This window comes from Microcaecilia unicolor, chromosome 11 (genome assembly GCF_901765095.1).
Source record: "Microcaecilia unicolor chromosome 11, aMicUni1.1, whole genome shotgun sequence".
Classification (NCBI taxonomy): Eukaryota; Metazoa; Chordata; class Amphibia; order Gymnophiona; family Siphonopidae; genus Microcaecilia; species Microcaecilia unicolor.
In genome coordinates, this window is record NC_044041.1 from 92,386,221 (window position 1) to 92,645,491 (window position 259,271).

Below are 259,271 nucleotides of genomic sequence, written 5' to 3' on the forward strand. Positions count from 1 at the left end.
TTATTTAGGTAGACCTGAGGAAAGCCACTACTTATTCGTGGGATTGGTGGCATGGAATCCAGCTACTTCTTGGGATTCTGCTGGGTACTTGTGACTTGGCTTAGTCATTATAGGAAGCAGGCTACTAGGTGAAATGGGCCTTTGGTCTGACTCAGTATGGTAATTCTTAAGTTTTTATGCACCATTCCACAGAGCTCTTAACATGGCACACTCAAGAGGTCTTTCCTTTGATACCAATTTGTTTCCAATTCTTAGGGTCATTACATAGCTCGCTGCATGTTAACGAGGACAGGTTGAACTGACTCTGATTTTTTTTCCAATCCTCTCCTGTGGCATGCAGGAAGGCATAGGCTCCAACTTTTCTTAAATTAGAACCTCAGCTGTCTACCTGAAATTGAAGTGGGGATGGGTATAATGGAATTGGGCTACGGTAGAACCCAGATTCTCTAGAAGCAGACAACGAACAGCACTGTCTGCTGAACTCAGGATAAATATATATGGAAGCCAAGTGGATGCAACAGTGCCACCTTGTGGCCATGAGTAAAATCAGCATGTATAATAGTAGCAGCCCTTTTAATTCTAATGTTTTGCATTTTAAATTAGTGTAACTTATTTGTACAGCATTAACCCGTGTGCACAGTGCTTTACAGACACACACAGTAGACAGTTTCTGCTGCATGCAGCTTACAAAAGAAGACATGTAAAACAGGTAGACCACATGGAAGGGTGGAGGCACTGTTAGCAATAATGAAATGAAAAAAATATTAAAAACCTGCCACATTGCCTTTTACTGTGTGTCTCAGCAGCTGATCCTGCTTAGAAATAGAAAAATTATTCCTCAAAGGAAAGACTTCAATAATCTTCATAGCTCTATTTATTTTAAAAGACCATTGGATATGAACCTTGAGGGCCATTTTTGATATGATGTCTAAATCTGACTTTGGACATTTTGCAAAAAAAAAATCCAAAAATCAAGTAGTGAACACGACCATTTTTCAAAACTACAAAACCAGTTTTTTTTTGTTTGTTTTTGCTTTTTTAAAATGGTAACTTCCCATTGTTGTGCTTAATATGTTTTTCATTTTGGACCATTTTCAAAAATAAAATTCCAAGTGAAAAACACATAAAATCAAACCATTCGGATGTAGGTTGAACCAGCATTTTTAGTAGACTTGCCGCACCGACATCCCTAGGGAACAGTGGGGTACTGCAGTGGACTGCACATAAAAGGTTCCAAGTACACATCTCACCCTTACCCCCTTATATTGTATGGTGAGCCCACCCAAAAACTACTGTACCCAACTATACACCACTACAATAGCCCTTATGGCTGTAGATGTAGTAGGTTTGGGAGAGGGGGCTGACACTTTCTACCACAAGTGTAACGGTTAGAATGGATTATTGGCCTGGGTCCCCTTCTCCACAGTGCACTGCACTGAGCACTAGGCTACTCCAGGAACCTGCTTGCTGCTCTGATAGGACTGGCCATAGCATCTGAAGCTGTCATAGAGGCTGGTATGTACTGTTTCATTCACATCTTTGTGGTGGGAGGGGGTCAGTGGCCACTGGGGGAGTAAGAGGAGTCATTCCTTTATTCCTCCAGTGGTCATCTGGTCATTTAGGGCACTTTTTTGTAGCTTAGTCATTATTAAAACAGGTCTAGACCAAAACATTCAACTTTGAGCCACGGACATGTTTGTTTTGTTCCATTATGGCTGTGAAATGCCCAAGTGTTAGAAATGCCCAAATCCCACCCCCTTGTGATCTGAACACACTTCTGATGGATTTTATAGAAAAACGTACAAAAATGTTTTGGAGAATACTGATTTGGACATTTTTGTGAGGAAAAACATCCAAATGCTTATTTATGCAACTTTTTGGACACTTTTCTCTTTCAAAAATGAGTCCCCTTGTGTCCACGCAGCTGTAGGTTAATTAGATCTTTCCTCATGCCTTGACTAATGAAATAGGTATAGTGGCATAAATACTGCCTAACACATCAAAGCAGTGCAGAAGAACCCCAAGAAGAGGTTTCACTTGCAGCTGCTTTCAAATCTTCTGAGGTGTATCTACTCCACCCTGGGGGCCTTAAATTGTTGCTTGGGCCAGGTGGAAAGTCATACATTGAAATTCTACCACTGAGTGGGTGATGTGCACATTGCCCTTTTATCATATAAGAAAATAACCATTAAGCAAAGATAGAGTCCAACTACTTTTAAACAATAAGATATTTAATGGAAGCACTTATTATGAGTGTTCTGCCCCCATACTCATGGGGGCAGGGTGCATTGTTATATTTTATGAGTATTACTTGTATTCAATTGCATTGTCTGTGTTTAGCTAGCACTGTGTATTAGGGTTTTTTCCCTATAGTTTGCAGTATCCTGGGACTCCTTGTGAGCTTTCCCTATTGGCTCTGTCTCACATCTGATCTAGGGCCAGCCCTCCCCCTCTGCCCCTGGGGGCTGTGTGAGACAGTTCCAGTCTTGCTAGCATACCTTTGATCAGCAGCTATTGTAGGGGCTGATCTCTCCTTAATCTACTGTGATTACATCAAAATTCTTCACTATTTATTCCCAAATTCCCCCAGTTTCCCTTTTGAGTATTACAGCTTTTCCTCTCAGCTGGGCTGAGGTTCCAGCTATCTCCTTGCCACTGAGGCAGCTGGACACAGATTCTGTTTTGCAGATGGCAACAATTCTTTTCAAGCAACTCAAATGTAAATTGACTTTATTTGGTATGATTGCTACATTAAAGAAGAATTGGATTAAGAATTGAGAGTCTACTGCTAAAGTTTTTGCTTGGGAATGGTTTAACTGGCTATTGAAGCTTTGTGACCTCACCTAACCTAGAACAGCACAATGAAGCAAATCAACAGAAGAGACTTACAAGATCACCTTATCTGTGTGTCCCCTAATAATGCTTGTATTTGGTGTCCTACATAGGCAGGGTTTTTCAGAGCATGTTGGTATATCAAAAAAGATCCTGCTTTTTTTTTTTGGGGGGGGGGAGGGGGGGAGACCTCAGGTATCTACATCTGTGCACATCTCAAAGTTATCTCCATTAGTTCAGCATGGAACAAAGTTGGACTTCAGGAACAAAAAGTTTCCCAGTTGCACACAAGGAATAATTACACTTGACTTTACCAACACAAATATTCACAAGCAGAGTATGAGGAAAGGATGACCAGGACATATGGTTCAGTAGGTCATCAAGCCATCTGATTGCTTTATCAAATGCCAGCAAACATGTAACCTGAGACTACATCATGCCCTAACACCATTTTCCAAAACTTTTGGGATGCCATTTTTTTCAAAATTAACACCTGCACTTTCATCAAAGCCCAGGAAATGTGGTTGAAAGTTCAATTGTTTTTGTTGATTTTATTTATGAGCATTCCCATCTTGGTTCACTCTGCCACTTAAGGGCTAAGATTATTTCAGCACATATCCTAGCTTTGGCTGTCCTCATTAGTCCACACAGACTATAAGCCAGGTCTTATACTTAAATGAAATGGAGGGTACAGGTCCAAAGAAGAGGGCTAGCAGCCCTATCCCACTAAAGACCATCTATGATACCCCCATCTCAGAATGATGGTGTGCAAAGGTGATTAAAGCTACCATTATTAAGTCACTCCCCAACTCAAAATAGAAATGTTTCCCACCCCTACCAGTCCTCTGTGCCCATAGAAAGATATAAACTGACCAGAGTTGGTATTTTGGGATAACAGGATGGATGTCCACAAGATCAGTGTCAGGAGTGCAAACAACCCAACTGGCTATGATCCCCATGCTACAGGGGCCCTCAAGACTACCTGAAGCTGAACACACAGTCTGCTGGAGAGGCAGAGTAACACAGCAAGACCCAAGTCACACTTCATTATCAATGAATGTGGTATAAAATACTTGATCCTGGTCTTTCTTTGCCATTTCTAGGACATAGCCTGTAGATGTCAGTCCGGTCCTGTCCTGTCCTTATGTTCCAACTCCTAGAATTGCTGTTGAAGCCCACTCCAGTCTATCTGAATCTGACACAGACCACAGAAGGCCGCCAGTCACTGGCCTCACATTTCAACTATTGGAGGCATGAAACATGTTTACATGATTAAAATACTGCATGCAAATATATTTCATGCACATGCATTGTGGATAGATACTCTGCAAATTAGTGTTCAGGGGGCTGCTCTCACATTGTGAAGCATATGTGGTTATCATCATTATACCTAGAACCTGTATTTTTGCACCCAAAACTTACACAACTGGCTTTTAAAGGAATAAAAACTGCATTAAACATGGGCTTGACTCTGCCAAGAATAAAACATTTCATACACAAAAACCTTTTATTTTATATCTGAGTGAAGTCATAGCAAGAAACTTTATTCAACACAGCACAGGAACAAAGAAGTCCCAATTAAGATTTTTAATTGCATTATTTAATAAAAATCTTTTTTTAAATAAAAAAAAATACACATATCAATCTCATCTTGGAACAATAGCTGGCAGAAGATCCTATTGGTGTTGACTTGCAAACAGACAGATGACATCATCGAGCAGAGTTTGCTGCAGCTGCTTAGCCTTTCAGGGTATTAAACAAATATGTGTGACAAATTTGCAAGCAGATAAACTCTTGACCCAGCTTGCACAAATTTTATGTCATCCAAATTCATCAAGGATAGCTTGAAACCCAATCAGCTGCAATTTTCACCAAGAAAGATTTGGGAATACCTAATCTCAAAGGAGACGGGAGGTAGCATTTCTGATTTTGGATGGCCCAGACCTCTCCAGGCTTGGCCTGTAGTGATCAGGGGGAGTGAAGGAGTAGTCTAAGTTCAAATTCCACTGCACCTGCTTGTGACCTTGGCCCAGTTATGTAATCCTTCATTGCTTCAGGTACTGGTTAAAATAATTTATTATTTCCTACAACTGATGTCAATGGCTCAGATGTAACCTTTCATTTCACATTTTATCCTTATATTTTATCCTTAATTAAGTTCTCATTATTTAAATTACAACAGGTCATCCTTTTTACTTAAAAGAACAATAAATTTAGGTTCAGAAAGCATTAATGTCAGTACTCGACGTAGGGATAGCCTACTGTCATAAGTATGAATACATAAATAACTGTTCAAGCAACTTGGCATTAATATTTTAAATGTTCTCTGCTATTTTGACACCTTTCCTTCCTTTTTCAGACCCCCAGGTCGTCTGGCACTTCGCTTTACAATGAAACTTAGAGGTGCAACTGCAAAGATAAAAAATTTACATCAGGTGTGGATGATGTTCAAAAATACCATCCTAGAAGCCCAGACCAAATATATTCCGTGTATTAAAAAAGGAGGAAGAAAGACCAAACGACAATCGGCATGGTTAAAAAGTAAGGTGAAGGAAGCTATTAGAGCTAAAAGAAAATCCTTCAGAAAATGGAAGGAAGATCCGACTGAAAATAATAAGAAACAGCATAAGGACTGGCAAGTCAAATGCAAAATGCTGATAAGGAAGGCAAAGAGGGACTTTGAAAAAAGATTGCATTGGAGGCAAAAACACATAGTAAACGTTTAAGTATATTAAAAACAATCAGTTGGAGCACTAGAGGACCGAGGCGTAAAAGGGGCACTAAGTGGAGAGATTAAATGAATTCTTGCTTTGGTCTTCACCAAGAAAGATTTGGGAGATACCGGTGCCAGAAATGGTATTCAAAGCTGAAGAGTCAGAGAAACGGAATGAAATCTCTATAAATCTGGAAGCTGTAATGGTGCAATTTGACAACTGAAGCATAACAAATCGCATGGACCGGATGGTATTCATCCCCGAGTACTGACAGAATTAAAAAATGAACTCGCAGAACTAGTTAGTAATACGTAATTTTATGCGGTCTTCTTAGCTGGCTAAGTGCCGACACCACACCCAGACCCCCCCCCCCCCCCCAAAAAAAATAGCATATTTCAGCAGCACTATTCAGTCAAGTGCCACTGAAAAGGTCCAGTTAGCCCTGGACAGGTAGTTTAAATGGCCAGGAGCCTCTCCTGGCTGATTAAATCATTTTGAAGATTAGGCCCATTATTTTCAAAAGCAGGGGGCTAGGGCTGTCTCCGAGAAAAGCTGGTAACTTTGACTGTTTAAGACTTAAATCCAGGCCACATTTAAAAACACAGAGCACGGAGGAGCGGAAATCCAAAGGTGCAAGAGTAAAGCAAATAGCTAAAAAGAAGCACAAGCCTTCAAAAATGGGTCATCTCAACTGCACTTTAGAAACACCTGCATCAGGGGTCTAATAGTATCTGAATCCAAAGTAATCAGTCTTCCAGTGAGGGTGCCAATAAACGTTTATTTCATAGCGTTTATCAGCCGTCACACGGTGATTTTTTCATTGCAAGAAGTCCTTTCAGGGTTGATTCTGTTCCCATGCTGTTTGTTTGGTGTCTTTTGTCTAAGTTTCCAGTAGATTTGTCTTTCAAGACAACGGTATTAACCCTCACTGGAAGACTGCTTGCTTTGGATTCAGATACTATTAGACCCCTGATGTGGGCGTTTCTATCCGAAACACAGACCATGTCGGATCTGATCAATACAGTTGAGATGCCCCCATGTTTGAAGGCTCCTTGTGCTTCTTTTTGGTTATTTGCTTTCAAACTTTAAAACACCACATGATTATGTGGTCAGCTCCATCACCAACTGAATTACGTGCTTTTGAATAAGTATACCAGAAACAGAGACCTGCCTCAAAAGTCAGAAAGAGGAAGGTTATTTAAAAGTGGAATTCATTTTCCTCATCACCTTTAAAAGATCAATTAGATTATAGCTGAAAGAGAGTCACCAAATATCTTTCCATGCGGGGCCACAACCCTGCTGACCAGTGTGTGTCAATCACACATATAACCACATCTGCAAATCCAAATTTCTAAATTATTTATTTAGTTATCGAAACGAACCATCAGAGGTGAACTTCTTTCAGATAAAAATCTCATACTTTTTGGAAGTAGGTGAAACACCTATATCGTCATCGGTCGGTGGATCTAATCTCTTACCATATAATTTTTTATGTATTTTGTTGTATTAATCTATTATACCATTTTAAAATTATCATTCATTTTTTTACTTCATTGTTACTCCATTGGACAAATGGAAGCATGATCATAATTCACCGCAGTACAAATTAAGGGGTGGCCTTGAAACAGCCTAGGTGAAACATTGGTCGGCACATATCCCCTTGGAAGAAGCTTTGAAGACAAGTACTTAAGACAGCTTAAGATAAGTACTTGAAGCTTTAAGAAAAAGAAAATAAATTGACAAAGTGAAAGATGAATGATAATTTAATAATGAAATGATAACCGAATAATACAACAAAAGACATTTAAAAAAATTGTATGATACAGATTAGATCCATGGACTGGTGACGATATAGGTGTTTTTCATTTACTTCCAAAAAGTATGAGATTTTTATCTTAAGGAAGTTCACCTCTGATGGTTCGCTACCATAACTAAATATATAATTTAGAAATTTGTATTTGCAGATGTGCTTATATATGTGATTAGATCGATAGGTTTGTATTTAGTAGATTGACAATATAATAGGCCTTTTTGATACTTATGGAAGAAATTATCAGTGTGTGTCAATGACATCCATCCCCAAGGTTGTGTGCATGTCTGAATGCTTTCTTTATTGTCTACTGAGAAATGTCTTGTCCTTCAAGCTTGTGGCTCTTCCCTCTATCCACTTTCTCCTTTTTGCCCTGAGCTTGGGTACAGAGGCAGAGAAGCAGAAAGAAAAACAGAAAGACAATGGGGGCCAACCCAGAGGTCTCGGGAGGGCACCACTGGCCCCCAGGCCTTGCATTAAAGAACACCTGATTACATGGATTTGATGTTCCGATTCAGTGAAGCCGAAATAAGGATCAACAAAGCAGCTGTAACTGAGACCTTTTCATTAGAGTAACTCAATACATTTGGACTAGCTTTTCAGAGCTCTGTCCATTCCTTCTGTTAGTAGGACAGAATCAGCTAGCCAGCAAGTCACAGGTTACAATTTCTGCTTAAGGAGATAGTGGGTGCTCTTTTGTAGGGAAATGAACGTATACAAAGGAGACATGATGTGTCCTTATATTATATGACTGACCTAGGTCTCCAACACATAAGTCCACAATCTAAGGCACAGATTAATGCTTGTGATTGAACAGGCTCTGTACTGGAAGAGGAGGAAGACAAGTTTCCGAGAGGACACCCATAGGCAGTCACGAAATCCACTACAGGACCGTGTACAAAAGACTCCAAACAGATTGAGATTGATGTTAGAACTTCAGTCTTCTGATGCTATTTTTTTTTCTATATCAATATTTGGATATTTTGCTTTAGGGCCATAAAGGTGGCTCTGTTTTGAGGGAGACCTAATATAAAGCCCCCCCCCCCTCCTTTGTTATGAAGGACCAGGCACAATTTGACTTTGCCTTCTAATCTCCCAAATGTGGAGGATCTTCAAAGCTGGTCCTTAAAAAGCTTATTTTTCTTTGACATGCACAAAAGAATTGTGATTCAAACTATTAAATTTTCTGTCCTGAAACCCAAGCTCTTGGTGAAAAATCCATCTCCTGCTGCACTGAATTTGAAATTTCTTTTGGTTTTATTATTCCAGTATTTTTTGCCCTTTGCCCAGTATTTCTGTCCTATCTTGGCGTAGAAGGATGATCCTCTGCCACAGCTATCACACAACTGAATTACTTAAAAGAAAAAAAACAAAAACAAAACATCCCAGCTGACATGTTAACATACAGCATAACAATGCAATGCAAAACCTGTACAGAAAGGTTATATAAATAGTAGTAAAAATATCAAAGTTTTAACATTGATAGCCTGACATTTCTCATGTTCATTTCTGCAAACACTGCAGTAACAGTAAAAACAAAGCCATGGTGAAAAAAAAGGATTATATACAAAGGGCCAAATTCTATAAATGGCGCCGAAAAACCACACGGTTAGCACAATTCTATGAACTACGCCTAAAGTTAGGCACAGTTTATAGAACATGCTCATGTGTCATTCTTGCAGCTTAAATTTAGGCCCAGCTATTTAGGCCACCTAAAGTTAGGCCTAATTACCAGCACCAAAGTTAGGCGCAGATCGGGTATATTCTATAATAGTTTTTTTTTAAATGCTCATGTGCCCATGGCCATGGTCCCTTTTCAACTGTGCGCATTAGAATTTATGTGCACCACATTGTAGAATGTGCCTAGAAAGTTGTACGAGTACATTCTAATTAAAGCTAATTTTAGTGCTACTAATTGGTTAAGTACCCATTATTGGTGCTGATTGGCTTGTTAATCAATTAAGTTACACACACAGGGGTCCTTTTACTAAGGTGCACTGAAAAATGGCTTGCAGTAGTGTAGGCAAGGGTTTTGGGCTCGCACTGATCCATTTTTCAGCTTGTCTGTAAAAAAAAAGGCCTTTTTAAAATTTTTGCCGACAATTGCCGCACATCCATTTTGGGTCAGTGACCTTACCGCCAGCCATTGACCTAGCAGTAAAGTCTCACGCAGTAACCGGGCAGTAATGACCTACGCACATCAAATGCCACTTGGCGCGCGTCCGATACATGTGTCCGAAAATAAAAATTATTTTTCAGATGCACACCAAAAATGAAATCACCACAAGAACCACGCGGTAGCCGGGCGGTAACTCTATTTTGGCGCGTGCTGGGCGCGCGTACATGCTTACGTGGCTTAGTAAAAGGGCCCCACACTTTGGCCATGCGGCCAAATTAGCATGCACAAGTTAAGGCACCATATATAGAATTTGGGGGAAAGAGTGCAAGAGCACACCTTATCAAATGTAAACAATTAGATCACATCAAAAGGCTGGAACAGGCAGCAGGCGTGTTGTGCAAGGGGTACATCTTACTTCAAACAAAATCCACCAGCACGAAACAGATGGAAGAAAGGGAATCTCTGCTACAGCTTAGATCAAGTATGGCACCTAATCTGGGCCAACCTGGTCTTGGTTTTGTTGCCATTGCGCAAGCAAGGAAGTAGACCAATGACTCCAGGAAGCTGTGACTACTATGGTAGTGCATGATGAACAAACTTTAATGTAGACTCAATACAGTACTGTGTTTCGGCCACAGGCCTGCCTCAGGAGTCTTTGATGGTCTTGATATGGATAAATAATCTCAATATAAGCTGGTCTTGAAAAAGATCTTTATGATCTAAGCATGGAGTGAAAAACAGGACGTATCTCCTTGTAGCTGCAAAAAGTATCAAGACCATCAAAGACTCCTGAGGCAGGCCTGTGGCCGAAACACAGTACTGTATTGAGTCTACATTAAAGTTTGTTCATCATACACTACCATAGTCACAGCTTCCTGGAGTCATTGGTCCACTTCCCACTTTCTTGCTTGCGTTTTGATCCCATGGGAATTTGTGTTCATCCACTTAGGTGGATTGCCTACCCTGTATTTTGTTGCCATTGCATACATGGAGAGGTAGTGCCTGCTTCCCTGGTCTTCATGCCCAGCCCTTGAGGGTTGCCAATGGTTCAGGTTTTCACAATATCCCTAATGATTATGCATTATCAACTATCACAACTATAAGATTCATTGTATTTCAATATAGTTATCACTTGTGAATAACATTATACAGAACTATGAAAAATAATTTCTATTCTTTTCATCTTTACAATACCAAAAATATTAATTGTATACAAAGCTCTCTCTCAATTAAGTATCGATAAAATGTTTTTCCACTTCTCACAACATAGGTCATCTATTCCTACTGACCCTATACTACAGTGTTATTTATGTAATCAAATTCATTCACAATTAGGATACATTTAAATTCAAATCTTGTTGTGGTTTAAGCATCAACAGATTGTTCTTCCTCCTAAAACTTCTCAGTCCTACATGCTTAAAAATGATTTTTGTGGGAAAATTCCCCTTCAACTTATCTGTGGATTTGTCCTTTAAACCACGATGTAGAAGAGTCCCTTTATAGGATGACTGTTCTCCAACTTTTACAATGGCCAAAACGTAGCCATCTAAATATTTACACTGTCAAATCCATATTCACAATCTTCCATTTCATCTTGATGCACAAATCACATTCTCACATCCCAACATGGTCCATGTTTTGCTACGGCGTCTTCAGGGTCAGGGGTTTAGACTACAACAATTTACAAATACCTACTAAATGTACTAGTTAGTGAGAATAATTCTAATTTTTTTAAAACGATTACACACTTTTACTTACCTACATATTGAAATTCACTACTTGCAGAGAACTGAACGTCTCAAAAGTAACGCTCCACATCTTATCACAGATAAGTTGAAGAATTTTTCCACAAAAATAATTTTTAAGCATGAAGGATTGAGAACTTTTAGGAGGAAGAACATAATCTGTTAAAAACCACAAGATTGGAATTTAAACGTATCTTAATTGTGAACGAATTTGATTTTATAAATAACACTGTAGTATAGGGTCTGTAGGAATAGATGACCTATGCTGTGATATGAGTACGTTGTGAGAAGTATTTTTGGTATAATAAAGATGGAAAGAATATAAATTATTTTTCATATTTATGTATAATGATTATGCATGAGAGAGATTCGCATACAATGGAGGTAGTAGGCATGCAAATCTCTCTCATGCATAATCATTAGGAATATCCTGAAAACCAGACGCACTGATGCAATGGTGCTCCTACCACCCTAACTCTATGCCAGCTCGGAGCTGATATTAGGGTTAAGGCTCCCTCCTCCCCTCCAGGCCAGATAGCCCGGGTTGTCACCTTCAGTCCTGAGAGTCCCCCACCGATGGGTAAGGACCCCCCCCCCCCCAAAAAAAAAAAAAATAACAAAAACACCCTGGTCTAGTGGGACCCTGGTCCTCTGGCACCTCACTCCCCCACCCTCCCTGGCCACCGAGGGGATCATTTTGAAGGCAGCGCCCCAGGAAGAGGGAGTGCTCACTCACTCTGAATACTGACCTCTTAGTATCTGCCTCAAGGGTCTCCTCTAGCAGGAAGGGGTGAGAGTTACTGATCACACCAACACAAACCTTACTGACACTCTTTGTAACCTTGAGCAGGTCACTATCTCATGTTAACTCTGAGTTATTCAGTGAACACACTACCATGCCCATGACATGCCACCCTGCAAAAAATATTTAAAAAAAGGAAAGGAAAACTAACAGGTAAAATACTGCAAAATGCTTTGTGTTTAGCAGTAAGGTAAAGGTAAAGGGTCATGGATTTGATATATCGCCTTTCTGTAGTAAAATCACACCGGTTGCCTTTTCTATCACGCTAGGGCTTAATGCCCTTTACTAAAAGGGTCCCTTACAGCATAAAATTATTGCACCAGTAGTTGAATAAAGAACCACCTTAAGCATCATTTAAATAGGTAATCTTAAATATATTCGGGGGGGGGGGGGGGGGGGATTCCAACCCCTTCTATAGGGGTGGGGAGTGTGACATTTTTAACCACCATTCCTCCCTCCAATTCCAGGATATGAGTTATCATGATCCAATCAGAGGCATAGCCAGACCTCGACCATAAAGGGGGGGGGGGGGGATGTCCAGAACCCAAAGTGAGGGGCACCTTTTGGCCCGCTTCCCTGCCACCCCCCCAACCCCCGCCAGCTGAAATGTTTAATGTTTGTCCCACGCTAGTGTAGCATTGTCCTGTTAATGAAACGGAGCATGCGCAAAGTGTCGTGCATGCTCAGTTTCACTAAAACAAGTGTGTACGGCATGACTGAGAGCAGGGTAGGCAATGCAACGAGACCAGCGTGGGACAAACGCGTCAGCTGGTGGGGGTTAGGGACCAGAGCCAATTGGGGGCGCCCCCGCCCCGCCCCCCCCCCCCCCCCCCCCCGTAGATACACTACTGATCCAATGAACACCTGTGAAAGAATACTAGGATTAAAGGTAGTGGGGGTAGGGAAAGGAGTATGGGAATTTTCATGAACTATAGGTGGCCGATTACCAGATCTGCAAATGAGTTAGTGTAAAGAATGGGGCTGCAAGGACTTAAGGTTTTGAATTCAGCTGTTAGTATACAGAATAGTTTAAGAAAAAAGATAAATAATGGATAGGTTAATATAATATTTCTTGATAAGACCTACAAAGAAAAATTCCCATGAAGCCAGGGTTTCAAAGCACTGCAGAGCTTTTACAACTGCAAGGCAATGCCTAGTGAGGGGTGGGCGGGACCAAAGCCAGCGGACCTTACAAATGTATATTTGTTTCTCCTTTTGCAATTACAGTGCGTTTTTTGCAGGAGTTATTAAAATTAGCACAATTAAAAAAACATGCACACACTCTCAAAACCTTCTCCCCCAAACACTCTTAAAAAATAAAACCTCACAGTTAATACTCCCTGAGCTGAGATGCCTTTGTGCATTCTTCACCTTTGCCTCTCAGCTGATACAAAGCAATAAATTAACACTGAATGGGACCCAATCTCCCCACCCACTTCTATTTACAAAGTTTTAAATTACTTCCAAGAACTTTGGTACCCAAAGACTGCCCAGTATATAATATTAAAAGAAAAAAAAATTCTTCCAATTTATCTTAGAAAAGATTTTTTAAAAAGTTGAATTACTTTTTTTTTCTTCTTGTAAGCAAAAGGTTTCTCTACTACCTCCCAATCCCAACCCTAGGGAAAAAAAAAAAAAAAAGATTTTCAGGTTTCTTTTAAGGACCTTTTCAAACAATCAAAATGTTTCAGGGAAAAATGTTAGACCATATATAAAAGCCTGGGGAATGTAACATCAGGGGTTTCAGGTCTGTAGAGGCATAATCATCCCTTTGTAGGAAGATAATCCCTTCTTTTGTGCATATTACAATATTTCAAAATACAGAAAAATACCCCCCCCCCCCCCCCCCCCCCCCCCCGTTAATCATCTGTAAACATGTCCTATTTTGTACTGGGTTCATTTGTTTCCCTATGGACAATTATTATGTCCTTGGTTACTCCAAGGGCTTGACTGGAAGCCTGCTGTCCATTTGATTCCCTCTTCTCTGGTCCTCAACCTCCAGTGTCTGCTTTGCGATAAGCTCTCTCTCGAGTCCTTCATTAACTACCGGCTCGCCGATCCCTGCAGTTTCTTCATGTCCTGGTGCAAGGCCCGTGGTCTGCCTATGGTAACTGCTTCCCAGAGCACAGTAGGGCCCCTCCACCCCACATTCCCATTCCACCAAATCTTTCTCCTGTTCATCATACTCAGAAGTCTGCACCTCTATCTGTGGCACTGGGGGACATCTCCACTCTAGTGAGCCTCCAGCCCTCGATTCTAGCCAAGCGGCTGAAGCAGGGCAGCGTTTCCATAGTGTAGACGTGCCATCCTCAGTTTCATCGTGGCTGGACACAGGTGTTGCTTCTGGCTCATCAAAACTCACTTCCTGGACGGCCTCCTGCTTCTTGAAAGAGTCCCGGCGCTCAGAGAGGTTCAGTCTCCTCATAACCACCACCTCCTGGTCTCCGGACCAGTCTACCCTGGCTCGGTGGCTTCCTGTGGTACTGCAGCGGTCCCCATGGTGCAAGTGAGACTCGGGGTCCTCCAGTGTTTCACCTGTTGCATCTCCTGCAGGTACCTCTAGGGCTAATTTGCGCCCACTCAAAGTTACTGCTTTCTTCTCTGCTAGGTATGAAGTCATCTTTTCGACAGACTGCACCCGTTGCAGCAAAGGGGAGCGTGGGGGCTCGGTGCTCCTGGGCCGGGACACCTGCCGGACAATGGCAGGTGGAGACAGTGTTTTTCCTTGCAAGGGAGGGCCACTCTTGGGATAGCCAGACAAAGGCGAGGGTGACCTCTGTGGGGATGAGGGCTGCACAGCTGGAGACGGAGTGCATGCCAGAGGAGACGGTGGGATGCTGCTGGTAGACTTCCTCCGGCCAACCTTGTAGCGCTGCCCGCTCAGCTTTGGGGCCAGCCCGTGCAGGGAGCTTGGCCGGATGTGGCCCGCTGGGGAGCTGGGAGTGCTGGAAGATGGGGAGGTGCTTTGTGGAGATACTGCATCTGCCAAACATACACACACAAACAAAATAAAATCCTCCATCAGCACCAGAAGATTCGTAACAAATCATACAAAAAAAAAAATCTAGTTCCACTTACTACAAAGGTCTTACCATAGGAACTCTGGGAAAAGCTGGATCTTTTGTAGTGTGATATCCAATATCCAGAGACACTGATATTTGATTACACAGCACTTTTTGTGGTTATCAGAATCTCTGGATAATTAATTCTTATACTGGCCCAATAAAAAAAAGTTTCACAGCTTGCAGAGTCCTGTTTGTTTTCAGCATACACAAATGTGTATTTATTTATTTATTTAATTCATTTATTTACTAGTCTTCCATCATAGCATTCTTGAACAGAAACCATGGACCATGAAAAGAGATATTTAGGGCTGCGTTTTGATTAAAATTTGTAATCATTCGATTAAAGGCAGGGCATAACCAGCAGTCCATGGGATGGGACACAGGGATGGACTTGGGGGGGGGGGGGGGCGCACATGTATTTCCTTTCCCTCCCCCACCCTACATTTGATATCATACCTTTGCAGGGGAAGCCAAAGCCCTGCCAGTTGAAGAATTCAACTGCCAAAGCGGCTCCATTCCTCCTTGTGCTGCCTGATAAGCGAGGAAGTCAGCAGGGTGCCTCCACTCCCCAAAACATGCTCAGTTCATGCACAAACTGAGCATGCTTGGGGAGTGCAAACACTGGTAGCTGGACACAGTCTGCTGACTTCCTCACTCCTGAGGCAGTACATGGAGGAAGGTGATGACTCGGGTAACGCATTTCTTCGGCTGGCAGGGCTTGAGCTACCCCACCACCCATTGAACACGTACTGCAGCTTTGGAGGGGGACTTGAGCCCAAACGATGGGGCCCAGGTCTCCAAGGCCCCTCCCCTCCCCTGTGGCTATGCCACTGATTAAAGGCCCATCTTCCTTTCTCACACCTACAGGTCCAACTCTCTCTCCCTTCCTCCCCTCTACCCACAGGTCCATTCTCTCTCTCTCTTCCCTCTCTCCCAATCCTCCCCTCCCTAGTCCAACATCTCTTTCTTCCTTCCCTCTACCCTCTCTCTGAATCCAACATCTTTCCCTCTCTCTTCTCCCTCCACTTCCTTCCCTCCATCCTTCTCTCCCTCAATTCGGCATCTCTCCCTATTTCTCCTTCCCCCCTGTGCACATTCCAGCATCTCTCCTTCCCCTTTTAGCCCTGCCCGCGGTTCTCTCTTCCTCCCCCTGGACACCTGTTTTCCCTAGCCACCCGAGGTCCTCTTTCAACCCCCCCCCCTGCAGTTCTCTTTCAACCCCTGCCCAACCCCAGGTCTCTTTTAGTTAGCTCCCTCCCTCCCCACGCGTGGTCCGGCATATTTCCCTCACCTCCCGGACACTCACAGCTCTTTCTTCACTCCCTTTCCCACCCAGTTTACCTTTTTCAATTTGAAGTAAGCCTTCAGTCCTGCAGCAGCCGAACTGAAGAGCTGCCTGTGGTCTGCACTGAGCGACCCGACCCAAACAGAAAGTTACATCAGCAGGGGGGGGTGACAGCTCAGGGGTAAGGCCTGGTGCAGGCAGTTCTTCAGTATGGCTGCTGCTGCTGCATGGCCAAAGACTTACTGCAAATTGAAAAAGGTATACTGAGTGAGAAGGGGACAGAAGAGAGAGCCGTAGGCAGTCTGGGAGGGAAAAGATGCTGGGACCACGCTCGGGCAGGGAGGGAGAGAGGTAAATTATTAATCGCAATTGAATTTTTAAAATCACACTTAATAATTAACACGTTAATAGCAGTGTTAACCACAATTAACGTGCAGCCCTAATACAAAGATGATCATACTGGTGCTTGGGATATTTTAGAATGGCTCCAGACCAGTTAGACTATGAGTGAATGATGGCTATCATTTAAAAAAAGAAAAAAAAATCCAACACATCCTGTGACAGAACAGTGTATTTTAAGCCTGTAAACTGCCTAAATTAATTCTGAAATGTATTTCTCTAGTTTGCCCAGCAGGTGGTGCATGTTTTATGTTAAAGCTGTTATAGAAAAGTGAATGCCCTCTCTTAGTTTCACTCAGAGAAGAAGTGAACCTACAGTACTGTGAGAAGTATACTTTTAAAACTTGTCAACTGGGCTCTGATTGACCTGGAGTTTGAAATTACCCAGCAGTTGCTGCCTGTTGCTTTAGTTTCAGCCCGGTAGAAGAGAGAAAGCAAGCTCTTTGCTGAAGCCCTGTAAAAAGCAGTTGTGTTTAATAACTGGCAAACAGCCATATGTTCTGATCTCCCCAGGCATTTTTTTTAGGAAGTAAACAAATGTTTAGTTAGTGTTATAATTGATCCATATTTCAGTTACCTGTTATTGTTTGCTGATTGCACTTTTTTTGGCTCATTGTTCGATTTTTTTTAAAGAGAACAAACATAATTGTTTGTTCGCTCTGCCTGCCTGGACTAATAAAAAATCCTGGTGGTTTGTGTGTTGGGTCTGTGAGTGCTTTCTGGGAACTGTGGGATCACTGGATGTGTGGCTCCAGTAACCTAGACATCACTAGAGATAATTTGAGAGTGGGAGATTCATCCAGAGGTGGTTGTGACCCAGTCAGTGGGAGGAGGGTGAGAGTGTAGAGCACCAGCGGAAGGTGCAAGCGGATCTGAGCTGTGCTGGGGATAGACCCTCTAAGTATCTACGAGGCACCCCAGGCGGGTGGCTAGGCATTTTGTGGCACATCCTCACAAAACCAAAATAAAAAACCCCACACAACAATTAACACGGTAACTGAGGAGCCCCACAGAATCACAATTGCAACCAACCCAAAAACCCTCAAGCTGAAAAATGGCCTACCAGATGGCAGATCTGGAGCAGGGCTCCGGCAAGGTGTAGAGGGTCCTGGAGACAGGCTGTGAGTGGGAGAGCCCGGCAAGCTTTCACTGGAGGACAGCGAATGGTGAAGGCCCGAGGAGAAACTTCGACTGGTGTGCAGCACACTCATCTGCTTGGGTGACTTCTTAAAGAGTGAACGCCTCCTTTAAAGAAAGGGGGGGGGGGGGAGCATAGGTAAAGCAGGGAGAAAACATCAATCACTGAATAAGAAAACTAACTTACTATAGTGGTAACAGCAGTGATGGGTTTGGTTGACACTGTCATGCAGAAGGTACCCTCGGTTTGATTCCCAGTTAGGGCTCAGGACTGGTTTTAGCATTAGGTGGGCATCAGTTTTTGAGAGGCAGCAAAGAACAGGAGCAGTGACAGCAAAATAAGTCCTGACAGCCACACAAACTCAAAGAGCCCTGGGTTTTTAATTACTTTGTCTTTGCATCTTTTGTGTATATGAATAAACAGCCACAAATACTCCTTTGCACCATGGTTTTGTGTCTACAACTGACAGGATCCGACTTTCAGCTATGTTTCTAGGAATTAACCCAGTCCTTGGGCCACACCCAGCTAGTTGGGTTTTCAGGATATCCACAATGAATATACATGAGATACATTTGCATACTAAGGAGGCAGTGCATTGAGTATCTCTCTCATGCATATTTAAGAGTGCCAAATGGCCAATATTTGGCTGGCCTGGCTGATTTTGTGTAGGGGAGACTGGTGGCTGGCAAAATTAAAAAAAAAACAAAAAAAAAACAGCCAATGTAAATGACAATTTTCTGCCATCCGCAAGAGTGGCTCTGTCAACTGTTTTCCTTCCAAACACTGGGGCTAAGCTATCCACCCGCCAGGCCTGTTGCAGTGGCAATGGTAAACAAATAGAAAACAGTTACAGGGCCACTGCCCTGTGCGCAACACTGCACTGCTGGTCCTGCCCCTTGAAAACAAGAAGTTACATTGGAGGGGATGGGTCCGACAGACAGGGACAGACTGACAGTGTTCTAGGCCCTCGGGCAATAAGGGCCAATAGGCCCACAACACTGGGCAAAGGTACAGCATATGGTTTCTATTTGTTGTTGACGCTCTGCCACTGACCCAGGAAGGTAGCAGGCCTGGCAGAGTTGCTGGTTATGTGGATGCAGAAGGATAGAGAGATTGAGAAGGGATACTGGACATATGGGGAATAGGGAGATGCCAAATTGGGAGGGGGGGAGAGAGGTTAGAGTTAGTGAAAGACTAGGGAATAAGACTGTGGAAGTAGAGTGTCATAGTCAATGAGAGAGATGGGGGAGGGAAAGAGAAAGCTGTAGGTAGGTGCTGTTAAAAAAAAAAAAAGTTATTAAGAAGTGAAATCTGGATAGCGAAACAGAAAAAAATAAATGGATGAACGCTGGAAGAAGATATCAGTGTCAGAGATGGATACATGGGAGAAAGGGAAGATGGGTAGAAAGTACAGGACAGGAGACCCTGAAAACAAAGTTAAGGAAAGATGGACTGAGGAAAGGCAAAACCACAACCTGGGACTAACAATTAGAAAAATAAAATAATATTGGAATATCAGGTTTTGCAATGTATATCTGCTGTTTTTATATTTTGTGCAATACAGAGGGATATATTTCTCTTTGCATGCAGGACTCTGACTTCTTGGGGTTTCAGTTTAATTTCTGTCTAAATATTCTATTTTCAGTTTATGGTCACTTTTGTTTTTATTTGGTGAGGGTCTGTTTGCGTTCTACTTGTGTGATAGAGGCTGGGTATTCTTTTAGCATGCAGTTTCTAGATCTGTATAATCTGGTTTATTCCGTTTTCCCATGTGTGTACTGACATTCTAGGGCCCACTGCATATTTACTGTGTTGACTTTTCCAATGACTTAAGCCAGGGGCATAGCCAGACTCAGCAGGAGGGGGGGGCACATTTTAGCCCGCCCCCCCCAGCCGCCGACCCTGACGTCCAGCACGTCCTGCACGTTCCTACGTGCAGGACGTCAGGACTCACAGCACAGATCAGCGAACGTGCCAGAGACCAGCGCTGAAGAAGACTAAGGCTGGCAGGGGTTGGGGACTCCCGCCAGAAAAAGGTACCTTGCGGCGGCGGGTCGAAAGTGGCAGGAGAGGGGTTGAAAGTAGAGGGGGCCAGGACTAAATCTGTGGGGGCCCATGCCCCCGTGGCCCCACATAGCTACGCCCCTGACTTAAGCATCGGAACGCACAATGGAGCGGTAAATTTGCTCTAGGACCTGAGAAGGGCTGCAAATCGATTAAAATGTTTAATCGCATAAAGCGCTCCCCTCACATTGCCTCCTGTACAATGCAATGTGTAGTAGCATATATAAATTCTCAAAACTTACATATTTCTGTTACTAATCTGCTTCCCTGTACTCCCAGCAGAGTTCTGTGCTCTGAACTGTTTTAAGGGCCTCCTTTATATTCACTATTTCTTTTTTTCTTTTCTTTCACTTCCTGCTCTATATCCATCTTTCACATTAAACTTTCTTCTATTTTTTCTTTCTACTTCTCAAATCTAGCTTGTTTCCATCTCCTCTCATCTCCCTTCCCCTCCTCTCTATGGGCACCATCTCCATCTCTCTTCTCTTCCCCTCAATGGGCACCATCTCACATATAAACCCCACTTGAGACAGGATACATGGGTCCTGGTCTGGGTCTCTTTCGCCCCCCCCCCCAACCAACATATATTTTTCTCTCTGCTGCCCCCCCCCCCCCCACGTGCTCTGGCAGCTTTTTCTCTCCTACTCCCTTCCTGCACGCCCCTGCATTCCCAGGTATCTCATTCCCCCTCTCTATCCCCCTGGCAACCCTTCAAAACTGCCTGCACAGAGGACAGCAATAAGCATGTGCTGCTGCTGCTTCTCTCTTGCTTCAGATCTCCCTCTCTCCCTCCCTCCCTAGCATCCTGCCTGCAGGAAACATGAAGTTTATTAGGGGGCTGCATGTTGATTAAAATTTGTAATCGCACAATTAAAGGTATTCATAGTAGGTGACGGCAGAAAAAGAGCTGTACGGTCCCATCCAGTCTGCCCAACAAGATAAACTCATATGTGTACCTGATCTTGATTTGTATCTACCATTTTCAGGGCACAGACCGTACAAGTCTGCCCAGCACTAGCCCCACCTCCTAACCACCAGTGCTGCCACCCAATCTACTAAGCTTCTGAGGATCCATTTCTTCTGAACAGGATTCCTTTATGTCTATCCCACGCATTTTTGCATTCCAATACCGTTTTCATCTCCACCACCTCCCTCGGGAGGGCATTCCAAGTACCCACCACTCTCTCAGTGAAAAAATACTTCCTGACATTTTTCTTGAGTCTGCCCCCCTTCAACTTCATTTCATGTCCTCTAGTTCTACCGCCTTCCCATCTCCAGAAAAGGTTCATTTGCGGATTAATACCTTTCAAATATTTGAACGTCTGTATCATGTCACCCCTGTTTCTCCTTTCCTCCAGGGTATACATGTTCAGGTCAGCAAGTCTCTCCTTATACATCTTGTAACGCAAATCTCATACCATTCTCGTAGCTTTTCTTTGCACCGCTTCAATTCTTTTTACATCCTTAGCAAGATACGGCCTCCAAAACTGAACACAATACTCCAGGTGGGGGCCTCACCAATGACTTGTACAGGGGCATCAACACCTCCTTTCTTCTGCTATTCAATTTATTTATTTCCCACCACTGTTCCTTGTGACTCTGGGCAAGTCACTTAACCCTTCATTGTCCCAGGCAGGGGTATAGCCAGACTTCGGCGGGAGGGGGGTCCAGATCCCGAGGTGAGGGGGCACATTTTAGCCCCCCCCCCCCGGCGCCGCCAACCACCTGCCATTGCTAACCCCCCCCCTGCCGCCGCATACCTTTGCTGGCGGGGAACCCCAATCCCCGCCAGCCGAGCCGAGGTCCTCTTCTTCCCAATCCCCCGCAAGGCTTTGTTCTAGTCTGACGTCCTGCACATTGTACGGTTTCGTTCTGTTTCTGTGAGTCTGATGGACGTCAGACTAGAACAAAGCCTTGCGCGGGATTGGAAAGAAAAGGACCTCGGCTCAGCTGGCGGGGGTTGGGGTCCCCCAGCAGTGGCGGGATGGGGGGGGGTCGTCGGCAGGGGGGTCCAGGGGCAAATCTACAGGGACCCAGGCCCCCATACTGGCTACGCCCCTGGTCCCAGGTACAAAACATATGTTAACCGCTTTGATTATAACCACTGAAAGGTGGTATTTCAAATCCCATCCCCCCTTCCCTAAAACACTGATACTTTGTCTTCTTCCCATCCCCAGATCCAACGTCTCTCCCTTTCTCAACCTTCATTCCCTCTCCTCTTCTTCCCGCTCAATTATCTCTTTCTTTCCTGGGGTCCATTCTCTCTCTCTCTCCTTCGTCCCTCCCAATGACCAGCACCTCCCCCTCCTTCTCCTCCATCCCCATAAGCAGCAACAAGAAATGGTGGCGAGCAGTCTCAGTCACACCTTCCATTGGTGACCCCTCCAGTTCTGCTTCTGGGTCTGCAGCTCACTCTTCTTTCCCCCACCCAGGTTTCAAAATTTGCCCCTCCCCCCCCCCCAATACCCCATCTGATCTAACTTAAAGGTGGTTTTGTGCTGGTCCTGGGAGTGGCAGCGATGCCCTCCTAAAACCGGGTTCAGTGAACAAATCATTACACTGTACCTCCTCTTAGACAGAGAAGGAGGGCCCAAGTTTTTCTGAAAAGTTCAAGCCATTAAAAACTCCTCAAAATGAGGCATTTTCTGGAACTGAAGTTCTGATGCTCCTGTTCTAGTAGAGCCCAGGTATGTGGGGAGAGGAAGCAATTTAGAGGCATGGCAACCACATGTTTCTTAAGGATCTGGAAGGGGAGCCTGCGACACCTCATGGTCACTCACCTGTCTTGTCCGTCCCGCCTTCTGTTCTTCTTGTTCCTCCGTGCCATCCTCCCCTTGGAACTGTTTTTCCTAGCAGGCCCAATCTTGATGGAGGTGTTTTCCAGTGGTGTGGTTCTCAGTGCCACCTTATTCCCACTCTGTGCCCCAAAGGATGGGGGTGAGGGATCAGAATTAAAAATAAATATGAGCGCTCTCTCTCTTTATATCTTATTATTTTCAAGAGATGGGCTGATGCACTTCTGTTTCCGTCCCACCATCCCACCTATATGGGCTTGTAACTCCTAAGCTCTTAATTAACAGAAAACTACCAGTCCTGTATCACTGTAGTTACAATGGAATCAAGTGCAGGAACAGGACCAATACCTTTCCACAGCTGCATATCCCGATTGTTAATGTTATTAATCCTTCAGCACTATCTCTATTTATGCCAGCATGGAAAAAATAGATTTAATATAAACTACTTCTCCTCCCACAGGCCCAGTGAGCACATTAAGCTTTTGTCAGTCTCCTGTGCAGTCAGGTTACCTTGAGTAGGAGTTCCACCACATCCATATGGACCAGGCCCAAAACAGACTCTCCATTTACATGTGTGATGAGGTCCCCAGCTCTCAGCCCAGCCTCATGGGCCGGGCTCCCCTCCTCCACGCTCTGAAAGAACAAAAGGATGCCATCAACCACTTTCCATTTCTTCCCTGCAGCAGCCTACATAAACTCAGGCTTATATACAATGGGCTCAGAGGTCCAAAAAATGGAAGGAAACAGATGGGGGTGGGATCAAGAGCTGCAGAAGACTGATTTTTGACTGCTGTGTTTATAAATTTTGTGCATTTCAGCCAGCAGATAGAAAAACTGTTAAGCTTTCTATTAGCTCAGTTAAATGCCCTGGTCTCTTACCCACATAGGTATCACTCCCTTAAAGAATTCTCACCAATTTTAAATAAAGCTAATCACATCATACACCAAACGAATGCAACGGCTGTAGTGACCATATTTTTGCCTTAATATAGGGTATGGGCAAAACCCTCAACTCCTCCCTCAGTTTTCTAGCATGAAAATAGCGGGTGCAGAAAGATAAACAAACTTGTCAATATGCGCCAAGCTCTAGATCCTGTGAAGAACATCTGATTAAAAAAAAATCCAAACAAACCACAGACCGGTTCAGTAGCTTAGTGGAAGTGCTGTGGAGAGGACGAGGTTCATTTCCAGTTCTGGCTTTGCTTTTTGGCCTGCACTCCTCTCCACTGTGCCCCCTCCCCCTCAAGGTGTGGAGAAAGAACCTCTATCATTACTCAGTGGTGACACTTAAGTGCCAGAACTAGGGTGTACACAAACCATGCCCAAGAGGTAGCTCCGATTGAGTACGATAAAAATGGAGCAAAATAAAAATTTCTTGTATGGGGACAGTGAAGTAAAAATCCAAATTTAAAAACAAAATAAGAAGGAAGCCCCAGACTAGAATTAGGTTTTGTTTCAGCGCAGATCTCCACCACCAATTTTTGACCTTTATTTTTGGGAGCATTTTTATTTAATCTCATATTTTCAAACATGCCAGCTTGCAGCATATGGATGTACTCAGAGGAAGTATAATGGAATAACTTTTCATAGGCAGAGTAGTAATTTGTTATAAATCTTAATCAGTGTGTCATTTGGAGGGGCTGGTTATAGGGGATACCCTAGCTTGTGTTATATCATGAAGAGACTTTTTTTTTTTCTCCTGGTAATGGGTCACGAAAACAGACATGTTATGAGAATCAGGTGCTCAACATTTAGAGTTTCTATCTATTTATTTACAACATTTATATCCCACATTAAACGTGATTTAGATTGAAACCTGGGAACATGTAAAATCTTGTTTTTCCTGTGCCTAGATCAAGAGAGATACGGTTTGTGGTGAAAACTTGCTCCTTTTGTTTTGTGGGTGGGTGGATGGGTGGATTATGAATTTGTACTAATTATGAATATGATGCTGCTGATGATTATATTAATTATGCTGCTGCTGATTCTGATTACGATTACCTTATTAATATTCATATTAATATTGGGCCATTTTTCAGCTACTTTTGAACTGGAAAAATTTTTGCCATCTGGCAACACTGCTGCTAGTGGCAGGAGTGGCATCAGAAGGTGCTGAGCGTTATGACATGATAAATCAGAGAAAAAATGTTTTTAAAAAAATGAATAAAATATCTCCTGGAGTTATTTTCTCTACTTGAAGGTGTATCACTATGTTGCAGTGCACTTTTCAGAAACATTTCAGTCTTCCAGACTGAGGGAAGAGGGGGTGCACAGCCTTGTGATCAACTGAAAGCATTGAGAGCCATGAGAATCAAATTCAGGCCTTGCTTCTGAAACTTGCCGTTTCCCTATCCCAAATTATTTTATCCCATTGACTCTCAGGTACCACTTGAAGAATAAGCTCTTTGGGAAAGGAGAAACCCTTGTATAGATAAGGCCCCAGATCCAGGTATGCTCCTGAGGGGTTGTTACACAGGGAATCATAGTACCTGTACATGTCTGCTCTAGTTTGCTATGCCACATGGGTGCTAAGTAACACTTCAAATTAATCAGTACAAAACCTCCAAGTCCCTCTTTTATAAAGTTCAAAGCAGACAGGCTGACACACTCACCCAGACCATGTGATGCACAGTGTACACATCACTGTCCCCCATGTACACGCGGATGGCGCGTAGGGTAAAGCCATATTTCTTCCCAGAGCTGTGGATGATGATTGGGGGTCGTAAGCTGGTGATGCTCAAGGGAGAATCTCGACTAGGAGAGGAGTCTCGAGATGAAGGATTTGAGGAAAGGGAGCGTGGGGAGATGGGGCTCATCAGGGACCCGTTTCCATAATCATCTGTAAAACAAGGAGGCGAGGAGAACAAAATTATCCCACTGACCTCTGTCCTCAGCAGCAGGGCTTCCCAAATATGTCCTATTAATCTCCACACCCAGTTGGGTTTTCAAAGATCTCCACATGTCAGAAATTTACATACAAAACTGGACTGGCAGCAGGGGCTAACCACCTTGAGCATCACACCTCTGAGTGGTATGCTGTGGCAGCTACAATCCATTCCGTTATGAAGAAAGGCTGAAGCAAGACTTGGTTTTACCATACTGTGTCTATGGATGCAGATCTATTTCATTTACAAAACCAATATCCAAACTAACTATCTATACACACACATACACAAACAGCATAATTACTATCAAAATATAAATAATTAAATAAATGATAACTCATGAACATTGGAAGTCACAAACCAAAATTCAGAGCAACAACCTGGTGAAAAACCAAAAGTGAAATTTGGTTTTACTTGTTAATTTATTTTCCTTGTGTCCTACCAGGCCACTACAGAACTAATGGGTTATGTCTATGAACAAGCAGATGGAAGACAGAGCCAATCAAAAGTGAGCTCTGCCCTAGAAAGGGCACCGTGAAGGAATAGATCCTCAGTATTACTGTATCAAAAGCAAAGTTCCAAAAAAAAAAAATCACAAATCTCCAAATACATAAATAAAAACACCATTCAAGACTAGAAAATAAAAAAAACAATTATAATATGCAGAAACTTGAGAACAATACCCAAAGTCAACTGCACTATAGATCAGGAAAGGACCCTAAAATGGTCTGGTAAAACTCAAGGAAAGGAAATTAACTGGTAAGACCAAATGTCATCTTCCTTACTCCTTATTGTCTCTGCCAGGTCAGTCCAGAAATAATGGGATGCATCAAAGCTCCTGTTACTTAGAGCAGGATTCTTCAACCTCTGCCTCAAGCACTACTACCCCAAATGTGACTTATTTTTGCACATAAATCCAACCTGTAGAGTTTAGCAAAAGTATGGAAAGTTGACCAAGCTGCAGTTGTACAGATGAGATCAGACAAAACTGCACGAGACTCAGCCCAAAAGGATGCTATACCTCTAGTTGAATGTGGCCTAAGTCCTTAGAGAGTAAACGACTTTGCAGCAAGTAAATTGACAAAATATCCTCTTCAATCTATCATGCAACAGTGGCTTTAGAAGCCACCAAACCCTAACACCTGCAAATAATATAAAAAGATGACCCAATCTTCTTAATTCATTAGTAACCTCCAAGTACCTCAAAACAACCCTACAAACATCTAGAAGTCTCAGGACTCCGAACTCATCTTCACAGTTCTCTTTTAAATGAGGGGTGATGTAAAACCTGATAAGAACATAAGAGTAGCCATACTGGGTCAGACCAATGGTCCACCTAGCCCAGTATTCTGTTTTCCATCAGTGGTCAAGCCAGGTCACAAGTATCTGGCAGAAACCCAAATCGTGGCAACACTCCATACTACAAATCCTAGGACAAGCAGTTGCTTCCCATGTATGTCACAATAGCAGACTATGGACTTTTCCCTCCAGGAATTTGCCCAACTTTTTATAAACCCAGATATGCTAACCGCTGTCACCACATCCTCCGGCAAAGAGTTCCAGAGCTTAACTATTCATTGAGTGAAAAAATATTTCTTCCTATTTGTTTTAAAAGTATTTCAATGTAACTTCAACTGTCCCTAGTCTTCTACTTGTTCTACACCACTCAGAATTTTGTCGACCTCAATCATATCTCCCCTCATCCATCTCTTTTCCAAGCTGAAGAGCCCTAACCTCTTTAGCCTTTCCTCATACGAGAAGAGTTCCACCCCGTTTATTATTTTGGTCGTTCTTCTTTGAACCTTTTATAATTCCACTGAGATACAGTGACCAGAACTGAATACAATACTCAAGGTGCAGTGGCACCATGGAGTGATACAAAGGCATTATAGTATTTTTGGTCTTATTCACCATCCCTTTCCTAGCATCCTGTTTGCTTTTTTGGCCACCGCTGCCACACACACTGAGAAGAAGATTTCAATGTATTATCTACTAGATTTTCTTCTTGAGTGCTGCACCTCAAGGTGAACCCTAGCATCAGGTAACTATATCAGATTATTCTTTCCAATGTGCATCACCTTGCATTTGTTCACACTAAATTTCATCTGCCATTTGGATGCCCAGTCTTCCAATTTCCTAAGGTCTTCCTGCAATATTTCACAGTTTGCACGTGTTTTAACAACCTTGAATAGTTTTGTATCATCTGCAAATTTAATCAACTCACTCTTCATTCCGATTTCCATATCATTTATAAGTATATTAAATAGCACCGGTCCCAATACAGATCCCTGCGGCACTCCACTGTTCACCCTCCTCCTAAGAGAAATGACCATTAACCCTACCCTCTGTTTTCTGTCCAATAACCAATTTCTAATCCACACCAGAACCTTGCGCCTCCTATCCCATGACTAATTTTCTCATGAGGAACTTTATCAAAAACCTTCTGAAAATCTAGATATACTGCATCAACCAGCTCACCTTTATCCACGTTTATTCATGCCTTCAAAGATATAAAATTCAAATATTCCATTCACTACATCACAAATTAACAACTACAAATAAAACAATTAGCACAGCTACCACACTAGTTTATCTTAAAATAAAATCTTTTTTCTAACTTTTATGTCTGGCCACGTACTTCTTTTCATTTGAGTTGGTCCCAGTCTCCGGTTTCTAATTTCCTCGTCTTCTCTTAACTCTATTGCCAGGATTTCCTGTTTGTCATTTTTCTCTCTTCCTTCAGCTTTCTTTGATTTTATTTTCTGCCTCTGTCCACATTCAGTTCTTTCTTACTATCCAACCTTCAATTTCCCTCTTTTGACTGTCTTACCTACAGCTTGCCCCTCTCTCTCCTCCCCACTTCCATCCAGCATCTCTCCCCTTGCCCCTTCTCTCCATCCAGCATCTCTCCCCTTTCAGTATTTCTCCCCTTTCTCCCCATCCAATACTTATCTCCTTCCTCCTTGGAGGAGTAGCCTAGTGGTTAGTGCAGTGGACTTTGATCCTGGGGAACTGAGTTCGATTCCCACTGCAGCTCCTTGTGACTCTGGGCAAGTCACTTAACCCTCCATTACCACTGGTACAAAATAAGTACCTGAATATATGTAAACCACTTTGAATGTAGTTGCAAAAACCTCAGAAAGGCGGTATATCAAGTCCCATTTCCCTTTCCCTATCCAGTATTTCTCCCCTCCTCCTCTCTTCCCATCCAACAGTTCTCCTAGGGCCGCCGCTGCTTCTCCCAATGAGCAGCAGTGGCAGGCAAATCAAGGAGTAAAAAGCATAAGGCCACAGTACTCAGACGCACGCCGTTGGCTCTGCCTTCCCCCCTGCTCTTCTGATGTCAATTTCCTGTTCCGGGGCAGGGGATCAGCAGCGCCAACAGTGAGTGCAGCCCCGCACCTGGTACTCCTTGCTGTGCCCGTGGCACTACTGCTGCTGCTCAATGGAAAATGCAGCAGTGACCGCGGGAGAGGCGGGAGATGAGCGGGGAAGGGAAAAAAAGGTTCCGGTACACTGTACCGGCACAAAAATAGCCCTGATAATTCCTAACCTCCTCTTCCGCTTATGCAGAGGGCCCACATCTGTTCTTCCCCAGTCCTCCAGGACCACTCCAGACTCTAAGAAAGCATTGAAGAGGCCAGACACCGGTGCCGCAAGCTAGCTCCTCACTAACACAGTCTTCTGAGAATTGGTCCAGGTCTACCACACATTCATCCCCATTAGCATTTGTTTTCTGCGGTCCTACCCCTGGCCTTTCATCCGTGAACACAGAACAGAAAATTGTTAAGCAGTTCAGCTTTATCCTTATCAGCTTCTACATATTCCTTCCTCCTCAGCTTGGTGCCTCACAATGCTATTATGGCACTTTCTCTTGTCACTTACATATCTGAAGAATGTCTTGGACCCAATTTTACTGTATCGGCTATCTTTTCTTCCATTTGCCTCTTCGCTTTCCTAGCTTAAATCTGGAATAAACATAAACAAAACCTTGTCTCTAAATGATCAATCAGCCAGGACGCTTCTCCTTCAGCGCACTTTTTCTGAGCACAATGGTCCTGGTAATGAGCTCCCCAACCATTCAAGCTGGTGTCCATCATCAGAATTACCCATGTGGGTGAATTCAGATCCATTCCCTTCAACAGATTTCTGACAAGAGCCACCAATACAGACAGACCTTTGCTTCCAGAATCCAATGAAGGTGAATTTAACTCTATCATTGAGCTGAGCACTGAAGTGGACACATATGGGCCCACGCCCACGCAACCAGCTCTACTGCCGCTACCGTGGAACCTAGGACCTGTACACAATCTTATAGTCAAGGGGCCTTCTGAGACAGCAAGGCTCTGATCTGATTCTGAAGTTTTTCAACTCTTTGTAAGGGCAGGAAAACCTTTCAGCCAAGTATACTGAATCTGGCATCCACATATTTGAGACTCTGGGAGAGACTACAAGAGACTAACAAACACTTGCGTTGTCTGGATGTTTCAATTTCCAACTTGGCTCCAATAAGCCGCTTGTCGAGGTAAGGGTGAACAAAAATTCCTTCCTATCATTACCACGATCATGGAAAAGATCCTTGGAACCACAACCAATTCAAAAGACAGAGTTTGAAACCAATAGTGACGGCCCAGAATTGCAAATCTGAGAAATCTTTAACACAGCTGCCAGATTGGGTGAGAGAAACTCTCTCTTGATGTAGCATCACTATAACTGAGTTTAAAAGTTTCCATGCAAACATGTGGAACTCTGAGAAATCGACTGATTTTAAACTGAGAATGGGGTGAAAAGTTCCCTCCTTCCTGGGGACAAGGAAATAAATTGAATACTGGACCAGGCTCCACTGGTCACTGCAGCCCTAGCTCTGTGTAGTATAGGTGCTTTGAACTGCTACCACCTTTGTGGGAGCCTAAGAGATGGGGAGGGAGGGAGAACGAGGAAAAAAAGAAACAGTCTGAAACGTGATTCTTAGCACAAGGGAAGAATACCCCAACTCTTCTGGGTATCCCTCTGCTTTGGCTCTTCTCATGTCCCTCTCTTTGCCAAATGGTCTACACAGAGGAAGGTCCAGAAGAACTACACAGAATGTCCATCAACCATCTGCTTGAAACACAATAATACTGAGGAGTTCTGTTTGCACAGTGCCCTTTCTAGGGAAGAACTTGTTTCTGATTGGCTTTGCCTCCTATCTGCTGGTTGGCAGACACAACACACTGGTTCTGGACTGGTCTGGTAGAGATAAGGAAGCTTGCTTAAAAAGAGCACCTCACTCCAGACCCACCTCTCCACCCTGCTATCCAAGTTCTGAATCAATTCACAGCATCATCAACATACTTCATTATTCATGCAGCTCCATCTATTCCTCCTCCAGTTCCACTCGTAAATACTCCTCCAAATCTCAAGAAGTCCCAGCCACACTAAGATTTGTGCACCACTTAGCCATAAAGAATTGGAACTAAGTAAGTGCCCCCTTCCCACCATGCAGCATATTAAGGTAATTCACAATTTTTATTACTTTTACTTTGTTTAATAGTTTAAAAAGCTGAAAAGCTGCACAAAGCCCTTCCCCATTACCTGAGGTAACGATAAGAGATAAAGCTGACACAGAGGCAGATTTGGGGACACGGCTACCGAGAGACGTCTTATGCTTCTCTGGAACCTCTCGTGGATACCCAAGCCTGCGGCCCGCAGCTGGATCCAGTGCCCGGGGGGTGGAGTTTTTTGCACCAGTGCTATTGCTGCGTAGACGGATCCGGTTCAGATTGTCCAGCTCAGCTGAACAAAAAAAAAAAAAAAGATGATGAAAAAAAACACAACAACATTAGTCAAGGGGTAGTGTGGGGAAGGAAAGCAACACCGGAACCACTGAAATCATCCACAGAGTAGGATCATGTAGTTGGCCCATTCTACTCATTAATGGGGTAATCTCATAGCAGGGCACCCAGGTAAAATGTCCAAATAAGATGCCTGTTTTATAAAGGCTTCTAAACACAACTTCACAATAATACTACCATAAATGCAGTACAAAAATTATAAAAAACTGTAGCAGAGTAGTGCAAGGAGAAATTGTTTTACCTGATAAATTTTCTTTCCTTTAGTCCTACCAGACCAGTCAAGAACCTGTGGGTTATGTTTGTTGACCAGCAGATGGTGAGAGAAAAAGTGGCTGTGTGCAATTCGCTCCTTAAGGGCAGATGGCAGTTTTAGATTGCTCAATATTTTGAATGACCAAGCACTTCAGATCAAATGTCCCATTCAACTCTCACCCCCACCAACAGTATTGTACTCTACTGACACCAAGACCTCCAACTAAGTCAGAAGCTATCTGAAAAACTGAAGTGATAAAAGGTAGAGGAATTAGAAGTACTTTGAACTGAAAAATACGTTAAACCTCCAAGGAGATGCCTATCATACAGAGTAGGGGGTGGGGGTGGGACAATCTTCTATGGGTCACTATGGTGATGGGAGCTAGCAGAACTGCCCAGATGGGTGGATATGGAGGAAGCCCAGCCCGAGGGGGCAGGGTGAGAGAATAAAATCACTGAGCATTGTTAGAGTGGGGTCTTTGGTTGCCCGGCTCCCACCAAAACCCTGAGGGGGGGTCCTAGACTGGGGAAGGTGGAACTGGATCTCAAGTACAACCTTTAGGAGATTTGGATCCATATCCCCAAGTGGGAGTGGTGACAGACGAAAGGAATGTCTGGAGAGAAAAGACACCCTGGGCACCTGGGCAGGAGAGAAGTGGGCGCAAAGGAGCCTCACTCCCAGTGGGACTTTGCCCAGCAGTATGCGAGACCACTGGTATGGTATGGGATGGACTTGTGATAGAGACTAACCGGATGTGACTCCCCCCCCCCCCCCCCCCCCCCCCCATGCTCATGAACTGTAAATACTAGTTCCATTTCATAAACTGTTTTCCTTTTTTTGAGTTGAACCAGTAAAAATTTTGAAGTTCAAACTTGCTGTAACTGTTGTTTTGATTGTGGATTTCTAAGAAACCAGGGTGGGATGCCCTCTGGTCCTGGCCTACACCAAGCTCATCAGATTTAAGATTTTTTTGTAGATCCTAGTCGGGGTGCCTAACCAGAAGAACTCAGCCAGCATCCTGGACTGATTTAAGTGGGACCAGGGTAACATAAGTAAACAGGAGAACAATTTAGAATGGAAGCATGTCCACCAATAATCAACTAGGATGGGTTTCTGGACTGGTCTGGTAGGACTAAATAAAAGAAAATTAATAAAATAATTAATTTTGCTAGCTTTGTGGCATTCTTTGCCACTGGATCTTTGAAAACAGAATTCATTGAAGAATTTAAAACAATGCTCAAGACTCGTATTTTAGTCAGACCTATCCAAGTTAAAGTAATAATTATATATAAGGTTTACATCTGTTGTCATCCCAATAGGACTTCATCGCTGATGTCTTTGAGATCTTTTAACCCTTTGATTAGTAGTGTCATTATATATATTAATCAAGCATTGTATTTTATACGGGGATCTTCAGATTTCAAGATCGTTTCCACCATACGGGGAATTTTCCCCAATTCTAATGGTGTTCCTTATATCTTCATGGATCAACCCGATTTTATAATTTTACTATTTTTGTTCATTTAATCTATATCTTGTTTAACTCTCATTAAATTCCAAATATTCTTTAACATTTAGCTTCAATTAGTTAGCAGTTGAGCAGCAATTTTTCTTTCAAATCAAACCTCCGCCGACTTGGCCAGGTTTCGTATATACTTCGTCAGGGAAGAGGTTTGCATTTGTGTTCACTTCCATGTCCCCAAAAAAATGGCTGCCCGTATAAAGATCCCCGTATAAAATACAATGCTTGATTAATATATATAATGACACTACTAATCAAAATGTTATAATACTGGACTTAAGATATATGTGTTTGGGACTGGATGAGTACTAGTTGACAAGATTCCCCACACTTTCAATTAGGTCTGCTTAATAAGATTGTTTGAGATCTTTTATACATCCTACCCTCTTTCTATATCTTAGTTTTTATTTATTCCATTATTTAGCACATCCTCCTGACAGCACCCAGAATGCGTTACAGAATTACATTCATAATAATAAAACAGTACAACATATAACAAAAATTAAAATAAACAATAGTCTAGGCTGACAATTTCTATTGAATTAGTTCAATTAGTTTATTCCATATTATCCCCTTTATAGGACTAGATTCTATATATCAAGCTTAAAAAAACAATTAAAAAAATATTTTGGCGACAAAATGAAGTTTGAATAAGCCTAAATTTCAGTGCGGTTTATAGAATACACAGAGTGTTGGTCTGCGCGACCAAAATTTAGTTGCAAGAAGTTACGCCCTTGGTGTAAATCCTGACACCTAAATTATGCACAGACCAGGTGTATTCTATAACAACGAGCATAGATTGTAGAAACGCCCACTACTTGCCCATGGCCGTGCCCACTTTTCAACAACGCGACTTCAAATTTACACTTAGACAGTTCTGCATATAAATTCTAATTAATGCCAAATAGTGCTAATTAGTTAACATCCAATTATTAGCGTTGATTGGGTTGTTAACCAATTTGCTCATGCACATTGTTATGGAAAATGCCTTGATTTCCATGTAGAAATCTCAGCTCGATATACAGAATCCCGGGTATAATGTGCAATTTGTACCATAGGTTTCCTTATGTTTCTATTCCTACTTTCTTTTCCTCCATCAACTATTACAATTATAAACTGCTTAGATGTTGGTCATAAATAATTTTTAAGCTATTACTCTTCTGAATTTCGAATGAAAGTATTTTGAGGTGCTATAGCTTTGATGCAATTATGTACACACTAGGGTAAAAGGCCCGTTTCTGAAAGCAATGAAACGGGCGCTAGCAAGGTATTGCCTTTGTGCAATTAATGTTTTGAAAAGGATTGTAATTCTAAATGTGTTCTCACCCTCCCTCCCTCCCTCCCTCGGAGTTGCAGGGACGTTCCCTCCCTCCGTCCGAGTTCGAGGGTCGTCCCCTCCCTCCCAGTTCCAGGGTCCCCCCTTCACTCCAAGTTCCAGGGTCCCCCCTCCCAGTTCGAGGGTCCCCCCTCCCTCCGAGTTCCAGGGTCCTCCCCGCCTCCGAGTTCCAGCAGCTGCTGATACTCCTTACTTTTTTCATGGCCGTCGTTCTCATGGGTCCGTGATGCGTCTGATGTAACGTTTCGTGGCGTAGCAACAGGTGAGCGATGCGATTCGGTGAGTGTCATTGCTCCGCTCTCGACGTCATCACGTTGTGACGCGAGGGCGGGGCAGACCCTCATGGAGAAACAGCGATCTACACAACTACAGCTTCCGGCTTCGCTTCAGGCTTCATTAGAATGTTGGAGGTGCGTTTTATATAGAGAGATAATCACATATGTGACACGGCTTGATATCTATGATCATATCACAGGAAAGATATTGAGGAATAAATGCTTGGACTCCTATACCTATTAAGATGGTCCCATCATATACTTTTTTGTATTGATGTGAACTATTATTAACACTACTCTGCTGCAGTTTTTATATAATTTTTTGTACTACATTCATGGTACTCTTGTTGTGAAGTTGTGTTGGAAGCTTTCGTGATTATATTTACACCTCTATTTGCATCTTTATTTTATCTTGTTTTATATAAAAGGAGCACAGATGCCAATGGGTCCCCTTTTACCAAGCTGTGGCAAAAGGGGGCCTGCGCTGGCGTCGGCGCGTGTTTTCCACGTGCGCTAAAGCCCCCTTTTACAGCAGTGGGTAAAAGGGAAGTCTCTCTTTTCTGCAGGAAATGGACGTGCGGCAAGTGGCAGTAAGGGCTCCCATGCTAACCAGGCAGTGTGTGGCACTGCCCGATTACCACTGGGATATGATGGTGTGCTAGGGGTGGGAAGTACTGCTAGGCTGCTGTGGTAGCCCGGTGGTACTTCCTGTTTAGCGAGCAGTAAGCCCACGTTGGGTTTACCGCCACTTAGTAAAAAGGGCCCACTGTGCTTTTATACAATAGGTTCCCACAATTAGGCTCTACGACAAATGTGTAACTACTGTGAAGGTATAATTATGAGCACGCACTCCATGCATGTTTTATAAAATATTAATTAATTGCAGCTCCAGCCAAACTATGCCCCCAGAAACCCTTATGAACAGATCACATAGAAGATGCAGTCTTGTGGTATGCCTACTTTTTATGCATGTGTACCCTCACGCAATTTTATACAAGGCATTTTTATGAATGAAAAGGGAAAATTCGGTCTTACCTGCTAATTTTTCTGAGTCCAACCAGACCAATCCAGAATGTATGGCTGACGGGCATAACCCATGCTTTCTGGATTGGTCCGGTTATGACAAAAAGGAATGAAAAATTTGGTCTTGCCTGCTAATTTTCTTTCCTCGAGTCCAACCAGACCATTTCACAGTTATGGATTATGCCTATCAGGCATACATTTTGGACTGGTCTGGTTAGGGTGAAAAGAAAACAGGCTTTAGAGCCAAAGATGCTTTATAAAAATTTGACACCAAAATGGAGAGTCAGTGGCTTACAGGATGCCCGAGTGCAGAGCAGCTTATATTACTCACTAACTCAGGTACAGGATAAGTTTACATCAGTGCAGACAAAGCAGCTACGTGATTTAGAAGTGAAATACTTTTATAGTACAGTGATACTTCCAAACTGTTCTAAGTGTTGCTGTAAATGAAGGGATTCGGCTCACACCTTTATCAGCAGTAGCTCAGTTACATTCAGATTCATTAGGTATATCCCTATACCCACAGCAATGGAGTGAGTTGGCTCAAGATCACAAGTAGCAGCAGCAAGATTTGAACCAGGATTCCCTGTTTGACAACTTGGTGCTCTAACCACTAGGCTACTCCAGATGTGGTGAGCATTTCTCAGTCACAGGGCTTTCTTTGTAGACAAAAAGTTAAGAGGAATTGTGGAGCTGTGGGAGGCACAGGGGCAGTAGCAACGGGAGAAGGGGGGTTAGGTTAGGAAGCAGAATGATTTCACTGCTCAGTTCCTAATTCACCTCCTCCTCTCTTCTTTCCTGTAAGCTGTCTGAAAGGTAGGTGGGTGGAGCAGAAACCCTGCTACTTTGAAGTCTGAAACCTCACTGAATTGTGATCCAAGCCATTCCCCCAGCCCCAGAAATTAAACCCTGCCCACTCTACCCAGGCCAATCACAATACCCTGATGTAGTCCTGGTTTTGCTTAATGGAATCTGTAGACTTACAGATTCAGTTTTTTTTTAATGTCTGCATTCTGCTTCTCTTATACTCTCATGTTTAAAAAAATAAACAAACAAAAAAAACCACCCCAAAACACGCTATGTGACTTTCTCTCTGACAAAAATCGAGTGAGAGGGGGCAGCCATAGAGCCAGTAGAAGGTCAAAATGTGAGCAACTATCAGACTGAGAGCAGGAGTTGCCCTTGGGGGAACGTAAAGGGATGTGTGGCCATTTGTAGAAACTCACTGAAAGGTCTTTGTTTGCGTAAGTCAACAGGAGCAGAAATGCACAGCCAGAAAACACTTGCTTAATGGTAGGGCCAATCTTGGCTGAGAAGATTGATTGTCTGTTGCTGTAGCTGTTATTTACAACTGGATAAACATCTAGCTATGCTGTTGTGGGAGTGACGTGGTAGGAAGGGTCAATGCCCCAGCTGTGGTAGCTTGCCTACCTGACAAGGAGAAGGCCTTGGCTCCTCCAGAAGCTGTTCTGGGCTCTCCCACAATGAACATGGGTTTTTCAGGCTTTGAAACACTGTGGTCTGAGTTCTCATCTTCAGAGGAGAAAGCAAACTTTGGCATGGTCTCCAGGCTGTAGGCGCTGCTCAGCATGCAGGGGCTCCTGCTCCTTTCATGCTGTGACGAGTAGTGGGAACAGCCATGATGAGGTCCACGACCTCAATCTGTTTAAAACAGAAAGCAAAGAAATCATATTATTTACTATCATTTAATTTGTCAAATTTCTACGTTTTTACCTTTGTTCTGATCATGTATTATGCTTTGAACTTTCTATAATTGTCATTCACTATTGTTTCATATTGCCTATGGCCAGTTACTCCTGGTGTATACTGGCTTGGATGAGTTTCTTCAAAAACAGTGGTAAATAATCCTAATTCCCTGCTGAGCCTCTCACTCACCTGCTCCCTAGCCCCATCTGTTGGCTTTTCTCTCCCTCTCCCGACATAGACACAGACCTCTCCCACTTTTCTGTCCTATCCACCTTCTCCTCACTGCGACTTCGCTCAGCGGCAGAGAAGCTGAGGCTTAAATGGTTGGCGAGATGCTCAGAGCTGCCATAAACCTATTTGAGAAAGAATATATGGAGTGACCCCTGGGGCTGCTAACTCCAGCCAGTTAACAGATTACACATCTTTATCTTGTTATATCTTGAGACAGAGAGTGAATAGCATCTCCTCAGTGAAGGATCAGTAAGAACAGGAACTGAAACAAAAGTAACAAAGGAGAGGCCAGAACAAAACATATCACCCTCTTGAGGGGTCCTTTTACAGAGTAGCAGGGGAAAAAGAAAACCTCCGGAAATGCTTGCAAGGTGGTAACAGCAGTAAAAGGGCATCGCTGCGCACTGCCTGGTTACCGCAGGAGCCCTCATCGCCATCTCAATGGGTGGCAGTAAGGGCTCCCTGACGCATGGCCAAGTGTGTCTGGGGGCTTTTTATCCACTGCAGTAAAAAGGGCCCTGTCGTGCAGGAAAATGGCCCCCACTGTAAGCACAGGGCCCTTTTTCCCGCAGCTTGGTAAAAGGACCCCAAAATTCCTTAAGCAGAACAGTGTCATCCAGTGGCCTTACAATAGATTGTAAGCTTTCATTTATGACTGTTTATCATCTTGGCTGTGTTAAGATATACATCTGCTCTCGATTTACATTTGACTATTTTTCATTCTTCTGGAAGTCTTTGTTTTGCTGTAAGAAATTAATTGTAACAAAATGAAAAACCAATATCCACAAATTTCTCTCTCATATTTATTGTGAATACCCTGAAACCCAGGTCAGTCAGTCCAGGTTTGGGAACTTGTGAGTAGGAAGAAACTCAGCAATACCTTACTAAACCGATGTGAGCAGGATGAGAACTGTCGAATCTCCACTGAAGACTCTTCATCATTAGTTTCTTCATCCTCCTCAGAACCCAGGTGGTGGTACCGCTCTGAGCGGGCTGCAAGCAAGGAGAGGTTTTCACTAAACACTCACTGTTGTGGTGACCAGCACACCTGTCATAAGAGCAAGAGAAAAGGTGCCGGCAACCTTACCTGCAGAGTGAATTGCAGCTAGGATTTGGTCTAGGGGCTCATGTTAAAGATTAAATTCATTGAAGAATGCAAGGGTCAGTATAAGAGGGGGGAGATCCCAACCTTTTATTTCCAGCCATGTCTTTCTTTTACCGCGGGTGGGGGTGTTTGTTTTTAATAAAACCAATTATTCCATAACAAAAATTTAAAATATAACAATCAGTCTGATCCAATATGGCTAAGTTCTACCAAGCCCAGTATCTTGTTTCCAAAGTGGCCAATCCAGGTCACAAGTACCTGAAGGATCCCAAAAACTAGACAGGTTCCATGCTGCTTACTACAAAGGACAAGCAGTGGCTTCACAAGCCTACCTTAATGATGATTTATGGATTCCAAGTTACAAAACATCTTTCACAGGTCATACTGAATACATGGGAACATTTAAGAAACTATGTATAATTCTTTACCCTTCCACATACATAGGCCAGTTGCTTCCACCTGTAGTTTCGCCATCCAATATAATTAAAAGTTGGATAATTTCCACTTCACAAACCCTGACTGTGTTTCTCCCCCCCCCCCCCCCCCACACACACACACATACACACTTTCAGCCTTAATACTTCTAAACTTAAAATCTTCCAAAGTAACAAGGAAAAATATTGTTGCTGCTTTGGAAGGTTTCTCATTTTTTTTCTGAGGTTAGGGCGATGAAGGATTCCAAATACACCTTTGTGGCATCGGATTTCTGCCATACACCATTCCCGGCTTACTTAGCTAGGGCAAACTTATCCATTGGGCACAATAGGCATTAGTGCCTAGGTCCCACAAAATGGTTTTATTTTTCCTTTAATCAGAAAGAATAAATGATGTAGAAGTTATTGTCATGCCTTTCCTTTTGACTTGAAAATATATACAATAAATAGAATACAAATAAAATATACATACGATTCAAAGTAAAAGCTCAGTCATTAATGCACTAAGGGAGGGACCTATGAAGGCAAAGTGTCTAGAGCCCACAAAGGTCATACTGTGGCCCTTCACTCAGCTTGGTGGTTATACTTATGCCTACTTTGTATTGCTTTTTGAATATTTTTACTGCTGTAATGCCTACTGCTATGTTTGACCTATTCTTACTGTATATCGCCTTCAGTGAATTCCTTCAAAAAGGTGGTAAATAAATCCTAAAAAATAAATAAATATTTCTCTTCACTATGCTGGGACACCGTTTTGAGATGTGAAGAATTTTGAGCCTCTTGATGCCTGTGTACTGCATATTAAAGGAGTATTTTAAGGAAAAGATTTTGTTAATGGAAACCCTGGCACGGGATTTGCTTTTGAAAAAGCTGATTCAAGAAGGGGGCACTTTTCTCTGTATGTCTATCTTCACTAAATGGTCTCCCAACCATTGCGGTTAAAAGTACTTATTTTTCTCCCTATGTGGGTAACCTTTTACCTGCAGCAAAAATGGTGCGTTGAAGTGAGAACACAGCTTAGCTAGCAGGACAAAACTGTCTTGCACAGAACCAGTAAAGGCAGTAACCATTTTTTTTACAAGGTGACAGTCGTTATTTGATCCATTACTTCACACCAACTAAACATCTCAGAAACCTAGGTCGGGTCTCTGGAAAAGTTGGAAGGATCAATGGAAAGAAAATTATCAGGTAAGACCTAATTTCTCCTTCCATTATGTAGCTTCCCACTATTCTAGAACCTGTGGGAAGTTCAAAAGCAACCCCTAGAGTGGTTGGGATCGTGGTGCATGAAAACACATCATATAAACTGAAAACCTAGAGTATAAATTGACCTAGCCTGCAAATAGGTGGGAAAATGTGGGATACAAATGCAATAAATAAATATAGCATAGGTTTTTACATTTTTTCCCCCCGGTATATACCTGGGATGTTTTCACATTCTTTGGAGGTACATGGTAAAATTATGTATCATACCTGATAATTTTCTTTCCCTTAATCACAGCCGATCAATCCGTAAACTGGTGGGGTTGTGTCCATCTACCAGCAGGTAGAGATAGAGAGCAATCTTTGCCTCCCTATATGTGGTCATCTGCTGCCGGAAATTCCCCAGTATGTCGATATCAAAGCTCCATCCGCAGGACTCAGCACTTAGAGAATTACACCCACAAAGGGACACTCTGCCCAGCTCACCACCGCCAAAGCGGGGGAGGGGAAATATTCCAGCGCACCACCGCCGGGGCGCTGGGTGGGAAACCACCCCGCCGATGCGGGGGGAACTGGCTTACCCTAACACCGCCGGGAGGGATACAAAGCTACCCTACAGCCGCACGAAGCGGGAGGGAGCGCCGGCATAATTTAGTTATCAATCCAGCCACCGCCTAAACGGGGGGAGAGGAAGCAGCAGCTCACTGTAACACAAAATCGTCTCAACTCGAAGAGACTTCAATTGGAAGAACTTGAACACGAAGTCCCCATGAACAGGAAATGAAGACTGAACTTGAACCTGAAATATAACCAGAACACAAACAATACAGATATCTGGGAGGGGCTATGGATTGATCGGCTATGATTAAGGGAAAGAAAATTAAAAGGTATGATACATAATTTTACCTTCCCTATCATCAAGCCGATCAAGCCATAGACTGGTGGGATGTACCGAAGTAGTACTCACCCAGGGCGGGACATGGAAATCCCTGAACGCAACACTGAAGCCCCAAACTGGGCCTCAGCCCAAACAGCCACATCCAAGCGGTACTGTTGTGAGAAGGTATGAGCCGACGACCAAGTAGCCGCTCTGCAAATCTCTTCCAAGGAGACAGATCTGGACTCTGCCATCGAGGCTGCTTGTGCTCTAGTAGAGTGTACCTTCAGCTGAATAGGCGGAATCTTTCCTGCCGCCACATAAGCTGATGCAATCGTCTCCTTGACCCAACGTGCCAACATAGGCTTAGATGCCTGCAGACCCTTACGAGGGCCTGCGAACAGCACGAACAGATGATCCGACTTCCGGAAATCATTGGTCACGTCCAAGTATCTGATGATGACCCGTCTAACATCCAGGTATTTGAGCACAGGGTACTCCTCTGGGTAATCCTCCCTACGAAAGGAGGGTAGGTAAAGCTGCTGATTCACATGGAATCGAGAAACAATCTTCGGCAGGAAGGAAGGCACTGGGCGAATCGATACTCTTGCCTCAGTGAATCGCAGGAATGGTTCTCTACACGAGAGCGCCTGGAGCTCGGAAACTCTTCTGGCTGATGTGATAGCCACCAGGAAGACTGCTTTCAACGTCAGGTCCTTCAGTGATACCCTTGGCAAGGGCTCGAAGGGCGGCTTCTGCAAGGTCCGTAGCACGAGATTGAGATTCCACGTAGGCACTATCGAGTGCAGAGGGGGGCGCAGGTGATTAACTCCTTTGAGAAAGCGTACCACATCCGGCTGTGAAGCCAGGGAAGCCCCCTTCCAACGACCCCTGAAGCAAGCTACCGCCACCTGGACTTTCAGCGAACTGAGCGACAGGCCTTTCTCCAGCCCCTCTTGCAGGAACACCAACACTGAAGATACTGGAGCAGTGAAGGGCGATACAGAGCCTGCCTCGCACCATGATGCAAAGGTACGCCAAACCCTGGCGTAAGTGGTGGAAGTAGAGCTCTTCCTCGCTCTCAGCATAGTGCGCTGACCTTGTCTGAGAAGCCCTTCTTCCTCAGCCGCTCCGCTCAAGAGCCAGGCCGTAAGACCAAAGGGGGAGGGATCCTCCATCACCACGGGACCCTGAAGTAATATGCCCCCCGCTCCGCTGGCAGCCGCAGAGGGGCCGTCCACCGAGAGTCTGACTAAGTCGCATACCAGGGACGTCTGGGCCAATCCGGACTCACCAGGATCACACCGGCCCGGATGCTTTGCCACCCGGCCTAGCACCCTGCCCATCATGGGCCAGGGCGGGAACACATAGAGAACCTCCTGTGCCGGCCACTGTTGGAGAAGAGCATCGACTCCCAGAAATCGAGGGTCCCGTCCTCTGCTGAAAAAACGTGGCACTTGGCCGAGGATACCATCAGATCCAAGGCTCGGCGGCCCCAGGGTTTCGTGATGTCCAAGAACGCCCGAGCAGGCAGTTGCCACTCTCCGGGATCCAAGGTATGGCGACTGAGAAAGTCCGCCTTGACATTCATGACTCCTGCAATATGGGCCGCCGACAGCTGATCCAGATTCGCTTCCGCCCACAGGCATAGCTTCATGGCCTCCTTGGCTAGAGGGGCGCTCCTGGTACCTCCCTGGCGATTGACATAGGCCACAGCCGTGGCATTGTCCGACAGGACCCGTACAGGCCTCAGCACCAGTACCGGGAGAAACTCTAGAAGCGCCAACCGAATGGCTCGGAGTTCCAGGAGGTTGATGGACCATTTTGTCTCTGCGGGAGACCAGAGCCCCTGCGCTGTCCGTCCCAGGCAGTGGGCTCCCCAGCCCGTCAAGCAGGCATCCGTCGTGACGACCACCCACTCCGGGGTCGTAAGAGGCATCCCTGCAGACAGCTTGCCTGGCCTCAGCCACCAGCTCAGCGCCTTTGGCACCGCTGGATCCAAAGGAAGGCGTACGGCGTAATCCTCCGAGACTGGAGTCCACCGTCGCAGAAGAGAGTGCTGTAGTGGTCTCATATGAGCCCTGGCCCAGGGCACCCATCGTGGCCGTCATGGAGCCCAACAGCTGCACGTAGTCCCAAGCCCGAAGAGTAGAGGAGGCCCACCTGGGTCTGAAGCTCCGGTTGTCCGGCAGGAACACTCTGCCCACTTGGGTGTCGAATCGAACTCCCAGATACTCCAGGGACTGAGTCGGGCGCAGCTGGCTTTTCTCCCAGTTGATGATCCATCCCAAGGAGCTCAGAAGAGCAATGACCCTGTCTGTAGCTCTCCCGCACTCCGCATAGGAAGGGGCTCGGATCAGCCAGTCGTCCAGATAGGGATGGACTTGCACTCCCTCCTTGCGGAGGAAGGCCGCGATGACCACCATTACTTTGGAGAAGGTCCGCGGAGCCGTAGCCAACTCGCTCTGAACTGGAAGTGTCGGCCCAGCACTGCAAAGCGCAGAAAGCGCTGATGAGGCGGCCAGATGGGAATATGTAGGTAAGCTTCCTTGATGTCCAGGGAGGCCAGGAATTCTCCCTTTTTCACCGCAGCTATTACGAAGCGGAGGGTCTCCATCCGGAAGTGCCGAACTTTCAAGGCCTGATTGACTCCCTTGAGGTCGAGAATAGGCTGAGCAGATCCTTCTTTCTTTGGCACCACAAAGTAAACGGAGTAGCGCCCTTTGCCAAGCTGATCTTCTGGCACCGGGACCACCGCGCCCAGGTGGATCAGGTTGCTCAAAGTCTGCTGCACGGCAGCTGCTTTGACCTGAGACTTGCAAGGAGAGTTTACAAACCCGTCTCTTAGGGGTCGGCAGAACTCTAGCTTGTAGCCGTCTCTGATGACTTCCAGAACCCAAGCGTCTGAAGTTACCCTGGTTCACTCGCTCAGAAACGAGGACAACCTTCCTCCTATCTGCATTGGGCCATGGACCAGGTCCCCTTCATTGGGTACGCGACCCTGGGGGCGGGCCGGAGGACGAACCTCCGGGATGGCGGTCCCTACGAAAGGAATGCTGCTTGGGGGAGAAGTTCCGTTTGAAGGAAGCGGAGGCAGAGGAGGCCGACTTGCCCGGGTGATACCGACGGCCTTCCTGGAATCGGCCCTTAGAGGGACCAGGACGGGCACTGCCGGCCCGAGCCCTGACCTCCGGCAACCTCTTGCCCTTGGACGTGCCGAGCTCCATCACGATCTTGTCCAGCTCGTCCCCAAAGAGCAGCTTGCCTTTAAAAGGCAACTTGGCTAGGCGAGATTTAGAGGCATGGTCAGCAGACCAGTGCTTAAGCCAGAGCCACCGCCGCGCAGAGACTGTCTGAGCCATGCCCTTGGTCGAGGCTCTCAAAACATCATACAGCAAGTCTGCCAAGTAGGCCAAACCAGACTCCAGGGTCGGCCATTCTGCCCTCCAGGAAGGGTCCGAGGGGGAAGCCCGCTGCAAAACAGTCAGGCATGCCCTAGCCACGTAGGAGCCGCAAACCGAGGCTTGCAAACTCAGAGCGGCCGCCTCAAAAGACGACTTTAAGGCCGCCTCCATTCTCCTGTCTTGGGTGTCCTTCAGGGCAGTGCCACCTTCCACCGGCAGCGCCGTTTTCTTAGTCACGGCAGTGATTAAGGAATCTACCGTGGGCCAGACAAAGGCTTCCCGTTCCCCCTCAGGAAAGGGGTACAGACAGGACATAGCCCTGGCTACTTTCAGGCTCGCCTCAGGGGCATCCCATTGCGCTGAAATTAAGGTCTGCATGGCTTCATGCACGTGGAAGGTTCCAGGCGGGCGCTTCGTTCCCAGCATAATGGCGGAGCCAGTAGAGGCTGAGAGAGAGCCTTCCTCCGGAGAGGCAATCTTCAAAATGCTCATGGCCTGCACAAGCAGGTTGGGCAAATCCTCTGAGCGAAAAAGCCGCGCTGCAGAGGGGTCGTCTGGTCCATCCGAGAGAGGATCAGTCTCTTCCATCGATTCTGCTAAGGATCTCTGGGAGACACGCTGCCGTCAACCACATCAGAGGAGACCGAGTCCCCTGAGGGTGGAAGATCCACCCGAGGGCGCTTAAGCATAGGAGGCCTCATCACCCCGATCAGAGGGGTGGGCAGGGGCAGTGTTCTGCATAAAAAAGGCTTGATGCAGCAGCAAAATGAACTCAGGGGAGAAACCCCCCAGTCTGTGCATTTCTGCAGCCTGTGCCGCGGCCCTAGAGGCGCCCTCCATCTGCGCTCCCAGTAGTGGGGGAGAGGCGTGTTGCGCGTCCAAAATGGCGTCCGGTGCGAAACTCCGAGAAGGAGCCGCACGGGAAGAAGGGTGTTTTAATTTCGCCGACTTCTTACTGTCGCCCGATTCAAGGGCGACCAAGCTGTTAACGTCTCCCATCTCGAGGGCGGCCGAAAAAGAAGCCGACCGAGCCGCGTGGCCGGTCACGACCGGGAGGGCGGCCAGCGGGGGATGGGCGCCTAAGGCGGGAAAGGCCGCCGCGCCAGAGGAAAAACCAGTGAACTCTCCCGGTTCCGAAAGGTCGCCCAAAAAGGGCGACTCTACCTTCGATCCCCCTGCTAGGCGCGCGAACGCGTTCCGGGGAGCGTCTTTTCGCTCCCTTGCCATCCGCGGCCATAGCCACGTGGAGACCGTTCGGGGAACCCTCTGCCCGCTAGTAAAAGGTAAAAATTACCTGCTTCTTGCTCCGAGCAGCGACGACTTGTTCCAGTGAGCAGCTGCAAATGGACGTCCTTTTTGAACTTAAAAAAAAATATATTTTTTTGTTTAACGGAGCCAGCAGGAGGGGGGAGAAAAGGAGGGACCTGGCACCACCAGGTTTGCACTTGCTCACGAAGAGCCCTCAACCCCAGGTACTCAACAAAACCTAAACAATTAGGCTTGGAGACCTAGCCAGAGCTGCTGCTGTGTGACCACACACCTGCTGAAATAGAGAACATACTGGGGAATTTCCGGCAGCACATGACCACATATAGGGAGACAAAAGATTGCTCTCTATCTCCACCTGCTGGTAGATGGACACAACCCACCAGTCTATGGATTGATCGGCTTGATGATAGGGAAATATTTTTAAACACGCTTGATAGTTTTCCACGCCCCTTATCAATATTGTACTGTATTTTATTAATTCAACTTTCATTTCATTATGCCATGGCGGCGGATTCACTGTTTCAAGACAAAAGCTTATTTTTTTGTATCCATGTAAATGCTACTTAGGTAGTCTCACTTCTGTCTTATAACCATCTCTCTTTGCAGAGTTTTAATTCAATGTTTTAGTCCTGTTTTAGATGACGGATAACACATATTTTTTACTACTTTGTGACTTTTCAGTCACACATCAACATTTGCATATTTTATTTGATCATTAAATTCATCCTAATGATATATCTGTTTCTATTTTCTACTTATATTATATATTTAATTTTCTTAGTGTATATTGTGTGCTTTTATACATATGTTTCTGTATTTATATATCTTTTTACAGACCATTGTTTTACCCATTGTATCTACTAGCAAACACCTATTTGTGTTTTACAGATATTATATGAAGGTCAGTTTTTTCATTTTTGATTGTTGATTTCTATATTTTATTTTATTTTTGTTACATTTGTACCCCGCGCTTTCCCACTCATGGCAGGCTCAATGCGGCTTACATGGGGCAATGAATGGAGGGTTAAGTGACTTGCCCAGAGTCACAAGGAGCTGCCTGTGCCTGAAGTGGGAATCGAACTCAGTTCCTCAGGACCAAAGTCCACCACCCTAACCACTAGGCCACTTATGTAATTGATGTGATGATATTCTCTGTCTCTTTATGCTTTACTTTGTATTTTTTTTGTATATTTAATTTGATTATGTAAATTTTATGATTATTTTATTGTTTTTAATATAGACTCCTGAAGCAGGATCACTGACGAAACACAGGTCTCTGTGTCGAGTCTCTGAAATAAATGTTTTATCAGCATTAGAAATCTCCGCGTTGTTCCTGGGCAGCCTGGTCTACTTCCCACTATCCTTGTTTGTCCTCCTCTACTTCGGCAGACTCTCACTGTGTATTGTGACAAGTCAGTAGTCACAGCTTGCAACATCCCAGAAGGCATTGGGGTCACCAGCTCAGAGTAGGAGGTTGAGGATAACTGCCAGCACCTAAGCAGTGGGGGCCCTCTGCTAAACAAAGACTGTCCACATTATGAACCTGAGCTGTATATTCTTGAAGGGGGGGGGGGGAAGATGAAAATATCCTCGTTATAGACTTTTATTTATTGGAATTAGGGTTACCATATTTTGTCCCCCAAAAAGGAGGACATGCACCGCCCTGTCACATTTTCCCCTCCCCCCCGTCACACACTCTGTCACTCCCACTCCCCTTACCTTACTACTGCCCTGGTGGTCTAGTGACCTCTTCGGGGCAGGAAAGAGCCCCCTCTTTCCTGCCCGGAGCGTTGCCCTGCATGCATCCTTTCTGTTCATGATCTCGGCGCCGATTCAAAATGGCCACCAAGAGTTGAAGTCTCACAAGGTCACTTCAACTCTTGGTGGCCATTTTGAATCGGCACCAAGATCACGAACAGGAAGGATGCATGCAGGGCAGCGCTCCGGGCAGGAAAGAGGGGGTCTTTCCTGCCCCGAAGGCAGAAGAAGTCACTAGACCACCAGGGCAGTAGTAAGTAAGGGGAGGGGAGGCTAGCAATCTGCCCGTTTGTCCGGATTTCCGGACCGTCCTATAGGACAGCCCACCCACCAGCCTGCCCATTTGTCCAGAAATCCGGACAAACGGGCAGATTGGCAAAATCCGCCTGGTTGCCCGGACATGTCCTCAAAAAGAGGACATGTCCGGGTAAATCCGGACATATGGTAACCCTAATTGGAACCATTGTATTAGCCTTTTGCTTGCTGAAACTGGTGATATGCTTATGGGCATGAAAAAAATGGAAGAAAACACAGACTGTATTGGGTGGTTTGTGGCCTTGACTTGAACTTAAGGGCACTGCTAAGCTGGGAGTATTTGAACAGCCCAGAGTGACTGAGGAGTGCGGAGCTCTGGGTTTTGTCACAGTGTATTTCACTTGTTGTCCACTTTGGATAAGGGCGGATTATACATAATACATCTAAATCTCTGTCCCCCATTAGTCTAGTAGAGAGCATATCATTGGTAGCGCCATACTTAAACAGGGCAGCATGTGTACAGGAGAAAAGCAGTTCTTACTATCAAAGTAGCTGGTGTCATCCTCTGCTTCTAGCTGTGGGACAAATTCTGCCTTCTGCCGCAGTAGCCCATTCCAATCCAGGCTGCAGAAAAATACATGCTGCTTCACGTCCTGGGCTCCTCCTAGAGTGGGCAAGAAAAGGTACATTGTGTGTCAATGACTAACAGGAGTGCCAGGAACTTTACTTTCAATGGGGTGCAGTCGCAATATCTTCTCTTTTCCTACCAATTTTCTCTTCTCGATTACCTATAGTTTTGGCAATAGGGATGCCTACTCCTTTTGCTGCTGCTGCTCATAACCTTGTTTCCCCCCTATAATCCCCTCCTTGTGACCTCCATTCCTGGGTAAGCTGCTCTCTTCTGTGCCCCTCCACAATTGCAGTTTCTGTCATCATGCTGCCCTAAACAGCTGGAACAACATCCCTGTGTTGGTGTGTCATTCCCCCTCTTATTCATTCAAGTCTCACCTAAAATCTCACTCTTTGGAGGTTACTTTGACATCTTAAACTCAGACTCTCCTGGGATCATAGCCTTAGGATTTAAAAGTAGGTTTACCACAATAAATGTGTTTTCTGCAGTTTGCCTTGCCTGTGTGTTTCACTTAATCAAGCCTCAAAAGAAATGGGATTGCCTCTTGCTTGTATACAGAGCTGAGTACACGCAATAGAAGTAAAGCACTCTGTAAATTAATAGGAAAATAAGACCAAAGGTGAAATTTTCTAAGCAAAAAAAACAAAACAAAACCCTACACTGATAGATTTGCCCACTGGGTGCATCTGTCACCAAAGGTTTTTAAAGCAGCTTAGTCTGTGGGTGGCACCTCCAGTACGATCCTCAGACCTATTTCTGATACAAACAGAGGTTTGGCCAAACTTCTGGAGTTTGCAGCTGCATTTACTAACTGGTATAGTCTTACTAGGTCTGGTCATATCTAACCTTGGGGCTTGTGACTGCAACAAAAAGTGTGATCAAACTACAAATCTATGGACCATAACAGATTAAAAAAAAAAATAAATCAAAGCGTAATTCAATTGGATAAATGATCATGCCCTAGGGAAACACAGAACACCCTATGACTGCAATAGGTGAAGCATAAAACTAGGACCAGATGGGCAGGGGGCGAGCTCAGACATTGCAGTGTTAGTCCACTTTAATGGTAATAAATTAAACAAAATACTTTGACAGTATTTGCCGTTTTCAAGTCCAAACTTAAAGCCCACCTCTTTACCACTGCTTTTGACTCCTAACCACTACTCACTTGCCCTGTCCTTTTTCCTCACTTATTTATCCCCTTACCCTTAATTGTTTTGTCTGTTTAACTGTCTTCTAGATTGTAAGCTCTTTGAGCAGGAATTTTCTTTTTTTTTTGTGTATGGTGTACAGCGCTGCGTATGCCTTGTAGCGCTATAGAAATGATAAATAGTAGTAGTAGTAGATAGTGTCATCTTTTGCTCATAACCAATCTGAAGGCGGTTCTACATCAAAAGCTTGTCAAAAAATGTATTAAATTTAGTCCAATAAAAGCAGTATGACCTTATTTTCCTTTCTTGTTTTATTTCTATTTAAAAATAAGGAGTGGCAGGAGTAAAAACAAACAAACAAAAAAAAACATTACCAGATGACCACAAAATCATCCTCTTAGCGCCCCCCCCCCCCCCCCCCCCCCCCCCCCCAGGGACCAACTGAGTTTCCAATGCACTTCTGAGTTTCTGTACTATATCAAACTCTGCTTCTTTCATTTTGGCCAGCTCTGCATTATTTTCCTCTCTTCAGCTGCTGAACTGTTCTAATACACCAAGACACCCCTGAATGCTCATCTGTTTAATTCAGTAAAAGGCTATCAGGTTAAACAGCAGAAATCATCCCACACTAGAAAAAGAAGCACTGCGAGAAATATATACCATGGCATGCGGAAGTCCCAGAAATAAAGGAGAAAACACTGATGGGAGAAGCAGGCAGGGTGGGTGAGGGGAGGGGGGCATATATGCAAAAGCTGACTGTACAAAAAAAAAAGCCTTTTAAGCATCAGGATAACATAAAAATGATAAAATTAAACTATACATGAAATGAAATATTTGCTAAGGCATCCACACATACTTCTACTGCAACCTATAGAAAAACATTTGCACAGGAAAGAGTAGAAGTGCCATACCAGTGCCCAGCCGTTCCAGCGGGTTCTGCCTCAGCAGTCTCATGATCACATCCTGGGCATCCACTGGGAGAGCTTCATCCCCTCCTGGCCAAATTATTTCATCTGAAATGCAAAAAAACAAGAAAAAAAAACCCCATAAACACACTCAGCAGACTCCTGATAGCCTTTAGGTCCTGGTGGAGCAGGATGACAAATGATTAAAAGATTCTCTCAAAGGATTATCTAGGCCTTGGGGGGGGGGGGGGGGTTCTCAAATTCTGTCCTCTGGATTTGAGGCCAGGTCTGGTTTTCAAGTCTATCCACAATGAATATTAATGAGCTGTAGTGCATATAGTGGGTCCAATCACCAGATTAATTTGCAGATGTGCACGACCTTGAAAGAAAAAAAAAAATCAACCTACAAATTTGGGAAGCCCCTGCAGGTCACTCTTCCCAAATATGTATTGTCCCCTCTCTCCCCAACTCCCAAAAATACCCTACAAAGACAATGGGTTATGAGATGCCCCTGGAGGGTGTAAGACTCTGAGTAAACATGAATAAAGGCTGCTTTATGGAGAGGGAAAAAGATTTTAGAATAACTTGCCTGCAGGGGAGATGAAAACCAGTACTTGATTCAAGCACGCTTGAGCTAGATATAAGGGGCAGTGGGCAGAAAGGGTTGAAGGCTAGATAAAGGACCTGGGTGACACGGGAAGACCATTATGTCCAGGCTGCCTCCAAAACCTTGAACATAACAAGAACCATTATTGTCAGCTAAAAGCAAGTGTGTCCTATGTACAATATTTGCATAAAGAGAGATCATCTTGAATGGTACTTTACAGCATTACATAATATATTACTGTTACTGCATTACATAATTTATTACTGTACTATACTATATTATGGAGAGATTAGGTCTTACCTGCTAATTTTCTTTCCTTTAATCTAAGCAGACCAGTCCAGAATCTGTGGGTTGTTCTATATCCATCTACTGGTCAACACACATAAGAGCTTTGCGCATTGAGCTCTTCCCTAAAAGGGTGCTGTGAGCACTCCTACTCAAAACAATTTTAACAAATAGTAATAATCCAAATACTCAAACCATAAAAGTACACAGATCATAATGATAGCAGATTCACAGAAGAGAGGGCTTCTGAACTGGCCTGGTTGGATTAAAGGAAAGACAATTAACAGGTAAGATCTAATTTCTTCTCTCATCATCCATATCAGATTAGTCCAGAACCTGTGGGATCTAAACAAAGCAATCCTCCAATTGGGTAGAATCTTGAAATCCCTGCCCAGACAATGGCTTCAAAAGGTATAAAAGGATGACCACATAGCCATTTTACATATGACTAACAGAGACACTGTTCTATGCTGTCCACAAGGTGGCTATACCCCTAAGTAGAATGAACTCTCAGAGACTGGGGAGGCTGTTTTCTCACTAAGTAGAGAGAGGAAATTGCTTCCTCTAACCAGCGTACTTTAGAAGCTTTAAAACAAGCTTCTCCCTTCTTTATGTCCACCTCTAAGTATCTTAGGAGAGTTCTCCAAACATCCAGCAAATGTACTGATTAAAATTCTTCACCAGAAGAGCTAGATATTGGTAGAGATCACTTTTGGCAGAAAAGAAGGGACTCCCACTTCTGAAAATTGGAGAAAGGGATCTCTGCTAGATAATGCAAGTTCAGAAATCCTGTGAGCTAAGGTAATAGCCAAAAGAAACACTGTCTTCAGTATAAGCTCTTTTTATTTCAATGTGCGTTTTATTCGAAAAAGACCAAATCAGCAATCAGCTGGGAATAGCAGCATCAAGAAATAATAAGCAGGAAATAGGCTCATATACCCACAATGCCCAGCCCTCCATAATAACCCAGCAGAATCAAATTCAATACCCTTCTCTCCTAAATTCCTCTGCAAACAACTGCCTGACTCAAATGAGCACAACCACACCTCCACGCATCTCAAACCCATCAGTCATGAACACTGAAGTCCACTCGACAATCTCAACACCATCCTTTCTTAATCTCCTTGCTCATAGTTTCTTTCTGAATGTGCCTTGGGGGAAGGGGCAAGGGCAACATGCTCAACACTACCCCTAAATGTCTATCATGAGCCCTCCTTTCATTGCCAAAAGTGAGAGGCACAAAGATTTCAAAACTATATTGAGATTCTATTCTGAGATGAAAGGATGAAATGAAGAATGAATGTGAGAAAAACATCACTGAGAAATTGAACTACATCCAAGTGATCAGCAACAGAAGACTTTTGCAGCTAACCTCAAAAATAAGATAAAGCTGCCAACTGAACTTTTAAGAAGTTTAGTGCCAATCCTTTGTTGAAACCCTCCTAGAAAAAGGACAACATGTGAAATGTTGAAGCTGAAAAGGGAGAATAAGATCTTTGAGCATAACAAAATACAAAAATTTTCCAAGCATAAATTGCAGAAGTGGAATACTTCTGTGCCTGAAGCAAAGTAGCAAGGACATCTTCCGAATAACCTCGTTGTCTTAATGGAGGATCCAGCACCATTCTCTTACAGCCTGATTCTTGAGCAGTTTTATTTATCACCGGGCTCCGACAAAAAAGGCCCCTCTGCTGTGGAACTGTGAATTGTTCCATCTGGAGTCTGCAAAATCCATGAACCAGGGACATCTGGGCCAATCCGGAGAAATTAGGATCACTCTGCCTGGTGAGCCATTATTTTCTGAACTATGCGTATGATCATAAGCAGAGTAGGGAACACATACAACAGCTTTTGTTGAAGCTATAGCTGTAACAGCGTATCAAGATCTTCAGAATCACACTTCCTTCTTTGACTGAAAAAAAACAAGGTATTTTGGAATTGAGTCTGGTTGTCACGAGATCTAGCTATGGTTATCCCCACTTTACTACAGTCTCATTGAAGACTGCAGCAGGAGACAGCTTCCCTCTTCCCCTGATCCAAGAGATGCCTGCTCAAATCATCAGCCTGAACCATTGTTGATTCCTGCTATGTGTGCTGCTGAACAATTGAGAGGCCACCTTGGCTACTTCCACACTCTTGGTTCCTTTCGGCTTGTTGATGTATCTACTGATGTAGCATTCTCTGAAAACACTCTTAACAGAGATCCTTGCACCTTGAAGGGCCAGACAAACTGCCCTGAGCTCCAGACAATTTATGGACTAAGGAGATTCTGACCAGGATCACTTCCGGTGGTGCCATGCAGGAAGATGGCAGCCGTGGAGTGAGCTCCGCCCGACCCCGATCGAGGCCCCCGGATCCGCGGGCACCGGAGCCCCCCCCCCTGAAGATTGGCAGATGGAGGGAGGCTGGTAAAAGTGAGGGGTACCGGGCAATCTCAACGGCGGCGGCCCAGCGGTAGAAGTACAGCAGGAGGACCCGCAAACGTGCAGCCCGAAATTCAAGATGGCGGCGGCGGGAGTCCGGGAGCGCGGAGACTAGTGCAGCGAGCAGCATATCGGGGCCAGAGCACGATCCAGTGGAAACAGATTGGGGAACGCCCAGAAGCCAAACTGAATAGCAAAAACAAATCGGAGGGTGGAAGACTCTGGTTGAAGGTGAGAGAGACGGGCCGGTCCTCTTCCTCCCTTTCCCTTCCCTCAACCCACGTGGAGTAGATCAGTGGTAGGCAGCCAGAGAGCTGCAGGAACCAGAGGCAGAGAATGCGGAGAATAACAGAGCCCAGGACTGAAAAAGAGTGAAGAGAGAGCCGTGTGGAAGTTGGCTTAACCATCCCCCCTCTAAAGAGAGCAAACTTACAGAAGAACAAGAGGAGCTGAAGTCAGGACAGGAGGCTGTATCAGGTCCAGAGGGCTTGTTGAGAACAAAGCATACAAAGAACAGAACGCTAGAAGGAATTGAGAATTGGAGACCTAGAATTACAGCTCGAGGAGAGAAGGACAAAGGCAATTGCCTAACTACTCAACAAGTTACAGAATAATTATAGTGGAGGAGGAGGGTTAAACAAAATGCCGCCAAAAAAGAGCTTGGACAAATACCGGTTTGCGGTGGACCAAGGGGGGAGGACGAAGCACGACTCGGCAGAAAATCATCACAGAGTGGAGAAGATGGCTGTGATCCCCTCGGACTCGGAAGATGAACCCCAAAGAGAGATCAGTGAAAATACTGAGGAAATCACCAAAGCAGAAGTAGTGGGTTGGTTCAAAGAGCTGAAATCAGAACTGGAAGGGGTCCGAAGGAATATCCAAACCTCGCTTCGACAGATACGCACGGAGGTAAAGGAACTGGGCACACGAGTAGAGGATGCAGAAGAGAAAATAGAAAGAATTCAGGCAGCTGACCAAAAAAGAAAGGTGGAGGTCTATGGGGTCACTACAGAAATCCAGATGTTAAGAGACCAGGTGGAAGACCTGGAGAACAGATCCCGCCGCAACAATTTGAGGTTCAAAGGAATTCCAGAACTGGACATTTTTACCAACTGTGATGTGGTAATTAAAGAACTGTGTCAACATATCTTGGACCCGGAGGGGGAGGGGGAGCAAAGAGAAATCTGCTTGCAACGAGTACATCGCAGTGCGGGCCCCCCAAGAGACTCAACTCCGAGAGACATTATTGCTTGTTTTTTGGATTTCCCAACTAAGGAATTGATATTGGCAAAAGCGAGACAGAAGAAGGTGATAAACTGGAAAAACTGCAAGATTGGAGTATATCAAGATTTGGCAGGAGCCACATTGCAGAAGAGAAGAGCAATGGGTGAAGTGACGACCTTCATGAGAGCAAAAGGAATCCGATATCAGTGGCTTTTCCCCTTCGCCATTTGGTTAACAGTAGCGGGAAAGTCAAGGAAAGTGAAGACACCTGCGGAGGCGTGGGAGGCGTTGAAACAGTTAGGATGTGAAGGCCTCCCAGTCCAGGAACAACAGGGATTGGAGATGTCGGAACCTAGAACAGACTCAGCGTGGCAGATGGTGGCTTACCGAGGAAAGAAGAATGATAGAGGAGTATTCTGAGGACACGTGTAGTGGAATAGTGAGCAGCCTAATGAACAATATGCATAAGATATGTGTGGGAGTGTGGGGGGGGGGGGGGGTTGGAGGGAGGGGGGGGGGCTAGAGGGCTAGGTAGGGGAGTGGGATTTTGAATGAAAATGTACAATTGAGGGGAGGGAGAGGGGGATATGGAGGGGCCCGGAAGCTCGGGGCTGTATGGGGGTCTCGGGGGAACGGCGGAGCCTCTTCTCTGACCGACTGTAGCAGAAATGTTGGGTAAGGGAAGGGAGAGGGGAGGGGTGGAAGGGAAGGGGAAGGCCTAAAAGTGGGATCCTGGAATGTAAATGGTCTCAATAACCCTAAGAAGAGAGCGAGGGTCATGAAAGAGATAAATAGAACGGGGTGTGAAGTACTATTTCTGCAAGAGACTCATTTGAAACCCAGACATGGATATCTGCTCCGCACACGGGCATATACTGAAGTGGTGACACATCAAGAGGCAGGAGGGAAGAAAAAAGGGGGAGTAGCTATACTGATTAGGTAGACCTGTGGACTGACTATCACAAAAGAATTCAAGGACACAACAGGGAGATGCGTGGCTATAAGGGGAATGATACAGGGAAAGGAGGTAACACTGGTTAATATTTATGCCCCAAATATGGGACAGAGGGAGTTTTTCCACACATTGGGGGAGGAACTCCAAGGGTTTGTAGGAGGGCAGGCAATTGTGGGAGGTGACTTCAACATAGCACCAGATGCGCGATTAGACCATTCGGGAGGAGGAGGGTATCAATCAGGGCCGGGGAGGAAGGCATTGCATAAATTTTTGAGTCACATGGAGCTTGTGGATAGCTGGAGATTGCTACGGGGCACACAAAGGGGATATACATTCTACTCCCATGCGGCAAACTCATATACCAGAATAGAGGGATTGTGGGTACATAGGAACTGGGCCCCCACGATAGTGGAGATGGAAATTGAACCGATTTCCATCTCAGACCATGCGATGGTGTGGATCAGATTGCAGGGATGGGGATATAGAAAGAACACTAGGTGGAAACTTAATGAATCCCTCCTGGGAGAGGAACAAGTGAGGGAAGAGGTGCAGGCCAATATACAGGAGTATTGGAGGGTTAATGATACAGGGGCAGTGGGGGATGGGGTCTTGTAGGATGCTATGAAGGCTGTGGTAAGGGGAATACTAATCAAATGGGGAGCTAGGAAAAAAAGAGAGAGGGGTCAGAAGATGATGGCTTTGCGGGAACGATTAGGTAAATTGGAAAGAACCCACCAGAGAAACCCATCACCAAGAGTATGGGAGGAGCTTAAGAAAATAAGGGGCGAATTGGTCCAGGGTCAGATGGAAGAGGTAGAATATATGAGAACGCGTATCAAACAGCAGTTCTTCGAATTTGCAAATAAGTCTAGTGCTATGTTAGCGAGAAGCTTGAGAAACAAAAGGGTAAAGTCGAAGATACAAAAAATTAAGGATGGGAAAGGGGGATGGGCCCACACAGACGAGGGCATAGAAGAGGGATTTCTTCGATATTATAAGGAATTATATAGAGCTCCTGAGGCGGTGCAACATGAAAGCCTAGTTAGGTATTTAGACCAGATCCCATTGCAGAGATTGAGTGAAGAGGAGCGTCAAAGGATGGAGGAACCAATAGGATAGGGGAAGTAAAAGGGGTTATTCTAAAACTCCCCAATGGTAAGGCCCCAGGGCTGAATGGGTTCACAGCACGGTTCTACAAAAGGTTTGAGAGTTTGATCAGCCCGCTGCTGACAAGCGTGGGTAATGGGGTCTTGGAGGGAGGGGACCTCCCGAGCTCTATGATGGAAGCGGGGGTGACCATTCTGCCCAAACCTGGGAAAGACCCGACGGTCTGTGGTTCATATAGACCCATTTCACTATTGAACGTGGACGCGAAGATTATAGCAAAAGTATTAGCCAACAGATTGGGCAGAGTGTTACCTAAATTAATACACCCGGACCAAGCTGGTTTTGTACCAGGGAGGCAAGTGGGAGATAACATCAGAAGAACACTGCTCCTGCTGTGGGAGGCCCAAAAAACGGATTCGCGGTTGGCCATACTATCGATGGATGCTGAAAAGGCATTTGATAGGGTGAATTGGGAATTCCTGCGGGAGGTGTTGGATAGAGTGGGACTGGGAGGCCATTTCAGTTTATGGGCTGAAGCGTTGTATAGGGACCCTAGAGCGTGTTTGAGTATAAACGGGAGTTATTCTCCCTTCTTCCCGATAGGTAGAGGCACCAGGCAGGGCTGTCCGCTATCCCCACTCCTGTTTGCCCTATATATAGAACCGCTGGCAGTAATGATCCGAGAGCATCCGGGGGTGAGGGGACTGCGGGTAGGAGATCAGGAACACCGCATAGCACTATTTGCGGATGACATATTGCTTTATGTGAAGGACCCGGAAGTAACATTGCCAGTAATATTGGGGATATTTGAGGAATACGAGACATACGCCGGACTCTGGATAAACAGAGATAAAAGTGAAATAATGGGAATTTCATTAAGAGAGGAGGAGGAGGAGGAGGCAGAGGTGAGAGAAAGGTATGAGTTTAAGTGGAAGAGTCAGAAAATTCGGTATTTGGGGATCCAGTTGTCGGGGGATCTGGAGAGGATCTTCCCTTTAAATTATGGACGCCTACAAGACCAAATAAAAAATGATATGCTGAGATGGAAAAACAAATGGTTCTCTTGGTGCGGTAGAATGGCTGTTGTTAAAATGAATGTGATGCCGCGTATTCTATTTCTTTTTCAGACTCTGCCGGTGGCGGTGCCGAAGCCATTCCTTAAGAGATTACAGGCTTCTATAATGAACTTCATATAGGGGAATAGGAGACCGTAACTAGCACAGCGGGTGTTGTGGGGGGGGGAAAGGAGAGGGGGGGGGGAAGAGCGGTACCTAACCTAGAGTGGTACTATTGGGGTGCTCAAATGAAAATGCTCTTAGATTGGGAGAGGGGAGTGGAGAAACCAGCGGTCCAAGTGGAGGAAGCATATTGGCCACAAAGAACCTTGAGGTCATGGTTGTGGACTTCGGAGAGTATAGGGAAGGGGCAAAGAGAGGGGATTAGCCCCTTTCTGAGAGTTGATGGATGTATGGGGTGGGCTGCGGAGAAGATGGGGGCAATTGACGGGAGTGTCCTCTGTGGCTCACATTAGATGGGAACCGAAATTTAGAGCAGGAAGGGAAAACGCTACATTTATGAGATGGGAACAGAGGGGAGTGGTAAGGTTTAGAGATGTGCTGCATGGGAGTGGAATGTGTACTTTTGAGGAGGTGCGCGAGAGGTATGGGATCCCAGAGGGAGACAGATTTACATATATACAACTAACCCATTTCATGGGAAAACAGGGATGGAAGGGAGGGACACCCAGGGAGAGAGAAAGCTGGGAAAATTTGTGGACAATGTTGGGGAAGGTCCCAAAAACAATTTCGGTGGTATACAGATTTATTCAAGGGGATGAAGATCGGATATACCCATTTCAAGAAGCATGGGAAAGGGATTTGCAATATAAATTTACAGAGCAGGAATGGGAAAACATATGTGGGGAAGTACAGAAAGCGTCTGTCTATTAATACAAGAAAATGCCTACAAAGTCCTCACGCGGTGGTACTACACACCGGAGAGGTTGAAAAAAATGTACCCGGGGACATCGGAGGGGTGTTGGAGATGCAAAGGACAGACGGGCACACTTCTTCATGTGTGGTGGACATGCCCGGGAGTAGTAACATTTTGGCAAGCAGTGATGAAAGTGTTGGTCCGCGTAATGGGGGTATCCCTGGTGTGCAGTCCACGGGCATGCTTATTGGGAATGTACAATGAGCGAGAGGTGTGGGAGGAGAGTAAAATGTTGCGCTGGGGACTGGCAGCGGCTAAGTGCCTTATCGCGCGCTGCTGGAAATCAGTGCCCCCCCCCCCCCCCCCCCCAGATATAGGGGATTGGAAGATTAAAGTAAGGCAACTGTGGTATATGGAGCGGCTAACAGTATATAGAAGAGAGGGAGAACTTAAACGCAAGAAGGGATGGACAAAGATACAGGACATGATAGAGCATCTCTAAAGGGGTCAGACATACATTCCGGGGGGGGGGGGGGGGGGGGGGGGGGGTGAGATTTGACTATTCAAAAGCAAAAGATAAATAGAGTAAGTAACAAGGGGGGAACTTAGGGGGCTCCAAGGGTGGAGGGAATTGGACAAGGGAAACAGGGGGGGGTGAGAGGGAAGAAAATGTGGTTTGAATTTAAAAATATGTGGACAGTAGGTCTGTTGCGATAATGTTCAGAGATAGATATAAGAAGTGTTGACCATGTTATGGATTGTTGGATAAAAATGTAAGTAATCACAAAGAAGTAATTAGAAGAAGTAGTTGATTAGTCTGAATGTAAAGATAAAGTTCAGAGACAGGCACAAGAACTGATGTTTAATTGATGTTTATTTACGGATGGAAGGTTACATATGTAAACATATGATAAAACACAATAAAACATTTAAAGTAAAAAAAAAAAAAAGAAGATTCTGACCAAGTCCATGTCCTCTGTGCCACTAGATTACGACAGTAAGCTCCCCAACCTACTAGGCTGCATCCATTATCAGAACTATCCTGGCTTGGGGAGGCCAGAGCTACTCCTGCAACAGGTTGGTAAGAAGAAGCCACCATTTCAGACTGTGCTTCACCTGCAGAGAGATCAAGGCAATCTGAGAGAGAAGAGAGTGCTGTAGGAGTCTCATGTGGGATCTCACTCAGGGGACTAAGTCTGTCGCAGCTGCCATCAAACCAGAAACATGCATATAGTCCCAAAACCCAAGGAGCACTGTGTTACAGACCATCTGGATCTGGGCTTGAAGTCTGCACATCCTCTGTTTGGGTAAAACCATGTACCTGACTTGGTGTCAAACCTTACTCTCAAGTATTCCATGTTCTGAGAGGGAAAAAAGCAAGCTCTTTTTGAGTCACTACCCAACCTAGGGATTGCAGAAGATCAGTTACCTGAGCCATTGTCTCCTTGCTCATATGAGACCACTTTGTTAACGTGATTTTACCATGTAACAATGCTTTGCTTCACTATGCAATTAATGCCCCTATGTACTGCCACTGGCCTCTTCGTACTGAAATCCACTTCGAACCTTTCAAAGTGTGAGCAGAATATAAGTCCCTGGTAAAGGAAGGTTAAGGAATTGGCTCAAATTAGCCAATCATCCAGGTATGAATACACTCTGATCCCTTGCTAGCGTAAGAAAGCTGCTGCTCCCACCATTACCTCAGAAAAGGTTTTAGGAGCTGTGGTCAAACCAAAGGGCATTGCCTGAAATTGAAAATGTTGATCCAGAATCACAATCTCAAGAAATTTTGATGCGGTGACCAAATTGGAACATACAAATAAACTCTCTGTGTTCAGTTTTGCAGGTTGCATCCTGCTAAGGATGTAAAAAGACTTGGAAGTGGTTCAGAGAAAAGTGACGAAAATAGAACGGCGTTTGCACCACAAGATGTATGAGGATGACCTGAAGATGTACACCCTGGAGGAAAGGAGAGACAGGGGTGATATGATACAGACATTCAAATATTTGAAAGGTATTAATATACAAACAAACCTTTTCCAAAGGAGGGAAGGTGGCAGAACTAAAGGACATGAATTTAGATTGCAGGGGGGGGGGCCGACTCAGGGATATTGTCAGGAAGCACTTTTTTACGGACAGGGTGGTAGTTGCCTGTAATGCCCTCCTGTGGAGGTGGAGGAGATGAAAACAGTAACAGAATTCAAAAATGTGCGTGATAAACACAAAGGGATACTATATGGAAGGCATGGAACCAAACAAGCTTAGCAGTGATTAGATGGCAATACCAGCAATTGAGAAGCAAAGCCAATGCTGGACAGACTTCTACAGTCTGTGCCCTGATCATGGCTGGATAGATTCAACTTTAGTAGCTGGAGAATAAGACTGGTGCCAGGCAGACTTCTATGGTCTGTGCCCTGAAAATGGCAAAGACAAATCAAGATCAAGCATGCATATGTAGTATCACATCATAAACTTATGCTATGAGTTTATCTTGTTGGGCAGACAGGATGGATCGTAGAGGTCTTTATCTGTCACTAGTAAAAAAAAAAGGCCCGTTTCTGACACAAATGAAACGGGCGCTAGCAAGGTTTTCCTCGGAGTGTGTATGTTTGAGAGAGAGTGTGTGAGAGTGACTGTGTGAGAGAGAGAGTAAATGTGCGAGTGTGTGTGTGTGACAGAGAGAGAGAGTTAGACTGGGTGCGAGTGTGTCTGTGAGAGAGAGAGTGTGTGTGCCAGGGCCCCCCTCCCTCCAAGTTCCAGGGTCCCCCTCCCTCCCTCCGAGTTCCAGGGTCATCCCCCCCTCCGAGATCCAGGGTTGTTGTCCCCCTCCCTCCCTCCGAGTTCCAGGGTCGTCCCCTCCCTCCCTCCCTGCCTCCGAGTTCCAGGGTCATCCCCTCCCTGCCTCTGAGTTCCAGGGTCGTCCCCTCCCTGCCTTCCTCCGAGTTTCAGGGTCTCCTCCCTCCCCTGCATTCATTCATATGCAGGCAACGTCCTCTGTGCCCTGCCCCCTCCATCCATCCATGTGCAGCATCTCTCCCCTGCCCCCTCCACCTCCCTCCGAGTTCCAGGCCCCCCTCCCTTCCCCCTCCGAGTTCCAGTGTCCCCCTCCCTCCCAGTTTCAGGGTCCCATGGAACTGGGAGGGAGGGGGGACGGAGAACGCTGGAGGAGTGATGTCAGCAGGTGGTTACAATCCCAGTGACACACATTGGAACGCTGGAGGAGAACGTTGGAGGAGTGATGTCAGCAGGTGGTTACGATCCCAGTGAGACACATTGGAATGTTGGAGGAGCAAATTATTATATTAGATCATCCTATATAATAATTCTCACCTCCAACGTTCTATGCTTGGGACCGTGGCTCCCTGGCTGCAAGTGTCTGCGAGGCAGACACGCACGGACGTCACTGACCTCAACACAGCTGATTCCAAGGCAAGGGGAGGAGTAGGGACCTCCTACTGCCTCGGAATCAGCTGTCACCCCCCCCCCCCCGCGCTATGGCCCCCTCAAAACCCACCCCCTCCCGCGAACCTGTCGATCCCCCCCCCTCCCCGGAACGCCGAAAACCGCACCCCCCCTCCCGCCGCTGTTGTGCACTACCTTCGGGTGGGTTCCTCAATCATCTTCTTAGAAAGTTTAACTCCGTGCGTCTGACGTCAGACGCACGGAGTTAAACTTTCTAGAAGATGATTGAGGAACCTACGGAAGGGAAGGTAGCACAACAACGGCGGCGGCGGTAGTTTTCGCTGGCACGGGGGGGGGGGGGGGGGAACGACAGGTTCGCGGAAGGGGGGGGGTTCGAGGGGGCCGTAGCACGAGGGGGGGGGGGAATTGCCTGCCTAAGGCCCGTTTCCTTGCCTACAGAAACGAGCCTTTTTTACTAGTCTACTATATTACCATGGTAGTGTGGCCAGGAGGGTACAGGATGAGACTGAAGTAGGATTGTCAGTGTGGCATCCTGAGGACGCCAAGATTTTTGGTACTTTTAGCCATGAAAGGAGGGCTCATGATAGACATGTAGGGGTAGTGTTGAGCATGCTGCCCTCCCCCAAGGCTGAGAGGTATCGGGAGACATGCACATTCAGAAAGAAACCCTATGAGGAAGGAGATTAGGAAAGGATGATATTGAGATTGTGGAGTGGACTTCAGTGTGCATGACTGACAGGTTTGAGATGCATAGAGGTACGGTTGTGCTCAGCTGAGTCAGGCAGTTGTTTGCAGAGGAATTTAGGAGGAAGGGTATTGAATTTGACTATGCTGAGGGCTGAGCATTGTGGGTATATGAGACTATTTCCTGTTTATTATTTCTTGATGCTGCTATTCCCACTTATTGTGTAGTTTTTGGTCTTTTTAGAATAAAACGCAAATTGAAATAAAAATACCTCGAATGGAAATTGAAGCCTGGGTGTCAGTTTAATTATGGAGAATATTTACACTCATCTATCCAGCAACCAAGCTGTGGCTGGTGTCAGTGCATGTTTTTGATGCGTGCCAAGGCCCCTTTTACCGCAGTGGGTAAAAGGTAGGTCTTTCTTCTTTTTAGCCATGCGGCAAGTGTAGCACTTGCCGAGTGGCCATTTCGGGCCAGAGCCCTTAAGGGCTCCAGTGCTAATCCGGCAGCGTGTGGCACTGTCCAATTACCACCAGGTGCACACCGGCGCTGGATATAACGGCGCACTGGGGATGGGAAATACCGCCGGTCTGCTATGGTAGCCCGGCGGTACTTCCTTTTAGCTTTCTAAAAGGGACCCTAAGTGAAGGAGGGCTAGATAAGCAGGCAATTAAGCTTTGCTGGGAAATACCCTTAGTTACAAGAGCAATATGTGGAACAATGGGTGGCACTGGGTGAGCCAAAATACTCCTTATCTCCCAGCATGCATTGTGTGTGTACGTTAAATGCAGCTCAAACTCTACTGAGAATCAGTGGAAATAACCAGATCAGGAAAAAAGCAGGAAACATTTATTTTGCTGTCTTTAAAGAGGAAAAAGTGTAATGAAAACTGAAAAGGAGCTGATCACATAAAAGGTTAGTCTGTGCAGCAGAATGGAATATCTTATGATTCATTCTGATATTTTTGGTGATTTATTCCGCCCTCTTGTTTTTATGTTCAGTGACCTTGTTGAGAGCGCCACTGCTTTCAAACGAATGGGAATGCAGAAGTGGGGATTTACAGACAGAAAAAACTCCATTTGCACCAGGTATGAGTGAGTTTTACCGCAAGAGGCCCCATCAAAGCCTTTTGGTCTGCATGTCCACATCTATGTAGCCTTCCTGAAGGAATAATTCCTGCCCACCACAGTGCAAATGCTGAACTGCTCCCATGACGCTTTAAAAACAGCAGTTGTATTGAAGTGATGACTGATAGCCTCTTCTCAGTTGACAGACATGACAGAGAGGACTGAAACAGGGAACTTGGTGGGTAAAAGCATATAATCCACTCACCTCAATTAAGAACAAAAAGTACAAGAGAAGTAAAATCATGAACCTTAGAATGGAAATCTTAATACTGAAATAAGTGTCTGTAAAGATTTTTGACAGCTCCTGTTACATCACCCTCCCACAATCACAAATCTATATAAAACTGGAGGAAGGGTGCAGCTGTGCTGAACGTCAACAGGTCTCACTAACACATGAAAAAGGTACACACATGATGCAAACTGAGGAACAGACAGAGAATATATTTTTTTTATTTATTATTTTTTAATTGAGGTGATGGGGCTCCTGCTCTTTTGGTATAATGGTGGGGTGGGGGAAGGAGGAGGGCGCAGGGAATAGAGAAAGTTGCAAACCTTACCACTGATAACCTGTCCAAAGAGCTCTTCTGGGGTATCTCCAAAGAAAGGAACACAGCCGACCAGGAATTCATAAAGGATTATGCCCTGGCCCACCAATCCACAGGCTTCCCATATCCCTGCCTCAAGATTACTTCAGGGGCTATGTATTCTGGAGTCCCACAGACCTAGAGAGACCACACAATCATTAGCAAAAAAGAGAACATTATCCTGGATGTTTATCTATTTAAATCAGCCATACATTTCCAGGGAGCCACAAAGAAGCTCCTTCTTTTTATTTTTAGGGCTGCAGGCATGCTTTACTCTTAAGTGCTGGAAGGTTTCATGTGCCAGACAATGTCTGCCTGCTTTTCTTTTTTCCACCTGTGTGCATGGAAAATATGGCAGGAAATGGGAAGGCTGCACATGAGTCACCCTGCAGGTCCAGATGAACCACCAGAATATAAAAACAAGCAGGAGCTGCCAGTGGACCAATCAGCAGGATTCCTGAGGCTCCCTCCCTTCCTCATCCCCCAAGCTGAAGAAATACAGCAGCAGCAGTCCAAGAAACCACTGCCTGGATTGCCACACCTCCTGATACAGCTGCATGGGCTAATAGGCAGAACAGCTGGGTATCAAATTCAACCAATGATCCTTGTGACTTTGGGGCAAGTCACTATACTCCAATGCCTCAGGTACAACTTATATTGTAGTCCCCCAAGGACTGGGAAATACCTATACTTGAATGTAACTCTCCTGGAGATCAGAAAAGGAAATATTACATCTATAATCTAATTCCATACATCTGGGCTTGGAATACAAACTGCATCAGGAACAGAGGTGAACACTTGGCGTGGAGGGGAGAGTGAGAGAGAATGAGATAAATTGAGAGGGGAGAAAGGAAAAAGCAATGCATAGGAATGGGTGGGTGGCCTGCAATTGACAAGGGGGAGAAATGCACTCACCATACATATTATTGGGGGAGGCAAAACCCTATGGACTGTGCATTTCATAACCTGGTGAGGAACATCTTTGGAATGTTTCTGCATGCCTTGAAATAGACCTTTCCAATCATGTTATTTTTATTTATTTTATGTCACAGCCAGTTTTATAATACATCAATATTTCTACAGTGTGACACACAGAAAGAGACAGGCAGATGTGAAAACCACTTTTTACAGGCTTGGAAGCTGACAAAGTTGTGTCCTAAAAGTCTTATCCCATCAGGATAGATATGGCCTTCCCTCTTTCACAGATTTGATTCTTTTAACCTAATCTAGGGATTACTCTTGTGACTGTCATTATTTTAAGACTACCATGATTCACAGAGGAAGATTGGGTGGGATACCAGTGCCAAAAATGGTATTTTGAAGCTGATGAGTCGGAGAAACTTAATGAAACTCTCTCTCTCTCTGTAAACCTGGAGGATGTAATGGGCAGTTCTACAACTGAAGAGTAGCAAATCTCCTGAACCAGATGGCATTCATCCCAGAGTACTGACAGAACTGAAAAATGAAACTTGCGGAGCTATTGTTGTAATATGTAATTTATCCTTAAAATCGAGCGTGGTACTAGAAGATTGGAGGGTGGCCAATGTAATGCCAATTTTTTAAAAAGGTTCCAGAGGAGATCCGGGAAATTATAGACCGGTGAGTCTGACGTTGGTGCCAGGCAAAATGGTAGAGACTATTATAAAGAACAAAATTACAGAGCATATTCAAAAGCATGGATTAATTAGACAAAATCAACATGAATTTAGTGAAGGGAAATCTTGCCTCACCAATCTACTACATTTCTTTGAAGGGGTGAACAAACAGGTGGATAAAGGCGAGCCGGTTTGATATTGTGTATCTGGATTTTCAGAAGGCGTTTGATAAAGTACCTCATGAAAAACTCCAGAGGAAATGGGAGAATCATGGGATAGGAGGTAGTGTTCTATTGTAGATTAAAAGCTGGTTAAAAGATAGAAAACAGAGTAGGGTTAAATGGTCAGTATTCTCAATGGAGAAGGGTAGTTAGTTGGGGTTCCCCAGGGGTCTGTGCTGGGACTGCTGCTTTTTCACATATTATAAATGACTTAGAGATGGGAGTAACTAATGAGGTAATTGAATTTGCTGATGACACAAAGTTATTCAAAGTCGTTAAATCGCGGGAGGATTGTGAAAAATTACAAGAGGACCTTACGAGACTGGGCGTCCTAAATGGCAGATGACATTTAATGTGAGAAGTGCAAAGTGATGCATGTGGGAAAGAGGGAACCCGAATTCTAGCTATGTCATGCAAGGTTCCACGTTAGGAGTCACAGACCAAGAAAGGGATCCAGGTGTCGTTGATGATACGTTGAAACCTTCTGCTCAGTGTGCTGCTGCGGCTAAGAAAGCAAATAGAATGTTAGGTATTATTAGGAAAGGAATGGAAAACAAAAATAAGGATGTTATAATGCCTTTGTATCGCTCCATGGTGCGACCACATCTCTAATATTATGTTCAATTCTGGTCGCCACATCACAAAAAAAGATATAGTGGAATTAGAAAAGGTACAGAGAAGGGTGACGAAAATGATAAAGGGGATGGGACGACTTTCCTATGAGGAAAGGCTAAAAGCAGCTAGGGCTCTTCAGCTTGGAGAAAAGGCGACTGAGAGAAGATATGATAGAGGTCTATAAAATAATGAGTAGAGTTGAATGAGTAGATGTGAAGTGTCTGTTTACGCTTTCCAAAAATACTAGGACTAGGGGGCATGCGATGAAGCTACAATGTAGTAAATTTAAAACGAATCGGAGAAAATGTTTCTTCACTCAACGTGTAATTAAACTCTGGAATTCGTTGCCAGAGAATGTGGTAAAGGCGATTAGCTTAGTGGAGTTTAAAAAAGGTTTGGACAGCTTCCTAAAGGAAAAGTCCATAGACCATTATTAAATGGACTTGGGGAAAATCCACTATTTCTAGGATAAGAAGTATAGAATGTTTTGTACTTTTTGGGGATCTTGCTAGGTATTTGTGATCTGGATTGGCCACTGTTGGAAACCGGATGCTGGGCTTGATGGACCTTTGGTCTTTCCCAGTATGGCAATACTTATGTACTTATGTATAGGTGGTCAGTGACTCAGCTGTTTCGGGAAGCTAAAATGGACAGGGCCAGGGTGAGGTGTCTGAAAACATAAAGAAAGGCCAGCAAAATAGTTGCAGATAACACTTTTTATTAAATGTAGATATTAATTTGCTGTATTCGTAATGTTACCATGAGTTTGTCATCAATAAAAATATTTCAACATTAAAAAAAAAATGTAGATATTAAGAAACATTAAATGCCGAGAGAATAAGTGGCAAAGAAAATTAAACAGTGTAAGCTTCAGTAGATATATGTAGGTCTGTTAGGCAAATTAACTGAAGTGGATTAAAAAAAAAAGTGTAAGTAGATGATGCCTACACCTCTATAGAGGCCTGCAGTCCATCTGCCTCCCTCTTTCTGTCTCACATCTCACTTCTCCACAGCTAGTCTCTGCCTCTCTCTCACGCACATATCTTCCCAGTCCCCTCACCTTCAGAGAGCTTGTTGATTTTGCTGTCATGAGACTGGAAGCTGCAAGGTCAACAGGTTCGTCATGAACCTGAAGTTGTTCAAAACGTAAGAGCTCCATGGCTTTACAGTGTAGTTGGAAGGCAAGGTGGGGGGGACTGCTGGACATGGAGGTAGTGAAGGGAAGGAATATACTGGACCAGTGTGCAGAGATGCCAACACTCTCTGATGTTATACAAACTAAAATTAAAGTTTTGATGTCACCTCAGTAATTCTTCCACTGCAAAACACTAAGGTTCCAAGTGTGTTTTTGCACAACATCAGGACTCAAAAAAGCAACAACGTTATGCATGAAAAGGTTAATATTACATCATGCGCTAAAACACCAAACATTACCTAGTGAAAAAACAAACAAAACAGGACCGCAACATGATATCTACAAAGACCTCTACATGCTAACAGAATACCACACCTTGGTCTCATACACAAAACCTCAGCAAATGTGAAACAAGGGACCACACATCAGTAACAGAATATGAATCGTGAAGGCAAAAATCTGAACTGGAAACCTCTGGAAGTCGGACTCTGCACAAAGCACTATAGACAAATAGAAACTCAAATGTAAAATACCAGAAATATGTATTTCCAAAAGCTGACATATCCAATTAATAAATTCAGAATAAATACTTTTTTTCTAACCTTTGTCATCTTATTTTATTTATTTAACACATTTATATCCCACATTTTCCCACTTAGTTGCAGGCTAAATGTGGCTTATACAATACCGTAGAGGTAGGCTCCGGTTCAATAATACAAATACATAGTACAGTAGTAAGCATGTAAGAAACAGAAGTATAAAACAACAAAGAAATAAAGAGGGGGTGGTGATAGAAGTCTAGTACCATATTTTGCTATGTTGCAGGAAGTAGGAAGTTAATTGGGGTAGGCATTTGCTTTGGTCCGCAGTCTTTCTGCTTTTTCTCCTGTCTGCAGAGTCTCCTGTCCATTTGATGTTTCTTCTGTCTCTATGTCCCTGTCCCTCCCTCAATGTTCAGCATCTGCCCTCTCAGTGTCCCTATCCTCCATCTATATTCATCATTTCTCCTCTGTGTCCCTAAGTTGACCCATCCTGCATTTCTACGTGTCCATATCCCTTACCCTGTGATCATATTACCCCTATCCGCCCCGTGTCTAACATTGCTCCTGTGTCCCTCTATTCCCTCTTTGTCCAGCATTGCCCTGTGTCCCTGTTCTTATGCTCCCTCCATGCCCAGAATCTTTTCTCTGTTTCCCTTGTCCCCTTCCTCCCACCCATGGGCTAGTATCTCTCCTCCTCTCTTTCTTCCTGCTCCCCCTGGTCTAGAGTCTTTTCCTCCTCTCTTCCTCTCCTCCAGTCCCAGTCACTCTGGTCTCTCTCTTCCTCTCCACCGTCCAGTATCTTTCCCCCTCTCTTACTTTCCCTACAGTCCTAGTCAGTTTCAGTCTCTCTCTCTCCATTCCGCAGATCCAGTGTCTTTCCCCTTCCTTGCTCTCCCAGTGTCTCCCCCTCCTGGGTCTAGCATCTTCTTTCTTCCACCTAGTATCTTCTCCTTTCTCTGCCTCTGAGCCCAGTCCTCATCTTGCCTCTTTCTGGCCAAGTTCTATCCATATCCCTCTCCCTTTCTGTCCTGGGTCCATGACCATTTTCTGTCTGCCTCCACCCCCCCCCCCCAAGGTCCAGGTATCTACTGAATCTCACCGCCCTGGTCCAGCGTCTCTCTCATCCCCCTGCCCCCCCCCTTATTGCAGTGTCTGTCCCTCTCCTTCCCTCCCCGTGGTCGCTATAACTTGATTAGATTGCCACCAGTAGCGTAGCGGCACTGTACCAACTAAAACAGCTCACTTTCAGGGCTTCAACCTTCCTTGGGATGTATCCCATCCAAGGCAGTGAACATGTCCCAAGGAAGGTCGAAGTCCCAAAGTGAGCTGTCTTAATTGGTACAGTGCCGCTACCAGTGGCAATCTAATCAAGTTACAGGGACTGTGGGGAGGGAAGCAGAGGGATAGATGCTGCAACAGGGGGGGGGGGGGAGGAAGCAAGCCTCTGGACCAGAGGTAATGGTGAGGTGCTGGACCCATGGAGTGAGAGATGCCATACAGAGCCTGGTATTTGGTGTGAGTCAGGGGCTTGTGGCTGGGGAGGCTTAGGCTCCCCAAGCTCTTACACCGGACGTCTATGAGCCTGAGATGGGTCCAACCCAGCACTCATCAGCAGTGAGAAGAACATACAATCAGTAGGATCCCCCCAGGCCCCCCCCCCCCCCAAAAAAAAATAAAACCCACACAAAACACAAAATCCCCTTCCACTGCACCTGTTTGTCCACAAACTCCCTTGTGTCCTTCTCAATATGGCCTTCATAGAGGTTGGTAGTCATACTCATCAGGCCAATCTTGGACAACCCAAAGTCCGTCAGTTTAATGTGTCCCATTGAGGTAATTAATAAACTGCAGACAGCAATACAGACCAGTTAGTGAAGGTTAAAAAAAAACCCTAAACAAAAATGTAGCATTTCATTTGACACTTCACCCCCTCCTTTCTGTGTAGCTCTGATGACAAGGACATCAGAAGGTGCCATGTTGAGATAAAACAAAGGTTAATTAAGCCCAGCATCTTGTTTCTGACAGTGGCCATCTGATCACTTAGAAGAATCTGGAAGATCCTCATATGAAAGTTCATCCCCTAGAGCTCATTCTCCTCATTCTGTAAGTATGAGGCATCCAAGTATACCCAGTTTAATTGTTTGTACTTATCTTACAGAAATTTGCCCTAAGCAACCCCATTTTCTGGTAAATTTCATAGCTTAATTATGCATTGCGTGAAAAAAAAAATCTCTTTCCAATTTGCTTTAAGTCTGCCATCTATTAGTATCAGACAACACTCCTTAAACTACTGGGAAGGGTAAAACAACCATTCCCTAATGGACTTGTTCCACATCACTCATGATTTTATAAATGTCTTAGATTCCCATCAGCCATTTCTTCTCCAGCTGACCAGCTCTGTTTAGCCTTTCTTCACAGGGCAGCCATTCCACTGCCATCTGTCATCTTTGCCACCTTACTCTGTATGTTTTACTAAGTCCTTTATGAGATGACATAACCAGAACTACGTGTAATACTCAAGATGTGGACTCGCATTGCATACACAGAGATGTATTACAATGTTCCGTTTAGTTTTCTATTCTTTTCCAAATATTCTTAACCTTCTACTTGATTTTAGAGCTATTCCAATGCGTTTTCCAAAAGGACTCAATAATTCTTTGTATGAGTGATAACTCCTATATGATGGCTGTGTTTCTGCAACTGCAACCAGATCTTTGCCACTGCAGGCCTCAACCATTCGTATGAAGGTAGAGGTATTGTATCTCCTTATAGATCTCCGTTAGAAGCTCCCAGTACCTGCTAGAAAAACCCTGCAAAGCTGCCTGAGGAGGTGCAACCTATTCTCTGATAAGTAGATGGAGATGGTCTTACTTGTCTGGTTTGAGATCCCTGTGGACGATTCCATAGTTGTGAAGATATTCTAGAGCCAGAACAGTTTTCAGCAAAGTACATCTTGGCCATATCAACCGGCAGTGGACCCATATTCTTTAAGAGCGTAGCACAATCACCCCCTAAGAAAACAGATTTACCACTTGATGCACAAAAGTCATGCATGATCCCTACAGTGTTTGAAATATTTTGTTTAAACAATGAACCATGCCCATCCTAACATCACTATAAACGTAGCCCAGGGCAACAATCACAAATTTTTCTGAGCCAAAAGATCAGAACAGGCTCAGGATAGTAACAGGGGCTCCCTGTGGAACAGGAGAAATTCATCCTGCTTATCTGTGGATATCTACAATCAGCTGACCAAAGGTTAAATTAGCATGCTAGCATCTGTTTATTGATTTGATAACAGAAACAGTCAGAGTCATACTTTCACAGGACATAATTAAGCAAACCACTTCCAGAACTATGCTTGAACCCTAAATCAAGTCCCTCTCATCTGCCTGCACTATTCTCAAATAAGAAATGGATGGGGTAAAAAAATCTATTAACCTGTCATCTGTCACAGACAGAACAGTGAAACTTCCAAGTGCAATGACATTTCAACCTATTTAGGTGATCACCATGAGCTTAAATACACCTCCTGGCCAACTAAGGGCTACTAACTTGTACCTATATAAGCTGATAGCAGAAAGTGGAGAGAGTACACATTGCTGAAGGGGAGGACAGAGTCATGCACTAATTATCAACAACATCAACAAAAACACACATCACATCCAGCTGCATGGCCTACCTTCCACATACTCCATCACCATGCAGAGGTGCCGCCGGGTCTCAAAGGAGCAGAACATGCTCACAACGAAGGGGTTCTCGGCAAATGTCAGGATGTCTCTCTCCACAAACACTTGCTGATCTGGTTCCGAAGGATCAGGTTCTGTTTGTTTATCTTCTTCATGGCAAACCGCTGCGAGTCTCCTTGTGACGGACCAGATAGACAGCCCTATGAAAGAAATAACAATGGTGTATGAGATTCTGTGTCCCAGGGGTGGGGGCACTGCACACTGCAGAAAATGAATATATTGGGGACGATCTGCATTTAAGGACCATCTCCAGGACGCAAGACTCACATTCACTACCAAGGACCTATAAGAAAAAATTATGTCTTATCTGCTAATTTTCTTTCCTTAGTCCTACCACACCAGTCCAGAATGAATGGGTGTTGTGGTCTACCAACCAGTGGGATGTAATAGAGAAACAAAATAGTTGCTGTGATGTGCCCCTTAAGGGCACAATGTAGGCAACAATACTCAGTATTTCAACTGATAAAACAGTGCAACACCCCTTTTTAGAGGAATTATTTCTGATAACGTAGTAAAAGTAGACAGTATAGCTAAATGTATGTAGAAGGTTAAACTGCTGGCTGAAAGCAAATAAATAAAAATGTAGCTCAATATAGTTAAACCATTGTAGCCAGCCCACTCAATGGAAAACTCTAAAAATAGATAACTGTAGAAAGACAAAAGGAGATAACCCTAAGGAAAAAAAAAAAAAAAGAGTGGCTGATTGACCAAATATGTGCTTCGGGACTGGTCTTGTAGGACGAAAAGAAAGAAAATTAGCAGGTAAGAAATAAATTTTCTTTCTTAGCATCCATACCAGACCAGTCCAAAATTAATGGGATGTAGCAAAGCACTATTGAATATGGAAGGGACTATCAAACTCTACTAGAAGAAATGGTTTTCTGGAGTGAAGGAGCAGAAGAACCAAAGACCAGAAGAAGAATGCCTGAGAAATAAGGAGTGAACTAGTATTAACCTTGTAAAAGAAAAAAAACAGAGAACTGTTAAATTCCTGTCTTATTAGAAGTACCAGCTATACAAGCATGGGAATAAGTGGGGTAGATTTTTGGTTTGTCTGGTAACAACTTTGAGGGGGACAAAAACAAAATATTAGCTCTGAAAGACCAGACAGGGAGGAGTGTAAATAAGGATGAGTGAATTTGTAGTATCTTTAAGGAATATTGCAAAAAAAAAAAAAAAAAAGAGAGACTATATGCTTCTCTAAGTGATGAGGGGTTGCAGTGAAGCATGCACTTATATGGGTTGGACCTCCCATATATAATTCCTGCAGACAAGACAGCTTTTGAATTCCTCTATAAAGCTGGAGAAAGTGGATTAGGCAATTAAACTAAGCCCTCTGTTGAGAGTACCAAGAATGGATGGTTTCGGGGCCGAGTTTTATAAACTTCTAGGTGAGGAGATATGTTTAAGAGGTATAACTATGGTTAATGTGATAGATACAGAATCTCTACCAGAATACCTTAAACAGCTCAAATTATCATATTACCGAAGCTAAGCAGAGACCATACCATATTGAAATCTTATCAACCATTTCACTGCTTAACTATGAAGTGAAACTACTAGTGACGGTCATGGCTAATGGGTGGGCAGGGGTGTTGCCTCGATTATACATCAGTTGTAGGTAGGTTTTGTTGGAGATCGGTCAATAACTAAGAATCTAAGAAAAATTCTATATGGAGCAAGTAGGTCACCCCTCATTGGTAATAAGTTTTGATGTAGAAAAAGCTTTTGACTCTGTCCATTGGGACTTCATATATGCAACTTTGGGTAAGTATGGGTTTATGGGACTTTTATCTCAATGATAAGGACTCTACTCCTCACCAAGAGACCCACTAATGGCAAATGAACTTGGACTATAGAGTTTTCTGATTTGTTGAGGAATGAGACAGGGGTATCCATTATCACCCCGATTTTTGTGCTGACTTTGGATCCCCTGATAAGGGAAATACAAGCAGGTCCCCAAGATTTTAAGTTAGAGGCCTTTACTGATGATATTTCAGTGTATCTAATGAGTCTCATAGGTCCTTGGAGGGGTGAGTGTTTCCAGGAATATGGCAATTACGCAGGTTTTAGACATTCTCACAAAATCGGAGGACCTTCCCTCAATAAGCTTGGTATGGCAACGGAAGAATGGGCCTTTCATTTTGCAATGGGCAAGGAGTGCTTTTAGATATCTAAGAATCCAGCTTTTGGCCTCTACTGGATCTTTGTATTCCGTTAATGTGACTAAGCTGTTAGATGCTACTAGACAGCAGTTAAAAAGTTGGAGAGAATTGTCACTAATGCTGCCAGGCAAAATAAGTTGTGTGGTGCTATTTCCTAGATGGCTTTACCTGCTACAAACACTGCCACTTAAGCGTATGGCAAAAAGATTTGAAATGACTGATCCAATTGTTCTTTAGATTTTGTTAGGTAAATAAAAAAACTAAATTGAGGTTTTAGTACTTAAAAGGGAATCGGAAGCTTGTGTGTGGGTGTGGGTGGGGGGGGGGGGGTCTAGGTTTGCTGAACATGAGATTATACAATTATACCTGTCTGTTCTGACACATTAGAGATTGAATGTTCACTCATTGCCAATTCACCCCAACTGAAATGGAAGCAGCTCATTATGCTTCGTATCATTTTAATTCTTTACTGCATGCTCTGAATAATTTTTTACCTTATAAATTAGGCAAGAGCATTATCTTGTGACTGCTGAAGTGTGGAAGATGCTCACCCAGAAGCTGGGAGGGGACCCTACTCTTACAGACCAGACAGTGGTGTGCTGGAGCAGGCTCTCACAGGCTCACAAGAGCCGGTTGTTAAGTTTTTAAGAATTTTGGGAGCCGGTTGTTAAAGTAAGGCCCTCCATGGCTACTTTAACAACTGGCTCCCACATTCTTGGGCCCCCTGCTGAATTCTCTTTTACTTTGCTGGTGGAGATGCTGAGTCCTGCCAGCCAAGTAAATAGACTGCTGCTGCTCCCCGCTCCTTGTTTCCAGCTCTGAGCAGCAGGCTGGGACTTCTTCAGCATGTGTGAGAAGTTTCAGCATGCTGCTCAGAGCAAGATGTTGGGAGTGGTGGCAGTCCATTTATTGGCTGCCAGCAAAGGTATGCCTAATGTGTCCGCACGAAGGGAGGGAGGAGAGGCAAGTGTTGCTCCCCCCCCCCCCCCCCTTCCAACTGCAGAGCTGGCTACCTCCGGAGAAAGAGCCTGTTGTTAAAAATTTACCAGCACGTCCCTGAGACCAGTTATCCCCGAGGGGAAATGTGGCTTCTAAGCCAAGACCAGATAACTCAGCATTCCTAGGGTGGGAAAATGTGAGACTAATGCTGCTGAAAAGATCATTGATGGAGAAAGTCACCTAATTCCATTTGAAAAGCTTCAACAGCTCATAGGGGATACATTTGCCTGTTGTAAAGCGAAACATTATGTGTATCTCCTGGACTGGGAACAACTTCAACTGTGAATGGGGGGGAGGGGGGGGGGGGGGGCAAAATAAGAACATTTTTGACAAAATCTCAGAACACATTTCCATATCAGGGTTATATAAGGCTTTGATTAAACGGTATGGAAGGGGTGAAAACTGCTGGGAACAAGATCTAGGACATATTCAAGGGACTGAAATATGTTGAATAATTTTAAGAGTATTCTGGAGTTAACAACTAGTGCAGACCTTAGAGAATGTTATTTTTGATTATTACACACAGCATATTTTACCCAAGCACAATTATATAAAATGGGAATAATTTCCTCCTCCCTATGTGTAAAACAAAACAAAACAAAAAACACTTCACTAGTATCATGTTTAGCTGCAATTGTTTAAAAGATTACATTCAATAAACTCAAGGCAGAGGAAAAAGCCTCAGAAAATGCAGGACATGTGTTACTTCATCGCTTTTGTCAAATGCTGCATCAATCATCTCCCAATCAAGAGTTAACATAATTTTTATTTGAATTTTATATCTACATTTTTTTTAAGAAAAGCAAATTCCACTTTATATTCAATTCAAAAATGTAACTACTTAGCATTAATGCAGCATACCAATCACCCCGACGCTGGCCACCATTTTGCGGGTCACTCCACTGCTTCAAGGGGAGACAGAAAATTCCATTCATCATGTTCACTATTTTACTGTCTGAGCACCTTAAAACAGTAAAACAATGAGCAGGATGAGCATGTTGGATTTTTCTATCTCCCCCTGAAGCAGTGGAATGGCCCGTGAAACAGTGGCAGCTGAAACAGTGAGCAGGATGAGCACATTGGATTTTCTGTCTCCCCCTGAAGATCCCAGCTATTGGCTGGTAGAACAGGATGTCTTCATCATCGGCAAAAAACCTCCCAGAAAAAACATGTGATTTTAATGGAATAGCAAATCATCAGCTTAAACTACTTAGCTGCATAGTCTCTTTCTTCCAGCAAAACCAGAAACCAGTCGATGGTGGCCAGCATTTCGTTATGCTGTGTCAGGGTCAGCTGGTCAAAATTTTGATTTAAACTCCATTCAACACCGATGAAACTAGAGAGACCTGGTTTCTGGTTTTACTGGGAGAAACAGACTATGCAGCTAAGTATTTTTAAGCTGATGTTTTGCTATTCCATTAAAATCACATGTTCTTTTCTGGGAGGTTTTTGCCGATGAAGTCCTGCTTACCAGCCAATAGTTTGGAGCTTCTTGAGGCTTTTTCCTCCCTTTTCATCATTTTAATTATTTTCATTGCTTATTTAGCTTTATATAAGGAATCTATTTGTTCATTTGTATTACTAGACATTGAAGGTTCTCTTTCCAAATATAGTTTCTATAGTTTGATAACAGATTTCATAGCCATATTTCCATGTACAAAAACACTTCTTATGTAAGCAGACATTGCTGAAAACAGTGCAGCAAATTAGAGATGGACAACCATTATCAGAATCATGTTCCGTGTATAAATCTCTTTCCATTCCGACAGACAATGCTGAAAGCAGTGGAGATCATCAGACATGGATAATGGTAATCATAACTGAGTTTCCCATGTGTAAAGCCCCTCCACTGAAGCAACAAGCACTGAAAATAGTGGCATGCACCAGATATGAACAACAGTTATCAGGACTGTCTCCATATAATCATTTTCCAGTGAGGTAGACAGTGCTGAAAGTAATGGTTATGAGAACTGTGTTTCCAAATATAAACCATGCTGTATGTAGGCAGACAGCACTGGAGTGCATCAGAGATGAAGAACAGAACTGTGTTTTTCATCAGTAAAAAAACATACGCATCAAAATAAGAGAAGCTGCGGGTGCCATAGCACCCACAAAATTTCCTGTCACTTCTTCCCTACCTCCCCGTGAGGGGTTTCCTTCCTTACCTCCCTCCCTCAGGGCAGTGAAACTATAATTGGCAGAACTGAGGCAGCATAGTAGCCGGCTAGTTTAAGTCTATGAGCATCTACACATGTCCTGCCAGCTTCCACCCCCTCCGAAACAAGTTTGGATGGGGTGGGAGCTGGCAGGTATTAAGCATGGGCAGATGCTCAAGGCCCTTTGCTGGCCAGCCCCAATGCCTGTTCTGCTGATTGTAGCACTGGAGAGGGAGCTAAGGAAATACACACGTCATAGGGAGGGTGATGTGGAAGGAAGAAGAGAGATGCTAGATACCACAGGGGGGGAGAGGCAGGGGAAAGAGCTAAATGCTGAATGTCATGGGGGGGGGGGGGGGGGGGGGGTAGGAGACTATGGGATGGTAGGTAAAGGAAGGGGGGGTGTTGGGGTTGGGTGGAGCTTGAGTCTCCAGAACAAAATACCTTTTACTTTAGGTAGGTATTGCTGAATGCAGTTGATAATAGTTGATACAGAGTACCATTGTGAGAACTGAACTTCCATATGTAACACGGTTAAAACTTAGCAATGACACCCTGAGTAAATATCATGTTTCTGAATGGCTTACCAATGTTTTTACTGCTGATTGCCTAATAACAAAGGAAAACTGCAATGGTGGAAAAATACAGAACTGTATTTCCTTATAAAAGTTGCTGATCAGGTAGGCATCCATAGAGGGAAACTAGAGACCCTCCCCCCTTTTTTTTCTTTTGCCAGTAGAAAGCCACCTGTTTAAGGGCCAGTCCCGCACAATACCAAAACAGTGCAGAACATGAAGGAAATTCAAGCCTGAAAAGAGGCTATAAACTTGTGTGAAAGATACACCAGAAAGGCAGAATCTAAGCAAGGATAGCAGTGACTAAGTAAGGAACAACATGGCTGCTGTTCATGTGCTCTTAAAAAAATGTGACTGAAGGTCTCAACTGAAAAACAAAACAAAACAGAGGAATAAACTATCCCAAGATAAACAGGGGTGTTACAAGAACCCAACTTTTAGCCCCTATGTCAGTAAACTCCACGTGCTGGTATCAGCTTAGAATAGCAATGAGAAACTGGTTACAGTTGTACAATCGACACCTTACTGTCTGCCTCTGCATGCCTCTGTTCACTGAAGGAAGGGCTGAATTGGCTTCTGATGCAGGCTCTTTGGTCAAATCCAGCATCTCAGCTGCAGCCTTTGAGCCTTGAAACAGCTAATTTCTGAGCAGGCAGCACTCTCTCCAATCTCTGTGAGCTTTTGCTGCTAAATAGAGTAATGCTGCAGGTCACCAACCACCACCATCATTGCTTAGAAGCACCTCAAACCCAAAAAAACCCTGCCAGGGAAATGGGGGAGAAGGAAGGGACCTGGCACCACTGGGTTTTCTTTAACAAGCTTTTCACTCCAACTTCTTTCAGTAATTTCAAATGGAAACCTAGTTCAACTTAACCAGAAGCACTGGTTCAGGAGCCTGCAAGACCTGCCAGCCCAAAACGTGCATGGTGAAGCATCACCACCTGCTGGAGACCGAAAAATACTGAGTATCTGTGCATACACAGTGCCCTTAAGAAGCGAACACAGGAACTATTTTATTTCTCTATATGGTCGGTGGATTCAACACCCATTCCATCTGGACTGGTCTGGTATGGATGCTGAGGATGGGGGACCTTTAGCAGACCTAATAAAATTTCCTTGTTACACCATCCATTAATTGCTGCCATTATGATTGATCTACTGGACTAACCTGACAAGTGAATGACTAGACCTTCGGGAGATAAACTCCCTTTGTCAGGTCTGTATGCAGATCTGAATGCAGAAGCTTTAAAAGGTTGGTAGCCAGGTGTTCAAGTTTCTTGAAGTGATAGCGTTTTACAGTTTTGCAGTAGGATAGTGATTCCAAACTGTACATCTTAATATGATATCTTTTACAAAATAAAATTCAGTTATTTTAAAAGACTAGAGCATAGTTGGTTACTGACTTTTACCAATGTCAAGAAAAATATGAAATATTTCTACAATTCTGCACTTTGTGGAAACACAGAAAATCAACCATAAAGACCATATGACCCATCCATACCACATACTAAGCTCTACAAATTCCTTCCTCTCATTCAAATTTCAATTAAAATTTTAAATTTCCTCAAGCAACAGCATCATCACATCAATAAGTGGGCACACAACTGTACATCATTGAATGAACCTCTGATCTCAAATAATGGCGCTCAACCCCATCATAAAAACAAACAAACAAAACTTACCCGTATGCCCCATTGCTGATCAGTTTCACAGTTTCAAAGTCACTTTCGCTAGGCTTCCGGCGGGATACTGCAGCTGAAACCCGGCCCTGACAGGAGAAAGTCAAGTTTCAGTTTCCTATGGGAGGCTTGAGGCTAGGTGGAGGTAGGACCATGGGTGCTTCACTAGCAAGATCACACCTTACTCTTTTCATATACAAAGCACAGTTTGAACATGCGTGTCTCATATATAGAAGGAATGACCTGAAAGAACAATGGACTGCAGACCAGGTTTCCCACCAATACTTCTTGTTATCTTGGGCAAGTCACTATCACCTGTTGCCTCAGGTATCCACATATAACTGTACGCTCTTTTGGGAAGGGATTTAATGACTTCTAATTCTAATAATCCTGTAAACTGCTTTCAACATCATTAAAAGTAGGCTGAAAAAATCTGGAAAAAAAAATTCAAGTACCTTATGCTCACTAATCTTACCATTTGATTAAAGCAGGGGTTCTCTACCCAGTCCTTGGACCACACCTAGCTAGTCAGGTTTTCAGGATACTTATGAATATTCATGAAATAAATTTGCATATACTACCTCCCCATTGTGTGCAAATCTATCATGTATATTCATTGTGGGTATCCAGAAAACCTGACTGGCTAGGTGTGTCCTGAGGACTGGAATCCCAGGATTAAAGCAAACTGCCACAGCACAGGACAGAATTGTACAAACAGCATCTAAAACTTGACAGGTTCAGGTTCCTTTTATTTGATATACTGCTAAGGAAAAATGTCAACATAGTGGTTTACAATAATAATAATCAATTACAGGACAGCCAAGGACAGAAAGGAACTACCTTATAACAACAGGTCAGGCAGTAAGGAATGGGGGAGGGGAGAAAATATAGAGACGGGACGAGAGGAGGACTAAATTAGAGAAAACAAAAAGCCAACAGACAAGGCACACTAAAATATGCCAGTCCAACAGAGAGCCGGGAAGGGGAGAGAAAGGGAAAAAAATTAAATCTGCCAGAAAAAATAAGTTTTAAGTGCCATGCCTAAACGTTATTTAATCTCTCTACCCAGTCTCTATACCTAGTTTAAGCATGCAGCAGACTCACTGTTACCTGATATGGCACTGTAAAATCTAGCCCAGGAGCACAGTTTAGATTTTGGTGGGGGGGGGGGGGGGGGGGGAGGGGGGGAGGATAGTTTCCTACAGGAATAAAAGTGTAGCCCAGCCCTTAATATATACAAAATTAAAACAAACATTTTCATATAGTGCATGAACAGTCATTTAAATGACCTGATAAGTGATTTTAGCTGTAAACTTTGCATTTGCCAGACAGCGTTAAGTGCAAAATAAAGTCAACTACAGTTTGCATGGCATTCATACAGATGAGAAACAGGAAATGGAAGTGAGTTCACAAAAGAAGAGGAAATCAAGCGTGTATATCCACAATCTTTAATGCGGAGAAGACTCGACACAGCCATGTTTTGGCAAATATTGCCTATCATCAGGAGTTGTGATCCCTTAACTAATGGTAATACTAGGATAAGCGTATAGCAAATTCAATGCAATGCGAACAGAAGGCTTCACAGGCAATGGTGTCTCGCATACAGCGTTTCTCATGCACATACAGATGAGGAATTAGAGCAGAGGAAAAACCATCTAGCAAAACTCTGACCATCAAATGCATGGTCCACACCACCCACTACACCTCCTGAACATCCTCATGCTCTGCGGGGACATTACCGCTGCTGTCTGTGGAATCCAGCTGAACTATGTCTTGTGAAGCATGGGGGTGGAGAGGGGGGGATGCAGAGGAGTGTAAGAGAAAGCAAAATAAGCAACTCGTGGAGCTTCAAAAAGTCACACTGGAATGTTTTTATATCTCAGCGTGAAAAAGAAGGGGGAACCACAATGCCAGCCTTACCGTATGGTGCTTTAGTAAACATTTTATCAGCAGAACCCATGTTGCGATACAAGATGATTTGTCAAAGGCCAGGAAGAAACAGGCTCAAGTTTTGAACCATCAGCATTATGGGGGCAATAACAGCGTTGAAAAGGAACATATGCTATAACTTTGTAAATTTTCCTGAAAAAACTTTTCATACAGGTGTAATTGTGTGGAGCTAGTTTTGGTGGGATAATTTTCAAACATTTTTTAAAATCCAAAAGTATGCATAAGTGCAAGCTCCTCCTCAAGCTCAGGCACAGAAGCCAACTGGGTGATCACTAAACACCAGGTTATACCTCCCCTGATGCAGTGAAGGTGTTTGCTCAGCACTGAGGATCTCCGATAGCAGAGATGGTAACCTAAGCCCCTGGGGGGCACCTCTGGTCGTAGCAAATAAAGTTGGTGTGAAACTGCATTATGTGCTCACTTTTACTCACATAGCCGGCAGGCAATCTGCAAAAAAACAAATCTGTGGAAATACCTTTCAAAATTATCCTATGTTTACAAAAGGATTCCCCTCACTCTGGCCTGACTGCATGCATCAGAAAGGCAATTCAGCATTACCAAGTATGCCAATCATTAGAAAAGAAAACAAAACAACAGCAAAAAAAAAAAAATCCTTCAATTCAACAAAGAAAAATCATTTCAGATGATACAGGTAAACAGTGGCTTATAGGCATAACCTGGCCACCTGAAAAATATGCCCTCCCTAAGTACAGCTCTATAGCATAGCTTCTAGCAGTATTTAGGAGAGTAGGACTGGAATACACACATAGATCAGATTTTCACTCTTTGTAGCATTACATTTTTCCTTGAAGAGAGCTATCCACATAAAAGTTGATGCAAATGTCACACCTGTGGCAAGCATCAGAGTGAAAACACACGGGTTTACTTTCTCTTTGCAAAAGTATCTGTGGACTTGTCCAACCATGACAGTTTGAAAATTACATTCCTTAATCTGTGTGCTCAGGAAAAGAAGAACTTGCCTTTACCAAAATAGTTGTCTTAAAAAGACAGGAAAAATAACCAGAACAAACATATTCTGTAACGAACTGCAACTAAATTTTAATGCGCACAGTTCAAAAGGGGGAATGGCTAGGGTGGGGGAAATGGGCATTTCGTGAGCATTCCAAAATTTACGAGCGCAGTTATAGAATATGGCCCAGTTAATGTAAATCTACACGCAGGGATTTAAGCCACATTTTGGTTGGCCTATATGGACACACATAGTTTTAGGTGCTAAGATTTCCACCTAAGTGTATTCTATAAGCCGTGCCTAATCTAGGCACAGCTTATAGAATACGCTTAGGCGGAATCTTTACCGTGTGGATTTTTTTTAGGCATCATATATAGAATCTGTCCCTAAGAGTGTAAAACCAAAGAAATGTTGACCTAGTTTCTCTGTTTTCCATTGCCACAGTGAATGTAGCCCTTTCTTGGGTTTTTTTGTTTCTAATCTTATACTTGCAATCAACCACAAACCTTAAGATAGGAGCATACAACTAGGCCCAAATAATTAAAAAAGTGGTTTGCTCAGAAGAGTAGGTATCACAATCTGGGCATGTGCTAACTGCACTCAGTTTGCTTCACCCTTCCAGCAAGGGCATGGCTATTTCACAGGAAATGTGTCAAATGATCCTACTTTTTATTTGTTTTATTTATTTTCATCCCTTCAACAAAGAACAATATCAAAATTATCTTTCCTGCTTCTCTGTGGATACTAGAAGTTCATGCCCATTAGCAACAAAATAAGGGAACCTCTGAGCTCTTCTAGTTTTAAGATGGATGTTGGACAATAAATATTCACCAAGCTAAACTGACCTGTCTGAAAAGTTTAAATTAGGTCTAAACTGCTAATTTTCTTTCCTTGAGTTCCTTCAGACTAGTCCAGACACTTGGGTATATGCTGGGGAAAGGAAGAAGTGATATGGATCGCCTTGAAAAGAAAGATGGAATCTCTATTCACATGGGTGTTGTCTACAGATCTCCGGGATCGCCTTGAAAAGAAAGATGGAATCTCTATTCACATGGGTGTTGTCTACAGATCTCCGAAACAATCATAGCAACTCGATAAAGATCTGGTTGTAGATATCCAAAAGGTGGGAAAGGGGAGATACTGTTGCTGGGAGATTTCAATCTGTTGGATGTGGATTGGAAAATCCTACCTGCGGAATTGGAACTAAGTATAGTAACTAAGTAAATGTGCTTAAGTAAAAGTTTTGTTACTTTTACTTGTAAAGAAGTACAGGAAAAATCTGTTACTTTTACCAAAATAATAAATTTTGCCAATTTTTACAACTTTTACCTAGTTATTTCTGATGCTTGCAGTTAAAAGTAAAAGTAGCAGAGATACCTAAATGATGATTCTTCATTAAACCAAATGAAACGACAAAACCTTGAACAGGATTTTGCTATTGCAAACCTCGTCACACAAACAGTGGATCATCTCATCTTAAATTTTGGTGTTCAGGGAATACAGCCTATGAGAACAGTAGAGTTGCCTGTGCTTGTTGAACTGATTACTAGTCTCCAGCCAAACAGAACAGTAATGAGTTCGGTCACTTTGAAGCAGAGATGAAGTTGAAGCTGGTTGCAATTCTTGGTGAACAGACATATGTCTACTTCAGACTGCTGGACATCTCATGAAACTTTTACACTGGCATGACTGTCCACTGGATTGATAGCCTGCCTTGTCTGGTCTTAAGAGTTTCATACTGTAACCCCTATGGGTAAATGTTAAAAGATTACCTGGCTCATTCTGGATATGGTGTGGAGACAGTGAGCAGTGCAGTGAAACTGAGTGGTCTGTGTGCATGCGCTGAGTGTTCCGCATTGCTGATGGAACTTTCAGGGAGTGACAAACAGCTCAGGCTGGCAGTGGGAAGGAGCTGTATGGTGAGAACCTGTTACTAGGAAAAGACTGGAAGAAAGTTGATGCTGGAGATCATGAAAGAAAAGGCGCCCACCGTTCAAGAGAGCCAGAGAGAGAAAACAAAGAGAGCAGCTAAGTGACTGAAACTATTTAAAAAGTGCACATAAGAGAAAATAGTAAAGGAAACCTGAACAATAAGTGAGAGATAACTAAAAAGAAGAAAAAAAAGTAGAGGAAACTTACATGTTGGGATCCTTGGGGGTCTCCAGGGGTCTGAGGGACAGGAGAGGGGAGACTTTGAAGAGTCTGGTGTTTTGTGGAATTGAATGTACTTAAATGATTTATGTAACTAATATTTATACTTATCTGAGGATGCTCACAATGTTTCTAGAGACTAAACTGATTTGTGTTGCTAACCTGTAATTGGAATACCATACGTTAAAATTTGCAAGTTGATAAAATTTCATTAGCATTTAATATAATTCACTAATAAACAAATATTTTCTTTTTATTGTTAAACTCCCTGGTTGGTATTGAGTCATTTCGGGGAAACACTGTGACATATTGGTACGATCATTTAATACCTTGCTCTGCCACCAGGGGGTTTACAATACACTTGACATTCTTGCAGTCAGTTCTTGAAGATATTCAAAACAGAGTTTGCCATCAGACGAAAAACTGTTAATGATTTCAACTTGTGTAAGCCTTCTTTGTAATTGGACAGCATGACAATAAACAAGAAGAAGTCGCAAATGAGAATTAGCACTATAATAATGCAGATAATGAAAACGATGATGATAAAGCATTCTTTGCTATAAGAAAATCAATTGCTGGGCAGACTTATACGGTCTGTGCCAGAGCGATGGTGGGGGGGCGGGACTGGTGGTTTGGAAGGCGGGGATAGTGCTGGGCCAGACTTATACGGTCGTGGCCGAAACCGTGGTGGAGGCGGGGCTGGTGGTTGGGAGGCAGGGATAGTGTGGGCAGACTATATGGTCTGTGCCCGGAAAAGGACAGGTACAAATCAAGGTAAGGTATACACAAAAAGTAAGCACATGTGAGTTTATCTTGTTGGCAGACTGGATGGACCGCGCAGGTCTTTTTCTGCTGTCATCTACTATGTTACTATGTAAGTGTTTTCAGACAGATTCCTTTGATCAATACCTGCAGGACCCCATTTAAAAGGCATCAGTAATACTGCAGCCTGGCCTGGTTTGAAGGAACTTTTATCAGACTGAACAATCCACTTCCTGATAGTGACGTTGAATACTTTTTTTTTTTTTTAGCAGTGGTGGATTAATGACTCACAAGCGTACTCACATGAGTGACAGTCCTCTTTCAAAATTTAGTTTTGCTAAAGTGAAGTAGATTGAATTGTAGAGCAATAAATTGTTGAGATAAAAATGTAATAGTTGCATTCACTGTAGTTACAGTACTTTTACTTTTTACTCAAAACGTATATATTAGGCGGTAATATTTTTATTTTCACAAGTACATTTTTAATGCGGTTCTTCATTGTACTTTTACTTATTAAAATACACATTTATTTTTACTTTTACATAAGTACTTTGATCTAGTACTTTGAACAACATTGTGTGGATATTTCTCAATGTGCTCTGCTCAGACAATGGTGACAGAACTCATGAGAAGAGCGACATTGGATCTGGTGCTCATAAATAAGGAAAGTGCATCTGAATGTCAGAGTGGGTGCCCACCTGTGCAGTAGTGATCATCAAACAGTTGGGTTGATATAACAGCTAAAGTGGAGGGCTAGCCACTAAAAACTCAAAGTCCCGCTTTCAACAAGCTGATTTTGGTAAAATGGGGGTGCACTGAAGAAAAGAAGCTGATGGGATGGGAGGACTATAAGATGTGGAAAGAGTGGTCAAGGCTGAAGGGAGCTACAGAAGTGGCTACTGACCTTATGTGAGGAGAGCAGAGAAAAAGGAAACCAATATGGTTCTCCAAATAAGTGTCAGAGAAATAAAGGCAAAAAAAAGAGATGGTGTTCATGAAATACAGAAAAACCTCAGAAGAGAAACACAGAAAATGATTCCGGATGAAATTGAAAGTAGCCAAGACAGAGACACGTCTGCGAAAGTCCAAGCGGAAGAACAATAGCAGAAATGTAAGGAGGGGAGACAAGAATTTTGCAGATATTCAGTGAAAGGAAGAAGGCTAAACAATGGAATTGTGAGACTGAAAGATGCTGTGGACCGCTATGTGGAGAATGACAAGGAAAGCAAATGTACTAAACAATATTTTGTGTTTACAGAAGAAAATCCTGGAGAAGGACCATGATCAGCTGGCAAAGGTACATTATGAGAATGGAGGTACATATAACACTTTCTTCCGTGAATGGTGTGCTATGAACTTGAAAACTGAAGGACAAAAAGCCATGGACAGATGGGATCCATCCAGGCATTGAGGGAGCTCAGAGAGGATCTGATGAGTCCTCTTTAAAGATTTGTTTAATAAATCCTTGGAGATGGGAGAGGGTCAGTGGGATTGGAAAGAGCGGATGTGGTCCTCTTCTTCACTAAAGTGGTGACGAGAAGAAGCGGGAAACTACAGGGCGGTAAGCTTCGCAGTAATGGAAGCATTGTAGAGGAAAGGATAGAAAATTTCCTAGAATCCAATGGGTTACAAGATCCAAGGCAACATGGTTTACCAAACGGTAAATTGTGCCAAACAAATTTGATTGAATTCTTCGGCTGGACGACCAGAGAATTGGATTGAGGACATGCACTAGATGTAATCTACTTGAATTTCGCAAAGCCTTTGACACGGTTCCACATAAGAGGATCTTGAATACACTTGACAGGTCGAAGTTAGGACCCAAAGTAGTGAACTGGATTAGAAACTGGTGACAGACTGACGCCAAAGGATGATGGTCAATGGAATTCCTCGGAGGAAAGGAAAGGTGAGTAGTGGAGTGCCTCAAGGATCGGTGCTGGGCTGATTCTGTTTAATATTTGTGAGTGATACTGCCAAGGTTTAGAAGGTAAGGTTTGCCTTTTTGCCGATGATACCAAGATTTGTAACAGAGTGGACATCTTGGAGGAGTGGAAAACATGAAAAAAGGATCTGCAAAAGTTAGAAGAATGGTCTAATGTTTAGTAATTAAAATTTAATGCAGAGGAGTGCAGACTGATGAATTTGGGGAGTATAAATCCAGGGGAGCTGTATGTCCTAGGAGGTGAGAGGCCAATATGAACAGAGAGAGAGAGGGGGGACCATGGGATGTCAGAGGATCTGAAGGTGAGAAAACAACGTAACAAGGTGGTGGTTGTAGCCAGAAGGATGCCAGACTGCATAGAAAGCATAACCAGCAGAACAAAGGAGGTGTTGATGCCCCTGTACAAGTTGTTGGTAAGAGCCCCCACCTGAAGTATTGTGTTGGAGGCTGTATCTTGCTAAGGATGTAAAACAGACTTGAAGCAGTCCAGAGGAAGGTGACAAAAATGGTATGCACCAAAAGACATATGAAAAGAGACTGGAAGACCTGAATATGTATACCCTAGAGGAAAGAAGGGGCAGGCAGGGGAAATATGTTAGTGACGTTTAAATACTTGAAAGGTATTAATATAGAAACAAATCTTTTGCAGAGAAGAGGAAGTAGTAAAATTAGAGGACATGAATTGAGATTTACCAGACTAGACTTCGGAGAAGGACCGAGGCACAATGACTGACTCCTATAGAAGGGACAGTTGTGGGGAGGGAACAGGGAAGTGACTGGGGCACCCCCAGATGTAACTCCCTATGGAGCAGATAAACCACTGAGAACCGCAAAGTAAGGTACCTTATTTATTTAAATTCTCTTCTTCACTAACAAAAAAGTGTCTACCTGATGGACCAGACTGCACAAAGTATCTCACCTTCCACCTGCTGGAGGCTGGGAACTTACTGGCTCTCGCTAGGTTGCACAGAATGCTATGTAGAGTGATGTCATACTTCAATGGCTCTCAGTCTCCATCTGCTGGCAGGACAGTATATACCCAAGCACTCGGACAGGTCTGCAGGATGGTAAGGAATTGCACTTGCGCAATTCAATATGGAGGTTAATTTCATAACATGCTGCTTAGGCTAGCAATACGTGTGAAGGATATCTATATAGTACCTAGATTGAAGTTGCTTGCCAACAGGCATAAAAACATTCATACATATCTTATAAAACGTGTGTATTACTCATAACTCTACCCAAAATCCACCCTGAACATTAGGGTCATGGAAAAGCTTGGGTCTTCTTATCACCATGCATACTTTTTACACATTATAAACACCCTTTTACATGAGAAAAATCCTTTATAATTACCCCCTTTAATACACAAGATTCTACAATGTATGCACTTTGAGCCAGAGGGAAGGCAATAGCATCTTTTTGGGCTGGTTCTGAAAATAATGTGCAGATTGTATTTTCAAATCTGCATGCATTATTTTCTATAACAGTTTCACCTGCACATGAAGCAGGTGCAAAAATGTCCACAGGTTCATTTTCAAAGGAAGCAGTACTTACACACTTTGTATCAAAAGGTGGTAGCTTAAAAACTATCCCACCCCTATTCCCTGCATAAGGAGGATTGTTTTCTTGTCTAGCAAATAGCTCCCATGGATGGATTTAACAAGCTCAACAGATGGAAAACAACCCCAAAAAACTCATCAAGCTCATTTTTGTGTTCTTTTAAAAGAAGGAGTTTCTCACCTTGTAAGGGGTCCTTGGTGAGGCCGAGCTGGCTGATGATATAACGGGGGATATCTGTCTTTATACCTTGGCCTGCCTTGGCATGACCTTCTGCAGCCTCCAAGAGATGGTAGAATTCCTCAGGGTCAAACTCCTGGAAACATAAAAATCATCAATCATGTTGAGTAAGTGTTAACACAATAGAATCGGAGTGCAATTCCATATGGCACTGTGTGAAATAACTCAGGCCCAACATACACAAGCTGACCATGGAAAACCTTCCAGATTCCAAGGGCCGGCTACCCACCATCAGGAGATGCTAAAATGCAGGAAAGGAGGTGCCGGGTAGTAGCATTTGAAAATCCTGAAACGGTCAACCACATCATCCCTATTTCTTATATGGCCACCTGGAACTTCTTTCTAGTTGGTTATATTTTAAATACTTGAGGATGACAGGAGCTGCCTTTTTCACATGGTGAATTACAAACATGCACACAGATTGCAAGGGAAATAGCTTACGTTGTACTTGAGGCTACGGGGGAGGGGGTGTTGGTGAAGCGATTTCTACAAGATCACAAGGAGAGTCAGTGGAGAAGTCAGATTTAACTCTGGCTCCCTCAGATCTCAGTCAGCAGTTTTTAAGCCACTTGTTTTTGTAGATCAGTGCACCTATCTGGAAGTTAATGGGCACAACTGATATTCAGACCAGTGCCCTGGTAGCTTCGATAAAGTTAGCGCAGTCTTTTTGCCTGTGTGCCCTTCAATGCCTTCCTGGAATACAGGCCGAGCACTACAGGTTTACAGCACCAGCACACAGGAAAGTATGTGCTGACAGGGAGAGAAAATATGAAAGGCTGGCCAGGCCACAAAAAAGGGCAGAATGCAGGGTTTCTTACTAGGCACTCCAGAAGACGAGCCGGCCGAGATATCACCATCAGCAGCTTCCGAACTAACTGTACAATAAATGCCACTTCTTCACTCTCCGAGCGCTCGTATGCCTAAAGTAAAAGAAAACCTATTTATTTACAGACATATATAAAATTTACACCTGCAGACACATGCTGTAGTCTGAAAGCTTCATTATAGGGAACAGTATCTGAAAAGAGGCAGACTGAAGTTTAACAATTGAAATATTTCCCCACAGAAGCATTTTTGAGTGCGTGTAAAACAGCAGTGCGCTCCCCCTGACCAAAGGAACAGTAACACTACAATAAGATACTTGCAGTATGTTGAAAAGGCACCACAAAAGTGCTAAAACATACTAACAAAAAAACAGTAACAACAACAAAACCAAACAAATGGGGCACTTTACCAGACTAGGCCTCAGTGTTGACAATGGGATATAGATCCAGGAAAAATGTAACAGATCAGTTCTAGAATCTGATAGGAAGTGGGAAGTAGCACAGCTTTATTTCACAGACTTGACACAGTACTGTGTTTCGGCCACAGGCCTGCCTCAGGAGTCTTGAATGATCCTTGAAGCTTGAAAGAATGAACGTAATATCAGATGGTCTTGATAAAGACCTTGACGATATGTTGTAGATACTATAACGTCTCCGTATAGTCAGATTGTTTCACTTGCCTCCTCACAGATCAGTTCTAACCTGGACTACACCTAAGTAAAGCCAGGTAGGTATGCATCTTAGCCTCTCTTTGGCTGCAATGGAAGCCGAGTACCATCCCTACTGGCTGACTCCTGCACAACAGATGGTTAATGATCTGGTTCTACCCTCGAACCCAGTGGGGACACAAGCAAAGTAATGACCACTGGCAAAAGAAGGGGAAATCAAACCTTCCACAATTAAATGTTACAATCTCACATTTCAGATGAAGTGGCTGGAGCTGCTCTGCTCGCAGTACTGTTTGCCAATCCACCCCTCCCCCCCCATCCCTCCTGGGCTGCCTCACAATTCTATTTCATATTGTTCTTGCCTAAGCAAGAAAACATGTCTAGTAACCTTGTAACGTGTAGCTGAAGTAAACAAATCACTTTGAGCTGGTGAAAAAGTCAAGGCTGCTTTGTCCTAGATGTCAACCTGTTTGTTACAGAGAGCTTCTCTGTGGTATCCTGACTGGAGACTGGACTTCCACAGGGCACATGACATTTAATGTGAACGAGTGGGAAAGAGGAACCCAAACTATAGCTGCATAATGCAAGGTTACACATTAGGAGTCACCAACCAGGAAAGGGATCATTGATACGTTGAAACCCTCTGCTCAGTGTGCAGTGGCGGCTAAAAGCAAACAGAATGTTAGGTATTATTAGGAAAGGAGTGGAAAAGAAAAATGAGGACGTTATAATGCCTTTGTATCGCTCCATGGTGCGACTACACCTCAAATACTGTGTGCAGTTCTGGTCGCCGCATCTCAAAAAAGATATGGTGAAATTAGAAAAGGTACAGAGAAGGGCGATGAAAATGATAAAGGAGATGGGATGACTTCCCTATGAGGAAAGGCTTAAGTGGCTAGGGCTCTTCAGTCTGGAGAAGAGATGGCTGAGGGGAGATATGATAAGAGGTCTATAAAATAATGAGTGGAATGGAATGGGTAGAAGTGAATTGATTGTTTACTCTTTCCAAAAATACTAGGAGGCACGTAATGAAGCTACAAAGTAGTCAATTTGAAAAGAATCGGAGAAAATATTTCTTCTCTCAATGTGTAATTCAATTCTGGAATTTGTTGTCAGAGAATGAAGTAAAAGCAGTTAGCTTAGTGGGGTTTTAAAAAAGGGTTTGGATAGCTTCCTAAAAGAAAAGTCCATAAGCCATTATTAAAATGGGGAAAATCCACTGCTTACTTCTAGGATAAGCAGCATAAAATGTAATGTACTATTGCGACCTGGATTGGCCACTCTTGAAAACAGGATGCTGGGCTTGATGGACCTTCGGACTGTCCTAGTATGGCAATACTTATGTACTTGTCCTACCAGAAACCTCAACTAAATCTACAATAAACCATCTCAGCTCTTTGACATCATCATTGCAGTAATCCAGTCCAGTGAAGACCTAGTCCGGTCTCTGCAGCTTGGCCCAGGAGTGGTGGTGACTGCTCAAAAACATTATTCAGTCTATCCCTCCACCCTTGGCTAGGGAACTCCAGCTATTTCCTGACAGCAACACCTAGTGGCCAAATACAGGACACACAGGTACAAGTTCTGGGGGAGCTGTGGTCTATGGCCATCAAGATTAGCACTACAACAACTGGGCTACACAGATTGGAAGCGACAACACAAAAGGCAGCTAATAAAGCTCAGGTAGATACAAATGAAGGCTCAGTTATGACCTAGCCCTCGTAGAGGTTAGTCATGATTGGGCCGGAATCAACTGAGCAAAACCGTGTAAAAAAAAATGCCCAGACCTTTAATGAACCAGAGATGTCACTTCCTAGTACACCAGTGCTCACCAATCTTTCTGCAGCTGCAACCCCAATTTGCATAAATCCCTGGTGGGCAATGGACAGTAATTTCCTATGTAGTGTCCACCCAAGTCAAAACCCACAGTTTGGGAATCTCTGTACTACAGACATCATAACCAGAAAGTGACTTAGAAGAACCATTATATATTTGATACATTTGCTCTAAGAACTCTACTATTTCTCTTTATTGATATTCTTCCTAGGTCTTCTTTCTTTGGCTTCCTATATCTTCTGCCACTCTTCTCTAGTTACAACTGCACTTTCTGGACCTGATGCGCACAGCTGTTGTCCTACAAGGCTACTTTCCTTAGAGGGAGGTTGAGGTCAAACCAGTCAACACAATATAATAGCCAAGAAAAAGCAACAGAGTAGGGGTGAGTTCAAGACAAGGCTTTGGTTCAAAGACTAGGAGAGGGAAAAAAAAAAAAAAAAAAAGAGCATCAACTCACATCCTGCAGCATCTTCTCCAGTTTTTCCTGCAGCTCCAGGAAGTAGCGTGAAGTGACCAGCGCTCCCCTTGACTTATCTAGGCAGTCACGTGCCAGCTCTACAACCTGGTGGTGGATGAAGCCAAGGACGCCATCCGCCAGGGGCAGCGTGCTGTGAGGGGAGAAGTTCAAGATGATTTCCTGTAGACGTTCTTCCATCTGGGCTGTGGCCTGTTGGACAAAGACATGCAAGACTCTGTTGAACAGACTGTGGTCCTTAAGGGTCTTTATAACCCAGAAGAAGAGGTATGCTGAACTTGGTCCATCAATAAAGAAAATCAAATGCTGTACCACACAAGAATTCTCTCTTTCCAGACCATGCATACCCCCTTCCTCAGATTTTCAAAGGAATGTGCCTGAAGAGGGCCCACAGTATCTCAAAAGCTTAGGTCCAGCCTTATCTTTGGATAATACTTATCTTGAAATAAAAGGTTATTATCATAGCCCTCAAAAAAACATCTTTCTCAAAGGATGAAACTGACAATTTGAACTTCGGTAGGTTCAATAACTTTATTAAGGGCTAAAAATTTTAAGTGGTGAGAATTTAGGACTTGAAAGGACCTCACCTCTCAGGCATGAATACAGTAGACCTGGCTAGAAGTTTGCAACTTTATACAGTATATTTGCCTAATAAAAAACAATCATATCCATCTGCCAGACTCTCCCAGATCATTATTCTGGAAATCAACCAATCGTAAGGATAGAACCCTTGAGGGGGGTGGGGGGGGGAGAGGAGGTTGTCTAATGCCCTGTCTCATGGTGCTTAGTCCTGGCAATCAACCGATCTTAAGGACAGAAACCTTGGGGGTTGGGGGAGAGAAGGGTGTCTAATGCCCTTTTCTCCTGGTGCTTAGGCCTCATCTCTTCAGCTTAAGGACACAGCCCTGAGGATTCCTTCCATCTTTGCACAATAACAAATTAAAAACATTTTACATTAAAAACATTTTACATCTCACATGCATGTTCCATTTCTTCCAGCTGCTCCCCCACGTTGTGTGTGCATGTGGCTCTCTACCAATACAATAGAACCCCATACAATATACTGAACAATATAAACCTGTCCAGGATGAGGTATACGTTATACAGTTTAAGAGTGATCAGGCAGGACACCAGAGAAGCAGTCCCAGCCAGAATCAGGCAATACTTTCACACAATAAGAGACCCCTCAGCCAAGGCATGATAACTTATTACGCACACCTGAATTTGCTTCTTTCAAATTATATAGCCTGCTTTACCACACTGGGTGATGAGTAAATAGATGTCAACAAAACCAAAATCATAAAATCAACTTCATTTCTAGACACAAACACAACCATTCAAGAACAGGCACCAAAGTTTTTACTACCTTAAGTGGAATCAATGTGCTCTCCTCCCGTTCCCCCTCCCCCTTAAACTGCCACAGAATCCTCTACCTCACCCTTTAAAGGCTTTCCTAATAAGAGCAGTGAGCCCACCCAGTTGAATTTCGCCTCTAGACTGGTAATGTAGTTTGCTCCTTATTAATGGTATGATTCTGAAGTATTATTATGATGAATTACATAATTATTAATTATAACGTAAACTACTTTGGGTTGAACTTTTAACAAGAGAAAGCCTATAAAGTACTACAGTTCATATCTTCTAGTGCTTTCATAAACGCTTATTCTTCCAAACTGATTGAGAAAAAAGTTTCCCCATTCACCCAGTGGAAGGGTCAGACCACAGATGCAATGTGCTGGAACCAAAGGATTGAAAGTGGGGAGGTGGTGTATCAGTGAACTGAGCAGTTGACATACCTAATGTCCCCCACAGGGCTCTACAAAGCACCTCTGAGAACTTAAGCCGTGTTCTGGTAACACAGTCTCCCTGATGTTAAGTAACTTCAGAGATTTTTGGGCTACTCCCCTCCTCTATCACATGCCTTACCTTGGGGAATCGCTCTTTGTAGATGTGATTCATCATGACGATTTCGTTATCGAAAGTTCCTGAGGTTCGTCCAGGACTGGGAAATGGGGCAAAATAAAAGAGAGAGAAAACATTAACTTTTCATTGTTCTCATGCCTGTGGTTTGGACATATTGTGCATCCATGGCCCTTCTATGCATTTAGTGGGGGAGGGAAGCTCTCACTGCCTCCTAATTTACCTCTTTGGCTCTAGAAAGATGCAGCAGTCAGCAGAACCTCAATGCTTGTGTGATGAATGCAAAACCAGAGCAGAAGCTACACTGGACAGGCGTTCACACTTTGTCAAGCTGCATAAACGGCAACTGCCTACAGACAAGCTAGATGTAAAATTTCCCTCATCTAGCTGGTGCGTAATTTCAGGAAAAATCTGTCCGTTTTCAATGTCTCCTTTTCTGGGGGGCACACCCTTAAAAAGCAACCCCCCCCCAACTTGCAGCTCCTGACCAATTTGTTGGATTTCAAGTAATAATGCTATTAGCTTCTGGCTGTTTGAAGATATTTATTTTCTCTCTTTTTTTTTTTTACCATAGAATAATTCACCTAAACTTAAAAATCACCTCCTCCTACAGCTTTTCCCATGACTTAGCTAGGTCAAATTGTAAAAATATGTGTAAATGTTGCAGACACAATCAGGGGGCTAAGCCTTGATAAACAGCTATTCCTTTATGCAACAATCACCTGTTACATCTTTACCCACCTGAGACTCCGAGACCGTGGGCGCAAGCAAGGAGAGTTTCGGCCCCCCTCCTCGTCCGTGATGTTCTCTGTGCCGCAGAAGTGTTCGGACAGGAAGTGAAGCTCGTCTGGTGTGGGCTGATAGGGCAGCTGGTGCAGCCGCTCCTGGGAGGATGAGGAGGACTACAAAACAAGAGAGAGAGAGAGAGCACATGAAGAGCAGAGGTACAAACCAGAGAGCTCACCTGGAAGGATCCACATTATCCTGAGAGTGACAGCACAGGGTCCAGGATGGGTGAGTGGATTCTTTGCAAAGTTTGCTGTCCCAAGTTTCCTTTAGAAAAGGGATGATTTCTCAGAGGGATCCCTTCCCCCAAAGCAGGAGACTCAATGTTTTTGAGGCACTGTTTTCCAAATCAGCCATGCATTCTCTGTTGCTGTTGGCTGGCTTGCTTTACTAATACAGAGATGAAAAATGAACTGAACATTCACATCACTTGTTTGTTAGATCCTTGTTCTTCAAAGCTGTTGAAGGAGCTTTCAGATAAAGCCTCAGAGGTTTTAAGGAACAACATTAATGGTTTCATCAGAAGAGGGCTTCATTCCTTCATTTCCACCATTCTGTTACCCCATTTGCTACAGAAACCCGGTCTTAATATAGCTCTAATAAACCTGGTTGGAAGAGTGGTTAAGAAAAATGTATAAATAAATAGCAAATATCCTTTTTGCTGCTACACATTTAGAGCAGCAAAAAGGATTAAAAAAAATTTTTTTTTTTTTTTTTTTGGGATGATGATGATATTTTTGTACATCATCAGACAGGCTTCCACCCCAGTCATAGTACAGGAACAGTAATGACTGCAGGGCAGGATGAGAGACTGCACAAGATTGATGCTCAGCGGTGTATATTGCTGGTTTTGTTCCATATGTTGTTGGCTTTCAATCCAGTTGACCACTCAAGTACTCCTGAAGAGATACTGGGCTGCAGTTATTAGAGATAACGCCCTTCAATGGCTGCAGGCATTAGAGATAATGCCTTCCGATGATTCATCTGTCTGATCACAGGGTAGCGTTTTGGGCAAAGAATCCCCATTTATTAGATTTTTGGGTTGCTACAATGTTCTCACTATCCCCTATTGTTTAATTTATGCAGGGAGGCAGTTATGTGCACTGGCTTTTTAAAACCAGGGGCGTCGCCACAGGCGGGCCTGGATGGGCTCAGGCCCAGCCACTTTCCCTCCAGGCCCGCCCAACCAACGTCCGCCCCGTCCCGCTGGCGCCGTAGTCCCCACCTGCCTACCAGCTCCGTCGACAGGGAGAGATGACCCTCCCTCTTCTGCCACCAGACAGCCAGCCTTAAAAAAGAAAACGGAAGAAGCACCTCGTGTCTGATCTGCTTTGCGCTGCTAAGGCAAACAAATCGCCTTGTCGCATCGGCCCTTCAATCACTGTGTCCCGCCCTCTGATGTAACTTCCTATTTCCGCGAGGGTGGGACACAGTGATTGAAGGGCCGACGTGATGAGGCGATTTGTTTGCCTTAGCAGCGGAGAGCAGATCAGACGCAAGGCGCTTCTTCCATTTTCTTTTTTAAGGCTGGGTGTCGGTAGCAGAGGGTCATCTCTCCCCGTCGACGGAGCTGGTAGGCAGGTGGGGACTGGGGAGGGGGGCTCAGATGGGAGAAGGGGTCGGGGTGGGGTGGGGAGAGCAGGGGCTCAGATGGTTGAAAGGGATGGGAACGGGGTCTGGGAGGGGAGGGGACGGACTCATATGGGAGAAGGGGTCTGGGGTCTGAGAAGGGGGCAGGAGGGAGAATGAGGCCATGCCTGGGGCAGGTGGGACTAAGGCTACTGTGAGAAGTGGGGGGATAGGGAAGGGTAGGGCAGATTCCTGATTGGGCGGGGGGGGGGGTATAAAAGGAAGGTAGGACTGATGCTGGGCTACAGGGAGAGATGGGAGGGTAGGAAGGGAAGAGTATGGCTGATACTGGGCTATAAGGATGGATGGGGGCAGGGCCAATGGTGGGCTACAAGGATGAAGTGATGGGGAAGGGAAGGGTATGGCTGATGCTGGGCTACAGGACAAATTCAAATTTTTGGTCCTTTATTCTGTAATTAATGATGGTTGATCTGTGTTCTATATGTGACCAAGGTAAGAGATTCTGCTGGCATGTGGTGTTTGTGGCGATCTATATCAGTCTGGCTTTTTCAATGAGACACGTATTGCTATTGCCTTTTTAAAGGTGCTGTTATTGGTATTTGAGTGTTCAGAACTGGTGGTTTTATGGTTTGCAACATAGGTTCCAAATATGTATGTGGTTTATGTTGCTGTAGGACAGCTGTTGGGCAGACTGTTTATTAAAATTTATTTAGGATCCCCCCCAAAAAAACTACTCACACCTATATATACATAGTGCCCACCCATATTAGCTCTGGGCCCACCCAAAATGTCAGGTCTGGCTACGCCACTGTTTTAAACACTAAAAAGAGCTGTAGTGCAAGGCCTACTGAAAAAGAGCTCATTGTGGCAGGACAAGCTCGGAAACTACCAACCAATCTCTGACATTCCTTTCCTCGCAAAACGTATAGAACGGACAGTCTGCAATCAACTCAACGACTGGCTAATTGAAAGTAACTGGCCTTGTCAACCTGGCTTTAGACCTGGTATGGAACAGAGACAGTTCTTGTGTTCCTTCTTGATCTATACAGAAACCATTGACAGGGGATCTGCCTCAAAACTACTGTTGCTCAATTTCTCAGCAGCCTTCGACACCGTGGATCATAATATCATGCTTACAAGACTGGCAAAAACAGGTTATCAGTGACACAGTACTTACTTGGTTCAAATCCTGTCAGACAACAATCAGTTCTGTTCAGCAGCAGCACATCATCACCTTGAGCACTGGACTGTAGGGTGCCACAGGGATCCTTATTGTCTCCCACTTTATTTAATATCTACCTCCAGCTTCTGGCTAAGCTACTTCAGTCAATGGACACAAAATTCTACATCTATGGCAACTACTCATACCCACTGAACGAGATCTACCCACAACTCTAAGTAAACTGATTACCTGCCTAACCTCAACTCAAGAATGGGCAAACAAGAACAAATTTTGCCTGAACCCAGATAAAACAGAGATTCTTTGGGTACCAAACATAAGTAGAAAAATACCAGACTTCAAAATCATATGAACGCCCCCTAAAAACACAGGTCAGGAATCCTGGGATACTGCTAGACTCATTATTCACTCTAATCCCACAAATTCAAACAAACTTAAAAATTGTCTCTATTATTTACGGCAGCTACAAAATCTCTCTCCATATACTGAAAAGACAAGTCTGACCACAGTGCTCCATGCCATGATAACATCGCGACTAGACTACTGTAATGCCCGGTACACTGGCCAAACTAAAAAGAGTTTGTATCAGCTCCAACTAATTCAGAATGCAGCAGCACAACTGATAGAAGGCTGCAAGTGGCATGACCACATCACACCCCTCCTGCAAAAGCTACACTGGCTACCAGTACCTTACAGGACTAAATTAAAAACTTAGTTTGATTTGTCTGCCTCAGACAAAACAGGCCAGACTTAAAGAATAAGTTAGCCCTTTACACACCTTTGAAGTCTCTAAAGTCCTCTCAAGGATCATCACTATCTGTACCTTCACCAAAAGAAACTGTACGATGCAATACCTGCCAGCAAGTCTTCTCAGGTGTAGCCCCCATGCTCTAGAATTTACTCCCAGAGGGGCTACATATAATTCAAGACTACCTCTACTTCAGAAAGCAGGTGAAAGCCTGGCTCTTCTCCCAAGCCTTTAATATAAAGGGTGACTTATACACTTTTTCTGCACCTGGACTAGCTGCTACACACACTGTAACTTGCATGCGTGGGATAAACATAAAGGAATCCTGTGCAGAAGGAATGGATCCTCAGGAGCTTAGCCTAGAATGGGTGGCAGAGTTGGTGGTTGGGAGGCGGGGCTAGTGCTGGGCAGACTTATACGGTCTGTGCCGGGGCTGGTGGTTGGGCGGCGGGACTAGTGCTGGGCAGACTTATACGGTCTGTGCCGGGGCTGGTGGTTGGGCGGCATTGATAGTGCTGGGCAGACTTATACGGTCTGTGCCAGAGCCGGTGGTGGGAGGCAGGGATAGTGCTGGGCAGACTTATACGGTCTGTGCCAGAGCCGGTGGTGGGAGGCAGGGATAGTGCTGGGCAGACTTATACGGTCTGTGCCAGAGCTGGTGGTGGGAGGCGGGACTGGTAGTTGGGAGGCGGGGATAGTGCTGAGCAGACTTATAGGGTCTGTGCCAGAGCTGGTGGTGGGAGGCGGGACTGGTAGTTGAGAGGCGAGGATAGTGTGGCAGACTTATATGGTCTGTGCCAGAGCTGGTGGAGGGAGGCGGGGTTGGTGGTTGGGAGGCGGGGATAGGGCTGGCCAGACTTATACGGTCTGTGCACTGAAGAGGACAGTACAAATAAAAAAGTAGCACATATGAATTTATCTTCTTGGGCAGACTGGATGGACCGTGCAGGTCTTTTTCTGCCGTCATCTACTATGTTTACTATGTTTAGATCTGTTCCTTATCTCTTACTTACAAGGTTCCGCGTTAGGAGTTACGGATCAAGAAAGGGATCTGGGTGTCGTCGTCGATGATACGCTGAAACCTTCTGCTCAGTGTGCTGCTGCGGCTAGGAAAGCGAATAGAATGTTGGGTGTTATTAGGAAGGGTATGGAGTCCAGGTGTGCGGATGTTATAATGCCGTTGTATCGCTCCATGGTGCGACCGCACCTGGAGTATTGTGTTCAGTACTGGTCTCCGTATCTCAAAAAAGATATAGTAGAATTGGAAAAGGTACAGCGAAGGGCGACGAAAATGATAGTGGGGATGGGACGACTTTCCTATGAAGAGAGGCTGAGAAGGCTAGGGCTTTTCAGCTTGGAGAAGAGACGGCTGAGGGGAGATATGATAGAAGTGTATAAAATAATGAGTGGAATGGATCGGGTGGATGTGAAGCGACTGTTCACGCTATCCAAAAATACTAGGACTAGAGGGCATGAGTTGAAGCTACAGTGTGGTAAATTTAAAACGAATCGGAGAAAATTTTTCTTCACCCAACGTGTAATTAGACTCTGGAATTCGTTGCCGGAGAACGTGGTATGGGCGGTTAGCTTGACGGAGTTTAAAAAGGGGTTAGATAGATTCCTAAAGGACAAGTCCATAGACCGCTATTAAATGGACTTGGAAAAATTCCGCATTTTTAGGTATAACTTGTCTGGAATGTTTTTACGTTTGGGGAGCGTGCCAGGTGCCCTTGACCTGGATTGGCCACTGTCGGTGACAGGATGCTGGGCTAGATGGACCTTTGGTCTTTCCCAGTATGGCACTACTTATGTACTTAACTATACAACAAACTTTCCTTGACTTTAACTAACCATCAAATTATCCCAACTGACTCTGTACCACGCATCTTGTTCCCATCATATATCTGCTCTTGGTCCCTCAGCTATATGGTAAGCCGTATTGTAGAAATTCTTTAGCATCATATCTATGTTAGTTGAATGATCTAATGCATGCTTATTAGGTGTATCCTTAGTATTATGCTAACATTGTATTATATCTATGGTATTTGAATTCCAGTGTTGTTAAATGTGTATATTTTTGATACTGTTTCATAGTAGTTCTATTATAAGGTTTCAATTTACTTTCATTTAGCTCATTTATTGTATTTATGTTTATTCTTGGTTATTTTACTATTGTTATGTTGTTAAAAAAAATTATATGGTTTATGTTAAACTCCTTGGGTGAATCTCTTCATAAAGACAGTTAATAAATGCAAATAAATAAATACAAACAAATAAATAAATAAAATAAATGTATGCAAATGATATTTAAAATCATTCTTGCCATGGGATCAGATGAGACTTTCCTATCTCAGATTGATAGTAATTTGCTCTTGAAATTTGTAAAAAAAATAAAGGTCTTGGCAATTGTGTAACAGAAAAGAGGTACCTTGCCCTAAGTTTAACGTAGGCATGACTGGTTTCTTCAACAGAAAACTGCAAAAGATTTAGGGATCTTTGTGGAGTCAAAGGGAAACTTGGAATATTAGTGGGCTGATTCGCAGTACCTTTTTAAAAAGTTATGTATGTCTTTTCAGACATTTTCTTAGTATTGTTCCACCAAGGCTATTTTAACGATCTATTGGTCTTCTTTCAAGATTAATCATATTTTGAGCCACCTGGAATCTATGTATTAGGTTGGATTTAGGTCTACCCAGATTTTGATTCCAAACATAGAAACAAAGAAAAATGAAGGCAGATAAAGACCATATGGCCTTATCCAGTCTGCCCATCCATATCATCTACAATCCCTTCATCTCCCTTAGAAATCCTATGTAATTGTCCCAAGTTTTCCAGCCTTTCAGATTAAATCTATAAAGAAGAGTTACAACATGGGCTAGAATTTTCCCTGTAGTAGCCTCTGAATTGTGGAATAAATTACCAAAAGATGACATTATGTTGGAGCTGAATTATAATTTTTTTCTCCCTAAAAATGATGAACCTCCCCCACCCTAGCCTTTTCCTTAGATGCTGTTGCCTAAACATTCACAATTTAAGTTTCATGTGGAACAATTTAATGCCCCATATGATTTCTTTGGTAATGTTTTATAATGTATTTTGCCACCTGTATCCGTATAGTTGGCAGATTGTATTTTTACATTTGCATTGTTTGATTACCTTTTAGGGCGACTGTATATTATTGTTCTATGTTCATAGCTTTGTGCATCTCTTTGGGTATTCTCCTATTAAGGCCAAGAAGAAGGCTTAGAAATCTTTTAAATAAAGAAAACACGAAAGGAGAATAAGCCAGTATTACCTACCCCTTAGAGAAAAGTATTAAATTAAAAAGACCTGCATTTTCTGTACCAGTGGACAGAGATTGGGCCGACTCTTTAGATTACAAACAGAAAAATCTAAAAGCCCAAAACATTTACCGAAAGCGTGGAGCTGGGTGTGTTTGTTCCATAGCCAGAGGACGGCAAAGAGGCCAGGGACCATCTCCGGCCATCAGCCCTGAAATAAAACAGGAACACCACATTAGCATAAACACACAAGCATCTTGTGCCCACCTTCATCATGCATGGAGAAGGGCACGAAAAATGTTTTTAAAACTCCCTTTTTCCTTTTCTTTTTATGATTCAACGATTTTTATTGATGACAAGCAGAATATACATTCCATCTTTCCACACATACATTGATCAAAAGAATGTAAATAAACAAGCAGCAGTACTGCTAACAGTCATCAGAGTTTTGTCATAATCCCCTACCCCTATTATGTTTCAGCTTCCTAACTAAGGAGTATCACTTCGGACCACATAGTCAATCAAAAATCTCATACATACCAATTCCTTTTTAAAATATGCAGCCTTACCAGATGGGCTCGCCTCTCTTATTCCCATTTCATAAGAATACAAGAACGTAAGTTTTGCCATACTGGGATGGATCGAAGGTCCATCAATTCTAGTATCCTGTTTCCAACAGTGGCCAATCCAGGTCACGAGTACCTGGCAAGATCCCATAACAATGGAAGAGATTTTATGCTGCTTATCCTAGAAATAATCAAAAGTATAAAGAAATGGCACCGCACCAGCCAAATTCTATTGAAACATACACAACTAAAGGGTGGATGGGGCTTAATCAGCTGTATGTATCATTATTAGATTAGAAGGAAGTGTCTCATACAGTCACTGAAGCACCATTATAGTGTGCTATATCAAAGCATATGCTTATGTGACATTTTCTAATCATAGACAACCTCCAACCTCCGATAGTGCAAACAATTGCTTAATCAGTGTCCTCAAAAACTTAGTCCAAATCAAAAACCGTGAAACAAATTTTTGTTATTTTTATAAGCACTAACGGTGTACATAAAGCTTGAAAGGTATATATATCAGCAGGAAAACACTTATCTTAATATTAGATGTTCTATAATCTTGTTGTGATTTAAACTTCCTGTGTTTTCAGTTCTCCGTAGTAGTTTTACGTTTTAAGTCTGGTATATGCCAAGTCCCGACAGAAGCCTGTTTCACACTTCCATCTGTATCATATCACCCCTGTTTCTTCTTTCTTCCAGAGTATACATGTTCAGGTCATCAAGTCTCTCCTCATACGTCTTGTAACGCAAATCCCTTACCATTCTCGTAGCTTTTCTTTGCACCGCTTCAATTCTTTTTACATCCTTCGCAAGGTACGGCCTCCAAAACTGAACACAATACTCTAGGTGGGGCCTCACCAACGACTTATACAGGGGCATCAACACCTCCTTTCTTCTGCTGGTCACACCTCTCTCTTTACAGCCTAACAACCTTCTAGCTATGGCCACCGCCTTGTCACACTGTTTCGTCGCCTTCAGATCCTCAGATACTATCACCCCAAGATCCCTCTCCCCGTCCTTACCTATCAGATTCTCCCCGCCTAACACATACATCTCCCGAGGGTTTCTATTCCCTAAGTGCATCACTTTGCATTTCTTCGCATTGAATTTTAATTGCCAAACCTTAGACCATTCTTCTAGCTTCCTCAGATCCTTTTTCATGTTTTCCACTCCCTCCCGGGTGTCCACTCTGTTGCAGATCTTAGTATCATCCGCAAGTAGGCAAACTTTACCTTCTAACCCTTCGGCAATGTCACTCACAAATATATTGAACAGAATCGGTCCCAGCACCGATCCCTGAGGCACACCACTACTCACCTTTCCCTCCTCCAAGCGAATTCCATTCACCACCACCCTCTGGCTTCTGTCTGTCAACCAGTTCCTAATCCAGTTCACCACTTCGGGTCCTATCTTCAGCCCTTCCAGTTTATTTAAGAGCCTCCTGTGGGGAACCGTGTCAAAAGCTTTGCTGAAATCTAAGTAGATTACGTCCATAGCTCGTCCCTGATTTAATTCTCCTGTCACCCAATCAAAGAACTCAATGAGATTCGTTTGGCACGATTTCCCTTTTGGTAAAACCATGTTGTCTCGGATCTTGCAACTTATTGGCTTCCAGGAAATTCACTATCCTTTCCTTCAGCATCGCTTCCATTATTTTTCCAATAATCGAAGTGAGGCTTACCGGCCTGTAGTTTCCAGCTTCTTCCCTATCACCACTCTTGTGAAGAGGGACCACCTCCGCCGTTCTCCAATCCTTCGGAACCTCTCCCATCTGCAAGGATATGTTAAACAAATCTTTAAGAGGACCCGCCAGAACCTCTCTGAGCTCCCTCAATATCCTGGGGTGGATCCCATCCGGTCCCATGGCTTTATCCACCTTTAGCTTTTCAAGCTGTTCATGACAGCAGATAAAAACAGGATCAGTCTATCCAGTCTGCCCAATAGTCACAATCATTATCAATTCATGATTAAATCAACAACGAATGTAATACTATATACTTGATTATGGTCTCTCTGTGGCGTTTCTGGGACATAGACCATAGAAGTCCGACTAGCCCTTATGTTCAACTGCTGGAGTTGCCATCGAAGCCCACTCCATCCTATTCATCTTCTCATTTGCAGGACACAGACTGTAAAAGTCTGTCCAGCACTGTCCTCATGTTCCAGCCACTAAAGTTGCTGTCTAAACCTTTTCCAGCCCATCCTAAACCAGATTGCCAAATATGAGAGAGAGACCATACAGGTCTCCTGGTATCAGCCCTAGTTCATCAGACCACAGTCACCATCTAAGTGTCCCTTGACACATTCACATACATGCAGCCATTTAAGTTTAGGTTTTTTATAACTTCCACTTTCTAATTAGAGATCCACTGTGTTCATCCCATTCCTTTTTGATTTCATCACCATTTGTATCTCTACCACCTCATTAATGTCCGGCTTTCTGCATCTGTGCTGTTAAAGCAAGGAGGAGGAGGAGAAAGCACTCAAAGAACTTGGTACTTGGCGAGAGGCTGGCGCAAGTGCAGCATACACTTCCACGAGAACACCACAGCAACTGCTTTCGTCCCCACGGGATCCTCACAGAACTGCTTCCGTCCCTGCGGGAATCGTTCAGGTTCCGCAGGATTCCCACGAACCCTGTTCCCTTGCAGGTAAGGTTGCGGTTATATGAGGAAATACACCATAAAAAACAATAAAAGCTTTCTTTCCCGTTCATCCTCAGAGGTGGGGGGGGGGGGGGGGGGGGGGGGGGGGGGGGAGGAAGACACAAAATGCACTGTTTCTACAATCAAAACTAGGTCAGAGCCAGAATCATCTCCATCCACAAGTCTGCACTCTCAAAATGGGGAATGCACCTGGCTATGAGATTGGTGCGCTTGCCCTATGTTATACCAGTGCTAATTAAGCTTACAATTCTGCCCATTAAATAAAAACTAATTAATCAGCAAACCTGTAACAAGTAAAGAGCAAACAGGGATAATTTTTTTTTAATTAGAGCCAAGATCTGTATTTGTAGTAAGAGGTAGACCACCCAATACTGTTCAGCTTGTCCATGCTAGAAGGCAGCTCTTGTCCAGTGCAAAATCTTGTCAAGGACAACTCAATGAGAAATAAGGTCCTACCTGCTACTTTCCTTTCCTTTAGTCCCAGACTAGTCTAGAAGCTTATGTCTGCTCACCAATGGATGGAGACAGAGAAAAAAAAGTCTTGCATATTTCTGAGCAAGGGCATCATGAAGCCTTAGAATGCAATATTTTGAATGATTAAACAATGGACTTTGTTTTATTCCTTTACCTTAAAAAAGTTATATGAAGGTAATGATGGAATAGAAGACTCGGTATCAAATAACATACTAATAATCCTTGTGTTACCATATAATCAGTAATGAGATTGGAAAAGTTAAACTGGAACGCTGGCTATGAAGAAAAGTAGCTTAATCATAACTGGAACAAAAAGAGCATGATTACCCTAATGTAGAGGGAGGGCCTCTGGACTGGTCTTGTGAAACAAAAGAAAAGAAAATTAGTAGGTAAGACCTGATGAGTTCTTGTTCCTTAGCATCATCACTGGATCAGTCCAGAACCTGTGAGATTTAGCAAAGCAGTTCCCAATATGGGTGGGACTCCAAAATTCCTGGCCGAATACTATAACTCAAAGGGCAGAATACGCTTATGCTCCAATATGGAGCCTAAAATAACCTGCAAACACAAAAAGAATGACCCTGTGCTCAGACTGCAGATGAAATTGGAAGCTGTCCTTTAAACACGCTTCCAAGTGCCAAACATCTCTGGTAAGAGAGCTGTCATACCTTAGGTCAAGCTCTTTTAAAATATATATATGACAAGAACGCCCCCCCCCCCAAAAAAAAACAAACAAACAAAAAAAAAAAAAACAATAGAAGAACTGGCTGAGCAGGTTATTCCCACTAAAATCAAAATATCAACCCATAATAAAGTGGAAAAATGCTGGTATGACTTCAAAAATCAAAATTCAAAAGATTAATACAATAAATTAGTGTCCACTACTATACCACTGAACATTTATAAATACAAATATATATAAGAAAGGCAGGGTGGCATCAGAAGACAAAAGGGAGAGTAACTATAAAAGGTCACAGGGCTTTGTAGGGAAGAAGTTTTTTCCTATGTGCTGTGTCTGGACCTAACATTAATGTGCCAACTCCTGTGAGACATCATACTTTTTTGATGAATTTTAAATATGCAAATTAAGAACACCAGAATCCCAATGAATAAAAAGACTAAGAAAAGTAAACAGACAACTTATTTGAATTGGTCCTGCAGTCCCATTGTAGAATGATACACCTGACATCCACACAAAAGTACAAGAAGACTTTCAGATGAAACTGACATTCATCTCAAGTCTTTTCAAAAGGAAAAGGTGACAAGCACCTCATTCATAAATCCAAAAAGGTGTTTCGGCGTTAATATGTCTGCTTCTGGGTTTGTTATATTCCAACACAGAGCCATCAACGATCATGTTAAAACAAAACAAAAAATTAAAACAATCCCAAAAGAAATGAAAAACAAAAAATACACGAAAAAGAAGAAACTATATCCAGTGTCTCCTCACCGTCGGGGAGGGGATGTCAATGCCCAGTTACTTTATACGGAGCAACGCTAGATTTACAAACTTGAGTCTGTTGAAACGAGTGGTTTTTAAACAGAGAATCTGTTTGTTAATTTTGCGAGTTCAATAAAGTTGTTGTAGGTGACATGTTTTATGTCATGCCTATGCGACTGAATAACATCCTTTTGTTTATAAGGTGCCATTTTTTGGGTCCCTGCCTCAGGAGCTTGATACCTATTACTTGATAATCTCATTTGTCTTTGGCAATGCGTCTGGTAAAATAAACATGAGCTGGTCTTTAAAAAGACCGTTGGCAAAAGAAACAAATGGTGAATATCATGTAAAATGAGTCTGCTTTTGAAGAGCCTGATCCAGTTCTCACTCCTTGTTTTTTGATTTTAATAGAAACTCCTACATCAGAGACCTGGAAAAAAAACCGTGGGATTTCCATATAGAAAACTTGTGAATCAAGTTCTCTTAACTGGAAAGCAAGTAGGCAGATCCCCTGAGGGCGAGAACCTTTGTATCCTTAAAAACTCAAGTAAAATTCAAGCACCCTGAGTAGTAAAAACAAGTTCCTTTCCAACCAGGAGAAATGTACAGAAGGACAGATACTCAAGGAGAAGACAAACCACACTTGGAAGGGAGCAGGGTTCTAAATGTCCAAAAGTAAAAGAATGCAACCTAACCTTATAAGGACTTTATAAAAAACAGCTTTTGGAATATGAAAGAATGATTCCGGACAGGGAGAAACTGACCTTAAATCGCTCTTAAAGATTTACCCAACTTAAAGATGTGATAAAGAGGAAAAATGCTTTCCAGACGGCAAAGGCATGGAAATTATGTGCTCCACATAACTAGGGCATGTCAAATGCAACCATCCAAACACCAAGAAGGAACAGAAAAGGCAAATGAATTCCTCAAGACCCCCAGACCTTGAACGAGAATCTCTTGTATTGGAGAAGCCAAGGAGGTTGCTCAAACCTTAGATAAATTGAAAAACGCAATCTCCTGGAGCAAACATTCTGGAGAGCAAAGATCATACAGTTTTGTTGTTGACCTTGCTACCAAGAGCCCCCACAATTGCCAAAAATCTGAAGGCCACATTTTAGAGGTATCCTATCTTCAGTCTGAGTAGTCAATCACTGAACAATATTCTGAATACCTGCAAGATGTACCGTTAACACTGGTAGAAATGATGCACCACCCTGGCAAGGAGAAGGTATGTTACCCTGGGTGTCATAAATTGTTAATGAGCTAATTCAAACTTTGACTTCTAAATTGCAAATTACTCACCGCACGGTGAGCGTTTACAATCCCACGAGCAATGGACTGGTTGAAAGATAAAATGGCTTGTTGAAAACCAAATTGCGACAACTTATGTCTAATGGCATCAACTCCTGGTTGGATACCTTACCTCTGGCGCTTCTCACCCTGCGCGCCTCACCATCTGCCTCATTAAAGTTGAGCCCATTTCAATTGTGCACTGGACGCAAAATGCGTCTCATCCCCGGTAATCCTGAACATGCCAGATAGATACTTACTCGGTGTATTGGGATCAAATACAATCCATTATAACACCTTTGTCTTGCTTTTCCCAGGAAATGCCAGACAAAAGGGGGGATAATGCTGACCCTCCAAGATCTGACACATTAAAAGTTGGAGCATTGGTTCATAAACAATTATTACACACACAAGACTTGGAAGGATCCTGTTTACACTGGTCAGGTGATGGCACAGGTACTCTGTAATGATATTATCCCCAGATTTGGCATTCCTTGTAAAATTACTACTAAATCTGCTCAAGTTCCCATGACTGGAGTCGGAAAGTACTGCAACCCATTTCCACAACACACTTCCCTTCTTCCCCCTTGGAAACAAGAGCAGAGGATCTGCAACAGAGCTGTGCTAAGCTCCTGCCAGTTAGAGAAGCAGGAATCCACTGGTTAAGACAAAGGTTTTCTGTTTGGTCTCGTGTGCTTGAAAGAGAGTATCTCAGGCAAATAGAACGGCATTTGAATCTAATAAGATGCAATAGGGAATAATCGTGGGTGACATCTCAGGCCAGACTGCTGAACTGGAACACATAACCATCATGTATAGCTCTTGAAAGGTGCAGGGAAGACAAAACACAGAGCTCTAAAAGTGTAGGTTTTGGCAAAAAAAAAAAGAGCTGTGTAATGGTCCGATGAGAGCTCGAGACCACATACCTCAGGCTCCGGCATTTGCATCTAGTCTCATGAATGAGGAGGCTGTTTGTGGCACAGAAACAACTGGATGCAGAATGGAATCTAAATAAGCACTGCTTCCAAAAACAAAAACCTTATATTGAATTAATATCAGAAGTCACACTAATTAATCTAGCGCTTGAAGAAGAAGTATTCAGCATCCAGAGGGATGCCTAGAACATGGAGGAACTGAAAAACTCAGGCTGCTATCTCCTGCAGACCTCAAATACAGATCTGAAATAAGACATCCAAAAAAGATTTACCTTGAAACCTTCTCAGTGAGAAAACTGTAGAAATACTGGATAAACCAAAAGGCATTAGGCAGCACAATCTAGCCTTGATGGAAAGTCTCCTGAGATCCACGGGAATCCCTCCAGGTCCACGGGACCTCCTGTGGGAATGGATGTAGATCCTGCGGGATTCCCACAGAAGTGTAGTGCCAGGCCAGCCTACCTATCCTTTTCCTTGTGTTTCTAAGCTAGCTTAGCAATTATAATAGCACTAAAAAATTGATATGGTTGATAGCACTGAAATCCCCATAAGCACTGAGAGGGGAAGTTATCAACAAGGGCTATTGTTGTGTTATTTTAGTGCAGGGGACAGGCAGGGATGGAGGAGACTCCAGTGGGGATGGGCGTAGATGGGTGAAATTTCTGTCCCTGTGCAACTCTCTACCTTAGACAGCTTCAGAATTAGAATCCACCTATCTTGGAGTGGAAAGGATTTGTAATGCTTCATGTACGAGTGCCACCTAATGGAGCATGAACATGATAAATCAGAAAGAGAGTTTGTGATAGAAAGTAAAAGACAAAGTTAAAGCATGTCTATCACATCCAAGGCCCACAGGATGGGAGTGATTTCAAGATCACGCCTGGAGAAACAAACAATAGAAACAGACTGCCCATATGACCCTGTGAGAAATGATTAGCATGGAATAATTAAGAAATCAGAGATCCACAGCACAAAGAGATTCCCCTAGTTGTTATTTCAAACAGATGTTGCATGTGCCCAAAAGAAGCATGGAAAGGAAGTAGAACAGCCTGGCCAGTATCATTTCATGTCTGAAAACAGGAACTTAGCCATCAGCTTGAAAATAATTCAGAAATCCTCAGAGGCTTAGAGAAGAGCTTAGGAGCAGAAACTGCAAACAAATTTCTCATGCATAAGGTGGCATCTAAGTAAAATCCTCTGGAAGCAGGGGATAAAATATCCAAGGCTCTCTGCACTTTGAGACCTGCTTTAGGGGTGTTCCATTCAGCTGAAAGTAGGCACAGGCGGCCTGATGAATGGGAACAACATTTAGAAGGTTAAGGCAATTCTATAAACTGGCACCTAGAGGTACACGCAACTTAGGCCCGACAAAGGCATCATTCATCAACATTTCGGTGTCTATGTGCACTAGGTGCTATTCGATAAAGGTAATGCCTAAGTGCCATAGCACCTAACTGCAAGGGGGGCGTACAAAAGTGGGCAGTGCATGGGCGTATCTCCCATTTACCATAGCTTATAGAATATGATAAATTACTGTGTGTGTATCACTTGGTGAATTTAGATGTGACAACTTACACCTGCGTTTGATATGGCGTAAGAGGGTGCACCAATGCGGACTTATGCTAGTATTATATACCAGAATCTTGGCACCAAGATGCCATTATGGAATTGATGCTAAGCGCATGGCATTGGGGACGCCTAAATCGAGGTGCCCAAGTTATAGAATTGCCTAAGGGGCCGACATACAAAGCTTAGCGAGCTTTCAACATTTGCTTAGACCGGTTGTAGCCGGTCTACAGCAAACGTTATTTTATTTATCATCTTTTTTAAGCAATTCACTCAAGGCGGTGTACAGTAAGAATAAATCAAACATGAGCAATAGACAATTACAGCAGTAAAAACATTCAAATAACAATACTAAGTATGGCATAGTATACTACTTACAATGTCAACACAATATGTAATAGAACATTTTAATTGATAGTGAAGGGTATAAGCAAAGATGGAACATATAGATGGGTAAGAAAGTAGGAAGAGTTAGAAAGTAAGGTGATTAATTTGAAGAAAGTTGCACATGAGGTCAGAGAGATGGTTAACTATTATCTCAGCTAGGGTAGGAGTGGATAAACATGTCCCACTGCAGTATATGCAGTTATATAGTGAGTAATGCACGAAGTGGCTCTAACGTGTGCCTTGAGCAGCTACCAAGAACCCTATGCAAAAGTATTACAACCAGCCCATTACTTACTATAAAGAGCATTCCATGCGAGGCACAGCTCCAGAGCGCCAAGTGCCTAACTTTAATGAGCTAGATTTTACAGCAGCTCTGGAGCTGTCGGACAGGAGGGAAACACAGGCAGCTGCACCTCCCTGGTGGGCCAGTGATCCCCTCCTGATCCCCCCCTCCCCAGACCCAATAAAGCCCTCTGGGCCAGACCCTTAGTGGCAAGCCCTGGTGGTCTAGTAGGATTCCTTCCCTCCACCGGCCCCCCCCAGACCCTTCCACATACCTTAAAAGTTGGAGGCAGGAGGACCGCCTCTGGCCCCGCCCAGAGCAAAATGGCGGTGCCCAGCCCCTGCCCAGTGCATCCTGATATGCATTAGGAGGTGCCTAAGTACTATATAAGGAATTTAACTTCAAAAGTACGTGGAAGGGTCTGGAGGGGGTGGGGGGGTGGGAAACCAGTAGAGGAAAGTAATCCCACTAGACCACCAGGGCTTGCCACTAGGGATCTGGCCTGGATGGGGGCTTCGGGTGGCATCAGGTTGGGGGGGGGGGGGTCAGGAGAGGGTCCACTGGACCACCAGGGAGTTTCTTGAGTTAAACGGGGGGGGGGGGGGGGGGGGGTCCAGTGGATCCTCCCCCGTGAAACTCAAAAAACCATCAGTGTCAAATGCATTTGACAGCTTCCAGTCACAAACAGTGAATGATGCACAAAGGGGGATCCATGCATTTCATTTGCACTTGATCCCCTTTGTGCATCAGTTGCTTTTTGAGACACGGTTTTCCCAAGACACCCGTATTTAATGGGTGTCTTTGTGCATTGGCTCCTACGTGACTTCCCCAAGACCACAAGGCAATCCATTAGGCTGACATCCATTCCGAAGTTTTAAAAAGGTTTAATTGTACCTTCTAAAATCAAATCTCCTAACGAACAAATTTTTTTGAAAAGGAGCAGCTGAAATAATTGGGTACTAGGGTCATAAACAGGATCAACTCCCTTTCTTACTGGGAGTTTCCCCTGATTTACAGTGTTCCAAACAATTGGAGTTTTACAGCTACAAGGACTCCCCATGAATAGACCATGACCATAAGGACGTTGGGATTCCCAGTCCACTTGCTGAAAAAGTGCAGCCTCTACCAAGGGAGTTTCCTTTTCAGGTCTGGAAACAATGGTAATCTTGGAAACCTCCTGTTCTCTTGAGAATGATATAATAACCAAGTATAACGAGGCAACAGAAAGAAATTTTCTCCCAAATGCAATCTTCTGCTCCTAGAGGGGGGGGGGGGGGTCTCCAGTTCCTAAAAAATGATTCCCAGGTTGATTGCCTGGAACTGGTTCATTCCCTGTCAGACTGTAAGCAAGGTTAATCACAGGAGACACAGCAGCAGGAACAGGCGAGTTCAAAATGGCCACCGTTCCCACTTCTTCAGAGAAGGGGATGTGGTTCATGTCTGGCAAGGAATTCACCTCATTCAAGGGGAAAAACATCCAATGTACCACAGTCTTCTTCCCAAGGGGCTGTCTTCCCAATCTACGCAATTTGTCAGTCCATCACGGCAAGCAGCATCTTACCCTGAACTAGTGTGGCGTCTGTCACAATGGAAGCAGTGCTGTACCCACTCCACTGAATTCTTCATGCTGCCTGAAAATCACAGCTTCTTGCGAGCTTTAGATGAAATTTCAGCCATTGGCAGCACTGCTCAGGAGGCTGAAAGAAGTTAGAAACCAGCTGGGCTACTAAGCACAAGCTCCCCCAGCAACTGCTGGACTCTGAATATTTCTTTCCCAAGCATAGTCAGTTTTCAGTATGAAAGAATGCTTCCTCGAACTTCCCCAAGCACCTCAGGACTGCATGACCACTGAAAAAAAGCCTATGGCTTGCCTATAACATACACAAGAGAAAAGCCGAATCCTGCCCTACCCCAGGCTCCCCCCACCAAATAAAATATGCTGAAATTAGTATGAGATGGAGCCACACACACTTTGAAAAATACTGCTGACCTCTAGAACTAGCAGAACAGACAGTGCACAGAAGTGGTCCTTCCAGCTTCATGTCCCAGAATTTACCTCAGGTGATCAATTGGCCCTAGCCAAGTACAGCCCGGTGCTGCAGCCTTAATGGCTCAGATTTGTTTTTATTTTCTCCGAGTTAAAAGGCCTGACAGAAGACCCAAGCTCCTCATAGGAAAAGCTAAGTCAAGGAAACGCCTCCCCTCAACTGCAGAGAGAGAGTAAACACACTTATTTAACATCGTTTAAATTCTACTTATGAATAGTGCTGCCAGAGTCGCAAATTGTTTTTCGTTTTGAGCAAGAAGCCTCATTTGGGGAAAAATAATAAAACGTAGGAGAGGGTGAGGGTGGGTAGGCAAGCCGAACTCTTCTGAGCTATACCCCGGCTCTAGGCCAAAGCATAGTGTTTCTTCATATTTTTTTTCTTTTCTTTTTGAAGCTCAGACCTTAAAAAAAAATGTACCCCTTAAAAAAAAATGTCCCCCTCAGCTCAACTGGCTCAGGATCTTTTCCAGACGAGGAGCTGCATGGTTAGCTAGTCATCCATCTGCTGGAGACCAAGAAATACTGAACATTCTAAAGCTGCACTGTGCCCTTGTTGGGCGAAGTACGTAGAACTTTTTCTCTGTCCCTATCTGCTGGTCAATGTATATAACCCACAGGTTTTGTATAGGTCTGGTGAGGACTCTAAGAAGTTGAAATATGCTCACCAGAACACAAAGTAACTTGCTTTCTGTGAAAGTAACAGAACAATTTGCTTTCATCACCATGTGCACAAGGCCTTCCAATATGTAACTTACCAACACTGCAACCATTGTAAGAAGGAAATGGGGGGGGGGGGGGGGGGGGGCAGGGGGAGATAGCAGTGCAGCATTGTAATGGAGGACAGTAATAAAAATTTTCATCAAATGCAGCACAAAGGCAGCACCTCCTGCATGAATGAATTACCCTCCCCCACATTATTTTAGTCTCATCACATAACGTTTGCCCTATAATTATTACCTGTCAGTCCGAGGGCCGTGGCTATTAGGACAGGGAAAGAAAAACAAAAGCAGAATTAAGAGGAGAACAGAGTTTAGAATGAAGGACACTACTGCTCTGATTCTGGATATTGTACGTCACTTATAACACAACCCTGCCCCAAAACAATTTTCAAAAGATTTTACTTCAGTACTTAAACAATTATCCAGTCCAATCAGGGGCTGAAAAAGTGCCCTCCTCACTCTGTTTGTTAAAGTATGGTGGAAAGATTTACACCTACCTGCGTGCGAAGGGAAAACTGATGGAGGCACTGGCTGAGAAATTTCGTGGGCTGTCCAAGGGGCTGCTTCCAGCTTTGGCACAAATCCAAAAATAGAGACAGAAAAAAACAATTTTAATTTTAACATAAATCTGTTTGTTGAGCAAATGCACATATCACAGTCGAAACAAATGCCAGAGCGATTACAAACAAGCTCATACAGTAATACTTTACAAACATTACAAATATTTTCATTTAAAATAATTTTATTTCTAATGAGAATTTATTAGTTAACACCCATTGAAATCTCAACGGAGCATGTATCTGTATTTGAGCATGGCGAGGTGTAGTTAAACATTTCTATGCACACACCATTGACCTGTGTGTATAGGGGGTGCATCATGCAGCTGGTCCACTCTTAGTTGGGGGTGTGGGCAGTGGTGACTCTGTCCTCATCTCTGCATGCTCCCTCAATCTATACAAATAGATAGGGTGTACAGTCGGGTACACACAGAGAATGGATAGACAGAACTACCATTGTTCACACTCAAGCTGGAAATATAAAAACATATATAAATTAAACAAACAAACAATCTCTCTCCATATACCTTACAAACTAGAGAATGGCACGGGGATGAGGACCTGCAGTAACAATGGGGATGGGAACAGAGACAGAGCCCGTGAGGACAGGGACAAACTTTGCCCCCGTGTCACTTTCTACTTTGAAGCTTGTTAATGAACTGGACTGTTATTTATGTTTGATTGATGCAAACGATAATATTTTTATTTTTTGGAAAAACAAGAAAACACTGGCCACAGCTAGCAAAATTTGCATGGGGGATCCTATACATCCTGCAACCAGCACATCTTCTAAGAAGACATCTTCTATTGCAGGAGGGACTGTGGGACAGCTAGACTGAATCCTGAGATTGTTGATGACTTCTTATTCATCCACAGATTAAAAATCATAACAGTGCTTCATAGGGCATATTTCTCCCCTCTAGGGCATATAGAACAGGTTGTAATTTGTACCCCTGGATATTTAATAGGGTGGATTAGGATTCCTTGTAGAAGTCACCTATTGTTGAGGTTGGAAGGGTTGAGGGTGGAGGTGGTGGAAGGGTTTATTATAGCTGCTCATTGTTATTATTGTTTTCTATTTGTAATTTATACACAACAGTTGCACAGCATATTGTTCCTTTTTATACTTTAATAAAAAGATTTAAATATAAAATCATAAGTGCTCGAGGCTTCATCAGATAAGAACAGAACCCACAGAGATGGGGAGTGGCCTGCAGGGATGAGGACAATTTTTATCCCCTTGTCATTCACTATTACAAACTCCTGAGAACAAGCAATCTGCCTCCGCAATGTGTCAATGGATCTGTATTTCTAGATTTTTTTTGTGCGCGCACGTTTATAACTGAAGGATCTAGACAAGCAATATTTTGTTTGATCAAATAATTCTTAGGGAAAACAGATGATATTTTCAGGTCACCCATGACAGTCTGAAACAGTTATAACTTTGCCCCATTTTACAGTAAAGGATCTTGTGTGAGTTAAAAAAAAAATCCAACCATCAAATGCTCTAAACAAAATTATGGATGAGTAGAAAGACTTCAGCGACTGCTACCAGCCAAAACTGAACTGGGTAACCTTATAGAAAAAAACCCACATCACTAGTCAGAAAAAAAACCCTCACTTTTATGCAAAACATATGTTGATAGCTACCATGTCTGCTTGTGTGCCGAATGGCTGATATTGCAAGATATTGAACTTTGATTTACAACGGAACAGACATTTTGAAAGAATTTGATATTAGCAAAATCAGATTTAAAAAGTTGAAAAAGTTGACTGTTTGGCATTAAGGTAAGGAGTTTTTTCTGACTAGTACAGTATGTGTTTTCTGTAAGGTTACCTGGTTCCGTTTTGGCCAGCAAAAGTCACTGAAGTCTTTTTCTCCTCATCCACAATTTTGTTCAGAGCATTTGATGGTCTGATTTTTTTTTTTTAACTCACATAAGATCCCTTACTGTGTAATTTTTATTTTTAGTGCCATTAATGAATTGGTGTTTTGCCCCATTGTATATATATATACTTTGATGAAAAAAGTAATGGGGGAGATACGACAGACACATTTAAATTTTTCAAGTAAAAATATACAGGAGGTGAGCCTCTTTAATTTGAAAGGAAGCTATGGATTGAAGAGCTATAGGATAAAGGAATAATCTAAGGAAACATTTCTCTAAGGAAAGGGTGGCCTTATAAAGGATGTTTTGGTGATGAGGACTGCATCTGAATTCAAGAAAATGAGGAACAGGCACAGTGGATCTTTAAGGGAGAGGAAGGGATTGTAGAGATTAGTAGTTGATATGGATGGGCAGACTGGATATGCCATAACTGGTCTTTATCTAGAGTAGCAGTGTGGCCTTGTGGTTAGAGCACCAGACTGACAACCAGGAAAGCCCGATTCAAATCCCACTACTGCTCCTTGTGACCTTCAGCAAGCCGCTTAGCTCTCCATTGCCTCAGGTACAAAAATTAGGTTGAAAGTCCTCTGGAGACAGGGAAATACTTGGAGGCATATTTTCAAAGCACTTAGGCTTACAAAGTTCTGTAGTAACCTATGGAACTTTGTAAGGCTAAGTGCTTGGAAAATAAGCCCCTTGGTGTACCTGAATGTAAATGGCCTTGAGCTACTACTGAAAAATGTGCGAGCTAAATCCAAATTAATCATGTTTCTATGAGATACTGGAAGAAATATAGGGGACATCTAGGTCGGTATCCCTGTGCCTATTATAGGAAGAGCTGGAGAAGGCGGAAGGTGAAGGGAAGGGAAAATTTGCTGTTATTAGTTTGCTAGTGTACTGTGTTACTGGGTATATTGTTATGGTATTTAGATATCTTTGATCAAAAAGTAGTTTGTCAAAAATAAAAATCTGCAACCAGAAGGGAAGCTTTTGGTTTGTTTGTTTGTTGCTGTTTTTTTTTCTGCTCTGGTTTTTCCCTCTTGAAAACACAAGATGAATATAGACCCCATTTTGGCATAAGAGCAAAATTTTGATGAAATCTGCCCCCTCTCCCCAACCCCTGATATTTTATCAGAACCAAAATAAGCCTCAGGAAGGAAAAGGAACAAAGCAATGTTTTTTTTTTTTTGAGGGGTGTTACCAAAACGAAACAAATCATCTAACATAGTGGTTCCCAAACCTGATCCTGCAGGCACCCCAGCCAACCTGGTTTTCAGGATATCCACAATGAATATTCATGAGAGAGATCTGCATCAGACTGGCATCTGTTATCACCAGCATCCACTGAGAAGGGTGTAACCAAACTCCCTTGGATAGACTGGCAGTCACTAGCCACCAATCGAGACTGGCAAGTTAATGTTCAGAGTGGTAACCTGTCCTCCAAAGTTCCCGAATGAGAAGGGACCACTGAAGAGGCCTCATTTCCTCTCTGGCCCACGGAAGCACCTCTATCGCTGCCTCCATGGACCCCAGAACCTGCACATCTCTTGCCTGCGGAACTGGATGGCGAAGGAGATTTCAAACCTGACCTTGAAGATGAGACCCCTAGATAGCCCAGAGACGGAGTTGTCTCCAAGTGAATTTTGAGCGGATTCACCATCTAATCGAGGGACTCCAGAAACTGCACCACTCAAGCAGTGACCTGAAAGGACTTCGGCTTGGATTAGCCAGTCGTCTAGATAACGATGTACTAGGATGCCCTCCCGGCGGAGAACTGCTGCTACCACAACCATCACCTTGGTAAACGTTTGAGGAGCCGTCACAGAATTGATGAGTCCCAAACACAACAAAGCGAAGAAACCTCTGGTGTCCCCGATGGATCGGAATGTGCAGGTAGGCTTCTGTCAAGTCTGCCGCTGTCAAAAATTCCCTGAATGCACCGCTACAATGACCGAGCAAAGGGTCTCCATATGAAGAGGGGTTACCTGCAGAGCATGATTCACGGAGTTGAGATCCAAAATGGGGCAAGAAGTTCCCTCTTTCTTTGGCACTACAAAATAAATGAAATAGCAACCTGTGCCTATTTCCTCTCGAGGAACTGGACACACTGCCCGAAGACATGTTAGCCTGTTGAGGGTGGCCCTGACCATTCCTGCCTTTATACGGGAACGGCAGGAAGATTCCAGAAAGGCATCTGGCAGAGCATGAGCAAACTCCAAGGACTAACTGTTGTGAATAATCTTAAGGACCTATTGTTCTGAAGAGATCTGGGCCCACCTCCAATAGAACTCTCTCAAATGAGCTTGCACAAGAATCGGAGGATGGGCCCCGACACCTTCAATGAGAAAGTCAACCTTGGGACCAAGATGCAGGAGCAACATCTCTGCTACCACAGTGGGCACCTTGAAAGAAAAGTAGCCAGCCTCCCAGCACAAACACACCAAAAATCCCACGCATGGCCTCTACGAGACAGAAAATCACGTCCCCCAGTCAAGGATGATTCAGAAGTCTAGGTACCTTAGACTCTCCTAAGCTCGTCACTAACTTGTCCAACTCCTCCCCAAACAACAAAGTGCATCTAAAAAGAAATTTACTGAGTTTGGACTTAGAAGCGGCATTGGTCAACCAACTACAAAGACAAGCTGCCACAGTCAGAGCCACAGACTTAGCTGAAGCCTGAAGCAAATCATACAGTGCATTCACCAAAAAGGCTGAACCCATCTCAAGTTTACAGACCTCTCTATTCACCATGCAAAATCATCCGAAGCTCTATTCAAAACATGGTCCAACCACAAAAAAATGCCCTAGCCACTAAGCCCCCACATATGGCAGCCTGCACCACTAAGGCAGAATCATCAAAACAATGTTTTAAGAGTCTCCATTCTACAATCTTGAGGGTCTTTTAGAGCTGTTCGCCCATCAACAGGGACCACAGCCTTTTTGGTAACCACTGAAACAACCGCATCTACTACAGTAGGCTTCAGCAAAGCTTTATCCTGATCTGGGACAGGATGAAGACAGATCATGAACCTAGTCAAGCAAAAAGGAGCATCAGAAACCTCCCACTAAGTATGAACAATCACCCTGAAGTCCAGATGCATGGAGAGGACTTACCAGATTTACGAATATCCTTCACCAAGGGGTCCACTTTCCATTCCTCTGTTGCTAATATCTCCTCCACAAAATTAAGAGTACAGGACACTAGATTAAGTTCCTGTAAATCCTCCTTATGAAAACCACAGATCACAGAGGGATCCTCACCTGGTAGCAGGTCATCCTGAGGGGAAAAAAACCTCATCAACCTCCTCCTGCTCCCTGTCTCTCATGACAGCATCCCCATTGCATCCAGCAAGCAAAGAATCAGAATCCATAAAATCCATATGAAGTTCCTCCTCCTCTTCATCCCAAAGCACCCTCTTGACGATTGGTCAAAGGAGAAGACCCTGCTGAGGGACCAGAGACAACATAAGACAGGGGAGCCAATTGTTTAAGGTAAAATTATGTATAATCATACCTGATAATTTTCTTTCCATTAATCATAGCTGATCAATCCATAGACTGGTGGGTTGTGTCCATCTACCAGCAGGTGGAGATAGAGAGCAAACTTTTGCCTCCCTATATGTGGTCATGTGCTGCCGGAAACTCCTCAGTATGTCGATATCAAAGCTCCATCCGCAGGACTCAGCACTTAGAGAATTACACCCACGAAGGGACACTCTGCCCAGCTCACCACCGCCGAAACGGGGGAGGGGAATTAACCCAGCTCATCCCCACACAAGTGGGGGAGGGGAATCCGTCCAGCTCATCCCCGCGGAGCGGGGGAGGGACACCACACCCGCCGATGCGGGGGGATCTGGCTTATCCTGCAACCGCAACCGCGGGAGGAGCTGACTGACCCTAACACCGCCGAAGCGGGAGGGGTACAAAGCTGCCCTACAGCCGCACGAAGCGGGAGGGAGTGCCGGCAGAATTTATGTCTCAATCCAGCCCCGTAAAACGGAGGGGAGAGGAATGTAGCAGCTCACTGTAACACAAACTCGTCTCAACTCTTGAAGAATCCAAGTGAAAGAAGAACTTGAACACGAAGTCCTCCTGAAGTAACTGAAGGCTAAACTTGAACCTAAAATTCAACCAGAATATAAACAGTACAGATATCTGGGAGGGGCTATGGATTGATCAGCTATGATTAATGGAAAGAAAATTATCAGGTATGATTATACATAATTTTACCTTCCATATCATCAAGCTGATCAATCCATAGACTGGTGGGATGTACCGAAGCAGTACTCACCCAGGGCGGGACATAGAAATCCCTGACCTCAACACTGAAGCTCCAAACCGGGCCTCCGCCCGTGCAGCCACAGTCAAACGGTAATGCTTGGAGAATGTATGAGCCGAAGCCCCGTTGCCGCCTTGCATATCTCTACCAAGGAGACGGATCCGGCCTCTGCCATCGAGGCCGCCTGAGCTCTCGTGGAGTGAGCCTTCAGCTGGATAGGCGGCACCTTCCCCGCGGCCACATAAGCCGCTGCAATGGCTTCCTTGACCCATCTTGCCACTGTAGGCTTAGCAGCCTGCAGACCCTTACGAGGACCTGCAAACAGGACAAACAGATGATCCGATTTCCGGAAATCATTGGTCACTTCCAAGTATCTGATGATGACTCGTCTCGCATCCAGATATTCAAGAGCGGAGTACTCCTCTGGGTAGTCCTCCCTACGAAAGGAAGGGAGACAGAGCTGCTGATTCACATGGAAGTGAGAAACAATCTTGGGCAGGAAGGAAGGCACTGCGCGAATAGTCACTCCTGCCTCAGTGAACTGCAGAAAAGGCTCTCGACATGAGAGCACCTGGAGCTCGGAAACTCTTCTGGCTGAAGTGATAGCCACCAAAAAGACTGCTTTCAAGTCAGGTCTTTCAGAGATGCCCTCGACAAGGGTTCAAAAGGCGGCTTCTGCAATGCTCTTAGCACCAGGTTGAGATTCCACGCAGGCACCACTGAGTGCAGAGGAGGGCGCAGGTGAGTAACTCCCTTGAGGAAACGTACCACATCTGGCTGCGAAGCCAGGGAAGCACCCTTCAGGCGGCCCCTGAAGCAAGCCAGAGCCGCCACCTGGACTTTAAGGGAACTGAGCGACAGGCCTTTCTCCAGACCTTCTTGCAGGAACGCCAACACTGAAGAAATTGGAGCAGTGAAGGGAGAAAGTGAGCCTGCTTCACACCACGCTGCAAAGGTACGCCAAACCCTGGCGTAAGCCGTAGAAGTAGAGCGCTTCCTCGCTCTCAGCATAGTGGCGATGACCTTGTCTGAGAAGCCCTTCTTTCTCAGACGCTGCCGCTCAATAGCCAGGCCGTAAGACCAAAGGGGGAGGGATCCTCCATCACCACGGGACCCTGATGTAACAGACCCTGCTCCACTGGCAGCCGCAGAGGATCGTCGACTGAGAGCCTGATCAAGTCCGCATACCAGGGACGTCTGGGCCAATCCGGACCCACCAGGATTATCCGGCCCGGATGCTTTGCCACCCGGTCTAGCACCCTGCCCAACATGGGCCAGGGCGGAAACACATAGAGAAGCTCTTGTGTCGGCCACTGTTGGAGAAGAGCATCTACTCCCAGGGATCGAGGGTCCCGTCCTCTGCTGAAAAAGCGCGGCACTTGGCAATTGGCCGATGACGCCATCAGATCTAGGCTCGGCTGGCCCCAGCGCTTCGTGATGTCCAAGAACGCCTGAGCAGATAGTTGCCACTCTCCGGGCTCCAAGGTATGGCGACTGAGAAAGTCCGCCTTGACATTCATGATTCCGGCAATGTGGGCCGCTGAAAGCTGCTCCAGGTTCGCTTCCGCCCACTGGCAAAGACTCATAGCCTCCTTGGCTAGAGGGGCGCTCTTGGTACCTCCCTGGCGGTTGAGATAGGCCACAGCCGTGGCATTGTCCGACAGGACCCGTACAGGCTACAACACCAGTACCGGGATGAACTCCAATAACACCAACCGAATGGCTCTGAGTTCCAGGAGGTTGATAGACCACTTGCCTCTGCAGGAGACTAGAGCCCCTGCGCTGTCCTTCCCAAGCAGTGGGCTCCCCAGCCCATCAAAGAGGCGTCTGTCGTGACGACAATCCACTCCGGGGTCACCAGAGGCAATCCTGCAGACAACTTGTCTGTCTGCGTCCACCAGCTCAGCGCCTTGCGCACTGCTGGGTCCACGGGAAGGCGCACAGCATAATCCTCCGACATCGGAGTCCAGCGCAGCAGCAGAGATAGCTGTAGTGGTCTCATATGAGCCCTGGCCCAGGGCACTACTTCCATCGTGGCCGTCATAGAGCCCAACAGCTGCACGTAGTCCCAAGCCCGAATAGGAGAGGCTACTAGGAACTAGTCCACCTGAGCCTGAAGCTTGACAATCCGATTGTCTGGCAGGAACACTCTGCCCACCTGGGTGTCGAATCGAACTCCCAGATACTCCAGGGACTGAGTCGGGTGCAGCTGGCTCTTCTTCCAGTTGATGATCCATCCCAGGGAGCTCACCAGAGCAACTACCCGGTCCATAGCTTTGCCGCACTCTGCATAAGAGGGGGCTCGGATCAACCAGTCGTCCAGAAAAGGATGGACTTGTACTCCTTCCTTTAGCAGGAAGGCCGCTATGACCCCCATTACTTTGGAAAAGGTCCGCGGAGCAGTAGCCAACCCGAAAGGGAGGGCTCTGAACTGGAAGTGTCGTCTCAGGACTGTAAAACGCAGAAAGCGTTGGAGAGGAGGCCAGATGGGAATATGCAGGTACGCTTCCTTGATGTCCAAGGAAGCCAAGAACTCTCCTGCCTTCACTGCCGCTATAACAGAGCGGAGAGTCTCCATGCGAAAGTGCCTCACTTTCCAGGCCCGATTGACCCCTTTGAGGTCGAGGATAGGCCGGACAGAACCTCCTTTCTTTGGAACCACAAAGTAAATGGAGTAACGTCCCTTGCCAATCTGATTTTTTGGCACCGGAACGACCGCACTCAGGCGGATCAGGTTGTCCAAGGTCTGCTGCACTGCCACAGCTTGACCGGAGACTTGCAGGGAGAGAGTACAAACCCGTCTCTTAAGGGTTGGCAGAACTCTAGCTTGTAGCCGTCTCTGATGACTTCCAGCACCCACGCGTCTGAAGTTATAGTGGTCCACTCGCCCAGAAACGAGGACAGCCGTCCTCCAATCTGCACTGGGGCGTGGACCAAGGCCCCGTCATTGGGTACGAGACCCTGGGGGAGGACCGGAGTGAGCACCTCCGGGACGGCGGTCTCTGCGAAAGGAATGCTGCTTGGGGGAGAAATTCCTCTTGAAGGAAGAGGGGGCAGAGGAACCCGACTTGCCCGGGCGGTACCGACGGGCTTCCAGCAACCGTCCTCTGGAGGTACCGGGACGAGTACTAGCCCGAGCCCTGACCTCTGGTAATTTCTTGCCCTTAGACGTGCCGAGATCGGTCACGATTTTGTCCAGCTCGACCCCAAAGAGCAGCTTGCCTTTAAAAGGCAATCTAGCCAGGCGGGATTTAGAGGCGTGGTCAGCCGACCAATGTTTCAGCCAAAGCCACCGCCGCGCAGAGACTGTCTGAGCCATGCCCTTAGCTGAGGCTCTCAAGACATCATACAGCAAGTCTGCCAATAGGCTAAGCCCGATTCCAGGGCCGGCCAATCAGCCCTCAAGGAAAGATCCGAGGGGGAAGCCCGCTGCACCATAGTCAGGCACGCCCTGGCCACATAGGAGCCGCAAACTGAGGCCTGCAAATTTAACGCAGCTGCCTCAAAGGACGACCTTAAGGCCGCCTCCAATCTTCTGTCTTGGGCGTCCTTTAGGGCCGTGCCACCTTCCACCGGCAACGCCGTTTTCTTAGTCACCGCAGTGATTAAAGAATCCACGGAAGGCCACAGATAGGCCTCACGTTCACTCACAGCCAAAGGATAGAGGCGGGACATAGCCCTAGCCACTTTAAGGCTCGTTTCCGGGACATCCCATTGAGCCGCAATTAAGGTGTGCATGGCATCATGCACGTGGAAGGATCTAGGCGGGCGCTTCGTCCCCAGCATAATGGCAGAGCCAACAGGGGCTGAGGGAGAGACGTCCTCCGGAGAGGAAATCTTCAAAGTGTCCATGGCCTGTAACAACAGGTTGGGCAAATCCTCTGGGCTAAAAAGCCGCTCTGCAGAGGGGTCATCCGCTCCATCCGAGCGGGGATCTATCTCCTCCAAGGAATCCGCAAAGGACCGTTGGGAGACCTCAGACACGCTGCCCTCATCTACATCGGAGGAGACAAAGTCCTCCAAGGCCTGGAAATCAACCCGAGGGCGTTTACCTCTGGGAACCTCAACCTCTTTATCAGAAGAGGGAGCAGGGGCAGCGTTTTGCATGAGGAAAGCCTGATGCAGCAGCAAAACAAACTCGGGGGAGAAACCCCCCAGACTGTGCACTTCCGCAGCCTGGGCAACAGCCCTAGACGCACTCTCAACCGGCGCTCGCAATAGCGGGGGAGAGACATGCTGCGCATCCAAAATGGCGTCCGGCGCGAAACTCCGCGAAGGAGCCGCGCGGGAAGAACGGCGCTTAACTTTAGCCGCTTTGTGCCGTCGCCCAAATTAAGGGCGTTCATGGCATTAATGTCTCCAACCTCAAGGGCGGCCCACGAAGAAGCCGTCCGAGCCGCGTGGCCGGCCAAGATGGCGGAGGCGAGGAGCGGGGGATGGGCGTTTATGGCGGGAAAAAACCGCCACGCCGGAGGAACGACCGGGACATTCATCGGTCACTAAACTGTCACCCATCAAGGGCGAATCAGGTTGTAAAACCCCCGCATCCCCTCTAGAAGCGCTCCAGCGATCCGGGGAGCGACCCTTTGCGCCCTCGCCCTCCGACGCCATATGCCACGAGGAGAAGAATCGGGGAACCCCCTGCCCGCTATAAAAAGGTAAAATTACCTGCTTGCCGCTCCGAGCTGTAACGAACTGGTGTCCCAGTGAGTAGCTGCAATGAACGTTTAAAGAAACGTCGAATTAAACGCCTTTAAAGACGTTTAAAATTTTTTTTTTTTTTTTTTTTTTTAAACGGAGCCAGCGGGAGGGGGGAGAAAAGGAGGGACCTGGCACCACCAGGTTTGCACTTGCTCAAAAGAGCCCTCAACCCCAGGCCTCAACAAAACCTAAGGATTAGGCTTGGAGGCCTAGCCAGAGCTGCTGCTGTGTGTGACCACCACCTGCTGAGATAGAGAACATACTGAGGAGTTTCCGGCAGCACATGACCACATATAGGGAGGCAAAAGTTTGCTCTCTATCTCCACCTGCTGGTAGATGGACACAACCCACCAGTCTATGGATTGATCAGCTTGATGATATGGAAGGAAATATTTGAGCATCACTAGGACAAACTCTAGAGGAAATCCCCCCTTGTGGATTCTTCCTTGCACCTCCATGGGAGCTAAAGAAGTAACAGCAGGCTGAGCCATGAGCTGCAGGGGTCACTGTCCCACGGAAAGCTGAGGTTTATTTATTTGTTACATTTATATCCCACATTTTCCCACCTATTTCCAGGCTCAATGTAGCTTACATAGTACCGTAAGGCGTTCGCCAAGTCCAGTAGAGGAACAAATACAATGTGATGTTAAGGTCGAATAAGGTAGGTATGTTTCAAGCACATTAGGGGTCAAAGGTAGGGAGGGTTATATAGTGTCCAATACGATCTTTGGTTTTGCTGTGTTGCAGAGTTGAGGCATTTATGTTGGGTTGGTAGGGTACGCTTTTCTGAACAAGTAGGTTTTTAGTGATTTCCTGAAGTTTAGATGGTCGTAGATTGTTTTCACAGCTTTTGGCAGAGCGTTCCATAGTTGTGTGCTTATATAGCAGAAGTTGGATGCATAGGCTGCTTTGTATTTGAGTCCTTTGCAGTCAGGGTAGTGGAGATTCAGGTATCTTTGTGATGATCCGGTTCTGTTTCTGGTTGGTAGATCTATCAGGTCAGTCATGTTCCAAAATGGCGGTAGTTCCTGCCGAAACGGGAGCTGCCATCCTCTGATAAGCTGGATCTCCACAATGAACCGTGCTATTGGGAACTCCTGCTTGTGTCAAGTCTGCGTATTTAGAGGGCCCTACCGAGACCGAAGCTGTGCAAATTTTACAGATGCCCGCGACAGTAATCCCCCGCTGCTGACAAACAGCACAATGCTTAAGTTTTTCTGCCATGACCACTGTTTTTTTTATCTGCAGAGAGACAGCCGCTAGAGCTAACTACAACAACCAGCGTGAAAAAAGAAACTGGAGCCGATGGGTGCTGCTCTCTTACACTTTTAAAAAATGCTTTAAAGTCCTGCTAACTAAAGCAGTGTGGTTATTTTTCTGCGGCACTCAAGACACCCTTCCCTTGAAGGGACTGAGGCCAGTATTCAATTTTTCAACAGCGACACCCCCCACAGGACCTCTTGAGGAAAAATACCAGGGGTAAAAGGGGGGAGGCACTCGGCTGCATGAGTGTAGCACCCCTGAGGCTTCAGAAAACCCCCCATGGGTCTCAACCTCTGTCAGCAAAGAAAATTCTTAAGGAGCACAGATAACTATAAATAAAGGGAAGGATGAATCTACTCTACTGTTCTTTTTTTTTTTTTTTTACAGCAAGAAAGAATAGAAGAAAAAACACTGAGGCTGAAGGGCATCCAACAACTGCTGGAGACTGAGAATACTGATTTGGGCTGAGGTTGGGCAAGCACCTTATTGGCTCATGCAAAATCAGAGTTCTCTGTCTCCACCTGTTGTCAGGCGTCCACAGCCTATCAGTTTTTCAGGGCCGGTCTGGAGGGACGCTAAGTAAAAACAGCTTATGATGGCAAGGCAGATTCATCTCATCTACTCAAACTGGGCTTCATTTTGTCATAAACTCTGGGCAATCTCCAGCTTTTCTTTCTTTTCTGGGTTCCTCTTAAATTCTGTTACTGTAATGATCTCCACCACCCCTTCTTCTCACCCTGGGAAAGTCGTTCCATGTACCTGCCCATTCATTGCATAAAGAAATCATTTTCCAATATTACCTCCTGCCTACTTGGCGCATCAAGTCAACTAGTTCTAGAACATGGTTTCCTCTGAGAACTGCTTGCTTCTTGTAGATAATGTTCATATCCTCCCATCGCCCCTCCTCGGTATACATACTTAAAATCTTTAAGTCTCATCTTACACAGCTTCTTTTGCAGACATCTGCTATGTTTTGATAGTCCTTTTCTGGGCCACTGCCAGTTGTCTCTAACCTTTCTGGAGGTTTAAAATGCTATGTTTCCCTGCTCTTGAAATGTTGCACTAATTGCCTGTTTCGTATTGTGGGGTTTTTACAATTCTAATGTTAGTTTTTAAGATGCTCTAGCGTCCAAATATTTTGGTGACAGAGTGGAGGAGTAGCCTAGTGGTTAGTGCAGTGGACTTTGATCCTGGGGAACTGAGTTTGATTCCCACTGCAGCTCCTTGTGGCTCTGGGCAAGTCACTTAACCCTCCATTGCCCCTGGTACAAAATAAGTACCTCAATATACTATGTAAACCGCTTTGAATGTAGTTTCAAAAACCACAGAAAGGCGGTATATCAAGTCCCATTTCCCTTTTATCAGTCCATTTGCCATCTTCATTCGGCAAGGAAAATTTGCAGCATATCCTAATAAGCTGCTATACTTACAGTGAACTAGAGCGTTTTCTGTCATAGGACCACTGGGGCAGAACAAATTGCCGGATGACATTCTACAAAAGGCCAGTTTTTCTGCATTTCTGAAAGCCTGTAAAATCTTGGTTATGGCAGATGGCACTTGGGTGGCGGTGTAGGGTAAGATTTTGTATTAGTGTGGGAGGTACATCTGTTTTGTAAGGTTAGTGGGGGTTATGGATGGTGTGGTTAAATGTTGTATATCAAGGGAATCATCTGCAATTTTTAATGGTGTGATAGCATAAATAGTACTTGTATTTTAACGGTGCTGTGGAATTTTACTTGTATGCTATTTATGTTGGGGTGCTGTGGAAATATGTGTCTTGTGAATTAGATCAGGATTTTGTTAGAGATTATTGCTAAGTCAGAGTAAATACATAAATAAAATCAAACATGCGATTTTTAGCAGAGGTGCTGCAGACCATCCATGGTTCTCCTACCTGTTGGCACCGACAAGGGCGACAGGGGGCGGGAGAGGGTCGGGGAAGGTGTTCCCACCACTAGGCTCTTCCTGTTACTGCTTCGACAGCTGAAAGAAAAATAAATCCTTTATAAAACAAGAAACGTTTAAAACTTTTGTGCATAACCAGAGCCAGCCCAACCATTAAAGGGGGGGGGGGGAGTCAGCGTGCCAGCTTCAGAACATGTGGACCCAGCAGGCCTCGACCATGCATTGATGTTCCAAGTCCTGTGCCGACCACGATGTCTCCCATAGGCATATAGACTGCCGTGTCAATGCCACTCTGGAAAGAGTAAGGAAGGGAAGGGAAGCCACCGAATTCATTGGGGCAGAGGGAGGGGAGATGCAGAACACTGGGGAGAGAGGAGAGTAAGGAAAAGAAGAGATGCTGAATAACAGGGGGGAGGAGAAGCAAGAAAATGCTGGACATGAATGGGTGTCAGATACACTTGGGCTGGCCCGATCTACAATGTACATAATTTGCGATTAAATGTTTGATCACTGCAGACAAAGCAACCATAACATGACCAAGAGAGAGAGAGAAAACAAAAACTTTCCTAGCCCCCATGTTAAAATTACCTTCCCAACTCTACCTCACTCTTGAAAAAAAATAAATCAGTCAATCAGAGCAAGAAAATAATTGGGTTGCTCAGTTAACTGATCACTATTACTTAAAAAAAATAATTAGGAATATAACAAAATGTGTGGAGAGATTTTCTACCAAATGTTGGATACACAAGCAGAGTCAGATAAGGACTGAGAACACTACAGAGACAGTTTTATGTTTTAGGGAAAAACAAATGAAAATCTCTAATGAGAGATAGCCAGACAAAGATCAATATTCAAGGACCCATCGATTCTCAAAATATACATTTTTCAGGTGATCGGGTGAGGGAGAGCTGCTGCAGTCCCCTCTCTACTAGAATGCTTAGATCACTTGCAGTTAATAAATGAGGGGGGGGGGGGGGGGGGAGAGGAACCTGTCTGCCTTCTTACCATCCCTTCCTGTTTGTACTTTAACACATTACATGGTTTCCTGATCACCCTTATAGGCTTAGCTACTCATCTCTGAGATCAGGAAGGCTTGTCTCCACATTTCTGGTACAGAAGCAGCCAAACTGCAACCCGTAACTCACAGGAGGCTGTATGATTGTGATACAGCATTCAGTCAGCAATTAATGGTCTTCTGCTCTGGTGTGCACACAGTCTTCCAAGTTGCTCTCTCCCCACAGTCAGTCACTGTAGATTATCTCCATCTACCTCCCCCTTCATCTTATCACCTATACTCTGTAGCAGGATACCCGTAATTAATATGCACGAGATAAATTTGCATGCACTACCTCCATTGTATGCAATTCAATCTCATGCAAATTCACTATGGAACATCTGAAAACCTGATTGGCTATTTGTGTCCTGAGGACTGGTTTGAGAACCCCTGCTTTACAGAAATGTCCCTGATCTGTTCTTGGCAAAGTTTTATCCAGTATTCACTACTCCCTTAATTTACTCCCACATTGCTTACTTCAAGCACCCTAAAATCTTGACACCTAGCTGGAAGAGCATGTCACTGGAAACCCAAGTAAATTGCACCACAAAGAAAATGTTTCACTTAAGCGTATAAAACCTTTCTTTCCTCGAGATGTTTTCCGTAACCTAATACAATCAACGGTACTAAACCATTTAGATTACTGCAACGGCATCTATGCAGGCTGCAAAGAACAACTAATCAAGAAACTTCACACCGCACAGAATACAGCAGCGAGACTAATCTTTGGAAAATCTAAATTCGAATCTGCCAAGCCCCTTCGAGAATAATTACATTGGCTTCTCATCAAGGAACGTATTGCCTTTAAAATTTGCACCTTGATTCATAGGATCATTTATGGTGAAGTTCCTGGATACATGTTAAATCTTATAGATCTACCACCCAGAAATAGTTCCAGTCTTTCCCGATCCTATTTAATTTTACATTATCCAAAGTGCAATGGCCTCAAATACAAATCTACCTACGCATCAAGCATTTCCTTCATAGGAACTCAGCTATGGAATGCACTGCCTAAACTCTTAAAATCAACTCGGAATCATATAAACTTCAGAAAATTATTGACGACCACCCTGTTCAAGAAGTAGTACCATCCAGACATTACTTAGTTTCTTTCTTATCTGTTCAGCAAAATTTATGGACCCTGTTTTCCCATCATCTTTTATTATCTTTGTTGTCTTAGACGATAAGTTTACGATTAATGTTTTACTATGACATTGTTTAATGATATTATACTGAACTGTAGCCTACCCATGTTATTGTGTAAGCCACATTGAGCCTGCAACTAGTGGGAAAATGTGGGGTATAAATGTGTTAAATAAATAAATGTCACAAGCAGTTTACAAACTTAGAGCCCTATTCACTAGGCATTTCCCCCATAGTTACATCACTGCATTTTGTGTCTAAGTAAATGTAACTAGTTACTGTACTTAAGCAAAGGTTTGGTCACTTTTACTTGTAAAGAAGTATAGAAAAATGTGTTAACTTTAACTGAAGTAATAATTTCACCGATTTTTGCTACTTTTACTCAGCTACATCTGATGCTTGTAGTTAAAAGTGAAAAGTAAAAGTGGAAGGCAGATGTAAATGACGATTCCTCAGTAAACCAAATGCATAAACTGGAACAGGATTTTGCTATTGCAAACCTCGTCATGCAAACAGCGGATCATTTCATCTTAAATTTTGATGTTCAGGAAATACAGCCTATGAGAACAGAGTTCCCTGTGTTCCTTGAACTGGTTACTGGACTCCAGTCAAAACATAACAGTGATGAGTTCAATCACTTTGAAGCGGAAATGAAGCCAAAGCTGGTTGCAATTCTTGGTGAACGGACATATGTCTATATCACAACAGACTAGAAAATTTTACATTGGGGTGACTGTTGATAGAGTCTTTGGAAAGGAAATCTACTTGTCTAGCCTTAAGACTGAAGGATTCTCACACATTTGATGTTCTTGCATCAGTCCTCAAAGATATTCAAGCAGACTTTGCTATCAGACAAAAAATTGTTAGAACAATGATTCCAACTTTATTAAAACCTTCTCTGTAATTGGACAGCATGACGATGATAACGAAGATGAAGATACAGATGCAAGTGATGAATTAGAGAGCACTACTTTCTAATGCAGATGATAATGTCAATGACGATGATAAATACTCTTTTGGAGTAAAAACATTAATAGTTGCATTCATTGTAAATGTGGTACTTGTACTTTTTACTCAAAAAGTATTATATTAGGCAGTAACTTTTTTACGTTCACTTAAGTAAACTGTGTTAAGTACTAAAATGTACATTTATTTTTACCTAAATTATTTGTTCTAGTACTTTGAACATTGATGAAACGAGAAAAAACCTTGAGGGCCCCTTTTACCAAGCTGTGGCAAAAGAAGGTCTGCGCTGGCATCGGCACGTGTTTTTTACGCGTGCCGAGGCCCCCTTTTACCACAGCGGGTAAAAGGGAAGTCTCTCTTTCTTGTAGGAAATGGCTGTGCTGCAAGTAAAGCACTTGCCACAGGGCCATTTGGGGGGGGGGGGGGGGAGCCCTTACCAAACCCATTGAGGTGGTGGTAATGTCTCTGTGTGTATATATATACACACACACACACACACACACACACAGTGCACTCCATTTAAGTGCACGTCGGATAAGTGCATACCCTGTTTAACTGCATGCTGTACTTCGGTCCCGTTTTTGGCACCATCAATTTCTATGGGGATAAACTTTGGTTTAGCGCACCACTGATAAAGTGCAAGATTCGCTTATATGCATGGTTTAAGACCACTCCTCTGTAGGAAAGACTCCGCATAAGCGCGCGCACGGAATATGGAAGCCGATTGGCGCGTGACAACCAACGACATTTCAAATTTACCACCCCATTAACTGCCACAGGCAGAATAAGCGAAAGAATGTTGTTAGAGCGTACACTGGGGTCGTTGTCGTTGCGGCGGCAGAAGTGTACGACTAACACTGGCTGAAAGAATAGAAGTTCTTAAAAAATTAGAAAACAAACAAAGTCAAGCATCTATTGCTAAAGAATATGGTGTCAATCCCAGTCAAATTTCACGTGTCTTGAAGCAGAAAGACCAGCTTATGGAAGACTGGCAAAACACTACAAATCCACAACGGAAACGAAAATGGGTGGGAAAAGCTGAGGAGGTAGAAGATGCTCTTCTTCGGTGGTTTTCTCGAGTCAGAAGCAGTTTCCTGTCAGTGGTCCACTGCTTATGAAGAAAGCTGACCAGCTAGCTGAAAGTCTTGGACTAACTGTCAAAGCCACTGTTGGAGGGTTGGAAAGATGGAAGGAGAGGAACAACATAAAATTCAAGAAACAGCATGGTGAAAAACAAGACGCTGATGATTTTAGTGCTGAAAATTGGGTTGTTTCAGTTCCTCCTACCATCTTGAACGAGTTTGCACCTCGTGACATTTTCAATGCTGACGAAAACGGTCTCTACTGGCGAGCGATTCCTGATGGAACACTTGCATTCAAACATGGCGAAACTACTGGAGGTAAAACGTCAAAGGACCGACTTACGATCCTCCTTTGCTGTAATATGGATGGGAGTGAGAAGCTGGAACCCCTCGTCATTGGAAACAGCAAACAGCCCTGTTGCTTCAAGAAAGTTAAGCGACTTCCTGTGTCATACGAGGCTAACGCAAATTCATGGATGATTGAAGAAATTTGGAAGCAGTGGCTAAAGAAGTTAGACACTAGAATGCGGGCACAAAGGCGTCAGATTTTGTTGCTTTGTGATAATTGTGCTGCACACAGGAATGATGTCGGGCTCTCTAACGTCAAGGTGGTCTTCCTGCCACCAAACACTACCTCTCTGATCCAACCTATGGATCAGGGCATAAAGCGAATGCTACATACCTGTAGAAGGTATTCTCCGAGGACAGCAGGCTGATTGTACTCACTGATGGGTGACGTCCACGGCAGCCCCTCCAATCGGAATCTTCACTAGCAAAAGCCTTTGCTAGCCCTCGCGCGCCGATGCGCACCGCGCATGCGCGGCCGTCTTCCCGCCCGAAACCAGCTCGTGCCGGCCAGTCTCATATGTAGCAAGACAAAGAGAAGGGAAGACACAACTCCAAAGGGGAGGCAGGCGGGTTTGTGAGAACAATCAGCCTGCTGTCCTCGGAGAATACCTTCTACAGGTATGTAGCATTCGCTTTCTCCGAGGACAAGCAGGCTGCTTGTTCTCACTGATGGGGTATCCCTAGCCCCCAGGCTCACTCAAAACAACAAACATGGTCAATTGGGCCTCGCAACAGCGAGGACATAACTGAGATTGACCTAAAAACTTATCCAACTAACTGAGAGTGTAGCCTGGAACAGAATAAAACATGGGCCTAGGGGGGTGGAGTTGGATTCTAAACCCCGAACAGATTCTGAAGCACTGACTGCCCGAACCGACTGTCGCGTCGGGTATCCTGCTGCAGGCAGTAATGAGATGTGAATGTGTGGACAGATGACCACGTCACAGCTTTGCAAATCTCTTCCATAGTGGCTGACTTCAAGTGGGCTACCGACGCTGCCATGGCTCTAACATTATGAGCCGTGACATGACCCTCAAGAGTCAGCCCAGCCTGGGCGTAAGTGAAGGAAATGCAATCTGCTAGCCAATTGGATATGGTGCGTTTCCCCACAGCCACTCCCCTCCTGTTGGGATCAAAAGAAACAAACAATTGGGCGGACTGTCTGTTGGGCTGTGTCCGCTCCAGATAGAAGGCCAATGCTCTCTTGCAGTCCAATGTGTGCAGCTGACGTTCAGCAGGGCAGGAATGAGGACGGGGAAAGAATGTTGGCAAGACAATTGACTGGTTCAGATGGAACTCCGACACAACCTTTGGCAAGAACTTAGGGTGAGTGCGGAGGACTACTCTGTTATGATGAAATTTGGTGTAAGGGGCCTGAAGCTCACTGACTCTACGAGCTGAAGTAACTGCCACCAAGAAAATGACCTTCCAGGTCAAGTACTTCAGATGGCAGGAGTTCAGTGGCTCAAAAGGAGGTTTCATCAGCTGGGTGAGGACGACATTGAGATCCCATGACACTGTAGGAGGCTTGACAGGGGGCTTTGACAAAAGCAAACCTCTCATGAAGCGAACAACTAAAGGCTGTCCTGAGATCTGCTTACCTTCCACATGGTAATGGTATGCACTGATTGCACTAAGGTGAACCCTTACAGAGTTGGTCTTGAGACCAGACAAGTGCAGAAGGTACTCAAGCAGGGTCTGTGTAGGACAAGCGCGAGGATCTAGGGCCTTGCTGTCACACCAGACGGCAAACCTCCTCCATAGAAAAAAGTGGAATCTTTCCTGGAAGCAAGCAAGATACGGGAGACACCCTCTGACAGACCCAAAGAGGCAAAGTCTACGCTCTCAACATCCAGGCCGTGAGAGCCAGAGACTGGAGGTTGGGATGCAGAAGCGCCCCTTCGTCCTGTGTGATGAGGGTCGGAAAACACTCCAATCTCCACGGTTCTTCGGAGGACAACTCCAGAAGAAGAGGGAACCAGATCTGACGCGGCCAAAAAGGAGCAATCAGAATCATGGTGCCTCGGTCTTGCTTGAGTTTCAACAAAGTCTTCCCCACCAGAGGTATGGGAGGATAAGCATACAGCAGACCCTCCCCCCAGTCCAGGAGGAAGGCATCCGATGCCAGTCTGCCGTGGGCCTGAAGCCTGGAACAGAACTGAGGGACTTTGTGGTTGGCTCGAGATGCAAAGAGATCTACCAAGGGGGTGCCCCACACTTGGAAGATCCGGCGCACCACTCGGGAATTGAGCGACCACTCGTGAGGTTGCATAATCCTGCTCAACCTGTTGGCCAGACTGTTGTTTATGGCTGCCAGATATGTGGCTTGGAGCACCATGCCGTGACGGCTAGCCCAGAGCCACATGCTGACGGCTTCCTGACACAGGGGGCGAGATCCGGTGCCCCCCTGCTTGTTGATGTAATACATGGCAACCTGGTTGTCTGTCTGAATTTGGATAATTTGGTGGGACAACCGATCTCTGAAAGCCTTCAGAGCGTTCCAGACCGCTCGTAACTCCAGAAGATTGATCTACAGATCGCGTTCCTGGAGGGACCAGCTTCCCTGGGTGTGAAGCCCATCGACATGAGCTCCCCACCCCAGGAGAGACGCATCCGTAGTCAGCACTTTTTGTGGCTGAGGAATTTGGAAAGGACGTCCCAGAGTCAAATTGGACCAAATCGTCCACCAATACAGGGATTTGAGAAAACTCGTGGACAGGTGGATCACGTCTTCTAGATCCCCAGCGGCCTGAAACCACTGGGAAGCTAGGGTCCATTGAGCAGATCTCATGTGAAGGCGGGCCATGGGAGTCACATAAACTGTGGAGGCCATGTGGCCCAGCAATCTCAACATCTGCCGAGCTGTGATCTGCTGGGACGCTCGTACCCGCGAGACGAGGGACAACAAGTTGTTGGCTCTCGTCTCTGGGAGATAGGCACGAGCCGTCCGGGAATCCAGCAGAGCTCCTATGAACTCGAGTTTCTGCACTGGGAGAAGATGGGACTTTGGATAATTTATCACAAACCCCAGTAGCTCCAGGAGGCGAATAGTCATCTGCATGGACTGTAGAGCTCCTGCCTCGGATGTGTTCTTCACCAGCCAATCGTCGAGATATGGGAACACGTGTACCCCCAGCCTGCGAAGTGCCGCTGCTACTACAGCCAAGCACTTCGTGAACACTCTGGGCGCAGAGGCGAGCCCAAAGGGTAGCACACAGTACTGGAAGTGACGTGTGCCCAGCCGAAATCGCAGATACTGTCTGTGAGCTGGCAGTATCGGGATGTGCGTGTAGGCGTCCTTCAAGTCCAGAGAGCATAGCCAATCGTTTTCCTGAATCATGGGGAGAAGGGTGCCCAGGGAAAGCATCCTGAACTTTTCTTTGACCAGATATTTGTTCAGGGCCCTTAGGTCTAGGATGGGACGCATCCCCCCTGTTTTCTTTTCCACAAGGAAGTACCTGGAATAGAATCCCAGCCCTTCCTGCCCGGATGGCACGGGCTCGACTGCACTGGCGCTGAGAAGGGCGTAGAGTTCCTCTGCAAGTACCTGCTTGTGTTGGAAGCTGTAAGATTGAGCTCCCGGTGGACAATTTGGAGGTTTTGAAGCCAAATTGAGGGTGTATCCTTGCCGGACTATTTGGAGAACCCACTGATCGGAGGTTATGAGAGGCCACCTTTGGTGAAAAACTTTCAACCTCCCTCCGACCGGCAGGTCGCCCGGCATTGACACTTGGATGTCGGCTATGCTCTGCTGGAGCCAGTCAAAAGCTCGTCCCTGGCTTTTGCTGGGGAGCCGAGGGGCCTTGCTGAGGCGCACGCTGCTGACGAGAGCAAGCGCGCTGGGGCTTAGCCTGGGCCGCAGGTTGTCGAGAAGGAGGATTGTACCTATGCTTACCAGAAGAGTAGGGAACAGTCCTCCTTCCCCCCAAAAATCGTCTACCTGTAGAGGTAGAAGCTGAAGGCTGCCGGCGGGAGAACTTGTCGAAAGCGGTATCCCGCTGGTGGAGCTGCTCTACCACCTGTTCGACTTTTTCTCCAAAAATATTGTCCGCACGGCAAGGCGAGTCCGCAATCCGCTGCTGGATCCTATTCTCCAGGTCGGAGGCACGCAGCCATGAGAGTCTGCGCATCACCACACCTTGAGCAGCGGTCCTGGACGCAACATCAAAGGTGTCATACACCCCTCTGGCCAGGAATTTTCTGCACGCCTTCAGCTGCCTGACCACCTCCTGAAATGGCTTGGCTTGCTCAGGGGGGAGCTTGTCCACCAAGCCCGCCAACTGCCGCACATTGTTCCGCATGTGTATGCTCGTGTAGAGCTGGTAAGACTGGATTTTGGCCACGAGCATAGAAGAATGGTAGGCCTTCCTCCCAAAGGAGTCTAAGGTTCTAGAGTCCTTGCCCAGGGGCGCCGAAGCATGCTCCCTAGAACTCTTAGCCTTCTTTAGGGCCAAATCCACAACTCCAGTCGTGAGGCAACTGAGTGCGCATCAGCTCTGGGTCCCCATGGATCCGGTACTGGGACTCGATCTTCTTGGGAATGTGGGGATTACTTAATGGCTTGGTCCAGTTCGCCAGCAATGTCTTTTTTAGGACATGATGCATGGGTACTGTGGACGCTTCCTTAGGTGGAGAAGGATAGTCCAGGAGCTCAAACATTTCAGCCCTGGGCTCGTCCTCCACAACCACCGGGAAGGGGATGGCCGTAGACATCTCCCGGACAAAGGCCGCAAAAAGACTCTCGGGAGGAGAAAGCTGCCTTTCAGGAGAGGGAGTGGGATCAGAAGGCAGGCCATCAGACTCCTCGTCAGAGAAATATCTGATGTCCTCCTCCTCCTCCCACGAGGCCTCACCATCGGTATCAGACACAAGTTCACGGACCTGTGTCTGAAGCCGTGCCCGGCTCGACTCCGTGGAACCACGGCCACGGTGGGAGCGTCGAGAGGTAGACTCCCTCGCCCGCACCGGCGAAGCTCCCTCCGCCGAACTCGTCGGGGAGCCTTCCTGGGAGGCGACCGTAGTCTGTCGGAGACCTCACCCCGGGCAAGGGGCCAGCCGGCGCCTCACTCGACGGTACCGGTGGCGCAAGCACCCCCGGTACCGGAGGGGAAGGGCGCAACAGCTCTCCCAGGATCTCTGGGAGGACGGCCCGGAGACTCTCGTGCAGAGCGGCTGTGGAGAAAGACATGGAAGCCGATGCAGGTGTTGATGTCAGAGTCTGTTCCGGGCGTGGAGGCTGTTCCAGGCTGTCCATAGTGGAGCGCATCGACACCTCCTGAACAGAGGGTGAGCGGTCCTCTTGGTGCCGACACCTACTGGGTGCCGACTCCCTCGGCGACCCAGAGCTCTCGGTGCCGATACGGGAAGGGGACCGGTGTCGATGCTTCTTCGACTTTTTGGAACGAAGCATGTCACCGGAGCTTCCCGGCACCGATGAGGAGGACGTAGAATCCAACCGTCGCTTCCTCGGGGCCGAGGCCGAAGAAGGTCGGTCTCGGGGGGGCTGTACCGCAGGTGCCCTCAGGGTAGGGGGAGACCCACCCGAAGGCTCACCGCCACCAGCAGGGGAATGGACAGCCCTCACCTGCACTCCAGACGAAGCACCACCGTCCGAAGACATCAGCAGATGTGGAGGTCCCGGTACCACCGACGCCGACGCAGCCTTCCGATGTCTCAGCCCCGATGCAGAGGGTCGATGCCTCGATGCACTCGATGCAGTCGTGGCCGAGGATGAAGGTCTGGACTCTGGCGACGTCGATGCACTCGATACTCCCGGTGCCGATGCCGACGCCGACGAAGAACCCGAGAACAAAACGTTCCACTGGGCCAATCTCGCTACCTGAGTCCGCTTTTGTAAAAGAGCGCACAGACTACAGGCCTGCGGGCGGTGCCCAGCCCCCAGACACTGAAGACACGACGCGTGTCTATCAGGGAGCGAGATTACCCGGGCGCACTGGGTGCACTTCTTGAAGCCGCTGGGAGACTTCGATGTCATGGGCGGAAAAATCGCGCCGGCGAGATCAAAACTCGTAATGGCGAAGATGGCACCACAAAAGAGGGGAAGAAAAAAATTCGACCCGAGGCCACAAAAGGGCCTACCCCGACGACGAAAGAAAGCTTAACGGGGCAAAAACTAGAAATACAGGAAGGGAAAAAAAAGACCAAAAAGGTCTCCCTCTGAATGCTTTTTTTTTTTTTTTTAGTAGCGAAAGTCAAAAAAGACGCGCGAGGTCGACTTAAGGGGCGCGAACGGCGTAAACACGACCGTACCGAGCACGGACAAAAGAAGACTGGCCGGCACGAGCCGGTTTCGAGCGGGAAGACGGCCGCGCATGCGTGGTGCGCATCGGCGCGCGAGGGCTAGCAAAGGCTTTTGCTAGTGAAGATTCCGATTGGAGGGGCTGCCATGGACGTCACCCATCAGTGAGAACAAGCAGCCTGCTTGTCCTCGGAGAATAGCCAATTTCAAACAACATTATCGGGCTCTTGTGCTACGTCGTCTGATGAACGTTATGGATGACCAGACTGGCAAGGATAAACGTGCTGTTGAACTGTCTCGTAATCTATCACTGTTGGATTCCCTACATATGCAGAAAGAAGCCTGGAATCATGTTACATAGGCAACCATTGCGAACTGCTATAAGCGGGCAAGCTTTGTTAAGGATGTGGAGAGGGACGAAACAGATGCAGCTGTTGCAAACGCGTCAGATGAACAGGTTATTGACATCCCAGCCGCTGTTACTGAAGAGGAGTTTCATCGCTACGTAGCTGTTGATTACAAACAGCTGAAGACAGCACTGATGTCGAGATATGCGCCTACACGCAGGCAACAACGGCTGATGATGAAACAGATGATGAAATGAGCAGCGATGAAATTCTACAACCTCCTCCTGTCACTTTTGCAAGAGTGCTGGACAGTCTCAACACCGTGCGGGCCTATCTGGAGGCCACTGGATGTCAGTGCTATGACAGTGTTTACCGTCTGGCAGATGTAGTCTATGGAACTCACAGACCCAATAGTGTACAGAGGACTATAACTGATTACTTCAAGTAAGCCTAACGTCAGTTAACGGAGACTACTGTATACTGTATGTATAATAATAAACAGTACTGTAGATATGTTTATCAGATGTCAAGCTTCCTTGGGTCACAACGGTTAAGTGCACACTCCGGTTAACTGCATGCGGATTGCACTGTATATATAAACTGCTTTCACTAACTACTGAAAATATATATCGCTTTGATTGTAAGTATAGGAAGGCAGTATATTAAATCTCATCCCCTTTCCTTTGAAGGGCAATTCTATAAATTGGCATCTAAAGACAGGCACCAATTGTGTGTTTAAGTTGTAGAATAATAGAACTTTCATGCAATTGGTGCCACTTAACGTGCTGTTCCATAATATAGACGCCAACATCGCTTACTGTATAAGTGCAAGGGGGCGCAAACATGGGCAGGTCATGAATGTGTGTCCGAGACATGCATGTAACTTACAGAATACTAGAAGTTACAGGCTCTCCAGGGCACAAATAGGTGCCAACAGTTACAGCTGTCATTGACGTAGTGTAACTGCTGGTGTACCAACGCCAACTTATGCTACTATTCTATAATGGAATCTTGATGCCAAGAAGCTGCTATAGAATTTAATTGCCGAATTGGTGCCTTAAAAAACAAAGTTTCGGTTCAGATATCTACATATACTCCTGCGATCATGGCACTTCATGCCTGCAGTCACCGGTAGGGCAAATAAAATACCATGGTTAATTATTCAAGCACCTAGTTATAGCTGGGTGTTCTACTAAAACTGCAATGAACAAAACGGGGATGATTTCCAATTTTAGACCCTAGCATCATTTATTCCCCTTTTATCCAATATAGACACAGAAGAACACAATCTTTGCAAATTCGAAAACTACAACAAACACAGCGAAGATAACTCAAGAATTGAGCTACATAATAAATTTAGACTTTTCCTACATCGTCTCAAGCTTTCATTCTTGAATCATCTTTGCTGTATTACATTTTATCCAACAACAGTTTGGCAAATTACACCATACTTCCCAAAGGTAAAATTATGTATAATCATACCTGATAATTTTCTTTCCATTAATCATAGCTGATCAATCCATAGACTGGTGGGTTGTGTCCATCTACCAGCAGGTGGAGATAGAGAGCAAACTTTTGCCTCCCTATATGTGGTCATGTGCTGCCGGAAACTCCTCAGTATGTCGATATCAAAGCTCCATCCGCAGGACTCAGCACTTAGAGAATTACACCCACGAAGGGACACTCTGCCCAGCTCACCACCGCCGAAACGGGGGAGGGGAATTAACCCAGCTCATCCCCACACAAGTGGGGGAGGGGAATCCGTCCAGCTCATCCCCGCGGAGCGGGGGAGGGACACCACACCCGCCGATGCGGGGGGATCTGGCTTATCCTGCAACCGCAACCGCGGGAGGAGCTGACTGACCCTAACACCGCCGAAGCGGGAGGGGTACAAAGCTGCCCTACAGCCGCACGAAGCGGGAGGGAGTGCCGGCAGAATTTATGTCTCAATCCAGCCCTGTAAAACGGAGGGGAGAGGAATGCAGCAGCTCACTGTAACACAAACTCGTCTCAACTCTTGAAGAATCCAAGTGAAAGAAGAACTTGAACACGAAGTCCTCCTGAAGTAACTGAAGGCTAAACTTGAACCTAAAATTCAACCAGAATATAAACAGTACAGATATCTGGGAGGGGCTATGGATTGATCAGCTATGATTAATGGAAAGAAAATTATCAGGTATGATTATACATAATTTTACCTTCCATATCATCAAGCTGATCAATCCATAGACTGGTGGGATGTACCGAAGCAGTACTCACCCAGGGCGGGACATAGAAATCCCTGACCTCAACACTGAAGCTCCAAACCGGGCCTCCGCCCGTGCAGCCACAGTCAAACGGTAATGCTTGGAGAATGTATGAGCCGAAGCCCACGTTGCCGCCTTGCATATCTCTTCCAAGGAGACGGATCCGGCCTCTGCCATCGAGGCCGCCTGAGCTCTCGTGGAGTGAGCCTTCAGCTGGATAGGCGGCACCTTCCCCGCGGCCACATAAGCCGCTGCAATGGCTTCCTTGACCCATCTTGCCACTGTAGGCTTAGCAGCCTGCAGACCCTTACGAGGACCTGCAAACAGGACAAACAGATGATCCGATTTCCGAAAATCATTGGTCACTTCCAAGTATCTGATGATGACTCGTCTCACATCCAGATATTCAAGAGCGGAGTACTCCTCTGGGTAGTCCTCCCTACGAAAGGAAGGGAGACAGAGCTGCTGATTCACATAGAAGCGAGAACCAATCTTGGGCAGGAAGGCAGGCACTGTGCGAATAGTCACTCCTGCCTCAGTGAACTGCAGAAAAGGCTCTCGACATGAGAGCGCCTGGAGCTCGGAAACTCTTCTGGCTGAAGTGATAGCCACCAAAAAGACTGCTTTCAACGTCAGGTCTTTCAGAGATGCCCTCGACAAGGGTTCCAAAGGCGGCTTCTGCAATGCTCTTAGCACCAGGTTGAGATTCCACGCAGGCACCACTGAGTGCAGAGGAGGGCGCAGGTGATTAACTCCCTTGAGAAAGCGCACCACATCTGGCTGCGAAGCCAGGGAAGCACCCTTCAGGCGGCCCCTGAAGCAAGCCAGAGCCGCTACCTGGACTTTAAGGGAACTGAGCGACAGGCCTTTCTCCAGACCTTCTTGCAGGAACGCCAACACTGAAGAAATTGGAGCAGTGAAGGGAGAAAGTGAGCCTGCTTCACACCATGCTGCAAAGATACGCCAAACCCTGGCGTAAGCAGTAGAAGTAGATCGCTTCCTCGCTCTCAGCATAGTGGCGATGACCTTGTCTGAGAAGCCCTTCTTCCTCAGACGCTGCCGCTCAATAGCCAGGCCGTAAGACCAAAGGGAGAGGGATCCTCCATCACCACGGGACCCTGATGTAACAGGCCCTGCTCCACTGACAGCCGCAGAGGATCGTCGACTGAGAGCCTGAACAAGTCCGCATACCAGGGACGTCTGGGCCAATCCGGACCCACCAGGATTACCCTGCCGGGATGCTTTGCCACCCGGTCTAGCACCCTGCCCAACATGGGCCAGGGCGGGAACACATAGAGGAGCTCTTGTGTCGGCCACTGTTGGAGAAGAGCATCTACTCCCAGGGATCGAGGGTCCCGTCCTCTGCTGAAAAAGCGCGGCACTTGGCCATTGGCCGATGACGCCATCAGATCTAGGCTCGGCTGGCCCCAGCGCTTCGTGATGTCCAAGAACGCCTGAGCAGATAGTTGCCACTCTCCGGGCTCCAAGGTATGGCGACTGAGAAAGTCCGCCTTGACATTCATGACTCCGGCAATGTGGGCCGCTGAAAGCTGCTCCAGGTTCGCTTCCGCCCACTGGCAAAGACTCATAGCCTCCTGGCTAGAGGGGCGCTCTTGGTACCTCCCTGGCGGTTGCTATAGGCCACAGCCGTGGCATTGTCCGACAGGACCCGTACAGGCTTCAACACCAGTACCGGGATGAACTCCAATAACACCAACCGAATGGCTCTGAGTTCCAGGAGGTTGATAGACCACTTGCCTCTGCAGGAGACTAGAGCCCCTGCGCTGTCCTTCCCAAGCAGTGGGCTCCCCAGCCCATCAAAGAGGCGTCTGTCGTGACGACAATCCACTCCGGGGTCACCAGAGGCAATCCTGCAGACAACTTGTCTGTCTGCGTCCACCAGCTCAGCGCCTTGCGCACTGCTGGGTCCACGGGAAGGCGCACAGCATAATCCTCCGACATCGGAGTCCAGCGCAGCAGCAGAGATAGCTGTAGTGGTCTCATATGAGCCCTGGCCCAGGGCACTACTTCCATCGTGGCCGTCATAGAGCCCAACAGCTGCACGTAGTCCCAAGCCCGAATAGGAGAGGCTACTAGGAACTAGTCCACCTGAGCCTGAAGCTTGACAATCCGATTGTCTGGCAGGAACACTCTGCCCACTTGGGTGTCGAATCGAACTCCCAGATACACCAGGGACTGAGTCGGGCGCAGCTGGCTCTTCTTCCAGTTGATGATCCATCCCAGGGAGCTCAAAAGAGCAACTACCCGGTCCATAGCTTTGCCGCACTCTGCATAAGAGGGGGCTCGGATCAACCAGTCGTCCAGATTAAGGATGGACTTGTACTCCTTCCTTTAGCAGGAAGGCCGCTATGACCCCCATTACTTTGGAAAAGGTCCGCGGAGCAGTAGCCAACCCGAAAGGGAGGGCTCTGAACTGGAAGTGTCGTCTCAGGACTGTAAAACGCAGAAAGCGTTGGAGAGGAGGCCAGATGGGAATATGCAGGTACGCTTCCTTGATGTCCAAGGAAGCCAAGAACTCTCCTGCCTTCACTGCCGCTATAACAGAGCGGAGAGTCTCCATGCGAAAGTGCCTCACTTTCCAGGCCCGATTGACCCCTTTGAGGTCGAGGATAGGCCGGACAGAACCTCCTTTCTTTGGAACCACAAAGTAAATGGAGTAACGTCCCTTGCCAATCTGATTTTTTGGCACCGGAACGACCGCACCCAGGCGGATCAGGTTGTCCAAGGTCTGCTGCACTACCACAGCTTGACCGGAGACTTGCAGGGAGAGAGTACAAACCCGTCTCTTAAGGGTTGGCAGAACTCTAGCTTGTAGCCGTCTCTGATGACTTCCAGCACCCACGCGTCTGAAGTTATAGTGGTCCACTCGCCCAGAAACGAGGACAGCCGTCCTCCAATCTGCACTGGGGCGTGGACCAAGGCCCCGTCATTGGGTACGAGACCCTGGGGGAGGACCGGAGGGAGCACCTCCGGGACGGCGGTCTCTGCGAAAGGAATGCTGCTTGGGGGAGAAATTCCTCTTGAAGGAAGAGGGGGCAGAGGAACCCGACTTGCCCGGGCGGTACCGATGGGCTTCCTGCAACCGTCCTCTGGAGGTATCGGGACGAGTACTAACCCGAGCCCTGACCTCTGGTAATTTCTTGCCCTTAGACGTGCCGAGATCGGTCACGATTTTGTCCAGCTCGACCCCAAAGAGCAGCTTGCCTTTAAAAGGCAATCTAGCCAGGCGGGATTTAGAGGCGTGGTCAGCAGACCAATGTTTCAGCCAAAGCCACCGCCGCGCAGAGACTGTCTGAGCCATGCCTTTAGCTGAGGCTCTCCAGACATCATACAGCAAGTCTGCCAAATAGGCTAAGCCCGATTCCAGGGCCGGCCAATCAGCCCTCAAGGAATGATCCGAGGGGGAAGCCCGCTGCACCATAGTCCGGCACGCCCTGGCCACATAGGAGCCGCAAACTGAGGCCTGCAATCTTAAAGCAGCTGCCTCAAAGGACGACCTTAAGGCCGCCTCCAATCTTCTGTCTTGGGCGTCCTTTAGGGCCGTGCCACCTTCCACCGGCAACGCCGTTTTCTTAGTCACCGCAGTGATTAAAGAATCCACGGTAGGCCACAGATAGGCCTCACGTTCACTCACAGCCAAAGGATAGAGGCGGGACATAGCCCTAGCCACTTTAAGGCTCGTTTCCGGGACATCCCATTGAGCCGCAATTAAGGTGTGCATGGCATCATGCACGTGGAAGGTTCTAGGCGGGCGCTTCGTCCCCAGCATAATGGCAGAGCCAACAGGGGCTGAGGGAGAGACGTCCTCCGGAGAGGAAATCTTCAAAGTGTCCATGGCCTGTAACAACAGGTTGAGCAAATCCTCTGGGCTAAAAAGCCGCGCTGCAGAGGGGTCATCCGCTCCATCCGAGCGGGGATCTATCTCCTCCAAGGAATCCGCAAAGGATCGTTGGGAGACCTCAGACACGCTGCCCTCATCTACATCGGAGGAGACAAAAGTCCTCCAAGGCCTGGAAATCAACCCGAGGGCGTTTACCTCTGGGAACCTCAACCTCTTTATCAGAAGAGGGAGCAGGGGCAGCGTTTTGCATGAGGAAAGCCTGATGCAGCAGCAAAACAAACTCGGGGGAGAAACCCCCCAGACTGTGCACTTCCGCAGCCTGGGCAACAGCCCTAGACGCACTCTCAACCGGCGCTCGCAATAGCGGGGGAGAGACATGCTGCGCATCCAAAATGGCGTCCGGCGCGAAACTCCGTGAAGGAGCCGCGCGGGAAGAACGGCGCTTAACTTTAGCCGCTTTTGTGCCGTCGCCCAAATTAAGGGCGTTCATGGCATTAATGTCTCCAACCTCAAGGGCGGCCCCGAAGAAGCCGTCCGAGTCGCGTGGCCGGCCAAGATGGCGGAGGCGAGGAGCGGGGGATGGGCGTTTATGGCGGGAAAAAACCGCCACGCCGGCGGAACGACCGGAACATTCATCGGTCACTAAACTATCACCCATCAAGGGCGAATCAGGTTGTAAAACCCCCGCATCCCCTCTAGAAGCGCTCCAGCGATCCGGGGAGCGACCCTTTGCGCCCTCGCCCTCCGACGCCATTGCCACGAGGAGAAGAATCGGGGAACCCCCTGCCCGCTATAAAAAGGTAAAATTACCTGCTTGCCGCTCCGAGCTGTAACGAACTGGTGTCCCAGTGAGTAGCTGCAATGAACGTTTAAAGAAACGTCGAATTAAACGCCTTTAAAGACGTTTAAAATTTTTTTTTTTTTTTTTTTTTTTTTGAACGGAGCCAGCGGGAGGGGGGAGAAAAGGAGGGACCTGGCACCACCAGGTTTGCACTTGCTCAAAAGAGCCCTCAACCCCAGGCCTCAACAAAACCTAAGGATTAGGCTTGGAGGCCTAGCCAGAGCTGCTGCTGTGTGTGACCACCACCTGCTGAGATAGAGAACATACTGAGGAGTTTCCGGCAGCACATGACCACATATAGGGAGGCAAAAGTTTGCTCTCTATCTCCACCTGCTGGTAGATGGACACAACCCACCAGTCTATGGATTGATCAGCTTGATGATATGGAATAAGCGGTTGGCCAGGTGGTTCGGTAGAAGTGGTGAAGGATACCTGGGTTCGATTCCCCAGCCACCTCTGAAAACTGCAGAGACAGAGCACACAGCCCCTGGTGGGGTAGGGAGACCTGGTCATTGCACCACCAGGCCACTCAGTGGACTTATGCATGCCACATTTTGGACAGCACTGTGGTCTGCAGCCCTGGTCAAGGACCATCACTGAGATGGCTGCATAGGAGATAGGGGAACACCAGGCAGTTACAAAATCAAAGCTCACAGCGCTATAAACCAATAAAGACCATTCACACACTGCAACAAACAAGGTTAATTTGACTAATACAGTAAGATACATGCCTCTGGACTGTATGACTCTACTACCCAGCCTATCTCAAGGCAGCAGTTCCTCCTAACACAGCTAAAAAACATTAGTAAAATATTTGTCTCCATCCCCAGAAGCAGCTTTCTGCCAGTATTTTCAACTTTTTATTTTATTTTCAAAGCAGGTGTCCTTGCCTTAAGTGTCTTGCCCTCACCCGCCCTTCAATCTTGGAAGACAGACAGGCAGGCAGGCATATTTGGCCCATCTAGTCTATCCGGCTGAACTCCCTTCCCCCACCCACCATATGTCACCACGGAACCTACTTGTACTCCAAGCATCCAGACAGAATGGTTTGGTCCCCCACTTCTCCTGTTGTGGAAAGCTTACACGCCATCAAAAAAAAGCTGGGGGATGGGTGATGTGATACCCAGAACATGATCTCTGCATCTTAGAGGCCATTTCCTTTTCTTTCCAAGGCAAAGGTGTGTGTGTGTGGAGGGGGGGGGGGGGGGCATCCATGCAAGGAAGATATGTACACAGAGGCACAATAAGCTGCCACCAGCAAACCAACAAAAACTCAGCTACATCTTCCGGCTCTGGGCTCACAGAGATGAAAAGAGGGAAGTTGGGGCTACTTCCCCTGCCCTCCCTCTGAGGTGTGTACATAAGCAAGTATTTGTCATGGAAACCAGAGTTTTATTTTTGTGGCCTCTTCAAAATCAGAGCAGTCAGTTCTATACACAGTACCTTCTCCATGGATTTTACACATCTAGCCAAGGTGTAAAGACAATTAAGAGCTTTTGGGAAATTATAGTAAATAGAGAATAAGCAGTTCACAGCCGCTTTTACAGTGACTGACACTATGGGCCCGATATTCAGACTGAAGCAGTACATGGCGTCTGAGCCGTTCACAGCCATAGTCTGACCTGACCCTGGATATTCAATGCTGGGGCATGTGCAGCTCCCGGCACCAAATACCTGGGTATCAGCGATCACCCAGAAGTTAACTGGGCACCGGCCAATATTCAGACTGGTGCCTGGTTAACTTTAGCACATAAAGTTAGGACAGCCATTTTTGCCATCCTAACTTTATGCAGTTACTGAGGGCCCGATGCACAAAGTCCCCGTAAAGCACCGATCGCTATTTCCACCTTGGTAAAAATCGCGAGCAATGCAAAAAATAAAAAATAAAAAAAAATCGCATGAGGGTGGTGGATATGTGGAATGCCCTCCCGTGGGAGGTGGAGATGAAAATGGTAATGGAATTCAAACGTGCGTGGGATAAACACAAAGGAATCCTGTTTAAAAGGAATGGATCTATGGAATCTTAGCGGAGAATGGGTGGCAACACCAGCAATTGGGAAATAGAACGGGAGCCGGGCACACTTCTACGGTCTATGCCCTGATCGTGACTGGATAGGGATGGGCTGGAGTGTAAATTTTAAGGGGCCTCTACGTTAGCTTCAGAACGTAGTACAAGAACAGTGCTGGACAGAATCTACGGTCTATGCCCTGAGAAAGGCATGGACAAATCAAACTCAGGTATACATATAAAGTATCTTGTTGGGTAGACTGGATGGACCATACAGGTCTTTATCTGCTGTCATTTACTATGTTACTATGTAAATGAGCTGCTTGCAAAAACAGCGAGCAGCTCGACCAGTTGCTAAGCTGTGCAGGCAAATCACTAAACCTGGCGGCTCTGCAAATGCTGAGAACAGAATGTGGAACATACGGCTTTCATACACGCACACAAGCTGCATCACACAGGCTAGCTGCAAGTGGGTTCTCCGGAGCAGAATGCTGGCAGGAGGGCAAGAGGCAGGGGAACTTTCCGGGCTGCTGACATCCAGAAGTGGCAAGCAGGGAGAGAAGAATGGAAGTTTCTTTGCAGTCTTTCCCGCATTGCCTTGGAGACTAAAGATGGCCTTGTGCTCCCGCAGACCATGGCTCAGCATGCTCATGAGTTTGGTGCTGGGCTTCACCGCCGCTTACATCTACCACCCTTCATCCCGGGTAGGGAGGAGTTACTGCGTGGGTCACAAGGGGGCCCACTCTCGTGGCTGACCACTCCAGGGACACGTGTCTGATCCATAAGCCTCCACGATGCTGTGCAGCAGACTGTTATACTGAGAAGCTGCATGGTAAGGCGGCTCCAGACCTCCCACAAAATTTCTCCCGCAAAAGGTAGGCGGTTCTTAACTTGCATCACGTTTAAATACTAATCCACTCGTTTGCATGCGATTCCTGTTGGCTGCCACCACGGACAGAAAAAGAGCCCACAGAACCCCTTAGTGCATCATCTGTTGAATACCGTGCTTGCAAAAAACTGGCTGGAGCCAGTCAAAAATGCATGGTGCTGGCTCGGTAAGTTTTGCACATTGGCTCTTAGTCAGTTAGCAGACTCAAATAGTCAGATGGCTGGTTAGTGGCAATATTTAGCAGCACAACCTGGTTAAATGCAACTGAATATCAGGTGCTGGGTTACTCAGTGGGGTTTAACCAAGCAGGAGAAAAACCCTTTTGAATATTGGGCAGTATTTTTTTTAAATAAGGTTTTAAATGAGCTCTGGCCCAGACAACAAACAAACACCTGCTTCCTGTACACAGCACCCTGTTATCCCTCCTGCATTCTCACTCCGTGCAAGAACAGCTAGACACATTAACATTCCTATCTTTTTGGATTTCTACACATCCTAGAAGGGAGCAGAGCACAGTGCACACTGCAGGTGTAATTATGCCCCAAAGAATATCACAGGGCAAACGTATAATATACTTCCGAGGCTGGTGGGAGAAATGGTGCTCTGTAGACATAATATTCCATAATTACACACTGGCAGCATTAAAAATATTGCATGGCAAGCATATAACCTGCTACATATTAATATATCACAGCAGCCAGAGTGTTAAAACTTAGACTTCAAGCAGATGCACCGAGAACCTGCCATAGAGAAAAACTACCAAGACAAGAACTGGGTACAGGCAAGGAAAGAAGCAAGAATCTTGCAAAAGAAAAGAAAAAAAACCCCAAAACGCTAGAAGAATTAGATCAACTACTGAATAAAAAACAAGAGACAAATACTTAAGCACAATGGGAAATACAAAGTGTTACTCCAGGAACCACATGTTCAGTCAACGCAAAAAGTGTTACTCCAGGAACCACATGCTGAATCTAACCCACAGACATAAATGGTTAAGGTGTGAACTGATACCCAAGGATAAGAAACTGAAAGCTGTATACCAGGACTGTGGATTACAGATGAGATGGTCCACGGCAAGCATGGAAAAAAAATACTGGTAGAACAGACATTATGTAGATCCTGTACGGAAAGGCTGGAAATGATTACTCATCTCAGAGCTGGCTGGGAAGTGCTGATGGGAAAAATTTTCTATACAGAAAAGCCTAACAACATGGCATGTCTTATCCACTGGAAACTTTGTAAACAGAACAACAGCGCCATACAGGAAAAGCTCTGGGATCATGACCCTGAGAACTATGGGGAATGAAGAGGTGACACCCTGGAACTTTCCCATTCAAAACTGATACGAAGCCTGAAGAAAGGAGACCAGACAGTGGTAGGAGAGAACCCCCCCCCCCCCCCCAAAAAAAAAAGAATGGCACTGATCAAAGAGGTGTGAGTGCCAAGCAATTATTCTGTCCAATGGATTACAGGACCTGAGGCAACATGGTTTCAGTAGAGACAAGTCTTGGATTAAGGGACAGCGCTACATAGTAAATGACGGCAGATAAAGACCTGTACAGTCCATCCAGTCTGCCCAACAAGATAAACTCATTTTACATAGTATGTGATACTTTATATGTATACCTGAGTTTGATTTGTCCTTGCCTTTCTCAGGGCACAGACCGTAGAAGTCTGCCCAGTACTGTTCTTGTACCAAGTTCTGAAGCTAACATCGAAGCCCCTTAAAATGTACACTCCAGCCCATCCCTATCGATTCAGTCACGATCGATATAGCAGATCCCCTTGGGCCGGCCCTGATCAAGCCCCCTCCCCCCCCTTTCCTAACATGATGGCGATATAATTTACAATCCACGTATAATAGCTTTTAGCCTAAATTGCTAATTTTGTTTTGATCTGATTAATATATGGCCCAAGTCAAATCAAGTATCACTTTGGAGAGAAAGTGGGGCGAGGGGGAAGAGACTTCCCTGTGTTACAATGTTACCATGTAAAGAGTCTGTGGAGGAACTGAGCAGTCACATTTTTGCAAAATGTTGTGCCAGCATTCCATTCAGCCAAACATGAGAGATAAGCTGCATATACACACAGCCAAGAATTACAAAGCCTCTGGAAAGCTCTGGTTTGGAGATTATATCTAGGACAGTCCTTCAAAAGTTACCCTGATAGGTCTTGTTTTCAGGGGAATTAAAATATATGAAATTAACCAGTTTGATCATCTGTTATCCACAAATAGATCTCAGATCTATTTTATCTTGCTGTACCTCACGCCTGGAATAGACTTCCCGAGCCTGTGCGTCTAGCCCCCTCTTTGGCTGTTTTCAAGTCCAAACTAAAAGCCCACCTCTTTACCACTGCTTTTGACTCCTAACCACTGCTCACTTGCCCTGTCCTTTTATCCTCACCTCTGTATTCCCTTACCCTTAATTGTTCTGTCTGCTTGTCTTATCTAGATTGTAAGCTCTTTGAGCAGGGACTGTCTTTTTGTGTATGGTGTACAGCGCTGCGTATGCCTTGTAGCGCTATAGAAATGATAAGTAGTAGTAGAAATATTCACCATGGGCAACCTGAGGCTGCAGGAGGATCGAAAGGGGGAGAATCTCATTCCCAAACATCTGATCATAAAGATCAACAATCTAAGAAGAAAAACGCGTAGAAAATGAAAAGTATCAGGCACTGGGGGTGGGGGTGGTGCTGGTTGCACAGAACAGGTCCATCAATGCCCTCCTGCGGCTGCTAGGTTTTTGCTATGCCCACTAACATCGCTGCCAAGTACCCCAATGTGAGGACAGTGAGAAACCTGCCTGCATCTTAAACAAAATCTGCCATCATTTCCTACATTAAAGGGCCCTTTTACTAAGCCGCGGTAGGGCTACCGAATGGGTAGTGCATGCCAAATCTACTCTACGCCAGGGTAGCTCAGGAGCCCAGTGGTAGTTCTGAAGTTGGCACGCGCAGTTTCCCATGCTAGAAAATAATTTTCTATTTTCTACCGCAAGGGAGCTCCCGGCGGTAATTGGCAGAACGGCCACACTGCTGCATGCTGCCCAAGTAGCGCACAAGTAGCGCGTGAGCCCTTATCGCCTTCTGAATAAGTGGAATTAAGGGCTCAGGCAGTAAACTGCCATGCACTAATTTTAATATTAGCGCACAGTCATTTACTGCCTCATTTTAAAAAATGTCCCCCCCCCCCCCCCCCCCACTGCAGTAAAAAAAAGAAATGGCCCAGTGCATGCCAATTTCAAGTGCCAAAACTAGCACAGGCCAATTTTTACCATGGTTTACATGCTATCCAGGCTGCCCACGTATATCAACTACTAAAGCGCTACAATTCTTTCCTTTCACTTTGAGAATGTGGGCAACCACAGTCCCAGGGCCACAACCCCAGTCAGGTTTTCAAGATTTCCACAACGAATATATATATACAAGATCTATTTGCATACAATGGAAGCAGTGCATGGAAATCAATCTCATTCACATTCATTGTGGAAATCTTGAAAATCTGACTGGGTTGTGGCCCCTGAACACTGTGTTTGCGAACCCCTAACTTAGACCCCCTCCCCACTCCTCCAGCTAAAGATGCAGTCTCCCCTGCTGAATAGATGGATTTAAAGGAGACCTGAGGACTGAGTTGGGCGTTCCACCCCTCTTCTGCCACTGACTCTCACAAAGACCCGATTGCAAAACTGCTTGACATTTCCACCGAGGTGAGTATGTGCATGTGTGGAGGAGTAGCCTAGTGGTTAGTGCAGTGGACTTTGATCCTGGGGAACTGAGTTTGATTCCCACTGCAGCTCCTTGTGACTCTGGGCAAGTCACTTAACCCTCCAGTACCCCTGGTACAAAATAAGTGCCTGAATATATGTAAACTGCTTTGAATGTAGTTGCAAAAACCTCAGAAAGGCGGTATATCAAGTCCCATTTCCCCCATTTCCCTTTCTGAAACATTACAATTCTAAAGTGCACTGGGATCCTCTCTGAATGAGAGATCAGATTGGTTGGATGGTTGTTTAATAAATAAATATGGCTCTCGAGTTTTCTCTTGCACCTTGAGGCTTCCAGCTCCATTGAATCTGGAATACAGCGCCATAAGCTTTGACATCCAAATGTAGGAATGGGGTTTTTCCTATTTATATCCCCCTACCAAATTATTCTATCCATTTTTTATTGCAACAACAGTCTCAAGCTGGGGCCGTGCACCAGGGCTCCTTCTGGCACCCTACCACCACAGACATTAAATCCACCATTGTGGAATAACAGGGATTCACTCACCCAGTCCTGACCCCACCAATGATGATTTTCCCTTTATTTGTTAATTATATAAAATGAAATATTTGAACTAGAAAAAGAAGAAAAAAAATCACTATCTAGATGTACATTATAAGAACATAAGTACTGCCAACTGGGACAGACCCAGTATCCTGTTTCCAACCGTGTCCAATTCAGTCCACAAGTACCTGGCAAGATCTCAAAAAGAGTAAAATAGATTTTATGCTGCTTATCCTAGAAATAAGAATTGGATTTTCCCAGCCCATCTTTTCTTTTAGGAAATTATCCCAACCTTTTTAAAACCCCGTTATTCATGGCTTACAGATATAGCAATGAGAACAAAAAAAAACCAAGAGGGCTTATTAAGAAAACACAGAAAATGATCCAACAAAATAAGAAAAGAAAAAAACAATTTGTAAACAAGACCCCAGAGTTATTAGTAATCCTGAAGATATGTCCTTCCAATTGTTTATAATTTGCTGAATGGGAATTGGTTTTAAATAAAGTATCCTGGTAGTTAGGTAAATTTGAAGTGGAATGCAGAGATCTATCTTAATCAAAATGATAGCTTTAATATATGCCAAACAGTGTATAAGAAAGGATACCTTGTCCTTTGCTATAGTGCCAACAAGAATGATCTAGGGTACAAGGGTAAGGACAGTTAGGGGGTTCCACCTTCCACTCTAGCTACAGTGAAGAAAAGGAAGTCAGTTCTGAAAAGGTTTGTAGGTGGACAAATTAGCAAAGGAGGGGGTGGGAAAGACACTGGTCACCAAGCCATCGCCAGATAAGCTGGTGAGCAGAAGCTTCGCCCAGGAATTAAACCCAATTAATCACTCTACATGGCAGCACCACCATCGGGCTGGAACACAACAGGCGACTTGTTGAATCTAAGGGTGCCCGTCATTAAAAGTGGCAAGCTTAACTGTGCCGCATTTCCCTCCTCTAAATACATTTAGAGCTTGTTTCCCCTTTTCACTGGTGCAAAATATTTCAGTTTCTTTCACCCTGTCCAAAAAGCAGAAGAAAACATGGGTCGAGACATTCCATGCTTCACCTCAGCATTGTTTAAACTGAGGCAAACCAGGGTGGAAAAACATCCTACGAGTCACATCGCCTATATGATAATATGTTACATGGCCTTCAGATGTCTGCCTTAGTGCTTTCTGATTAGAACTGTAAAAAAAAAATTCCACCATAGGCCCTGCAAGTGGACGCCTCTCTGACTAGCCCAAAGCATTGCAACACACAGCTTTTCCCACACTTCTGATTCAAAGCATTTAACAGAGAGCGTCAAACATCACCCCTGTAGCTTCCTGCAAGATGATGCATCACAGACTAATATACGCACTCAAGTTTTTAAGAGTTTTCCCACACAAAAAACAGCTGAGTTTACATGAACGAAGGACCCTGAAGCAGTAAAGCCCTTTCAGGACCATAAGCCAGCAACTAGATGAGATTATAAGGAAGGGAAGGTCTAAAGCAGGAAGCCAGTTTTTGGTCCCTTCAACCGACATCATGCACGCCTTTCTGAGTGGCTATCAAATAAGAGGATTTTCTGCTCACACATTAGAATACAATAAAGAAGAGATTGGAAGTTTCTGGAGCGAAGGTCCCATCCTGAGCCCCCACTTTAACTGGGGGCGGTGCTGCCCAGGGTCGGCCATGCCCTGGTGTTGGTTGGGGGGGAGGGGAGTGGCCTTGGTAAAGGACCGCACCCAGGTCGAGGTCTCTGGCCCAGATTGGGCAGTGATTTTTTAAAATTATCTTTGGCATGAAATTTACTGCACTGTGGTTGGGAGGCGGGGATAGTGCGGGGCAGACTTATACGATCTGTGCCAGAGCCAGTGGTGTGAGGCGGGACTGGAGGTTGGGAGGCGGGGATAGTGCTGGGCAGACTTATACGGTCTGTGCCAGAGCCGGTGGTGGGAGGCGGGAATAGTGCTGGGCAGACTTATACAGTCTGGGACCTGAAGAACAGAGGTACAAATCAAAGTAGGGTATACACAAAATTAGCACATATGAGTTATCTTATTGGGCAGACTGGATGGACCGTGCAGGTCTTTTTCTGCCGTCATCTACTATGTTACTGGCTGACTCACCAGCAGGGAGAAGAGTTGTGTGGCTTCTTATGGCCACACTCCAGGAACTTAGGCCGGTTCCCTCGCTCCTTGGTGTTCCCTCCCTCCCCTTTTTTCTTGTTGCAAAGGTATTGAGGTTAGGGCCACTATTCTCTGTTTTATTAGAATGTTTTCTGCGTGCGGATTGTTACACTGCGGAACCTCAGCCGACTTTCTTTTTTCTTACATTTGTACCCCGCGCTTTCCCACTCATGGCAGGCTCAATGCGGCTTATATGGGGCAGTGGAGGGTTAAGTGACTTGCCCAGAGTCACAAGGAGCTGCCTGTGCCTGAAGCGGGACTCAAACTCAGTTCCTCAGTTCCCCAGGACCAAAGTCCACCACCTTAACCACTAGGCCACTCCTCCACATTATTTTGGGGGTAACAAATAGTCCTCCTTAATTTCGCCCTGCGGTGAATTAAGTTATGTGGGGGTCCTATGACCTGGCTTCATAGCAAGGAGGTTCTTGCTGGTTTCCTGAAGTCTTAGCTGGAATGGCGGGGCAAAAGACAATGAAAATGGTGAAGCTGCTTAGCTGAAATGGCGGATAGAACTGACTGTTTGGTTCCCAATTATTGAATCAGCTCTCTATAGCTGGGTTTCGATCAAACAGTTACGCTGATGATGTTACTATAATTATTCCTTTTACCCACACTTTATCAGAAACTACTCAAGAAATAGAGAAAGGCATTGAAGTCTTAACTACTTAGACCATGATAGGGCACAAAGTTTTTGGTTCAAGGGAATTCCTTTAAGCCAGTGGTTCCCAAACCTGGTCCTGGAGGCACCGCAGCCAGTCAGGTTTTCAGGATATCCACAATGAATTTTCACGAGAGATTTGCATGCACTACCTCCACTATATGCAAATCTCTCTCATGAATATTCATTGTGGATATCCTGAAAACATGACTAGCTGGGGTGCCTCCAGGAGCAGATTTGGGAACAATGCTTTAAGCCATTTATGGAAAAGTTTCTTGTTGTGAATGGTGTTACGTACAATTTGGACGAACAACTGAAGATTCTGGGGGGTTCTCTTTGACAAACATCTTACTTATTTTTAAATCACATGTGAATTTGCTGATAAAATGGTGTTTTTATATTTTAAGGAAATTGAGAAGGATATGATCAAGCTTAACTTTAACGCTTTTTGAAATATAGCACTATCTTTAATTCTATTGCATATGAACTATTGCAATGCTGTATTTGTGGGCCTAGTGGAAGGGCTGGTCAAGAGAGTGCAGACATTACAGAATACGGTGGCTTGGCTCATATTTAGAACATCTAGATATGAGCCTGTCTTACCATTGCTGGTGAAACTTCACTGGCTTCCTGTTAAGATGCACGTCATTTTTAAATTATGTAGTACAATCTTTCTTATTTTATATGGGTCAGCTCCAGAATATCTGATTGAACTTGTTAATCTTACTCACAGAAACAGAGCTCTTTCGGATAGGCTTCCACTGTTACTAAAATATCCCAGTCCTAAATATGTTATTTATAAATCAGTATTTAAAGGACTATTTTCCTTTCAATCTGCTAAATGGTGGAATGTTTTACTGTAAATGTGAGACTGATTGTTATAAATATTTAGGAAAGCCTTTTACAAAAAAAAAACCTCGGCAGACCCAAATATTGTTGGTATAACACTGCCAGCGCAACCAGTAAAAGGCTTGGCCTTTGCAGACAACATGTTTCTCACTCTTACACAGCCACATACATCCATTTCTCAATCGTTAGTGGTGTTAGACAAATTTTGGGGTTTTTTTTTCTGGATTTTCCTTGAATTTATCAAAATCAATGGCTTTACCAATACAACCTGAGATTAGAGAAGAATGGGAAGGTTTTTTCCCCCCTTTTCAATGGGCACAAGATGCAATTAAGTACTTGGGTGTTCATATATCCCTGCTGACCTATCTCGACTTTATCCTGACAATTTGGGGCCTCTAAAACGGTGAGCGACTGAAATTCTACAGGGGTGGCAGGCACTGCCAATAACTTTGCTAGGACGGATAGCACTATACAATATGAAATAGATTTATATATTTCAATTGTTACCTTTCATGTTACATTATAGGGATGAAAAGTGGCTGCGAAAGAAGCTACATTTTTTTCTGTAGCAGGGGAAGCGAGCATGTACGATGTTATCTAGGGCAATGCTTCCTCGCACTAAGGGGGGGGGGGGGGGGTCTGGGTCTCTTGGATCTCCGTTTGTTTTCAATAGCCAGTTGTATGCACCACCTTTCTGATAGGTTTCCTGTGGGTGTACAAGAAAAAAAAATTGAGTGGAGCGAAACCACTCTGTTTGGTTCTTTAAATTTTGCATATTGGCTACATGCTCCTGCAGACAAACTACCCTCATTAGGACACTATAATTTTATTTTCCGACCATTACGCCAGGCATGGCATTGGTTATGTAAATTTCACAATTTGATCAGAGAGGTTTCTCCTTTGCTTCCCATACAGGGTAACCCGGCATTCCTAGCAGGTAGCTCCCCCCCTTCTTTTCGTAAGTGGGCCTCTCATGGGATCCATTATTTATTTCATATAGTGTCAGAGCGAGGAGCTATCAAGTCTTTTGAAACATTATGTGAAGAATTTGACTTGGACCATAGAGAGATATGCTTGCTTATTTTCAAATTCGTCATTATGTCAATTCCTTGCCTTCTACTTCACTGACCCTGGAATCCTGGGAAAGTCTTAATGTGATGGTGGCACTAGACGCTCAATCAAGAGTACCTCTGAAATATTTCCATAGCCACTTACGAGACTCAACTAAATCATATGATTATTCTATACTGACCCAACACTGGAACCAGGAGTTGAGACTGAATCTGCAACCGGAGTAAGTGGTTGCTTGTTTAATGTCCACATATAACATGACGGAGAATGCTAATGGGTGGGAACTACAATACAAATTTATATTTCGGCTGCACATTTCCCCGCACAGAGCCTTTCGGACCACCCTGCGAGATACTGACGACTGTCCAAAGTGTACTCGCAGAGAGGCGAATTTGGGTCACATGTATTGGAACTGCCTTTTGGTGTATCCCTTCTGGGTTGAATTGAGTAAACATGTCTCACATATTTGGAATATCATTTGGCAACCCACCCCTGGACAACTGATAATTTTAGGATTCAGGGATCGGCGCCCTCGGGTATTAAAGCTTTCCTAAAGAGAACTGCCTTGATTGCAAAGAGGGTGATTTTACAGCTGTGGTTGAATCCAGAACCCCCAAATGTGTCACACTGGAGATCGTCTATGATACAATTCTGCTCTTTAGAGAAAAGGGGAGTCATAGACTTAGCCTCCAAGAGAGGCGATAAGTTTTGTAAGACAATGGTCTCCCTTTTGGGACTCTCTCACTCCAGTCACACAAAGTAGGATCTTGAACCGCTGAGGGATGGGAAGAGGGAAAGGGGGGTTGAGGAAGTGGAAGTTCATTTATTGATCATAATATGAACTGTATATACAACTTGGACACTGGAACAAGCTTCTTTATTGTATTTTGAATATTGTGACCACAATCTGTACATTTACACTGGTGCCAATAAACAAGAGTTCTAAAAAACAAAACAAAAAAAAACTCTTCCAGCTTTTCAACAGGCTTTGAATTATTAACTCTGTAATAATTGTATACTTCTCTGGGGTCTTGCCCAGTCTTCTTTTCCTGTAAACCCTATGGAGCTCCTATGGGTTTTTGAGGAGTATAAGTATCTATTGTACATATGAAATGTTGCAATACAGCTCGGGTAAATGATGAATTATGTTTAATTTAAATTCTTTAACAATAAACGAAGCTGCGGCCTGTATACTTCCACTCTGTTGTCATTGTTCTTGTCATTGAAAGTACCTACAGATATGTGTGAACCACTTTGGTTGTACCCACAGAAACACAGCATATCAAGTCCATGATCCTTTACCCTTTATTGATGTTATTTCATTCTATCAGGTTTTTGACCTTCATATCGCTAACTGAAGTGGGACTAAATGATAATGTTAGTGGGGGATGACCTGTAGGTAGAAGGGTCTTTTAGGTGTTGGGCCACACCAGTAAGGGTGGTCGCTGATCCCCTTTAAAGCCACTAACAATGAAGGTCGGCAGATAATTAGGACCTCTCAGCCCATGTACGCTTTCCAGTTGCCTCCATCTACTGTGCAACCAATGCTCTGCTCATCTCTGCTCAACTCCCTTCTTTGCATTTAACATATCCCTCTATAATGGGTCCTAATTGTGCTAGAATTGTGCCAAAGACTTGGTTCCCACTACTATCTCCTGGAACCTATTCCTTTCATCTCCCTTCCTTTTAGATTCATATCAACACTTTCCTGATCTTCCTTTTCTAGGAAGAGTACCACCTGGTTCCTCGTGGAAGCCTGATAGCCATTTGAATGTTTCTATCCTTTTCCTTCTTTTATCTGAGTACATTACAGAAAAGGTCCTCTTAAAAACTCGGAGCAGCCCTTTCTGAATTTCAGGAGCTGATTTCCTGGCATGGAGGCCTGACATCATTGACCAAAGTGGAGGGTCTTAACGGTCTGAGCAGCAAGTTGAGAAACAGGGCAGCATGGGTTGAAATCCCACTGTTGCTACTCGTAATCTTGGATAATTCACTTAGCTGTCCATTGCCTCAGGTACAAATTCAGACTGTATGTTTATCTGGACACCAGGAAATATCTACTGTATCTGAATATAACTCACCTTGAGCTACTACTGAAAAAGGTATGAGCTAAATCCAAAATCTCCATCCCTTCCCTAAGTGAAATGGCATCACAAAGTGTTTTTAAGTGCTGCTCCCCCATAAAGCAACCCTATAGAACAGGAGTTCTCAACCTAGTACTCAGGACACACTTAGCCAGTCAGGTTCTCAGGATATCCACAATGAATATGCATGAGATAAGTAGTAGTAGTAGTACATGCAAATTCATTTTATGCAATTTCATTGTGGATATCCTGAAAACCTGACTGGCTAGGAGTGTCCCAAAGACTCGGCTGAGAACCACTGCATCAGAACAATGGGTCAATTACAACTATATCATCCCAAGACATTGCATTTACTTCTAAAGCAAAGCTGGCTGATTTTAAAAGGATGCCTTCTCAGCTGAATGGTCAGTATAACAAAAATATAAAGAAAAACATGCAGCCTAACAGTACTTGTTTTGGGGGCAATTTCTCCAAATGGGTGAGTTTTGTACATCTATGACAAGTTTTAACTTGTTGCTGTGGGCATTCTCCCATGTTGCACCCATGGGGGATCCACTTATGAAAATGCTATGTTTATTTATAACATTTGTATCCCACATAATCCCAAACAAGATCGGGTTCAATGTGGCTTATTTTGAGGGATGAACCTCTTGCTTCCGACTGCCTGGTGCTCCCTCACTGCTTAACCTTCCAGTTTCAGCCCTCCAGTTCCTACCTTCCTGATTCAGATCTGGGCTCTGAAGAGATCACTCGGCAGGCAGGCACCCACAAACTATGATTAACAAATGAATACTCAAAAAATAAAGAATCCTAAAGATCAATATTTATGGTCATTGTTTCATTCCAAGAGAAATGCAGTTGGTTTGTAACGGCACTAAGGATACATTAAGCTGCCTTCTGTATGAGTATAAAGAAATTCCCCATTGACAAACACCTTATATGTCTGCATACACATATATAAATCCATGTACCAACAGCACACTGTGACTTTATCTGCATCTCTCTCTCAGTACTATCTAATCAGTGGAGCTACTAAGCAGAGAATGACACGGGGATGGGGACCTGCGGTAACGGAAAGCCCCTGGGGACAGAGACTTAGGGGAAGGAGTGGAGACAAATGTTTTTTTTTTAATTTTTTTATTTGTACCCCGTGCTTTCCCACTCATGGCAGGCTCAATGCGGCTTAGGTACTTATTTGTACCTGGGGCAATGGAGGGTTAAGTGAGCTGCCTTTGCCTGCAGTGGGAATCGAACCCAGTTCCCCAGGACCAAAGTCCACCACTCTAACCACTAGGCCACTCCAAGTCATTCTCTACTTTGAAGCCTGTAAATGAACTGGACCGTTATTTATGTATGTTCGAGTGATGCAGAAGACGATATTTTGATTTTTTGGGGAAAAAAACAAACAAACATGCTGGCCACAACCGGCAAAATTTGCATAGGGGATCCTGTATATTCCTGCTACCAGAACTTCTTCTGAGAAGACATCTTCTACTACAGGAAGGACTGTGGAAGACAGGAGAGCTAGACAGATTGTTGATAACTTATTCATCCACAGATTAAAAAATCATAACAGTGCTTCATAGGGCATACAGAACAGGTTGCATTTTGTACCTCTGGACATTTTAACTTGGTGGATTAGAGTTCCTTGGGGTAGTAAAAGTCAGCTATTGTTGAGGTTGAAAGGTAGAGGGTAGTTCTGGTGGTGGGGTTATTTAGTGTGCTTGTTGTTGTTACTGTTTTCTGTTTGTGATTTATAAACAACAGTTGCATGGCATATTGTTCCTTTTTATACTTTTTAGATTTAAATACGAAATCATAAGTGTTTGAGGCTTCTGCAGATGAGGACAGAACCTGCTGGGATAGGGCGGGAACAGGGACAGAATCTGCGGGGATGGAAACAAGAGCCCGCAGGGACAGGTTGGGGATACAGAGCCCACAGAGACGGGGCAGGAATGGGGGACAAACTTTCTCCCCATGTCATTCTCTACTACTAAGACAACTCTTAAGGACATCACAAAGCATCCAGGAGTGGGATGGAGATGTTTAGGTGCTAGATTTTATAACTGATCCAAATAAAGTGGTGAGGGATGGGCAGACAGATTATGAAACACTTAAGTAAAGGCGTACATTAGTGCTGGGATTTGATATACTTAACTATTTACATCATTTTTATTTATTTGGACCCTCCACAAATTTAATACTTCATGCTCACCCCAACCCCTAGGTATGAAGGCTATGTACTAAAATAGGAGACATGCAGGTTCATTCTAAGAAATGAGGAACTACCAAGCCCCAAAATGAGTTGCATTACAATAACCCAAACAAAGAAAACAGCAAAGAAAAAAATAAAATAAAAAGTTGAAATTACAAACACAAACTCGCTTCAAAATGATTTTTTTTAACCATGTTGCTGGGCTTGCAGCATAAAAACATGTCATATAATGATATGTAATTTACCAGCTTCATAGCATGAAAGACAGACAAGCAAAGCCTGCCCATTCTTCTTCTTTAAAAATAAAGTCACAGATGCTTAGTACTCCAATGGAATTATTCTGGGTACCAAAGGGGCCAAACACCACAATATTCAGCCATAGATAATTTCACACTGCACAGGGTCTGATGGGGAGATCTGGTTTCAAATTCTGCCTCCACTATGAGAGGGGAGGCTTCTTATGGACTCTGGAACAAGTTTCTATGTACCACAGACCTGAAGCAGATCATGACCAGCTCCATCATTATTTTATAATGGGTTGAGGAGGGATCCCCCCAGGCCTACTGAAGGGTTAAATCCACCGCTGCTATAGACACAAAATGGGAGAAACTTTTAGTACATTTGGTTCTCGAGTCCCTTGTTGTAAAGTGATACAGGAACATACACAAAGAAAAGATAAAGCATACTGAAAAGCTGAGAACACGCATGCATCCCCGAACCAGAGCTCATTTCGGTTTAAAAAACAAAACACCTTTTGTACACTCCACAGCTTTGTATCAGGGCAGATCTTTCCCATCACTAACCCCCCCCCCGGTCTGAGATCTCTTGAACATTTTCGGGGACTTTTTGCAGATCTAAGGGAGTCGAACCCTTATGGTACTGAATATAGCCGATATTCCCCCATCACCAAAAGCAGAGATAAGAAGAAAACGATTCCACTTCCCTTCCCCCCACCATGGGGCCCTCCCCTGCCAACTGACCTTTTGGAGCGCTGCAGCAGGGCGCCCTTAGTCAAGTTTCCACCCTTGTAGCCGGTCACCGCCGTCCAGTAGCTGGGGTCCGACATTCTTTCCCGGAGAGGGAGGCAGCGCGCGCGGAACCTCTGCCGTCTATTGTTCAGCCACGGCTTTAGAACACTGTCCCAGCGGCTGCCTCCGGCGCGAGCTCCAGCACATGCAGCTCCATCGGCCACGAGCAGCCTCCACCAGGGTTCCCAGTAACCAAGCGATGCCCGCGCGCGCCCACCCCGCGAGCCCGCCCGCCTGCCTCTGCCGCTCCAACTAACCCTAGCATCATCCCGCGGCAGCCGCAGGGCCGACCTTCCACCTCCTCCCGCTCAGCCTAGCGCCTAGCTCCACCACCACGTCTGGTTTTTTTTTTTTTTTGGGGGGGGGGGAGAAGGGGGTTCCCCACAGTGCATGCAGGGAGATATTGTTTCTGCTCTTCTCATAAACTAAGCCCTGGGTACAACAACCGGAAACGACAAGTCCATGCATGCAATAAGGCAAAACCAGGACCGGATGAACCTGTTGGATTGACCCAGCGCCCCGACCCCTCCTCCCCTCGCACCCAGCCTTGGGTGTCGAAGGGGTATATCACAGTTTGTGCCACTTTAAGTGAACCATGGAAACCAGAGATGCCAAGCTACCTAGTTCCAGGCTGGAGTGTGTCCAGTCCTGGTTTTGAACTTACATCCAAAAGCAGCATGAGATTTGTAGTGCCTGAACCTGCCCATCATCAATGCTGTAAGTCACATAGGGGCCCTTTACTAAAGGGTTATTGCCACATCTCAAAGCGGAACAACCGGTGGGCTACCGCAGCAGCCCAGCAGTAATTCCACCCCCAGCATGTGCCATTTCTGGCACTACAGAAATTTATTTCTATATTTTTACCACCAGGGTTACCCAGCAGTAATTGGGCAGCACATTAGCACGGGAATCCTTACAGCCACCTCAATGGGTGGCGGTAAGTGCTCACCCCCATATGGCACGCAGCAAGTGTAAACTTACCACTGAGTCTTTTCTTTTTTTTTTTCTGCTTTTTTACCCTCTGCAGTAAAAGGCACCTCGGCACATGGCAAAAACACACACTACTGCTAGTGCAGGGCTCCTTTTACCACAGCTTGGTAAAAGGGCTCCATAATGCACTAGGATGGTGTGATCAGAAATCCAGGACTGTCCCAGCATCTCCAGCTTAGAACTGGGTAACTTGGTTTCTCTGGGAAACCAAAAACAATATTAAATACATGGTAGTATGTTACCCTGGAAACTAGACTTTGCTGAACCATTTAAAACAAAAAAACTGACAAGATTCAAAACCAATTAACATATGCAAGTAAACAGGTTAGTGCTCTTAGCAGCTAATAACAGGAATAACATTTCCCTAGCTCTTAAGGCTAGAGTCAAGCTTTGCTGACCTGAGAAAACAAGTTTTCTTTGTGTGTGTGTTTCTGTTTGGTGGGACATGGCTACAGGGCCTATACAAAGGTATTCCTTGCCTTATGTCCCTCACGCTTAACTTTCAAACCCCTAGTCTGCTCCCCCCCCCCCCAAAAAAAAATACTTTTAAATATTCAGTGCATGCACACAAATAATGAGGACAATTTCCAAAAGTCATTTACCTACGTAAATGAGCTATTTGAAAATTACCCACCCTTCCTGCAGGTAAAAGTACACATTGATGTTTTTTTTAGTTTGTGCAGCTGTCAGGATCTATTGTTTTATTTTACTGCACCTGCTTTTTTTTGCTGCTGCTGCTGCTGCCACCTCCTCCTCCCCCTCCCCCGAAGCTGCTATCCTAGGCAACAACCTAGTCTGCCTAATGGTTGGATTAGCTCTGCTTGGCAGCACAGATCCTGTAAGGAAACTGTATGACTAGTAGCGCCTTAGCAAGGACTGTGCGAGAGGGGGACAAAAACTGCTCCCAGTCTACTCTCTCCTGTCATTGGTGAAGAAGCGGTGGAGGAGGGGGAGCGAGGACATCAGTTTGTGAGTCACACAGTGCAACATTATGGTCCTGTTGACCAGGATCTTACCTGTCACTCCTTGTGGGACAAGATCATGACAAAACAGTGCCCAAGACAATTACTTTTTTAAAATTATTTTTATTCACACAATACAGGTTGTATTTGCAAAGTACATACTATAAAACCAAGTGTACAGTCCAATAACGTGTTATGTAATCCAAATCCATATCAATCTTTGTACTTTTATGACAGCCTGCATTGTAGTTTTTTTATAATTGTTTAGATCCCCCCATCCATTCTACCTTTCACTTCTCCAGACTCTCCATTCCATTTCTCAACAGTCATGCCCCCCCCCCTCCCCATTCAGCCCTTCACTCTCCTTCCCCATCCCCTCCCTCTCCTTTTAGGTGATCACATTTAGGCAATCTGTCCACAGCATGGCATACTTTCTGCATGGCATACTTTCTATTATCTGGTCTGCTGGCCTTGGAGTAGATTCGCCTCTCGTGTGTGCCTACTTCCCTCATCTTCATTTTCCATACCACTCCTAAAGCACCCTCTTCAGAGATCCAAAAATGTAAAATAGTTTTCCTGACCAACAGGAGTGAGACATACACTAACCTCCTATAAGGTTGTGATAGGCCTTGCTTTATTAAAAGGGATTGATCCCCTAACAATAAAGTTGCATAGTCCCACTCTAATGCCCTCTGTATGACAGTATTGATCACCTGGATGGTTTCATTCCACAGCACCAGAGCCGGGCATTCTAAAAAGGAATGGAGCAGCGTCCCCCCCCCCTTCTTTCATTTGCTGCATCTATCATCTTCCCAGAGTCCCATATGTATCCCCTTCGCCTTAGAAATGTATGCTCTATGTAAGATCTTATATTGCGTTTCCTGCAAATCAGCCGCCTTAACCATTTCATATAATGTTCAAAAAATAACTTCCTGAAGGTTTGGCTAGTATAGGTGGTGCCCAGATACCTATTCCATTTATCTGCCAGCATGTCCATCTCTTCCGCCTGCCTGTTCACATTTAGAATTTTGTGCCAGGTCGATAGGCCATTTAGCTGATATGGGATCCTGAGGAGAATCCTGTCTAAATAACCCCATGTCCATGCCTCCCCATGTTCTGTCCTCAATGAGGACAGTAATGTCTAACCTGAAGATACTGTAGCCATAGGAGCCAACTTTTCAAAATTATTGGGGGTGCTAAGCCCAATGAAAATAACCCCTCCCTGGACAAATACAAGGAATTTTCTCAATATTGGGGGTGCTCAAGCACCCACAGCACCCACAGAGTCGGCTCCAATGACTGCAGCAGATTGTTATTTGTTAAGTCCCATTTCTCCTTGACCTGGTCAAATGTATCAATGATGTCCAGGTCAGTTGCCAATAGTTGCCCCAAAATCCTACAACCGTTTTCTCTCCACTTGATAAATGCTGATCGTCCCATCCCAGGCTGAAACGCCTCATTGCCCACTAGACTCAAAAAGGGTGAGGCATCCGGTGATCTCTGTTGTCGTCTCCTCCACCACACCCTTGCTCTCCGCATTGGCCACAAGAATTCTTGTCTGCTAGTAATGTTGGGATTGCCGCTATAGCTCCCATGTATTAAGCTTATAAACGACCATGGCCTGCTCCAATTCTCTAACCCCCCCCCCCCCCCGGCATATACCGATTCTGTTCAATTATCCCTTCGTAAATGAAATTGCATCAGCGCCGCCACATTGTACATGCATAGATTGGGAAGGCCCAATCCTCCCATCTCCTTCTTTAACAAAAGCTTGACATATCCTATCCTGGCCCCTTTCCCGTGCCAAATAAAGGCTCTAATAATCGACCTAAACAAGCGTTCATCTTTTCTTAGCACCCAAATGGGAGCTGCTTGTAATGGGTATAAAATCTTAGGTAATAAAATCATCTTTACCAGGGCCACTGTGCCCATCAGGGAAAGCGGCAGTTCCTTCCATTTATCACATAATTGCCTAATTCTGTCTATCTGGTCAGCCACATTTTTCTTATAAAAAGTTTTTTTATTTGTACTGAGGAAGACCCCTAAATATCTCATCGCTCCCTTAACTGGTGTTATGGGTAACCCATCCATCCCAGGGTCTCCCTCTATCCCTGATAACAGTAGTAACTCTGATTTAGCACAGTTAACTCTCAGCCCTGATAGCTCTCCAAACTCCCCTATCAGCTCAAGGGCCCTTGGCAAGTCTCTGGGGGCATTCGCCACATACATATATCATCAGCAAATAGATTCAATCGGAACTCTCTATTCCTCACCCTAATCCCCCTTATATTTGCATTACTGCAGATTTTTACAGCCAGTAGTTCAATTGCCAACAGGAAAAGAAGTGGGGAAAGGGGGCATCCCTGTCTGGTACCCCTCCCCAGCAGGAACACAACAGTAGGTTTCCCATTTACCATTAGCCGTGCTGTAGGGAGCCTGTAAAGAGCTTCAATCCATGACACCACCGCTCCTGATATTCCTCTTCTACAGACCACCAGGCAACTGGCAAGACAGTCAAACGCTCTTCATGGATTTCATATCAAACACATGTGTCACCACCCAAAACCTTATTATAGCAGGCGACATCAATCTCCACCTCGAGGATACTAACCTAACAAATGTGAATGAATGCAAAGACTTCCTCCAACTATGGGAGCTCCATTGGCCAAACATGCAACCCACCCATATTAAAGGACATACACTGGACATAATTACACACACATTCTCAAATGAACTGTCTCATACTAAAAGACACAAAATGGACAGCCACACCATGGTCCGATCACTACAAAGCGAACTTATCCCTTCGCTGGCGAACAAAACACTCACAACACAAATAAGAACAATCAACCTATACCACGAGAGGCAAAATAGACCCACTAAAATTCTGGCAACAATTCTATGACAACGAATGGACAACAACAACGGACTCATCCCAATTTCTCAATGTCTGAGACAACAGATGCAGAATCATATTAGACAACATAGCACCACTCCAAACCAGAACCTCACATAGAAAAAACTCAATACCATGGTTTAATGAAGAACTGAAAGAACTAAAAACACAAGTCAGAAGATTAGAATGAGCATGGTATAAGAATAAAAGACGACTCTGCGCTCAAAGAATGGAAACAACTACAAAGAAAATACAAATATACCATTAGACAGACCAAAAGATCCTACTTTAAAAATAAAATCGGACCAGGTTACAAGGACACACATAAACTCTTCCAACTCGTAAATAATTTACTAAACACTACACCGCTCACTTCTAACAACAATGATACCCCATCAGCAAACAACCTTGCAAACTACTTCAAAGAGAAAATCAAAAAGCTACGAAACATGATACCTAAAAACACAATTGATTATGTAGACCTCCTTGAATGCTTAGACCCAACACATGAAGAATATCCAGCAGACCGATCATGGACCAACTTTGACTCACTATCGATCGAAAACATCTCTCAATCACTCAAAAGATACGCCAAATCGCTATGCAAACTGGACATCTGTCCTAGCAATCTGATAATATCTGCCCCCCAACAATTCATAACAGACCTCACGAGGCACCTAAACTACATGCTACAAAATGGCCTCTTCCCAAAAGATAAGGGAAATATACTATTTACTCATTTACCTAAGGCCGCTAAGAAAAGTACAAATGACTTAACCAACTATCGCCCAGTAGCATCTATCCCGCTGATAACCAAACTTATGGAAGGCATAGTGACGAAACAACTCACTAACCACCTAAATAAACACTCAATACTGCACGAATCACAATCAGGATTTCGATCGAACTACAGCACAGAAACAGTACTAGCAACTTTAATGAATAAATTTAAAGAAACAATTGCAACCGTCAAAAACATACTTCTCTTACAATTTGACATGTCCAGCGCCTTCGACATGGTCAACCATGGTATATTACTACACATCCTGGAATACTTTGGAGTGGGAGGCAATGTGCTTAATTGGTTTAGAGGATTCCTAACAACAAGATCCTATCAAGTAACAACTAACGCGGAGATATCAGCCCCATGGTTACCAGAATGTGGAGTCCCCCAAGGATCCCCCCTCTCACCAACCCTCTTTTTTTTTTTTTTTAAATTCTTATTTATTGCAAGCCAAACTATATCTATATACATCAATCTCAGATTAAACAAGAAACAAGTACAGTGTTTGAGTTGCTTGATTTTTTTAAACATTTGTCTCAACTAAACCCCCCCCTTCCCTCCCCCCTCCCTCCCCTTCCCCCCCCTCCCCCCCCCCCCCCCAAAACCTACCCTCCCGACCTTATTTTAACAGTTCAATATTTTGCTTCTTGCTACTGGAGTGAGAGTGTCCCAAAATGGAGACCAAATGTCACAAAACTGTTCGCCTCGCTTGGAGGCCAGGTCCTTTATTCCTTTCTTCTCTAGCGCACAGGCTTGAATCATTGCTGACCTCCAGTGGGATATGGTTGGGCGATCCGCAACCAACCACAACTGTAAAATGACACGCTTTGCCATCAAGACTGCTCTTTTCAAAAAAGCTTTAAATCCCACCGGGGCTGGTTGTTGTATTCCGAAAAGATCAAACAATTGTCGTGGTGATGGTTTCCACAAATTATTCCATATCTGAGATACATGTGCGTTCAACTCAATCCAAAAAGGTTTTATCAATGTGCAACTCCAATACATATGCCCCAAATGTGCATTAGCACCATTGCACTTTGGGCAAGTATCCGTATCTCTAATAGTAGCTCTATATGCCCTATGAGGGGATATGTGCAGACGGAGCAGAAATTTATACTGCATCTCCCACCAAGCTGAGTTCTCCGTTATTTTGTATAGGGACTTGAGACACACCCCAATTTGCTCTGCCTTGAGGTTGAGCCGCAGTTCTGTATTCCAGGCGAGCACCACCACCTGATAGTCAATTGACTTTAATGAATCTCTCAAATTGCGATGAAAGTACCTCAGTGGAACTCGTAATTGTGAATCCAGTCCTAGCAGTTCGTTTAGCTTCTCCCAAGAAGCAGCACTTAGTGAGGCTGTGGGTAAGGAATTTATATAGTGTTGCAGTTGTTTATATGCTAGCCATTCATTTGCTCCCAACTTATACTCTTCTCTTAACACTTCGAATGACTTTGTAACCCCCTGTTCCGTGACCACTTGAAATAAGTACTTAACCCCTGCTGCGGCCCACTTCTGAAAAGAAATTGAGGAACTTCCCACCGGAAATGCTAAATTCCCCTTGAGTGGCAATAATACTGAAACTTTGGTATCTATGTGGAGAAGCTTACCTAGCCCCTTCCACGTGGCACGCATCGGGGAAAAAATATATTTGTAGGGTCCTAACTGTAGTAATTCCCTTGAAGGCGCATGGAGCCAATATGAAAAATGCATTTTGCCTAAAGCTGTCACTTCTGCTTCTGTGCAAGAAAAATAGTTGGTAGAACGAAACCAATCTGACAGATGTCTCATATTACTAGCCATGGAGAACAGCTTTAGATCTAACAAGCCCAGTCCCCCCCTTGAGCGCGGCAACATTACTCTAGATAGTGGCATCCTAGCTCTTCTTCCCTGCCACAAAAAGTAATTTAGCTTCCTCCGTAGCCAACTTCCCTCACTAGTCCGCAGTAGTAGCGGAAGCATCTGGAACACATAGGTCCACTTTGGGAATAGGACCATATTGTACAGTGCAATGCGACCCAGTAAGTTAATCGGGAGTGCTTGCCATCTTTGCAAAACTTCGCTTGTCTGTTGCCTCAGGGGGGTAATGTTCAACCTATAGAGCTCTGAGAGATCTACGGGAATATAAACCCCCAAATATTTGATTTTAGAGTGTGCCCATTGAAAAGGAAAATCACCTGCCCATTGCTCTCGAATTTCTGGCTGGATTGGGAGGGCCATTGATTTGTGGTAATTTAGAGAGAATCCCCTAAGGAAACTGAATTCATCCAGGACTGCCATCAAGTGCCTCGCTGATGACCTGGGGCTTGTCAGGGTCAAGAGTATGTCGTCGGCAAACGCCAACACCTTAACCGCCAATGAAGGCATGGTGATCCCCACAATATCCGGATCCCTAATAATTGTACGGAGAAGCGGTTCTATGTATAGTAAAAATAACAACGGGGCTAGCGGACAACCTTGCCGAGTGCCTCTTTGTAATTGAAAGGCTGTGGATTGAGTGCCATTTGTGACTACACGCGCAGAGGGATTCGAGTACAATACTGCAACACCAACCCTCTTTAACCTAATGATGATACCACTAGCCAAGCTACTAGACAACCAAAAACTCAGCCCATACATATATGCAGACGATGTCACGATTTACATCCCATTCAAACATGACCTAAATGAAATCACCAATGAAATCAACCAAAGCTTCCAAATCATGCACTCCTGGGCGGATGCATTCCAACAAAAACTCAATGCAGAAAAAACACAATGTCTTATAATCACCTCACAACACAACACAAAGAAATTCTCCACCATAACCACCCCAAACGTCTCCCTCCCCGTCTCAAACAATTTGAAAATTCTGGGTGTGACCATCGACCGAAATCTTACACTTGAAAACCACGTGAAGAATACAACTAAGAAAATGTTCCACTCCATGTGAAAACTCAAAAGAGTAAAACCCTACTTCCCAAGGGCCATCTTCCGGAACCTGGTACAATCAATGGTATTAAGCCAACTGGATTATTGCAATGCACTTTATGTTGGATGTAAAGAACAGACCATCAAAGGTCACGTGATGCCTGCTACCTAGAAGGCAGCGAGTGAGAGAGGCTCCGAACCTGACCTGCAAATTTCTGCAAAAAAAACGGACATTTACGAGACTACAGACGCAAGGGGCTCTTTGTCACAGACGGTAGAACCGTCTGATAGCGGATAATAATAATCCCAGCGAGGAATGCCCCCGAAAGTTTCGAGAAAGTCTTCTAACCCACCGAGGAACAGTCTGGACAAAATGGCGGGGACTCAGCAAACAACACCCGCTCCACTCATACCGAATACAGACTGGGCACAGGAGATATCGAAATCTGTCTCTGCTGCCTTGGAGGATAAACTAAATAAGTTACAGTCTGCCGTCGATGAGATCAACGAGAAATTTGATTCCCACTCGATGCGACTGGCAGAGGCAGAACGGCGGATTTCCGAAAGAGAGGATGAAGCCCAAGAATCGGCTGCACATATCACTGCACTTAAAAAAGATCTCGAAGAAATGAGGGACCGGGTTGAAGAACATGAAAACCGGTCCCGCAGAAATAATATCAGGGTGATCGGTCTGCCGGAAACGGTGAAAGACCAGAAGCTGTATGATTTCTTTGCCACGTGGCTTCCAGAGCAATTAGGCATGGCGGAGATTGGAGGCCCAGGCTGTTGTGACAGAGCGCATCGTATTGGAGCACGTGGAGAGGGGAATAATAGACCCCGCACAGCGATAGCACATTTCACGAACTGGTTGATAAAGGAGAGGATCTTAAAGGCTGCAAGGGCGAAAGAGGCACTACTGTATGAAGGAAACCGGTTGCTGCTATTTAATGATTATTCCACACGAGTGGCCCTCCTGAGAAAGGCGATGGCACCCACATGTTCGGCCTTATACAAAAAGGGGTTAAAGTGTGCACTACTATACCCAGCTAAGTTGAGAGTCTGGGTGGATGGAAAGTCTATTATCATCAACGATGCTGCAGCAGCGAAAGATTTCCTGGGGAAATACAATGAGAGGGCGAACGCAAGACAAGGAGAAACGGACTAAATGGGGAACAAAGACAGGAAGTTGGTGATTGGAGGCAGATAATGATGGACGAGGTGGACGGACTTATTGATCACACTGAAGATGGACGGTAAAGGGGGAAAGACCTGGAACATTAATGATAAATGTCTGCCCCCTTTAGATACCCTGATGGTAACCCGAATAACAGTAGTTTAAGTAGTTCATGCGGGCTGGAGGAAAGGGATAATAGTTATAGAAGTTTAATATATAGCCTTGTAGTGTTACGTAATTGTTATGTTATGGCAGGGGGGATGGGAAGCTTCTCTTCCAGCTGTATTTGGGTAGGTGAAGGATGGGGGCTGGTATTGTTGGGGGGAGGGGGGAAGAAAATGTTGTAGGGATGGGGGGAGGGGGATGGGGATATTTGAGATTGAATGATTGGATGATAGAAGTGTGTGTATGGGAGGAAGAAAGAGATGAAAGGGGAGGGGGGAGGGACCAGTACAGGGAGGGCTGGATGCGAGGGAAATATCTGGATATGCAGGGGAATATGATATGGATTAAAGGACATTATCTGAAACATGTTTTTGATGCCCGCCGGTTTGGCTGGGAGACCGGTGAGGGACAAACACAAGAAATAGACGCTTGGGAAAACAAATGTTTAATCTATGGTTAATTTAAAAATAACTACTCTCAATGTTGATGGTATTCACTCCCCCATAAAACGCAATAAGATTTTGACATGGCTAAATAAAGAGGGAGTGGATATTGCATACCTTCAAGAGACCCACCTGTCGGCAGTTGAACATCAAAAGTTGAGAAGAGGATGGGTAGGAGAAATGGGATTTTCCTCCTATAATGCACGCCAGAGGGGAGTTGCCATCTTAATTCATAAAAGATTGCCCTTTAATGTCCATAAAATGATACATGATCAAGAAGGGAGATACATCTTGGTACTGGGAGAGTTGTGGGGACAGCAGATATTGTTATGCAATGTATACGGACCCAATGTGTATTCCCATAAATTTTTCTCCGACTTGGTGGCCAAGGTGGTTGCTTATGCAGATTATCAACTCATATTGGGGGGAGACTTCAATGTGGTAGCAGACCCCACAATAGATTGCAAACCACATAGACATAAGGGGGGGAATTGGGAGAGCAAGGGGGTTAATTTTGTGCTTGACCAGCTGGGACTGATAGATATTTGGCGGCTCCTTAACCCGCAGGGGGAGGAGTTTACGTTTTACTCTCATCCCCATGGAGTATACTCCCGATTGGATTATCTACTGGTCTCCCCCTCTATGACAGCCAGGATTTCCAGAGTGCAAATAGTAGACCCAATATTGAGTGACCATCAGGCCGTTGAGATGGTGATCTCATGGACCGCAGAAAAAGGGGAGCGCATGTGGAGGCTTTCTCCCGCGCTAATTAACGATAGGGAGTTCCAGACATACTTAAGGCTCAAATGGCTGGAATACCAGCAGCATAACCAGACCCCAGAGGTTACACCGGAAATATACTGGGCAGCCTCGAAGGCAGTCATGAGAGGGCATATTATTGCATACACAGCAGGGAAAAGGAAGCAGAGGGAGGCAGAATTATTGCGGTTGTCCCGAGAGTATCACCTACTGCGCCGGCAACATATAACACATATGACTAATAATTACAGGACAGAATTAAAAATGGTTAAGACAAAGATAACGGAGCTACTGACACAAAGAGCAGAAAGAGATATATATCTTCGGCGGCTCCGGCTGTTTCGCTGGGGGGGTAAAGCGGGCAGGCTGTTGGCTAACTTGGTTAGGCCTTCTCGGAAGACACAAATTATTTCAGCTATCAAGGATGATAAGGGAGGGGTGTATAATACAGATGCACAGATTAGACAGCAATTTGTCAAATTTTATAGTTCACTATATCAGGCTAGAGAGTATGATAATGACAAGAATGAAGCTTTTTTCCAGCAATTGCAGATGCCAAAGCTTACAGCAGAACAGGTGATACAACTGAATGCGCCTATCCTAGAGACAGAAGTTAGGCTGGGGATCAAGGATATGAAGTTGACGAAGGCACCAGGCCCTGATGGATTTGGGCCAGAGTATTATCGTATGATACCGGACCTGGTGGTGTCACCATTGACGACATGGTTCAATGACCTGGTGGGGGGGGGAGAACACATGCACTCTAACTTGGCACATATAGTACTATTGCCAAAACCGGGCAAGGATAACAGTCAGGTAGGAGCGTACCGCCCTATCTCCCTGCTGAATCAAGATATTAAGTTATTAGCAGTTATCTTGGCGAAGCGTTTAAATCGGGTTATTCAGACTTTGGTCCATGAAGACCAGGTGGGCTTTGTTCCAGGGAGATACGCATCGATGAACATCATGCAGGCGTTAATGGCCATACATGAACGAAAAGGGAAGGGAGGATTGGAAGCTATTGTGGGTCTTGACATGGAAAAGGCCTTTGACAGCATCTCCTGGCCATATTTATTTGGGACACTGGAAAGGTTTGGAATTACAGGGACCTATGTGTCTTGGATACGGGCCCTCTACACCAACCCGTCGGCCAGGTTGCTAGTTAATGGGAAACTGACTGACAGCTTTTCAATTCAAAGGGGGACTAGGCAGGGCTGCCCACTATCGCCACTTTTGTTTTTATTAGCGATTGAACCGCTGGCTTTAAAGATTCGAGCCAGTGAGGAATTTCAAGGTATAAGGGTGGGCAGTAAAGAACTTCGGGTAAATTTATATGCAGATGACATTTTACTATATGTGGCTAATGCATCCAGAGACCTGTCTGGGGTTCTGGACATAGTGAGAGATTTTGGAGAACTGTCAGGGCTGAAAGTGAACTATGATAAATCGGAACTATTGCCGCTCTCTGGGATAAGGGGGGACCCTGGGATGGGGGGGCTCCCTATAAGACCGGTAGAGGGGGCTATGAAATACTTGGGGATTTTCCTGAGTACTAATGCCTCAGTATTTTATAAACGTAATGTGGTGGAAGTATTGGATAAAATAAAAAGGCTGTGTGAGAAATGGAAGGAATTGCCACTATCGTTAATGGGAAGGATAGCCCTTACGAAGATGGTCTTTTTACCAAAAATTTTATACCCATTACAGGTAGCTCCGATATGGGTTCTCAGGAGAGAAGAACGTTTGTTTAGGTCCTATGTGGGCAAGTTTATTTGGCGGGGCAAAGGGGCACGTATAGGGTACGCAAAGTTATCTCTATCTAAGGCTAAGGGAGGTCTGGGGCTGCCGGATTTAAGGAGATACAATGTGGCAGCAATGATACGGCTTATTTATGAGGGAGTTGGGGGATGCTCACGATTCCTTCCTAGAGAGGGGTTTGAGGACTGGAGTTATCCATGGAATTTTCTTAACTTATTGCATTTAAGCTCCAGTGGGGTACCTCGGATATCCCATAGGTTGGATTTTTTGAGACCGTTAAGGAGAGCTTGGATATGGTGGAGGCGGCAACAACAGCGTTCCCCAGATGCTTCCCCGTACCTCAGTATGACGGGTAATGTAGCATTCCCGGCGGGTATGGGACACTCGATGTTCTCTAGATGGGAGGATAAGGGATGTAGGATACTGGGTCAACTTGTGGATGAAGAACAGTCGGTATTCTTTACATTTGAACAGGTAAAGGAGAATTGGGCGGTTCCAAATAGTAATCTGTTACAGTATATGCAAGTTCGGCATTATTGGTCATCAATAAAGGATCAATACGGGGATGGCTGGACTTGGGGGCCGTTAGATAAAATCTTATTGCAGATGCCCAGCAAAGCCAACAGCTTGTCCACTTGGTATAAGGTATTAACATTGAAAGGGCCTACGGGTGGTATGGAAAAATTGGTGAACCGTTGGAATGAGGATTTAGGGACTACATACACGGGACAGGGTTTTGAAAAACTTTTCTCTACACTACATAATATGGTTAAAGCAGTGGATCTACAAGAGACACAATACAAGATTTTGCACAGAGCGTACATCTCTAAAGCTAAAGGGGTCATTATGGGACTCTGGGACAAGGATGGATGCAGTAAATGTAACAAGGAAGGGGGAGACCTTGTCCATTCTTTCCTGGAGTGTCCGGCCTTGGTGGTTTGGAACGAAGCATTTCAACTTCTAAATAATATATTATGTACAGTTGTGGAGTGGGACTATGCAACTCTCTTGTTGGGGGATCAATCCTTGTTGGTGAGCCAGGGACTTAGACCACCACAACAGCGATTTCTGTACGTCTCGTTACTGTTGGTCAGGAAGACTATATTGCACTGCTGGACCTCCTCGGGGTCGGTATCGGGAGAACTGTGGAAAACACGTATGCGAGAGGTGGGGAAATACGAGATTCAGGTCTACCGCAGCTCTCCCAGACTGAAAAATAGACAATATGCTTATCTGTGGGCCTCCTGCTTAAATGCGATGGGGTAGGGGGGGGGAGGGGAATATAGAAGGGGAGAGTGTATGGGGGTGTATGTTGTGATATGATACATAAGGTTTGAAAGGTGGTTAGAGTATGAATGATGGATAGGGATAAGACAAAAATGCAATGCAGGGTGTTGGGGATGGACCCTTGTATTGGGTGTTACAATGTATAAAGTTCATGCATGTTAAATATGGACCCGCAGAGATTTCTGTACAAATTAGATACATTTGTTTATTTTCATCTGGAAATTGGCACTGTGTATTGCAATAAAAACAATATTAAAAAAAAAAAAAAAAAAAAGAACAGACCATCAAAAAACTTCAAACAGAATACCGCAGCTAGACTCATATTTGGGAAAACAAAATATGAAAGTGCAAAACCCTTGAGAAAGAAATTACACTGGCTCCCACTTAAAGAACGTACCATGTTCAAGATCTGCACGATTGTTCATAAAATCATTTACGGAGATGCCGCGACCTACATGCTAGACCTAGTGGACCTACCACCCAGAAACACAGAAAAATCTTCCCGCACCTTTCTCAACCTACACTTCCCCAGCTGTAAAGGTCTAAACTACAAACTAACTCACGCGACTAGCTTTTCCTATATGGCCACACAGCTGTGGAACGCACTTCCAACTCACCTGAGAACGATCAACGAATTAACTAACTTCCGCAAATCACTGAAGACTTACCTCTTTGACAAAGCTTACCAAGAGAACCCATAACTAACCATAACACAACACCTTTCCGACCTTAGGCAGAATGTATCTCTTTACAACTACTTGATCAAATCCTCTTGTCTTCCTTGACTACTTGTAACACCAAATATATACTTCTTTGTATCACCAAATGTATACTCCATCCTGTATGGCGATGCCACAACAGGTCTTTGTAAGCCACATTGAGCCTGCAAATAGGTGGGAAAATGTGGGATACAAGTGAAATAAATAAATAAATCTTCCCAGGGTCTCAAATAAATAAGGCCAGGAGATACTGTCAAAGGCTTTTCCATATCCAGCCCTACAATGGCTTCTAGCCCTCCTTCTCCCCTATACTTTTGGATAGCCATCATGGCTCGCATGATGTTCATAGAGCCATAGCGACCTGGTACAAAGCCTACTTGGTCTTCGTGAATCTGCTCAGGTAATACCCGATTTATACGTCTGGCCAATATAGCTGCAAGTATCTTAATATCTTGGTTTAATAGAGAGATCGGTCGGTATGAACCTACTTACGCTGGGTCCTTACCTGGCTTTGGCAAGAGCACTATATGGGCCATATTATTTTGTATGGTCAATCCTTCCTCCACTATCCCATTAAACCATGCCCCCAGCGGTGGCGCCACCAAATCGCTTAAAACACGATAATATTCAGGTCCAAACCCATCTGGTCCTGGCGTCTTAGTAAATTTCAGCAGTTTCATACCTAGCGTTATCTCTGTTTCCGTCACAGGCCCATTTAGGGTGTCCAATTGCTCCCCCGTCAGCCTCGGCATCCTTAACCCTTGAAAGAACTCTTCATATTTATCTGTGTCAAAAACCCGGGCATTATATAATGAACTATAATACTGAACAAATTGCTGCATAATTTGGGGCTCTGTGGTAAGAACTCCCTCCCCCCTTATTGTCCTTTATGGATGAGATAATTTGCCTTATACGTGTGGGCCTCACTAAGTTAGCCAGCAGTTTGCCCACCTTACTGCCCCATTTGAACTATCCCTTTCTGCTCTGATAGTCAATATGTCATCTATTTGTTTCTTAATTTGTGCCAGTTGTATTTTGTGTGTATCATTTACATGCGACATATGTGCCCTCCTCAATTGGTGGTACTCCTGCGACAGCCTCAACAGGTCTGCTTCCCTCTGCTTTTTCTTCCCTGCCACATATGCGATAACATAGCCCCGCATAACTACTTTAGAGGCTTCCCAGTATGTGCTTGCATTCAACTCCGGTGTGTTGTTGTGCTTCTGGTACTCCATCCATTTGGTACGTAAAAATTCATGGAACTCCCTATCCTTATACAGGGAGGGGAAAAGCCTCCACACCCTCTCGCCCGGCTCGGCCGCAAAGGAAATCGCCATTTCAACTGCCTGGTGATCACTCAATGCACTATCAACTATTTCCGCTTTCACAATCCTAGAGACTAAGGGAGATGTTACTAGTAGGTAATCCAATCTGGAGTATACCTTATGAGGGTGTGAGTAAAACGTAAACTCCCCATCCTGGGGATGCAGGAGCCTCCATAATCCACCAATCCCAACTGAGAGGTCACGAAGGGGATCCCCCTGTCCTCCCAATTCTTCATCTTGGGTTTCAATGGTCTACAATCATTCGTGGGATCTGCTACTGTGTTGAAATCCCCCCCCCCCCCCATAACAATCTGGTAGTTAGAATAGGGTACCACTTTTGCCACAAGGTCAGAGAAGAATTTATGGGAGTATACATTAGGCCCATATACATTACATAAAATGAGTTGCTGCCCCAAGACAATTACTAATAATTGATTTCACTTTTAATGCCCCCCTCCCGTTTTGGGATTCTGTGTTCACACACTCACAAACTGAGTCAAAAGGGCAGCATTTTAACTCCTTCCCCCCTCCAATGCTTGGTGTCTAGGGTGGTAGCTCTAACTGCCCACAGGATAGCCCTGGAATGAGGCAATACAGGGGTCTTTTTACTAAGGTGTGCAGAAAAATGTCCTGCGGTAATGTGGATGCGTGTTTTCAGTGCACGCCAAATCATTTTTCAGCACACCTGTAAAAAATGCCTTTTATAATTTGTGCTGAAAATGAACGTGCGGCAAAATGAAAATTGTCGTGCATCCATTTTGGGTCTGAATCCTTACCGCCAGCCATTGACCTAGTGGTAAAGACTCGTGTGGTAACCAGGCAGTAATGACCTACGCGCATCAAATGCCACTTGGCACGCGTCCAAGATGCGTGTCCGAAAAATCTTTTTTTTTTCAGATGCGCATATTGGACACGTGCCAAAAATGAAGTTACCACAAGAGCCACGCGATAGCCAGGCTGTAACTCCATTTTGGCATGTGTTGGGTGCGCGTAGACACTTAAGCAGCTTAGTAAAAGGGCCCCTCAGTGCTTGCAAAGCCCAAGGAGGGAGCAAGAGAAGTCATAACCCTTTCCCTTTAGATTTTAGAAGGCTGGATAGGCCAGATGAGTCATTTACTATGGGTCCTTTTACTAAAATGCATTAAGCTTTAATGCACAGTTAGCACACAAGAAGGCTTATGCATCCAGCTTTTCCTACCTAAGCGCACAACTATGGAAAGCATTGCCAAAAGCAGTAAAAACTACGCTCGACCACCTAAATTTTCGGAAAGCACTAAAGACAGACCTGTTCAGAAGAGCATATCCCACCGACCCAACATAAAAGTACCTGGACACTTGCGACACAATGTAACCAAAGACCGTAACGGACATTACCTGACTCTTCTTCCCCCTTTCCCTCTCTAAGTTCCCCCCAATTGTACCTACCATACATATACCTCATTCTACCACGATATCACTTTGTATTCATTCATACCATGTATTTGTTGAGACCGGAATCGGCTAACGCCGTTAACGGTAATATGTAAGCCACATTGAGCCTGCAAAAAGGTGGGAAAATGTGGATACAAATGTAACAAATAAATAAATAAATGCCTGCTAGTACGCGCTAATCAAGCATTATTTAAATTTTTTTTTCAGGAGACAGCTATAGGTAGGGAATGAGCATGGAAGCATCCAGCTAGCATGTTTGCATTAGGGCACGCTAATTGAATAACACAGATGTAACGCAAGAGCACTTAGCGTCTCCTAAATAGGAGGTGGTAAATGTTCCCATGTTAATTTTTTGCAAGTTCTGCATGGTAATGGAAACATTTGCGCAGGACCTACAAAAATATCTTTTAAAACCCCTAATCTGGGTTTAATACATAGGAAAGTCCTGTATTAAAATGTGTTAACCCCAGATCTTAATGCATTTTAGATAAAGTACCCCTATGCTAGTATTTCTATGATTTTTCTTTTCCTGGTACAGCAACAAAAAAAAAAAAAATGCCTTTGGAAGGACTCACATAGAATAACCACAATGAATATTTAGCAGATATATCTGCATACTGTTGATCTATGAATCTGGTTGTTTTTGAACATTTCTGTCACCCTGAAAAGCTAAGATCCCTAGTGAACACTCTTACCCCTGTGTGGGTTTGTAATGGTGTACTTTGGCCAGTCCCATTGCAGCATCAGAGAAGGATCTGAGCTCCCTGTCTTAAAATGGAAAATAATTCTTCCCTTTTCCTCCTCCTCCTCCTCCTCCTCTTTCCTAGCTGCTCATATGGTTGTACCCTAGCTGCCTCCTACACCCACTCTAGCATCTGCCTAAAATCCAACTGTGCTGAATTATGCTAATGCAGGTAGTAGTACAATCCTTGCATCGGGTTTGGTTTGCAGAGGAGGACCAGATCTGCTGTGCAATCATTAGCATCCACATAAGCTATTTTTGCAAATTAACATATTGTCCCTTAGAAAAATAAAACTGTTATTACATGTACCCCTGTCACGCTATTCACTTAAGCCCCCCCTCCCCCATGCCACCAGCCCTTCTGCAGAAAGACTTACAGAGAATTGGACTTATCATGGGTTATATAGTTAGATATTCTGGCCAGAGCTGTTAAGAAAAGTGCAAAGAAATGGGTTTTTATAACATTTGGATTTTTGCATTAAGCATTTCATTAAAAAAAAAAAAATTACATTTAGCTTTGTTGAATTACTGCTTTAAGAACTGGCAAATACTGCAAAATGCATATTCCCTCAGAACTAATGGCTTATAGGTCAAATGCATACTCCTGAATTCAACTGTCCCTCAAGGAAGGCTGCTTCCTCTGTGTACTGTGGACGTGCTCTATCACTCACCTTTGTATCCTTAATCAAGGTTTGGGTTACTTGTTATTTTTTAACAAAGCCATTAATAAACAAACACTTTTAACTAGATCTTTAGCAGACCAGGAAATGACTGTGCTTGGAAAGATGTCATTAAATCACCTCACCAGGATGACATTTCATTGGTTCCTGACATGTGCATATGTGCCATTCTTTGTGACCTCACAATCAACATACATTTATCTAGATCAGGGGTTCTCAACCCAGTCCTTAGGACATATCCATCCAGTCAGATTTTCAGAATATCCACAGAGAATATGCATGCAATAGGTTTGTATATAATGGAGGTAGCTCATGCAAATCCAGCTAATAAATATTAATTGTGGATATTCTGAAAATCTGACTGGCTACCTGTGTGTGTCCCAAAGACTGGGTTGAGAACCCCATATCTAGATAAGGTGAGGTCAGTTTTTTGTTGGTGTGGCTGCTGCCAGAGGCTTAAGGGTGACTGGTCTTTTTTTACTGTTGCCATCTAGCTACTATATCAGTCATAATAATCATAATCACAAGCATTTATAACTCATTCTATCCCAAATGAAAATGGTTCAAAGCAACTTGTTGATAAGAGGTGGTGTGATTATGTGAGTCAAAAAAGTGGCTGAATTTGAACCCATGTTTCATGCCTCTACTACAGAGCTGCCAAGTTACCCAGTTAGTTCCAGGCTGGAGATTTTGGGACAGCCCTGGATTTCTGACCACCCCACCCTGGTGCATTATGGGATTTGCAACACAGATTTCAATGGACAGGATTAGGCACTACAAATCCCAGGCTGCTTTGGGATGTAAGTTCAAAACGAGGGCTGGCCAAAAAGTCTCCAGCCTGGGACTGGGTAACTTGGCATTTCTGCTACTAATCAATTTAACGCATATTATAAACCTGGTAATTTTGAAATCCTTCCATCCCACCCAGTCTGCTCAGTTACTGTGATCCACACTACCTTGGATACAATTCAACTATCAGCTGTAGAAACGTATCCACTTGTAGGATATCATGCCATGCCTTATCAAGGTCTGAATGTGTTGTCTTCCTCTTGTTCTCTCCCATCCTAGGTAAGCAAACAAGATTGCACATGTAAAGCAACACCCAGCACCCCACTCCATTGAGCCACATCCTATGAACTCCAAAAGAAAGCTCTCTTTGAAAGATTGCAAGTGCTATGACGATGTTAGCAGTACAATATGAGAGACTGAGATCATACTCCACATAACCTAGCTTACAAGTGAAGTTCATAATAGTTTATGGTTTATTGAATTTAATACACTGCTTTTTGCATGTAGTGTCAAAGCGGTGTACAACAGTTAAACTAAAAACTTAGATTAAAAAATAGGAAAGGAACTACAATATGGTAAGTTAAAAACAGGAAGAAAGAAACATTATATGCAATTCTGTTGTTCCAAGGAGGGGAAGAGTATACTGTGGGGAGTAGTTAAAGATGAGAAGAATTAAAACCAGTTGAAAACAAGTAGGCCTTCAAGGAGGACTTAAATCGTGGGTAAGAAGCTTCAAGATAGAGGTGTCTAGGAAAAGAATTCCAGAAACAGTGAGCAAGGTAGAACATGACAGAAGAGCGAGTGGACTCGAGATGAGCGGAGGACACAGGAAGGAGGAAAAGTTGTTGATATTCCAAAGAGCAGAGAGTACAGGAAGGGGTGTAAGGAATTATTAGGGAAGAAAGATAGGAGTCACTGACCAGGAAAAGATCTAGGAGTCATCGTTGACGATACTTTGAAACCTTCTGCTCAGTGTGAGGCAGCAAAGAAAGCAAATAGAATGTTAGATATTATTAGGAAAGGAATAGAAAATAAAAATGAGGATGTTATAATGCCTTGGTATCGCTCCATAGTGTGACTGCACCTCGAATACTGTATATAATTCTGTTCACCACATTTCAAACAAGATATAGTGGAATTAGAAAAGGTACAGAGAAGGGTGACGAAAATGATAAAGGGGATGGGACGATTTCCCTATGAAGTGGCTAGGGCTCTTCAGGTTGGAGAAAAGATAGCTGAGGGGAGATATGATAGAGGTACATAAAATACTGAGTGGATTGGAACAGGTAGATGTGAATCGCTTGTTTAATCTTTCCAAAAATACTAGGTCTAGCTACAAAGTAGTACATTTAAAATGAATCAGACAAAATATTTCTTCACTCAATGTGTAAATAAAATTCTGGAATTCGTTGCCAGAGAATGTGGTAAAAGCAGTTAGCTTAGCAGGGTTTAAAAAAGGTTTCAATATCTTCCTAAAAGAAAAGTCCATAAGCCATTACTAAAATGGACTTGGGAAAATCCACTTCTTATTTCTAGGATAAGCAGCATAAAATGTATTTTGGGATCTTGCCAGGTACTTGTGACCTGGATTGGCCATTGTTGGAAACAGGATACTGGGCTTGAAATAAACGCCTTTAAGGACGTTCAAAAATTTTTTTTTTTTTTTTTAACGGAGCCAGCGGGAGGGGGGAGAAAAGGAGGGACCTGGCGCCACCAGGTTTGCACTTGCTCAAGAAGAGCCCTCAACCCCAGGCACTCAACAAAACCTAAAAATTAGGCTTGGAGGCCTAGCCAGAGCTGCTGCTGTGTGTGACCACCACCTGCTGAGATAGAGAACATACTGAGGAGTTTCCGGCAGCACATGACCACATATAGGGAGGCAAAAGTTTGCTCTCTATCTCCACCTGCTGGTAGATGGACACAACCCACCAGTCTATGGATTGATCAGCATGATGATATGGAAATGTATTTTGGGATCTTGCCAGGTACTTGTGACCTGGATTGGCCATTGTTGGAAACAGGATACTGGGCTTGATGGACCTTTGGTCTGTCCCAGTATGGCAACACTTATGTACTTATGTAAGGGCTAATAGTATAGATTGTCTTGTGGGTTAAAGCGAGGACCTTGAATTTTATACAATAGAGAACAGGTAGACAGTGATATTGTTTTAGAAGAGCAAAAACATGATCAGTACATCTGGCATGACAAAGAATTCTGATGGCTAGATTGTGAACCAATTGGAGTCATCGTAGGAAGGTTTGAGGGAGTCTGGCAAATACGATGTCACAGTAATCAAGCTTTGAAATCACTAAGGCTAGTAAAATAGTGATCTTTGAGGAATGGTTCAAGAACGGGCATATCAAACAAAATCATCTCAGAGCAAAGAACCAAGACTTAACAAGGGTGTTTACCTGTGCTTCTCAAACTGTGGTATAGAAGATGCAGGAATCAAGCTTGTTCCACTTTTAGGAAACATTTTATTTCAATAAGAACAATTTTATTAGGCAAGTTCACCCACCCACACACTTGCTTTGCACTTTCAGCCATTTCCTTTTCATTTCATTTCTGCATTTTTCCCCAAGTCATGCTGACCTTTCACTAATCAGGGCCAGACACTAATGACGATAAATGTTTTGATGAATAATGCCCCTCCCCCCCTAAAAGATATACATGTCTGCTTTCTTTGGATTATAAATCTGATGGCTGGTAGATTTGCTGACGGCACACATATTCACTACAGTCCTCCCAGTCCTGAAAATCATGCAAAAAATGTCAGCATAGGGCAAAAGGCCTCCGGAAGTAGGACGCACAGAAAAGGAAAGGCTGGAGTGAGCTCCTGTTTCAGGAAAGAAAGAGAGAGTGATATGGAATTTATCTAAGGTACCAGCTGCCATAGAAGACAACTTTTCAAAATTAACAGGGGATATCAGACCACCCTTACCACAAACATATCAAGTTAAGAAAACCTTTAAATGCACCTCCTTAAGTGCTCATTTTCTTTAGAGCTATTTGTTCACTGTACAATTATGCCCTTCCTCTTTAGCCCTCCTCCAACTCCAAGCCCACAATCTATCCATTGTTACATCAGTATTTTGCACAGAATAAAAATGCCATACGTCAATTGGAATTAAACTGACCGTTGCTTAGTTTATTATACAGTATTATTAAAACTGAATAATACAAATTTACCAGAGCTCAAAAGGATACAGTAAACAAGTGACAGGAAAATAAATAAATATAATCTATCCACCATAAACAGCTGGGTGGCCTGTGACGTGCCCTGCCATGCTCAGTTGGGACCTGATGTGCTGGCAAGGACTTCCAAACCATTGCTCCAGGTTGAAAGTTGAAACCCACTGAAGAAGGGCCTAACGGTCACATCCTGGTAAAAATTAAAGCCCTGAATTTAAATCCCCTTTTAAAACTTAACATTTTGTAGCTCACGTAACCTCCTCTCACTGTGACAAATTACATGTCAATAACCCAAGGCCACAGCCAGCTAAAATGTGTCCTGTGTGACTGTCCCCACACCTGCTTCCAAACCGCTCTCCCCAAAGCATCCACCTCCTTCCTCTAAGCCCCCCCACAAAGGAAGACGCCTCTCAAGGGTGCATACCCACCCACTCCCAAGGACCTCCCACCTCCTCTTAGGCCCCCCAGGTTCACCTGATTGATGCCCTAGTGGGCCTGGTGAAATTATATGGAAATACTTTTAAAACAAATAGAAGGAAATATTTTTTCACTGAAAGAATAAGCTCTGGAACTCATTGTTGGAGGATGTGGTAACAGTGGTTTATTTATTTATTTGTTGCATTTGTACCCCACATTTTCCCACCTATTTGCAGACTCAATGTGGCTTATATAGTACCGTGAGGTGTTAGCCACCTCCGGTAATGAAACAAATACAGAGTGATGTTGTTACAAAACATTAGAGAATCAAGAGAAGAAGAGTGATATATTGTTCGTTGCAGGTTATGGCTTCGTTGTGTTGCTGAATTCAGTTACTTAAGTTGGATCAGTAGTGTATGCCTTTTCGAACAGATTGGTCTTTAGTGATTTCCGGAAATTGAGGTTGATCCTGCGTTGTCTTTATGGCTTTCGGTAATGCTTATATAGGAAAAGCTGGATCCGTAAATTGATTTGTACTTGAGTCCCTTGCAGCTAGGGTAGTGAAGATTTAGGTATGTTCGTGATGTTCTAATTGTGTTTCTGGTTGGAAAAGTCCATAGTCTGTTATTGAAATAGACATGGGGGAAGCCACTGCTTGCCCTGGGATTGGTAGCATTGAATGCTGCTACTATTTGGGTTTCTGCCAGGTACTTGTGACCTGGATTGGTCACTATTGGAAGAAGGATACTAGGCTAGTTGGACCATTGGTCTGACCCAGAATGGCTATTCTTATGTTATGTTCTTATGTCTAGGGTAGGACAGGAAGCAGCGATCCCCACTTCCTGTTGCCCGTGCTGACTCTAGATTCAAAATGGTGGCCATGACATCTAGTGGTCTGGACCTATGGGAAGGTGGGTGGGTGTGCTTGTGGGGTATAGGGAGAGCAACAAGAGAAGTTGGGCAAGTAAGGGAGGTAAAAATCTAGATATTACAGTTAACAAATGATAAGTAAACTCCTACCAATGAAGGTAAGCCACTTCAAGCAACAGAAGAAACCTGATCCTCAGAGGAACACAAGAGGATTTGGTTGTGCTCGCCCGAAAAATATGTTTACCTAATCAGTACCCCTTCAATTTCCAGCTTCACAGTATTTAAGATTAAACAAGCTAATCGGATCCTCTTGACCAGCATCTAACCAGATGCTCCGGCAGACCTGAGGTAAGATTTTCTTTCTTACTCGTTGCCCCTCCCTTTCACTGAGAAGCTTTCCTGTTTTCAGTTAGATCCGATCTTGGTCCCGCCAAAACCCAGTATCTGGCAAGAGGCTAATCTCCCTGTTCATTGGGGGTACTTGGGATGATTTCATTGCACTATGTTCGATTGAGGCTGCTAAACTATTTCTAAAGTGGTAATAGGCACATGCAATGCTGTATAAATACAGATAGGCCATACGGTTCCTGCTCCAAGGTGTTTACAGTCTACAGTAGTTGAGAAAAATATACAAGACAAGAAGACTCTATCAGACATGTTACTTATTATACAAAAGTGGTTACATGCCTTCTATATGGTGTAAAAAAATTGACACTGAAAAAAAGTGCACTTATTGCTGTTCTATAAACCTCACCTCAGGGCTGCTAAGACTCCCTGCGGCACTCTTGGGAGACTGTCGAGACCCGCTAGACTATCACCAGAAACACCCTGACACTGGACTATTGACACTCAATCAGCCGCCTTTAGGGGCCACAGTCTGGGGTCTCTCGCAGGAGGGAGGTGTGACAGAACAGTGTGTAAAACTGCCTTAATTCTTGAAGTGTATTTCTCTAGTTTGGTCAGCAGGTGGTGCGTGTTTATGTTTTGAAGCTGCTGCAGAACCAAGGCTGTTCTCTTTGTTTAAGCCTTTTGGAAAGACAGTCAGCAATAAGTGCACTTTTTTCAGCACCAATTTTTTTTTTAACACCATATTATAGAAACTGGCCCTAACTGGCTAAGTAGCAGCTCTATCCCCCTGGATGGCTGCTAATCTAGCTGGTTTACACATGGCTGGTTACAGCTGATATTCAGCGGCACTACACCTTTAAGTGCTACTGAATATGAGTGGCTGGCCAGCTCAGTAGTGTTTTACCAGTCAGGAGACACTTCTGTCCAGTTATACCCCCTTTGATAATTAAACTCAACAATTGTGATCCTCACACAAACATCCTATAAAAGGCAAGTTAAGTATGTACTGATGGTTCTTTCAGTTTGTCTGGCTGTCAGAGCTTATTGTTTTGCTTTAACTGCAGCTGTTCTTTGCTGTCCCCAAGAAGCTGCTGCTGTAGGCAACTGCCTAGTCTTGCCTATTGGATAGGCCAGCCCTGTTCCCAGGTCTGCAGCAACTTATTCAGGCTGAGCCAGGGTAAGATGGCAAGGCCACAATTCTTTTGTACTATAAAGGTAGCCATCTTCTGTGATGGGCATGAAGGTTTTCAAACCAAAGCCATGTGTTACCATAAAACTTAGATTGTGAGCTCACTAGGGACATAGAAAGTACCTGGATATAATAAGTAAACTCCTTTGGTTGTACCACAGAAAGGCAGTATATCAAATACCTAACCTGGGGTTAAACCAGCCATGCCGTCTACAAAATATTTCAAAAGACAGCCTCTGGAGGAAGTTTCCCATATTCTGTTCATCATCTGGGGTTACTATATTTTTCAATTCCTTCACTTCTACTCAAGTGCATCTGCACTAACCCAGGACCTCTCCCTGCCTCCTCTTAAAATTAAAATGTTTTCTGAATCTGAAACACATAGAGGCTCTGTATGCATGGATCTTCTGTTTATTTGCTACATTGCCACCTGGTGGTTGCATTGGGAAATAGCATTTACAGGTATTCTCTGAGCACTCCTCTTACAAAGCTGCGCTATTGATTAGTGACAACCTAAATGTGAAGAAGCCCATTCTATTCCCATGGCTTTCTTCACATTCAGCACACCACTAATGGTAGCACAGCTGTGTAAAAAGAGAACTATATGTCTCAACAGGGATAAATCTTTGCTTTATTTATTTATTGGGATTTATTAATTGCCTTTATGAAGAGATTCACCCAAGGCGGTGTACAGTGAGTACAGTTTAACATTAAACTTAGAATTTTGTTAACAGCATAACAATAGTAAAATGTACAAGTATAAACATAAATACAATAAAAGAGGAAAACCTGACAACAGTAAATTGAAACCTAATAATAAGACTACCATGAAACAGGATCAAAAATTTAACAGCACTGAAATTCGAACACAGAGATATAATAAAATGTATTACTTAGTGTGAGAATCCATTTTTTTCAGACAGCAACTCTCCATTACCTCTGCCTGTCTGAAGATTTTCACCTGGATCGGCCAGCTGGTCAAATAAGGCCTCAATTCGTATGTGGCACAATTCAGACACTTCCCCCAATTATTCTTGTTTTCATGTCATTCAAATATCTGTTGTTCAGTTTGTACCTTCAATAAATATTTTTTAATTTTAAGAATCAGCCTGTCTTTTTATATAATGTTGAATGAGATGTTACTATCTATATAGTTGCACAGTGTGATATGAAACAAGGGTGGAGAGATATAAAAAAAACAAAACCTGATAGGATTCAATTTTAACCAACACTGGAAAAGCAGGTACCACACTGCAAGGACTGCAGCTGGCCACTTTTCAGCCATGAAGCCTTCTGAGCCCTTTTGGCTGAGACTGAGAACCTGTATAATGTGGTGGGGAAAAGAGTTTAATGCCAGACCCCCTCTCCCACACTGGGACTACTGATGAAGCAGGAGAATAAAACTCCTGGCTAAAAATAATTAATTAAAAATTAAGCAGCCCAGTTGTAATATACAACACTGCTGCAGAGTCCAGACAGAAGATTCTGAGCTACAGGTTACTGCAATTGCTGGTATGTATCAGGGCTGGCCACATCATGCTTATCTTCACCCCACACCCTTCAAATGATAGAAGAGCTTGTCAATTGCAGTGGCCCATGCTGGATGACCAGTCAGCAAACCCAGAATTATGATTACACTGACTTTGGATTAGGTGGTGGTGGTTGTTGTTGTTGTATTTTTTTTTTTTTTTGCTCTGTGATGTTTTCAGCTTTGTGTGTTGGTTGCCATGGAACGTGGCCCGTAGCCGCTCCATATCATCTGCTGTGGCAGCTGTACAGCCAAGTAATTCATGCAAGAGGAGCCTCCCTGAGTTATTCTGCCATCTGCTGAGCCTAGGATCTGGGCTCCACTACCTTCAGGCAACAATAATGCCACAGCCAAGCACTTTGACAATTCAGGGCTGGTTATACAAGTAAATAAATGGATGAAATCACAAAATCATTCTGCTTCGTCTTTTGTATCCTTATTTTGGTTTTATTCCAGGAGCTAAATCAATGGTAAAAGCCTGTGAGAACTGCTGCTCCTACCTTCATGATGAATCTCAGTAAATCTGCAGTAGGGGTGAGGGGGCACACCTGTGTTTTATTTCATCAGAGTCACAAGCAGGCATCCCTCTGATGCATGTAAAGCATGGATACAGCACAGACAGCTGAAGAGGAGGTGATCACCAGAGTCAAAATCAAGCATCTCACCGATACATGTAAAGCATGAATACCACAGCATGGATAGCTGAAGAGTGGATTATCATCAGAGCCCCAGTCAGGCTTTATACTGATCCAAGTAAAACATGGATAGTGCATGGACAGCTGAAGAAAGGACTCAGAACGGATCTTCAGTAAAAGGGTTCTGCCAATAGTAAGGCTGTATATGTTTTTTCCTTCAACAGTGCAAAACTAATAAGACCTGAGCCATATGAGAACATAAGGGAAACCTGGGAATAAGTTCAAGCCAAAAATTAGGTAATTCTGACCTCTCTCTGCTGGGAGAACACAGAAATGTCGGCATTCTTCCTCTACAATCACAAAAGAAGCTGGCTTCAAATTTGCTGCAAGTGTATTATGACTTAGAGGTGTTTCTTTCACAGTTCCAAAGCTCATTCCTCTGATAAGTTTCTCAGATATCTGGTTATGCTGCTAGAGGCGTATTTTCAAAGCACTCAGACTTACAAAGTTACGTGAAGAGGCATTTTCGAAAGAAACGTCTAAGTCAGAATTTGGACGTTTTACAAAGACATTGAAATTCTGAAGCGAGGAGAAGGTCACTTTCGAAAAAGATGGACGTCCATCTTTGTGTTCAAAAATACCATGGACATCCTTGGATTTAGACGTTTTGTGATTTGGACGTCTTTGATTTTTGGCCATTTTCGAAACCAAAAACGTCCAAGTCTAAAATGTCCAAATTCAAGCTATTTGGATTTGGGAGGAGTCAGCATTTTTAGTAGACTAGTCCACCTGACATGCCAGGATAGCAATCGGGCACCCTAGGGGGCACTGCAGTGGACTTCATAAAATGCTCCCAGGTACACAGCTACCTTGTGTGTTCAGCCCCCAAAACCCACTAGCCCCAATTGTATACTACTACCATAGCCCTTACGGGTGAAGGGGGCACCTATATGTGGGTACAGAGGGTTTCTGGTGGGTTTTGGAGGGCTCACTGTTTCCTCCACAAATGTAACAGGTAGGGGGGTATGGGCCTGGGTCCATCTGTCTGAAGTGCACTGCATCTACTACTAAACTACTCCAGGGATCTGCATACGCTGTCATCGATCTGAGTATGACATCTGAGGCTGGCAAGTAATATTTTTAATCATGCTTTTTGAGGGTGGGAGGGGGTTAGGAGGAGTAAGGGGAGGTCATCCCTGATTCCCTCCAGTGGTCATCTGGTCATTTTGGGCACCTTTTTGTGCCTTATTTGTAATAAAAACAGGTCTTGGTGAAAACGTCCAAGTTTTAGTCCTGGGTGTCTTTGCTTTGTTCCATTATGGCTCAAAGACGTCCAAGCCTTAGGAATGCCCAAGTCCCACCTTGAACACGTCTCTGATGTGCCCCCTTGAGATTTGGATGTCCTTGCGACGGACTTCTGAGCGACAGTGGCGTACCAAGGGGGGGCGGTGGGGGCGGTCCGCCCCGGGTGCCAGTGGGTGGGGGGTGCTCCGCTCCCGCCGCCTCCTTTAAACAAAAATAGGCGAAGCAGCGTCGCAGGCAGCGCCTCGCCTGCCTTGCTTGTGAAAAAAATCAAATCTCCTTCTCATCGTCTTGACGTCGACTCGGGCCTTCCAATCAATCACTATGTCCCGCCCTCCTCTAAGGTAAATTCCGTGAGGGCGGGCGGGACATAGTGATTGATTGGAAGGTCAAGACGAGGAGAAGGAGATTTGATTTTTACAAGCAGGGCAGACGAGGCGCTGCCTGCGATGCTGCTTCGCCAATTCAGACAGTAGTGAGAACGGGACTGAGGTGGGGAAGGAGAGGGGCGAAAGGGACTCGGGTGGGGGTGTTCAGAGGGGAAAATGGGAGGGGAGAAGGGGACTGGGGTGGGGGTCTCAGACAGGGGAGGGGGAGGGGAGAAGGGGACTGGAGTGGGGATCTCAGACGGGGAGAAGGGAAGGGGGAGGGGAGAAGGGGACTGGGGTGGGGGTGTTCAGAGGGGAAAAGGGGAGGGGAGAAGGGGACTGGGGTGGGGATCTCAGAGGAGGGGGAGGGGAGAAGGGGACTGGGTTGGGGATCTCAGATGGGAGACGGGGAGGGAGAAGGGGACTGGGGTGGGGGTCTCAGGGGAGGGGAGAAGGGGACTGGAGTGGGGATCTCAGACGGGAGAAGGGGAGGGGAGAAGGGGACTGGGGGGGGTGTTCAGAGGGTGAAAGGGGACTGGGGTGGGGATCTCAGACAGGGGAGGGGGAGGGGAGAAGGGGACTGGGTTGGGGATCTCAGATGGGAGACAGGGAGGGGAGAAGGGGACTGGGGTGGGGGTGTTCAGAGGGGAGAAGAGGACTGGGGTGGGGGTCACAGACAGGAGAAGGGGAGGGGAGAAGGGGACTGGAACTGGGGGCTGAAAAAAGGGACAGATCCTAGATGGGAGCGAGAGGGAGGGCAGACCCTGGATGGATGGGAGAGGGAGGGCAAATGGTGGATTGAAGGGGCAGAGAGAAAGGGCAGACAGTGGAGTGGATGGAAGGGAAAGGGCAGACAGTGAATGGAAGGGGCAGAGATAGAGGGCAGATGTGGATGGAAGGTGCAGGGAGAGAGGGCAGACATTGGATGGAGGGCACAGCAGAGAGGGCTGACACTGGATGGCAGAGAATGAAGACAGATGCTAGATGGAAGGAAGATGGTGAAAAGAAGATGAGGAAAGCAGAAACCAGAGACAACTGTAAATAAAATATATATTTTTGTTTTTTGCTTTAGGATAAAGTAGTATTGTAGCTGTGTTAATAAATGTTTATAATAGAACATGTAAACAAGGTAATCTTTTTATTGGACTAATTTTAATACATTTTGACTAACTTTCGGAGAACAAAACCCCCTTCCTCAGGTCAGGATAGGATACTGTAACAGCACTATATTGTACTGACCCGAGGACGGAGGTTTTGGCCTCTGAAAGCTAAATGTTTCTGTTTCTGTGGTGTTGCATTGTATGCAGAGTCTGGCATTGGGGGTTCAGTTTAATTTTTGTCTAAATAGAAGTTTATGATTACTTATCCTATAGTGGATTAGGGTGTATCTGTGTTTGTGAAAAACACATGGCTTTCAGTGGCATTGACTGTGCAGGATCTACGATCTGTACTAGTCTGTCTGGTTTCGTTTTACAATAGGTGAATTGATGTTTCTAGTGCTCACTGTAGTGTTTAAGATGCTTTCCTTTTCCTTGTGTGACTCGTAGAAATGACTGCTTTATTGGTATGGTAGAATTGCTCTAAAGGTCCTGAGTGTTTTGTATTCTCGGCATGCCTAGTACTGGATTTTTTTTTTTTTGGGGGGGGGGGGGGGGGGGTGTTAAAAAATGACCGGCCCCGGGTGTCAACTACCCTACGTATGCCACTGGCCAGCAATGCACTGAATATTAGCGGATAGTCAGTTATATCGCATGATATAACCGGTTAGCTGCTAACCCCCAGATTCTATATAGTGCAACTTGAGTTAAACACGCAATTCAGGTCTTATTCTGTATTGCGCTTGCAACTTAATTATCTTAATAAGCTTTGACAATTGCAAATTAACAGACAATTATGGACACTAATTGGGTTTAATTAGAATTTATGCGCACAACTTGCTAAGTGTATTCTATAAAGTGATGCGTGTAAATTCTATTGCGTGCCGCCAAAAGGGGGTGTGGTCATGGGCGTGGAATGGGCGGATTATGGGCATTACTAAAAATTATGCACGCTGTTATAGAATACATCCACTCTGCACCGGACTTAGTCGCCAGCATTCACACCAAGGTTTACTTTGCGTAAATTCTCGCGACTAGATTTAGTCACATGGATGGGCCCTAGGCATATTTTTTTTGGCATTGATTTTTATGGCTCCATATACATAATCTAGCCCTAAGCACTGACTGGGAATATTCAGTGTGAGATAACCGGTTGTCTCCCTCTGAATATTCACGGATAGCCAATTAAGCGCTATTTAACCAGCCAGGACCCATTCCTGGCTGGTTAAATAGTGCTGAATATCGGGGGGAGATATTGGGAGATCGTTGGGCAGACTGGATGGACCATTCAGGTGTTTATCTGCCATCATTTACTATATTACTATCTAAGCAGTATACAAAATTAAAAAGCACGCAAAAAAACAGAGAGCAAGGGAGACAGGGGTGAGATAAGAACATTCTCAAGGGAATTAACAACAGGGGAAGATTACAGTATCATCAGAAAGGGAACAAAGTGGGAAGGGGGAAGGGGCGCAAGAGGCAAAGGCTTATTCATTCACTGCCCAACTATCAAGCCTCTGTTAGCAAAGCAAAAAGGGAATAGAAACTGCCTTATCCCATACTTGGAAAAGCCTGATAGAAGAAGTGAGCCTTGAGTAGTGATTTTACTGGCAAAACTCCAAGGCAGATGGAAGCTTAATTCAATTCAGTTACCAAGTCTTACATCAGCAAAGCAGGCAGATGGCTCCTGAAAAATCATGAGGCTACGTTCCAGTTTTGCTTTTTTCACTCCCATAAATTTTGCAATATTTTTCCTCCTACTTTCTTTGAGGAACGAGGGGAAGCTGGAGGTTTCCCCAAGAATGCTTAGCACCGAAATATAACCTTGTCCACCTTTCCCTGATTACAAATGTTATTCATCCTGACTTGCTCTCGATTTATCCCCCTAAAAGGACTGTTTGATGAAACCTTTCTTCATCAGTTGTATTAGTGCCCAATCTTTATAAACATTTCTTAACAAGTGGCTGCAATAAAGCCTCTGGTGTGGAAAGAGGTGGGAAATCCCTGCTTTCCAAAAATCATTTGTTATCTTTCAACTGGTAGATGGTCACATACTGTAAGCAGTATCTGAGACTGTGTGTGATGGGTTGGCTAAGCTGGGAAATGTATTTTTGTATAAGTACACTTGTCTTGTACCATCTAATCACATGTACACTAGGGAGAGAGTGGAAGGGAGTTAATGTATGTTAACACAACACCACAGAGTGATCTCCACTGAACATTCTACTGGAGTTTCTGTCGAAGCCCTCTCCAGCCCAGTGGCGTAGCCACAGGTGGGCCTGGGTGGGCCAGGGCCCACCCATTTAGGGCTCAGGCCCATCCAACAGTAGCACACGTTTAGCGGTAGCTGGTGGGAATCCCAAGCTCGGCCAGCTGAAGACTTCCCTGATGGTAATAAAAACACTACTCTCTATGATACCAGCATCTGCGCATTCTCAGTTTTCAGCGCATGCCTGCTGCAGACTGCCAAGGTAGAAAGAAGCATTTTCCCGCCAGCTGAGATATTTTTTTGGTGGTGGTTGGGGGGAGGAAGAACACTTGGTGCCCACCCACTTCTTGTCTAGGCCCACCTAAAATCTGTTGTCTGGCTACGCCCCTGCCCATCCTACACCAGATTGCCATATTCAGGGCACAGACTGTACAAGTCTGCCTGGAACCAGCCTTAGTTCTTCACAGCCAGAGTTGCCATTTAAGCCACTCAACACATCAAACAAACATGCAGCCATTTAAGTTTTGTTTTTATACCATTTATTTTCTAATTAGAGATCCTCTGTGTTCATCCCACACCTTTTTGAATTCCGGCATCATTTTTGTCTCCATTATCTCCCTCAGAAGGGCATTCCAGTCATTGACTACCCTCTCCGTGAAAAATAATTTCCTGAAATTACTCTCAAGTCTACCACACCGCAACCTCAATTCACGTCCTCTAGTTTTACCATTTTCCCTTCTCTGGAAAATTTGTTTCTATATTGTTGTCTTGAAAGGTATTAAAAATAGAAACAAATCTTTTCCAGAGAAGGGAAAATGGTAAAACTAGAGGACGTGAATTGAGGTTGAGGGGTCTTTATTTGCAGTATATAAAAATAAACCTGAACTACGGGCTCCAGATTTTCCCAACAGGGCTGATTCAGCCTTGGGTTTACCCACTGCATGAAGGCCCTTGCAGTCTTGCTTAGGGAACACAATAGGGAAATCAGAACTGCAAGTCCCACCATGCAATGAGGTAAAATCCAGGACTGGATCATCCCTGATGGGTAAATCTGGAGTTATTTGTTGGTAATCTTGGCAAAGGACAGGAAGCATCACATAGAAACATGACGGCAGAGAAAGGCTGAATGGCTCATCCAGTCTGTCCACCCTCTGTAACCCCTAACTCTTCCTTTTCCTAAGCGATCCCACATGCTTATCCCATGCCTTTTAAAATTCTGACACAGTCCTCGACTCCACAACCTCCACTGGGAGGCCATTCCATGCCTCCAACACCCTTTCTGTGAAATAATACTTTCTTAGATTACTCCTAAGCCTATTCCCTCTTTCTCGTATGCCCCCTCGTTCCAGAGCTTTCCTTCAGTTGAAAAAGGCTCACTTCCTGTACATTAATGCCGTGACATATTTAAACGTCTCTATCATGTTGGAAGAGAGGAGGGAGAGAGGAGATATGATAGAGACATTTAAATATGTCACGGGCATTAATATACAGGAAGTGAGCCTTTTTCAACTGAAGGAAAGCTCTGGAACGAGAGGGCATACGAGAAAGAGGCTTACATTCTAATAATAACAAAAGAAATGTGATTCACACAGACAGACAGTGAGGGCCAAGGGGTGGAACAACAATAAACAAAAGAAAAGATGAGAAAAGGTACGTACAGAAGAATAAATGTGGGAGTCAGTGAAAAGGAATGTTTTCAAGTCTATTTTAAATTGAGTGAGAAGCCCAACATTTCTTCACCAGTGTGTTCTTGTCCAGTATCTGCACAGTTATCAAGTCGTGCACTTCCAGAAGGGAGATTTTATTGGCCAGTCCTGATTTTCAGCTCACAACCCCAATGCAATGTGGTACTCCATGACTTTAGCCATTTTTATTAATGCTCAAGGTAAAGGCGGTTGACGGCAATCCGAAGCCTAAAGTGTCCTCATGATGTTGAGCACCTTGGCAGCTCTGTATCTGTGTCTGACCAAAAGACGCGATTCCCATCTCATGTTCACAATAGCTGGCTACAGATGTTGGGTAGACAGAACTTCCCTGTTTCAGACGGCGAATGTCTCCTTCCTTCTTGCAGAAGACCTGCGGTGCATATGGCAACAAAAGAGAGCTCCAACTGCTCTTTCCGATTCTATGTTGGTCACCCCATTTCTCATCCAGGTGATGAGATGTCACAAGTCCTTCAGTTTTTATTTTATGACATTATTTATTTATTTATTGAGATTTACTAACCAACTTTATGAAGACATTCATCCAAGGCGGTGTACAGCAGGTTTTTATGTGCAAAGGAGGGGGGGGGGGGGGGGTCCTTGTATAGTCTCTAGTATCAGACCTTTAGATGGCGGTGGAACTTCAATTCTTGACCTTCCCGTGGCCACATTCTCATCATATGTATTCAATGGAAAACTCTAATGAAATTTTCAGAGATACATTTGTGGTGGGAGTTGGGTCTTGGCCAGCAGTCCTAATGCTGGCTTGGGAGCTCTACCTTGTGGCCATGCAGGTAGGGCTGGGCAATATAAAGCTCAAGGAGATGCAGCCTTCTGGTGGGTTTGGGGTCCCCTTCCGAGTTTCTCCCAGGACCCAGCATGTTTAACACCAGTCCTGCATGCAGAGATAGTGTGGAATTCTTGAACTCCCAATAGGATAGGTCACCATCAGTGGGTGCATGGCTCCCCCCAGCAGATGTCAGTGACCTTAAGTAACAGATGACCAGTGACTCTGCTCCAAGCTGGCATCTTGTAGTCCATCCATCCAGCACTCCATACCATTCAGTGGCCTTTTCTTGTTGCATGTCACAGATGACAATAATTGCTGAACAGCATGAAAGGCATATTAATAATGGTCTGCCAACTTCCAGCTATTTTCTCTTGTCCGGAGGGTGGTAGAGAGGGTCAGTGATGACTGACTTATTTCACAAGAAAAATTTGTGAGCATAAATTGGACACATGGTAACAGACATAAAATAGGGCTGAATCAGTGCAAGTTTCAGACTGATGCTAGTTGAGCTCCTCTCTTCTAAGTTTTGTATGAAGAAAATACAATCCATGTTCTTGTTGTTATTGTTATTTTGTGTAGTTTGTTCAGTAAGGAGCACTTTTACAAAAGTGTGCTAAAAAGTGGTTTGCTCTACTTTTAGCGGGTGATTTTCCTGCGTGCTCAGGCCACCTCTTTGTGCGTCTGCCAAAAAGCCAAATTTCTATTTTCGGCAATAATAGCCAGGCGCTAAGTTCAAAATGAGCACATGGCCATTTACCGTATGAGCCCTTACCACCTCCTATTTACTTGGTGGTAAGGGCTCACGTGCTAACCCCACGGTAATCGGGCAGCGCGCAGCAATGTGGCTATGCTGCCGATTACTGCAGGGAACACCCTCCCCGTGGTAGAAAAAAGAAAATTATTTTCTACCACGGGAAACTGCATGCGCCAACTTTGGAACTACCACCAGGCTCCTACGCTACCTCGGCAGGAGGGCCGATTTGGCGTACCCTACCGCGCCTTTGTAAAAGGGACCCTGAATCAGGTAGTGAGACGTAAGTGCATGTTTACTGACTGTGGCCTAACGATCCTGAATGTTTGGGTATTGATTGGTTTTTATTAGTTATATTTTAGTGGGGGATTGTAATGGATGTTTGTTGAGGGATTGAACATGCAGAATGGTGATAAATAGACTGTGTTAGGAAAAGTTTGTATTTCTAACTCACTGTTTCTTTGTGATTATTTTATGACTGCAGTTATTGTCACCATGTAACTGATATTGGCCCCCCTGATTACCTGAGAAGGATAACAAATAAAAAATAAATACAAAAATATAAAGGGAAAGTTGAGGCCTACACATGATTCTGATGCACACAAGGAATCAGGGAACTCCTGCAGCATCGGGTACCCTTAGCTAGTTGACTGCCACTGACATGCTAGAACAGGTTTATAGTCACATACTGAGATCATTTTTTTAATAATGCCAATTACCTTATGTTCCCGCTCTTATAAACCTTTCTCTTGCATCCAGTTATTTACAGCAACGAAAAAGTGACATATAAAATAAATTTGATATGATCCCACAACTTGCCTTCAAAGCAGTTTAAAAAAATTACAGCCAGAATATTTCTGTTGCAGTCGCTTTCACCCTGACATAAAAATTAATGTCTTCCTTGCTTGATAAACAAAAATAAAAATAAATCACCATAAAAACAAAACTAATCGGAATCCTGCAACAAGCCGACAGCAGAAATAACCAGGAGGACAAAATGTTCCAACAGTGATGACAGCGAAATGAAAGCAGCTATTTACAATAACAATTTAATCAGGCAGTTTGTTTTCTACTAGTCCAGAAGATGTAAAACCTCTTCTGCAATACAATTTCATTTGAGGTTGTACGAGAGGAAAAGTTCATTAACGGGACTTCCTACTAAAGGGTGCTAAACACTTACTTCCTGAATTCTATATATGGCGAATAAACTTGCATGCGTAAACTGGCCGTGCGGCCAATTTAGATGTGCAACTTAATTGCCTCAAAGTAAAACCAAATTGAGATCCACTTCACTAAAAACAATATGAGAATACTCAACCACAAATAAATGAAGAAAAATCACTCACAATTCAAAGAGGAAAAAAGATCTCATCAAACTGCGGCAATATATATCAAAAAGACACACCGCTCTTTCCACAGCTCTTCCTGCCCACAGTGAAACAAGTGGAGGGTAGTCGTTTTCACGCTTGAGGCTTGAGACAGTGGAACGACTACCCTCCAGCGGGCCAGAAATAAGTACGATTACGAGTGTGGTTTCCTGAAGAAGCTGATGCTAAACGGATCCGTCGGGACTGCACTGCTTTAAGGGCCCCTTTCACTAAGCCACGTAGGCGCCTACGCGCACCCAACAAACGTCAAAATGGACTTACCGTATGGCTCTTGCGGCAATTTCATTTTTGGCGTGCGTCTGCTATGTGCATCTGAAAATAATTTTTAAATTTTTGGACGCGCATAGCGTATGCACGCCAAGTGGCATCTGACACGCAGAGGTCCTTACTGCCCAAATTCCTTACCGCTAGGTCTATGGCTGGCGGTAAGGTCAGAGACCCAAAATGGACGGATAACAATTTTGATTTTGCCGCACGTCCATTTTCAGGAAAAAAAAAAAAAGGAGAGGGCTTTTTTACAGGCGCGCTGAAAAATGATTCTGCGGACGCCCAAAACCCGCGCATACACTACCGCAAGCCACTTTTCAGCGCACCTTTGTAAAAGTACCCCTAAGGTTTTGTGTTAGGGTGGAGCCACTGATAACACAAACGCAGCACTACTCTGATAAGTTTCAGTGTTTTGTATATTATTTGCGTTACTGTCAGCACTTGAAGTGATTTTGTTAATGAGTAGTGCTGAAAAAGTGTCAGTACAATAATTTTTCAGGAGGTTTTTGTTCTATGATTACTTGTTTCACTGTGGGCAAGAACAGCCATGGAAAGAGCTGTGTGTCTTTTTGATATTTATTGCCGCAGTTTGATGAGACCTTTTTTTCCAACTTAATTGCCTAAAAAACCAATCAGCGCCGATAATTGGCTACTAACAAGCAATTATCAGAACTATGTGGCACTCATTAGAATTTACATGCGCAACGTTCTAAGCATATTATGTAGAATGGTGCACATAAATTCTAATATGCAGATCTGAAAAGGGGGCGTGACCATGGGCGGGTCCTGGGTGTTTCTCAAACTTACACACACTGTTGTAGAATATGTCTGATTTGCACCTATGTTAGGTGCGGGCATTTACACCAGGTTTTTTAGTAGGTGTAAATGGTCATGCCTAAATTTTAGTCGCAGGATGGGTGCTTCGCGTATTCTATAAATCTCTCCTAACTTTAGGCGAAGTTTGTAGGATAACGCTAAGTGTGATTTTTCGGAGCCAATTTTTTTTTTTAGGTGCCAAATATTGAATCTGATCCTTAAAGTGTGGTTAACATCCTGAAACTTTTTACTGAGCAATCACCTTAAGGGGTTTTGCAGTAGTTTGCCTGTTTCCGCACATTAAATTGCATGTTACTGAATTTTTCTGTCAGGGGGTGTGACATGGGCAGAGAGGGGGTGAGGAATTTAAATAGGAGGTGGTAAGTACTTCTGTGTTAACTGGGAGCAGGTACCGTGTGTCAGTGCCGCCGAGAAACAAAGCCAGACCTGGGTCAAACATCCCTCCAGGCCCACTCCCCTCCTTCAGGCCTGCTTACTTGTCTCCTCTCCTGCTCCACTCTGCTGCACTGTACAGGTCCTTATTCCTGCCGCATCCAAACAGGAAGTACTTCACACAGGAGGCAGGACTTGACAGAAAGAAGGACCTGTGACCGGCAGAGCAGAGTTAAAACGATAACTCTGCTCTGCGGTGCACAGGTGCAGGAGAGCCATACTATCAAATTTAAACCACAGGGAAATGATGGTATTTGTTTTGTGTTTCCCATCCAAAAAGACCCAAAACAGAAACATAATGTCGTATTAGGATGAGCTAGAAACAGAAATAAAACTGAAAAAAACAAAAGGAAATAAAACAAAAAGCAATGGAAAAGCTTTTTACAATGACCATTTCTACAACACATCTGGTAGGGTATACACAAAAAGTAGCATGTGTAAGTTTATCTTGTTGGGCAGACTGGATGGACCGTGAAGGTCTTTTTCTGCCGTCATCTACTATGTTACTATGTTACATCTAATTTAACCTGCACAGGTGAATGAGGAGAGATCAAGGCATATTTCAATGCCAGTCAATGTCTAGATCAAGGGTGTTCAATCTTGGTCCTTGAGGGCTACAACTCAGTTGGGTTTTCAGGATTTCCCCAATGAATATGTATGAGATCTATTTGCATGCTCTGCCTCCACTGTATGCAAATAGATCTCACGCATATTCATTGTGGAAATCCTGAAAACCCAACTAGGTGAGGGCTGAGTTTGGACACCCCTGGTCTAGGCCCTTGTCTTCACTCTCCAACAGGTCAGGTTTTCAAGATGCCTCTAATGAATATGCATGAAGGCGATTTGCATGTCTACTACCTCTATGGTATGTAAATCCCTGTCATGCATATTCATTAGGAATATTCTGAAAACTTGATCTGTTGGTACCCTTGAGGACTGGGAGTGAAAGGTCTTTCTAGACTCATTTCAGTCATGTGTAGATCGTAGCGTGTCAATTAATCAATTTGACCTCATTTTATCATGGGTAACAAAACTGCTGTGTTGTCCCACTTAGACACATGGAAAAAAAAGGTCAGCCAACAAGTTGTAGCTAAATCTTTTTAGTAAACTAACTCACTAGCTTTCAAGAACTGGGCCCACCCCTGCACTGAAATGATTAAGTTATCTGTTGATGTTGTGTTATAGCGCAACCCCAGAATTTATATGCAGTGGTTATGCAAACCTCAGCCATCTCCCCCCCCCCCCCCCCCACCATTCACTGGTCAGCATAATCAAGATTAGTAAAATCAAACATCTCCTTACCTCCATGGATGAAGTGTTAGTAAAGGGCTGCTCGGGCTGCAGGGACTGCAAGGGCTCAAGAGGGTGGGACTCTGGTTACTGGGAGATAAACTGCAAGGCAAGAGGCACCACACTAGTGTTAAGTTCCAACATACTTCTGCCAGCTTAGGCACTGCTGAAAGCAACCCCAGCTAAAGCTTCCAATAGATTTTTCTCTCTTTGGGTCAGGTAGATAGAGAGGTCAGAGGGGAGACAGTCAGCTGCACCCCAGATTTTCCATCTTGAAAGAATTCTCAGTACTCTCACAGCAGGGGCTTAGCCAGACTTCGGCGGGAGGAGGGTCCAGAGCCCGAGGGGGCACATTTTAGCCCCCCCACCCGCCGACCCTCTCGACCCCCCTCCCGCTGCCAACCCTCCCCTGCCGCCGCCATTGGCTACCTTTGCTGGCAGGGGACCCAACCCCTACCAGCCGAAGTCCTCTTCTTCCGGCGCAAGGCTTTGTCCTGTTTCTGTGAGTCTGATGTCCTGCAGGACATCAGACTCACAGAAACAGAACAAAGCCTTGCGCTGGAAGAAGAGAACTTCGGCTGGCGGGGGTTGGGGTCCCCCGCCAGCAAAGGTAGCCAATGGTGATGGCGGCGGTGGGGGAGGGTTGGCAGCAGGAGGGGGGTCGAGAGGGTTGTCAGCAGGGGGGTCCAGGGCCAAATGTACAGGGGCCCAGGCCCCCGTGTCCCCACATAGCTACGCCACTGACGTAGAGCCTACCATGCCTTTGTAAAAGGGCCCCTTAACCCTTCATTACTCCAGGTACAAAAACCTAGATTGTGAGCCCTCTAGGGACAAAGTACCTGCATTTAATGTGTACAGCAATGCGTACGTCTGGTAGCGCTATAGAAATGATTAGTAGTAGTAGTAAATTATCATATTATCAATTACAAATTATTGAAATTCAAATTATTGTTTACAAAAGTCTATATCACGGTGACATCATTAACAGTAAGCTGGTACCCATTTTTTTCACATAATGGTAGTTTTTCAATGCAAATATATATAGGCAAATAGACTGTTAAGTGTCCACCACAAACATTTTTGAATGTGCAAAAATCGCTGGGTGGTCATGCTAAAAAGTCTGTCATTTCACTGTCTTTCAAGATAATCATATTCCACATGGCACATAAACGTAGATAGTAACAACAAACGAAGCTGTAAAATTTCACATTGAAATTTCAAGCAGTTGCTGAGAATGCCAGCAAAAAACTCTAAGGGGGTTGCTTTTTTTTTTTTTTTTTTTTTTTTGGGCCTTACACTGTAGAGGTTACCGTTTTGTTTCTTAACACAGTTCTTTTTGCTAAGCATTATTGTAATGACTGACTATGCTATCAGAATTATGCATATGTACTGAGCCGGAATTTCTCTTATTGTACTGGCTTTTTAGGCTGACGTGTTTGCCATTTAGATCCTTTTTGAAAAGGAGTGTACTACTAATAAAAACAGTAACAGAAATAGAACTGAAGAAAGCAAAGCAATAGGTCCTGACAGTCACATAAACACAAGAAATCATTAGTGCATATTTTTACCCGCAGGGAGGGTGGGCAATTTTCAAATATAGTGCGCTTAGATTTAGGTGCCAAAATCGGTGTGGATTCTATAACACCGCATGCAACTTAATTGGCTTAACAAGCTAATGAGCGCTGATATCAGCACTTAACAAGCACTAATGAGAACTAATTGGCACTGATTAGAATTCAGGCGCACAACTCGCTAAGCGTATTCAGTAGTGATGTGTGCCAAAGTTCTCACGTGTGCAGGCAAAAAGGGGCATGGTTTTGGGCAGGGAAATGGGTGTTTTGTGGGTGTTCCAAAATTTAGGTGCCTAGCTGTAGAATATGGCCCAGTGCGCCTAAATCTACGTGCTGACATTTACGCCATTTTTGTTTGGTGTAAATGGATGCGCGCAGATTTAGGCGCTGAAATATCAACTAAGCATATTCTATAATCGGCGCCTAAATCTAGGTTATAGAATATGCTTGGGGCCCTTTTACTAAGCAGTGGTAAAAAGTGGCCTGTTGTAGCTTACGCGCGTGTATTGGGTACACGCTGGGCCAATTTTTACCGCATCTACAAAAAAAGGCTTTTTAAAAATGGGACGGGAACAGGGCCTGCAGTAAAAATGAAACCAGTACGTAAAGGAGCGTCAGCGTGCACAGGACAGGAGGAGCAAGAAGACCAGGGCAGGAACGCGGCTGTGCCGGAGGCGGCGCTGAAGAAGGCTTCGGCTGGTGAGGGTTGGAGACCCCCATCAGCAAAGGTATTTGCAAGGCGAGGGGGGGTGCGACCACTCAAAATGTGCCCCCAACCTTGGACTCTGGCCCCCTCCCACCGTAAGGTCTGGCTACGCCCCTGATATTGTGTATCTGGATTTTCAAAAGGCGTTTGACAAAGTACCTCATGAAAGACTCCAGAAGAAATTGGAGAGTCATGGGATAGGAGGTAGTGTTCTATTGTGGATTAAAAACTGATTAAAGGATAGGAAACATAGAGTGGGGTTAAATGGTCAGTATTCTCAATGGAGAAGGGTAGATAGTGGGGTTCCCCAGGGGTCTGTTCTGGGACCACTGCTTTTTAACATATTTATAAATGATCTAGAGATGGGAGTAACTAGTGAGGCAATTAAATTTGCTGACGACACAAAGTTATTCAAAGTTGTTAAATCACGAGAGGATTGTGAAAAATTACAAGGGGACCTTATGAGTCTGGGCGTCTAAATGGCAGATGACGTTTAATGTGAACAAGTGCAAAATGATGCATGTGGGAAAGAGGAACCCAAACTATAGCTACGTAATGCAAGGTTCCATGTTAGAAGTCACCGACCAAGAAAGGGATCTTGGAATCGTTGTTGATGATACATTGAAGCCCTCTGCTCAGTGTGCTGCAGTGGCTAAGAAAGAAAAATAGAATGTTAGGTATTATTAGGAAAGGAATGGAAAACAAAAATGAGGATGTTATAATGCCTTTGTATCGGTTTATGGTGCAACTGCACCTCAAATATTGTGTTCAATTCTGGTCACCGCATCTCAAAAAAGATATAGTGGAATTAGAAAAGGTACAGAGAAGGGCAATGAAAATGATAAAGGGAATGGGACGACTTCCCTATGAGGAAAGGCTGAAGCGTCTAGGGCTTTTCAGTTTGGAGAAAAGATGGCTGAGGGAGATGTGATAGAGGTCTTTAAAATAATGAGTGGAGTGGCACGGGTAGACATGAATCGTTTGCTTACTCTTTCCAGAAATACTAGGACTAGGGGGCATACAATGAAGCTACAAAGCAGTAAATTTAATACGAATCAGAGAAAATGTTTCTTCACTCAGCGTGTAATTAAACTCTGGAATTCGTTGCCAGAGAATGTGGTAAAGGCGGTTAGCTTAGTGGGGTTTAAAAAAGGTCTGGACGGCTTCCTAAAGGAAAAGTCCATAGACCATTATTAAATTGACTTGGGGAAAATCCACAGCTATTTTTAGGATAAGAAGGCATAAAATGTATTGAACCTTTTCAGGATCTTGCCAGGTATTTGTGACCTGGATTAGCCACTGTTGGAAACAGGATGCTGGGTTTGATGGACCTTTGGTCCGTCCCAGTATGGCAATACTTATGTACTTTAGTAAACAGGGCCCCAAATGAGGCAGTTCACCTGCTGATATGTGTAGCTGCCGTTTCAATGTGAGCAGCGGGATTTTGAAATATTTTGGTAACTTATTGATCTCTGCAATGAGTTGATGCCAAATGATAAGTCAGACAGTAAATGGGTGGAAATTCAAGCTGCTCTGCTTGTTTCTGATGCTGTTCATCGTCGATTGCAGAACCATACATTTCAACCTACACCAATTGAACCATCCAAGGATATCAGAACCAGAAACTGTAAAGTTCATACCTACAATCCGTGAGTTAAAGTTTTATTTTAACTACATAACTATTTCTAAAATTCTGAATCTGTTACATTCCTTAAAACTAAAGTCAACCATCAACTTCGTGCACTCTCAGCTTCACTAAAACTGAGCATACATGCGACGTGAGGGTAAGCAGGGCTGGCAATGCATTGCTGGAGAAAGGCTTCAGTTGGCGGGGTTTGGGGACCCCCATCAGCCAAGGTATGCGGGGTTGTGGCGGGGTAGGGGTTGCGGCAGGGAGGTGGGACAAACTGTGCCCCCCTACTTTGGGCTCCGGACCCCCCAAATGTTGGGGTCTGGCTACACCCTTGGTGTCAATCATGTCACTACATTGTCAAGTAATGGTGCACCAGCATCAGCTGGCATTATAACATTGGCAGCTGTATTGCCCTCTTCATCACCTTTTGTCTGTACTAGTTTGTCATCATCATCGTGTGTCCTAATTCCTCTGTCATCCATGTGCATTAGTATCATGGATTGCCTTGCAGCGGTTTGGGGCTGAACAAAAAAAACTTGTCAATTTCAGTTAGCTTTTTATCTGGCTTAGATCTTTCATGCTTCTTTTGTTTCATCACTTTTATTTTCTATGCATCAGACTTTCTTCTCAGTGCACTCATACTGGTCTAGTTTAAAATTTAATACAGTGCACTTTAAATTTTCCAGTCTCGATCAATTTCGAAATACTTTGCAGAGGAGATGATAGCATGATAACATGTACGAGAGTCATCAAAATGCAGAGAAAAGCCACAATTGCTGACAATATGAAAAATATCTGTTGATAACAGATGGTGACATCACACATTTTTCACTGATTTACACTATACTATGCTGCATTGCTGATTGAATCAATAATAGCCCAAACTAACTAAGAACATAAGAACATAAGAGAAACCATACTGGGTCAGACCAATGGTCCATCTAGCCCAGTATCCTGTTTCCAACAGTAGCCAATCCAGGTCACAAGTACCTGGCAGAAACCCAAATCGTGGCAATATTCCATGCTACCAATCCCAGGGCAAGCAGTTGCTTCCCCACATATGTCTCAAAAGCAGACTATGGACTTTTCCTCCAGGAACTTGTCCAACCCTTTTTAAAACCCAGATATACTAACCACTGTTACCACATCCTCCAGCAAAGAGTTCAAGAGCTTAACTATTAATTGAGTGAAAAGATATTTCCTCCTGTTGTTGTAAATGTATTTCCATGTAACTTCCTTGAGTGTCCCCTAGTCTTTGTACTTTTGGAACGAGTAAAAAAATCGATTTACTTCTACTCGTTCTACAGCACTCAGGATTTTGTAGACCTTAATCATATCTCCCTTCATCCTTCTCTTTTCCAAGCTGAAGAGCCCTAACCTCTTTAGCCTTTCCTCATACAACAGGAGTTCCATCCCCTTTATCATTTTGGTCACTCTTCTTTGAACCTTTTCTAAATCCGCTATATCTTTTTTGAGATATGGCGACCAGAACTGAACGCAATACTCAAGGTGTGGACTCGCCATGGAGCAGAAACAAAGGCATTATAGTATTTTGGGTCTTATTCACCATCCCTTTCTTAATAATGCCTAGCATCCTTTTTTGGCCGCCGCCGAACACTGAGAAGAGTATTTCAGTGTATTATCTACAACGACGCCTAGATCTTTTTCTTGGTTGCTGACCCCCGAGGTGGACCCTAGCATCAGGTAACTAATGTGGCCCATGTATTTTTTGGGATTTGTACACGATTGGAATCATAGCTGCAGACAAAGACCAAAGCCACATTGGCAGTGCTTGCTGAATGAAGAACTTGCATAAATTGATTTATATTTTTTGAATTTGCAATATTATACATTTATAATAAGTATGAGGCTCTCTGAAAGCCCAGGCTTTGGCCAGGGTTGATATCCGTTAAGACCACTCCTGTGATTCTAGGAAGGTTTGGGGTGTTGAGGTGATCTTGGTTATTGAGTCTAATTATCAAATCTCGGGTTGCACTTTGAGATTACAGACTATTTGGGGGAAGGTAACACAAATATCAGGGTTCACACTGGGTACAAAGAACCCTGGTCCCATCCCCGCATCTTAAGTAGTAGATGCCAAGAGATAATGAAAGAACTGTCCTGGACGGGGGCAGAGTGGCTGTCAGACTGAGCAGACCAGTGGCATAGACCTGGGGGGCCTTGGGGGCCCCCCAATTGGGGTGGCCTCCCTCATGCATGTTCAAAACCAAGCATGTGTGGGAAGAGTGACCAGCGCGGCAGCAGCCCAGGAAAACACCATTAACTGCCAGGCTTTGGGGTAGAGAAGGGCAGGGGTGGGGAAAACTTTTGTGACCCACTCCACTTGGGTTCACCCCCCCCCCCCCCAAATCCAAGTCTGGCTATGTGCCTGGAGCAGACATATGGAGTGAACTCTCTTCAATTCAAAGGCTATCATCAAGAATATTTCCCCCTCAAGTTCATCTTTTCTTTTGCATTAAGAGCTTCACTGTTTGTTGAGATGTGGGCAAGAAAGACACAAGTCTGATTGACCTATGCCTGACAAAAGTACGACCAGAGACTTCAGCACTGTATCAAATCCAAATTATTAAAGAAATGCAAACTCTGAGTCAAAGACATAATGTGAACACAACTAGAAGTGATGAAAGGTATTCAAAAAGAATTAGAAACTCTTACTGCTCCACTTTTAACTTCACAAGGTCAGCTTGATAACCTAGAAAATTGAACACAACAACCTGAGAGTACAGCCCAGCAAATGGATAAAAATAAGCAGGCCATTTGCAAACTTCAGAAAGATACTGAAGATTTCTCCAATCGGAACAAGCCTAACAACATCAGGATACGAGGGATAATCGAAAGGTGCCGAAGGGAGTGACATGATCCCCTTTCTCTCTTCACTGCAACTTTTGAGAGACACTTTGACCCTCTCTTGCAAACTGAGGGGCCCTTTTACTAAGGCTCACCTAAAAGTGGCTTGCGCTGGTGTAGGCGCGTGTTTTGGATGTGCGCAGGTCAATTTTTCAGTGCGCCTGGAAAAAAAGGCATTTTTTTGTGACTGAAAACGGATTTGCGCCAAAATTAAAACCAACACATGTTCATTTTCGGCCTGAGACCTTACCGTCACCCACTGACTTAGCGGTAAGGTTTCACATGCTAACCGGGCGGTAAGCGGCCAGCACGTGTAAACTGCTGATTACCTCTGGGTAAGCACCACGTGGTAGAAAATAGAAAATATTTTCTACTGTGTATTTTGGGCGCGCATCAAAATTGGGATTACCACCCAGGGCACACAGTCGCCAGGCAGTAGTTCCAATTTGGTGCATGTTAGATGCGTGTAGGTGCCCACGCGTGCCTTAGTATAAGAGCCCCTGCGAGAGCATACCATGTGCTATGGTGGCCTACACTTTATAAAAACATCCACAGCCCATAGTGGCAAAATTATTTCCCTAGCTCCAAGCTTTGCAAATACTTACCAATGAAAAACAAACAAACAAAATATATATTACTAGTAAAAAAGGCCCATTTCTGACACAAATGAAACGGGTGCTAGCAAGGTTTTCCTCAGCTCCCCTGCAGCCACCCATGTCCAGCGACCCTCCTCTGGACATGGATCAGCTGTCAGGCATGTTTTTTCCCCCTCCGAGTTCTGAAGTTGACATCATAATGGCTACAGTGATGTCAGCCTGATCTATGGAGCCTAGCAGACCTACTCGGAATGAGCCATGGTCCCAGGCAAGTCAGAACATTGGAGGTGAGAATTATTATATAGGATGTTGTACGAATGACACAGGATTCATATTATTCCTGTCTTGGCTCCTACCGCAGCAGGCAAAAGGATGAAATTCTTAAAATTGTGACAACAATTAAAGTACAGTGGGGCCCTTTTACTAAGCTGCGTTGGGGCCTACGTGCCAAATTGGAGTTACCGCCTAGTTACTGCATAACCCTTGTGGTAATTCAATTTTGGCACGCGTGCTGCTACGCACGTCCGAAAAATATTTTTATTTCTGATGTGGGACAGCTACAACACGTCAAGTGCATTTGATGCGCGTAGACCATTACCGCCCGTTACCGCGTGAGACCTTACCGCTAGGGTCAATGGCTTGCGGTAAGGTCGCAGACCCAAAATGGACCCGCGGCAATTTTCATTTTGCCGTACGTCCATTTTCGGCAAAATTTAAAAAAGACAAATTTTTGTAGGTGCACTGAAAAATAATTCCCCGCGCGCCAAAACACACGTCTACACTACCGCAGGGCCATTTTCAGTGCACCTTAGTAAGAGGACCCCATATAGGCTACTGTCGAAATGGTTTAATCTATCCTGCCCAAATGCGTAGCACCTTCAATAATCATACATCCTCTTTCACAGATCCTGCAAAACTTCAAGAATATCTGGATTCCTTGAAATGTCATAGCCTTCAGCTCATTGTATAAAGGAATTAATTTCATTTGTAGAATGTGTGTGTATCGTTCTATTCACAATAATCGCATCAAGATGCAGTTATGAAAACCAAACCTGATCAGACTACACAACTATGAGTATGTCTGAAGATAGTGGAATACCTTAATTAAATGATGATATACTGCTTTGACAAAAATTTTGAAAGCACAGTACTTTTGGCGATATCCTGCAAGGCTGCATAACGCAAGCTATACATTACCCCAGCACTTCATGACAAAAATAATCAACCTTTGTCTACCTCAACGTTTACTGTCAAGCTGTAACTTAAACAATTATCTTGTGTTTCTGATGAAAATAACTTTGAAATTCAAGATAAACATATTGGTATTGGAGAAAATACATATGATTAAGATGTTTGTGATTCTACCAGCCCTATGCCACCTTGATAAGCAGAAGTTGTGCCTCTGAAATTTATTCGAACAGTCAAAAATGACTAATATCTTCCAAATTATTACTCATTTGTGCTCATTGAGCACTCTTCATATAAAAACTACTTTGACTTAATCACGTAGCTCCTTCTGTGCCAAACTCACATATTTTTGCTGCACAGACTATGTTGTTATATTATTTAATGCTATGGACATGTCAATCTCTTCTACAGTATGTTAATTTCTCCTGTTGAGTGGCTAATATATGTTTACCTGATTTATATTCTTTCAGAAAGAGTTATATTCTCCATTATAATTATAACTACACAGTATGGGGTCCTTTTACCAAGCTAAACAGTGGCCAGTGCTGGTATAAGTGTGTGGTTTTTTTTGGCACACTGTGGTCACTTTTAGTGTGGCCATCTATTTAGGAGGGGGTAAGGGCTCCTGCACTACTCCCACGGGGGCCATGCACCTTCCACAGAAAAAAGTAGAAAACACACAGCAAGGGTGAAAGTGGGACAGTACCAAGTAACCAAGGCAAACCACTGGTAAAAGGTGTCCAAAAGTTTATTTGCCAATAGTAAATCTGATCCAATAAAAGGACCCAGCTTACTCCTTGCCTCACTGACGGCTTGTCATGTCAGCAGGAGCGCTCACTTCAAAGTGATATCCGTTCCTTTTATCTTGCTGCACCATATGCCTGCAATAGACTGCCTGAGCCGGTACGTCAAGCTCCATCTCTGGCAGTCTTCAAATCTAAGCTGAAAGCCCACTTTTTTGATGCAGCTTTTAACTCCTAACCCTTATTCACTTGTTCAGAGCCCTTATTTTATCATCCTCACTTTAATATTCCCTTATCTCTTGTTTGTCTGTCCTAATTAGATTGTAAGCTCTGTTGAGCAGGGACTGTCTCTTCATGTTCAAGTGTACAGCGCTGCGTACGTCTAGTAGCGCTTTAGAAATGATAAGTAGTAGTAGTAGTAATATCATCACTACAGGAGTACGTTGTTCTACATGTCTATACAACTCTGTGGAGTTATCGGTTTTAAAGAACTTGACACCTGAGGAGGATCTCCAGCCGAAACACGGCCCGTGTTGGGTCCTTTTATTGGGTCAGATTTAATATTGGCAAATAAACGTTTGGACACCTTTTACCATTGGTTTGCCTTGGTTACTTGGTACTGACCCACTTTCATCCTTGCTGTGTGTTTTCTACTCCAACGTTAATCAGGTAGCGTGCAGTAATGTGCCTGCATTACCCAATTAGCGCAGGAATGCCTACTCTCTGCTCATTGGCACGTCTGCCGTGCTGGAAAATAAAAAAATGTTTTCCAGTATGGGATTAGCATGCGCAGAGTGTGAAACTACTTTGGGATGCTTCAGCGCGTCCTGCAATAGTGCTCTTTTAATGAGCAGTAGGCCTGCGTTAGGCCCCCTATATGAATATATGTTAAGATTACACAGTCTCTTTATCAAATTTCCAAATATATTAATTTTTAAGTTCATGAATATAACTAAATACAAGTCCTGTTGGAAAAGTAAGTACTAGAATTGTATTGCAAAAGAATAACATCTTTCAGGTTATACCCTAAATAAAAACTTAATGACAAATAAGTTGCTAATATCTTCTATTATTTATTATTTATATTGATCTGTGTAACTGAAATTTCTTCAGGATATATTGGTGACATCCTACTTATGTAGCTAGACGATGTAGAAAATTCTGACTTTGTTTACATTGTTTTGATACAGGCACCTGAAGATTATGTACTGTTCTGATATAATCTTTTAAAACCTAACCATATTAACATAGGACCCGATATTCAGCCTGCAGTGGTAAGCAACTTGTAAGCCACTCACAGCCATGGGCTGGATTCATCTTGGATATTCCATGCTGGGTCATGTCTGGCATCCGGCACTGAACATCCAGGTTAGTGTGGCAACCCCAAAATTAACTGGGCACCACTGATATTCAGATCGGTGCCTGGTTAACTTGGCGGATAAAGTCAGGACAGCGTTTAGGGGCCCTCTTACTAAGCTGTGTTAAAGGGGCCCTGGCACGCAGCAAAAACGGCCGCCACCGTTACCGCAGGGCCCCTTTTACTGCAGCGGTTGAAAATAACCAAAAAAAAAATGAAATGGCCATGCGGTAAGTTTGCATTTGCCGTGCGGTCATTTGGGGGGGGGGCAGCACTTATGAAGTGGCGGTAACAGCTCATGTGCTAACCTGGTGGTAAATGGGCAGTGCGAGACGCTGCCCGAGGAAAACGTTTTTCAATATTTCTGCTAGCACCGGAAATGGCATGCACCGGAAATAGAGGTGGAACTACCACCGGCACCCATGTTGGGCTGATAGTAGTTCCAGCTTGCTGCTCGGCAAAAGGGCCTCTTACCTAGGGTAACCATATTTTGTCCTCTGAAAAAGAGGACCCCTGCCCGCCCCTGCCCCGCCCACACCACACCCCTTTTGCATCCTCGCCCCACCCTTTCTCGCTCTCACCCCGCCCTCTGTCACATATTTCCCTCCCCCCCGGGTCACATATTCCCCTCCCCTGCCCCCCACCGTCACCTCCCCTCCCCCCGGGGGGTCACATATTCCCCTCCCCTCCCCCGCCACCTCCCCTCTCCTTACTTACTATCTACTGCCATGGTGGTCTAGCGACCTCTTCGGGGCAAGAAAGAGCCCCCTCTTTCCTGCCCGGAGCACTGCCCTTGCCCTGCATCCTGTTGCTGTGACGGTCTCGGGATTCAAAATGGCCGTCGAGAGTTGAAGTCTCACGAGGCCGCTTCAACTCTCGGTGGCCATTTTGAATCCCGAGACTGTCACACAGCAACAGGATGCAGGGCAAGGGCAGCACTCCGGGCAGGAAAGAGGGGGCTCTTTCCTGTCCTGAAGAGGTCACTAGACCACCAGGGCAGTAGATAGTAAGTAGGGAAGGGGAGGGGAGGCTAGGATAGGTCCGCTGCCCGCCCACAGGACCGTTTGCCCAGAAATCCGGACAAACGGGCGGACTGGCAAAACCCACCCGGATGCCCGGATATGTCCTCCAAAGAGGACATGTCCGGGTAAATCCGGACGTATGGTAACCCTATCCTTAGCTGGTTAGCAGACTTGAGTATTGCCACTAACCAGCTAAGCAGCAGCTCAACACAAACCCTGTCCCCATTCTACCCCTAACCTAGGGGTCCTTTTACCAAGCCTCATTAAAAAGTGTCCAGTACTGGTGTCATCGTGTGGGTTTTCCGTGCGCTGCGGCCACTTTTAGCACAATGGTAAAATGGCAGCCATGCTATTTTTTTTTTGTAATGGCCATGTGCTAATTTTCCCGTTAATGCAAGGTCATTATCATGGGAGCATTTACTGCCATCTATTTAGGAAGCGGTAAGGGCTTTCGCACTACTTCTACGCTAATCGGGTAGCGGGCAGTAATGTGCCAGTGCTACTCGATTAGCGCAGGCACACCTACTCTCTGCCCATGGGCACACCTCCTGCATGGAAAATAAAAAAAAATATTTTCCGTGGGAAACTACCGTAGGATAACTCAGTGTGTCCTGTCGTAGTGCCCTTTTAGTGTGTGGTAGGCCTACTGCGCCTTACTAAAAAGGCCCCCTAGCCAGTTCGAGAATGGCCAGTCGAAGCTGATATTCAGTCTCACTACCTGGTTAAATTCTGCTGAATATCGGTGCCTAACAACGGAAAGAAGCACCAGGAGCCTTTAAAAACGGGACACAATTTCTTTAATCATGTAACTTGAACATCAATTCTTTCATAAATGACCCCCAGCATGGGCTGTGTTTCGGCGCACAGCTCCTGCATCAGTGGTCAATAAAGTTGTGCTTTCTAAGGAGCAGGGGCGCTTTGTCCTTTTGAAATGACAAATTGGATGATTGTCCCGCTTAGTGCAAAGTATGATCAAAATATGAAGGGATCACTTTAGCTTTATTCTGCTAAGCTACTAATCATATATTACTTGCACTAAGCAGGACATCATGGTGCATTATGGGACCTTCAGCTTTGATTTCAAGGGGAGTATCAAGGACTACAAATACGACAGTGCTTTGGGATGTAGGTTTAAAACCAGGATTGGCCAAACAGTATTTCTGTTAGAAATGGGTAAATTAGTAGCTCTGTTACTCTGTCACCAGCCCCCCCCCCCCCCCCCCCCCCCCCACACACACACACAAACTACACACACAAAACTGCATCCAGCCAGATCTGGAAATGTCTCAGGGATATAACAGAGTAGCAATAAACACAGTGCCTTCTGATCCCATTAATCATTACCCTAGAAATCCATAATCACCTTTGGCCTTGGAGTGGAAAAACCATATCCAAAGCCATCTGTTCAAAGGCTTGGAGCTTTTTCTACCTGACAGCGTGGCCATAAGTGCACCTGTAATCATTTTCATATCATTTCAGCTTCAAGGAGGAGGAGCAAGACAAATCTGACAACAGAGCTTCAGGTCACTGGGAACAGCCTGAGCCACTCCTAGTTTTGCACAATCATCCGCTCCTCTATTGTTTCAATGGACTTGAAGACCCTGCCATTCTTAAGAGGAATTAGAACCATTTATCCTCCCCCACCCCCATCCAGACCTTGTTGGCGAACATGTTTTTGTAATAAAGAAAACCATGAGCTTTAACATATCAGCTGTTTTGCTCTTTCTGGAGGGAGGCAGTAGAACCCTCTTCCATTGCATCATCCCCTACACCGGGCCAGAGTAGAAATGCATGGTGAGATCACACCAACAGACATTACCCCCTCCCAAAGTTATAGAGTTTATTTTTTACATCTCAAGGCAATCTGGAAGTTGTAGTCCTCTGCTTTCAGGGCAACATCAGTTGGGGGGGGGGGAATAAGTCTAACAGTTGGATTCATCTAACATTTGGGCACTTTATATTAACTGTTAGCAGACAGTTGCATTCATTGCAGAGCTTCCAAGTTACCCATGCCAGGAGGGAGACTTTTTGGCCGGTCCTGGTTTTAAACTTACTTCCCAAAGCAGTGTGTGACTTGTAGTCCATGATTTTATCCATTGAAATCAGTGCTACAGGTCCAATAATGCACCAGGATGAGACTGGAAGACATCCAGTACTGGCCAAAAAGTCTCCCATCTGGAATGGGTAACTTGGCAGCTCTGTAATTGAATGGCTGCGCTGCACTGTCTCCTGCAGAAATTTCCAACCCTGTCCACAGTCCAATGAGAAGTCCACGTTCCCCATCGCTGCAATCCCATAGAAAAGCAAAATCAGGAACTAGTAGAACCAGACACTGTTTCCAAAAGTTATAACTTTATCTAGCAAGTAACTGAAGTGCATCCAGTGCTGAACACCGTCCACCCCTGGTAGTCCCACTGTAAGTGGAGGCTTTCCCCAGTTCCCAGAGCTGTCAAGTTATCCGCTTTCAAGCCAGTCCTGGATTTCTAACAACTATCCTGCATTATGGGACCTGCAGCACTGATTTCAATGAGCAGAATCTGGGCAACAAATACCACACTGCAACAGGGCATAAGTTCAACAAGCCTCCTAGAACTGGGTAACTTCGCAGCTCTAGATAAGAAAAGCATCAGAGTCTGGTTAGAATCCATTAATCTCTGGGGTTAGCACAGTTTCTTGTTTTTCTATGAGAATTTGGAACTACAAGTCCCCACATGCCCTGGAAGTAAAACCAAGACTAGTTCAGCCTGTCCCTGCAGGATACAGAGCCATATGCTCACCCTTGGGAGAAATGGTCCAGTGTGTCCAAGGAATTGCCTGCTCACAACTATGTCTGTCATCCTACGCCTGGCTGACATAACAGCAAAACCCACCTGTCATGCCCAAGGGAACTTCCCTGCAATATTCCAGCCAGTGTCAGAGGCTGAGAATAGCAGAAACATGCCTCACTGCAAAAGAACAGCTTTCCTTCTGCTTGAGCTGCTCTTTGGATTGATCCTGCAGTGTGGGAAGAATCAAATTTACCTTCAAATAAAAGGGAATCCCTCCACCTGAATTTTTTGCTTATGGAAAAGAAAGTCCTTCATAAAGAGACTGGAAGGATACCCGCAGGGATCCATGAGGCAAGGGAAGAGGGAACCCTAGACACAAGTAGGCGTGTCACGGGAGACCCACAAACAAAGGAATAATGGGCCTTAGATTATCATAGGGCACTGAATCGATTAACAATGCCTCATGTAAAGAATAAAAAAATAAAACAAAAGGAATGTTAAATGTGCATTAACCGCCCCCTCCCCTTAATTACAGGCTATCAAATTGTGGTTTCTTAGCAACCAGAAACAGCAGCTACAGATTCTGTAGTGATCTGTCTGTGCTGTAGAGATGGAACCCCCGGCTGTGCCATCCCTCAGGAAGAATCCTAGGTGAGGAAGAGGCGGAAAATACTTTTCCTCTCTGACTTACTTCAGGTATTATATTATAAAGGGCAAAGTCAGCTCAAGCTTGTCCGCACTGCTCTAGTGACAGAGCCCAGGGCAAGCAAAATGTTTGCAGCCCTCCACTTTGAGTCCTGATCTTTTTATTTCATGCTCCCCTTTGTTCTCCTGCAAACCAGAAGGGCATGAGGAGAGAGCTGAATGGATTCAGGATTCTCATCTACTGCTAACCCACACTTACATTTCAGTTATTTTTCTTCCCCCACCCCCCAAGGGGTTTTGTGCCTTGGGCGGCTGCTCCTCTCTCCCACCCCTTGACATGGTGGTGACATTGATACCTTAAGGCTCTTTCTACAACCAACATTTATCAACAAGTTCTTCTGATCCCCTCCCCCACACACACCAAACAGCCATACAAAATACAATTGTGCAACCCTCTTTCCCTCTGCCCATTGCCAATCCACAGCCCTAGTCGAATCCCAGAGAAGGACTGGGAAGGGGCACTGAGCTGCACTCATTCATATAGCTTGCCGACCCTCTGCCTTAGCAGCCACCACCTCCCTGCTACTATGCTTCTGACATAAGAAATTCACCCTTATCCAGTAAGTAGAAGGGAAGATACTCACTCTAACGTCAGAGAGGGGATTTTCAGCTTGTCTCTTCTGGATTTCATGGCTGTGTGAGTGTGCTGCGTGTTTGTGAGAGTGTCACTATGTAGTATGTAGGAAGCTGACGGCTGCATTCCGCCTTCTTCTGCCTGTGTAGCCCGCCTGTTCCCTGCTGGTGTTATCATCCACATACGAGACACTGTACAGTGGCCAGTGGATGCCAGAAATACACACCCACATACGTAGAGGGCAAACGTGTGTATGTGTGTGTATATAGAAGTTTGCAAATGCATATTTACAAGGGCTAGATAGATATACTAGGATGTTATATCTTGGCAAAAACCACTGCGCCACTCTGCCATGCCTGAACTGAGGGAGTCAAAGATCTGTTTTCGCCACCTGCCACAGGCTCTCCCCAGACCTGCCAAACAGACCAGTTCCTACAGAGAGGCAGCTGGGCTAGTCCTGGGTTTATAACTTGCCTCCCAGTGTATTGTGGGGTTTGTAGGTAATGTTTCTTTCTTTTTACATGGGCATTACAAAACATTGTGTGTGGACAGGCTTAAAGTCTCCCTTCTCCTGACAGTTTTGTGACTTCCTGAAGCTGCTTTAGGTTAGTGAAATCATTTGGACAATAAAGAGCAGTGGGCAGAGGGGGCACAGATACCTAGGATTCAGACACTTCTAGGGCAGAAGATCTGTGATATCCTTCAAGGACCTCAGCCTTTTCTAAAATCTCTAGCATTCTCATATTCCATCTGGGGCAGGGAGAGGTAAAGCATGGCTGGGAAGTTGCACAAAAAAGGAGGGGGAGGGGGACACTGGTTTTTATCCTGCTCATTACCTGATATTTCTGAGGTATTTGTGTAATTTTTTAGGTCAATAGTTTTAGCTTGCAATAAAAATGTTTATGATTTTAAACTTGATTAATCGCGCAAATTTTGGATATGCCAAGTCAAGGCGATTTACATCATAAAACACAAAAACAAAGCCAGAAAGGAACAACAATTAATATGTAGGAACACACACGCACACGTATATATATTCAGCCCTGCCTCCAGCCATCAACACTAAAAGATAAGTCTTCAAATCAGGCTTAAAATACTACAAGGAAGTTCAGAACGAACAGTGGCGTAGCCACAGGTGGGCCTGGGTGGGCCGGGGCCCACCCACTTAGGGCTCAGGCCCACCCAACAGTAGCACACGTTTAGTGGTAGCTGGTGGGATCCCAAGCTCGGCCAGCTGAAGACTTCCTCCTGATGGTAACGAAAATGCTACTCTCCATGATACCGGCACTTGCGTATGTTCAGTTTTCAGCGCATGCCTGCTGCAGACTACCAAGGTGGAAAGAAGTGTTTTTCCACCAGCTGAGATATTTTTTGGGTGGTGGTTGGGGGAAGGGGAGAACAATTGGTGCCCACCCAGTTCTTCCCTATGCCCACCCAAAATCTGTTGTCTGGCTACGCCCCTGAGAACGAAGCTATGTAATGTACTTCCAGGAGGTCCTGGTATTAAACTCACACCCATAAACATTGTGGGATTTGTAGACCTGATTCTATCCATTGAAATTGTTAGAAGATCTGTTTCTACCTTATGAGGCATTACCTGAATACCCTCGTAATACTATGCTTTATATCATCGAGAGGTGCTCAGTGAATACAACTAGCTTGGGAATTAAAGTATGACTTTTATTTGAATCAAATTAATAGGTACACAGATTAATTAACACATTTTAATTTAACCTAACTTCTCTATAGCCTAGACCCCAAACCACCCCAACACTAAACATAACAAAATCAGTGTTGCAGATCCCATAATTAAACATAAAGGAATCCTGTTCAGAAAGAATGGATCCTCAGAAGCTTAGCCAAGATTGGGTGGCAGCAGGGACGTATCTGGAGACCGGCGGTAGGGGGGTCAGAGCCAGAGGGAGGGGGCACATTTTAACCCCCCCCCCCCCGCCATTGCCAGACCCCCCCCACTGCCACCGCACCCCCCCCCCCCCGCCATTGCCAGACCTCCTTCCGCCACCGACGACTCTCTCCACCCCCCCCCCCCGCTGCCAACCCTATCTCGCTGCCGTTGCTTACCTTTACTGGCGGGGGACCCCAACCCCCGCCAGCCGAGGTCCGCTTCCACCTGCCAGTGCCGCTGCCTTTAAAAATATGATTTCAGCTGGAGGGGGACCCCAACCCCCGCCAGCCGACCCGAGGTCTGTAAAGTTCTTCGTCCTCCGTGGCCGTCCCGTGCTGTATAGCTGTTGAATCCAGTTCGGAGTCTGACGTCGCAGCTGAAGACATATTTTTAAAGGCAGCGGCACTGGCAGGTGGAAGCGGACCTCGGCTGGCGGGGGTTGGGGTCCCCCGCCAGTAAAGGTAAGCAACGGCAGCGGGGTAGGGTTGACGGCAGTAGGGGGGTCCAAGGCAGAATCTGCAGGGGCCCACGCCCTTGTGGCCCCACGCAGATACGCCCCTGGGTGGCAGAGCCAGTGGTGGGAGGCGGGGCTGGTGTTTGGAAGGCGGGGCTAGTGCTAGGCAGACTTCTACGGTTTATGCCCTGAAAATGGCAGATACAAATCAAGGTAAAGTATACACAAAAAGTAGCACATATGAGTTTATCTTGTTGGGCAGACTGGATGGACCGTGCAGGTCTTTTTCTGCTGTCATCTACTATGTTACTATGTAATCCTAATAAGGTTGCCAGAAATTCAGGACTTGTCTAAAATCTCCCTAGAACTGGGTAATTTGGAAGCTCTAAGAAGAAAAAACATTGATGCAATGTAATGTAACAGCATGTATGTCTTATCCTGAGGTGACTAAACCAAGGAGGTTTGATAACAGGAGATGGCATGATGTCACAAGGTTGAAGCCAGTCTCCACCTACTCCACATAAGGAGGTTTTAGTTCTCCTCAATGTAGCTGCAATATGGAATTGATAGCGCAATATGCTCCGCCTACTGGCTTCAACCCACATAATGTGCCAGATAAGCTCATGCCGTTTCTTGGGCTAGACAGCTTCATTATAGCAGAAGGCCCAGGAATATCCAGTCCTGGGTTTATCCCCCCCCCCCCTTCCTCCCAATGCACCTAAGGATATGTAGTTCTGAGTTCTCTCAAAAACCACTGAGGGATCAATGTGCAAAGCCACACGCAGATGGACCAACAGTGCAACAATAACACAAAACGATAGCAAAGCAAATTGTATGTAAATTTTATGTGCAATTAAATTGCACTATTAAACCGAAAGGGGGGGAGAGGAACATACCTGGAACATGCGCACAAAGTTTTTGTGGTAAACATAACTCTTGTGTGTATGTGCAGACAAAAACCAGAAGTGTCAGCACATACTGACGCTTTTTCTTCAGCACCTACATATGAGCCTCACAAATATTACTAATACATGGGATCAAAAGAACAGGTGCAGATGTGTGCTTTTATTATCGATTTTGCTCTGACACATGTGCATGTTTGTTACTTCTTGTCTGCCTTTAAAACTTGCAGGGGCGTCCTTCCACTTGTTAAAGAAGACAAAACTGGCAGTTTAGTGTGAAAAATTGATAAGAAATTCTCTCCTCCAAACCTTTTAACACTGCCCCAGACCTGGCAAAAACATTTTGGTGTTATAGCCTTTAGGCCATCATTTCCTTCTGTGCACTGCAGCTTTTCTCTCTGTGCATTGTGAAGGAATGCTTACTGACCTCATTAACATCCATTTAAATACATTTCAATATAATTTGCAGATCTCTTTATTGTGCTCGTAAACACCCGTGCTAATCTCTGAGCATCTGGCGCACAATAACAGGCATGTATACCTGGCGTTAACCGCAAGCTTACACTCACTGTAATTTTAAACATTGGCCCCTGAGAGGAAAGATACAATGGCTGAGCAGGCTGTGATCCCATGAGAGCAACCTAATAAAATTATGTAACCCCTCCTGGAGATGCAGAATAATGATGTCTCTTTGGACAGCCCACCCAATTGTGAATCCAAATGTGGGTTTTGTTACCCCATTTGGGGTCTCGACCCACAGTTTGAGACACTGCTATAGTGATATAACAGACAGTTTACGAAACAACAGGAGATGGATACAGCAGATTGTACACTGCTGTGTAGGCCTGGTAGAGTTTTAGAAATACGTAATAGCCGGAAACATATAACAGCAACAGTTCCTTCTCCAAAGAGCTTAAAATCTAGTGAAAATAAACATACAGCAAATGAGTTCTAGTAGAATGTTAAAAGAGAAGCAGAGCATAGATAAATACAAGGAACAGAGTCACAGAGCTTGAACAGGGAAGGGGCCCAGAGACTGTATCTATTTATTTATTTATTGGGATTTATTAACTGCCCTTATGAAAAGATTCATCCAAAGCAGTGTACAGCAGATACAGTTTAACATAAAACTTACAACTTTGTTAACAGCATAACAATAGTAAAATGACCAACAGGGGCATAATCAAAAGAGAAGGGCGCCCATCTTTCGACACAAATCGGGAGATGGGCGTCCTTCTCTCAGGGTCAGATCTTGGGTGTCCTCAACTGTTTTCCATCGCGGGGATGACCAAAGTTTGTGGGGGCACGTTGGCAGCGTAGTGAAGGTGGGATGGGGTGTGGTTAAGAGATGGGCATCCTCGGCCGATAATGGAAAAAAGAAGGGCGTCCCTGACGAGCATTTGGCCGACTTTACTTGGTCTCTTTTTTTCACGACCAAGCCTCGAAAAGGTGCCCAAACTGACCAGATGACCACCGGAGGGAATTGGGGATGACTTCCCCTTACTCCCCAGTCACCAACCCCCTCCCACCCAAAAAAAAATAATTAAAATACATTTTTTTGCCAGCCTCTATGCCAGCCTCAAATATCATACCCACCTCCATCACAGCAGTATGCAGGTCCCTGGAGCAGTTTTTAGTGGGTGCAGTGCACTTCAGGCAGGCGGACCCAGGCCCATTCCCCCCCCCCCCCCCACCTGTTACACTTGTGGTGATAAATGTGAGCCCTCCAAAACCCACCCAAAACCCACTGTACCCATATGTAGGTGCCCCCCCTCATCCCTAAGGGCTATGGTAGTGGTGTACAGTTGTGGGGAGTGGGGTTTGGGGGGGCTCAGCACCGAAGGTAAGGGAGCTATGCACCTGGGAGCAATTTGTGAAGTCCACTGCAGTGCCCCCTAGGGTGCCCGGTTGATGTCCTGGCATGTGAGGGGAACCAATGCACTACGAATGCTGGCTCCTCCCATGACCAAATGCCTTGGCTTTGGTCGTTTTTGAGATGGGCGTCCTCGGTTTCCATTATTGGCGAAAACCGAGGTCGCCCATCTCTAAGGTCGACCATCTCAACATTTAGGTCGACCATCTCTAAGGTCGACCTACATGTTGAGATTTGGGCATCCCCGACCGTATTATCGAAACGAAAGATGGACGCCCATCTTGTTTCGATAATACGGGATGCCCCGCCCATTCGCAGGGACGTCCTCAGAGGTGGGTGTCCTTAGAGATGGTCGTCCCCGTTCGATTATGCCCCTCCAAATATAAAAATAAATACAATAAATGAGGTAAACTTAAAAACAGCAAATTAAAACCTAACAACAGGACTACCAGGAAACAGGATCAAAAATATACACATTTAACAGCACTGAAATTCAAATACAGAGATATAATATGATGTAAGCATAATAGTGATGGAATATCTAATAAGAATACAATTAAAACACTGTTTTAACACTGTACATATTTTTTTAGTTCAAACATTTTATTCTTTTCAATAAATCAAAAACAAAACAAAATAATGTATCAAATGTACAGCTTCAGTATGAACTTAGTGAAAAGTGTAAACAAAAGCTATAGGCGGGGAGCTTCTTACTGTAATGTAAGAATAATTTAAGAATGACAATAATATTATGTTCTCGTGTGTCAAGGGGCGACCTCCTTTGGTAAATACCTTTCCAGAAGTTTCCATATTTGTTGCACTTTAGGGCTTGCGTTTTTAGCGCGTGCAAAATTTTAGTGTGTGTTAATGCTAGAGACACCCATACATTCCTATGGGTGTCTCTAGCATTAGTGCGCGCTAATTTTATAGCGTATACTAAAATCATTAGCGTGCCTACAGCGTGGCTTAGTAAACAGGGCCCTAAAATATCTATGACTTTTTTTCTGCTGCTTTAAGCTCAAATTTGTAAATAAGGTAAAGCGAATGCACCAAAAGATGTTGTCGACAGTAAAACAGTTGAGATCATCTGAATAGTATGACACCAAACATATACCCCCAGATTCTACATTTGACATCCTAATTTGTGGACCTAAATTTGGGCGTGCGCCCAAGATGCGCATGCAAATTAATTGATTAATGAGCCGTTAATGAGCAGTAATTGGCTACTAACTGCCAATTATTGCAGTTAATTGGAATCACTCAGGATCTGTGCACATATCTGGCTGTGTACTATTCTATAAGGCAAGGTGCCAAAATCCAATGGTATGTACCTGAAAAGGGGGTGTGGCCAGTGGAGCGTGTCAAGGGTGTTTCAAAAAGATACATGCACAATTACAGAATACTGCCTGAGCGCACCTTAACTTGTACACCAGCATTTACACCTGGTTTCACAAGGTGTAAGTCTGGTGCCCAAAGTTGGGGTGAGATCAGTACTTAAGTGTGATTCTATAAAGGCCGCATTCCCTTATTTTTTATTATTTATTTATTTATTAGGCTCTATTTACTGCCTCTGAAGGAATTCATTCAGGGGTCCTTTTACTAAGGTGCACTGAAAAAAGGCCTGAGGTAGTGTAGGCGCATGCTTTAGGTGCTTGTAGATCCATTTTTCAGCGCCTGCAAAAAATGCCTTTTTAAAAATTTGTGCCGAAAATGGATGTGCAGCAAAATAAAAATTGCCACGCGTCCATTTTTAGCGGTAAGGTCTCTCACTTTAACTGTGCGGTAATTGCCTACTCATGTCAAGTCGGAGTTACCCCCCTGATTTACGCCGTGCGTAGTGGACACGTGTAAATAATGAAATTACCATATGGACCATGCAGTAGCCAGGCAGTAACTCCGAACTGGCATGTGTTGGGCATGCGCAGCCTCCTAGGCAGCTTAGTAAAAGGGCCCCTCAAAGCGGTGTACAGTAAGAATAAATCAAACATAAGCAATAGACAATTGCAGCAGTAAAAACATTCAAATAACAACTGGCTCCCAATCGAAGAACGCATTGCTTTCAAAATCTGCACTCTGGTTCACAAAATTATCTACGGTTAAGCTCCAGGATACATGACAGACTTGATTGACCTAACAACTTGAAACACATCCGAATCAACACGAACGTACCTAAATCTGCACTACCCAAGTTGCAAAGGACTCAAATACAAATCAACTTACACGTCCAGTTTTTCCTACGTAAGTACACAACTGTGGAACGCATTACCAAAAGCCCTGAAAACTACGAACAACCATCTAAACTTCCGGAAAACACTAAAATCCAACCTGTTTAAAAAGGCATAGCCTACCGATCCAACATAAATGCCTGATCTCTGCAACACAACAAAACTAAAGAACGTAATGGACATAACACAACTCTTCTGTTGTACAATTCCCTAGTGTGGCTGTGCCACATGAACTTTATCTTACGACAACATCACTTTGTATTTGTTTACACCGGAGTCTGTAACGCCTCTCTGGTACTATGTAAGCCACATTGAGCCTACAAATAGGTGGGAAAATGTGGGATATAAATGTAACAAATAAATAAACGTATGGCATAGTATACTACTTACAATGCCAATACAATACGTAATAAAACATTTTAATAGACAGTGTGGGGTATAAGCAAAGAAGGAACATATAGATAGATAAAACAGAGCAACAGGAGTAAGAAAATAAGGAACTAGTTTAAAGAAAGTTGCACATAAGGTCAGAGAGGTGATTTTTATTAATGACATTTATATGTCGTATTATCCCACACAAGTTCGGGTTCAATGTGGTTAACAATAAACATTTCCAAAAAGTACAATACAACTAGTACTAGCATATGTAATAATAATAACATACACAAACTTCACTACTATTGAATAACAAGAGCAGGGTTCCAAGAATGCCCGAGAGCTAACAATTACAAGTGTGAGTAAGGGATTTACTCAATAAAAGTGTTTTAATAGCTTATGAAATAAGAGGAAATTGGTAACGTATCTTAATGGATTAGGCAGAGAATTCCATATCTTCGTACCTTGATAGGTAACACCTGCATTATGAATAGATTATAATGAAGCTTCTTACAACTTGGGTAATGAAGGATGAGCGTCCCTAGATGTTGGGAAAGCATAAGTACGTAAGTGTTGCCATATCTCAGTTAGGGTAGGAGTAGATAAACATGTCCTGCTGTAGTATGTGCAGTCTTTGTCACTCCTTGTGTGTGTGAGACTAATAAGTTAGTTACTTCTTCCATTAAAGGCCTGGTTGAAGAGTCAAGCTTTCACCTGCTTCCTGAAGTAGAGGTAGTCTTGTGTTAAGCGGAGCCTTTCAGGCAATGCATTCCAGAGTGTGGGGGCTACTCCGAAGAAGGCTCGCTTGTGGGTATCACATCGTGTAATGTCTTTTGGAGACGGTGTGGTTAGGGAATACCCCTTGGGAGGACCTTAGTGTCCTTGGAGGTGTGTAGAGGGTCATCCTGGTCTTCAAGTACTCAGGGCCATTTCCTTTAAGGGCCTTGAAGATCAGGCATAGAGTTTTAAATTTAGCCCTGTACTACACTGGTAGCCAGTGAAGTTTTTGCAAAAATGGTCATATCGCTTGCAACCTTCTATAACTTGTACAGAATCGCACTTAGCGCTGATCTTTTCTGCACTCATTTTTGAACGCCATTTACTGAATCTATCTCATAGGGGGAATTTAGTAAATGGAGCCTAAAGTTAAGCACTGGGATCAGGGGCGGCCCGATCATTAGGCCACCTGAGGTGGGGGCCTCAGGCGACACTCCTCAGGAGAGGCATCTTGGGGGGTAGCTTTGTGGCGTTTTACCTCATCGTGGAGATTTTCCAAACCTGGCAGTGGCAGCGATTCCCATATGCTGCCCTGCCGCCACCAGCACCCGCCTCTTCGCTTTACTGCGGATGCCTGAAGTAACTTCCTGTTTCGCTCAGGCAGCCACGGCAAAAGGAAGAGGCGGGTGCCGGCGGCGGCAGGGCAACGTATGGGAATCGCTGCTGCTGCCGGGTTTGGAAAGTCACCATGTACCCAGGGAGGCGGCAGGTAAGCTCCGCCTCAGGCAGCATCTTGCCTCAGGCTGGCCCTGGTTGGGATGATGTGCGCTAAGTGTGAATTCTGTAAAGGCAAATCTGTGTGGAACTGTTTTTATCAAATACCAGCTTAAGTCATTTTCGCACTAACTGTGGGCGTGAGTGTTTACGCCTGTCAAAGGCTGGTGCAAATGCTCACGTCTAGCTACTCTCAGTCAGGGAAATGAAAGTATTCCATAATTCCGTGCCTAAATCCTAGGAACAGCCATGCCCCGCCCATGCCCCCCTTATCCACACCCTCTTTAGAGTTGCTCACGAGATGAATTAGGGGCAATGGTTACAGAATAGGGATGCACAGCAGTAATTAGTGCCAATTAGCCCATGTTAAGGCCAATTATTAATTATCCCCATTTAAATCCAATTAGATTTTGCACCTGACTGACCCTATTCTATAACTGCACCTAACTTTGGGTACCACTTAAAAAATTGGGGGTGTTTTTCAAGAGGGTGCAGCAGAACACAGAGCTTTCAAGCTACCTAGTTCCAGAAAGGAGATTTTAAGTCAGTCTTCAATGTTTCACAACCTTCTCCTTTTGCATTATGGGATCTGCTGCACCGATTTCAGCAGATAGAATCAGGAATTAATTTACAACTACCACCCTGCTTTGGGCTGCGAGTTCAAAATCAGAACTGGCCCAAAAGTCTCTCTCCTGTGGCTGGGTAACCTGAGAGCATATTTTTTGGTTGGGGGAGAGGGAAACAAAACAACCTCTACCCTTCCACCTAGTTGCTGTTGCTTTCTTTCTTTCTTGGGATTTATTAATTACCTTTTTGAAGAGATTCACCCAAGATGGTGTACAGCAGATACAGTTTTAACCAGTGCAGTTTTTTCTAGCAAAAAAGGTTCCGGTACTCAAATGCTAGGCCACCCTTCAGGGGTGGGGTGATCACTAAGGACCCACCCCACAATAGCCAGGCCCTCTGCAACCAGTCACACAATCTATGACAAGGCAGAATTGGTGTGTAGAGCCTGAGCTCTTTCATTAAAACTTGGGGACCATGGGTCAATTTTAGCAGACAATGAAAAAGGTGCTGGTACTTAATACCTTCAAGTACCCCCCTCAAAAAAAGCCCTGTTTTTTACATAAAACTTACAATTTTATTAACAGCATAACAATAGTAACATTCCAGCTCATAATCGAAAGTGATCGCTGGCCATTTCCCGACACAAATCGGGAGATGGCCGGCGATCACGGAAAAGCAGCGAAATCGGTATAATCGAAAGCTGCTTTTTTTGACAGCATCGCCGCTTTCCTGTCGCCTCGCTGGCAAAAGTTCAAAGGGGTGTGTCGGTGGCGAAGCAAAGTCGGGACATGGGTGTGTATAGGCATGGCTACCAGATAGCTGGCTTTCACCGATAATGGAAAAAAAACGGCGTTAAGCAGTATTTTGCTGGGTTTACTTGGTCCTTTTATTGTCACGACCAAGCCTCAAAAAGTTGCCCCAACTCATCAGATGACCACCGGAAGGAAGTGGAGATGACCTCCCCGTACTCCCCCAGTAGTCACTAACCCTCTCCCACCAAAAACCCCCCACTTTAAACACTTTTTTTCCAGCCTGTATGCCAGCCTCAAATGCCGTACCCACCTCCATGACAGCAGAATGTGTTCTGTCCTCCGACAGCCTTTTTCTGCTTGTGATGTGGCTCTGGGGTGAGTGTGACACCTTTTCTGTTATTTGCACTGCAGAGTCACATTACCAATGCATTGTGGTGGGTGTAGGTATTGGTAGTTGGTAGGCTCTACTCCCCTGGTGCTTTCCCCCTGCTTACTGGGTCAGAGTGTGCCCTGTTTTGTTTCCTGTTGTAGTCCATGCGGTAGTGGCCATTTTTGTAAGCCAGTTTTAGTTCCCTTTCCTGTGTTAGCCACGTTAGAGAACGTAGTTCTTACCTTGAATGGTGCTGAAAGAGGGCATTGTACACCATTGTGCCAGCTCTGACCTACTGCTCATCTTAGTACCAGGGGACTCTTTGCCAGTGGGGCACAACCTCTGATCTGCAGTTAACTGGCATGTCAGGGGGCCAGTGCACTAAAAATGCTGGCTCCTCCCACGGCCAAATGTCTTGAATTTGGCCGGGGTTTGAGATGGCCGACATAACTTTCCATTATCGCTAAAAAACGATGCCGGCCATCTCAAACCCCGGCCAAATCCAAGGCATTTGGCTCGCCGGAACCGTATTATCGAAACAAAAGATGGCCGGCCATCTTTTTCGAAAATACGGGTTTGGCCAGCTGTTTGTGACGCTGAAAAAATACATCGCCGGCCATGTATTTTGCCGGCGCCGTTCAATTATTCCCCTCATAGTAACATAATACATGACGGCAGAGAAAGACCTGTATGGTCCATCCAGTCTGCCCAACAAGATAAACTCATATGTGCTACTTTATTTGTATACCTGACTTTGATTTGTATCTGCCATTTTCAGGGCACAGACCGTAGAAGTCTGCCCAGCACTAGCCTCGCCTCCCAAACACTAGCCCTGCCTCCTCCCACCGGCTCTGCCACCCAATCTCGGCTAAGCTTCTGAGGATCCATTTCTTCTGAACAGGATTCCTTTATGTTTATCCCACGCATTTTTTGAATTTTGTTACCGTTTTCATCTCCACCACCTCCCGCGGGACGGCATTCCAAGCATCCACTACTCTCTCTGTGAAAAAATACTTCCTGACATTTTTCTTGAGTCTGACCCCCTTCAATCTCATTTCATGTCCTCTAGTTCTACCGCCTTCCCATCTCTGGAAAAGGTTCGTTTGCAGATTAATACCTTTCAAATATTTGAACGTCTGTATCATATCACCTCTATTTCTCCTTTCCTCCAGGGTATACATGTTCAAGTCAGCAAGTCTCTCCTCATACGTCTTGTAACGCAAATCCCATACCTTTTTTGTAGCTTTTCTTTGAGGTAAACTTGAAAACAGCAAATTAAAACCTAATTATAGGACTACCATGAAAAAGGATCAAAAATATACTCTTTAGAAAGCGAAAGGTTGGTTGGACTATAGTCCTAAAACACACACACACACACGCGCGCGCGCACACACACACACACACACACACACACACACACACACGCACCCCCTCAGTTCTGAAGAGTAACAAGAACAGCAGGGTTGTAAAAATACTGGCAGTTATCTGCTGGGTGTGTTGGCTCAGTCTGATAAAAATAGCTCAGTGGAGCATTTCAAGCTGAGGAGGTTTCTTGTTATCTGCCTCCACAAAGCCTTTTCCAGACTCCCTCTTTCCTTCACCCCTCTGCCATGCCCCAGCTACTCTGATTTGGGGAAGATATAGGGTCCAGTGAGGGAAGACTCTGAAAAACCATATAGACAGTGGAATAGCGTGGGCCACAGGAGCCATGGCCCCACTGATATTTTGCCCAAACAGTATCAACAACTAAACGGTTTGAAGACATGGCTGCAGATTGGTTGGTGTGGCCACTCCAACCAAACACAGTTCCACTGCCTCTGCCCCTCTGCCTCCTCACACTCAGGCCAACTACACAGACTGATCCAGTCCTGGCTTTACCCTATTTCTTCTTGTCATTTTTCTCATTATGTCCTTAAGAAAATCAGAACTAATGATTTATTCTTTTTGGGGACAGAGTATGGAAATATAATTGCATTTGATTCAACTTAGGATGCAAAGATCTATCTAAACATCAAGATACACCATTTCATATCTTAATGTAAAGGACCCATCTGTTATCAATGTGTAATTAAACTCTGGAATTCGTTGCCAGAGAATGTGGTAAAGGCTGTTAGCTTAGCAGTGTTTAAAAAAGGTTTGGACGGCTTTCTAAAGGAAAAGTCCATAGACCATTATTAAAATGACTTGGGGAAACTCCACTGTTTATTTCCAGGATAAGCAGCATAGCATGTATTGACCTTTTTTGGGATCTTGCCAGGTATTTGTGACCTGGATTGGCCACTGTTGGAAACAGGATGCTGGGCTTGATGGACCAAAGGTCCATCCTGGCATACTGGCTACTGCTCTCCGGCTCTCTGTCATCTGTGCATGCACCCAAATGCCCATGAGCACTTCTGGCCCAAGCCAGGTAAAAAAAAAAAAAAAAAAATTAACTTTAACCCTTACGTTACATTAACATTGATTACTATTCAGTAAATATTGGGCAACTGAAAAGACATATCATGTCTGAATCCTATCTTTTTGTGGAATACGATTTGTACAATTTATAAATATGAGTTGAAGGCATCTGAAACATCATATATTAAATCCCTTCATGCAATGGGGTGAAGCCAGGACTGAATCAGCCTGTTCAGCTGATCTGCAGGGGAAGAGGCAACCCTAGTCAATCCTCAGAAACTCTGTGATTTAAGAGGACACTGCCATTAAAGATGGAAGAAAAGCATTTACATATGAGACGGTTTTCCTGGGAAGGCAAAAGCCCATTTCCACTGCCTCAAAGGCAGCAGTGCTAGGAGAAACAGCCAGCTCTGGGGCCCTTTTACTAAGCTGCAGTAAAAAGTGGCCTGCGGCAGTGTAGGCACGTGTATTAGGCGTGGCCCAGGCCAGTTTTTACCGCGTCTGCAAAAAAGGGTTTTTTAAAAAGGTGACAGGAAAAGGGCACACAGTAAAACTGAAACCAGCGCGCGTCTAAAACCAACCTGAGCCCTTAACGCCACCCATTGATCTAGCGGTAAGGGTTCATGTGCTGCATGCGCAGTGACTGGTCGGCACACACCAACTGCCAATTACGACTGGAAACAACGCGCGTGGGAGGAAATAAATAATTTGTCCAGGCGTTATGGGTGCGTGCCAAATCTGAAATTACCACTGGGGGACCTGGCGGTGGTCTCATTTGGGCGTGCACTGCACGTGTGTAGAGCCTACCACATCTCTATTTTTTCTGCCCACAGATTGATCTGGTTTTTATTTTGCCACCAACTGCATGTAGGTTTAAAGTCCATCTCCATGTTTTCCATGGGGGTAAAACCAGAACTGGATCACAAAAAAAGATGAAAGGGACCTAGCTACTAATCCCACATAAGACAAAAACACATTTTTAAGTCCTGAACTAGAACATGGCCATCACATCTGGGCACATCTGTACTAAGTACTCCAGAGATGCCAAGTTACTCAGTTCCAGGCTGGAGATTTTGGGATAATTCTGGATTTCTAACTACCCCATCCTGGTACATTATGGGACTTGCAACACTGATTTCAGGTACTACAAATCCCACACTGTTTGGGATGTAAGTTCAAAACTAGGACTGTCCCAAAATCTCCAGCCTGGAACTGGGTAACTTGGCATTTTTGGAATTTGTGCTCAGCGTGCAACATCTAGGCACTTAAATTGTGATCCCCAGTTATAGAATTGATCCTGTAGTGCATGAAAACCTCTCTCATGCATATTCATTGTATATATAGTAAAAGTACTACTGCCTGGGTTTGTCCTGCGGACTGGGTTGAGAAACCTTATTCCATGCTAATAGTTGGCCAGTGTAAACTGATTCTTGTGGAGCCTCAAAATGGAAGTTTCAGGGCACAGTATACTTCGGATCAGTGATTCTCGGGGTACTTATTACTCTATGCACTAGCAAGCCCTTGAGTAACTGGTTTGATTATGGGCCAGCTGTAGGGTGAAAGCACCTCTCAGATACATCCTTAGCACAGTTCTCAAGGACGCCAATGGGTCAGTTTTTCTGGATGTCCTTAATGAATATGCATGTAGCACTACTAGTAACCACTATCTGCTCTTAAAATCTATTCAAAATACTTTATTAAACATTTCTTATACCACTTACAAAATATCTGTACCTTTATAAAACCCACTAATCTCCTCACTTCTCAACCTTCATTCATACCACCTTCATTCATACCACACACACTCAAGCATCTCTCTTCAGAACTCCAGATCAGGATATTTCTATCCAAACATATATATATATTCGATATCTCTTCTGATTGACACTGTGTTAACATAAGAGTTCAAACATTTAAGCAGAAAAGAATAGTCCAGCTTCACATTAACAGACCCATCTTCCTCTCGCTGGAGAGTATAGTTCCATTCATAAGCTGTTACACAGGATCACTGATAGAAATTGTTCATTCAAACTGTGCTCAGAGATTCAATTTGCCATTGCGTCACAATTTTACTTCTTGCAACTCGTAAACTCAGCGAGTTGCCATCCGAAATGCGCCGCCAAATACATCTTACAATCGGAAGAGATATCGAATATATATATATGTTTGAATAGAAATATCCTGATCTGGAGTTCTGAAGAGAGATGCTTGAGTGTGTGTGGTATGAATGAAGGTTGAGAAGTGAGGAGATTAGTGGGTTTTATAAAGGTACAGATATTTTGTAAGTGGTATAAGAAATGTTTAATAAAGTATTTTGAATAGATTTTAAGAGCGGATAGTGATTACTTGTAGTGCTACATTATTTGTTTGTAACTAGATTGAAATTAGGATACTCATTTTTGTTGTGATTAATGAATATGCATGAGAGATTTGCATGCCTACTACCTCCATTTTATGCAAATATCTCTCATGCATATTTATAGGGAGCAAGTGTTAAGTAGTAGTAGTAGTATCCTGAGGCTCTGATGTTGTGAGTGAATGCCACTGCATTAGCACTGAGAAGCTCCCAGGTTGTTATGAAAATAAGCTGTACTGGGTTCTGCCACTAGTTCTCTTTCTTTATTACTCAGTGCAGGTTTACCAATTGCAGAAATACAAGTGACCTAGTTTCAGGGGAAAGACTTTTTGGCAACTCCTGGTTTTGAACTTACATCCCATAGCAGTGTGAGATTTGTACTGTCTGATTCTACCCATTAAAACTGGCATTGAATGGTCTTAAATCTCCCCCCACTGGAGGAACTGGGTACATTAGCTCTTTAAATGGTTCCAAGCCACCAAGAGCAGTCCTGGTTTTACTTCCTTCTCTCCCCATATTGCCTCTAGAGTCCTACATCTAATTTCCCTATGAAAAACAGGAGCTTACAAAGTTTGGGGGTGCACGACTCCAGTCTTCGAAGGCTGCAAACATGGTTGTACTTTAAGTCAAGAACAATGAATATTCAGCAAATATATTTTTGTACAACTAGTTAGTTTGATTTAATCTGAAACCCAGGCGAATCTATGGCTCTCCAGTGCTGGAGTTATTTCCCCCCATTGATGACCAATCTAGGAACATTTATTAGATGACAGTTTCCTAGGTATGGCAATTTTTCTAGGATTTTTCATGCATATTTATGTACAGTTTTCTTTTCTTCTTTTTTTTATTATTGTGTATGATGTTTAATATTTTACAGATCCCTGGTGTAGGCCGGTGAGGCCGAAACATGAGTCGTGTCGGGTCAGTCTTATTGCTTTTAATAAAGACAAGTTTGAACACCATCTGTGAAAGGTTCCATTGCTCTACTGTTTTTTGATTGGTTATTTCCCCCTCGTCATAGATGACATGAAACTGTACCAAGTTATGCCCACTTGCTTGGAGTCAGTCATGTGGAAACCCCGAGTATAAGTCAAAATTCAAACTATGTCCTTCAGCAATGATATTCTAACCCATTTGAGGTAGAGTAAGACCAAGGCTTAATTTCTGGGGGAATGCAGTTCCACCTCTTCTCTTTAGAATCCAGAGTATCATGGGTGTTCAGCTCTACCCCTCCCTTCCAAAGAGCCTGCAGGGAATAGGACGGGAGAATCAGGGCTGCCGAGGGGGGGGGGGGAAATTCCCTGGGCCTGGCCTCCAAGGGGGGCCGGGCGCTGGAACTGGGGTCTCTCTTTCTCTCTTCTGCTCCTGAAGAAAACTCTGGTGCCGGGCCCCCCTTGGAGGCTGGGGAGGAGCGAACACAGCAGGGCTTTGGGCCAGGGCCTCTGGTTGGCTGGCGGGGTTCCCCCCAGGCTCTGCCAGCAGAAGAAGTCTTCCTCCAGCGCTGCTCTTTACTCTGCTGCATTGCTTGCCAAGCGGCTGCTTTTCCCCTCAGGTTGCACAAGCTCGGTTTTGAAACCGAACATGAGCAACGTGAGAGAAAAAGCAGCAGGGCAGGCAATTGCGGCGGAGTGAAAAGCAGGCTGGAGGAAGACTTCTTCTGCTGGCGGGGCCTCAGGATCCCCGCCAGCCAAGGTATTTGTAGTTGCTGTCAGGAGGGGGGGGGGGGGGGGGCGGCAGCAGCGGCAATCCTGAGGGGCGGCAGCAACGGCGATCCTGGGAGGGGGCGGTAGCAGCAACGATCCCTTGGGGGGGGTGGACCTGCCCCGGGCCCAGCTCAGTCTCTCGGTGGCCCTGGGGAAAATAGTCACTCTGCTCTCTTATCCAGCCCCTCTCCTCTCATTGCTCTTACCGCTGGCCTGCCTGCCCCTTCCACCTGCTCCAGTTCCACTTCCTATTTATCCACAAATTAGACCCACACTGAAGAGCTGATGTCTGCCAGGGAAGGTGATCTTGGAGGATTATCTGGATATAAACTACTCTTTCTAATTCTTTCCCCAGCTCTTGGTCTGTTTTTGAGGCAGGTGCTAGCTGCCAGTGCCAGATGGGCTCCCCATTACTCATCACCACCCAGCCATGCCAAGCTTGGCAGTGATGCGGGCTTGTGTGTGAGTGTGAGAATCAGGGGGGTGGAGGAGGTAGATCCAGGACACCCCCAGCCAGCCCACACATACTGCATGTTAAAGAGAACCAGGAAGCTCCACCATGACTAAGGACCAGACGTATAAAGCATGTGTCCCATACACAGGAAACGAGAAAACCACTTCAGGGCATGAGGCAGAGTAACATATCAGGGCTCCTTTTATTTTCAGACATGGGTATTCCACGCTTAACCAAAAAAGCACACACAGCACTGATAACAATGAACAGACATTGCTTTAACCTCTTTATTTAACCCTGAGCTCTTTTCATATTAGAACAGACAACACTGCAAATCAATCCCCAAGGGTTTCCAACAAAGAACAGATTAAGTGAGCCTGTGGCAGGTGAATTAGTCACAAGTGTTTCTAATGTTCTGATGTTTACTCACGTTTTCCTGTGGCGAGGCAGGCTTAACTCCTTCTGGAAATAAACATAAAGAGGAGAATGAACTTTGAGCTGTTGCCGGACTACAGGTTTGACCCTCAGCTATTTCTGCTTTATTGAACCACCAGTTTATTACTACTATTACTTATCATTTCTATAGCGCTACTAGATGTACGCAGCACTGTACACTTGAACGTGAAGAGAAAGTCCCTAAGAGCTTACAATCTAATCAGGACAGAAAGGGATATGGGAATTACTAAGGTGGGAATGATAAAACATGGGTACTGAACAAGTGAGTGGGATTAGGAGTCAAAAGCAGCATCAAAAAGGTGGGTTTTTAGCTTAGATTTGAAGACGGCCAGAGATGGAGCTTGGCGTACTGGCTCAAGAAGTCTATTCAGTTTAATTGCAGGCTGGGAACAGAGACAACTAATAACAGATAACTGTACAGCAAATGGTTTGCTTATGAAGAAGGGCTGGACAGGTTAGGGCTCCTCAGATTGTAGACAAGTGAGAGGGGATATGATAGAGGCTTATAAAATCACGAGTGGTGTGGAACAGGTAAACTCCCCTGTTTACTAAGTTTTTTTCTTTTGCATTTGCTTTCCCCCTCATGGCAGGCTCAATGCAGCTTACATGGGGCAATGGGGGGTTAAGTGACTTGCCCAGAGTCACAAGGAGCTGCCTGTGCCTGAAGTGGGACTCAAACTCAGTTCCTCAAGACCAAAGTCCACCACCCTAACCACTAGGCCTAGTGGCTGCTGTGTGCTAATGCTCACACATCCCATTCACTTTGAATGGGCTGTGTTGGCATTGCTGCACAGCAGCCACTAGCGCAGCTTAGGAAGGTAAGAGAGAATGAGTTTTTTGCCCTTTCAAATAGTACTGGGACCAGTAGAAAAATCATGACAATAACTGGTAACAAACAGTGATTTTATTTTCTCAGTCAATGCACAAGTAAGCTGTGGAATTTTTTTGATGGCGAATGTGGTATTGCTATGGAGATTAAAAAAAGGTTTTGGATATATTTTTTGGAGGACAGGTCCACAAAAAGTGATTAGCCAGGTAGACTTTGGGATTACTGCCTCTTACAATGGGAAGAGAACCATACAATGAAATTAGAAAGATACAAGGGTGACCAAAACTGTGGCATACCTACGTTGGCTGCTACCCAGGGCGGCTGCCACTACACCCCCCTCCCCCCCCCATGCATCACCTCCCTTCCTCCTCTCAGACCATTACTTCCTCCCCCTGAAGCGCATCACCCACCTCCCCCTCCTCCAAAGCACATCATTCTCATCACCTGAGGGTGCATGGAGCAGTCACGTGGCTGTCAGCTCCGCCAGTCCCCTGCCCTGGAACAGGAAGTAACATCAGAGAGGGCACAAGACTGCTCTGTGCACCCCCTTGCTGCCTGCACCCAGAGTGGCCCACCCCCACTGCCCCACTCTTGTTACGCTAATGGACCAAAATGATTAAAGGGATGGAATGACATATGAGAAAAGGCTTAAGAGGTTAGGGTTCTTCAGCTTGGAGAAGAAATGACTGAGGGGAATATGATAGAGATCTGTAAAATCCTGAGTGGAGTGGAACAGGTAAACATGAATCGATTTTTTTTTACTCTTTTAAAAGTACAAAGACTAATGACGTTATTTAAAGTCCTACCTGTGTCCTATGTGTGCCACCTTGTGGCACCTAGCTGTCACTGCAAATAACTCAGTTACATATAACATAGTATCATAGTAAATGTTAACAGATAAAGACCTCAATTGTTCATCCAGTCTGCCCAACAAGATAAACTCATTTTACATGGTATGTGATACTTTATATGTATACCCGAGTTTGATTTGTACTTGCTGTTCTCAGGGCACAGACCGTAATAGTCTGCCCAGCACTATTCTTGTACTAAAAGTTCTGAAGCTAACCTCGAAGCCCCTTAAGGTTTACGCTCCAGCCCATCCAGATGAATACACATAAAACAGATTTACATACAATGGAAGCAATGCATGCAGATGTTTCTCATGCATATTCATTATTGATAATCTGAAAAAGAATTACCTGTTTGTGTCTCTGGAGCACTAGAGTGGCCCACCCATTGTAACATATATAACAAAATAGATATAGGCAGAAAAAGGGGGAATGGGACTTGATATACTGCCTTTCTGTGGTTTTTGCAACTACATTTAAAGCGGTTTATATAGTATATACAGGTATTTATTTGTACCTGGGGCAATGAAGGGTTAAGTGACTTGCCCAGAGTCATAAGTATAGCCACACTGGAACAGACCAAAAGTCCATGAAGCCCAGCATCCTGTTTCCAACAGTGGCCAATCCAGGTCACAAATACCTAGCAAGGTTCCAAAAAAGGTTCAAAACATTTTATGCTGCTTATCCCAGAAAAAGCAGTAGATTTTCCCCAAGTCAATTTAATAATGGTCTATGAACTTTAGGAAGCCGTCCAGCCTCTTTTAAAACCCCGCTAAACTAACCACCTTTACCACATTCTCTGGCAATGAATTCCAGAGTTTAATTACACATTGAGTGAAGAAACATTTTCTCCAATTCATTTTAAATGTACTACTTTGTAGCTTCATTGTGTTCCCCATAGTCCTAGTATTTTTGAGTAAACAAGTGATTCATGTCTACCCATTCAACTCCACTCATTATTTTATAGACTTATTATATCTCCCCTCAGCTGTCTCTTCTCCAAGCTGAAAAGCCCTAGATGCGTCAGCCTTTCCTCATAGGGAAGTTGTCCCATCCCCTTTATCATTTTCGTCGCCCTTCTCTGTACCTTTTCTAATTCCACTATCAGGTTTATTTTCAAAACAGAAGGACGCCCATCTTTTGACACAAATTGGAAGATGGGCATCCTTCTCACAGGGTCGCCCAAATCGGCATAATCAAAAGCCGATTTTGGGTGTCCCCAACTGCTTTCCTTCGCGGGGATGATCAAAGTTCCCGGGGGCGTGTCGGAGGCATAGCGAAGGCGGGACTTTGGCTTGCCTAGCATATGGGCGTCCTCGACCCAGAATGGAAAAAAAAGGGCGTCCCTGACGAGCATTTGGACAACTTTACCTGGTCCTGTTTTTTTACAACCGAGGCACAAAAAGGTGCCCAAACTGACCAGATGACCACCAGAGGGAATTGGGGATGACCTCCCCTTGCTCCCCCAGTGGTCACTAACCCCTTCCCACCCTAAAAAAATATCTTTAAAAATATTTTGTGCCAGCCTCAAATGTCGTACTCAGGTCCATGACAGCAGTATGCAGGTCCCTGGAGCAGTTTTAGTGGGTGCAGTGCACTTCAGGCAGGCAGACCCAGGCCCATCCCCCCCTACCTGTTATGTTTGTGGTGGTATATGTGAGCCCTCCAAAACCCGCCAGAAACCCACTGTACCCACATATAGGTGCCCCCTTCACCCGTAAGGGCTATGGTAGTGGTGGGTAGTGGGGTTTGGGGGGCTCAGCACACAAGGTAAGGGAGCTATGTACCTGGGAGCAATTTGTGAAGTTCACTGCAGTGCCCCCTAGGGTGCCCGGTTGGTGTCCTGGCATGTGAGGGGGACAAGTGCACTACGAATGCTGGCTCCTCCCATGACCAAAGGGCTTGGATTTGGTCACTTCTGAGATGGGCGTCCTTGGTTTCCGTTATCGCCAAAAACCAGAAATGACCAAGTCTAGGGACAACCATCTCTAAGGACGACCTAAATTTCCAAATTTGGGCGTCCCCGACCATATTATCGAAACGAAAGATGGACGCCCATCTTGTTTCGATAATACGGGTTTCCCTGCCCCTTCGCTGGGACATTTTGCAAGGATGTCCTCAGCAAAACTTAGGCGTCCCTTTCGATTATGCAGCTCCACATCTTTTTCGAGATGCGGCGACCAGAATTGAACACAATATTCGAAGTACAGTCACAGGCGTTATAACATCCTCATTTTTGTTTTCCATTCCTTTCCTAATAATACCTAACATTCTATTTGCTTTCTTAGCCATCGCAGAACACTGAGCAGAAGGTTTCAACGTATCATCAACAACGATGCCGAGATCCCTTTCTTGGTCATAAGGAGCTGAAGTGGGAACTGAACCCAGTTCCTCAGGATCTAAGTCTGCTGTGCTAACCACTAGGATACTCCTCTACAAAATAGCCCTACTGTGGGGCACATCATGGCACCTTGCAGTAGTTCTATGTTTGCCACATGGTATTTCCCACTCCAGAAAATATTTTTCTATTTTCTAGCATGGGAGGCAGGGAGTAGGTGTGCCCAGTGGTAATGGGCCATCAGCGCGTGCTGTCTGATTACTGCAGGGTTAGCACATTAGTCCTTATCGCCTACAACATAAGAGGCAGTAAGGGCTCACCATGCCACAATATTTTTTTATTAACACATAGCCATTTACGATTTCCATTTAAAATAATGGAAATTCCTGCTGTGGCCTCAGCGCGGGTCAATTTTCATGCACCCACACTACTGCAGGCCACTGTGGCTCACCAATTCTCTCTGGGCTCAGCTTTCCTTGATGTTTTGGCCATATTTCTTGATGTTCCTCATTATTATGATATGTATAGGGCACACGAGATGTATGCAGAGATTTACAGAGGCAAAGGGGGTCATTTTAAAGCAGGACACCTATATAAATCAGATAACGGAGGCACTTTCCCCCTGGAATTCTATTTAGATAATCTTGATCTACCCCAATTAACACTGGAGGAGACTCAGGCTCTCAATACCCCCATTCAGGCAGAAATAGTAGTTTGGGCTATCCATATCAGTAAGTTTTATAAAGTGCCTGGCCCGGATGGCTATAGACCTGAACTTTACAAAGTACTTGGGGATGAAGTTGCATTGCCTATCACTGCCATTTAATAAAATCAATGCTCTGAAACATTTGCCGAATTTCCTATGAATGGCTCAAATCATAGATTTCCTAAAACCAGGTAAAGATCAATCCACACCAGAATCATATCAACACATATCACTATTATATTTTGAATCTAAATTGCTAGCAACCACTCTTGTGAATCAGATGGCTCAGATCCTGCCACAGCTCATTACAGCTTCGCAAGTTGGGTTTGTCAGGTACTGCCAAGCGGTTAAAAACATTAGACAGATTCTCTCTACTTTAGACACAGTTCATTCTCAGGGTGAATGATCTTTATTGATCAACTTTGATGCAGAAAAAGCATTTGATCAGGTAGACTGGGGGTTTATGCACAGTGTACGCAATCAATATGGTATTGCTGGGGAATTTAGGGATGCAATTAAAGTTTTGTATAATAACCCAGTGGCAACTGTCTATGTGAATGGAGTGGTATCGGATTCCTTTTCTATCCATCGAGGTACTCGACAGGGATGTCCTTTAGCCCCCTTATTATTTGTATTCACCTTAGACCCACTGATTAGAGACATATGGGCCAATTCTGATATTTCAGGAGTTCACCTGGGGAAATATGAGCTTAAAATCTCAGTTTATTTCCGTAGGGGGTTACCTGACAGTAATTGGGCAGCACTGCACGCTGCCCAGTTACCACTGGATTAGGGCGGGAGCCCTTGCCGCCACCTCATAGGGTGGCAGTAAGTGCTCCCTTCTGAAATGGCCATGTGGCAAGCACAAATGTATCGCACAGCCATTTCTTTTTTTTGGCCTTTTTTACCCACTGCAGTAAAAGTGGCCCTGGTGTGCAGCCAAAATGGCTGCTGCTGCAAGTGTTGAGACCCTTTTACCACAGCTTAGTAAAAGGGCCCCTGAGTTTGGTCCTTAATATGCTTAATTTATGAACAATTTTGGACTTTGGGTTAACCACTCATAACTGTGCCTGGATTATAATATTCATTGGAATAGCACGAGAATTGTGAGTGTGTGTGGGGGGGAGGGGGGAGGGGATCCTGGATGTATCTGCAGGGGGTCAAAAAAGTAGAGGCCTCTTGCTAAATATAGCTACTTTTGTCTGATATATCTATGGGTAGGGATGGGGGATGGGGATCATGTATTCCAGTTGCTGTACTTTTGAACTGTATATGTATCTGACTTGTTTCTGATTTAATAAACAAATTGAAACATAACAGGGCACCTATAAAAATCTTCAAACATGCCTATTTTATAAAGACAATACATCAAAATACCTGTGATCTGTGGATATTATCAATACAATAAAGGCAACTGATGAGTCCACAGTTGAGATCTAAGTTTTCAAAGTAAAGTTTTTCAATTTGATTAAATTGTTGGAAGATAATGGATTGATATGAACACTTTGGAAGAATTTTTTGACTTATATACACAATGATGTTCATCTAGATGATCTTCTTCATTATATGATTTTTGAATAATTTCTAGTAAGGATCGATGATTATATTTTGAAGCATAAGCTTATGACAGGACTTTCTATTTATAATGGGGGAAATTCTAGATATGGCGCCATAAAAATCGGTGCCGTAAAACCACAGAGTTAGCATGATTCTATAAACTACACCTAAAGTTAGGTGTAGTTTATAGAATACCATCAGGTGCCGTTCTTGTAACTAAAGTTTAGGTGCACCCATTTAAGCCACCTAAAACCAGGCCTAAATATCTGCGCCTAAGTTAGGCACAGATCAGGCGTCCCTAGAGGGCTGGGAATCAAACCTAGGTTGCCAGAATCAAAGCCCGCTGTACTAACCATTAGGTCACTCCTCCACTCCATTGCTATAGTATCAGTTCCTGTTTGTCTCTAGCTGATCCTGTCAATTGCTGCTAACATGAGCTGGGTTTTTCCTCCCCCAGAGCCTCTTAACTTTTGCATTTATTTATATTTCTATATTGGTTTCCCAAAATATTGCCAAGAGTAGTTAACGTAATATTTATGGTGTTTTTGTTTTCCTGCTATATTTAATGTAGAGAGGTGTGGTAGCCGTGTTAGTCCACTCTTAAGGTTATCAATAGAAATCAAACAAAATAAAACATGGAAAAGAAAATAAGATGATACCTTTTTTATTGAACATAACTTAATACATTTTTGATTAGCTTTCGAAGGTTGCCCTTCGTCAGATCGGAAATAAGCAAATGTGGTAGCAGATAGTATATATAAGTGAAACATCCAAGCATTACTTTGACAGGGTGGGGGTGGGCAGGAGGTATGCATGGGGACATCAAAGCATTTCATTGATATTCTAACAGGATGGGTCTGGGTAGGTGAGAGGAGGGTGATAAACAGAGAAATACAATTTTATGGTTTATAATGAGCTAGAAAACCCAGATCCTTGTTAAGTCCTGTCTGTTGGGTGTCTGCTACCACATTTGCTTATTTCCGATCTGACGAAGAAGGGTAACCTTCGAAAGCTAATCAAGAAATGTATTAAGTTATGTCCAATAAAAAAGGTATCATCTTATTTTCTTTTCCATGTTTTATTTTGTTTGATTTCTATTGAACTGCTATATTTATAAATTCATCATAGCCAACTGCAGTTTAAAATCAATAGAATCAAACCAAAACGTATGATGCGATTAAGCAATCTACTAAAAATATTAGCAAATAAGACATTAAAGAGAAAAGCAAAACTACTGAATTTAAGAGACAGATGCCGTTTACTGCAATAAGCTCATTCCTTCTGCAATGTCTTCTTTGGCACCTATGGCTGTTTTCTTTCTTAAACATCAGCTATAAACTAAATTCAATAACTTTTTGAATTTGGAAACCACTATTAGCCAGACCTATTCAAGCACATAAGTACATAAGTATTGCCATACTGGGAAAGACCAAAGGTCCATCAAGCCCAGCATCCTGTTTCCAACAGTGGCCAATCCAGGTCACAAATACCCAGCAGGATCCCAAAAATGTACAAAACTTTTTATACTGCTTATCCCAGAAATAGTGGATTTTCCCCAAGTCCATTTAATAACGGTCTATGGACTTTTCCTTTAGGAAGCCGTCCAAACCTTTTTAAAACTCCGCTAAGCTAACTGCCTTTACCACATTCTCTGACAACGAATTCCAGAGTTTAATTACACATTGAGTGAAGAAACATTTTCTCCGATTCGTTTTAAATTTACTACATTGTAGCTTCATCGCATGCCCCCTAGTTCTAGTATTTTTGGAAAGTGTAAACAGACGCTTCACATCTACCCGTTCAACTCCACTCATTATTTTATAGACCTCTATCATATCTCCCCTCAGCTGCCTTTTCTCCAAGCTGAAGAACCCTAGCCGCTTTTGCCTTTCCTCATAGGGCACAGAGATGGGCAAATGAATCAAATTGAACTTAGAACTAAGAAAATTCAGCCAAGTTCAAAATTGACAAGAATTTTAGGTGTCCTTTTTTACTAAAGTGCGCTGAAGAATGGCTTGTGGTAGTGTAGGTGCTGATTTTGGGCACGCATAGAATCATTTTTCAGCGTACCTGTATAAAAGGCCTTTTAAAATTTTTTGCCAAAAATGGAAGCGCGGCAAAATGAAAATTGCCGCGCGTCCATTTTGGGTCTAGACCTTATCACCAGTCATTGACCTAGCGGTAAAGTCTCACGTGCTAACCGGGTGGTAATGACCTACACGTGTCAAATGCAACTTGGCACGCATGGCTGACATGCGCCAGAAAAGAAAAAAATATTTACCGGACACGCATAGTGGACATGGGCCAAAAATGAAATTACCACAAGGGCCATGCGGTAGCCAGGTGGTAACTCGGAATTGGCGCATGTTGGGCGCACGTAAGCGCTTATGTGGCTTAGTAAAAGGGCCCCTTAGATTTCTACTTTCACTCACATCTCCTGGAAAAATCTGTACCCTGATGAATATGATTTTTGCACTTTTATAAACCAATAAAAAGTAACTTTTTTATTGGAGGAGGAGTGGCCTAGTGGTTAGAGCACCAGTCTTGCAATCCAGAAGTGGCCAGTTCAAATCCCACTGCTGCTCCTTATGAACTTGGGCAAGTCACTTAACCCTCCATTGCCTCAGGTACAAACATAGATTGTGAGCCCTCCTGGGACAGAGAAATATCCAGTGTACCTGAATGTAACTCACATTGAGCTACTACTGAAAAAGGTGTGAGCAAAATCTAAAATAAATAAACTTCAATGTTATAAAATGCTCTCTTAGCTGGCTCTAATCTATTTCCTCACAACTATTCACCCCTATGTTATCTAACTGGACATTCAGTTTTGAAGGGAGAGGAGTACCTTGAGGCTCCTGGGTGGGCTTGCAGCCCCCCAACTCCTGGTCACACTTAGGCCATCTATGAGGAAAATGCAAAGTTAAGAGAAAAGCCTCTCTTCACCTGTAACTTTTAATTTCAAAACAACATTTATCATTCTTGGGATTCAGATGTGACTCCTTTGGCACACTCAGTACAGCCTTTTCACACCACAGAATTTTACAACTATTGCAACATTAAATTGGACTAATACTTCACTGTTACACTTGAAAGGAGGCAGCCCCTGAATGAGAAAGTGATCTATGGTGTGACATCTACATGATGAAGGCTGAGTCCCCTTTGGACCACCAGAGGATTCCCTATCTTTGGCCCCATTGCATGCAGGGAGCTGTAGTTTTGATTTCCTTGATGACTAGCATGGCTATAGTGAAACCAGAACTGCTCTAATCTGTCCTGGATGATAGGTAGCTGTGCAGTGACCATACTCCAAGCTTGCAGGGGCCGTATAAGCCATTACTGGTCTTTTAAATACTTTTGTCTAAATATTGACACTTTGGAGTAGATCACACAGCAGGCAGGGATTGGGATAGGTGTACAGTGAGCTGTTTGTAGGCTGCCAGGGTTGGGAGGGGGAGGGGAGGAACATAGAGAGAAACAAAGGGAGAGTAATTAAATCTAAATCGGGGGGGGGGGAGGGGGAAGCTGAATTGGAGAGTTTTATGAGTTTTGCTGATATTGATGGAAAGTCTACTCTATTAGCCTCTTCAGGTTTGAACTGCAAAAACTTCTGCAAATGCTCAGAATTTCAACTGTTTTGTGTCAGACGTAATCTGGGCTTCGGCTACCATTTGCCCAATTCACCAGGTTGGAGGCTGAAGGCGACAGAAGATCTCAGCAGCTCATCCATCCATCCTTCCCGCCCCGCCCATCCCATAACAAATCTGACAATAGTGAGACAAACATCCAGCACGTCTCTGATTCACAGCCACACTGGAACTGTCCTTCACAAATAATTTGAGATCTGGTTACATTTTGTTGTGAGCTTGTGACAGATCGTGCACCTCGTAAGATCCCATTCCAGAGTCGGCTACTCTCTGGACCAGAAGGCTACCATGATGGCATCCCAAACAGCACTCAAAAAGTGTACCAAATCCACTTTATTCCAAATAAATTACAAGCAAAGGAACCCGAGCTCCAAATTATTATTATAACTAGGAATGATCGTGGACACACTCATGTCTTGGATCGTGCATCATTATTTTAAATGTCTCTCACACACTCTTGGTGATGGCTTCTTCCAGTCTTATCCAAATGTCTTATACATAATACTAGGTAAAATAACCCAATCTATTTAATAATCAAACACTGCAGACGACGTGCAGGTTTTGTCTCACCTGTAGCCCCCGCCGTCGTAGAATGCTGGATCCATCCATTGCCGCTTTGCTCTCTCCCTGTGAGTTATCGCGGGTATGAAATACAGGATGGATGTGCTCGGGGTCTCATGATAACCCCCCCCCCCCCCCCCCATCCTTTGGAGAGCACCGTGCAGGCCAGTGTGTGACCTCCTCTCTTCCTATTGGACGGCTGCTGCTCGGCTGACGTTCCACATCCCTGAATGGCAGAGGCGGAGCCTGTGGACACTGCTGTCAACATCGAAAGCCTGGGTGAGCTGGGCCAGGGGTAGGGGACCGTCTCCAGTCCACGGACATCTGTGTCCTGCACTAGATGATACAGCTAGATTCTGCTTCAAAGGAGAGGCAGCAGGGCCGAAACAGGGGTGGGGGACAGAGGCAGCTACCCAGGGCACAGAACCCCTTGGGGTGCATAAAAGGACTGAAATGCAAACACAGGCTAGTAGTAGACCAAAACAATTAGACCAAGTGCCAATGCCATCCAAGCTGCTGGGCTAAGGAGGTAAAGTGGACTGTGGATCAGGCTAGAGTGGAAGGAGAGAGTTAGGGCAAGGGGGCACAGAGCATAGATATTATTGTTTGCCCCATTGCAGAAATGTCTAGTAATGGCTTTACCCCTCCACCCCATACACTTTGAGCTTGAAAATCAGATAATAAACACTTTGTGTAGTCTGTGAAATTTCAGTGGGGCTTTAAGATTCCTCTGTACATGGCCTGTAAATGTTCCTTGAAAGAGCATTTGGAGGCCAGCCATCTCATTCTGAGAAGTCTGTATGGAGCACCTCCGCACACTCTGTGTAATGACAGGCCCTTTATATAATAAACAACCAAAATACAGATAGCGAATGTGATGGCCAGCTATCCCAACCCACTGCAATACCGGAGACCCCACTCACTCTCCCTGCAACCAAAGATCTGCTTATCCCATGTTTTCTTTGAATTCTGCATGGCTTAGAGGCAGGGACCTTCTCAGTCTCTTCTTACAAACCAGCAGCTTTATGGGTAACAGCCACCCTTTCAGCTTTCTAACTGGGAACATATCCTCCACCAGCAAGATCACAAACAGCTGAACTCATCAGGGCATTGAAGAAAAGGCCATTATTTCCAAGCTAAGCAGAACAAAAGGCCCCCACACTGGTAGCAGGCTACAGATAAAGGGCTTTTCTGCCCTGAACATGGGTCATAACAGTGACCGGAGTCTGGTGCCACTCGGAGGCTGGCCAGAGATGTAGCATTTCCCTATGGCTGTCACTCGAGCACACCCGAGATGGGAGAACCAGGAGCAGTGCACAGAGCAGCCCTTGTGCTCAAGATGAGCCGCTGACCTGGCTGGTGGTATGCTGGGTAAGAGGACAGAGGGATGCACAAGTCTGCAGTGCTAATAGCCAGCCTTATGAAACCCAATATTTATTTATTTATTATGATTTATGGATTTATTTACTGCCTTTTTGAAGGAATTCACTCAAGGTGGTGTACAATAAGAATAAATCAAACATAAGCAATAGACAATTACAGCAGTAAAAATATTCAAATAACAATACAAAGCATGGCATAGTATACTACTTACAATGTCAACACCATACATAATAGAACATTTTAATTGACAGTGTAGGGTATAAGCAAAGATGGAACATATAGATAGGTAAGAGAGTAAGAGGAGTTAGAAAATAAGGAGAATAATTTAAAGAAAGGTGCACATGAGGTCAGAGAGATGGTTAAATATTATCTCAGGTAGAGTAGGTGTGGATAAACATGTCTTGCTTCAGTATGTGCAGCCTGTGTCACTTGTGTGTGTGAGTGAGACTAACAAGTTAGTTATAAGTTAGTTACTTCTTCCATTAAAGGCCTGGTTAAAGAGCCAAGCTTTCACCTGCTTCCGGAAGAAGAGATAGTCTTGTGTTAAGCGGAGCCTTTCAGGCAGTGCACTCCAGAGCGTGGGGGCTACTCTGGAAAAGGCTCACTTGTGGGTATCACATTATGCAATGTCTTTTGGAGAGGGTGTGGTTAGTGATAGTCCTTGAAATGACCTCAGTGTCCTTGGAGGTGTGTAGAGGATCATCTTATTCTTCAGGTAATCAGGGCAATTTCCTTTGAGGGCCTTGAAGATCAGACATTGAGTTTTAAATTTAGCCCTGTCTTGTATTATTTATTTATTTATTAGGATTTATTTATCGTCTTTTTGAAGGAATTCACTCAAGGCGGTGTACAGTAAGAATAGATCAAACATGAGCAATAGGCAATTACAGCAGTAAAAATATTCAAGTAACAATACAAAATATAGCATGGTATACTACTTGCAATGACAACACAATACGTAATAGAACATTATAATTGGTAGTGAAGGGTAAGGCAAAGTTGTAACATATAGATGAGTAAGAAAGTAGAAAGAATTTGAAAGTAAGGTGACTGATTTGAAGAAACTTGCACATGAAGTCAGAGAGATGGTTAAATATTATCTCAGTTAGGCTAGGAGTGGATAAACATGTCCTGCTGCAGTGTGTGCAACCTGAGTCAATCCTTGTGTGTGTGTGTGTGTGAGTGAGACTAACAAGTTAGTTACTTCTTCCATTAAAGGCTTGGTTGAAGAGCTAAGATTTCACCTGCTTCCTGAAGTAGAGATAGTCTTGTGTTAAGCGGAGCCTTTCAGGCAATGCATTCCAGAGTGTGGGGGCTAGTCCGGAGAAGGCTCGCTTGCTGGTTTCACATCGTGTAATGTCTTTTGGAGAGAGTGTAGTTAGTGAAAGTCCTTGGGAGGACCTTAGTGTCCTTGGCGGTGTGTGGAGGATCATCCTATTCTTCAGATACTCTGGGCCATTTCCTTTCAGGGCCTTGAAGATCAGACATAGAGTTTTAAATTTAGCCCTGTATTGTACTGGTAGCCAATGAAGTTTTTGCAAAAATGGTGTGATGTGGTCACGTCGCTTGAAACCTTCTATGAGTCTTGCTGCTGCATTCTGAATCAACTGGAGCTGGTGCAGGCCCTTTGTAGTCAGACCATTGTATAGTGCATTGCAGTAACCCAGTCTTGATGTTACCATGCACAACTGAGATAAGATTTACCTTCTTGATGTAAAGAGAGAGGCAGCATAGCTGTAGCAAATAGTAGAAGCAACTCTTGAAAGTTGCTTGGATTTGGGGAATCAGAGTAAGTGTTGAATCTAACTGTATTCCAAGGTTCCTGACTTGTGATTTGAGGGGGAGTTCATGCTTCCCAAAAGGGATTCTGATGTCAGGTATGTATCCACTTGTGTTAGGGACCCAGAGAAGCTCAGTTTTACTTGGGTTCAGGCAAAGTTTGATGTGTTTAGCCCATTCTTGAATCGATGTTAGACAAATAATCAGTTTATTCAAGGCTGTAGGTAAGTCAGGTTCAATGGGTATGAGTAGCTGCACATCATCCGCATAGATGTAGAACTGAGTGTCCATTGACCGAATCAGCTCAGCTAGTGGCTTGAGGTAGATATTGAACAGAATAGGTGACAGTATTGATCCTTGTGGTACCCCCACAGGTCAGTGTCCATGGTGGTGATGAGTTGCTGCCAAACATTATGGATTGTTGCCTGTCAGGATCTGAACCAGGCAAGTACTGTACCATTGATACCTGTTTCTGTCAGTCGTGCTAGCAAGATATCATGATCCACAGTGTCAAAAGCTGCTGAGAAATCTAGCAGCACTAACACTGAGGTGAATCCCCTGTCTTGGTTCCTGTGAAGATCATCTAGTAGGGATACGAGGACCATTTCTGTTCCATAACTGGGTATGAAACCAGATTGATGGATCTAGCCAGTTTCTCTCTTCTAACCAATCACTGAGTTGAACACAGACTGCTTGTTCTATGAGTTTCCCTAGAAACGGGATGTTGGATACTGGCCGGTAACTTTCAAGTTTGTCCTGTTCAAGGTTTTTCTTCTTTAGCAAGGGGTGCACTACTGCCCTTTTTAATGCTGTTGGTAGTTACCCATTAGAAAGAGAGGAGTTCACAATTTTAGTGGCACCTTCTGTTAGGCCCATACTTGCCTGCTGCACTATCTTTGATGGGGCAGGGGTCGAGGGAGCAGGTAGTTGGTCGAAGGTCTCTTAGGAATTTGTCAAGGCTCTCCTCTGTCATTGGGTTAAAAGTGTCCCATCTGTCTCTGTCAGGAGGGGGCGAGTTTGTGTACTCCTGGTTGACTCTTTGGAGGCAGGGTGGGATTGCTTGTAAATCTTGGTGGAGACTTTTAATTTTGTTGACTAAGTATGCAGCAAGATCATTGCAGCTTAGTTTTGACTGGGCAGGCTGATTCTGTTGTGGGGGTTGCAGTAGGCTGTTTACTGTACTGAACAGCTGCTTGGTTGAATTGGCAGCCTGTGCAATGCATTGAGAGAAATATTGTTTTTTGGCTGCTGTTAAGGCTTGGTGGTGTTTTATCCATCAGCAGTACATTTGGAGGGGCATTTTCGATATGATGTCTAAATTTAACTTTGTGCGGAAAATGTCCAAAAATCTAGTAGTGAACATGGCCATTTATTTTTAATTTATAGATTTTATTGAAATAACATCTCAAGTACAACATAGAGTCTCCGACTCAATAACAAAGTACAACTTATAATATAACTTTTAATCTCAGCTTTACATTGCTATTTATCCCCCATTATCCCCCCTCCCTTCCCCCTCTCCCTCCCCCACCCCTTATAGCCCCCCCCCCCCCCCACCGTTACTTCACTCCTCAATAGTCCAATTCCCCCCTACTCTTAGTTTTCTAACATGGCCATTTTTTAACCTGGAAAACATCTATCATTTTTATTCCAAAAATGGCAATTTGCTAGACATTGTTGTGCTCAGTGCATCTATCTTTTTAGATCATTTTCGGGGGAAAAAAAAACAAAACCCCAAGTAAAAAAAGCACAAAATCAAGCCATCAGGATGTAGGAGGATCCAGCTTTCTTAGTAGACTGGCCACATAGGCATCCCAGCAGAACAAGGAGCACCCTAGGGGGCAATGCAATGGACTTCACATAAAATATTCCAGGTACATATCTTATTGTTACCCCTTATATTGTATGGTGAACCCTCCAAAACCCACCAAAAACCTACTGTACACCACTACAATAGTCCTTATGTCTGCAAGTATTACCTATATGTGGGTACAGTAGGTTTTTGGTGGGTTTTGGAGGGCTCACACTTTCCACCACAAGTGTAACAGTTAGACTGGGTTATGGGCTTGAGTCCCCTTCTCCACAGTGCAGTACACCAACCACTAAGCTGCTCTTGGGACCAGCTTGCTGCTCCAATAGGACTGGCTATAACATCTGAAACTATCATACAGCCTGGTATGCAGTGGCGTACCAAGGGGGGGGGCGGTTGGGGCGGTCCATGCGCGGCACCCCCCCTCCAGCGGCGTGCACCCAGGGGGTTCTTTCACCGGGGGATCGGGGGTTCTTTCGCCGGGGGGGGGCGTCGCGCTGTTCCGGGAGGGGTGCTGCACCCGGGGGGCGGGGCGCATTGGCGATCCGCCCCGGGTGTCAGCCCCTCTAGGAACGCCACTGCTGGTATGTACTGTTTCTTTTACCTCTCTGGGGTATGGGAGGGGGTCAGTGAGCACTAGAGGAGTAAGAGGAGGGGTAATGACAATCTCTCCACTGGTCATTTGGGGACCTTTTTGTTACTTAGTCATTATTAAAACAGGTGTAGTCCAAAAGGTCTAGGTTTTAGCGGACATTTTTGCTTTGTTTCATTATGGCTGAAAAACATCCAAGTGTTAGGAATGTCCAAATCCCACCGCTGGGGAGGGGGGAGGGGGTAAAAACAGCATACAAGCATAAACAGAAAAAAAGCAACACTGGGCCTTCAGGATAACGATAAAGATCATTCTTTAATCTGAAAATGACCTGACACGGGCCGTGTTTCGGCGTACAAATGCCTGCCTCAGGGGTCAGAATGGTTCTTATGTGTTTAATATGTAATAATGGAAATGAACCACGAAGTTAGGGCATATTGCCCACTACCTTGTGATTGTCCTATTATTCAAACAGAACACCAAAAATCGCACAGCCCTTGAGCACTTACATCAGGCACCATTGTCTCCCCCCCCCCCCTTGGAGGAGTAGCGTAGTGGTTAATGCAGCAGACTTTGATCCTGGGGAGCTGGGTTCAGTTCCCACTGTAGCTCCTTGTGATTCTGGGCAAGTCACTTAACCCTCCATTGCCTCATGTACTAAATAAGTACCTGTACATATTATGTAAACTTGATATACCACAGAGAGGTGGTATATCAAGCCCCATCCCCTTTCCTAATGCTCAACACTAATAACATACCTAAATTTGCATGTTATTAGTGTTGAGCATTAGGGAGCACTGTTGCAGCATCATTTTTTAGTGGCTATACTGAACAGCACCAGTTTTGAGCATCTTGACATTACAGCACTATCTGGATAGTGCTGCTGAATATCCGTGGACAGTCTCAGTTAATTTCAGAAGTTATCTGGATCTTTGCACTATCTGGATCTTTGCATTTGACTATTGGGTCCAGTCCGGGCTTGTTTTGCATTTTAATTATATCAATAGATAATAATATCAAGTGTCAGTTTGTCTGTCTGTTTACAACTTGGAAATGAATAGTCCTTGCTCCCATCAACTTATCAAGCCTACTGAATGAGTGCCACTCACAGAAAATTATAGGTGTGTCATTTTTGACTTGCTTTTTTTCGGGGGATTTCCATTGACTGACTGGATTTTTTGCCAGCGTATATTGAGGTGGCAGTAACGGCTCCCACGCTAACCCAGTGGTATTATTTTTCAGGAAAATCCTGTGGGGGCCAAGTCAGTGCTGCAGGTTCAGTAGCTGATGGTGTGTGCTGGTAGTGTGCAGATCAAAGGGTTAAATATCTACAGGCAGAGCGGTGGGGTTTTTTGTTTTCACTTCTTGTACTGTGGGATGAACCTTACTGCAAAAACCATCAACATAATGCTGCTGATGCTAACTGTGTGGTAACATAGAGACCCTTTTACTAAGGTGCATAGGCGCTTACATGCATCCAACGCATGTCAAATTGGCACTACCGCCCGGCTACCACATGCCCCAGGCGGTAATTCCATTTTTGAGGCACGCCCAGAACACACAGTAGAAAATATTTTGTACTTTCTACCGTGGGGTGCTCACCCAGCGGTAATCGGTAATTGGCGCACGCTGGACGCTTACCGTCCGGTTAGCATGTGACACTAAGGTACGTGACAGTAAGCTGCTAAGTCAATGGATGGCATTAAGGTCTCAGGCTGAAAATGGACGCGCGCTGGTTTTCATTTTGCTTGCATGTCCATTTTCCGGCTCAATAAAACAATCCTTTTTTTCTAGGCGTGCTCAGGAAATGGACCAGCACGCATCCAAAACATGCACCTACACCAGAGCAGGCCACTTTTGGGCACACTTTAGTAAAAGGGCCCACAGTGAAATCGCTTATAAAAGAAATAAAATATAAAATAATATAATTCTAATGGCACCACAATATTTAATCTGTATGTAAGAAAAAAGACGAAAATGAAGTAAGAACAGTGAATATGATAAGCTATGTTAAAAATAGCTTATATAAAATGTCTTTAAGAGGTAATATATGCAATCAAGAAGAAACATAAAACTGATACCATGCGAAAACATGACCTCTGTAACTAAACAAAAAAGTATTTTGGTATGTATTTCAAAACATTCATGTTGTGGAACAATCCTATAAAATTAGTAAAATTAAGTTCTAAATTTAATCCATGGAGAGTAACTGTATTCAAATTAGAAATTAGTTCTTCTCTCAGGAACAAATTCTCCATATTTCCCACCTCCATCTACTCTTGTTTGATTATGAAAAACTTTAAATCTTCAACAGTGTGATTTGTCTCATACCCGTGGGATACTAATGGGTGCAGATTGTATATTTTTACTGATACATTATCTATGTTCTATAAGCCTTGTCTTCAGCATCCTCTTTGTTTTTCCCACATATAGATGTTTACATGGGCAAATAACAACATAAATTAAATGCATAAGTACAGAAGTACATAATTATTGCCTTACTGGGACAGACCAAAGGTCCATCAAGCCAAGCATCCTGTTTCCAACAGTGGCCAATCTAGGTCACAAGTATCTGGCAAGATCCCAAAACAGTACAATACATTTTATGCTGCTTATTCTAGAAATAAGCAGTGGATTTTCCCCAAGCCCATTTTATTCATTTATTTATTTATTTGTTGCATTTGTATCCCATATTTTGCCGCATATTTGTAGGCTCAATGTGGCTTACATAGTACTGGAAGGCGTTTGGCAGCTCCGGTGAGAACATTACAAAGTGATATTGTGGGAGGATAGAGTTCCTGTGGTAAAGTCACGTTTAGAGAAGTGTGCAGTGGAGGAAATGAGTTATGTCCATTACGTACTTTAATTTTGTTGTATCGCAGAGATCAGGCATTTAGGTTGGATCGGCAGGGTATGCCTTTTTGAATAGGTTAG

The 259,271-nt window shown here is 44.6% G+C and overlaps 1 protein-coding gene and 1 long non-coding RNA gene across 2 annotated transcripts; one reads left to right on the forward strand and one right to left on the reverse strand.

The window, feature by feature from the left end:
- Nucleotides 1-13,889: 13,889 nt before the first annotated feature.
- On the reverse strand, nt 13,890-222,098 carry MAST3 (microtubule associated serine/threonine kinase 3). The gene is given in 33 exon segments (XM_030219481.1): nt 13,890-15,004; nt 17,835-18,016; nt 22,754-22,890; nt 23,279-23,401; nt 25,381-25,607; nt 31,228-31,428; nt 37,328-37,535; nt 37,537-37,558; nt 37,793-37,956; nt 38,715-38,827; nt 48,681-48,803; nt 50,833-50,934; nt 65,152-65,238; nt 65,241-65,316; nt 70,999-71,131; nt 72,158-72,222; nt 72,224-72,297; nt 72,969-73,088; nt 73,091-73,147; nt 73,150-73,175; nt 80,613-80,698; nt 82,314-82,381; nt 90,128-90,260; nt 91,003-91,104; nt 93,970-94,179; nt 95,914-95,989; nt 96,649-96,809; nt 103,625-103,703; nt 116,111-116,131; nt 116,370-116,442; nt 130,456-130,544; nt 206,288-206,377; nt 222,017-222,098. Coding segments are annotated over 33 exon segments (4,524 nt in total). The 5' UTR covers nt 222,064-222,098; the 3' UTR covers nt 13,890-13,955.
- LOC115480655 lies at nt 221,890-238,636 on the forward strand. Its single transcript, XR_003943849.1, has 2 exons — nt 221,890-221,992; nt 238,552-238,636. It is a non-coding gene; the product is annotated as an uncharacterized LOC115480655 (long non-coding RNA).
- Nucleotides 238,637-259,271: the final 20,635 nt, after the last annotated feature.